At 35.6% G+C, this 273730-nt stretch overlaps 12 protein-coding genes, 1 long non-coding RNA gene and 2 pseudogenes across 24 annotated transcripts; 9 read left to right on the top strand and 6 right to left on the bottom strand.

Moving 5' to 3' along the window:
• Positions 1-26441: 26441 nt before the first annotated feature.
• LOC138330739 (uncharacterized) lies at positions 26442-27221 on the bottom strand. The gene has a single exon (XM_069278262.1). It carries the CDS (start codon positions 27219-27221, stop codon positions 26442-26444), a length of 780 nt encoding a protein of 259 aa, XP_069134363.1.
• An 11195-nt stretch (positions 27222-38416) lies between these two features.
• On the bottom strand, positions 38417-55005 carry LOC138330738 (uncharacterized). The gene is made up of 12 exons (XM_069278261.1): positions 54906-55005; positions 53948-54632; positions 53370-53486; positions 52727-53037; positions 45925-46026; positions 44832-44988; positions 44181-44364; positions 42924-44052; positions 42450-42888; positions 40480-41745; positions 39846-40355; positions 38417-39580 (listed from the first exon to the last, which is right to left on the bottom strand). The coding sequence occupies exons 2-12, from the start codon at positions 54588-54590 to the stop codon at positions 39315-39317; spliced, it is 5124 nt and encodes a 1707-aa protein (XP_069134362.1). The 5' UTR covers positions 54591-54632; positions 54906-55005; the 3' UTR covers positions 38417-39314.
• A 3539-nt stretch (positions 55006-58544) lies between these two features.
• LOC138330737 (uncharacterized) lies at positions 58545-70742 on the top strand (annotated as a pseudogene).
• Positions 70743-78790: 8048 nt separating this feature from the next.
• Positions 78791-95489, top strand: LOC138330736 (uncharacterized). The gene is made up of 14 exons (XM_069278259.1): positions 78791-79090; positions 79869-80138; positions 80236-80365; positions 80935-82099; positions 82528-83719; positions 84046-85418; positions 85692-86376; positions 86837-86953; positions 87249-87559; positions 88073-88553; positions 91006-91189; positions 91318-92927; positions 93620-94885; positions 95007-95489. Exons 1-14 carry the CDS (start codon positions 78892-78894, stop codon positions 95297-95299), a joined length of 9276 nt encoding a protein of 3091 aa, XP_069134360.1. The 5' UTR covers positions 78791-78891; the 3' UTR covers positions 95300-95489.
• Positions 95490-129188: 33699 nt separating this feature from the next.
• Positions 129189-150072, top strand: LOC138330735 (uncharacterized). The gene is made up of 17 exons (XM_069278258.1): positions 129189-130340; positions 130769-131956; positions 132290-132524; positions 133494-134866; positions 135140-135821; positions 136298-136414; positions 136742-137052; positions 139778-139871; positions 140318-140501; positions 140633-141257; positions 141592-141909; positions 143156-143312; positions 143757-143940; positions 144069-145678; positions 146385-147650; positions 147775-148284; positions 148550-150072. Exons 1-17 carry the CDS (start codon positions 129525-129527, stop codon positions 148813-148815), a joined length of 9936 nt encoding a protein of 3311 aa, XP_069134359.1. The 5' UTR covers positions 129189-129524; the 3' UTR covers positions 148816-150072.
• A 16561-nt stretch (positions 150073-166633) lies between these two features.
• LOC138330734 (uncharacterized) lies at positions 166634-170394 on the top strand. Its single transcript, XM_069278257.1, has 4 exons — positions 166634-166763; positions 167623-167691; positions 167981-168109; positions 169813-170394. Exons 1-4 carry the CDS (start codon positions 166634-166636, stop codon positions 170196-170198), a joined length of 714 nt encoding a protein of 237 aa, XP_069134358.1. The 3' UTR covers positions 170199-170394.
• Positions 170395-171793: 1399 nt separating this feature from the next.
• LOC138330732 (uncharacterized) lies at positions 171794-175691 on the top strand. Its single transcript, XM_069278256.1, has 4 exons — positions 171794-172481; positions 173169-173865; positions 174009-174424; positions 175048-175691. Exons 1-4 carry the CDS (start codon positions 171794-171796, stop codon positions 175689-175691), a joined length of 2445 nt encoding a protein of 814 aa, XP_069134357.1.
• On the top strand, positions 173253-183359 carry LOC138332189 (uncharacterized). 4 transcript variants are annotated; one of them, XM_069280190.1, is made up of 10 exons: positions 173254-174424; positions 175048-176414; positions 176709-177394; positions 177778-177894; positions 178955-179265; positions 179630-179731; positions 180787-180961; positions 181394-181836; positions 182012-182502; positions 182901-183359. In XM_069280190.1, the coding sequence occupies exons 3-7, from the start codon at positions 176743-176745 to the stop codon at positions 180907-180909; spliced, it is 1305 nt and encodes a 434-aa protein (XP_069136291.1). In that variant the 5' UTR covers positions 173254-174424; positions 175048-176414; positions 176709-176742; the 3' UTR covers positions 180910-180961; positions 181394-181836; positions 182012-182502; positions 182901-183359. The 4 variants fall into 4 exon arrangements, with proteins under 4 accessions (XP_069136292.1, XP_069136291.1, XP_069136289.1 ...); XM_069280191.1 differs by having other exon boundaries at positions 173253-174424; positions 176709-176968; positions 180787-181836; XM_069280188.1 differs by having other exon boundaries at positions 173255-174424; positions 180787-181836.
• Positions 181409-193619, top strand: LOC138332190 (dihydrofolate reductase-like). Of its 2 annotated transcripts, none has more exons than XM_069280194.1 (6): positions 181409-181540; positions 188461-188510; positions 189402-189504; positions 189924-190056; positions 192188-192297; positions 193107-193619. In XM_069280194.1, exons 2-6 carry the CDS (start codon positions 188480-188482, stop codon positions 193222-193224), a joined length of 495 nt encoding a protein of 164 aa, XP_069136295.1. In that variant the 5' UTR covers positions 181409-181540; positions 188461-188479; the 3' UTR covers positions 193225-193619. The 2 variants fall into 2 exon arrangements, with proteins under 2 accessions (XP_069136295.1, XP_069136294.1); XM_069280193.1 differs by lacking the exon at positions 181409-181540 and adding an exon at positions 185177-185395 and having other exon boundaries at positions 188387-188510.
• Positions 193620-197083: 3464 nt separating this feature from the next.
• Positions 197084-213296, bottom strand: LOC138332188 (uncharacterized). 7 transcript variants are annotated; one of them, XM_069280182.1, is made up of 15 exons: positions 213116-213296; positions 212674-212741; positions 210584-210630; positions 209339-209613; positions 208681-208902; positions 207555-207839; positions 206470-206523; positions 204981-205022; positions 204187-204227; positions 203435-203750; positions 202101-202195; positions 201216-201498; positions 199190-200408; positions 198695-198858; positions 197084-197724 (listed from the first exon to the last, which is right to left on the bottom strand). In XM_069280182.1, exons 4-15 carry the CDS (start codon positions 209574-209576, stop codon positions 197420-197422), a joined length of 3264 nt encoding a protein of 1087 aa, XP_069136283.1. In that variant the 5' UTR covers positions 209577-209613; positions 210584-210630; positions 212674-212741; positions 213116-213296; the 3' UTR covers positions 197084-197419. The 7 variants fall into 7 exon arrangements, with proteins under 7 accessions (XP_069136283.1, XP_069136286.1, XP_069136282.1 ...); XM_069280185.1 differs by lacking the exon at positions 213116-213296 and having other exon boundaries at positions 201216-201393; positions 212674-213089; XM_069280181.1 differs by lacking the exon at positions 213116-213296 and having other exon boundaries at positions 212674-213088.
• Positions 213297-214596: 1300 nt separating this feature from the next.
• On the bottom strand, positions 214597-228618 carry LOC138332187 (splicing factor ESS-2 homolog). The gene is made up of 8 exons (XM_069280180.1): positions 228347-228618; positions 227533-227695; positions 222351-222452; positions 221114-221262; positions 219636-219756; positions 218636-218994; positions 217439-217557; positions 214597-216754 (listed from the first exon to the last, which is right to left on the bottom strand). Exons 1-8 carry the CDS (start codon positions 228452-228454, stop codon positions 216430-216432), a joined length of 1446 nt encoding a protein of 481 aa, XP_069136281.1. The 5' UTR covers positions 228455-228618; the 3' UTR covers positions 214597-216429.
• A 1974-nt stretch (positions 228619-230592) lies between these two features.
• On the bottom strand, positions 230593-234164 carry LOC138330965 (F-box only protein 39-like; annotated as a pseudogene).
• A 7022-nt stretch (positions 234165-241186) lies between these two features.
• LOC138330731 (cytochrome b5 reductase 4-like) lies at positions 241187-245820 on the top strand. Its single transcript, XM_069278255.1, has 7 exons — positions 241187-241224; positions 242606-242733; positions 244021-244025; positions 244506-244510; positions 244628-244770; positions 245342-245494; positions 245669-245820. Exons 1-7 carry the CDS (start codon positions 241187-241189, stop codon positions 245818-245820), a joined length of 624 nt encoding a protein of 207 aa, XP_069134356.1.
• Positions 245821-246568: 748 nt separating this feature from the next.
• LOC138332186 (uncharacterized) lies at positions 246569-251948 on the top strand. Of its 2 annotated transcripts, XR_011209786.1 has the most exons (6): positions 246569-246615; positions 247039-247203; positions 247534-249782; positions 249960-250049; positions 250115-250144; positions 250310-251948. It is a non-coding gene; the product is annotated as an uncharacterized lncRNA (long non-coding RNA). The 2 variants fall into 2 exon arrangements; XR_011209787.1 differs by lacking the exon at positions 250115-250144.
• A 608-nt stretch (positions 251949-252556) lies between these two features.
• On the bottom strand, positions 252557-271352 carry LOC138330730 (SAM and SH3 domain-containing protein 1-like). Its single transcript, XM_069278254.1, is given in 15 exon segments — positions 252557-254048; positions 254401-254532; positions 254877-255958; positions 256147-256297; positions 258635-258832; positions 261776-261918; positions 263601-263682; positions 266351-266638; positions 266640-267064; positions 267347-267416; positions 267886-267925; positions 268756-268891; positions 269258-269441; positions 270966-271076; positions 271263-271352. Coding segments are annotated over 15 exon segments (3429 nt in total). The 3' UTR covers positions 252557-253751.
• Positions 271353-273730: the final 2378 nt, after the last annotated feature.

Raw genomic sequence — 273730 nt, 5'->3', positions numbered from 1 at the left:
GAAAATTATCAACCAATATTAGAATTTAAAGATATTTTGACAAATTAATGTATAAAAGTATAAAAATGTGAAACGTTAGAAGTCAATCTTAAAGTTATCTGTGCCGCAATTTTCGTACTAAAGAATCAGGAAGGGCATTTAATATGGTATTCATCACCAAACATTGCCATCACGTTAAACATTAAAATACAATACAATGTATAGATTTTCAATTTTACAAATAGAAATAAGAGCTAAAAATGATGTTTACAAATAATGCTAAAAATCATTATATTAACATCTACAGTGCAGTGAAATGAATACAATGTACATACGTTCAAGAAATCAAGTTGTTGTGTATGGTTTTATTTCATATATTTACAGTGTTATTTGTGATTGTAAACTGATTTCTGCAGACATGTTTCCATCATAACAGACAATAATTGTATAGACCAGAAATAATGTGTTGTAACAAATGTTTACAAGGCATCTTACATGTTTTTTTATGTCTATTTGTTTGGTTTTCACAGCTTAATTTATCAAACCTGGTTGTTTTCAAAACATAACTGAAGAAATAATAATACCGTTCAGTCTGTATTTAGAGACCACTCAAGGGAAATTGAAAAGTGATATTTTTATAGAATAACTCAAACTGGTCAAAATTGAGATGACCGGTCACACATGTTTTGAATTGATGTCTTTCACAATAATTTCATATGTGTTCTAGCTTCTAGAATAAATAAAAATAATAATTAATAAAATAAAAAAAAATGTATTTTTGTCATTGTTTTAATTCGTTTTAATTCAATCATATTTTGAATTGACATGATGTATATAATTAATTATGGTAAATTTGTATGTAGTACATTTAAAAGTCTATAAAGGTATAGAAAAGAAGACAAACTTGTCACAAGATCACAGTCTTGGCTAAAAGTCTCCACAGGTTTAACATTAGCCTATTAACGGCACACATAACTCTACCTGTTACCACAGAATATACAATTCATGTTGACAAAATTACTCGTAAAGAATAATTTAAGTATTTACATCTGCGATGTCGCTTGTCACATTGATAAGTTATAGAATTTAAAAAACATACTACTTACAACACTTTTAATGTCCTTAGAAGGTATGCGTTATTATTTCAACTGTTTTTTTTTTTTTTTTTTAAGTTTGACCATTTTGTTCCTGCATTTTTGAGATGACAGTTTGGCCCTGAATGATCGTACATGCCGATCGGTCGTAAAACAGTACATTATATGATGTCGGTCAGTGTAACCATGCGACCTCGTTTGTTAACGCTCTCTTGTTATGACATCATCGAATCTCACGAGGGATTTTGTATGGACCGTTCCATTACCTGTCCCGTCGAAATTTCTGAAAAAATATTTATTATTTTAACATAATAAATATCATTAGTGAATTATGTTAACCGACGTATTATCACATATCCGTCCTATGTTACAGACCTATACTATAAAAAGAGAGCATGCTGACACGCTTTGTTAAATGTGTCTGCCGTCCACGCTCGAGTCAGGGGACCATAAAACGGGCTAATCATGATCAATAACATGTAATCAGTGTAGGGTGTCAGTATATGCAAATATCTGAATCTGTGAAATATAAAAGTAAAGTAAAATAAAAAGACTGCCAATGTATGTTACAATTAGATAAGTATAAATATATATCCAGCACAATAATGCGAAAAAAACCAGTTTACTTATTTCATTGTTCACTAATTGGGACGCAGTATCAGGGTCAACATCAACCCACTATAGGAAAACTTTACTTGGCTGTAACAGACATTTTGGTTTATTTTGATATCATATCACGTAAAATGACGTCGCCATTTGTGACATCGCTTCTGATTCGCTGATATTACAGGCAATTATTTCAAATTAATTCCTCAAAGAATTTCTAATTTCAAAAGACTGCTTGTAATAAATTTGATTATAAGGAATAGCTTTAATCTATACTGTTTAGATAAAGTAGTTTGATTTACATTTTCTGGCTATGGTATGGAGATATTACACCAAAATTAAGAATCACTGGCACCATGATCCATTAACAGTTTATTCATTATAGCCTATGATTTTTGTGTTATAGCTTTAAAAACATGAATGATCTTATTAAATCTAGCTGATTAAAAAATACGCCGTTAAGTCAGAAATGACGTTACAAACTGTAATGTTTTTTGTATAGATTGATCACTTGAATTTCTGAGCCAATGAAAATGCTTTTTACGAGAAAGAAATGATACCCTGGATATACGTATAGCTTTGTTTGTATACATGTATGTTACGACGCAAAATACGTAAAGGGAGATAACTCTGTATTATAATAATACATGTACATGTATATAAGTACATCCTAAGAAAAATACCGGTTTAAATGTTTGTATCATGCATTAGTCATAATTATCAAACTGATATTTCCGTGAATATATCTGACACTGTTTTCTTAAAGATTATTATTGCAATGTGTGAGAGAAAATTGAAAACTCGTTATTAATAATTTGTAGAGATATACGCCCCTTATTATTACGCACATATTTCTGTAAACAAGCGCCAAGAGGCAATGTATGGCGCTGCCTAACCACACAGAAACATGTCCACATAATTAAATAAGCTTTAAGTCCTTCTCTGATCAGCGTCCAGTAGCCTATGGCAAGTCTGAAATGACCATTACTCGAGTAACTGGCGAATGGTCAGTTTCGTAATTTATAAACACTATCTGACCGTGTATCACACGAAAAGTACAATTTACCCTTTCGTACTTTATGGTCAGTTAATCATTAGCATGTATCATTATCAACTCAATTAGTCGATATCTGTTACGTGTATCATACCGTAACTGGCTATAGTGTGCCGTTGTTTTCATCACCGATATCACAGGGGATATCTGAAACCTTTACATCGAGGTATGCAAGTTGTAGCGTAACACTTTCTCAGTCGGAATTTACCATTGTCGTAGGCTGTAAGACGCAACGCATGAATAGTACCAATCACCCTCTCTTCACTTTAAGACATCCCTAACTTAATTTTCCAGACAGATAAAGATATTGAAAGACAATAGACACTCCCTGGTGTATATGGCTGACTGATTCATTGCCTACTAAGGATTAAGCTGAAAAGATTTTGTTTATATAGCTGTATCTGAGTGTAGTGAAGCGGCTTATGATGAGATTACACACTCACTCATCTCCATAGCATAAAAACATGCATTGAACAATAATCCTTGATATAATTCAATTTACAACAGCTCATTTATTCAACTTTTGTTTTCTATGAAATCATATCTCCGTTATTTCAGCCAATGAGAAGCGACGATTCAAATAGCGACGCTATTTTTTTCATTTAATGGCTGATAAAGTAAATTTTTAAATGAAAATTATTAATAAAATAATTAGCCTATATTTATACCTTATGAACTATATGACCCCACATTGATATCTCGTATCATATATATAAATGTAACTGATGTAAGTATAATATATGGATAACAGTAATGTCTTAAAACATGGATTCGATTCGCGTTATAGAGAAGGTTCTATGAAATATTAGGAGACTGATATATAAGGGGTATTTAATACTGATGTCAATCGGTGAAACATTTTTCGCCGACTTCGTACGTTCATGGACCCCAATGATAAATGCCTGGTTACTGGTCACTCACGTCTTTATCATTTTTAATATCGTAAAATGGCACACGTCATCTACTAGATCAGTTGGTTCTACATAAAACGAGAGAAAATCATAATATCAAGTTTATTTATGACAGATTGTCTATTGAGGAGAGAGTTGGAAATGGGTAGGTAGTGAAATGAGATCAAATTGTACAGTAAGCTTGTGGCATTCACAGCCCGGTGAAGACCATTTTTATTCAAATCATAAATCAGTGTTTCCCTTTGCCCGCCTTCCAAGCGTAGCACCGGTCAGTAGATGTGTCTGTGGGATACTTGTTTTATATACAGTATAGGTACATTATGTTTCTTAGTGCACGTGTACCGAGATCCTCATCATTTATTTGAAGGCTATACAGCATGTCTTGCTACGTAATAAATCTGACTCTTAACCAAAATAATCTATTTTGTTTTGGTGACGATAAACATACCAGCTGCCTAGTTTGTCTGCCACATTCCAACATGTTCCTCCGTCTGTCTGTCTTTCATTCCGTCCGTACATGTACATTTGTTAGTCTTCCAGGCTCTATCACTTGTATTTGGTGTACGGATCCATTTAGATAAGAAGACTTGACATCGCGTATCAAAACAGGGCACCCCCGATATACATTGTAAGTCACTGTGACCTACATTTTAAGATTGACCTGGAATCTTAATTATCTCCATTCCTTCATCAAGGAATGGAACTTGTTATAAATGTCAAAGTTAGGGAAATACAACCTTATAGTTCATACGGTGGACGACTAAATGTCTGGTTTTAGGTATTCCCAACAGCATTCTGTCGTAATCCGGACTCCGGTATTTTGTACTTTTAGACTCTAGTTTTTGGGTTGTGTACGATATACTCCCCACAGTCGTTTAATGCTATGACAAGTTTTTGTACAAATTCAAATACTGAGTGTTTAGAGAAAAATAAAGCCCTATGATCAATGCATGCATCTGAGTTCACTGCTGTATTATTTTGGACCATATGGTTCATCGTTGATGCAAAAAGATCACAGTGCAAACAAAAAACAATAAAAACACGCACAGCTCACTCACACTTACGTCGTGTAAAGACACATCTCCTGTAACAACTATACCTTATCTGTCAGAAATTCACATAATTATATAATAGGAGACATATATACTATTTATCATAAAATGCCTTTGATGTTTTTCTCATCTTACACAAAAGTATTCTCATCACTTGACCACATCATTTGTATCTAAATACTATTATAAGTTTATATATAAACTAGCGTTCTGATTTTCCGACATTTGACAACTGTCCTGCTAACACCTTTATCTGTAATCAGTCGATTACTGTTGATCTCTACACTGATTGGGACATGAGATGTATTAAACAGGGTGGCGGGCAAATAAGACATTCTTATGTACGTGTACAGTTGTAAATAATTACGCTGAAAATGAAACTGATATGTATTTTATGACATTTTTCGCAGTGAAAGATAATGTTTTACGGTGAACATAAAAACAATATACTTCATTTCAGTGAAAATATAAATTTTGATAATTTCACTCGCTTTTGACGAATCGGAATGCAGCATTGATAGTGAAAATATTAGATTGTTACGTAATTAGTAATATTATTATCAGGAAAATAACTAGTAGTGTAGACCTAGTAGTGAAAGTCTTCTTTAATTGGAAGCGAGAAAACAAACTTGTTTCTTGATGAATACCAGTAATACTTCATCTCGTGAGGTGGAAACTGATGAAAATCCATGAAAAAAAAATAAGAGTATCCATCTCACTCGATGAAAAATATAATTTTAGGCAAAGCCTATTTGAGAGCGAAGCAGATGATTCATTATTTCATTTTATTGATTCAAATGTAGTTTAAATGACATAAATTTAAAAGAGTTATCTCCCCTTACCCGGCGACAATCTGAATTGAGACGACTGGTTTCATAAATTGTGTACAATGAATTACGGCAGGAAACTATTTTTATATTGGAATCATAGCCTTGCTGAATTACCGTTATTTAATACAACAATAACAAAAAAGAAAACAAAAAACAAAAACAAAAACAGAACATTTCTACTTTCACTTGATGCAAAAATACGTGACTGCGGCTACAAATATCACAAGGTCATTCTCCGTGTCCAGGCTGAAACACCGAAGCGGTAATGTCACATAATTACATTAAACGGCTGTTCATTAAAGATTAAAGACAAAGTGTAAATGTAAGATTCTGTTAAGAATCGTTTTTGAAGGTATAAGTTTCACTGATGTTTTTTTTTTATAATGGGAGAGTGTGACTTTGGTTACGGTCTTGCGCAACACTTGATCTTGTTGTGATTTCCGTTTCCTGTTTATAAGAAAGGTTAACGTTACCGAGGTACCTCTATCACAAGAGTTCGCTTTGCGAACGGCAAAGACCCGTTCGAGCTGCACTCTCTATAACTGTTATTCATAAAAGAAGAAAGGAATACTCTCTCTATATATACCATTTATGAAAATGGAATTAGAGAGGAATGATTTTTTGGAGAAATCAAATCATGTGATCAATACTCGATAGAACGTAATTACAGAACTGTAGGAACTAATATGATTCTGTAAGAGTTGTTCCCCTTTAAAATATCTGGTACTGTAATTCAAACAGCTGCGGTCTCTTTTTGGATTTGTTATGCAAGCATAAAAATATTGATTCAATAAGTGTTTTCAAGTGGTTTAAATCCAGATGATTTTTTCTTCCAACAGGTTCATATTACGACTTCTTGAAATCAGTACGAAAGAAGTAATTAAGCCAATAATTATAAGTTTATAGAGACTACATTTTATATTAACAACGGCCCGTCTATGCCAATCTGCTCAGATTCCGCTGCAGAAAAATGTACCAGGGGATGACTGATTGCGAGGTTTGAAACGAAGGCACCCTTAATTAGTACCCCGTAAACCAGAGAGGCTATCAACATCTCGGGTCAGAATGTTGAACAAACCCGTCGATGACAGCTCATTTGCCGATCTAAGTTGTTACGGAGCTGAATATACAAAGCAAACCTCATCTGATTTGGAATGCTGATGAAACAGGCAAACAATTTATGCTTTCACCAAGTAATGTCTGAACCAAGAAAGGGACCAGGGCTTTACAAAGTAAAACAAGCAATTCAAGGGGAAATGTTACGGTCGAAGATACCCTAGCGGTGGTCGATATTCCCCCTGACACATTTAAACTGGCGTTTGATAATCGAATTAACCTATGTTGTCAAACACACACACACACACACACACACACACAAGGCTGAATTCATAACATTAAATAAAGAATTAAACTAACCCTTCTATTTTTCTGGTTTAAATGTAAATTGCTTTGTTATTTCCAACAAAGAAATATGCAAATGACCACGAGTATCTGCACGTGCTGTTGTGGTCATCAGGTCACTGGATGTCAAAGCGAGGTCAGATTTACATACTTTGGGATGGTTTTTTTTTATCTCTTTGTCGTGTGTTCTGCATGTCAAGGCTAAATCCATGTCCTTGGTCAAGTCTGTCTAGCCACAGCATGTCACACAATTATCAATTGACATTTAATGTGAAATAAACTAGAAGTGGTCCAAGCAGGATACATTTCCGCTATAGAAAAATAAGAATAAAAAATGAGCTTTCGATTTATAACTCGGTCACTCTGTTTTACATTTAAGACTTTGCAAACTGCAGTCTTCGTCAAACACGTCTGTTCTCTATATAGAGTGATATTGACGCCTGTTTTCTATATCTACTGTTGTTGACGTCTGTTCTCTATATCGAGTGTTGTTGACGTCTGTTCTCTATATCGAGTGTTGTTGACGTCTGTTCTCTATATCGAGTGTTGTTGACGTCTGTTCTCTATATCGAGTGTTGTTGACGTCTGTTCTCTATATCGAGTGTTGTTGACGTCTGTTCTCTATATATAGTGTTGTTGACGACTGGTCTCTATATCGAGTGTTGTTGACGTCTGTTCTCTATATCAAGTGTTGTTGACGACTGGTCTCTATATCGAGTGTTGTTGACGTCTGTTCTCTATATCGAGTGTTGTTGACGTCTGTTCTCTATATCGAGTGTTGTTGACGTCTGTTCTCTATATCGAGTGTTGTTGACGTCTGTTCTCTATATCGAGTGTTATTGACGTCTGTTCTCTATATCGAGTGTTGTTGACGTCTGTTCTCTATATCGAGTGTTGTTGACGTCTGTTCTCTATATATAGTGTTGTTGACGACTGGTCTCTATATCGAGTGTTGTTGACGTCTGTTCTCTATATCGAGTGTTGTTGACGACTGGTCTCTATATCGAGTGTTGTTGACGTCTGTTGTCTATATCGAGTGTTGTTGACGTCTGTTCTCTATATCGAGTGTTGTTGATGTCTGTTCTCTATATCGAGTGTTGTTGACGTCTGTTCTCTATATCGAGTGTTGTTGACGTCTGTTCTCTATATCGAGTGTTGTTGACGTCTGTTTTCTATATCTATTGTTGTTGACGTCTGTTCTCTATATCGAGTGTTGTTGACGACTGGTCTCTATATCGAGTGTTGTTGACGTCTGTTCTCTATATCGAGTGTTGTTGACGTCTGTTTTCTATATCTATTGTTGTTGACGTCTGTTCTCTATATCGAGTGTTGTTGACGTCTGTTCTCTATATCCAGTGTTATTGACGGCTGTTCTCTATATCGAGTGTTGTTAACATCTGTTCTCTATCGAGTTGTTGACGTCTATTTTCTGTATCGAGTGTTGTTAACGCCTGTTTTCTATATCTATTGTTGTTGACGTCTGTTCTCTATATCGAGTGTTGTTGACGTCTGTTCTCTATATCGAGTGTTGTTGACGTCTGTTCTCTATATCGAGTGTTGTTGACGCCTGTTTTCTATATCTATTGTTGTTGACGTCTGTTCTCTATATCGAGTGTTGTTGACGGTTTTTCTCTATATCGAGTGTTGTTGACGTCTGTTCTCTATATCGAGTGTTATTGACGCTCGTTCTCTATATCTAGAGTTGTTGACGTCTGTTCTCTATATCGAATGTTGTTGACGTCTGTTCTCTATATCTTGTGTTGTTGACGTCTGTTCTCTATATCTTGTGTTGTTGACGTCTGTTCTCTATATCGAGTCCAGTATGGACGGCTTATTATTTCTCTCGAAATTGATTTTTGTTTGAGCTCTATTGATTCATTATTGCTTATTACAATTTATGATAATTGGTTCAAATAGAATAGTAAGACAATTGTATCCTGACAATGATGATTTCCTAGATACCATCCATGTGCTGTAGTTATTGTCAGTTGAGTACACGGTGCACTAATGCTTTTCTATACCAGTATACAGTCCATTGTCCATCCATTGTCCATAGCCGCGGTCACTGACCAAACCTTAACTAGGTCAGACTAGCCACACAGATAAAAAAAAGAGTTTAAAAGTTTAAAACATAATCCCGACACGTGTTTTGTGGCCGCTATGTTGACCGCGGTGTGACCTGGCCCGGCTTGACGTTTCGCTGTGCCATTTGACATGCCCAGCTTGCTCCAGACATTTCGCTCTTTCCTGTAATATATATGTAATGAGATACTATAAGTGATATGGGTTTATCTGTCATTGTAATTAATGCCATGTTTATCTCATAATATATTTCTGACATTGACAATCACGAAAACAACCCGTTTTAATAACACATTTTATGAACTCTGTTCTCTGATCGAACGTAACCCTCTAAACATTTCAACACGATACGGCTTTTGATTGCTTTCTTATAAGTATGTACCGTAATAAGCTCTTTTATGTGTTAACTGCCAACATCTTATTATATTTACCTTTATTTGTTATAGATATTAATCAATTATCAATTCGATCTGAAAAAAATGGTCTAAACCAATAACTTATTTAAAGAAATCGTCGATGTAAATGTCATAATGTCAATTAGGCACTCATTAAGAAAGAAAGAAAGAAAGAGATAGAGAGAGAAGGAAAGAAAGAAAGAAAGAAAAAAAGAAAAAAAAAAGATAGAAGGGGGGAAAAGAACAAGATTGATGTTTTACCTTTTCGCACTATGAATGACTTGGTCAGCTGTAAACAGACTTATTATAACGGTCTAGCGGTCACTGTGATGTTCAGTCCGGAGCTATTCACGTCAAACCACACCGGAGATAATGTGTAACCTATTATATGATCTGGACAGAAAAGCTCCCTCCTCTATGCATTCTAGATATTAATTTTAAAAATGTGTTTTTTATTCCACGCGTATTTAGCATACATTTCAAAATAGTATCATTACATACAGAACTTTTACCGAAAGTGGCGAAAAAGGCGGCCAACGATGCATTTCATTCCTGGTGATTTTATATAGTATATAGGGGATATTTTTATATATTTATGCTATATATTACTGACAGAACGCCTAGCTCCTGTGGAAAACTGCAATAATATCAATATACATAACCCGAACCAAGGTAACGTGTACTTACTGTATATGTATAAATCATCTCTTAAACCATAATTTTATGCCAAGCTAACATCAAGAAGTACTTACAGTCAATATATGTATTAATTACCCCATTTATATAGTAAAACCGAAACTTCATACATCGCGAAATAGTATTTTAGCGGATTAAGTATAATGCATCCTTTCAGTAGCATTTTGACCTAGTTTTAAATATGGCGAATTGCACATTGGCTACTTCTAAAAACGGAATGTGATTTCGAGCGGACAAAACACAAGTAAAAGTGATGGCTGATCAATGTTTTGTCTGGGCCATGAAAATTTATTTAGGAGATGTAAATATTTGTTTTACATGATTTTTTTGTCAAAAATGTTTCTTTATTTATAACAAAAAAGAGGAAAGCATTTGAGATCATTGCTTTTTTAAATGTAATTTAAATGTTTTATATTGTCACAATCCTACATTTGAAAATGTAACTCTCAGCATTAGATTAATCGCCTATCGGAAGTAAAAGTAAGACACGACCCAATGTTTCAAAAGTGACTCGTCTTGCTATACCACTAATATTGTTGGAGCAGTTAAGAATATGTTGGCTTTTTGAAAGTGGATACAAGCCGTGGTAAACAGAACCCATTGCGATTTGGGATGATTGTCCGCCGATTTATTAATTTAAATTCACGGATGATTGATAACGACCTATGTTAACGTTGAACATGTAGCGATGACTTTCCTTTGATTAGGATTTCGAAACATTCATTTGTTTTTTCAATAACTTGCCAATAAATTTCAGGTCATCAGGTAAACAAGTTGACATGTTTATCCAAAGGTATGAAGTATGTAAAAAATCTACACCGGACATGGATTCTAATAGACTCAGATGTCAAGAGAATGTCAACAGCGAGTTATAAGTACAGGCACGGAATGTGACATTGTAATGTTACGGAAGATTGGGGAAATGTTATTTGTTTATTTTGGACCCAAACCTGTAATATGATCAATGTTTATAAGTTACTCCAACTGGTAGTTCAGCTTAACAGAAACATGAAGACAGTGTTGACAACTTCCCAGAGAAAAATGGTCCCCCGGGCAGATCTTCTATACATATTATTATTGTAAAACATAGTCAAAAGCCTCACAGCGTCAAGGTCGATATAAATTGTTTGCTTACATACAGGAATTCCATCTTTGGCTTTTACAGTGTTTATCTCCCTTGTATATACATATCGTTTATGACGTAAATTCTTTTAGAGAAAAAATAACGTCGTTTTCTGTAAAATATGACGTTGAGATCGATTTAAGGTTTCTGATCGGTACAAAACAGTCGGATATGGAGCGCGCCGTACCTGACTACCTTGCAGTCTACCATTTAGATCCAAGATGGCGGATCTCAGGGATCCAGGTGCCTCATTTGTCATCGTGATATTTTAATTACTGTAAACAAAACAGAAGATATCCATATTCAATAAAATTTCGTATATTATGTATTTCAATGTATGTCGAAACTAGTGAGTTATATAGTCAGTTACTGGCCCCCTATATAGGGATTGGATTGCGCTTTTATGTTAACCATGCTTGTATGGAGCAATTCCTCTAAGAATATATTCTATGGGGCGCGTTAGCGCCCCATATTGAATATATTTTTAGAGGAATTGCTCCATACAAGCATGGTTAACATAAAAGCGAAATCCAATCCCTATATTAACACTCAAACGACATTTTTATTTATATTTTATGCAATAAAATCGTCATTTGAATGTGACGTAATTATTCAATAAAAGTCGGTCAAAAAGTGGGAGGAGCTTACTCAATTGAACAGCGAATGATGACTCTTCACGTAAGGTAGAATTATTCATCCGCGACGACAAAAAAAATCAATATTTTATTGTAAAATAAACATGACGAACAAAGTAAATTTCAGAAAAAAATTTATTTCATCAGATCAGAACTTTAAATATATATTCAATTTTGCTAAAAGTTAATATATAGCGTAATAAAATAAAGAATTTGTACACGGCCACATGTGTGAACTCGGTGACCGTTCTTGTGCAGCGAGGCGAAGCTGACGCACGCTTACACACTTAAGTTTGCCGAAGTTGTCAAAAACACCGATTTTCAAGTAGCTCAATGTGTTTGAGATGTCGTCTGACTTGACGATATTACATCCTTGGAGCCATGTGATTATATAATCTACGCTTAGATCCATCGCCATCGATAGATGAAACAAATTCACTTGTGTTCGATGGATACAATGTATTTGTGGTGACGCGTACTAACTGTCAAACACGTGAATTACTAGGGGTGCATGTTTTATAAATACACATGATTAAATTCTCAAAGAACAAAGACAAGAGGATATGTTTATAACTGACCTCTATCAGAGGGTCTCACGCCCGTCCACCCAAAAGACTCGATCGTAGGACGAACATAGGCACAGAGGTAATGTTTACATTTGACCATCATTTTTAACAAAAATGAAAGCACGTCGCCCCGGTCGGGATATTTTTCCGTTTCTATATACAATTGTTAATCTAAAAATTGTTTGAATCATATATAAATATAAAACATGTATATATTGTTTACATTTTTTCAAAATTCTATGAAAAACAACAATATACACGTAATGTTGCGTCAAAATGTAAACAAAGCCATGCGTTTCTTTAAAAAAAGTAGTCCTTTTACATTGCATAGAACATTTTCATACGCAAGTTCAAAGTTCAATGTTACCATGCAGTTATGGTAAACAAAATCGGCTAGTATTAGCGTATAGTGACCAAGCCTAACAAGTGTAAATATAAAGGCATATCTAGAGTCAGTAAGATTTATAGGAGGCGAGGGCGTATCTTACTGACCCTCTATGCCTTTATTGAGGGTCAGTTTTAATTTTGAAGTGAGGGCGACAGCCGCCATATTGCACCATACCAAAGTTTTCTGATCCCGTATTAAGTGTTAGGGATCACCACGTGACGGCTCTCCGCCAATCATCTGTGAACATTTCTGCCCGAGGTGCGATAAATTGCTTTAACTATCCGCAAGGCCAGATAACTTTGTATTACCCCATAGAAGCTTTCAACAATGTATGCTATTCGTGTTTTTATTCTTTAGCTCACCTATTCGAAGAATAGGAGGAGCTAATGTTGTCACCCCGGCGTCGGCGTCGGCGTCCCATTTCACGTTAAAGTTTTTGAGCAAGTTTCTGTTTTGTCAATTGTTTAAGCTTAAGTCATCATAAATGTTTATGATTTTATTTTCCTTATGTGTATGGATGCTGAACGTGATAATACAACCAATTTGGGGCCCTTTAGGGTTATTTTTTTTTTGAGTCTGTTAATTTGTCATATTTCCATGTTAAAGTTTTTGAGCAAGTTTCTACTTTGTCTATTGTTTAAGCTTAAGTCATCATAAATGTTTATGATTTTATTTTCCTAATGTGTATGAATGCTGAACGTGATAATACAACCAATTTGGGGCCCTTTAGGAGGTTTTTGAGTCTGTTAATTTGTCATATTTCAATGTTAAAGTTTTTGAGCAAGTTTCTATTTTGTCAATTGTTTAAGCTTAAGTTATCATAAATGTTTAGGATTTTATTTTCCTAATGTGTATGGATGCTGAACGTGATAATACAACCAATTTGGGGTCCTTTAGGGGTTTTTGAGTCTGTTAATTTGTCATATTTCCATGTTAAAGTTTTTGAGCAAGTTTCTATTTTGTCAATTGTTTAAGCATAAGTCATCATAAATGTTTATGATTTTATTTTCCGAATGTGTATGGGTGCTGAACGTGATAATACAACCAATTTGGGGCCCTTTAGCGGGTTTTTGAGTCTGTTAATTTGTCATATTTTAATGTTTAAATAGTAAATACTTGAACATCAACTTCTTCTGAATAGGCGAGCTCTGCTGTTCTCCAACAGCTCTTGATTTTTTTATTCAAAACTGTCTAAATGTAATTGTATTCAGTATTTGTATATAATAGCATTGTACATCCTAGCGGGTAACGACGGAATCGCGCTCACAAAATAATGACGTCACAATGGACCTACCCGCAAGGGGGGGGGGGGCAAAACTTTAATATGCAAAGATGGAATAAAGGCATTTTATGCATATTCCACAATAAAATACAAAATAAATCACTATATACATCATAGAAGCAAACAAATATGAAAACATTTCATGTTTTACGAATTCAACTTGGTTTAATTATTTTGCTTAGAAGTCCGAACGTTTGGCTAACAAACGCATGCGTTCAAGATTCGGTGATTATATTTTTATTCAGATAAATACTTTGAAACAATATTTATAGGGCAATGGAATCAACAAACATACTGACTTCATTCAAAGTTGTTTTAATTTTACCGATCAGTGATCCAGAGCTAAAAGTTAGGTTTTATGTTTACGTAGTTATGTAGTGGACATACAGTGTACAATTATAATGTTCCTATTGTATAAGTATAATAGTGTTTGTTTTTAAGCATTGATGTCATTGTTTTTTTTAAATTCATCGGAGATGGAATCCACATTGCGGGTTCCCACATTTTTTACGGTTTTATTCCTTAAACTATGGTTTTTAAAGGCCCACTTCCTTTCCGGAGCAAAAATTAAAGGTTTCTAAAAACATAAATAACAAAAGAAAATATATATCGATGGTCTAAGATGAGGTTACAACATGAAGTTTATGCAAGATGTCCTGTGTAATATACCTGATAACATTTGGGTTTCATTTCGCTGTTGTGCCTTCTGGCGCAGTGATGATCAACTACCGCGCGGTATTTAGGACGACGGCGGGAAACATAAGACGACCCGCGTTATGAAAATTAACATTTTATCTATCTAAATTTAATTGTTCAGAAGATAATGATAAGTGTAGCATTACCGGTAAGTTGATAACTTTTGCGACTTTTTAAAATTATCAATCTCGTTTTACATTTCTATTTTAAAAATTAAAAGCCGTTTCGGAAAGGTAGTGGGCCTTTAATAGATTCCCAAAAAGCAAATAAAATGCCAAAATGTACAGTTATGCACAAGTATTATATAGTTTACGTTATGTCAGTGTTTTGGCGAATTTAGAACTGTTCTAAGATAAACTCGATGCGTTTTATATAGTGGAGCGATTAGATCTCAGACTCGATGTGTCCCTCCCTTAATATGGTGGGGCGGTTTAGCAAGAATTTTTTTTTCGAAGTTTGAGGAATTGAAGCATGGCACGGTTTATATGACTTCTTGACCTAAGGCTCTCAAGTGCACCCCAAAACCCATTAGGAGAGAGTTATCGTGGTCCTTTGCTCAGAAGAACCACCTATCTCACGTAATGGAGGACCAGCATTCTTAGGGTATTGCTGAAGCTATACAAGCCTCCAGACGGTCCCTACAATCTATTCCTTATCCTATTGTTATTAACAGTGACCATTGTACTTGAACCTTTAACCCCGAAATCAATCTGAATCTAGCTACGTTACCTCATATAAAAATATAAGCTATTATTGCATGAATTTTCATGAAAATCCATCGATCTTTTTTTCTACTTTTGTAACTGAAAATAGCTAGCCAAATTTTGTTAAATTCCGGCTAGCGGTTATGGAGAAGAAGTTCTTTTTTGACGGATGGACGGACGGACGCCGCGGTATCGTATCACCTTGGTCCAAACCGTATTGCCTCCTACCACATTAAAGATGCTCCACCGCCGACAGAGCATAAATGATATTCATCATTTGAACAATAATTGGTGTTTAATCGTGTATATATATGCCTAATTAACACAAAAAATAACATAAAATAATCTATTTCGCCTTTGGTGCATGCGCAATCATTACTTCATTCTATATAAGATATAGTGCCACGGAATTTTTTCGGGATGCAATTAATTATTTTTCATATTTTTAACTTGAAGTTAAATTAGAAGCTCAAGCTTTTCAATGGTGGTAATGGTGTAAAATAAGTAACTTTTGTAACTGAAGAAAAATACAAAATCGTCTGCTCCTGTTTTTGATAGTGACAAAATACCACTTGTCAGCGATGGAGCATCTTTTAACATTTATACAACCAATGGGCCTTAACTGCCATCTGACTGTTCATACAATATATAGTACACCTAAAATTCACATTAACATATTATAAACATGCTACAGGCCGACCATCAGTACCCAGGGTTTTAGGCTATTCGATCCCTAAAGATCAAGTCATTCGTTTGAACAAATTTGGTAGTCCTTCATCCCAGCATGTCATAGGCCCAATATCAGGTATCTAGGCCTCTTGGTTATTCACAGGAAGTTGTTTAAAGATTTTAGTTATTTGGCCCCTGTGACCTTGAATACCTTGAATAAAGGTCAGGATAATTATTTTAAACAAATTTGGTAGCCCTTCATCCCAATACAGATAAATGTACGTCACAAGCCCAATATCAGGTCTCTAGGCTTCTTAGATATTCTCAAGAAGTCACTTAAAGATTTCCGGCTATTTGGCCAATGTGACCTTTAATGAGGATCATTGTCATTTATTTGAACAAACTTGGTAGGCCTTTATCCCAGCATGCTGCAGGCCCAATATGAGTACCCTTGGCCTTTTGGTTTTTGAGAAGAAGTCATTTAAAAATTTTAGTCTATTTGATCCCTGTGACCTTAAATGGAGGTCAAGGTAATTCATTTGAACAAACATAGTATCCCTTCATCCCAGCGTGTCACATGCCTAATATCAGGTCTCTAGGCCGCTGTTATTCACAAGAAATTGTTTGCAGTTTTTAACCTATTTGACCCATGACCATGAATGAAGATCAATGTCATTCATTTGAACAAATTTGTTAGCACTTTATCTAAGCATGTCACAGGCCCAATATCAGGTCTCTAAGCCTTTTAGTTATTCACAAGAGATCGTTTAAAGATTTTAACCTTTTTTGACACTGAGACATTAAATGAAGGTCGAGGTCATTCATTTGAACAAACATGGTAGCCCTGATGGGGAATGAAAATTACTGTTATAACCATGAATCTGCTGTAAGCATGTTCATTATAAACACGTTTTACTGTATAAATAAGTTAAATCTACAATGTACAGTATATGTGCATATATGTACATGACAATACATAACCATGCAAATCAACAAGACTGTTGACAATTAAAATTCTAAATCATCAAATACATGAAAACGTCATATTTTCACATTTTTAATTGTTAATTTATATTATCATAATTATCTATATCATGCATACATGTAGAATACTGTATCAGACATTAACTGTGTAGATATAAACATATACTTATGATAAACCATAAAATTATTTACTTCTCACACAACCATTCATACTTAAATTAACAGGAAATATACAAATGTACTAAGTACAACTGTATATATATAGCACTGGAAAAGACGTGCATCTGGAAAGAGGTTCGGTTGTTAAAATTAGTACATGTATTTACAATTTGTAATATTATTTTTATTCACTATAATTCCTTCCATTTATATGCATTGGAAAATTTCCTTTATATTTTGATCATAGACAAAAGTCTTGAAAGGCAATGCATGCAACAAAACATCATCTTCATTATCATGCATGCATCTCTACATAAAACTATTCTGTATGCACTTGAAGGATTAACCATTACTATTAAGTATAGTATTTGTATGATGAAATACAGTATTTAGACAATCGACCCCATATCTTTCTACATTAAATAGGGCACACACAAGTATCTCTATTCATCCTCTCGAATCTCACTTATAGATGTAACAATTTAAGGCTAATTAATCCAATCAATTTTTCATGGCAGCTCTCACATTCAGCATTCTCTAGAATAATATGACACATACATTTTTATAAGTGCATCTTTTGCTTATAAAGCTCATAAAAATCTCACAGATGATGCCATATTACACTATTCCCCTTTATCACTCTCGTAGATTTTTACAGTATGATAAAACATAAATCTCATATACAGCTTCAATTACATTTCTGACTATTCTAACTCATGAACATCAAGATTGTCATTAAAGATCACTAAATATTATTGAACACTTACGTTTCTGATTCAGCTGAAGTTCTATTTAAATATTTAGATTAAGTAGGGAAGTATATTTAATGAAAAACAATGGCATAGGGCTATCTGGTAACAGTAAGAACTAGAAGAAATACATTAGCAGCACTATTCAAGTGTGAGGGATGGGGAATGAAATATGTTTGATCTCAAAATACTCATTCTGGCTTTAAATGTTTTCAGTCCTCTAGAATACAGATAGATAAAATTGGACAATAGCTAAAATTTTGTAATGATCCTGGAAATAACTTCAATATCAAAAGTTTTACATTCATCAATAAACATGAAATTTCATTCCATAAATGCAAAGTGATCAATTACAAGTTCATGGAACAGGAAAACATAAAATGTTTAAAGCAACAGATTTAAGTTAACTTGCGTGAGGAGCAAATTTTCAACACAATTGATCTTCATAGTTGTAAGTATTGTCATCAGAACTATCCTCATTGGTTGGCCTTTTGAACCTGTGATCCTGCTACAGCTAAAACTTTGTCTCCAGATGCTGAAAACGAGATATTTTTTGGCGAGGATCACCTCGCCATTGTGATCGTGGTTGCAAAATTCTCTTTCAGTCAATTTCCTCAATATGATTGGCTTAGAACTTGCTCGCAGATACTAGCGCTCCTAACGGCAGTGTATTCAACAACTTTGATTTTACCGGGAATTTTAAATAGCAAATTTTGAATATGAAAGTTACTGAAATAAGCGTATCTGTAATGTTGAAATAGGAGAAGTAGATAACTGCTTTCATATCCTTACCATAAACACTATCCAAATGATCTTAGGTTGGAAAATTTTTCACTTGAATTGTTTACAATGTATCTAGACTTTCCGTCCCGAAAATGTTGTTAACAATGCATGAAGACGTTTCGTCCCGAAAATGCTTCGCTTCGCCCCCACGCGTTTTGTCCCTACTAGTGACAATTATCCCCCGCGCAACGGAAAAAATGAAATCAATGTTTCACCTCAAACATCAAAATTTTAACAATAATGATTTTTGTAATTTGAATCACATTAGTTCGGGAGCAAATAAATCTCAGGACGAAATGGAGATTTGTTTATCACGGCTGCGTTATGCTACATGTACGTGTAAATCCACAATGGAAGAAAGACAACTCTAAGAAAATTTAGGATAAACTTTGTAAACTGATCAAAAATAGCGCGTGAGAGAGCGATGAACATTTTCTAAATGTCCAAGCTGGCGTAATCTTTCCAACTTACGGCAGTTAATAAGGTATGAATATTTTACCACAATCCATAATTATCGATAATTTTTATAAGCACATGTATACATTATCAGATTATATATACATATTAAAGCACGTATAGAGGTTGTCACTAAAAACATTTTAGCCACTTTCATCACATGTAGGCCTACAGGAGCTTGACGTTCTGATATAATATATAACCGTATTCTTGGTCCGAATGACAAAAATCATACATAAAATGTTCGTATACACTCGAAGTGAGATTTTTTTTTGGACTACTTCATTTGTAGATCGATGAAAATGCCGATTTCTTTTTCATAATTCTTCCGTAGAACGGCACTTAAAAAGCTGTTTCAATCTACAACAAACGTGGAGAAAAAGCGGTTAAATGTTTAGCAATTATCCTGAGTTTATATTTTATCAACAATCATCAGAGATTAGTAATTAAAAACTTAGATAAACGTACTCCCGATTCTCACTTGCATTGTGTGATCACTCGAGCGGAACTAATCTCTACCACCTGGCACAGTCTTACAAAGGGGTGTTCTCTTAACGCCAACATATTTATCAACAACAGGTAGGTGTTGTTTTAGGAAACAATAGGAAGGCAATTATATACTGTTTCATATAAGCTGTCTTTATTTTCACCTGTAAAGTCACTTGAGATATACCTGTATTTCAATCAGTATCATAGGTAACATGTGGTGGGTTTTGGATAAAAATTCATTCAATATATTCCGTATTATATACAACGTAAATTATTAATCAAAAGATAATCAGTGCTTTAATATATATATGCTAAGAATTAATATGGAGCTACATGTGGATTATCAAGAACGATGCATTTTGAGTTCCAGGTGAAATATTTTTTTACAAATCATATCTCAATTTTTTCAGAAAAAAACAGGTTTCTTGATCAGTGTATATTCTAATGTAACAGTATTCTGTTTTGACATAGGAGTTCCAGTAGGGCTACATTCTTAGCCAACTTTCATTTCTTGTGACCGTGCATAGTTGCGCATGATTTCTCTTATCGCATAGACGTACACCGTGAAGTATTTGGTTAGAAAATGAGTGGAGAAAAACAATATCAAGCAAAAGTTTAAAATTAATATTGTCGGAAATTTTGACCTGTTGATTATAGTTTAAGTTGGTAATCTATTGAAGCCGACACAAACACACATTATGATGTTTTATAAACATTGGTAATAATATATCATTGGGGTTTAATGCTCTATATGTATTTTTGATACAAAATATTTTTAGAAGTCACTTAATAATGTAAAAATACTAAAATGAAATGAGATTGAAGACTGTTACTTAGGGTCTTAACCATATTCATTTTAATACACATTGTAGATGTTAATGTTGCAATACTGGCAAAAATTATTTCAAGTCCATATGTTGAAGGTCTTGTAATTCTCAAAATGTTGCAAACTTTTATTGCTCAGAATACCAAATTAACAGTTTTCTAATTTTTTCTGTTTAAAGATTATAGTACATATACCAATTTGTATCTAGTAACAATGTTTGACCGAAATTCAACCATAGGAAAGAAATTTATATGTTATTTCTAACATGCACAAAAATATATAATTTTACTGCGCTGTTAACGGACAACAGTTTAATTATTGGGTGCTTTTTTGCTATAATGATATACAAATGTTACAATGTACATTTACATTATAATGTAGCATCACGCTGATCTAGAAAATACCATCATAGGATAAGAAAGCAGGAAAATTATATAAATTATGATAAATGATGCATCATAATGCAACTTTCAAAATATATTGTATGTTCTGTTAACTTAAAAAGGTCAGTCAAGTACAAGTAAAATTTGAAATGCATCATATTTGACATAAATTCACTTACTCTTTGGTAGGTTATTAACGCAGATGTTACATGTACATGTACTATATATGTATATAAGGTCACTTAACAGACATATATGGAAGACCTTGTGGAAATATATCACTTTTCAACAGGCAAAAAAAAGGCTTATATTATTTCAAACTTTTAATCAAATTAGTGTTACACTAAGTTGAAACTGGATAATTCCTTTTTGGATTTTTTCTTTTGATATTACTGAATGGTAAAGTTACTTCCATGTGAAATAAGTTTCAAAGAATTTTGCTTGATTTTAGTATCAATCTATTGAAAATCTAATGAGATTTATACCAGATATTTTAGATATATCAAGAAAATCTTTAAAATTCTTGAAATAAAATCATTGTGAATTTAATTTAATTTAATTTCATTCATAGATTCTATTGTTATATTTTCATAGATATTAACAGAAACATATATTATGTATATATGTATCTGATATTACATATGAACACTTATTGAAATGAAAATTAATCAATAATACACTTAGATAAGTATCAACACAGGTAACTTTTACAGGTAAATTTACCTGTGGCATTGGGTCTGCCTTTAGGAAAAAAGACTATAACCACTGTCACAAACAAACTACCCTACAGCTAAATCCAAAATGTTGGCGTTCAGAGATACACCCCTTACAAATGCAATCACACAAAAGCCTACACGATCACTGTTTTTAGTGCGATTACATCTTTGAGTATGAACAATACTAGTTCTTTGAACTTTTTACTCGGCAAAAATAAACTTATCACCGTGCCCATGCACACATGCATATGCATATACTTATACTTCTGTGTGCACATTATCAGATACATTATATGACAACTGCTGTATTAGTATTAATCAATTTATGAAGGACAAAACTCCAAAGAACAGGAGGACTAAAGAACAACAGAAAATAAATTTCAATAATATTTACTCTAAACTGGTATTGTTATTTATAAAAAAATGTTTAAATATATGATATTAGCCTTTTTCGGTAATTACTCTGTTAATACATTTATTGTTTTCTATGTTTTACAGAATGTCTACATGCAAGTATCATTTCAATTGGAACCAGTCCAGGAGAAAAAATGTGTGAACAAAATGAAAGAAATCATTTTCAACTGTGGTAGCTTAATACTGTAATAGTTTTTGATATAAAAATAATTACTATCATCATATTCAAATTCCATATATATAATACATTTAATGTTGTAAACATTTTTGATCCAAATAATTACCATCATCATCTTCATTCCATATATACAATACACATTAGTGTTGTGATTTGTGAATTTTACTTTAATATGCATATACTTGGTATTTGTTTATTTTCTATGACATCTACATGCTTGAAATAAAAAGAATAAATAAAACATTAAATTTATAACACAATATGACATTAGTTGTTAATATTTTTAGAAAACATATTAAGATTATTGTTAATAATACACTAATCATCATCTTCGGCATACTTTATTCAAAATAAATTAGATATTAATTTGCATAACACAGGTTGTCTTATGTTTTCCCTCCTTGACTATCAATCTTCTCTGATCACTCTGAAAATGGTGATTTTACCTTTTTCGGTCGCCACATGAACTGCCTTAAATCAATTATATCCAATGCAATGAGACAACTGCATTTATTATAACGCTGTAAGGCAATTCTGCAAGATCAGCTTACATTGTTTATTTACATTGAACATATACATGCACAGTGTGGTACCTTATTTTATATCTCCTTTCCTATTTTCAATCTACCTTGATGACTTAGAATCTTATCTTGCGGAAAAAGAATGTTAATTGTCTGACAACTATTGACAAATTATTTACAGATAATATTGAAATGTATCCCAAACTTTTATCATTTTATATGGCGATGACACTGTTCTACAACAAATGTTAAACGGATTTTGAATAATATTGCATTACATTATTGCATTACATGGAAATTATAATCTAATATATCAGAAAGATAAAAGTTGTAATATTCTCAAAACGTAAATTGGCCCATCAACACCAGTTTACGTTATGGGATATAGAATTATTTTGATAAGAAGGGCATACATATCTATGTATATTTTTTAATATTAATGGTAGCGTTTTTAAAGAAAAGGAAAAAACTGCTGAACAAACAATTAAATCAGTGTCTACTATTTTTAAGAAACAAAGAAATGTATCCCTTCCTGTTGATTTTAAAACTGAAAAATATTTTAGTCACTTGTAATGCCAGTTTTATTATACTCATCAGAAGTATGGGGATTTGAAAATACAAATATTGTAGAAAAAAATCATTTGTAATTTCCTCAAGTTAAAAAAGTGTATAAAACAATTCATGGTTTATGGCGAGCTAACAAGATACCCAATTGATATTGGAATAAAATGTAGAATGATTACTTTTTGGCATAATGTATACTTAACATGAAAATAGACCAGACGTTTTTAGCTCACCTATTCGAAGAATAGGGGAGCTAATGTTGTCACCCCCGGCGTCGGCGTCGGCGTCAGCGTTGGCGTCCCATTTTACGTTAAAGTTTTTGAGCAAGCTTCTGTTTCGTCAATTGTTTAAGCTTAAGTCATCATAAATGTTTCTGATTTTATTTTCCTAATGTGTATGGATGCTGAACGTGATAATACAACCAATTTTGGGCCCTTTAGGTTTTTTTTGAGTCTGTTAATTTGTCATATTTCACGTTAAAGTTTTTTGAGCAAGTTTCTATTTTGTCTATTGTTTAAGCTTAAGTCATCATAAATGTTTATGATTTTTATTTTCCTAATGTGTATGGATGCTGAACGTGATAATACAACCAATTTGGGGCCCTTTAGTTTTTTTTTTAGTCTGTTAATTTGTCATATTTCCATGTTTAAATAGTAAATACTTGAACAACAACTTCTTCTGAATAGGCGAGCTTTACTGTTCTCCGACAGCTCTTGTTTAAATGGCTGTAAGATGTTTAAGATATTTTATCAGAGCTAGTTTAAATCATGTTTGGATATATCAATCAACTTGCTGTTTTACAAAAGACTAATTACAAAAACTTGTTAAAAGTAGACCAATTGACCAGTTTATTCAGAAATGGTATGACTATATTGATAAGTCTTCTTGAGGACTGACATATTCTATATTTAAGACATTTTGGCATAGAAAAATATGCCTCTTGTCTGTCTCTTCTGCAAAACAATACTTGTTAACTGATACTTTGGTCCCAGGAACTTAATGAGAATAGCAATTCAGAATGGATATTTTAATTGACATCAAATTAACAAGGAAAAGGTTAAAGATGCTATAAAGTCATTTGGCATATAACACCATAGGAAATATTAGAATGGGCTCCTAAGAGTTTAGTATATGTTTCTTATTTAACACCTTGGTGTCCAAGGAATCCTCAAAAGTCCAAACTGGAAGGAACACTAGCAAACTTTATTTCTTATTGTCCAAAAAAATGTTGACTTTAGAAATATATCCTCCAATCATTGAGACCGAGCCATTTAGTACTTTCAGTACTTTGATTGTGTTTATTAGACATATATACACACATCATTTATTGTCAAAATGATGATCATAGTTAATACTCTGTTATAAACATTTACATCTATATGTTCGGAAACTTATCACAGCATTACAACTCCACAACATGTGGCAAGGTATTCTTTTTTCCCTTTGGCTTATACAAAGGGTACGTAATATACGTATAGCTTCATGCGATACCATGGTGACAGTAAATCAGCCACAGCCTTTAATACCGAGAGTTTCAACATTATACTATCTTGTACGTACAAGATAGTAACTTGTACGTACAAGATACTATCTTGTACGTACAAGATACTATCTTGTACGTACAAGATACTAAGTTGTACGTACAAGATACTAACTTGTACGAACAAGATACTAACTTGTACGTACAAGATAGTATCTTGCACGTACAAGATACTAACTTGTACGTACAAGATAGTATCTTGCACGTACAAGATACTAACTTGTACGTACAAGATACTAACTTGTACGTACAAGATACTATCTTGTACGTACAAGATACTAAGTTGTACGTACAAGATACTAAGTTGTACGTACAAGATACTAACTTGTACGTACAAGATACTAACTTGTACGTACAAGATACTAACTTGTACGTACAAGATACTATCTTGTACGTACAAGATACTAAGTTGTACGTACAAGATACTATCTTGTACGTACAAGATACTAACTTGTACGTACAAGATAAATTAAATTATATAGTGGCCCTAATACGCCGCCCTACAATACCTTCAATGCGCACCGAGTTATTAATTTCCGTTATATTAAATTCCAAATTTTCCAAAAACTGATTTTTCAAATCATCATTCCATCGATAGACGGTACGTGTGTTGTAGGCACACGTGTCCTCGCGTGTGTCGCTACTATCGACCAATCGGGAAACTGTATTAATTTGCACGTGTAGGGGGGCGTGGTCAGATGTCATATTAAAATTTCCAACAAAAAACTTATGTACACATGTGAATAAGGTTGGACTCATTAAAAGATAATCAATTACACTCGATCCATTGTGTCCACAATATGTGTAACCATTTTTAGAACATAAACCTTCTCTTCCATTACAAATTCGTACACCACATGTTTTACAGAGTTCAATTAAACGATTACCGAACTGGTTTACTACACTGTCGGGGTTGACCCGCCTCTGAATGTCAACGTCAGGTATATACGGAATTAAATTAGAAAGTTGTCTTGTAACATTAGTATGCAAGCTATCATTTTGAATAAAGTCATTTAAACTACCTGTGCGACTGTTAAAATCGCCTAATAACATAATTTCACCGTCCTGGGTATATTTACTTATACTTGTTTCCAATTCATAAAATAAATCACAATTATATTGATTGTAATATTGAGAGCCAACAGGGGGCATATAAACACACGCAAGAAAAATATCTTTATCTTTACCTGTCAATGTTTTGGATATCTTTACCCATACTACTGAGTCAAAAATAATCTCGCATAAAGAAACATAATCTTTTAATTTTGAATTGATCAAAATACATATACCACCTCCTTGTACGTAAGCCGTTCGTTTTCTAGGTATGAAATAAGACTTAAAACCATCAATTTCTACAGAGTAATCATTTGGAATCCAACATTCTGAAAGAAATACAATATCATATTTTTTTTATATAAGAATTAAAATCATTTATCTTCAACTTTGTGTCTAAACCACCATTAATGTTCCAGGATAATACAGAAATTGTCTCACTCTCTATATGTGTGTGACTGTCCTAACGTCGTCCTCTACCGGTCGCTCCCTGACGGGCGGGGTCCGTATGGGTTTTTTTCATTGTAGCGCGTGAATCCGAAGTTTTCTCTACGTGCAGTACCCCATCAATATAGAGTTTATCGCGTTTAATAAAGGCCTTCTTGTTTTCCTCCCGCGCCTTTTTACATATGGGCCAGAGTCGTTTTCTAGTTTCCTGAACTTCGGGAGGATACTGGTCGGTGATGTATTTGTTCGTGCCCCTCAACTTACTGGATCTCTGCTTCACCTCCTCTTTTTGTTGGCGGTATCTACTGTTGAAACGGGCGACGATTGGACGGGTCTTGCCCCTTCCTTTCTCCCCGATCCTATGTGCACTGTCTATGGCAAGACTATCAGGTATCAGTAATGTGTCGCGAGCCAATGTTTGAATCTTAGCTATACAATCTTCAGTCGGGGATCTAACCCTTCCTCCCCCACTAGTGTCGACCGTGTCGAAATCCGGACCATCCTGCTCGTCGATACCGAAAAATAGTAAATTGTTTCGCATAGAGCGGCATTTCAGATCTACGATATCATCAGCGGCCCGTTCAAGGGCACTGTGTAAACCTTCAAGGTCACCGAGGTTACGTTGTTTTTCAAATTTGGAGTCAAGAAATTGTTGTGATTTTTCAACCTCGTCGACTCGAATTTTCAAAATTTTAACATCGTCAGACATATCTTGAATAGCACGTTCAATGGTATCAAGCTTAGACAATTTACTACTGAGACTGTCCACTTTGGATATCAAGGTTTTGGCGCCCATGGCGGGGGGGGGGGGGGGGGGGGGGGGTCCTGTGTTGGTGATGGTTATGTAATACCTTGACCAGGATGTTGTTTACCTGTACACAACGCCATTCATCGACCTCACCTGTAATTACCTGGCCGCGGGCAATTTGCTATTCGGTGGACTATATCGGGTATTTGCTATTGTCTTACTGTCAATCCAGGTTAGGACATCCGTTAATTGGATTGTGATTTGAATTATGGAACCCCCGTACATCTATGCTCTAGGTTTTTTTATTGTCACCTCCATTTTTTAAAAGAAGATGTAAAAGCAAATGGAAATAAAATATACCTGATCATACCTAGGAATACATATTACATACACGCATATATATATATGTCGTACACAGGTAAAACAAAAAATGGAAGGTGACTTATTCAGAAACAAAAATGGTTCTAAGAATTATTTCAACTAAAGATTTAACCTTAAAAATCATTCCAGTCTAGAACTGTAATTACGGAATCGTGGCATATAGCAATCTTCCGTAATTTCTAAGGTATTAGTAAATATTCTAAGCATGTATTTTCACCGTTTCGAATCTAAATGTACATGTATAGTCATACAAGAAGGGTTACAACATTATCACACTAAATATACTTATTTAAATATCACTTAGTATATTTTTAAAAAGGTACAAGATATTATATCTATTTTTAATGCCTGCATACAAGTAATTTCAATTTTCATTTAAACACTTTATGTGGTTACTTTTTGGATTATACGATAAATGTTCATATATCATACTATTAAATCTCGGTATGATATACAAAACGGTCGACAATGAATATACTATTTTAAGGATTTAGTATAATTTTGAATCTACACTTAAACTGTAATATAGGAACAAACGTCAGAAAATACCATTGATGTATTTTTGCTTTTTAGTAAACGTTATGGATAAAGTTTCAGAGGCAACAATATAGATATACATATTATTTTCGGTATAAGTTCGGTACTGTAACTCCAATATCACATAACTGATAACCGTCCACATGTTATTTTTACTCAAAAACTGTGCCGTGTTTGCATCGTTATAGCAGAAGTTTGAATGAAATAAAAACACGGATTTCTAGATATATTCATGCTAAATTTTGGGATTTTACTCGTAAAAAGATAGTGTTACATTATACTGTTTTTTTTATTACACTGAAATTTACATCATATGCTATCTAAATCTCAGTCCAGACTGATCCGAACATCATTTTGATATCGCTATCAAATTGGACTGATTATCTAAACTAAAGTTAGATATATGCTTGTTCGAATTTTTGAAGTGGTGTAAATGGAATGTTTTGAAACTGAAAATATCTACATCATAAAGCTAGAATAACCATTTACTCGAAAAACTCAAATTGTAGATATAACGTATATGTATATATATGCTGTACACATGTATAGTACAAGGCTTACTTTGTGTAGCCGCGGGACTACTCTGACATCACAAGACCACGTGACCACCTAGCTCATTATCTCTGAACCCGTAGTCGACACTACCCGTAAATCACGAGCTCAAAACCAACCGATAGCGCTAAAAGCTAGGCGATTCGTTGGGGTGGGACTTAATTTTTCATTCATCCAAAGCAATATCCTGACGTATTATCAAAAACATTTTTTGGCTGCACAAATCCTTTAATCATCACAAAAACACTTGAATGGACATATTCCAACGCTGTAGACTATCGGACCTTCGAGCTATGAAGCCTTCATTCACCACGATGGTGCTGCATCATAAAATACAACAAATCAATTGTCCTAAATCTGTGTTTTCTCAAAGAAATTACGTTTCCGGAAGGTTGAAAGTAAACCGGTGGAGAACAAATGAACCCGTCTTTTGCAGGATATTAAATTTTGTTTTTCTTCCCCATACACCCTGCCTGTCCGCCATCTTTGCCGTCTTATTTAAGCACCACGTTGAAATGATGTCTTGTCACAATAGAGTCACGCCAAACGTCGCACACACTTCGATAGTGCCCGGGGCAACGGCAACTATTACAAATAGTTTCTATGTGTGTAGCTAATCCAGAGGTCAGTATTTTCTCACGTGGTGTTATAAAATGTAATATTAACACATCACGACAGAGCTAAGACGTATTCTGACTTTCTAGACTTGCAGTGGGGTTTATACTATTTTTATGAGAATAATGATGATAATAAAACATGGAAATTACGATGAAGTCATAAACAAAACATAGAGTCGTTTGAGAAATAAATTAATACATTGATAAATAAATATATCCAAAAAGATGATAATTATTATAGAAAATAACTCTATGCATACGGGAATTTCTTTTGAAAACATTATTGACACGTAAAATTGTTTTGAATTAAAAATAATGTAAGACAGATTAAATTAAATCAAAAGAATGTAAGCATTTCTGTACATCTGTCATAGAATATTCGTCACACAGAAACCTTAATAGTGTCATCAAGAAAAATAATATTATTAGTTATTCTGAAAAAAAACCCACAATACACATACAAATCCCTACAAGCAAGCAAACACAATACATTTCTACTTTTACTGTGCACACAGAATACATATTTGCATGCGTATCCATTTGCATGATAAGGGTAAAAATGCATACATGTACATACTTTTCAAAAGAAAACAAAAATATATGTTTGTATACATATATTTACTTGCCTTTATCTTGCCAATCATGTGGACATTCATCCACTGCTTTCATGATTTTAGAACTTGGATCCTATTTAACGAAAACATAGTAAGTTTTGAGCACCAATCAAAATGAAAATGATCCAATTTCATGCCCGTACCCCACTTTGTAAACAAAAAAGCATTAAAAACGTCCTCTTTTGAGCAGAATTTTGAACTTCGGTTATATAATTCGTATTTACCCATTGATATAAATATCTACTTGTATTTGTAAACCCTCAGTTAAAATAAAAGGTGAGTCGGAGTATACCGTAAAACAAATTCAATGACAGAGCATTAACTGTAGATATGAAGGAATGAAGACCATTGATATGTAAATTAAGCTTAATACTAAAGTAGGAGGCATTTAAAAAATAGAGGATTACATTTTTGTATTTATATGTACATCACTGCAAGAAAGAAATATAAAAAAGAATTGAACCCGCCGTTAGCAATCAAATTAAATTACATGTAATTATACCTACTTGTTTTTGTAGTGGATCTGACAACATCCAATTAGGTTTATAAACTTGGGAAATTGACCAATCATATGAGTGCTCGAACAGTACTGTGTAAATTCCGAAAATAGTGGTCATTGAAGCAAGACCTCTTGTTTACGAAAGAAATGTTTGCAGCTTATTATCATTGATATAAAGACAAAAACTGAAAATAGTCCATCACCAACGTTGATTACTTATATCACATGTATTACAAGAGGCCAAGAGAGCTGCTTTATCGTTCACCTGGTTTGTTATGCCAAGAAATGATCTTAATACAGGTTCAATGTGTATTTCTTCAGTGATTTTAATGATTTACTTGTTCTTTTCCATATTGGGGGGACCACCAATCTCGCTTCCCGATGGTGTGGAATTCGGAGATAAGAGTTTCAAAACTCTGGTCCCCAGTCCCACATCTTCGCATGTTTACTGCGCCTTGAGATACAATATATGGCAAGAAATATCTATGACTAGTTAGCTGAAGTTTTAAAAGAAATAAAATATAACTGTTCACACCTTCGCTCTCGAGAACAGGAGTGAGTGGCGGCTCAAACAAAAATATCTAGTAACACAATATATGAGTTTCTACAGCTGAGTGTACTTTAGTGTAAGAAAGAACTATCTGATGATTAGTAGCGATTAAAAGTGTTAATTTATCCTCTATTTTCAGCTGTTCCGCAGAAAGATTCTATAGTCTGCATGTATATGACAAATATCCGTACCGTTCCCCCTTCCGCGCACTGATGTATTTTTGGGTTAGGGGGATCTGATTAGGTGGTATATATCTTAAAGCAACACCATGTCACCTCCCACCTTAGCTTGTAAGTAATGATGATTCTATCTAACGGTTATATTAAAGCCTATAAAGATTATACCATTTCCATTTCATCTGATATCTTAGCTAATATAAACTAATATACACAAGACAATCGACCATCTCCAGATAAGGAACCAATAAATCTTTTAGTAGCTTATAGTGTGTGTTGTATAGGGCAAAAGGCGCAAATTGTTCAAGTATTTCCTGGGCAATGTCCGAGTCCCGTAAACAAACAACATAATTCAAATATAGAAGATAGTGTATCTAAAAGAACGGTCTGTACGATAATCAACATAAAAAATATCATCGCGAAAAGATATAATGGTAATATTATAACACGAATGCACAAGACTGTACGTTTCAATTTTTCTTGCTCATTAGGAGAATATTTTCTTGGTAGCATGCTAATATATATTTCTATAGCCATTTTTCTATATAACAGTACTAAACATGTCGCTCCAGTTATATGCCGAAATGCAAACTTTTTAATACAGGGAGAATGCTAATAAACTGTAACCGGGAAATTATATAGTAAAGTCAGGTAACTAAATTCCGCGTATATTAATGCGAGCAATACCTTAGCTTACTCATTCGAATCTATTTGGAACCAATAAAAATATTTTTTTAAGGCTTAGTTTTTTTTCCGAACTTCACGCATGACAATTTGTAACTGTAAAACAATGTAATAAACTAATGCCACGATACTCCGTAATTATAACCTTACATTATGAGTCCATTTACAATATTAATTCTGTTTTCCGTATTGTCGTGGCCGTTTGCATTAATCGGGCCTGTTCCTGCACTATCGGGCCTCGCACTATCGGCCTTTGCACTATCGGGCGCTTCGAATCTATGGGCCTATCAGACTACGCAGACTCTTCGGATTATCAAGCCTTCATACTAAAGTACGTTGGACTATAATGCCTTCAGACTATCGGACCTTCGAACTATGAAGCCTTCAGACTCTCTGACCTTCGGACTACAGGCCTTTCGGACTATCGGACCTCCGGACTATATTGTCTTCCGACTATATGGCCTTCGTACTATCGGACTTTTAGATTATATGGCTTTCGGTCTATAAAGCCTTCAGACTATCGGACCTTCGAACTATAAAGCCTCCAGACTATCGGACTTTCGGACTATTAAGCCGTGAGACTCTCGGACCTTCGGACTAAAGAACCTTCAGACTATCTGACCTTCGGACTGCAGAACTTTCGAACTATCGGACCTTCGGACTAAATTGTCTTCCGACTATATGGCCATCGAACTATCGGACTTTCAGGCTATATGGCTTTCGGGACTATAAAGCCTTCAGACTATCGGACCTTCGAAACTATAAAGCCTCCAGACTACCTATCGGACCTTCGGACTATAAAGCCTTCAGACTAATATCGGACCTTCGGACTACAGAACTTTCAAACTATTGGACCTTCGGTACTAAATGGTCTTCGGCCTATAAAGCTTATCAGACTATCGGACCCACGGACTACTGTATAAAGCGCTTTCAGACTATCGGACCTTCGGACTAATAAAGCCCTTCAGACTATCGATGGACCATTCGACTATAAAGCCTTCAGGGACTATCGGACCTTTGGCTCTACATGAACCTTTGAACTAGTCGTTTATCGGATTATAAGGTCTTCGGACTATAATGGTCTTCGCACTAAAATGGCCTTTTTGGACTAATCGGACCCTTCTGGACTATATGGCCTTCGGGCTATCAAGCCTTCAGACTATCGGACCTGAAACGGACAAAAAGTGCCATCAGGCAATCGGAACCTTTGGCCTAACAGAACCTTTGAACTATCGGAACTTTTATGGATTATGAGGTCTTCGGACTATTTGGTCTTCGGACTATTTGGCCTTTGGACTATCGGACCTTCGGACTATATGCTCTTCGGGCTATAAAGCCTTCAGACTATCGGACCTTCGGACTATGAAGCCTTTAGACTATCTGAACTTCTGACTACAGAACCTTTGGACTATCGACTTACAAACTATATGGCCTTTGGACAGTAAAGCCTTTCCAAACTATCAGATTTTCGGACTATATAGTCTTCGGACTATATGGCCTTCTGGACTATCGGATCTTCGGACTATATGGCCTTCGGGCTATTAAGGTCCTTCAGACTATCGGACCTTCGGACTATGAAGCCTTTAGACTATCTGACCTTCGGACTACAGAACCTTCGGACTATCGGACTTTCGAACTATATGGCCTTTGGACTATAAAGCCTTCAGATTATCAGATTTCGGACTATAAAGCCTTCGGACTATAAAAGCCTTTGGATATAAAGCCTTCGAACTATCGGGCCTTCGGCCTATCGGATTTTCGGACTAATAGGGCCTTTGGACTATTCGACATACGGACTATCGGATCTTTCTAAAGCGTTTCTGACTATCAGAAAGCAATAGCATTTCTGACTATCAGACTATACGGGCTATCGGGCTATCGGATCTTCGGTCTATAGCGCTTTCAGTTGATAAAGCTTTAGAAGTAAAACTCCTACCTCTTTTTGGCTCCGATACCATCACATAGTTAAAAGGTAAAACATTATGTAGTTTTTATCCTAACATTACCTTAGGTAGTATCTCCCTGATAATAATATAAATTGTTTATCGAAGTCACACTATCTGTGTGTAATGGGTTTATAGGACTCTAAGGATACACTATTAAACAGTTCATTATGGATCCTCTCCTGACATAGACATCCACAATTAAAGATGCCTCCATCGCTGACAAATGTTTATTTTCACTATCAAAAAACAACAGCAGACGATTAACTATTTTTGTTGAGTTAACAAAAGTTACTTACATTATACCATTTACAACCATTGAAAAGTTTGAGCTTATAATTTTATTACAAGTTAAAATTACAAAAAAAAAATTAATTGCATACCCGAAAAAAATCCGTGGCACTATATCACAATTATGTTTAAGTGAGAAGAATATACAATAATGCACTGTCTGGCGGTGTGGTCATCTATAAGAAACATACTTAATAAATTTGGGGAAAACAGAAAAGTATTGATCTGGCTAACCTTCCAAACTATAAGTCTAATTTAGAGTATTATTCTATTAGATATGGGAATATGGCGGCTGGCACCGATGGTAATAAAACGCATTGATACTATAGGACTACAATCACATTAACAATGCAATATAGTACAAAAATGTGAATTTAACACATTCATTGAGAAATTACAATCTAATAGGCCACGCCTTCCTAACACTTGAATAAACAAAGAGAAAATTATTAAACTAAAAATGTCCTGTGTGAGGAAATGTTATGTAGCTACAGAATAAATCGAAAAACCCTCTGCACTACTGAGGATAAAAAAGCAATACGTAAAGTGGTAGTGTGGCCTCTTCTTTAGTAAGTAATAGGAAATTGACTGGTATTATGAGAGGATATCAAAGATGTACACATGGCTGAATGTATGATTTTAATTAAAAAAATAACCTAATCACAATTAATTAAAAAGTATATAACTATTTATTACACAAGGGAAACGGTTGTGATATTGGAATTGCATGAAAACATCACCTGTTGTGACAACTTAATGTTTAGAATTAACAAAATATTATTTTTAAACAGTAAAATTTTATTTCGAACCTACTAAAAGGGATTGCCGTGTGACGATGCATAATATATATTGATATTAGTCAGCAAATTTTGTTGAAATTCGATACGTCAAGAAAAAACAATGAGAACGAATAGAACAGTAATCAATCACATAAGGAACACTTATGAAACAAAAAAATTGAGTTAAATTTGTGCAGAAAAATACAGTAAATTAACCATATAATGTTAATTTTATCAAAGTCAAACAAAAGAGTAAGTAGCAAAGAACCATAGAAAACTATGAACACGAGATAAAATAACTAGTTGTGAGCAAATACTTTTAGAACAGCATTTACCTATATGTCAACTTCTCAATGCCCCATACCTAGAATTTATGTTATAAATACATGATTAGCAGTAGAAATAAACTTAAAATTAGATATGAAAATAACAAGTAACTGATTATTTATCAATTGTAAATACACAATTGTGTATCAACCACTTACATATATGTTAATATTAAATAATCTCATATTTATAAATTTAATAAGAGACAAAATGATATATACATATGTATATATTAATTCATATTTAAGAAAAAGTAAGCAGACATGAACGTTGCGCAGTATTTGAGTATTTATAAAACCCGAAATTGAATGCGATTACAATTATATGGAATAAAAACCATTCCAATCGACGTGTGATTGACAATTTACTTCTTGTTTTTGAGCATTAGATGAGAAATCGATGTAGTCAAACATGATTCAAGCTATATTAAAAATACGGACAATACTCATTGCGATTAATAGAGTTATTCAAATTTCTTGTCCATACATCACTTTGATGATGTGAATGGTTTTGTATTAATTAAGGAGTTTTTGCTTCTAACGATAATACGATATCATTTTTAGTTAATTAAATACTGAGTATTTACGTAAAAATAACATAATCAGGACTTGATTTAAGGTGAACGACTCAGGGCTCCCGTGTTGTTTTTATGGGGATGTGATGAAAAAATAATGTAATATGTAGAATGAGAAATGTGTGGGTGAGTAAATAGTATAGTCAGAGAATATAGATTGTAAATAAAACGACCGTGAGGTGTGTGTGATGTTCAGTATTCGGACATTCAACAACTGCTTTATTCTCTGATGAAGGTATTGGTAAACCAGAACCTAACTGCTAATGTTGATACATATAGGAGAAACACCGAAAACTGTGGAATAGTCAAGAAAATGAAGTGTTCGAGGTCCGTAAGGGCCGAAAACTATTCATTATTTTGACTATTCCACAGTTTGAGGTGTTTCTCATACTTAAAACATGGCATCGAATGTCATTGGTACTCTCCACTATTACATGGGTATTGTTTAACTATTCCACAGCGTCAGGTAAACCCATATAAGACAATGAGATATGTTCATGATGCATTCCATTGCCTCACTAAGAGAGCATGCATCATGATTTGCATGAACTTCTTGAAATATTCATGCACAGGTACTATATGGTACTCACATTGAAACATTTGCTCAGTTTAGTTTTCATTTTTCAACATAGAAGACCATACATATGTAGCTCTGCATGCAGTCTTGAACACAGTAGTGATGATTTTTGGATATATATATGAGACACCTACCTATCAGGTTAACAGCTTTGATATTTGTATATGGATTACGGTATGTAGATAATAAGGAAAGTGTGTTTAATTACAAAATGTTTCTACCATATAGTGTCATAATTCGTGTAACATCAAAATGATTTTAAATCAATTTATCAAAATTTTATCAAAATCGCTACAAATCAAAATTTCTACATTGTGTCATAGTTTGAACTATATTGGGAAAATAAAGTTATTTGAATTTTTTTTATATATAAATACATATGATGTTCACGAATCATATTAAGTTTGTAGTATTTTATGAAAGTTTGATAAATCAATGCAAAAAAAGCATTCAATGAGATAAGAACAATATTAAGTAGAGATAATGTTCTATAATGTCACGTGACTGATAATGCTTTGACGACATTTCGTGTTGTGTGTAATCTATTATTATAATAATTGATGGTTTGCAATGTGATTAAATTCCACATAATAACTAAATAATAAAAAACACACACACACCTCCAAAAATATGAATATATTGTGACAACACGATGTTTTGTCAGCGGATTCAGTTATATCATATTTATGATAAGGATGTATCACTTACGGTTGATTGATAGAGAGATGCTACTACTGATAACTGATTACTCACGAGATCTGTTTATTGTGTAAAGATGTCAAGTAATCGATGTATTGAAGCACATGTTTCTGCTACAGAGTGCAGCCATTATTGTTATGACAGCTGCGGAGCTAGCCGATAGCTTATAATTAGTTTCGTATTTTGCATTACCAGTGCTTCCGGTTGTTGCAGACGATGTTTTGAACATGTGATGCGAAGGAAAAGTGAGTTATTAGAGTTATATTACGTGTATTAATGTTTATAGAAGACAAACATTGTTTTGTATGATTATTGATGTTGGTTAGAGATTATCCAGCGAGTGATCCAGCAATTTCCAGCGAATCCAGCGATCGCTCACGTGCTAATATTCTATAGATGACGTGATCTTTGAAACCAGTCAGTCTGCGTCTGTCTGTGTCCGAGGTCGGTTGTGTTTGTTGTTGTTAGTGTGTATCGATGGACAGAGAGGCGATTTCCTCAGTTCCTGAGTTTGTAATGTTTGTGTATCATGTTACATGTAGTTTATATATGTGGGAATGGAATTATGGGATTATTCATGTTAATTTTAGGAATTTATTTGGTACTGAGAAGCTGGAAATACTTTGTAAAGATGCATCTGTTACTGTTACGTTAGGCTCAGTTGTTATTGGATTAGATTTATTTATTGATGTGAAGTCTGGATTATAATGAAGAAGTCGATAGATAGTTGGAATGGAATCTTGAGTATGTTTGGAGATATGGTGAAATATTGCTGATATTGTGAACCTTTATTTAATGTATCTTATTAATAAATGTCTAAGTTTGTACCTGTATTTTGGAATCCTGGCTGTTTCTTGGAGGATTTTAGAACTATTCAGATGAAACCATGGTGTAACTAAGTCGTCAATGGTTAGGGTAGTTAGGCAAGAGTCTTCTACCCCTGAAATGCTTATGTGGCGGTAGCCGCGCTACCACTGGTTATTTTCAAGTCGGTTCAGGATATAGACTCCTGACCACTTGACCATCACAATATATATAAATAAATAAATTGCTATTCAATTCTTTAAAACTATTAGCACCACGGAATCAATTTCTTTTATCATGTCTAACGATTTTGTAACAGCTATTAAGTTGGTGTACAGCTGTAAAATGATCGGGTCGATGTGGTTTGTACAGGGTTAAATGCGACATCTGTCACTCAGCTGACAGACTATGTAGTAGAGCCGTAGATTTTTACTTTGGAGATCCGCGGTTCATGACACTTGACAGGGATAATGTGTAATTGTCTCTGTTCCTCTACATTTGCGCCCAACTCAAATGCCCACGGTGGTTGTATAACGGTATCGTATGTCTTTGAGTGCGAATATTGGCGGGATTGGACTGGGTCGATCATCGGTGACCAGGTAGCTCATTTGGTAGAGCAGTTCGAATCCTGATCTGGTCGCAACATTTCTCGTCTTCTGTTAAACAGTATTGAAGTCTGTCTTTTCCGATGAACATATACACTTAAGGATTCACCTCTTACTTCATTTAGTTTATGAGATGATAAACCCAATGGAGCACGAGGTAAATTGCGTAAACGATTTTCTCGTACATGTGTTATTTGTAAACACTGACACGCGATTTTGTGGAATGTCAAATGAAGTCCGCAAATGTTTACATGTATCCATACGCACCGAATCGGGTCACGTTCTGCACTCACTTTATTGGGAAATAAACAGATCTGTTCCAACATAGTTTATCGATACAGAAACAGTGGCAATTGTAAATATAGAACAATAAACTCCGCCACCTGGGCAGGAAAGCCGTTCGTCATAGTTTAGGTATCCTAGTGTTGGAATAGGAGACAATTCATCCAATTCCAAAATATATACTTACTTGGAAATGATTTGTTAATCTTACCAAATATCTTTTGGTGAATTACCTTGTAAATGCGGAGTTGCTGGATGTGAAGAATATTCGAGTGAACAAGAACGTTAATAGAAAAAAATCCGAATACGTTACCCGTAGATATGGAAACATTGGTATGTAACATTTGACCTCAAATTTTTAATTGCCATAATACCGTCAACAGAAAACATTTATATTTTTTTCTAATTGAAAATGAAATTGAACGAAAGTAATGAAAACCATCACAGAATCATACTTAGAAATAAACACATTTAGATCAAACCTAACTTAAGTAGTAGTATTCGTGTTATGCTAACGACCTATAGAAACGTAGATTTGAAACTAACATTAATTAAAGTTAAATTACTGAAAAGTATTTTTTTTTCTTTTTTTTTGTGCTATATGATATAACATCTTGACTATATTTATTGCGCCGAGTAATACAACAGTTCTACACCATGGTCACTTTATCGACGAAGTTTGTAAATAATCCAGTGACGTAGGAACACGTGATTGTAACGTATGCGTCACTTCCTTTGAAGTCTTTGAAAGTCACGTGACGGTCGGTAGTTTGTACAAGACGCACCAGGTCCGAAAAGCCTAGGTCAGTACCAACTGTCACTGTGTATCTTGGTAGAAGTTCAGCATGAACATTGAAGACACCATTCCATGTAAGGACGATAGCATCACCAAGTCTAGAAAGTGATGGACTGAGTCCTGAAAAAGTAATAAAAACTCATTGTATAAGCAAAATGTAGGGTGATGTGACAAACATCTATATAAAAATTGTAAAAAGATTATTGTAACTTTCAACAATTGGTAGAAAACTTAAATGATTTTAGTAATGTCGGAAACATTAAGTTCCGCGCGAGAACACACTAAATAATTTGTATGCTTTAAAGCATATTATCAGAATGATAGGAAATGTAATACAAAAATCCATTATGGCATTTGCCTTCCTGTAGACAAACTATTTTTTTACCTGTAAGAGTTGGTGGTGTCCTCGCAATCAGAAAGGTTCCATTGACTAGTTGGCAGAACATATTATCCTGACCACACGCCTGAATCTCCACGGTATAAATACCATCTTGATCTGGCAGGACATAGTCTAACGAAGCATAATTACGAAGCTCAGTATTTTCCCATTGCGTTAAAATATTAGCCCCTCGACGGATTCTGTAAGAATTGCCATTTATTCCTGAAGTGTCATGGGGAATTTCCCAGGAAAACATCACACCGGAAGATGATTGAATTACCGGTAGTCCAGAAGATGTTGCCAGAGCGGTGTCAAAAGAAATTCTTGCATCGCTGACATTGGGGGCAAATAAAGTTACAGTTTCAGGCCCTACCAAGGTGGACTCTTGTAGATTCGCAATATTAAAACATGTGATACGTGCAGAGATATCAGTGCCATGGTCTATCACCAGAAACGGTGTCTCGAGTTCTGTTTCGCTGTTACCATAGTGTAACATCCGGGTTGCTTTGTTTTTACCTGTAATGTATTACAAAATACGTGTAATTCTTCTGAAACACTCGAAATAAGTTAATGAATGAATATCAGTTCATTCCAAGTTTTACATTACGGAGCATTTTACATTTACATCAAATTTACTTACTTATCTCACAAGAACAGGCAACTTCAGAACTTTCATCTTCAATGACCTCCCACCTGACCTTGACTTTGGTTAGAATTCGATCTCCAAAATCTTTGTAGGTTATGCTCATAGATGCGTTTGCTATGGATGGTGGTGTGTGGTCCATCAGCAGAGAGCTTGAGTAAAAATGACTCCACGTGCCGGCTTGGTTTACTGCAGTAACTGTTACGTGTACGGCTTGTCCATGAGGTGCCTCAACCGGAAGTAGTATATTATAGGACGCGGGAACACGTTTTAGCGGATGTAATTGGAACCCACCTTTCGATGTTCCTGCCCCAACATAGATTTCCCTCATTCCACTCTCCAGGTCCATGATATCAGTGTTGATGTTGAGTTCTGTGAGCGACACCTGGTGGACTGCGACTACATCATCCGTAAGACCTGTTTCTGTGATATTGTCGGATACTGACAAAGTGACATCTACTGTTGTGTTTATAGGTATGTCATACGCAAGTACAGATAATGAGCGGTTACCATCATAAAACGGGGAGGTGACAAGAGAAATAGCTGCCGAATATATACCACCTATTTCTAATGATACGGAGTGGATCTGTTTCTTGTTTTCAAAGGAAACTTCAAACTCATTAAATGAAGTCATATTCGATAAGGCAATATATAACTTGTACACAGTTGGACCTGGATGTCCTAGATATTTTGTCCAGCACACAGTACCGTTTACAGATGTTATGTTGTCTACTTCCGACACCGAACTGATCTTAACATGGACAGGTGGTGTAGAATCAAGCAAGGCAGGAGGGGAATACACGATGTTACTCTCAAAACCTGCAGAATCTTTGGCTTTTACTGCAAATCTAAACCATTGTCCAGTAACGAGAGATGTGTTGTAAAACACAAATGAAGTCTGAAAACCTATATCTGCAAATTCCAGTCCAATGTTGTCCTTTAATAAGCCTTGGTCTAGTATTTCATAGGCGACTGAAAATCGAGTTATTGCCGAATGTCGGTCGTGGAATCCGCGGAAGGATACCCCGATATCTCGAGAGTTGTGTACATGGGCGTTATGGTAACGGTCAGTATTGTATACAATGCCTGCGTATGGATGTTCGTTGTCTACTACAAAGCCGTCCGAGACAAGCTTTTGTTGTATCCCTACATTGTTTATACACGTGACCGTAACGTAATACTTTGTGCCTGGTGAGAGAGACAAATCACTCCATGACATCAATGTGTTAAGTCCAATGTTCATATTAGATACCAGATCATCACCTGGAAAAAATATTGAATTCATGTTGATTCATCACAGGTTTTTCGAATTTCTATTGCCTGGTCTAAAGTGAAATATTATATAACCATATCGCTGAAGTAAAATATATTTGACTCTATCTACAAATATATATGTAACATTAAAATGTGCCTATTTAAATACAAGTTAGTCACAGTAAACATTTCCTACATCATCAGTGTTAATCTATTATATCACCAAATATACATACTGTTTAATATATTTATCACCATGTCGCTATCAATGTGGGAATCACAAGATTAAAAATGACGATTTAAAGAGTTACAGTAAATAAGAATATTGATAATATCTTTCCTCATCAGGGAGTTACTTCCCCTACCATGTATAAAATTATGTTCCATGCTTATTTTGTTTATGACACCTGAATACGGCAAATGACCAATATGTGATATTCCGTATTTGCTTATTACAGAGTTAGCTTCCTTGAGGGGAGGTATTGATTGTTACGTCATTATTTTGTGAGCGCAATTCAAGTCATTTTCTCCGAAACGTATGACTTAACGCTCTTAAAAACATGACGCCACAATCAATACCTACCCGCAAGTGCCGATAACTCTGTAATATTCAAATTCGGAATACCTGGTATCCAGTACTATTCCTATTTTAATATATTTTTGTCAATAAAAAATATAAAACTTGAAATTTAATGCAAAATCGGTATACAGACCTCCCGGTATGGTGCCCAATGCCACCTGGTAGCTATGGATACCACTCTGGGGATCGGTAAACACTCCCGTCCAACAGGAGCTGATCGTGGCCAAGGTCGAGGTAAAGTCAACATCACGGGAACATGTCTTGTTGGAGTTCTCAATGATATATTTACCCCTCCTTACAGACGGAGCAGTGTTGTCTATATGGACCGGATGTGACGTAAATACAGTATAGTGTGACGTAGATGTCCACGATCTGACGTAGACTACATACTTTGTGTCGTGAAGAAGTGATTTTCCTCCGCGCAAGCAATAAGTAACAGACGTTTTCTGACCAACGTCGTACCACAGATTTTCCAACAGTGGGTCAAATATCCCTGTTCCAACAGCCATTCCTTGCTGCCCCATGCTCCATTCCATTCGCTTTATGACATGTTTCTGTGTCCCTGACACAGTCCAAGCAGCGGAAATACAAGCAGACGAAGTCAAACCTCTTGATCGTTGTATTTACCATCATGTTGAATATTGATATTCATATCAAAGTCATCCGTGTAATTACTTTCCGTACAATCGACATCAACTTCCACCGAGTGACATTTCTGAGATATAACAGCACATGTGCAATCCTTATTGCAATATGCCGCATCACAGGAATGTTTTAAGATTTCCAAATAACCAAATGTGTTTTTATTGTCTGATGCTATAACCGTAACTGTAACCCTGCCGATACTACTAAACAAACCAGCATTATTATCCGCCCATACTGACAATACCATCTGTTGTCCAGAATGCAATCGTCCATTAAGAGTCAACTGAAACTTCTCTGAGTCATCGTCAGATTCACATGAAATGAAAGTAAGGATCCCATCACTTATCTCCGACCCACTGTATGTATTCCCTACGGTAACGTAGTAAGTCCTGATTCCTGATTCGAGGTCTTTGAACCCATACAGTGTCAGGTTCACAAAGGATTTTGTTTGGTTTGCGTTAGGAGACAGGTGCCATGGTATAGGTGCTATGATCCCTCCCTGATGAGGAGGGGTTGGGTCGATAAGTAATCCATTCGATGTAGACGATGTACACAGTCCGGCTTCATTGCACGCTGTCACAACAGCAGTGTAAGTATCTCCAGGCCTCAAAGGGTGTTTAGGGTCTAAAGTAATTATGTGACTTGTCTCTCCAGATAAATAAACATTTTCTATAGGTGTGTGTCCATCAGCATGAGCTCTCATTCTTATAATCTGCTTCACAATAGGACTGTCTTGGTCCTCAAATTTCCAGTTCACCATCACCACTGTGGGATCAATCTGTACTGTTACATTTGTGTTTTCTCTACCTAGAACAGGGAGAGATAACACTACTGGGGGCGTAGTATCGACTATAAAGGTGTCTGAAACACACCTAGTGGACATGTCTAGTGGGTTGTTAGCTCTAACCTCTACACTGAGTAACACACGTTCTGGTAAGGTGACAGGAAGTGTGACTGTGTTGGAGAGAAACACATTGGTAAATGTTAGGATATCACAGTCGCTGTTATTTGTGTGTCTGACGCATACTTCGTAATTTTGTATTTTAGATTCTACGTCTACGAATCCAAACCATTGCATCTGAATTGAGTCCCTGAAATAGAACAAGACAAATTGCACTCATAAACTTGAAGTGTGGTAGAAGAAACGTAACATTGAAATTTCTATTTCAAGGTGGAAAAGTTTTTATCAAATTTGAATATACACAAAATGACAACTTACGAATGCGGCCAGAACCTTGAGTGATGGCCATCGATACCAACATGGACGATCCCCGGAAGTGGCGGTGAATTGTCAGTGATAAAGCCGTTTGATGATACAGATGTACAGAGACCAGCTCCGTTACACGCTTGAACTGTACAGTAGTAGGTCATTCCTGGTATAAAGTTAGATATCCATTGACTTTCTGAAAACAGGAAAAATAGTTCGTGGCAACATGTTAGTTGATTATATCGCTTTCATATATAACAACGAATAAGATAAAACTAATTTTCAATTCGATTTTTCTGACACTTTCATTGAAACTAATTTTCTAGTTTTCCTGTATGCAACAGCTGGTTAGTGATGTTGCTATATTCCATATATTGTGTCTTTATTCCGTGTACAAAGTATGACATGCTTTGATTCGATTCGCTGTTGATTCAGGACGACGTTACCTGTTCTGAACCTGACGAAAAATTTATTTAACTAAGTGAGAGTGTTGGCTTCTTAAGTATCAAAACCAATAAAGTATCCCCATGAAAGAAAGCGATTCCGTTTACTAGTTACTAGAATGTAAAATGTCTTACTTACATACTGACTGGGTCCACGATAAACACATTAGTAACATAATAATACTAGCATTTGTAATAATATTACATTTGAAGTTTTCACCTGTTTTTGTTCCGGTGAAGGACAATGGTTTGACGTCATCCAGGAGAGGGGATGTCCCCAGTCCCGCCGAGTAATACTTGATACCCGAGTGGGGGTCACTAAAACCAGACCAGTGACAGCCAGTGTGTGTTGTGTTTGGTTGAAAGTCGACGTCCACCTAAAATTATTTTGTTTTCATTTAAATATTGATAAGAATATTGGAACGAAGTTGAAACTCGATCTAGGTACATTTTTTTCAAAAATTGACGCAAGGGTCATTATTCAAAAGACAATTATGACTTTAGAATCTATAACTTTTGGCTACATTTATACAATGGTCTGAGTGTGAAATAACACGGTGTATTTTGCTAGAGATAATCTGCGTATAACGAGCATTTCAATTGGTTTATACCTTTCTATCAGTCTATAAAGGAACACATGGCGTCGCAGTATGTAACGACGCTTATGATTGAACTAGATGATTTCTTAGGAACAAAGGGTCCTAAAATGAATTCGAAACTTTAAAATGTTTACATTTGAGTGAACTGTCACCATAAACCCCTTGTCGTGTATCTACAGAACATACAAATCTATTCCTTAAGTAATTGAAATTGGACATTAGTTATCAATTGCTTTCATTACCATTTATGGACTTTATACAAATAACGGCGAAAGCTATTACGTGTGCGCCTCAATGAATTCATCAGATTTATAGTTGCGTCGACAAACAAGCAGAATACCTGTCTTTTGTTTATCAAAGAATTTAATACAAACAAATGTGGACAGTGTTTTGATCTTTATTTTAAGGTCACAACAGGTGGAAATCGGAATGTTTGTGTTTTCTGATATCGTTCATGACATATAAGTTTCCAAAAATGAAAATGAGGATGTTTAATTTCCTTATATCGTTTATAATATGTCACTTTCCAGCATTAAAGCTGCCTGTTTGGAAACAATAAAACAAACATATTGCCATGAAAGTGCATTCACAACAACTAATGACGTTTGCAATAAAAGTAGGAAAATTCTGGATATTTCCCTTTATTTTGATTTTTTTGATAACAGGGGAAATTCTATATAACATGAAGACTAACCCAGATGTTAATATATTTACCTCCAGAAGACCATCCCTGACAATTCCCTCTACCGGAGCGGATCGGTCCACCACAAACTCATCAGAAGCAGTCACGGACGAGAGTCCTGCTCCATTCGTCACCTTTAACAAACAGATATCAACTTGCTCATTGAACACTGTCATTCATTTGAAAATAAGAGAACAAAATAAAGACGTATATTAGTGAAAAATGTATTTAAATATTAGACCCTGTTTAAACAAGTGATATTTTGTATGCCTATAATCATATCAAAGCCTATGTGTATGTTAAGTTTTCTCTTTTTGTTTTGTTTTGAAGAAGTATCCCACTTCCAACACCAGTTGTTACGTTTTTGCGCTCTGTGCTTTAATCTGAAGAAGTATCCAACTTCAGACACCAGTTGTTACGTTTTCACTCTTCGTGTAACCAAAGTATAAATAAAGTTCAAGTTCAGGTTGTCAGGCGCCGATGAAAAATATTAAACAAAGTCCTTTTATGAGATATGTTTCCATTTATTCAAGTTGTATCAAATCAAGCAAAAGTTCAGGGTTTTCACTCAACAGCAACAACTATCAAACGTAAGCTAATTCTTTTAATCAACTGTCCGACTTATCTAAACTCACTACAAACTAATCACTAAATACTATCATCTGACTGTCCAATGGCATCAGCTGTACCTCTCGGCTGACTCTCAACTAACTGTCCAACTGCTCGTCAAACTCCAAAGAACTACAGCTATACCTCTCAACTCACTTTCCACGAACTGCCAACTAACTGCTCGGCAAAACTCTAAAGAACTCCGAAGAAATACAGCTATACCTCTCGGCTAACTCCAACCTAACTGCCCAACTGCTCGTCAAAACTCTAAAGAACTCCAAAGAAATACAGCTATACCTCTCGGCTAACTCCAACCTAACTGCCCAACTCCAAGTGTCCCCTTCTCTTTTACCGACTCTAATTTACATCTCTATTCTTAGACAACTATTATTAGCTAGATACTCTATTCTAAGGATACTTATTTATAAAATGCTATTCTTAACTAAACAATCTAAACTAAGGATATATATTTATAGGATGGCTATGAATACACATGCATACCTAAAATAGAATGGCCCCTGAACTCTTTGTGACCCTGGCCAAAATTAGACCTAGCACATAGATACCATAACTAAAGATAGAACAATACTGGATATGCAAATTAAAGACTGTCCCATGCACCACATCTCTATCTGCTGCTAAAGATAGGCGGTCGGAATCACCACAGAGCAGAAGTATATAAATAACTCCAAAACTAAGACAAGGAAATCCCCTATCCATTCTTAGCTCAATGACCGACCCTTGCTACAGACAGCTCATTAGTTAGGCTCTATAGATACACAATTACTGACCCCTTTATTTACATATCATCTCCACTACAGTGCCCTAATGTTCTCACCACCATTACTACATCATTAGCGCTCTCAGACTGACCACAGCCCTTTCTAGTCTACAAATGGCTCGGTTTACAGCTGGCGTTGACCATAACCGCCATCTCTATTTAACCCCTGCTGGTCTGCTGACCCAATAACTACAAACTAATTGGACATGCTAATTGTTACACCAAATTAATGATCCTAGTGATCTAATCTACCTGTCATAGAGACTAACAAACTAAAACTACTTAAAACTACAATTATACTCAACCTTTATACACTAAAAACGCCACACTATCTCCTGCCTGCTTTGAGCTCCTGCGAACTCTTTGAAAACCAACTATAAATCCAGAGAATTTGATATAAGGTTTACACTTATAAATCCCAAGCTAAGGTAATATTGTCAAGTTCATCACTGTAACGTTATCCTGAATTCCCGAATAAAAATGAAAAACACATGCTCTTATTTCAACTGTCAAGTTCATTACTGCCATTTAATTCTTATTTCATCACTGCAACGTAATCCTGGATGGCCGAATAAAAATGAAAAACACATGCACTTATTGTTATTGTCAAGTTCATCACTGCAAATTCGATTTATTATGCGAATAAAAATCTGACATCGGATTTTCGGTGGGCAAGCCAGTTCTTGGACGTGTTCTTACCAGGCTGTAGATTTATTTGTGGTTTGGACATTAGCTGAGTTTTGCTTCCTTTGTTGTTTATTCTGGACCATTTGTTTAGTCATAACAGGGTCAGATGGTTTGGTGTTGAACCCGTGTAGGCAATGACTTGGATGTTGACATCCCAGCCCAGCAGGAAATGAAGAATTAGAGGTTGACTCTTAGCAGAATATGATGACTTATTTGTTGAAGTTTTGGTCCCGGCGTTGCAATTCCAGTAGAAGACGATTGTTTAGGCTTCGTTATCCCTGTAGAATAGGATGAAGTGGACGTTGAATTTCCAGAAGAAGGTTTTGTTATCGAAGACGAATATGATCGATGTAGACGTTGGCAATCCGGGAGAATCATATATCCAATGAGGCAACATTTGAATTCCAGAAAAATAGCCACTTTTACTCTGCTGTATAAACAAATATAGCCACATAAACACATCAGTATAACACTTTTATAATAGACTTCGGTTACTGAATTTCTTAATAATTTTTCTTCCATCCATAATCACATACATCTTCACCTTCACATGAAGATATTTTTATCAGAACTTTACACACTGATCAGATCAACTACTATTGATGTATTCACGGGATTTTCTGACACTTCCTGTAAACTCGCGGTAAACATATATCCCAGCTTTAACCAGAATCATCCAGGAATAACACAATCCAACGCTTGAAGGAAAACTCAGAAAACGTTATATTTTCTCCTTATTAATATGAAGACACTGATTTTTTTAAAAAAAACCATATTTAAGGTATTTCACTTTCGAAAATATATTTTCCACTAGGTATAAACTTGATACTATATTAAAACTAACCACACATTTTAGTAACTATTATTTCAACGATAAATCCTTGGCGATTTACCACTACTTTTCCAACACTTTCCTGGAATCACACAATTACTAGAACAGAGATTATTTCCCAGACACATATGTATATTTGGAACATAACCTTCCTTACAATTACTACTTTCTCTTTCTTATGTAAAACTATTTTTTCCTCGAGAAACACGGATTTCAAATAAATTTGAACACATTTTCCTTTTAACTTAAAGCCTACGGCACACAATTATTTCTTTCTTCTCCAAATCTTTAATCGGATAATTCATTCCCTAGTCGACGGTGATGCAGAGAGCTGTAAAGTTGTGGTCTCCACCAACTGCCAAATACTTTTCATTAATTCCGGAGGTATTGACGACTTTTGACCGGTTTCTGTTATTTTTTTTTTAAGTCCGGTTAACACCTTTTGAATATCTCGTTGAATGTTTTCTGCAAGAGCCCTCTGGTAGTTGAGAGAGGTGCTCTCACTCCTTTTGATTTGTTCTTGTAGTTGGCGATGTTGTTCATGAAACGTTCTCCCTTGTGTTTCGATTTCTTTTCAATTTCAGTTAGTCGACCGTTGACGTCGTTTAAAAAACCGACCAAACTTTCAGCAGTAGTATTCGGTGATTGTTGTACTGCTGGCTGTTGTGTAGTTGGGTCTGGTAACGCCGTGCAGAAATAGACCTCCGACACCGGTGAATAGGGAGTTATGTCAACTTCATCTTGTACTGGAGTTCCAAAATCGCGCTCTATAACTCGAAAGGTTGGATTGTATAAGTAGATGTTGATCCGTCTGTAATTTTATGAAAACTAAATACCTCCCATACGTGACAGTCACTTATATGTTGAATTTTGGTGTTCGTCAAAAGTTTCGTCAAAGGCTTTCTTTCCATGACGGTTATCAGATTTATCTAGTGAAGACTCATTATTTCTATCTGAACTGCTTGGATAATGTCCATTGTCACTAATGGCGTTACAATTAACCCTAAACTGACCAGACCCTTATCAATTCATGTGTCCACTGAGTCTTTGAATCGGAGAAATCTGTTTCTTCAAAATTAATGGTTACTTTCTAAACACTGGGCTATTTAAGATAGACGGACCTATTGGCAAAGACAGTCTATAGGGTTCACTGATAACAACCCCAAAACGCATCAGTCTACAGGCAACTGGACTTTTTCTAAAGGCGTCCTTTAGGAACAGACATCAATTATCCAGTTACAATTAAAACCCAATAAACAAATCACAAACAAATGATTTCATCTTGTCCTTCAAACCACAGTGACAAAATTTCAAACTCCAACTTCTAACCTTTTCTAAAAGTTCAACAAAACCTAGATCTCTCGATACCACGTACCTGTTAAAGAAAACGACCTCAAAAATCTTTAATTTTGCATCAACAAACTACACATAACTACATCAGAAAATTCTATATACACAAAACCTATATACATCTACATGTATTGGCGATCTCCTGCCTAGAGTAGACTACCTCTCCAGTAGTTCTATTCCAAACCTATAACCATGTACTAAATCACACAATAACAAAGTCCATGCCAAACACTGTCAAGATATATTTTCTATTTTGAAATCACATCAAAATAAGGTACAACCGGACAATACTCAGTCAACATTTACATGTTCACCGTTTTAAAATCCCATTAAAACTCACATTAGAACTGGACAATATATCAGTATTTCCAAGTTTTATCCGTACCACCTCACTGCATGTTTTGAAATCCCACCAAAACTATCAAATAACAAGCGAATTAATTTCTCTATAATAAGGTACAACTAGACAATACTCCCTCAACATTTCCACGTTCACCGTTTTAAAATCCCATTAAAACTCACACCAGAACTGGAAAATGCATCAGTATTTCTAAGTTTTCTCTGTACCACATCACTTTTTTGAAATTCCATCAAAACCATCTAATAATGAGCGAATAAACTTCCATAGTCCTTATATATTCCAGTCGTTTGGGCTTTGTACAGTCCTGTAGTTGACATTATTATTTTCCAGGATCACACTGTTGTTCAGATGAATTACTAATGACAGCATTCAGGGAGACAAGCACAAAGTTCTCTGTAAAGTCACTTTTTCTAGAACTGTCATGTACATCGTTTTTATCATCTTTCCTACATACAATGCATTGGTTGTTCACTAATGACACAAATTGTCCAATTAATAGGAGATAATTCAGGAGTCCACACATCATTTTGTATCAGTCAGCAACACCAGTAATTCAGTTTCTCACATAAAATAGGACAGGCACGTGTTAAAGTCTTAATCCCACTTCTGGACACCACTTGTTGAGTTTTCTCTTTTTGTTTTGTTTTGAAGAAGTATCCCACTTCTGACACCAGTTGTTACGTTTTTGCGCTCTGTGCTTTAATCTGAAGAAGTATCCCACTTCTGACACCAGTTGTTACGTTTTCACTCTTCGTGTAACCAAAGTATAAATAAAGTTCAAGTTCAAGTTGTCAGGCGCCGATGAAAAATATTAAACAAAGTCCTTTTATGAGATATGTTTCCATTTATTCAAGTTGTATCAAATCAAGCAAAAGTTCAGGGTTTTCACTCAACAGCAACAACTATAAACGTAAGCTAATTCTTTTAATCAACTGTCCGACTTATCTAAACTCACTACAAACTAATCACTAAATACTATCATCTGACTGTCCAATGACATCAGCTGTACCTCTCGGCTGACTCTCAACTAACTGTCCAACTGCTCGTCAAACTCCAAAGAACTACAGCTATACCTCTCGACTCACTTTCCACGACCTGCCAACTAACTGCTCGGCAAAACTCTATAGAACTCCAAAGAAATACAGCTATACCTCTCGGCTAACTCGAACCTAACTGCCCATCTGCTCGTCAAAACTCTAAAGAACTCCAAAGAAATACAGCTATACCTCTCGGCTAACTCCAACCTAACTGCCCAACTCCAAGTGTCCCCTTCTCTTTTACCGACTCTAATTTACATCTCTATTCTTAGACTACTATTATTAGCTAGATACTCTATTCTAAGGATACTTATTTATAAAATGCTATTCTTAACTAAACAATCTAAACTAAGGATATATATTTATAGGATGGCTATGAATACATATGCATACCTAAAATAGAATGGCCCCTGAACTCTTTGTGACCCTGGCCAAAATTAGACCTAGCACATAGATACCATAACTAAAGATAGAACAATACTGGATATGCAAATTAAAGACTGTCCCATGCACCACATCTCTATCTGCTGCTAAAGATAGGCGGTCGGAATCACCAGAGAGCAGAAGTATATAAATAACTCCAAAACTAAGACAAGGAAATCCCCTATCCATTCTTAGCTCAATGACCGACCCTTGCTACAGACAGCTCATTAGTTAGGCTCTATAGATACACAATTACTGACCCCTTTATTTACATATCATCTCCACTACAGTGCCCTAATGTTCTCACCACCATTACTACATCATTAGCGCTCTCAGACTGACCACAGCCCTTTCTAGTCTACAAATGGCTCGGTTTACAGCTGGCGTTGACCATAACCGCCATCTCTATTTAACCCCTGCTGGTCTGCTGACCCAATAACTACAAACTAATTGGACATGCTAATTGTTACACCAAATTAATGATCCTAGTGATCTAATCTACCTGTCATAGAGACTAACAAACTAAAACTACTTAAAACTACAATTATACTCAACCTTTATACACTAAAAACGCCACATGTACTTGGATATAAGATTGTATATATCAGGGCAAATATTATGTATAGGAATGCAAATAATCACTAGCTTAAACAATGGCTAAGTAAGTCAAGAGAACATAATCAATAATGTAAATATTCTTAGGTACGTTTAAGCAACAGAAGCAGTCAGAAAGATTTAAATACAAGTTACTTACAAGCAGGATAACATAGTATCTGTGGCCATCATGAAGTGTCTCGAGGTCGGACAAAGAAGCGAATTCTCCAGAACAATCCCGATAGTCGATTACATCAGGCTGATGTTTAGACGATCCTACACCCAGACGAGTTTTAGAAATTCCACTCTCGTTATCTCGAACTCCGGTCCAGTGGATGGTGATCTCCTCAGACACGATGTCTGAGGGTTTTAAATAGGTCCCGACCGATATGGTGCCGGTAACTGGGGGAGTGTTATCAAACATTACTCCGTTCGACACGGCGGTGGTATGATGGCCAACGTGGTCAAATGCTTAAATGAAATTGAAAATTCATTACAATAGGTGAGCGTGTTTGAATATTGAAAGTATTAAAATAATGTGTACGATATAGTTATGATATTTTGACATGTCATTCGCAAGAGGGATTCGATTATAAAGAATAAGTGCATCACAAAAATATATATCTCAAAATTCAACGACGGGAATATTACAAAAACAAAAACAAAATGAATAAATAATAAAATAAAAATATGTTTTTGTTATTGAATTGAAAACAACGCGATACTGAATTATTTACAAACATAAGTTTCGCTTATCTATCAATACTTCGACTGTAGAACCGACATGAGTCAAGACTACTTACCTGTAACTGTAACGTAGTACGTCACCCCCGGAGTAAGTGTCGGGTTTTGGAGTCTAGCGGAGTGATAGAGACCGACGTCAGTTTCAGGTAGAACATCCTGAGCGTACGGATTACTTCCTAGGGGTACAAACGTTATCATATAATTTAAAATAACAATACTTTCCTGTCATGGTATGGTTACTTAACGCTAACAAGATATACTGATGCTATATAATCATGTAGCGTCTACGGCCAGTATAAAACTGTAAATGACTAAAATTGTATGTGTTCAATAATAAAAAGGCGGTAGAATGTAAAGGGAAAGATTTATCAAAAATTAAAATATCATGCCCAATTCCATTGTTTATATAAGATACAATAAAATATGTTTAAATCAATGTCATTTTTGTGTTCTCTTTAGAAGAATAAGCGATTATTTTCTAACAAAAAGGACATTTGATAAATTGTTTGGTAAATGATTTGTTCCAATCCTATTACTATTCTTAATGGCAAAATGTATGTTTAAAGTAACCAGCATGGTAAAACATAGGAAAATACCGACAACGATTCCATAATATCGCCAATATCCTTTGACTTACCGACGGAATATGTAAACCTTGCTATCGAGGATGGATATCCCAAAGTTCTATATCCATCGAAATCCTGGAATCCGTCCCAATGTATTATTAGACTTGACGCCTGAGTGATGAAGCCATTATCGGATGTGAATATGACATCGCCGACAGCAGGTGGGGTTATATCAACTACAAACCCGTTCCCACACGTTTGTACAGGCGGTATACCATCCTCAACTATTGTGGTGACGGCGCATATATAGTAAACAATCTCAACATCTAGATGGATTCCCTGGAAGGCAGATAATCCCCCGATAGTTTCTACAGTCGCTACACAATCAGGGTTTACCTCGCATGGCTGGGTGAAATTGTACTTGTTCCTCAGAAGATACCACGTGATTGCTCTGTCGCCCATTCCAAGAATAATTCCGCCAGGTCGGAAAGACTTACCAGTGAAGTCAAGTTCTGACCCGTGAAGCCACGCAAGCTTGTCCCCAATGTTAGAGGCGTAGAACAATTCTGTGTTGTGTCTAATGTCGTCTGAGTCAGAGTCTACCTCGTAGAGTTGGTGTTTATCAAACACGTTAGGATCTTCCGTTACAATGAGTGGACCACACCTGCTCCCCATGGAGCCTTCAGGACAAAAAACCTCGACACAAGTCTGCATCTTCACATGTGGGTACAGGGGCAGCTTCTGGCATGTCGATAACTAAAACATGGAAAGAAGTATTCTAAGGAAATTTACCTAAATGTGGCAGCCTTAACTTTTAAATTCAAATTGGTTACTAGATAGATATAATAATGTCAGAAACGCGAGGCTCATTTTAAATTTTTGTTCGAAACATATGCAGATGATATTTAACGGACATGATTCCATTCTCACTTGACATTTTCGCAGGCGTCTGAAATAATTGCTCGGGTTAATTAGTATGCGATATTAATATGTATGGTAACATAAGGATAACATAGACCTTTAACATACCTCTACTGTAGTGCTATTGGATTCAATGATATACAAATTCCAATCAATTAACTGTATCTTCAAATCTTTGTCCTGGAAAATTCCCCAACGAATAGCAACACTTTTGTCCATTACAGTAATCCTGGAACACATTCGTAAGTGAAATGCTTGAACTCTATTAATCCTGAATTTATAAAAAAAATTGTTACATAATTGTTTATCATTTTCCGTAACTAAGGGATTGCAAAATCACTGCACTCTTTCCATGCAGACAGCATTTCTTGATAAAATATGGGAATGGTTGCTAATTGCCTAATATCATAATTACAGTACACGTATATCCGATATGAAATATTTACATGTATCAATCCAGAGCGTATGCATATTTTCATTATAATACATTAGTCTCAAAACGAATTTTATTCTAAAGGATTTTTGCTTTAAATCTATATAAGGGACCTGCAAATCACCCATTCGTTTATCGCCAATAGTGTTTTATATGACACGAGATGTGATTTATATCGCCACAAAAAATCAATACACATATTCTTTAGTTTAGTTTTGATAGCATCCGGTATACTCGTTACTGCAAGCGTATACCAACATTTAGATAACATTAACAACGATATAACTGTCGCCCTACCATGAATCGTCAAATTTCTTTATGACCATAACTGTAATAGCTTCTTAATGGAATCAATCTTTTTGTTCCAATTTAGTTCATTACATAATATTTTATTAGGACCCAAATGTACACCAAGAATTAATATTACATCTTTTAACAATTTAATCTGAAACACCCTAGATTAATTTCCCGATATTTCAGCATTACCAATACATAATAATTCAGTCTTTAATTTGTTAACTTTTGCACCAGAAGATCGACTGTAGGTATCTAAAACTTTGATAACTTCCGGTATCGATTTGTTATCAGAAAGCGTCAACGTGGTATCATCCGCGTGTTGAAATATTTTCGAAACCATGTTAGACATAGGGATAGGTATACCACAAATATCATCATTTCTAATAATTGTTTGCTCAAGAGGCTCAGCAACCTGGACATAAAGTAACGCAGAAATAGTATAACCCTGCCTTACTGAATTTTTGATTGAAAAAAATGGTTAATGTAGAACAAACAACTTTGAAAATCACACAATGACATCACATTAAAAATAGACTAGTATCTCAAAAACCTGGTAACTCTGATACGCTGCAGGCTGAAATATCGTCAAATAGATATTAAACAATGTATTGAAGCATTGTTCACCATCATTCTAAGTCTATGAGATAAATGCTAGATAAAAATATGCCACAAAAATAGCATTGAAAAAATGAAATAAGCGAAAAAATACCAAACTCATGATACAGGTCAGAATAATTCGAACAAAATGGCATTGTGTGTTTTTCAGATAATATGCGAGTGCATGTGCCCCTTTGTTTACCTATATTCATTACAAAGTATGTACACGACACTTGAAAAACATCGTCGCCATATTTGAAAACAAATATACTGTCAAAGTCCAAACAAAAACCTTGACTACCAACAAACTGAACATACAATCGTCACGAACATCACATAAGTTAATACAACCTATTTACAAAACAGAAATACGCTTCACTTAAATCTCCTGTTCAACAGTTGACTTCTTGGGACGTAAACTTCTGCTTGAAGTACTTTCGGTTTCATCTTCACCACTTTCTGCCGGAAACCACAAACAAATATTACTACGCAGAAAATAATGTGATAAACAATTAGTTTATTTCGCACTCATGAGAAATATATCTGTAATATTTTGTTTTTGTTCCTATTTAACTTAAGAAACAAAAACATTTTATGCAAACTATTCTTTTAAACAATTAGATATGAATTTGTGTATTTGCTATTTTCTTCGGAGCACTCACTTCCGGAATGGCGTTATATCGACGACCACAAATGTTTACATGTGTTCTTGAAGTCTCTTGAAAGATCGACAGCGAATCAGTAAGTAATTTTGTTTTAATTGCATTTAAAGCTTAGAATAGTTATGTAAACATGTACTTTATTTAAGGTTCCATCTAATGTAAAAGTTCACATGAAAGTAGCCAGACATTAATTTCCGTTTTTCTTCTTAAGCACATATCATTTTACAATAAAATTCTCATACAATATTTATGCAGTTGAGTTGATTATTTCCCCATTATTAGCAGAACGCAAAAATTGTGCTTTAGTATGACAAGTCACTATTTTTAATGAAGGCACTGTAGAAATACAGACCCTAGTAAACAAAAAATACAGTATGTTTATCATAAATAAGAAATGGTTTTTTCTGACAAAAATGAATTATATGCTTCCACAGGGAGGGCAACCGGAAGGGGAATAACATAGTAAAGCAGTAATAAGGACGGAGTTTGTGTATGTTCTTCCATGTGTTCTTCGTAATGGAGGCGGCCATATTGTTTTCATGCTTTCGTGATATACCGGTCAATTAATAACACAATATATCATAATCTTACATCGTATATCTCCAAAACGGGCTCCAATAACTATATATAACTTTCGCTTATTACAAAGAACTTACCAAAACAATTGATCGTGCTTTGGCAATATATTCGTTGATGGATATGTAGTGCAACCGATTCCAAACCGAAAGTAGCGTTGTATGATATATTCATACGCGCCAAAGTAGTGTTTGAATTTTATAGGTAATCTCAAATATTGAAAATTTTCATAAGTTAAATAGGTTGTATAAACTACAAAACCTATATTTGAATTATATCAAACCTGTAACAGTTCAATACCCGAGTGTTTAATGAAGGTGTATTTTGTTGTAGTAACTTCCGGTTTTATGTCAATCAGAGACTTCACGTGAAGTGAATGAAAAGATTTAAGACCACAAGAAATAAAAAAAAAGAAACAGGTAAATGCATATGTCAATATTTTGTTTGACTCTCTTCATGATATAATTGATACTTTTGGTAGCGATCATAAACAGTATTCTAACAGAATACCTGTAAAAGTATGCCATGTCGACATAGACATCGACATGACAGTTTGTGTGTCGGACATCAATTTTAAAACTTTTCGAAATACATTGTATTTATTTTTTATTTCATTCTGCTGAACTTCATTTCTTCAGTATTTAACATAGTATGTAGGTTCTTATACTTGAAAATTATATGAATTAAAAGTTCACTTGGAGAAATTCAATGTATGGAGGTACGTAAATGACACGTGGGTACTGGAAGTATTGCCATTATTGTTTTATTGAATACTAGTGAAGAAAATTGCAGCAAAGAAAAAACGTTCCCGAATCTTTGCTAAAAATCACATAAACCTGGTATAATTTCATTAACAATCACGAAAGTAAAACTAGCAAAGCAGTTTTTACACAAATGCAAATAACAGAACTCTGTGTATGTGTCCAGAATTATTCAAAATGGAAAACGACTTATTCTGAAAATAAGGTAAACCTTTCTCCATGAATTAAGTCCTCAAGGATACAGAGTTGTATATTTGGAGTAATTACTAATGCATATATCTGAAATACCTCGCATGTATGCCAATGTCCAAAAGCTATACAGTTATCCTGTAACGGTCAGTCACCAATTCTGATGTCCAACGACATTACAAATTTAGAACTTGCGTCTATCATACGTGCACAGTGTAAAGGGTGTACAAAGATGTTTCAGTTTACTACAAGTCTGAAACTACCCAGTACAGGTAGTAATTTCCAACGTCATGCATTTGACATTAATGTGAGTGCAGTTTGGAGAAGCATAGCTATTGGGAATGGTCCCTCACACTTAAATGAAATGTTGTCAACCATGAATTCCCCCGGTTTATCCTCAAATAGTTTTATGGCTATTGAACAGGAAATCGGAAACTGCTCGCTCCAGGCGTTACAACAGAAAATGCTAGAAGCAGGCAAGGAGGAAAGAAAACTGGCAATTGAGAGAGGGTCTTATCACCAGGGTGTACCTGCCATTAGTGTCATAACCGACGGGGGATGGAGTAAAAGGACACACAAGCATTCCTACAATGCAATGGGCGGAGTAGCGATAATCATTGGCAAAGAGACTGGCAAGTTGCTATATTTGGGTGTCCGAAATAAATACTGTATTATCTGTAGTACTTCACAAGTCCACCAAACAAATCCTTAACCACATACCTGTTATAAAAACTGGTCTGAAGACAGTCAGTCAATAGAAGCCGACATAATTGTTCAAGGTTTTAAGGAAGCTGAATCTGTGCATGGTGTGCGCTACATGAGAATTGTTGGAGATGGGGATAGCTCTGTATTTGCCAAAATTAGAGATGAAGTAGAAGGTTGGGGCCGAGATGTTAAAAAGAAGAGTGCTCAAATCATACTTGTAAGTGTTACAGAAGTAATTTAGAGAAGTTGGTGTCTGATAATAATTTATACAAGGGAAAACATCACCTTACCAAAGCCACTCGCAAACGTCTAGTTTCTGCAGTTAGGTGTGCCGTTAAAATGAGGTCTACTGAGTTGAAACAAGGTCAAGTATCACGTATCACAGCCATACAAAAACTACGTCATGACATCAAAAATTCAGTTTTTCATGTTTTCGGCCTTCATTCCAACTGCTCCAATTTATGTAAGGCTTCATCAGCTTCATCGTCTACAGACACTCATGATAGACATGGTTCAGATATTTCCACACAAGATACAGATATATTTTCTGAGCAGTATCAGTTCTGGACAGAAGGTTCCTCCGAAACTTCACTAGAAGAAACAAGATTGGACACTGGCATCAACTACAGTAATGTGGAACAATACATTATCCAAGATGTATCTCAGCTTCTTTCTAGAATAGCAGAAAAGGCAGATCGTCTCATTGGCAACGATACAACAAATTTGGCAGAAAACTGGATGAGTATTCGCTGCAAATTTGACGGAGGGAAGATGTACAATTTGTGTAGCAGAGGCTCATGGCATGGCAGATGCTATGCAGGAGGGTTGCGAGCCAAATGTTCACCATCTGTCTGGGAATTGACAACATCAACCAAAGCTGGATTTTTCTTCAACCGCATGTACCAAAGAAGAGAAACATCTCTTGCCAACTGTATCAAGTACAAATCAAAAGCACAAACAATCAAAAACAGATGGAAAAGGAAAATGAACAATCTCAAATGCTCCAATTCCAAAAAAGCACGGAAATCTTATGGTCCTGAGGCTAAGGATGTAGCACCAGACATAACTACCTCGAAGTTAGATGAACAGAAGACAGATTACCTAGCACTACACATCAATTTGACAGATGACCAGATGAAGAAAATTGCAACCAATACCAAAACTCAAGCTGCATCAGATATTTGGCATACTGAAAGAAAGAAACGACTGACTGCATCAAATTTTGGACTAATCATTCGCCGTAATCCTAAACTGCCTGTTACCAAGCTGATCCAAAATCTTTTATATTCCAAATTCAAAGGCAACAGAGATACCAGAAATGGATTATTGCAGGAAAGAACAACTATTGAGGAATACAAATTAAACGTGGCCGAGAAAAATGAGAAAGTAACGTCTGTGGAGTCTTCTGGGTTGATAATAGATCAACAGTGCAGATTTCTGGCAGCCAGCCCGGATAGAGTGGTGAATTTGGAATCTGGAGAAAGTGGATTGATTGAGATAAAACATCTTCTGCACTCCAAGCCAATCAATCTATATCAGGCTTCTAAAACCAGCTCAAACTTTTGTCTAAAAACTGTTGATGGTATTTTAAAATTAAAAGAAAACCATATTTATTACTACCAGTGCCAAGGCCTCGTAAAAATCTCATGATCTTTGTTGTGTGGACTCTCAATCCATATCAGTTATTCATCCAACGTATCTACAAGGATGCTGATTTCTTGAAAAACTGCATGCTTCCAAAATTGAAATCTTTTTATTTGAATGCTCTGTTATCAGAGCTGGCGTCACATAGACAGGGAAAACCACCTGGAATTCGAGAGCCTGGTGTTTGGGTAAGTAACAGTGCCATCAAAGAATAAAAAGTCGATATTGATATCCCAAAACAATCCAAAGACAATCTGATAAAATCACACCTCTTCAGGATACACTATATTAGAGTACTTCCTACTTACATAGTGTAATGTAGTGTAGAGTAAAGATCTGTATTTTAATCAGATTGTACTTAAATGTAATTACCATGTTATTACTCCAACATTGAATATCTCCAATTGTATTCTAAATAATGTTTCACAGTAGTATTGCATCCTGCGAAATGTACATTTGTTGTGAAGTTATTTTCTAAATATTAACATTATGTTTCTTATGTTTTCTACCACCTTATACTTACAGTAGCATATCAGCTAAGAAGTCAACTCCAGCTGTGACGAAAAGGAAGTATAAGCAAGCTGCCCAAAACAGCCCTACAAATACTGATGACAGTTCTCCATGCAGTGCTTCAGAAACAGTGTTGAGCATAGGAAACATGTAAGATTGAAAAGTTGTTGTACTAGCAGTATATATCAAACCATAGAAAACAAATGAAAGACCAGTAATTTGAGATATTTGGTTTGGTTTGGTTTTATTCCCATAAATCTGTGTTGCATTATAAACTTTATCTCCCTGTCTTTTAGAAGTAAAGGTATTCAACATCTAACACCACTACCCCTCGATGTCTTGATTGAAAGTTTGACACCCATGTGTGGCACTATGGTCCAACAATCTTGACCCATAGTGCCCTCAAAAGAAGGCACCACTATATACATAATATCATTCCTTTATAAACTTTTCTTTATTTCTGTTTGTAATTACAGAAACACAGCGATTATATGTGTTATTTGTATTGCAGTTGTAAGACAAGAGCAAGCACTAGATCCCAAAGAAAAGTAAAGTTTGAAGGTAGGAGAATCAGACATCAGTGGATTGTGGACAAGGACTGTGGCAAGACGGAATTGTTTAGGGGCAATGTTTTGATTGTAGTATCAGGCAAGGATGAATTACATGGTAAGAGATACAACAATATTTACAAAAACATTTTCGATTTAAAAGTTTGTCTAAAAATCCAATTTAAAATATATTTACGTTTCTGGCAGGGTGTATGCTACATATATACCTGAGATAAGTTGTTATTTTATAGATAATCACTCCAAAAACCACCGTCAATATGCACCCATGATTTCATCTACATATGGCCACTGATGTTGCATGGTCATCAAATTTCAATCAATAAATTATGAATTCAATATTAACTATTTATCATGTTTTGGGAATTCCTGATTCAGGTGCAGTTTATGAGATCAAGTATGATGGTGAAGATGATGCCTATGAAGTAGATGATTTACTAGCAGATTATGATAAGGCGTTAGTGCAATATATAGATATTTAAGGGTAAGTAAAAAAGTTACATTTGCTTAACGAAATTAACTAAATGTGTGAGGGGGAATGAGGGTCTTATTAAAATTTGATGAGTGATCTGGGTAACTACCTATTTTTTGTGATACTCGCAATAGAAAGCCAAATTCCTATATTTCCATGTTGGTGCCTCCCACCCATTCTTGGTGAATAACCTTGGAAAGGCCCTTAAATGAACCTTTTAAATATGTTATGTATGACACTAAATACATGTAGTTATGAGATAAGGGAGATAACTCCTATAGCTTTATTATTGATACATCCTATAATGTTCATATAATTATTTTAGGTTATAGAACTTTCTAGAATATTATCATGTATAAACAAATATGTTTGTAAACATGTTGATTATAAGTAGAGATCTAGAATGACCTATTTCCAGAAAGTTCTGTGTGTTTATTTGTTTACTGTTTTTAGTTAGATATTTCTAGAAGTAGAAGGTTCTCCAATATTCTTGAACTAGGGTTTAGCTATATATACTCGAGCTGTCCAAGGCTAATCAGAACTGTAATGAGACCTGTAATAAAACATATCAAGAATTGTACAGTGACATATTAGATTCTATTGGGAGAGCTATTGTGACTTTATCTTAGGATTATTACAACACTTTGTGTGGATTTATTCATATTGCCTGGAACTTTACAAATCATCGGTGGACATTCAATTTCCTTGTGGATTTGTGATTATTGTTAATTTGAAACCTGGAAGGATAAAGCACTATACCAGGACATTCGCATACAGATAAGTAACACTTTAAATCATCGTATTACTCTTGTACCACCACCATTTACTTTAGATATTGTAAACCATCTCTGTATAATATTGTATATATAATTAAATTGTGTTTTGAATTTAGCTGCTGGTTTCTCATTTCTGTTGTTCGTTCATGTAACAGGAATTTGGGGGCTCGTCCGGGATCGATATTTAATTTGTGAAATCTAACTTTGAAAAATTAATTAAGAAAGGACCTCTTTCACGAACAATGGAATTTTGCCCACGAACCAATTTTATTGAAATTAAATGTAATATGTAGCAATATAAATGCAAACCCTTGAAATACGTTAAAAAATTCAAAAGGTCCCAGGGGCCTGTGCTATGGCCAAATTAATGTTGCCCAGTAGAGGTGTATGACAGGGTTCCCTTTTTGATCCAAAATGGTATAAAAATAATGTTTTATGTCATAAAACTGTATTATTTTCTGAAGAGTATAAATAATTACATATAATGATCACAAATATGTAGGCAAAATGGGACAAATAAAATTTTGGCTACATTTTAAGACAGAAAATATCGAAATTTTGGGTGTTATTTTCGGCCATGTCAATTATTAACAATGGTGATTCACCCACTTCCAGTTTGAGTGCACCAAAAATATTTTCTAAAAAGTTGGCTCATTACCTGAAGTAAATATTATGAAAATTTCAGAAAAATTGTGGACCGGTAAATTTGTCGTTTAAAGGTTATAATATACCATGGTCTATTTTTAGTAACGTTACATAATGTTAATAATATGCTAATTTTGGATCATTTATCAATAATCTAACGGTGTTAGCTTCACTAATATGTCTTGTTCTAATGATTTATTTTGTAATTATAGTGCATATTTACAGTGAAGAGAGTGATTAAAATGGGATTCTGTAACTGTGTGGTTTGAGAGGGAAGAGTTACCAGGTTACACGGGTCATGTTACAAACCTACAGTAGTTCAATTATTTGCAGGGCTAACACTTCTGATTAACATTTATGTTGATTCATGCTAAAAAATGTAAATCTCATCACTTTAACATATCGTTTTAGATTTTAAGTTTATTTTTTTCGGGAAACTCATTGATGTATCATTTCAGATTTAGATACATTAATGGCAAATACTTCTTTAATCTTGCAAATAACTAACTGAATGTAGCAGTTTTAATAATGAAAATAGACATTACCTGTAAGTAGATCATCAAAACTTGATTTATCTTTATTGTCAATAATCATATTTGAATTCCATGTTAGTATTATTATATAATTAGAAAATTAAACAGCTTTACTGAGTAATAGACACAAAAGAAAGGCTTCGATCACAGTACATGAACATGGTGTATATCCCCGTGGTAAAGAGTGTGTGGCGATGAAACCGTTTTATTCAATACTATATAAATTGACTTTGAGTTTAGAATTATATGAGTTTTATAAGTAATTGTAAAGTAATCCGTATGGACAAAAACATCTCTAAACATCTTAATTGGCGGATATGGTATTAATCATACAGAGATAATGGAGAAACAGTCAAACAGGCATTGAGAGTGTCTGATCAAACTGGAAATCATTTAAATGCAGTGTATTGCATACACTTTATGTTACTTAGCTTTGTGTCACGTATAAATTTATTTATTTGGATCCCCCTGACATGTATAATTCATGTTGTGATAACCAAATTTCTTATAAAATCATTTTTTTTACCTGAAATGATAAACGTTATCCCATTTTGATTGATAGTATATGTTTACGATACACAAAGCTAATTATGAAAAATAAAACTGTGGACCTCAAAAACTTTTGACTGTTTCATTAACCATAAAAGATGCTGTTATTTTTTTAACTGAAAAAAAAAATCTTAACTTTTATAGAATTCATGAAAATTCTAAAGAAAATTAAAATAAAAACTCGAAATCAAACTTCAGTTGATTGAACACAAATGAAACAAATGAACAATCTAAATATTAAACTGCTAAGAAATACTTATATAGTAAAATTAATACATTTTTGAACGAATAAAAAATCATATATCAATTTGTCTTTGTTTTTTAAACAAAAACTTGTAATGGTGTGATTTGATGCCATTGCCAACACTTTGAAAGCACAATATTTTGAAAAACGACAACATTATACATATATGCACTAATATACGGGATGTGTGAAAATTGGTAAAAACTTAATTCTCTTACATAATTATCTACTCCCACCCATTTTTTTTCTAGATTTTGTTATTATTTTACTTTATATGCCTTTCAGCTGTAAATAAAAATAATATTTCTGAGAATGCAGTTGCAATCATCATCTAGCTTGAAAAGTGAATGATAATGCCCTAAATATTCCGAAATACTTTGTTATTGTGATTCAATATTTTGATTATTCTACAATATATAGGTAATAAAATCATACATTAATTTAAATTTAATGTAACTAATGAGTATTAAATAAGATTAAGAAATTAGTTTCTTTGTTTTCTCAATTTAATCATCATTGTTAATAATTGACATGGCCGAAAATAATACCCAAAATTTCGATATTTTCGATCTTTAAAATTTAGCCAAAATTTTATTTGTCCCATTTTGTCTACATATTTGTGATCATAATATGTAATTATTTATACTCTTCAGAAAATAATACAGTTTTATGACATAAAACATTATTTTGATAACTTTTTGGATCAAAAAGGGAACCTTGTCATACACCTATACTGGACAACATTAATTTGGCCACAGCACAGGCCCCTGGGACCTTTTGAATTTTTTAAGCGTATTTCAAGGGTTTGCTTTAATGTTGCTACACGTAACATTTAGTTTTAATAAAATTGGTTCGTGGGCAAATTTCCATTGTTCGTGAAAGAAGTCCTTTTCAAAATTTGTGTACAAACTTTGAGTTTACATTTGAAACCAACAGCTAGATAAACATGACTTCTATGCCGGTAGAACAGTTTGTTAAAGCGCCATCCCTGGATGTTCTTTTGCAAGTTAGTAAGAAGGATTTACTGTTATTAGGTAAACATTTAGGCCTAACTATCAAAACTAATTTGAGAAAACCTGAAATTAGGAATGTAATTATAAGATATTTTGTTGACCATAACAAATTTTGACTATCTATTGCATTAGATAGTATAGAGGAAACAGTCAATTCAGTCAATTCAGAAATTCAAATTAGACAAATGGAACTTGAACATGAAATGAAACTAAGACAAATGGAAATAGACAAAGAGAAAGAAATGAGAGAAAAAGAAATTGAAAGAGAATTAAAAGAAAAAGAGAGAGATCAGATGTTAGAGCTAGAGAAGCATAAAATTCAAGCTGAAGCAGAACTTAGAATTAAAGAATTAGAGCTAGCTTCTCAGGACAGTTCAAGAAATCCAACTTTTAGGGGTTCACAAGGAAACAGAGGTTTTGATGTCAGTAGAAACATTAGGTTAGTTCCTCCTTTTCAAGAGAAAGAAGTTGACAAGTATTTTCTGCATTTTGAGAAAATAGCTGATGGTATGAAATGGCCTGAAGATAAGCTTGCGATGCTTCTTCAGAGTGTCCTGATCGGTAAAGCTAGAGACATTTATTCTTCTTTATCTGTAGATGAGATTTCAAATTACCAAGTAGTCAAAAAAGCTATTTTGAAAGCTTATGAGTTAGTTCCTGAGGCTTACCGCTAGAAATTCCGAAACTCGAGAAAGAGAGATGAACAAACTCATGTAGAATTTGCCAGAGAAAAATAACAATTATTTAATAGGTGGTGTGATTCTAAAGAAATTGATGAGGATTACGGTAAATTGAGGCAATTATTGTTGATAGAGGAGTTTAAACGTTGTGTCCACACAAACATAAACACTCACTTAGATGAGAGAAAAGTTGAAACACTTAGTGAAGCAGCTACAATGGCTGATGATTACGCTCTCACCCACAAAGGCTCATTTGCTAAAATCAGTTCTCAAGACAAAAACAGTACCACAGGTACTAGTAAATTTGGTCAGCCTAGGAACCCAACCTTTAGTGGCCCTTCTAACGACAAACTAAATTAGGTGATAAGACCAAGTCTGATTCTGAAACACTTAGGGCAGGTGTGGGGTCTCCTTCTGGTCCTGTTTGTAATTACTGCAAGAAAGTAGGACATGTTATGTCTGAATGTTATTCTCTCCAGCGTAAGGAGCAAAGGCGTAAACAGTCAGTTCCTTCTGTGTTAGCTATGTCAAAGCCTAGCAGAAACTTAGTGATATCGTGGAAAATTCTAAAGTGTCTGTTGAGATTAAGAGCTCAGAGTCTGATAGTGTCTTGGAGAAGTACTCTCCCTTCATTTCTGAAGGTTTTGTTTCACTTACTAGTGATATCACCAACTTGAAACCTGTGAAGATTTTGAGAGATACTGGGGCTTCTCATTCTTTGATATTAGATGGCGTAGTGCCTTTGTCTGAGGAGACCTCATCTGGTAATAGTGTTTTGCTTCAAGATGTAGAGTTAGGTTTTGTTAATGTGCCTCTCCATTGTGTTTATTTAAAGTCAGACTTGGTTACTGGGCCTGTCACCATTGGTGTTAGACCGGAACTTCCCATAGAGGGCGTTTCGCTCATTTTAGGCAATGACTTGGCTGGAGAGAAAGTTAGGGTAGATCCCTTAGTGTCCAGTATTCCAGATAAAACAGGTGATGCTGAGACTATTCAACAGGAATTTCCTGGTAGTTTCCCTTCTTGTGCTGTTACTCGTTCAATGAGTAAGAAGGTTTCTGATGTTGCAGTAGTTGAGGATCATTATAGTCCAGGGTTAGGTTACACTTTCTTGGCTCATGATATAGAGGATATCGGGGGCAAGTGTGATCTTTTGAGCAATCCTGTAGACTTTGATAGTAATATCCTATTGTTGTGATTGTTCCTAACAAGGGTACTTCTTTATCTGACATGATGAGTAAATCATCTTTGTCTAGAGAGGAGCTTATAGAAGAACAGGAAAAAGATCCTGAAATATCCTTACTGTGTAATCGGGCTTTGAGTGAGGAAGAGGCTGAGAAAGTCCCGGTTTGTTACTTCCGTCGGTCAGGTGTGTTGATGCGCAAGTGTCGCCCCCCTGATGTGTCTCCCGAGGAAGACTGGAAGGTTGTCAATCAAATAGATGTCCCACCGAGGTATGGGCAAGATATTCTGAGTTTGTCTCATGATGTACCTATGGTAGGGCATTTAGGTGTGACCAAGACTTATAACAGGATCTAAGATCACTTCTTTTGGCCCAAGTTGAAACTGGATATGGTTGATTGTTGTAGGTCTTGTCATACATGTACTTGTCAGGTGGTAGGGAAACCTAATCAGAAAACCCCTGTTGCACCTTTGCATCCCATTCCAGCATTTGAGGAACCATTTAGTAGAGTCATTATAGACTGTGTAGGTCCTCTACCCAAAACTAAGTCTGGGAATGAGTATCTTTTAACTATTATGTGTACTACCACACGCTTTCCTGAAGCCATTCTACTCAGAAATATTAAGGCCCCTAACATAGTCAAGGCTTTGGTTAAATTATTTACATTGGTTGGTCTTCCAAAAGCTGTCCAATCGGACCAAGGTTCGAATTTCATGTCTGGTATTTTTCAACAAGTCATGTACTAGCTCCAGATCAAGCAGTATAAGTCTAGTGCTTATCATCCAGAGTCTCAGGGTGCTTTAGAACGTTTTCAGCAGACATTGAGGAATATAATGAGATCTTATTGTTTTGAAAACAAAAGAGATTGGGACGAAGGTATACACATGTTGTTGTTTGACGTTAGAGAATCTGTACAATAATCTCTTGGCTTCAGTCACTTTGAACTTGTGTTTGGACACAATGTACGTGGTCCTTTGAAAATTTTGAAAGACAAAATTTTTGACTAAGATTCTAAAGTGAATCTCTTAGAGTATGTGTGTAACTTTAAGCAAAGGTTGACAAGGGCATGTGAATTGGCAAAAGAAAAGTTGGCCCTTACTCAAACCAAAATGAAAACATGGTATGATAAAGATGCCCGTGCAAGAAGTTTTGATCCAGGTGACAAAATTTTGGCTTTATTACCAATACCGAGTCAGCCTTTGCAAGCTAGATATTTTGGACCTTATGTTGTTGAGAAAAAGGTCGATGATGTTGTACAAACTCCAGGAAGGCGCAAGAAAACTCAGTTATGTCATGTTAATATGCTTAAGAAATATGTAGATAGAGTAGAGAGCAAGACCTCTCAACCTATTGCTACTTTGGCCTCTGTACCATCACAAAGTGAAAGTACAGCTGATATTTGTAAATTAGACTTAGATGGTGGTGTACAAGATGTAGGTTTAGACTGTGGTGTTAAGTTACGGAACTCAGATGTGCTCGCGAACTTGGACAAGAAACTATTTTGTATGTCATCTATCAGAAAAGGAACGCAATAAACTGAAAGATTTGATACTTGAGTATATACATTTGTTTCTGGATACACCAGGCAAAACAGATGATATCTATCGATTTAACCACCCGAGAGTCGTTATGTCACCCGAGGGCGTAGACCGAGGGTGACATGACCACTCGAGGGTTGGCAAATCGTCATGTCGCTCCATAACGGGGGCATCAATTGTTTTATTATACGAATATTACTGTTTCTATCCAAATTGAACATATTGAAAATATTGAAATATTCTGCTTTAATTGCCCATACCAGGATAACATCGGTGTTTGCACCAAAATAAAAAAAAAATGCTAGGTAGCAGGAGACATTATTATACATTTATTATAAAATAAAAGAAATGTAACAAAACACTCAAACCACACAGTGTATGTTGTAACTATTGTTTTGGAGTTCTACTATTATTTCCCGCACTTGTTGAGCTTGCGGGAGTATTCAGAGTTACACGTTAGGTATGCTATTAGGCTACCGTACATGTACATACATTTCCGATATGTTCAAGCTGTGACTAGGAAGGGGACACGGTTGGTACTTACATCGTAGATTTCAATAATTTGTTTATCATTGAAATGTTGAAAATCTCGAGCAGTAATGTAAGCTTTTGGCCTAACGTAACGGAAAATATACCGTTACCATAGGTACATGTGTCTTGCCCCGTAGTCTAAACAACTGTCAGACCGTCTTCGCACATGTACAAATTATACACAAGAAACAGAGATGAAGTGATGATTAAGAAATACACAATAACATTCAATTAATACAAGTTTACCTTAAATCATGTGTTAATCTGATATAAATGATACGTATTGTAAACTGGAGTAAACGATTCGTCCTGAAGCCGCCATATCACTTTTACCCGGAACCTCTCTAGAAACATCAACAGTAGTACGTTACATCTAGAGACTACCCGGATGAAGCTCACGCGAGGGTGACATAACGAGGGCGACATAACGATTCGGGGGTGACATAACGGAATTTCAATCAATGTAGCGCAAATACAGATGTCATGACGATTGTTTTTAATCACGTGATACTGAATTGACTAATACATGGATGAGGTATACTAATACAGAATATAACAATTCCTATTTGTTCTAATCCTAAAGAGTACATGAACTTTTGGTGCTAGGTAAGTCATATTCACAAGAATATTGAAATTTAATCAATATTTATGTATTTATAATACTGTTTCAAGTTTATTAGTTTTACCCATTTTGTGCCTCTTTTACATGTATTTTTTTGTCTGGTTCCATTACTCTTTACAGACAATCATCTAACCAATTTTACAATTTCTAATTTGTTTACAGAATGATCCCAAGACACATTGGAAACGGTTAATGACGGTCAAAGAAATCCGAGTGTAATTTTTGTTATCCTCACCTTGATTGGAGCATAGACAATTCTACGACGTAAGAAGTTGCGAGGAAACATTGACATTGATTCATTTTATGAATATATACAGGAGGTATCCTGTATCTGTACCTCATGGTATCAGTTATAAATTCAATCCTACATTGATCAGCTATACATATGTATCTTAAAAATACCGGTATATGGTATGGAATTTTTGTCCATTAGCAATCATAGTGCAGATTTCCAAATCTTAGAAGTCAAATGAATAATTAAAACAAATTTTTCCTTAAAACATTTTATAAATTACATTAAATTGACACTTTTGTGAAACCATTCAGAATAAATATGCTAAAATTGAAATAATGTGTCTGATCATGAAAGGCCTCCATACTTTTTAGAAAGTAGTTCCAAAATGGGTCCTTTCAGTTTTTTAGACTTGATTAATTTATTTATTTTGTTTGGTCTATAGTCTGTGGTTTTCCTGCACATAAAAATATTCTTAAATGAGGGCATGCACTTCCTTGTATCTTCATGATTATGTTTTACCTTTTTTAAACAGTTTTGGACATCACTGCAATTGATGCATTTGTTTTTTTTAAATGTTCGATATTAACTAAATGTTTTTTGTTCTATTGAATTGTACTTGGATCTACTACATTTTTGAATAGTATTGGCCAAGAAAAAAACAACGATATATGACATGCCATACTTTTCATGTAATTCTGAAAGAAAATTCACTTACAAAAAAACCTGGCTTGATGAACCTTAAAAACCCGTTGCATTATACACTAGGCCTACTGTAAATATCAGAATAAAATATATTTATCCAGCTGATGAATATCTCACCAAATCCAATTTTTTCTAGTACCTTAAACATATATTTATGGTCATCTCTATCAAAAGCCTTTTCTTGATCAATTTTTAAAATATATCCACTTAAGTTATCCCTTTCAACCAGGTCTATGACATCTCTGACATTCGTTAAATTATCAGCAATGTCCCCACCCAATACACGACAACTCTGATAAGGGGAGACAGTAAAAGGCAAAACTCGTTTTAACCTATTGGACATAACCCTCGCAAGAATTTTATAATCGACATTCAGGAGACTAATAGGTCTCCAGTTTTTAAGATTATTTTTTTCACCCTTATTCTTATATACTAAACTAATAACACCCAATTTCATAGATTTAGATAATTCGCCATTTGCTGCAATCGATTTGAATAAATGTAATAAAATACTCTCAAAATCATCATAAAATCTGACATAGAATTCAACAGTAAGACCGTCTTTTCCGGGACTTTCATTACGAGACATTCCAGTCAATGCAGACTTTATTTCCTCACTATCTAAAGAACGGTTATAAAAATTCCGATCACAAGAAGATAATTTCTTATCAATACATTGTAAAAAATCATCCGTTTCATCCTCGTTATAAAAAGTCATCCGTTTCATCCTCATTAACCTGTAGACAAGGATATAGATTTCTAGAGAATAAATAAATTTCATGTAATACAGAATCCGTTGTGGTTAACAAAACACCACTATCAGTCATTGGTTGACTTATTTTCTTTAAACCTTGATTGAGCTTTTCTTGTCTTAAAAAATATGCTGTATTTCTGTCACTATCGATAGCCCATTTAGATTTAGACCTTAAGATAGCCCCTTGACTTTTCTCAGTTTCGAATTTCTCGAAATCCGATTTTTATTCTCTTTTTTGTATGAACCCCTCGTTCTCACTATCTACAAGTATTGCAGATAAATCACTCTATTAATTCTGAATTCTATTGTAGTAAGAATTGATTTTTTCGTCTAGATTTACCGCACAGCAGCGAAACACACTTAATCTCATGCTTTAGATTATCCCACCAGATCAAAGGAAATGTACTATACATTTCGTCCTGTCTCCTTTCAGATATTATCTTTTTAATTTTAGGACATACTCTTCTTCAAAAAGAAATTTATTATTAAGAGCCCAAAGTTCCGGGCCATTCTCTACGTCATCCAATTCAGCTTTTAGAGATACCATACCATGATCATTTAAAGACGTGTCATTGTAATACACATTTTGGATATGATTAAGAAGTTCACGTGAAACAATAAAATAATCTATCCTACTTTGAGACATCACTCCATTTCTAATTTGTTGACGTGAAAAAAACCGAACATTGTATATTTCGGCTCCTCCACACATCAACCAAATCATATTTGTCAATTAACTCTTTCAGCAATTTAACACATTTGTTTTCAACATGGTAAGTAGTTCCACTTCTATCTAAAGAACATAGAGTAGTGTTATAATTACCACCCATAATGACATAACCGTCCAAACTTTCCAACCTTGAAATAACTAGGCGAAAAAAGTTTAGCCTATTATTCAATACATTAGGTGCGTAAACGTTAATAACATGTAATACTTTGTTATCTATTTGTAATTTAACATGTAAAAACCGACCATCCAATCCCTCACTACTCACAACTTGAACAAGAAATCCTCATCGCGCTCATCGTCTCCACGCGCGCGTATTGTTATCTATATCATCGTCGCCATCATCATCACCATCTTCCTCATTCGATCCATAACTTTCACAAATGCAGATAAATTTGTCACAGTCGACACAACGGTTGTCATCTCTCTCCATGTCACAACGACAATCAAACGAACCACAAATGTCACACAGGGCTACCGATGCGGGTGCAGTAATTTCACATGGACAATCTACTCGAATATCACCACACCGTGTACATGGCTCAGTCTTACAGTTACGCGCGTAATGACCTTGCCTTTTGCATTTGTAACAACAGAACTGGGGACAGTCTCGAAATAAATGTTCGATTGAGTGACGAAGCGAACACATTCTCTTTTGGTTTGTAAGAACAACACGATAATAAGAGTTGCCAAGCTTAACTGTTTATTGAATGGAAGGCAGTATAGGTGGTAGGCTAACTTTGACAAATCGCGTGCCGTCCGCTATTTCCGTACCCGGATTATAGCGCCTTTGGAATGGTAACAGTTACTTCTAGCATTGTCAGTTTGTTTTCCAGTTCCTTGTCACCAATGTAGGCAGGAATGTGGAGGAATGAAACAACAATAAATGATTTAACAACTTCAGAGACTTCTCGAAGTTTATGTGCCACGATAATTCCATCCAACAAAATCTGGGCCGAAGCCTTTCCGTCTAGAGTTATCTCATATCCGTTACTACCTTTAGGTACAAAATCATATAACGCGCCCGGGCCACACAAATTCTCAACCGAATCAATGACATTCTGGGGTGTAATTACCAACATCAATAAGGTAGTAGCAGTCCTTCTTGTACTACCTGCTGTTCTGGTTCCGAGTACTCTGTCTGCCATTACGGCCCTGACCAGAGGCCATATCAAAGATATGGCAGTGAAATAAAACACTATTTCACATTACGATTTCGTTCAAAAATAATCAGTAGAATCTATAAATGTTCAAGTCACATACACACAATGAGAGACAGGGTGTACTCTCAATTAATAACCGATGACCGATGACCGCAGATTTTGGAGCTTCAATCTGAAACGTCCATTACATCTGAGATCATAACCGGAAGTATATATCACTTTATCCACTACACTACTTCAAATAACCAAGTCAATGCAGATTGTCTTGTTGGGAATTCCTTTTTCAAGTTCTCTGACTTTTGATTGGTCAACATTCAGATAGTTTTCAGTGAAAATTGCATTGGTACATTGGGGTTTGGAGGAAGCCTAACACGAACACCACAGTTTTCATCATACGAGACTGTATGCTTTCCCAGAAGGCTTATTTCTTTTGGAATTATTTGAAAATTCTTTTGTTTTTTTTTACTGCTCTTCCTAAGGATGTATTTTTGTTTACAAATGCAATTTTAAGAACAGTTCTCTTGTATACAGTGGTTAATGATGTCATCAAAATCTTCGCTACTCTCTGGGCAATAACTCCATTATCCAAATTATCTATCTGTGTGAAAAGGGGTCTTAATTCACTAACAGAAAAAATGATTAATCCAACAATGCATACAGTCATATAAAACCAAAATCGCTATCAACATACAGTATTCTCGCTACAAATCAAACAAGGATGCTGTTTATAATCGATGTTTAATTTGTTTTTTTAAGATTCTAATGCTTTCTATGAGAAGTACTTTGAATTAATTTTAAAGTATTATCAAATGGAGGAAAAATTAGTAAACTGTAAGTGAAAGATAATCTACGATTTAATTATACAAACAATTTGCGAGACTATCGGCCACAGAGAGTACTACTGGCACTGATTCGATCTATTTTCATGTTATTATATGTGTCATTTTCGAAGAAGTACAAATTAGTATCAAAGGAATTTCCGATAACCTTCTTGATCGTGCGAAAATATCGAAAACATTACCTTGATCATCTGCATACTGTGTTTTCCAAACAAATCTCTCGCTTCGGCGGTCGCAACATCCGGTATTTTGCAATGGAGTTCGCCTACTGTGTAAACGATAGCTATGTTAGGGCGTGTTATCAAGGGGTTATATATCAAAACTTCCAACAAGAAGTACTAACAACACCTGTAAAACAGTCATTAACAAATAAAATACCAATAAGAAATGTGCTTTCCAGAAAACCAAATATTCTGCGACGTTTTGGCAGTCTAAAGCCGAATCAGAATGTCTCTCATACAAGCGGTGGTAGTGATAGTTCTGCTACTTGGGATAACGGTGTATGCCAATAGTAAGTTGTTATATTTATAATCTACATCGAAAATACATATATTGCTGCTAGTATCAACGCTAGTTCCATGATCGTAACATGCATTCATAATTTATATACCTATTACGACTCACTTAACGGCTTTAATGTTTGCATGTCAGTAATTTTGGTTTTATTGGTAAAACATTTGGAAAATATGAACTGTAGAAATGTTTCAGGTAAGCGAAAAACTATTCCAGCAATTAACTTGTGAGTGTTACAGCTTTTAAGAAAGGGAAAAAATGAAGCATTTAAAATGTTCCACATACAAGCGCTATATATGTTTTAAATATTTTAAAGGTAAAAACGACCTGGGTGTTACATGTCAGACAGGTTGGTCCAAATATGAGCAGCACTGTTATCGCGTTACTACAACGAAAACAACCTGGGCCACGGCACAGGTAATTCAATATAGAATACGTCATAACTATTCACACTGAAATACATATGATTTTTTTTATTTGAGATTAATTCAATGGTCTTTAATGATATATGCATGCCTCACTGTCTAAAGATAGGACCAAAGTATGTAATTAAATTTTGTTGGGTATGGATTAGTTTATGTAAATATTTGTTAGAGTGATATAACACTCCGCATTTTAAGATAGAAATATTGAAACTGTTTTGAAATGATGTTTATATACTCGTATATTACTCAAACAGGTTAAAACGCATATGCATACTCCCTTCAAGTAAAACCAACGGTCAATTTTCATTTTCATTTTAAATGTCATCTACATATAAAATAAAACTGCAAAAATGCTGAAAAAAACTGTACATTTCCTATACAATCTTTAAGGCTTCCTTTGGTCACGCCTATATTCTTTAGACTAATTTTTATCGAAAATAAAGTATAAAATATGATATGTATGTAATAGTATGATATAATATGATATTGACTTTGATTTGATTTGAGTTACATTTTGTATAGTTGATAGTCATTTATTCCTTTTCTTGTAATATAATATGTCCAGGAAGAATGTCAGAAAAACCATGCCAACCTTGTGAGAATAGAATCCAGGGCTGAGAACAATTGGCTGAAAACATTCACCAGTGACTCAGGTAAAATTAAGAATAGAAAAAAAAACATTTTTTATGAATAAGTTCAATGCAGAGTTGCTCCGGAGTATTGCGAGTATAAACCATCGTTTAATTTGTGGCGAATTGAATCATGTAATGATAAATTATATATTGTAACTATCCAGCCCAGATATAGCATTATATCTCTAATTACCAAGGCAGTCGTTCTTATCAGCCTAACCAGACGTCAAAGATTTATGACGCCGTTGATATATAATGCACATAGTTTACAATATCAAAAACTAGGGCTGTATGTTATAATCAAATTGATAATTGATAAATCATATGATATTCTATAGCCAAAGCTTGATCAAATATCAGTAGTTCATAACTGTCAAAAAGATTATTTTATTAAGGTATTTAATGATAGCGACGTAATTGCATGTAATAACAAGCTTGCATTATAATATTAAATATCGATCTCAAAAGAAACTGCACAAGATATCTAATCATAGGTGACGAAGAAGTTAATTTGATAAGAATAATTTCGCTTACGCTTATAATTGCGTTTTAGACCATCCTTGGATTGGAGCTAATGACAAAGAAAGGGAAGGTGACTGGCGATGGGTCGGTGACAATTCGAATGTAAAATTTACGAACTGGTCCCCTGATGTGCCTGATAATTTCAAAGGTGAAGATTGTGGACATTTATATCCAGAATGGCAATGGAACGATGTCAACTGTCATTATACTTATCCTTCAATCTGCGAAAAGGAAGGTTAGTAGATAGTATAAATAGCTTAAACATACCGTGCTGCTGATGATTGGGTTTTTATCATCATAATAGCATAATAATTTCAGAACATTTCATTTTTTATTAGCTGCCATAAATAGCAAATACTTACAACATATGCGCCGTAGCTAACATGAACTATTGTTAAATTCCTATTACAGGAATTCTCATTCTCATGCATTTAATTCATTTTTTTTTTGTCAAAACCTAAAATCAAATGTCGTAAATTCGAGATCGTATTTAACTACGTTAGTAGAATTCTTCATTTTGAAACCATGTGTGTCACTTTTTGCTCCTTACAACAATTTATCACCATCACAGTCACCTCTAGAGACAATTTCATATCCTTGATATAGTTGACATTTGTCGAATTGTCTTCTGTGTATTTTTCAATACTTACTTTCGATAGAACATTTCCGTCTTTATTTTCACCATCATATAAACACAGTTCCTCATTATTGATTTATTTACAGCCTGTAGAAACATCAGAAACTGTGTCACTACCGTGTGTACAAGTCTGTCGGATATCACGTGTTCCCAGTGTGAGAAGATTTTGTACAAGTTATACAACTCAAACAGGGAGTGCGCAAGTACCTACATATTTTATTGTATATGACAATATTTCCTATAAAAATAATTACAATATCTGGTTTTATTTTCATATTTACTTTTGTTTCCTATTTTCAAATATATGATAATCAAATTCATAATGCTGTGGTAAGGAAGCTCAAACTTGTGGGAAATATTTATTTCTAACAAGTCTTATTTTCTTGCATTTTACATGCAGATTTCAAATATGTAAAAAAAAATGGATGTTCTTGAACTAAGTGTTGAGCTTATATATCATTTGTGTAAAGATGACCGAAAATTAAAAAAAAAAAATGAAAAATAATGTTTTCTGTAATATTAGATTCATTCTTGTAGGCTATATGCTCATTCTTGTTGAATGTCCTCAATTTCTAACGATAGCTACAAAACTATTATATAAAAAAGATAACTTTCTTTATTATCCACGACCGTTTTTATACTTCATAATAATGTTTTGGGATATTTTCGCCCCTAAAAACCAATGAATAACCAAAATAATGATTTTTTATGATATACCCAAGGTATAACATTTATACCCAAGGTATAACATTCCACATCTTATGTGATTTGTGATATTTCATCTGGTTTATGTCTGTTTATCTTTATCATTTTCTGCACATTTTGTGTTTTAGGGAAATCCGTATGCGATTCTTTTAGAATTCCAAGATTTCGGTCCGGACGGTCCCTTTTTATCATTTATTTTGATAAACTTTAAATCCGGTGGTTATCCATTCCCATTTACCACAGGGACCAAAAACACCTCAGAGATATCACCTAAAGGTCACTTCATTGCTTTTGTTTGGTTTATTACTTTAAACATTTGATATTATATGTAGGCATTTTTACATTGAAAAAATATCCAAGTGGAATGTCGTAGCGTATCGGACACCATTCTTGAATTCAAAACAAGTTTCGCAGCGTCCGGTGTAACGTATGCATATTGGCGCGGTTATGGACCTACATTGAAGCTTTAGCAATTTACAATCTTGCTTTAGTCTTGGTTTCTTTGTTAAAATAAATGATGATGGAAATCAGAAAGTATGTTTTGAGAGGACATAACTATTTTTTCATATCATCTTATCCCAAAGGGACGTGTTCGTGGGAGGACCGTTGGTGCTGGCCTGGTAACTGTGGTAACAGTAACTACGCTAAGGATTGTCAGTGTGAGTCACCGTCCTTTACAACAGTAGTGGACGACAACCAATCACGATGTCAACGTAAGTAATACTCAGTCATTAGTAAATAGCAACAATAGGATAGGAGAAATTCTTATATTACAGTGTATATAAACTTTAATAAACTTGCATTGTCATGGACATATTTTAACTCCAATGTCAATGTTTCTCGCTTGATTAAAGTAAAACGACAAAACTTTTCATCGTTGTAACTTATGAAACCGATCCTTCTCTAACACGGATCCCTGTGGTTTATTTCGGAGTAATTGAATATTCCCTCTTCATGAAATAAGTAAATCCTTATAATCAGAAAACGTGGCCACATTTATCAATATACATGTCCCGGTGTCAACCGGCTTATGCAAATTCCACAGAACCAATTTTACTTTTTTTCACGGATATAATAAGTCCTCTAAATGAACAATCAGACTTCTGTTTAAGTTCTTAGGAGAAAATTATTACAAGGAGGTTTAACACATTTTCATACTTGTCGGTCTATCATTACAGCATTTCAAACGAAGTACGGGATGCAGAAAATATAAACTTTTGTGTTTTTGTTTTTCATTTGACTGACCGCCAGCTAGTAGGAATAGGCACGCCTCGTACTTGCACACGTTTGTATCCTTTCTATGTCGGATCAGATACCATAGCATATACAATATAAAATGCAAACTTACGTGCAGTACCTGTTTGATTTGACTGACAGCTGGCGATCCATCAATTACTTGACAAAATCAAAAGTGTGATATTTATTGTCCATAAATATATGTTAGATGTTTATAAAATAAGTGATTAAGTTCTTTGTTGGTTTTTGTTTTAGTCGCAAAGGTTCCTGAAGTACTGACTTGTAGAATGATGGTGATTGACACCAACAATGACGCTCTCATGTCACATATTCCGCCAAACTCATCGTCACACTGCTCGAACCAAGGCGATTTCTATGGTAACCTACAGGTAGACAGAATAGTGACCAACACGTCGTTTGAGTTATTAGTCAACGTTACCCATGTACCAAAACCTGATTACGTCACTAACCACGCCTTTGGTGTAACTGATGTAGACATCAGCATCGTCATCAAGACGATCACTGGTATGTTAAATAAATGTGTATTACTTTAGGCGAACACCAATAACATCGTCACCCACATGATGACGTTTTCAGTGTATAATTTGTGTTCATTTTTCAGGCGGTGAAAACACCATTAAGACCACCAATCTACATAGTGACCCCCAAAGTAACGATCCTAAACATCTGATGTCATTTGACACCGTTATCAACAACGAACGCTCGGCAGGTCACCTGTCAAATGGACAACGGTGAGTAGTTTACAGTTGGATACGGAATTGGTGCCGTTATTATTAAATGAATGTGATATTCAATTCCAAACTTGACACATGTCCAACTCTGCATTGGGACAGTGAATGTGCTGATTTCCCTGATATTTCTTTCTAATAGTTTTTACTAAGGCCAATCCCTCCGTTTGCTGTTTGATATTCTTTCTCCCCAAGAAAACTATGTGATACCAGTATATGACCGAGGTTTAGACTGGAAATCACGAAATTAAATTTCGTTATTATCAAATCAAACATTTAAATAGCGATGTTCCATACTTTATGTTTGCATAATATCCATACCGACGTTGTAGTTAGACAATTAACTCTCATCCAATCAAGAAACATTCATATGTAACGGTTAAATTTTTTTTATTTTGATCAGCTAATAGATTAAGTAATTACATTGCAGTTGGACATAAATTTCACTGTAATTCGCGATATTTTGCTAACGGCTTGTAACTGACTAGTTTAATGTGTCAATAACATATCCCCATTCTATACAATTATTTTCATTTTCTTTGGTTGAAAGTGCGTTACCCTTTATTTGTTAGACTATGTTTACGATTCATCGCACACGGTGGAGGTCATCTGATTTCAAAGAATATAATTTCGGACGATCATGACGAATCTCTGGTTCCTTTCTCAAAGACACGGACCACAAAGGACTTATGCTACCATTTTGACGACGCCCATCCTGTACACTGCCTCGAGACTGACACCTGCGTGAGTGAACCATTGGACGTAGGAAGCCGTATCCTGACTAATCGGAATTTCCAGGTCATCGTAAATGGATGGGATGATCCGACACCTGTCCCTGGAAACTTACAATATGCGTCTGGAATTGATACATATTCGATCACTGTATATGGGGTGAAGGAAGCAGGACCGGGGCAGATTGAAATGAGTAGAACTCCTGTTGTCAATATCCACGTCAATGCCAGTCAGTCTATAGCAATTCGTATTCCAGATAACTTGCCTAATCCTGCGATGTACGGAATCGTCTTAGACGTGAAAGATGTCGCCAATAACGTGAAACACGCCAGGCGATTTGTAATATTTGATAATTCGTCAGAAATACTCACTAGAGAAGACAATCATTTGTACTCTACGACAGGAGCGGCAAGTACCGGATACAAGTGGCAAACCAATCCTGGTGATCTTTGTTATTCATGGAAGGACAGGTATCACAACGACAAGTTAAAAGTCTTACTACGACCTATACAACCAGATCACCATGGACATTTTACCGGTATATATGAACAGATATCAGGAATTCTACCAGTTTCCGGAACAGAGAACGTTGATGGAATAACTGAATTCTACTTCTCACTTTCGAATGATACCAGTGTACTGTTTGTAAATGAAACGGTTCAGAACTTTACCTCACAGAAGATTTGTTTGTCTCTGCCATTACAAGACGGAGAAACCTACCGGCTTGACATTGTGGCTAAAGATATCGTGAATCATACATTTAGTGAACATATATACACTCACGTAGACTCGAGCGAACCTGAGATATTCGATATTGGACTTGAGAAGGACGGATATAAATTGTTAAATGTTCACAACAGTTCTGATCTGTCGAAGATGATTCTCAAGTTTAATGCGCTGGACATACACAGTGGCTTATACTCTGTGGACTGGTCACTTGGTACAACATTTGGAGGACACGATATTGGAAATGGTTCTTTGGGAATTGCTCGTCTAGGACCGAATGTAAGTAAAGAGAAATAGCTATGTAGAAACAAATAAATACATTGTTTTATAAAAAAACATTCACAAACACAAGACTAAGAGGTGTTTTGATTTTTTAATTCAATATTTGTATTACCGCTACACAGTGCCTGGTTGAATGTACTTGGCGCCATGTATGGTAATTTTGCGTAATAACATTGGACGTTTTATGACGTCAAATATCTATGGCGTAAACAGTATTGTGGATGGTTACCATCGCAACTACAGCTGTAAAATTAGAACAGTCATTATAGTTAAATCAAGGATGTACTAAATGTTTCAAATACAACAAAGTAATCATTAACAACTGTTTTGAAAAATGTATGGATTTGAGGGCCCAAAAGTGCCCAAACCATACATAGTCCTTTGCTTTGTGACTTAACCAATGGTGTCAACCTTACTGTTTACAGGAAATCTGTCCAGAATATTCCAACTGCTACTGCCCATCCGTCGGTGTATGTGCTTATTACAACTTCTCATTGAGCCTAAATTCGCTGGTGCATCTTAATACTCACAACGGAAACCACAACCGTGTGTACCATTTCACCTTGTCGGTGACGAATGACGCCAGACTTTCCTTTGTGGAACACAAAGAGGTTTTAGCTGACGACTCTCCCCCGGCGGTGGGTGTGGTTAGCGAGGGTTCGGTCGTGGGGGAGGATATCGACTACACTAGTGAAGAGACGGTTACGGTACACTGGGACGGGTTTATTGACCATGAGAGTGGCATTCACTCCTACAAAGTAGGGGTAGGTAACTCCTGTCTGGACAAAGACGCGTTCGGGGGTATTAATAACAGCGATGTTACCTTACATGATGAAACATCTATCATTACTACGACTTTTCAGTCCGCTCGCGTTACACTAGCCGCGGAGGGACAGTACTTTGTAACAGTTGTGGCGTATAATAACGCTATGGAGTCGTCAGATCCTGTGTGTTCAGATGGAATCGTGTTAGACAAGACTCCTCCCCTCATCACCAATGTTACTCTGAAGAGTGCGACTTCCACTGGGTGTATGGTGTGTTCCGAGGGAACAGCGTGGTACATAACGAGGAATCTGACAAAGTACAAGGTCAGTGATGGCCATTGTGATGAACTGTGTAGAAACACAACCGTAAATGAGTTCCTGTCTCTGTTACCAGTAGAAGGTCTCCAGCCATCACAAACTAAACCGTGCTTTATCAGTGACGGTCATGGTACTATCTACCTTCCAATTGACCTCATCGATCTTCAATGGGACGTTATTGATACGGGAAGTCAGATTCGTGACGTTTACATAGGCGTTGGTTCCACAGAATACAGCAGTTTGTCTCCAGATCTGATTGACTATCACATATCGTCACATACCGACTATTACAAATCAAGGCACGTAGGTCTTAGTGACGGGGATGAGATATACATATTTGTTAAAATAACAAACACCGCTGCCCTAACATCTACAGCGTCTATCGGTCCTGTTATTGTAGACGAAACTCCTCCGGTCTGTCCACCCTCCCTACCTGTCCTTATACAAAACGGTTCCTTGTATATTTACTGGAGTGGAGGAGCTATCGCTGACGAGGAACAAAAGGAACCAATATCTACATTTCTATACCGGGTTGGTAAGTAAACATTTAACAGTCAAGTGAATTAATTAATATGTCTACCCGCATGATATTTGATTTGGTCTCATACTATTCGGATTGAATGTGCGACATACAATAATTATTTTAACCTGTGATTAAGCCTTATACATATACATTTTGTTACTGCGTCCTCAAATTCTATCGTCATGTCATTCTTTACTGACTACAAGTTATGGAAATGAACTATATTACCATAGTTGCATATGCAAAAATATTACACGGATGAAATCATTATATATAAGGCGGATTTGGTAATAAATTTGTGTATATTTTGAAATCTGATTATGATAATTTTGTGCCAGGTCGACAAGGAGAGTACGTCTCGTTGTTCAAGCAAATGGGTGACTCAGATGCTGATACATGTGTTGTAAAAGGACAGATATGTGTAAACATCCCTCTACCCGAATTACACGTGTATGATTCAGACTTGCAGCTCACCTTTACCATCCAGCTTCACGTCTTTAACCATGCAGGGTATCACTGTACAGTAAACACAGATAATTTCTATTTGCCTTCCCAGAATCCCCCTGGCCACGGTGTTGTATATGACGTCTTACGTAATGATGGCGGATACGCAGATGGTATAGAGGACATTGATGTTTCTGTCTCGCTCGAGGAATTTTGTGTCACGTGGGAAGGTTTTTCACATGTCGGCGATATGACACACGAACTTGGTATAGGAGAGGTTCCAGGAACAGATGATACAATCCCTTTCCATGAAGTTCCGAATAGGAAATTGTATTGTGAAAATGCAACAAACCTTTCACATTACCGTCGCTATTTTGTTACCGTGCGTGCTATTACCTCGGGAGGTTCAACAGACACGATATCAGACGGATTCACAGTTATTAATCCAATGGACATTATGACATCTCTACGTGTGTTTGATGGAAACGGCTGCGCTGGAAAAATTGGAACCCCGGTCGAACAAAAATTTGGCACCGTGAATATTTACACTCCCAGTAAAATAAACCTCCATATCGGTCATACCTATTCGCTGGTGTCGAATGCCAGTTTAACTATAGACAGTGCCGAGGCCATAGTCACGGTTCATACGACCATCAATTTGGTTAATTATTATCAGTTCCTTCCGCTTATCGCGAAGCCACAATTTAAAGTTGCTTCAGATACGAACAGGTCGTTCAGCTTACATATCCTGAACTGCGTCCCTGATGTTGATAGTCAAATCAGTCGTGACATAGCATCTTTGTACTGGAACCAAGGGAAACTTAGTAGCTATGTTTCCCATTATGAAGTGGAGTTTCTTTCGCTAGCGGAAGGAACAGGAGAGCCGTTAGTAATTGACTTCACAACTGTATCCGGACACTTAAATAGTTTTTCATTTGGTACTGTCAATCTGGTTAAAGGTCGCTATTTCTTTGCTTTGAGACAATGCGTAGAATATACATGTTTTGATTGGGTAAAAACGAACGGATTTGCATTAATTGATCATCTTTACGAAGGCTTCTCTATGTCATCTTGGATGAATAGAACTGGACCTGAATGTTCAGACATACAACTCACTATAGCAGACCTGCAGTGTTCTAATGGTGTATCCGGGGGAATGGACAAAAGTGTCGCTATTCGTTGGGGAATTTTCCGGGACAAAGATTTGAAGATACAGTTAACTGATTGGAATTTGTACATCATTGAATCCAATAGCACTACAGTAGAGGTATGTTAAAGGTATATTTTATCCTTATTTTATCATACATATTAATATCGCATATTAATTAACCCGAGCAATTATTTTAGACGACTGTGAAAATGTCAAGTAAGAATGAAATCATGTCAGTTAAATATCATCTACATATGTCTCGAACAAAAATTTAAAAGAAGCGTCGCGTTTCTGACATAATTATATCTATCTAGTTACCACTTTGAATTTAAAAGTTAAGGCTGCCACTTTTAGGTAAATTTCCTTAGAATACTTCTTTCCATGTTTTAGTTATCGACATGCCAGAAGCTGCCCCTGTACCCACATGTGAAGATGCAGACTTGTGTCGAGGTTTTTTGTCCTGAAGGTTCCATGGGGAGCAGGTGTGGTCCACTCATTGTAACGGAGGACCCTAACGTGTTTGATAAACACCAACTCTACGAGGTAGACTCTGACGCAGACGACATTAGACACAACAAAGAATTGTTCTACGCCTCTAACATTGGGGACAAGCTTGCGTGGCTTCACGGATCAGAACTTGACTTCACTGGTAAGTCTTTCAGACCTGGCGGAGTTATTCTTGGAATGGGCGACAGAGCAATCACGTGGTATCTTCTGAGGAACACGTACAATTTTACCCAGCCATGCGAGGTAAACCCTGATTGTGTAGCGACTGTAGAAACTGTCGGGGGGTTATCTGCCTTCCAGGGAATCAATCTAGACTTTGAGATTGTTTACTATATATGCGCCGTCACCACAATAGTTAAGGATGATATACCGTCTGTACAAACGTGTGGGAACGGGTTTGTAGTTGATATAACCCCACCTGTTGTCGGCGATGTCATATTCACATCCGATAATGGCTTCATCACTCAGGAGTCAAGTCTTATAATACATTGGGACGGATTCCAGGATTTCGATGGATACAGAACTTTGGGATATCCATCATCGATAGCAAGGTTTACATATTCCGTCGGTAAGTCAAAGGATTTTGGCGATATTATGGAATTGTCGGTAATTTCTTGTGTTTAACCATGCTGGTTACTTAAAACATACATTTTGTCATTAACAATAGTAATAGGACTGGAACAAATCACTTAGCAAACAATTTATCAAATGTCCCTTTCGTTAGAAAATAATCGCTTGTTCTTCTAAAGAGAACACAAAAATGACTTTGACTTAAACATATTTTATTGTATCTGATATAAACAGTGGAATTGGCCATAAAATTTCAATTTTTGATAAATCTTTCCCTTTACATTCTACCGCCTTATTATTATTTAACACATGCAGTTATGGTAATTTACAGTTCGATTCTGGCGGCCGTAGACGCTACATGTGTATATAGCATCCGTATATCTTGTTAGCGTTTATAACCATACCATGACAGGAATGTATTGTTATCTTGAATTATATGATGACGTTTGTACTCCTAGGAAGTAATCCGTACGCTCAGGACGTTGTACCTGAAACAGACGTCGGTCTCTATCACTCCGCTAGAGTCAATAACCCGACACTTATTCCGGGGGTGACGTACTACGTCACAGTTACAGGTAAGTAGTCTTGACGCGTGTCGGTTCTACAATCTAAGTATTGATAGCTAAGCACAACTTATGTTTGTAAAAAACCAGTATCGCGTTGTTTTGAATTCAATAGCAAAAACTAATTTTTATTTCATTATTTACTCATTTTATTTTGTTTTTGTAATTTTCCCATAGATGAATGTTGACATATATTCATATATGTTTATTTTTTGATGCAATTATTATTTATCATCGAACCATCATAACCATATCGCAATATTCAAACACGCTCACCTATTGTAGTGAGTTTCCATTTCCATTTAAGCATTTGACCACGTTGGCCATCAGACCACCGCTGTGTCGAACGGAGTAATGTTTGATAACACTCCCCCAGTTACCGGTACCATATCGGTCGGGACCTATTTAAAACAATCAGACATCGTGTCTGAGGAGATCACCGTCCACTGGACCGGAGTTCGAGATAACGAGAGTGGAATTTCTAAAACTCGTCTGGGTGTAGGATCGTCTAAACATCAGCCTGATGTAATCAACTATCAGGATTGTTCTGGAGAATTCGCTTCTTTATCCGACCTCGAGACACTACATGATGGCCACAGCTATTATGTTATCCTGCCTGTAGGTAACTTGTGTTTAAATCTGTTTATTGCTTCTATTGATTAAACGTACCTAAGAATATCTGTTTAAACTAGTTACGTTTTGCATGCCTAAACTACGTATATCACGTTATAGGTGTACTTGAACAGAAATACATAATATGTTTTTTCACTTCGCTCCACCTCAATGAAACTAGTAAACTCCGATTACTTCATTTCCCAATGATGAAGAATGTTAATCTCATGCAAAAATTACATGAACTGCTTCGCAGTTCACTTCATTTGCTTGAATTAAACTTTCTTCATCAGTCAATGCAAGTTACAAAATTAAAAATCAATCCTTAAATGTTTCTCCTGATATATACACACTATTGTATGTTTAAGTACACATAAGAAGTACTAATTACGTATAAAATATCAATAGTTTAAACCTGGGCTAATACTTTACTAATATTCGTATTGTCTTGTTTTTACACGAAATTGCCTAATCCTCAAAGAGTAATAAATCAAGTAAGTTGATATCTGTTTGTTGTAGGTAACGAATGGAGCAGAATTATCGTCTGCGACGGCTTCTGATGAGTTTGTGATGGACCGATCCTCTCCGGCTAGGGGGGTTGTCAAGGATGGTCTGCTGGAGGTAAGTGACCGATTCGCTCCAGCTGTGGGGATTGTCAGGGATGGTCTTCTGGAGGTAAGTGACCGATTCGCTCCGGCTGTGGGGATTGTCAGGGATGGTCTTCTGGGGGTAACTGACCGATCCTCTCCGGCTGTGGGGATTGTCAGGGATGGTCTTCTAGAGGTAGGTGACCTATCCTCTCCGGCTGTGGATATTGTCAAGGATGGTCTTCTAGAGGTAAGTGACCGATCCGCTTCGACTATGGGGATTGTCAGGGATGGTCTTCTAGAGGTAAGTTACCGATCCGCTCCGGCTGTGGGGATTATCAGGGATGGTCTTCTAGAGGTAAGTGACCGATCCGCTCCGGCTAGGTGGGATTGTCAGGGATGGTCTTCTGGAGGTAAGTGATATTTATATAAGATTAGTTTATTGTTTCCATACAGGCAGCTATAGGCCTATTATTGGAAAGTCGCATGTCATCAACGATTTCAGAATACATAATCTTTTCTCCTAATGTGACCGTAAAGGCCTATTATTGGAAAGTCGCATGTCATCAACGATTTCAGAAAACATAAACTTTTCTCCTGATGTGACCGTAAAGATTCTCCACCGCTGACAAATGGTATTTTTTCACTATAAAAAGCAGGAGTAGACGATGTAGTATTTTTCTTCAGTTACTAAACTTACTTACTTTACACCATTACCGCAATTGAAAAGTTTGAGCTTCTAATTTTACTTCAAGTTAAAAACATGAAGAATAATTAATTACATCCCGAAAAAATCTGTGGCACTATATTCTATATTGAATGAAGAAGTATTGATTGTGCATGCACCAAAGGCAAAATAACTTATATATTGTTATTTTTTGTGTTAATCATACCTTTATATACACGATTATTCACAAATTATTGTTCAAATAATTAATATCATTTATGCTCTGTCGGTGGTGGAGCATCTTTAAGCTATGAGATATCTTGATAGGTTTTGTGCGCATCATTGTCAACACTCGTTTGTATTTAACTTCTTTGATCAGGAAATCAAACAAAGGTCATATATTCAGCGTGTTTATCGAAGCAACTATAAACATGAATCCAATTATAATGAATGTTTTTGTTGTTGTTGATGGTGTACTGTTGGTAGCTGCTCGTTGATGAATAATAATGCTAGAGGCGATGACTTTTAGTTACATGGTTTTTATTTGATTCCATATGTATAATTATTATAGTGGATAAAGAACTGTATAGCCCTATAAATCCTAACGGGAATTACAATAATATTTCACCGTCTACTAAAATACATCTTCATAAAATTATTTCCATGCTTCCTAGTGTTGGTATCTGCAGGTTTGTCCTTGTGTGAAGTATCTCATGTCTGTAGTGTCTGTAGTCTGTAGTGTAAAGAATATTTGAGCATCTTATATATTCAATACCAGGAAGCATGAATGGTATAAAGATTACGATTACACAGTGATATCAGGCTATGAATGAGTAACAACTTCCTAGATATGAATTAACTTCCTAAATAGACTTCTAAAACGATGTTCCTGAATCAACTGCCTGAAGATATATTATGTATGTGCATATGTGTAATGACTACGACTTAACCCAAATCAAATTTCAAAACTATGGCCTGGTTATACCACACAATTAGGCGAACACGTAAATAGCTTTCATCGTTATTTTTATATACTCCATCAATAGTAGTTAAATATTTTGATAATTAATGTCAAATTTAAATTACTTAAAGATTAACTTGAATATATGCGTATGTCCTGTAGATAATCGACAAGCGTATTATGGTGACAGTACACATTTAAATGTTTCGATTATATATCAATAACTTTACCAACTCTATTCAAATTAAACATTTCAAAGTTTCAAATTCATTTTAGGACTCTTTGTTCCTAAAAAATCATCTTGTTCAGTCAGAAGCGTCGTTACATACTGCGACGTCATTTGTTCCTTTATGGACTGATAAAAAGGTATAAACCCATTGAAATGCTCGTTATACGCAAATGTGTGGGTTTCTTTTAAATTATTTCTACCAAAATACGCCGTGTTATTTCAAATTCAGACCATTATATAAATCTAGCCCAAAGTTATAGGTTCCAAAGTATAATTGGCTTTGTTAAGTGCTGTGACGAATAATGACCCTGGCGTCAATTTTTTAAGAAAAAAAGTACCTAGATCAAGTTTCAACTTTGTTACAATTTTTTATCAATTTTTAAATAAAACATATTTTGATTTTAGGCGGACATCGACTTTCAACCAAACACAACACACACTGGCTGTCACTGGTCTGGTTTTAGTGACCCCCACTCGGGTATCAAGTATTACTCGGCGAGACTGGGGACATCCCCTCTCCTGGATGACGTCAAACCATTGTCCTTCACCGGAACAAAAACAAAGGTGAAATCTTCAAATGTAATGTTTATACAAATGTTACTAGTGTGTTTGTAGTTGACCCAGTCAGTATGCCAGTAAGACATTTTACATTGTTATAAACGTAATAGCATTCTTTCATGGGGATACTTTATTGGTTTTGATACCTAAGAAGCTAACACTATAAGTAAGTTAAATAAATTCTTCGTCAGTTTCATAACAGGTAACGTCGTCCTGCATCAACAGCGAATCGAATCAAAGCATGTCATACTTTGTACACGGAATAAAGACACAATATATGGAATATATCAATCTCACTAACCAGCTGTTGCATACAGGAAAACTAGAAAATTAGTTTCAATGAAAGTCAGAAAAATCAAATTGAAAATTACTTTTATCTTATTCAATGTTATATATGAAAGCGATATCATCAACTAACATGTTGCCATGAACTATTTTTCCTGTTTTCAGAAAGTCAATGGATATCTAACTTTATACCAGGAATGACCTACTACTGTACAGTTCAAGCGTGTAACGGAGCTGGTCTCTGTACATCTGTATCATCAAACGGCTTTATCACTGACAATTCACCGCCACTTCCGGGGATCGTCCATGTTGGTATCAATGGCCATCACTCAAGGTTCTGGCCGCATCCGTAAGTTGTCATTTTGGGTATATTCAAATTTTATTAAAACTTTTCCACCTTGAAATAGAAATATCAATGTTACTTTTCTTCTACCACACTTCAAGTTTATGAGTGCAGTTTGTTTTATTCTATTTCAGGGACTCAATTCAGATGCAATGGTTTGGATTCGTAGACGTAGAATCTAAAATACAAAACTACGAAGTATGCGTCAGACACACAAATAACAGCGACTGTGATATCCTAACATTTACCAATGTGTTTCTCTCCAACACAGTCACACTTCCTGTCACCTTACCAGAACGTGTGTCGCTCAGTGTAGAGGTTAGAGCTAACAACCCACTAGACATGTCCACTAGGAGTGTTTCAGACACCTTTATAGTCGACACTACGCCCCCAGTAGTATTATCTCCCCCTGTTCTAGGTAGAGAAAACACAAACACAAATGTAACAGTACAGATTGATCCCACCGTGGTGATGATGAACTGGAAATTTGAGGACCAAGACAGTCCTATTGTGAAGCAGATTATAAGAATGAGAGCTCATGCTGATGGACACACGCCTATAGAAAATGTTTATTTATCTGGAGAGACAAGTCACATAATTACTTTAGACCCTAAACACCCATTGAAGCCTGGTGATACTTACACTGCTGTTGTGACAGCGTGCAATGAAGCCGCACTGTGTACATCGTCTACATCGAATGGATTACTTATCGACCCAACCCCTCCTCATCAGGGAGGGATCATAGAACCTATACCATGGCATCTGTCTCCTAACGCAAACGAAACAAAATCCTTTGTGAACCTGACACTGTATGGGTTCAAAGACCTAGAATCAGGAATCGGGACTTACTACGTTACCGTAGGGAATACATACAGTGGGTCGGAGATAAGTGATGGGATCCTTACTTTCATTTCATCTGAATCTGACGATGACTCAGAGAAGTTTCAGTTGACTCTAAATGGCCGATTGCATTCTGGACAACAGATGGTATTGTCTGTATGGGCGGATAATAATGCTGGTTTGTTTAGTAGTATCAGCAGGGTTACAGTAACGGTTATAGCATCAGACAATAAAAACACATTTGGTTATTTGGAAATCTTAAAACATTCCTGTGATGCGGCATATTGCAATAAGGATTGCACATGTGCTGTTATATCTCAGAAATGTCACTCAGTGGAAGTGGATGTCGATTGTACGGAAAGTAATTACACGGATGACTTTGATATGAATATCAATATTCAACATGATGGTAAATACAACGATCAAGAGGTTTTGACTTCGTCTGCTTGTATTTCCGCTGCTTGGACTGTGTCAGGGACACAGAAACATGTCATAAAGCGAATGGAATGGAGCATGGGGCAGCAAGGAATGGCTGTTGGAACAGGGATATTTGACCCACTGTTGGAAAATCTGTGGTACGACGTTGGTCAGAAAACATCTGTTACTTATTGCTTGCGCGGAGGAAAATCACTTCTTCACGACACAAAGTATGTAGTCTACGTCAGATCGTGGACATCTACGTCACACTATACTGTATTTACGTCACATCCGGTCCATATAGACAACACTGCTCCGTCTGTAAGGAGGGGTAAATATATCATTGAGAACTCCAACAAGACATGTTCCCGTGATGTCGACTTTACCTCGACCTTGGCCACGATCAGCTCCTGTTGGACGGGAGTGTTTACCGATCCCCAGAGTGGTATCCATAGCTACCAGGTGGCATTGGGCACCATACCGGGAGGTCTGTATACCGATTGTGCATTAAATTTCAATTTTCATATATTTTATTGACAAAAAGATATTAAAATAGGAATAGTATTGGATACCAGGTATTCCGAATTTGAATATTACAGAGTTATCTGCACTTGCAGGTAGGTATTGATTGTGGCGTCATGTTTTTAAGAGCGTAAAGTCATACGTTTCGGAGAAAATGACTTGAATTGCGCTCACAAAATAATGACGTAACAATCAATACCTACCCGCAAGGAAGCTAACTCTGTAATAAGCAAATACGGAATATCACATATTGGTCATTTGCCGTATTCAGGTGTCATAAACAAAATAAGCATGGAATATAATTTTATACATGGTAGGGGAAGTAACTCCCTGATGAGGAAAGATATTATCAATATTCTTATTTACTGTAACTCTTTAAATCGTCATTTTTAATCTTGAGATTCCCACATTAATAGCGACATGCTGATGAATATATTAAACAGTATGTATATTTGGTGATATAATAGATTAACACTGATGATGTAGGAAATGTTTACTGTTACTTTTGTATTTAAATAGGCAAATTTTAATGTTACATATATTTGTATATATATATTTTACTTCAGCGATATGGTTATATAATATTTCACTTTAGACCAGGCAATAGAAATTCGAAAAACCTGTGATGAATCAACATGAATTCAATATCTTTTCCAGGTGACGATCTGGTATCTAATATGAACATTGGACTTAACACATTGATGTCATGGAGTGATTTGTCTCTCTCACCAGGCACAAATTATTACGTTACGGTCACGTGTTTAAACAATGTTGGGATACAACAAACGCTTGTCTCGGACGGCTTTGTAGTAGACAACGAACATCCATACGCAGGCATTGTATACAACACTGACCGTTACCATAACGCCCATGTACACAACTCTCGAGATATCGGGGTATCCTTCCGCGGATTCCACGACCGACATTCGGCAATAACTCGATTTTCAGTCGCCTATGAAATACTAGACAAAGGCTTAGTAAAGGACAACATTGGACTGGAATTTGCAGATATAGGTTTTCAGACTTCATTTGTGTTTTACAACACATCTCTCGTTACTGGACAATGGTTTAGATTTGCAGTAAAAGCCAAAGATTCTGCAGGTTTTGAGAGTAACATCGTGTATTCCCCTCCAGCCTTGCTTGATTCTACACCACCTGTCCATGTTAAGATCAGTTCGGTGTCGGAAGTAGACAACATAACATCTGTAAACGGTACTGTGTACTGGACAAAATATCTAGGACATCCAGGTCCAACTGTGTACAAGTTATATATTGCCTCATCGAATATGACTTCATTTAATGAGTTTGAAGTTTCCTTTGAAAACAATAAACAGATCCACTCCGTATCATTAGAAAGAGGTGGTATATATTCGGCAGCTATTTCTCTTGTCACCTCCCCGTTTTATGATGGTAACCGCTCATTATCTGTACTTGCGTATGATATACCTATCAACACAACAGTAGATATCACCTTGTCAGTATCCGACAGTATCACAGAAACAGGTCTTACGGATGATGTAGTCGCAGTCCACCAGGTGTCGCTCACGGAACTCAACATCAACACTGATATCATGGACCTGGAGAGTGGAATGAGGGAAATCTATGTTGGGGCAGGATCATCGAAAGGTGGGTTCCAATTACATCCGCTAAAACGTGTTCCCACGTCCTATAATACACTACTTCCGGTTGATGCACCTCATGGGCAAGCCGTACACGTAACAGTTACTGCAGTAAACCAAGCCGGCACGTGGAGTCATTTTTACTCAAGCTCTCTGCTGATGGACCACACACCACCATCCATAACAAACGCATCTATGAGCATAGCCTACAAAGATTTTGGAGATCGAATTCTAACCAAAGTCAAGGTCAGGTGGGAGGTCATTGAAGATGAAAGTTCTGAAGTTGCCTGTTCTTGTGAGATAAGTAAGTAAATTTGATGTAAATGTAAAATGCTCCGTAATGTAAAACTTGGAATGAACTGATATTCATTCATTAACTTATTTCGAGTGTTTCAGAATTACACGTATTTTGTAATACATTACAGGTAAAAACAAAGCAACCCGGATGTTACACTATGGTAACAGCGAAACAGAACTCGAGACACCGTTTCTGGTGATAGACCATGGCACTGATATCTCTGCACGTATCACATGTTTTAATATTGCGAATCTACAAGAGTCCATCTTGGTAGGGCCTGAAACTGTAACTTTATTTGCGCCCAATGTCAGCGATGCAAGAATTTCTTTTGACACCGCTCTGGCAACATCTTCTGGACTACCGGTAATTCAATCATCTTCCGGTGTGATGTTTTCCTGGGAAATTCCCCATGGCACTTAAGGAATAAATGGCAATTCTTACAGAATCCGTCGAGGGGCAAATATTTTAACGCAATGGGAAAATACTGAGCTTCGGAATTATGCTTCGTTAGACTATGTCCTGCCAGATCAAGATGATATTTATACCGTGGAGATTCAGGCGTGTGGTCAGGATAATATGTTCTGCCAACTAGTCAATGGAACCGTTCTGATTGCGAGGACACCACCAACTCTTACAGGTAAAAAATAGTTTGTCTACAGGAAGGCAAACGCCATAATGGATTTTTGTATTACATTTCCTATCATTCTGATAATATGCTTTAAAGCATACAAATTATTTAGTGTGTTCTCGCGCGGAACTTAATGTTTCCGACATTACCAAAATCATTTAAGTTTTCTACCAATTGTTGAAAGTTACAATAATCTTTTTACAATTTTTATATAGATGTTTGTCACATCACCCTACATTTTGCTTATACAATGAGTTTTTATTACTATTTCAGGACTCAGTCCATCACTTTCTAGACTTGGTGATGCTATCGTCCTTACATGGAATGGTGTCTTCAATGTTCATGCTGAACTTCTACCAAGATACACAGTGACAGTTGGTACTGACCCAGGCTTTTCGGACCTGGTGCGTCTTGTACAAACTACCGACCGTCACGTGACTTTCAAAGACTTCAAAGGAAGTGACGCATACGTTACAATCACGTGTTCCTACGTCACTGGATTATTTACAAACTTCGTCGATAAAGTGACAATGGTGTAGAACTGTTGTATTACTAGATAGATGTTATATCATATAGCACCAAAAAAAAAAAAAAAAAAAAAAGATACTTTTCAGTAATTTGACTTTAATTAATGTTAGTTTCAAATCTACGTTTCTATAGGTCGTTAGCATAACACGAATACTACTACTTAAGTTAGGTTTGATCTAAATGTGTTTATTTCTAAGTATGATTATGTGATGGTTTTCATTACTTTCGTTCAATTTCATTTTTAATTAGAAAAAATATAAATGTTTTCTGTTGACGGTATTATGGCAATTAAAAATTTGAGGTCAAATGTTACATACCGATGTTTCCATATCTACGGGTAACGTATTCGGATTTTTTTTTCTATTAACGTTCTTGTTCCCTCGAATATTCCTCACATCCAGCAACGCCGCATTTACAAGGTAATCCAACAAAAGTTAACAAATCATTTCCAAGTAAGTATATATTTCGGAATTGGATGTATTGTCTCCTATTCCAACACTAGGATACCTAAACTATGACGAACGGCTTTCCTGCCCAGGTGGCGGAGTTTATTGTTCTATATTTACAATTGTCACTGTTTCTGTATCGATAAACTAAGTTGGAACAGATCTGTTTATTTCCCAATAAAGTGAGTGCAGAACGTGACCCGATTCGGTGCGTATGGATACATGTAAACATTTGCGGACTTCATTTGACATTCCACAAAATCGCGTGTCAGTGTTTACAAATAACACATGTACGAGAAAATCGTTTACGCAATATACCTCGTGCTCCATTGGGTTTATCATCTCATAAACTAAATGAAGTAAGAGGTGAATCCTTAAGTGTATATGTTCATCGGAAAAGACAGACTTCAATACTGTTTAACAGAAGACGAGAAATGTTGCGACCAGATCAGGATTCGAAGTGCTCTACCAAATACGCTACCTGGTCACCGATGATCGACCCAGTCCAATCCCGCCAATATTCGCCCTCAAAGACATACGATACCGTTATACAACCACCGTGGGCATTTGAGTTGGGCGCAAATGTAGAGGAACAGAGACAATTACACATTATTCCTGTCAAGTGTCATGAACCGCGGATCTCCAAATTGAAAATCTACGGCTCTACTACATAGTCTGTCAGCTGAGTGACAGATATCGCATTTAACCCTGTACAAACCACATCGACCCGATCATTTTACAGCTGTACACCACCTTAATAGCTGTTACAAAATCGTTAGACATGATAAAAGAAGTTGATTCCGTGGTGCTAATAGTTTTATAGAATTGAATAGCAATTTATTTATATATATATTCATATTTTTGGAGGGTGTGTGTGTTTTTTTTATTATTTGGTTATTGATTATGTGGAATTTAATCACATTGCAAACCATCAATTATTATAATATTAGATTACACACAACACGAAATGTCGTCAAAGCATTATCAGTTGATTTATCAAACTTTCATAAAATACTACAAACTTAATAAAATATTTTTAAATAATTTTATTTTCCCATTATAGTTCAAACTATGAGACAATGTAGAAATTTTGATTAGAAGCGATTTTAATAAAATTTAGATAAATTGATTTAAAATTATTTTGTTGTTACACTAATTATGACACTATATGGTAGAAACATTTTGGAATTAAAGACACTTTCCTAATTATCTACATACCGTAATCCATATACAAATATCAAAGCTGTTAACCTGATAGGTAGGTGTCTCATATATATATCCAAAAATCATCACAACTGTGTTCAAGACTGCATGCAGAGCTACATATGTATGGTCCTCTATGTTGAAAAGTGAAAACTAAACTGAGCAAATGTTTCAATGTGAGTACCATATAGTACCTGTGCATGGATCTTAGAAGTTCATGCAAATCATGATGCATGCTCTCTTAGTGAGGCAATGGAATGCATCATAAACATATCTCAATGTCTTATATGAGTTTACCTGGAGCTTTGAAATAGTTAAACAATACCCATTTCATAGTGGAGAGTACCAATGACATTCGATGCCATGTTTTAAGTATGAGAAACACCTCAAACTGTGGAATAGTCAAAATAATGAATAGTTTTCGACCCTTACGGGCCTCGAACAATTCCTTATCTTGACTATTCCACAGTTTTCGGTGTTTCTCCTATACGTATCAACATTAGCAGTTAGGTTCTGGTGTACCAATACCTTCATCAGAGAAAAAAGCAGTTGTTAAATGTCCGAATACTGAACATCACACCTCACGGTCGTTTATTTAGCAGCATAAAAACTTGAGGGAACATAACTTTATAATAGTTTGGATAAAAGGTAGTATTTAAGACTTAAGTATTAATGCATTAGTTTATGCTTTGTGTTTTGTTTAATGACAAAAATATCAATGAGTCGATAACAGTATTTATTGCTGATAACTGTTGATAACAGGTGGCCAATTAAGGTATTCGAATACAATCATAATGTCAGACTAAACATTTCCCCCACACTTTTCATCTACATATTCATATTATTTCAACACACCCTATACACGGGAGGTCGTCATTAAATAACCCTGGTTGTTAGTATGACGTAAATATAATAAACTAAACTAATATCGTTTTAAGTTTAGAAGACAAACCCTTCATAAAACAAAGCCTTCATCTCAAGCGAAGTATGGCAAACAAATGAAGAACTCTATATCAATGAGTAAGTCAATATTAATATACTGAACTGCTGACACATCGATATCAATCAAGCTCAAAACAGGAAGTAAATTTCAGCACACGTCGATTGGACGGTTTTTATTCAAATAGGTGTCATCGATTCGATTTAAAACTCAAACAGCGAACGTCAGTTCTGTGTGCGGAATTATGATGCTACACAAACAATAAAACGCGTTCTGAGAATTTATTGAAGGAAAAATATAGATACAAACAACAAAGATTTTACAAGAGAATCTATCAGCAGAAATCTTGTTTTCATCAGATCGCATTACCTTTCATACATTTGTACACCTCATAACAACAACACATGTACTTAATGCATTCACATGCATGCTATATAGGCCTACTTGACATAGGGACATGTAAATTCAGGCAATATACATGTACATGTATTTAGAACACCCAATTAGATCTATATATACATTACATACACTATGAATTTAACTACTGCGACGCATATGCATCATATATCCGACCTAAAGGTCTTTTTTCAAATTTTGATGTAAAATGTTACCCCATTCAGCATATACATATAATTATGCAGTACATTTCAGCTTACACGTAGCTACATCAGGATATCATGAGGTTTTATTAATTCAAATAAGTTGATTAAAAAACCTTTAATTGCAGTTATAATGAAACTAATGCTGGTTCCAAATTTTTGCAATTGAGAATTCATTTTGCTGTTTATATTTTCCATGCATGGAGTACATTGATAGTTTATGTGAACGTGAATTCACAGATATCTAATGCACTTATAATATAATTAAGGTTACGAATATATTGATATAGATCTATATCTGCGATGATGTTATGTATGTTCATGCTGTAAATATTGTATATATACATACCATGTGTAAGACTATTGTATTGAATTGAAGTCAATTATTATATTTATAAAGGGGCTATATGTCAATTAAGATGACCAGGTGTGGTACATATAGGTACGGGTAGTTGCCTGAGGAGGGATCCTAGGCTAAAGCTAGGTCACTGATCAAGTATTATAATATGTTGTCACAGGTGGCCAATGGGGATCATCATCATTCGTCAACATATTTATTTAATCATTCAATTTAAGTTTTTTTGATCAAAAATAAAAAAAAAAGTTCTAGACAAATAGGAGAATACATACTGTACATCTTCCATATACATGTAAGTATGAGTTTGGCCTGTATATCTAGACCTGGACTATATATGTCAGGGCTTTTTCACTTAATTGGGAAGGGGCCGTTTTACCTCATTTCGAGAAAGAAATAGCAAACTTGGAAGGAAATTTCCAGGAGTAAACTGTATTTATTGGGAATTTGGCATAAATTTGAAATAATTTCCATATTGGGATGTATGTTGGATTTTTTTGTTGTTCATTTTTTAAATCGTCTTTTTATATATTCATATATACTGTAAGTCTATATATTTGTTGACTCCAATATTCAATAATTGAAATTTAAAGTACTTATTATAGCAAATCTTGTTTCATATATCAGCACTTCCATGGCGCGCAAAAAGCTTGTCCAAGTATTTTTCATTTATGTTTCTTCTTTTTATAACCTCATGGAATTTTGAAGCTGTTAGTCGTTTCATTCTCTCTCGGATCCATAGCTCGCTTTCACTCTATTGGCGACCGTTTTCCTTTATTTGGATGGCTTTTGATTCACTGATTTGAATGTTATCAGGAAGGGGCATGTAGTTGGGTTGAAGTGTTAAAGGTGCCTTCCTTGGTAATTGCAGCTCTCTACAATCAACTGTAGCTTCCTTGTGTTCTTCTATATCATCATATAAATGTGCCTAAGATAGTCAAATTTTATGATGTAGAGTTAAAAATTGTTTCAAACAACATTTCTATTAACATATTTGACCCAATATGCACCCATCTCCATATTCCGTCTTTGCATATTACAGATCTAGAGTAAGGCCTTTATAGGCCTCTATTTCAATTCATAATACCAAGACTATCAAAACTGTAGGTTTGCAATAAGTTTCGTTTTATTAAGCACCTTTTCAATTTTTAAACACCTTTGTTAATAATTGGGTTGACCATAGTAACTCACTTTCAGAACCTACAGAATATGTTGTTACTACATAATGTATCATAAATTCCAATATTAACATTGGCAGATTGGCTCTACCCAGTCTACCGTACTAATAATTTCATCAGAGTTCAAGAGGCCATAAAACATGTAAAGTATATAAAACATATTGTTATACCATATTCGCCGTAGTTAGCGCCCTCCCCTTTTCTGGAGAGGAGTTGGAGTTGTATCCGTGGATTTAACAATGTTTAACAACATCCCTCTTACATCAGCAGTGTATCCCACCCATATTGATGAACTTGAAGTCTATCATGACATAATAATGCATCTCAAAGGATAAAAGGCATATGCATGTTTACTGTAACAGATTTATGTACCAGGAGTACAGAAATATTTATAATATTGCTGACCAAACCTTACATTCCATAAGCGCGCCCTCCTCCTCCTCCTCATCTTCCAGCCTGTTACAATTGGCAAATACAGTATTTATCTTTGTACATCCGGTTTATCGGTGGTACGTGCTATTGCATCTATTGTCATTGTCATTAATTAGTGCACTATTGGATATGATATACCTAGAACACTCAAATTATGCAATGTATGTTACACACCAATGCATAAATGGTTGCTGTCCACCCAGCATAGATTTCTTGAAAACATAGACCTTCTCCAAACCAAATAAAACATCATATACAATGTTTTGATTTTCAGAAGGTCTATGAGAGTTCAGTGATAAGTAGCATTGTTTGATTTATAGAATTCTATATGAATATGATATATGTGTCTTCATTTGATTTCAGGGGTTGATCCGATAGAATTTTTAGAACTAGCAATAGAGAACATCAAACATAGGCAGTAATTAGCTTCTTTGAAACTGTACACGGATACTTAAAAAAAGAAATTATTCCTGCTCATCAGTTCAAACAGAAGAGCAATGTCATCATTTTAATGTTCACGAGCTTAAGACAAATGAGATAATAAATTATATAATCACCTCAATCATTTTGTATTCTACTTATTTGGACAAATTCGAATTTTAACTATAACAGTTATATCATGGGACTTTATATATTAACCTTAATTCACAGGTCAGGGAATGACACAGCTACAAGTCTATTAGGTAATAGCTATAGTTACATGTATAGCTAGAAATTTGTTTGTATGCAAAGACACACACTTCCTCTTTCCTACAATAAATAAATGAAATAATTATACATATGGGATTTAAGGTACATAACTGCATTGTAATTTCTCAGTTGGACAACTAATTATTAAAGGTCAATTAAAATTATAAGGTAAAGAAATATTTTGTGTGATTCAATTTTCTGTCATTTTATTTTCATTTTATGAGTCACACATTCATGCATGTAAGTGTAACAAAGAAGTAGTGCTGATCATGATTTCATTTATGATGCTGGTTTCGATACTCATTACCTTCATCAGTCACAGTGTAATGTAAAATTAGCATGTTATTTAAGGAATAGATGTTTATTTTGTTGCGCTTATGAGGGTATAATGATAATGGATCCCGTGTAAATTTTATGTAACCCGGCTTCGCCGGGGTTACATAATTTACACGTGCTCCATTATCATTATACCCTCATAACCTAAACAATATAAACATCTATTCCTTATATTTACAGTTTTTCAAGTAAATGAATATTATCTATTCTTGAGGCAGTTGCATATTTTTTATTAAAATTCCCATATTTTTTCTCTTCCGTCATCATCAACGAATTCGATTGAACAGCTAATTGGAATCGAGTCATTCATATGTTCTCGCCAAAAGTGGGGTCATGACACCACGTTGCTACGCCATCGACTATTTCCGTAACAATAGAATTGCCGCGCGTGTTGTGCTAACATTCTACACTGATAATGGTAATAGTAGAAAGCATGGTTATTGAGTCCATGTCAGTGCAAACTGCAAATATTTCAACTTGAATGGTATGTCATGGTGTTAATTTTGTAAGTTAATTGGGAATGGCTTAATGTAATTTAATTGTTGGTATTGAGTTGTCAAAACTGTAGAAAAATTAATAATTTGTGGTATATACATGTATATCTATAATTAAACCATTTAAAGATGTGTCGATTCATGATAATGTAAATAGCAGAACTTGAAACATAAACATTGCATTTTGTTTTGCTAATGTTTTCAGCCTCTTCAGGCAACTGTGCTAATATTTTAATATTTGGATACAAGAGTTTAGATGGAATACATATATCTGTACCTATGATATTGTAGCTAATAACCAGCATCACTAACAATATTAAGTACTGACTGGTTTGCCCTTAGCAAGTGACATAGGCCCCTGAATGTTTTAAGAAATCACTGTCCAATTAAAAAAAAACTCTTTCAGAATAGCAGATGTGCTGAGATAATTACTTCAGACAATACAAACTAAAAGGTATGGGGGTTGGGGTGAGGCTAACATAGTAAGTTGCATAGAAAAGGGGAGGGGATCCGTGAAATAGGAGGCCATGATTGCATTGGGAGAGTCAGTATAGACCGTCTCTTGTGGCAGGATCCTAGGGATTCGGACTCGCATGCAATCAAATGTGACTTCAATCTAGTTCTAGGTTAGGTCTCATCCATGATTTACCATGGGGGACAGGAATTTTAGTCCACTCCCGAGGAAAACCGGGTGGGACATGGTAGGCTCTGTTAGGTCTCATCCATGTTTACCATGGGGAGACAAGAATTTTAGTTTAAAACTAAAATTAGTTCACTCCTGAGGCACCAGGTGGGACGACCTAGTAACTTCACTGGTGTTAATTACCACTGGGGAGTTCTTGTTCACCATGGAAAAATCATATGTTATATGATTTACCCAGGGGACAGCAACAGATTTATAGATGGAATATCTATATAATGTGATACATGTATATAGATACAAGGCTGATATGCACAGTGCTGATATGCACAAAATGGCAGAGCATCAACTGGATTGTCGTGCGATTGCTCTCACTCAAAATTACTTCGGGGAGATACGAGACCAACCCGTGCTTTACCCGGGGGTGCTATTGAGTGTATGTTATACACAGGCGGTCAGTTCCGTGTTCTGAGGATCCTTCCTGACATTGCTATGGCTATTTAAGTGCAAATATGTTAAGGGGGAAGATTAGATGTACCTTAAATTAAATTGTGGTTTTTCATGAGAGAAGGTATGTTTTGCAGGCACTTGTTCGTAGTTGTAGGATACCGATAATCAATAAAGCTTGGTGTAAGTATATTTATGGCGTTCATTGTTTTAGTTTTAACTGTAAATCACAATGCTAACTGCAATACAGATCAATGTTCTCAATTCTGTTATCTACAGTCTGATTTATATATGATAGCAAATTAAATACTGTTTTACTGTACACTCAGAATCACGTTTTGACTAGCGATAACAAGTACGCTTAGATATTGATCATTGGGTACATAGGAATTATATAACTGATTGTTTAAATTCTGTTCAAAAGAGGAAGTTTACACAGCTTTTATTTACAAAGTGGGTATGAGTTCGGCCTGGGATTGGATTATTCACATTTTGTCTCTGATTGGTTCTCAAAACCTATAAGTTTCGCTAAATAGGATAGAGCTAAGTATTTCTCATCAATTTTCTGAAATCAAAGCGACATTGGATGTATGTTGAAATGATTGGCAAGGTACGTAAATATGTTTATATGCATTTGACTTTTTCTTTTGCGATTCTTAATCTACTGACAGGTCTAAAATTACTCTTTTCCATTGTTAAAACTTCTTTAAAACCGTCTTTAGATCAGCTGGAAAATGAGCAAAAAAAACCATGTGGATAAACGGTGAGGTAAAAAAGGGGTGTAAATCATCAGTAACAGCTTTTGAAATCTTGGATGATATACATGGATAGTATATTTGGCAATGAGTGCACAGGATCAATATAACTTTTGCAATATACGCGTACTTAATTTTAGTTTATTCGGGCTGCCTTCGACTAACACCTTCCGTGTATGAGTAAGGTTATTTATAGTAATGTAAAACTCTCTGTCAGTCGAATGCTTTACTCAAGGGAGTAAGCGCGTTTTTGTTTTTACGGTGTAACTGGTTGGACTTCTAGTTGTTCGTTTATGAATTAAAGACGGATCTGTTGATATTATATTATTTCATTGTGACTTCACAGTTATATACATGTTTATCAAACAATCAGCATAAAATATCCAGTGATTCTGCCCGTGTAATATTTTCTGCATACGTCACTAGTGTACTAAGACCTAGAGCGATTTTCATTGGCTAGGAAATAATTGTGACGTCATGACACCACAAAATGACGTCAAAATTTCGATGACGGTGGGACAAAATGGCGCTTTCCGCTGGATATTTGCAAAACATTTTGACGTGAGACTCTTCGAATTGTAGATTATTGTAGTTATGTGATAAAAAGTATGTTAAATTTGTGTTCATTTCATATATAGGATTTTATGTAACTCGTCTTGAAGTTAATTTTTTTCTCGCCAAGGCTCGCAAATATAAAAACTTCTTAGACTCGTTTCATAAAATTTTATATGAAATTAACACTCAGTTAAGATCCTATATTCATCTCATATCTATCTGTCAGAAAGGTCAGTCCGGTGCGGCAAGAACATGTTTCTTCCCGTGAGATATAGCACTGTAAGAAAGTTCGTCCCTATACTTGATATCAAGTAAAGGATACTTTGCCTAAAACTCACCAAATACGAGTAAAATAACACAAAAGGGCACGCTAGAACAGGAGTACTAAGTCGTGCTAAGTCCTTGTGCATCAGGTACAATTATATTAAAATAATGTTTTGCGGCTGTTTAAAAATGTATATTGTTATTTATTTGTCTGATTTTCGGACTAGTTCAGCTCATTAGCTTCTAGGCCACCTTTAATTCTCCATTTTTTTTTAAATTATATCCATGTATCTGGGATGCGTATGTTCAAATAATTAACAGTCCATCCCTAGAAACATTGGCACATTAAAACCCAGCATACCACTACCCCCTACCTTGCGTACACTGTTTGAGAAATGGAACATCCCACTTCAGGTATGGCACAGGTGTTCACTCACCTGTGACAACTAATTTCAATTTTCTATTTCTTTAACCTTACGGTTCAATGGACTAACAATGTTGAGATGCATGCACACTCATTTAGTTTTACAGCTGAGATATCTGGTGAGCTAACAAATAATAATGTTAGACTCTTATTATATTTTTTTTAATTTCAGAACAGTAACAACTAGGAAGGGAAGTAATAATTTTGATGGAGCACTGAACATAAATGTAAAAGATTAAATATTTTGGTTGGACCAATAAACTTGTTTGGTTTTCCTTACAGCAGCGTTTTACCTTTGTTCAAAATAGACTGTCCAATATTCCCCGACTGTCAGTTATTATGGAGAATAATGAACAGTGGCCCCGTAATAATGGACAGCGAGTTGTTACCTAATGGACTCCTATGACTAATGGTCATATACCACAAGGGACAATTTACTAGCCACACTTCCAATATGAATGATAAAAATTATCATACATTTGGTTACGTAGTAACATTAACCTACTAAGCAATAACCGTAAATATTTATCCTTAAAAGCTACAGAAGGAATTTTTACACATTTAATAGGTAGGTTTCTTTATGAAACTTTTAAGAATGCAACAAGCCTAACAGGTGGTCATTTATTATTTCAATACTATTTATTAAGTTTTGATACGATAAAAGATTGACCAAAGTTGTAAGTCTTCTTTTCCATATCATGTGAATATACAAAATATTAATTTACAAACCTATTTTGATACTTGAATTCATTAATTATTCATTAGAATAACTTTGGTGTTAGTTGTTCTGTTTTTCATTATTTGTATACGGTTTTATGACTTTTCTGGATTTTTTGTAACGTCTCATTGTTTAATTTTTTTCTTTGTTCGATATAACCATGTATTGACCTCATCAAAATGCTATATTTGTATATTTTACAGACACTAAAATGGCTTGAGATGATTTACAGGTGAAAGTTATTTGTGAGGCTATAGGTAAATGAATTAATGAATGTTATTTTGTCTCCTTTTCATTTCAAGGTGATCTACTTGATAGGAATGGTGCTATTACGCGATGTGGTCTCCATAGTGCTGTTTATAGGCTTCGGCTCATATATTTATGGTAAATTTTACACGTAAAAGTTAAATTGTATGTGTTTAAATTGTTTTTGTTTCTGTTTCTACAGATCAATTGTGAAAGGGCAGTTATTTCTTTAAAGATGAAGAAGCGCTTAATAGGACCAAATTTGGGCTAAAATTCTTGCAAGTCTGTAAGCCATTACCATATACAAAATAAATCAAATACAGCAATCTTTATTAGCGACATAGCGGTAAGCAATTTGTTTCAGTACATTTCAGGGGTTAAATGAGATTACGACAAGTAATGTTATTTTTACACATAATCCGTCTAATATCTACTGATTGTGCCCGTGTAATAGTTTTGCATATGCCACTAGTCTAATATAACATGGAGCGCTGTGCAATGCCTCGCAATTCATTGTGCTGATCACGGCTCACACAACTATAAACTTCAAAGACTCATTTTGTAACGTGCACCGGGTCCGGTTCGTCCCGATGGTCACTCGGAATCTACTGTGTCCTTTGGTAGCGAAATATAATAAATTGTAACTTAAAAAACCTCAATCTCAATAGATCAAATGATCAGAATATTTACAAGGGATTTATATCGAGAAATACAATTAACAAATACCGTACTACTTGCTACGGACCTGACAACACATACCTATTAACAATGCAATAATCCTATACAGCGCAACGGCACTGTTCCGATGCCCGCGCACTTGTCACTCTGTGCAGTGGCTACTATACCTATGTTCCTTAACCACTATGATGACTGGAGCACCTCTATTTATACCAAATGACCGTGTCCATATTTTGGTACACGGGTAAAACAGGTCACTCCATTTTTAATATATCTCTGGTCACCCGAACGCTTGAATTAAGAATTACAACGACACTGATACCACGTACTCACAATGAAACACATCAAGCTAACAAGGTTGACAATGCTGAAACTATACAGTACACACAGCTACCGCTACTGAATACGGGCACATCCGGTCATGTATACACGTGTTTATTTACAACTCAAAACTTGGTCACAGCGTACGCACTTGTATAAAACCTCTCGTTTCTATGACTTATATGATTTAAGGAAACTTTCCGTTTTCATCACAATTTCATAAAATCTCATATGAAATGAACACTCATTTAAGATGTTAGATATGTATAACTGAGTCATTTCTTTGCAAATCTAAACACAACCACCAGCAAACAAGAAATTGAAGGGTATAATATGTAAAATATTTTGGCTTGAAATACACACAAAGCAAAAACAAAAAATACAGTATAATTCAGCTCTTTTGTTATTTAATTTAGTAACATCATAATCCATCACATTTACCCATGGTGTGTTTGCAAATCGATCAGACTTGCTTCATTCAAAACTCTTTATACCGTGATGAATGGAAACTTTTGCAGTTTGCTATATCAGTAGGAACAATAGATGATTTGCATTTCTACCACAATAGGCGCTGTTATTCAACTCTCTGGGTATCAGATAAACGATGCAGCTTTTGATTAACAATTTGTTTATACCGCAAGTGGAATAAACTTTGTATGCATTCTGATTGACTGACACGGTGAACTTTAACCGAACTACTTATTTCTCAGTGCAACGTCGTCATTTGTCAACGTCATCAATAATCGAGTGACGTCACGCTACAATGTATGTTGTGATCGCCACCTGATGCAAAACTGCTGGAAAGCGTACAATATGCATGAGGTCGTTGCATGTGTCAAAAACGAGACATTTGTATGTGAAGTATAATAACCTGTGTAACTCGTTTTGACAGAAAAGGATCTTAATACTGGTGAGTTTGGTAGAGTAAATTAGTCTTTAACGGACTTGAACTTGGCGGGAAGTAAACGGCACGGCTCTGCCATGCGCATGTTTTTATAGTCCGAAAAAGAGTGTTATATTTTAAGTAACCTTGAAAAAATAAATTTAATAATACGTTAAATGAGAAATATTTCATCATAAAGTTGTTCCCAATTCGAAGACTTTTATATGAATGGATTCTTTATCAAAATATGACTTTTGAATATTAATGAGTGCCTTTTTGCTGATGAATATATCAGTAGATCTTATTTGCATATCTTGACAAACACACGATACCTTATCCTCGTCGTATTTCTATCGGCTAAAATGGATATAATTGTGGTAGAAAAAGGTCACACGACTCGTGGTTATTGGATATGGAATTTATTCCACACTCGTAAGTTATTTATTAAAAGTTACAAAAGACACCCCCTAAAGTTCGTGTCTTTCGTAACTTTTAAAAAATAACTCACTCGTGTGGAATAAATTCCATATCGAACAAGCACTCGTTGTGTAACCTCTATTTATCAATGCTATAAGCGGCAAATTCGTAATGACGTAAGGAACACCTGACAAAATCGCTTACCTGACAGTTGATATCAAATGATGAAGCACTGTCGTTTGGGCGACTGCCGAAGCGAGTAATCGCTACCCGGGTTCCGATTTTATGCATAGCGTTATTTTATACGTTTTCCTCGTAAAATAACGTAAAATATAAGAAGAAGGATGCAGACTATGCATGGATATTCTTATACGGGCGAAAAAAACCTTGTGTTAGCAATATAAACAAACACATATTCAATGTACAGTACAGCTGATACACTTGCAGCATGTTACCTGTTGATTCGTAGAAAACCCATCCTAAACCTTTGTCAGTAGAACTGAGAAAACAGTCGGGCGACATCCGAAAATGCTATACAGAAACAGTGACGAAGAAACGTAGTATAATGTAAGTGACTGTTACTCTACCATGGTGGCGACATCATGCATGAGCGTATAACTAGATATGGGGTTATCGAGATAGAACTAATTATATTGCTGCAGATGAAACAAAAACACTTGCAAAAGTGTAAGACAAGTTAAAGCTTTTTAAATTAACTGAATTAAGTATATTAATATAATTTAAGTGTTTTGTGTAAATTGTTAAATCCAGTTTTTATCAATAACAATGAAATTACATGACATGTATATTACAGAAATAAGGATCATTTGTATTAAAACGACAAGATATGTCCTCTATTAATAAATGAAAAGTATTAATCACATGATTATTGTTTAATGTACAGGTAATAATTTCTTGAAAGCTTAAATGTGATAGCAATTCTTGAATTTGTATATGAGGAGAGGGCTGGATAAAAGCATATAATATCATAACTATTGGACAGCACTTTGTTGTTGTATTTGTATCCTAAAAAAAGACTTTTCGGAAATGTCGACCAACCAGAATGAAGCTTTCTTAGCGCTTTGGGAGAAGGATAAAAACCAACATAGCGACTTCCATTGATTATGAAGGGTATTTTTTGTACCTTTGATTTGAAGCTGAATGAGTTCCACTCAAGCAATCGATGCCCTATTGATAGGAAGGATTGTCATACGGTCAAATTGAAGTATTCTTTTCTTTGTGTCTCTTTATGTCGATGATGTATATGGTGTAGGGTAAAGTTGAGTATAAGTCAAACGCAGCATTGTAGTTTCAGTACTTTATTCCGCAAGTATGGCCCAGTACTCATGGTCGAATACTGGGGGAAAGTTGACACTCTATGCATGGTTTGCTTGCCTTTAAATAGCCCTAAATGTTTGTGTTGAGTAATATCTATAAATCAATGTTAATCACAGAGTTATTCTAAGTTACATCGAAATGCTGACCTTTAGCAGACATGATAAATCATAGTCATGTGTAACTGTTTTGGTTAATAGCTTTCATCAATGTCTCGACAACATGTTACGCGACACGACGACAGGTCCCTAAGGCTAGGCCACATGTACAGACATGGGTTAAAGATATGTACAGTTTACAAATAATATATTTAACTTAAACTTTTCCCTATAATGCCACATTCGTCACCATGTTATAAATTAAACCAAATTAGCAATAATTTGATATAATAGATTATAAAATTTCTAAAAATTAAACTTTTCCCTATAATGCCACATTTTACGTAGACTTCCGCATTAAGAATATGAAAACACAGTATTCAAATATAAAAACAACTTCAAAATAATCCAACGTAGATATAGAAATGTTTATCAATATGCCGTCACGTGATGAAAGTGAATGAGTGTTGAAAACGATGTACAACCATCTTGAAATCAACGATGAAATCTCGCACAACAAGGCTGAGAAAAATAAATGAATGAGTTCCATTTAAAATGTTAGATATAAGTAGAGTGTAGTAGTGGATCCTCTTCGGAGATGAAAATATAACACATGTTTCCCCTGGCATTAGACTGCATCAGGTATTTCCAAATCCGTTGAGTCTGTAGGTGATGAATGTTGATGTGTTGATGTTCATGTCTTCGAGTACAGAGATATATAATATAAAATGTGCGTGAAATAACACGTCACAATCTCTGTACTCTGACATAGCCTGGCATAGTCCTAGTTACGATAAAAACCTGGTGAGGAATCACTTCAGGGGGACTATCCAGAAGATGTTAAATACGTTTGATGTGTTGGTATTGATGTAGAAAAAAAGTTTCCTCGTTGAAGATATATCTTAGTGTATTGTTGAAAAAAATACACTTTCTTCGATGAAGATATGTAGAAATGGAACTCTGATGACTAAATGATACGGCATACACAAACAAGTCAATGCACAACGAAGATAATTTAAAGTCAAAGTATACTGGATTACTGCATATCCTCTTCTATCACTAGAGGCTGTACTAAAGATGATTTTCTGTGGCTTGGATGAAGATTTTTCACTTTTGAATCAAGAGCGACAAGTTTTGATAGATTTGCCTTTTCACTCTTTTCTTTGCAAATAATTGTACCAATCACAAATATATTACTAATAATACCATGACATCACCAGAAATATAGAAAAACTATTTTGAAGAATAAATGATAATAAATTAATCACTCAATAACTTTATACGTATCAATAAAGAGTTATGATTGTTTATTTGTCATAGAGACAATGGGACCTGTCATCTAACATTTTAACTAATAATTAGTTTGTATTTCAACTGGTAGAAAACAAAATATCCAAAGGAATATATATTATAATGTGTTAAGAAGCCAATTAATTCAAAACAAACTATCATGAAGTTGTAGTGTTCTATTGGCCTATATAAACTGCTGTTGTGAATAGTATAAAAATAAACATGTAAACTGCGCTTTCAAGCGTTAAAATTAATATAACCGTATGTAAAATGTAACAATATAGTTGTCTCTTTATCTACGGGAATTACCTACGGGTAAAACATTTGATACTGATAACAATTTCATATATGCAACACTTATTGGATAATCATTACTTATTAATCAATAATTATTTCTTTATGTTTCAAAAACACAGATATTGAATATGTGCAAACTATATGAAAACGTAACAAAAGTATAGCATACATGTATAGTTTATGAGTTACTTTCCTTACATTTTTTTTTAACTCTGTGTTTTTCTTCTTTTTTTTTTTTTTTTTTTTTTAAGTAAGTAACTTTGTGAATTGTATTAGATAAAATGTAAAATGTTTTGTTGTGTATGAGAAAAATATACCTATACCTGCAAAAATTCATAAAAATGTATTTAAAAGTAAATATATATAATCAATGTTACTTTATTGATTCGACTAGCTTAACCTTGCATATGATTGGATTGGAATGCTTTAGGCAAAAAAAACCTATAAACTTATGTATAAGCTAATATGTACTAATTCCGACCTCGAGGACATGTTCACGATATGTTTTTGCCAAAGGGTAAATGACAAGTAATTAGTAAAGTGTCTGGCCGACGTACGTACTTGCGGCTTAACTCAGACATAATGTAATCTAGATAACCACTCATCAAAGAAAGTTCCATAAGTTTAAATATTGTATATGTAAAATGAATAATGTAGGAGAAAACTATTAAAATTAAAACCTTGCATTAAATTGCATCAGGTAATACTTTCCTCCAATAATGCAATAAATAATATAATCATCATGTGTATTATGTTGTATGAACATTTGTTATGTATATAAAAAGTATAATGTACGTATTATGTTATATGAGGATCAGAGCAACTACAAATTAACGTGTGTGTTTAATCACATCACTACTCTGCCCCTAACATAATAAATGGAAAGTTACTAAGACATATATTTCTCCGTGAGTAATCACGTGAGATAAAACTTCCCATTAGGTAAAAATATGTAAAATGTGTATTTGTGTAATAGAAAAATAGTATATGTATATAAACATTAAGGAACCTCTTAAATTTGTGATGAAAACAATCGACCTAATTCATGAACATGTCACAGGAGAGAAATAGTTGAATCAATGATAAAAATGATAAAGCAGTGAATATGTTAAATGTGGCAACTTATCGTAGTAAAAAAAAAAACTAGCAAGGTTATTAATAATTTTATATTATCAAACGTTTCCATAACACTATGATGAGTTGTTTATTTTGATGTATATGTGTGCGTTAGATGTATTTATGTGGTCAACTCCCTGTGGTGCAAGTCTGTGTTTTGGTGTACGTTTTATGTGTGTACTTCAAAGTAAGTCTACATACTTGTTTTAGTTCATAAAATTTTCTTTATATATAAAGTTAACAATAATTCTCACTAAGAATAAGTATGGTTCTCAGTGGTGAAATAGCCATGGTAAAACAGTAATATGATTTTGTGCAAGGAAAATATGTGGTACAAATGTTTGCTTTTAAAAGAGTTTAGACAAATCCACGTACCTGTGAACCAATGATCGTAAGTGGTAGAAGCTTCGCGAAGTGTCCAAACCCAGGTTGTTTTTCTCTGCACAGCGCCAGTGAAGTAAATCTTTTCTTTGTGTCTGTTTATGTCGATGAGGTGTAGATGTTGTAGAGTAAAGTTGGGTATAAGTCAAATGCTGAGTTGTGGTTTCAGTACTTTATTCCGCATGGCAAAGTATGGCCCAGTATTCATGGTCGAATACTGGGGGAAAGTTTACACTCTATGCATGGTTTGCTTGCCTTTAAATAGCCCTACATGTTTGTGTTGAGTAATATTTATAAATCAATGTTAATCACAGAGTTATTCTAAGTTACATCGAAATGCTGACCTTTAGCAGACATGATAAATCATTGTCATGTGTAACTGTTTTGGTTAATAGCTTTCATCAATGTCTCGACAACATGTTACGCGACACGACGACAGGTCCCTAAGGCTAGGCCACATGTACAGACATGGGTTAAAGATATGTACAGTTTACAAATAATATATTTAAATTAAACTTTTCCCTATAATGCCACAAAATGTGTATCGCCCATGTGTCAGTGTTGTGTACTCTAGCATATGTTAGTTACCGTTTACAGGGAGCGTGTCCTGTTTACTTGTGCGTCTATTTATAGTTCGTCCATGTGAGTTCAGGTGTCCTATCAGTCATAGCTTGTAACCTGTTTGTGCGTGCATGTAGGAGTATACGTGTATTGGTGTGTCTGTGAGTGGGTATATAATTCGTGTGAAAGGGGGAGCGCGGGACTAGAGATACTTTCGGAGTGAACCAGTCTTGAGAGGAACTCTTTTTTATTCCATTCCAGTTTTAATGCTGTGACCTTCGTCATTTCGTAGCGTCTTGGCAGTGTCAGCGGAGGCCGACATGTTGTTAGGTCGAGGATTCCTTTTTGATAATAGTAACACAAAATATTTCCAAAGTAGCACTTGTGTTGTGCATTATGATTGGTCGATATATTTAGACATAAAACGCCGATTTCCTTGTCTGGTGACCCAGGGTATAAACGGACCGTAGTGGAGTTTAGACACTTGGTTTCCGAGGGTGCCATAAAGGAGGAATTGATTATTATTTTTTCCTTGTATTTGTTTACAGCTTAACATAAGACAACTGGATAACCGGTATATATTAATTATTTGGTTTGTTAATAGGATTGAATGTTTAATTTCAAATAATTCCATCAAAAATTCAATTTCAATCAATTTTATTAACACACTGGTTAGATATTAGACATTGCCCATAAAAGTATTCTCCCTAACACACTACTGCATGCCAGCACATGAATTTGCCATGAACAGTTACCCATGAAAATAATGCATGAAAATACCATGAAACTTTGTCATGAAAAAAACCCTTAAAAGGATCATTATTCATGGCCATGAATTTGAATAAAGAAATGTAACGTGCAACCTCTCAATTTAGACGGAGCTACCTGCTCCAGTAGCGATCGGGATTCCTCGACTACCTGGTCGAGCAGTTGAACAGTATTTACAAGTTATTTACACAACTGGATATGTACGCAGGCCTGGACAGTGCCTCTGTCCCTATCGCCTGCCTTGCCACCCGTCGTACCTACGACGTGTACCGCGTCCTGCGGTATGCCCGACACTGCCTAAGTGTCGTGTCCACTAACCCTGGCTTCACAACTAGCCAGCCACCTGTACTCTATATCCTGTACAGACACCACCACTCTGCCAAGTCTCTATAAGTAAGCACTGTCGCCGAGATGACAGTGTCCTAATCCAGGGTATGTTACTACCCTCAGTCCCTGTTATGTTCCGGGGACAACCCCCCTGCACGACTGTCAGTGTCCTGCTCCGAGGCACCTATACTACCTCTGTCACTGTGGTTATTAACCCCTGGCACGACTGCCAGTACGAGCCTGACGGACAGTGTCCTGCTCCGAGGTAATGATAAGATACCTCTGTCACTCCTGTGACTAACCCCTGGCGCAATCGCCAGTGTCCTGTTTTACAGACCTCTGCTGATACAACCACCAGTACCAGAATGTTGCAGGTCAGGGCGTACCAGAGTAGCCTTTTCAGGCGACCCCTTATGCAGGAGCTTCTGGCGTACCCAGGGCCGCTCACACACTGGTACTGACACCACTATACAACGTGCACGCCACCAGTCTGCCTTTGCAGGCAACCACTTACTCAGGAGCTACCAGCGACACGCACACCGTACCGATAACCAGAGTAGCCTTTGCAGGCAACCCCTTATTCAGGAGCTTCTGGCACCAGTACTTTGTATAGTGACCAATCTCTATCACAAAGCAAGTAAGTGTTTGCCAACGTATACTTTGAGCAGAGTATCCCGCCCCACACATAGCTGTGTGATTCGTTAAACGTAAATATTAACGTTCCCTGCCAGTGGTATAGCTCATTGCATATATTAACTTGTAGCTCTAATTTCTTCTTCAATATGCTTCACAAAATAACTTATATGAGCCTATTCAAATCCTTTCTTTATCGCCACAATATTGTCGAGTATATTTTACCATTTTGGCAAATTAACATCACTATAATTAAACACAATTAATCAAATTGCAGTGTATGTAGTATCACCAACGTTAACCAAGCGTGATGCAAGGGAGGTAACTCTAACCGTAAATCATCACTTTACCCCCTCGTTAAAATCATGCGTCCCGCATGATACAACCACAATCATTGTTTGGTCACCGTAACACTAGCCCTTGACACCCGACTACAAACCCATCACCATCCATATTCCTAGAGTCTACTGCACACCTTATCATTTTCCACGCGACTCTCCTGTGTGCCCCTCGAGCCTTCTTGCCCTGTATGAATGCTCCAGCCATTGCCTGTGTCGACATTGGAGTTTGCGCAGTTTTCGGAGGATGTTTGTCAACCCGAGGACTCTGCCTTTTGCCATAATTTCGATGCCCATGTCGTAATTGTTTAATTCGCAGTTTTCTCTTAGACACTGGACATTGCCGCCAGTATTTTCTCCCACTCTTGCAGTTAGCACCTGGCTTGTCATATCTCACTTGACCATTTCGTGTGCCCTTAGCTCTTGAAAGGCTTGTGGTGACTATTGGAACTGATGTTTTTACATCGCTATGCAGCGGACCTATCACTGTTGCGCCATGCTTCCTTAGGTTATGACGACGCAACCTACTGCGAGATTTGGCTTGGAACTCGCATACAGCACACGTCCAGCAAACCTCTGGCTTCACCAACGGCTTGTTCTCGTCTGAGGAAATGACCCTGCGAAACAGTTCAAATTTCCCTTCAGTGTGTATGTCAACTCTGTGGCTTCCAATGAATAATTTTTGTTCCATCATATTCACAACACATTTTTCGTTCTTCAGGAAATCAAGTCCTAGGACCCCGTCAACAGATAATCTGGCAACTACCAAATTTGTGTTGTACAGATAGTGATCAATCACTATTGGAATGTTCGTCCGCTCACAACCAATGGGTTTCCATTCGCCGATAATACATCAGGTATAACTTCTGTCAGACTCATTTTGTTTCCACTTTTCTCACACACCGTTTGAAACATATTGTCAGAGATCAGCGACAGTGTCGCTCCTGTGTCCAACAGAAACTTGCCATTAACTCCGTCAATGAGAACCTTAACATAGATACCTGGCTCTGCAGCTTGTCCATGTACGTGTACCTGGCGTTTTACTGGGGAGTTCTTGATGTTTCTCTTCCTATCTCTTGACCAGTCATTCTTCATTTGCTTAGTGCATTCCCTCTGATGATGTCCCTTTTCATCGCAGTTAAAGCAGTTACCAATCCGACCGTTAGTATAACGACCGCTAGACTGCCGCCATTTGTTAATTTGTTACGATGTGTCAACAAATGTTCTATCCGGGTGTGTAAGCTTGTAAGTGTGCTCTGTACATCTACCATGGCTGCTGTCAGAGCTTCCATCGCTTTGTTGCACTGTTGGTCAGACATCCCTGTCTGGATGATGGGCCGTATAAATCCCTGTGATTCCTTGTGTTTGTGGTCAGCCTTAACAAATGCTTCCAATTCAACCGCATGACGAATTGCTTCATTAAGACTGCTTGGCCGGGCTTGCTTTATCCTTAGCCTCATGTCGGACTCCACCAACGCATCTATGAATTGCTCCTTTGCTAATACTTCTATAATATCAGACGGAGCGGTCGGGTATGCCTGTTTCGCCAGCCGTCTTATACTTTGACCAAGCTCCGGCAAAGATTCTGTTGTCTTCTGTCGTTTCTCCCGCAACTGGGCACGGTAAAGCTCGGTCTGATTTGGCGGTGCAAATCTTTCACTTAGTGCATTCACTAAGTCTCTGTACTTTTTCCGAGGTCCACCAAGGAGGTTGCCCAGCACACCCTGTGCCTGACCCATGAAAATGCCATGAATGCATGTTAAATTTTGAACATGAAATTGAATTATGTCATCATTCAATATCATGGCCATGAAACCTAGGAATAATTTCATGGGGATTTTTTATACCCATAATTATCCAATGAATCAGAACTATCCGTGTACCATGGCCATGAAATCCCCCTTAAAAAGAACATAATCCATGGCCATGAATTTTCAACCCATGAGAATTGCTTGTCTGATGTAATTTAACCATTTTCATGGCCATGGAACTAATACAATCACATAGTTTTGATTTTCATGAAATTGACATTAGAATGCATACTGATCATTCATGACCATGAATTTTATGATAAAGGAATTAAAGTACAAATATTACATTCGGTATGATATGATCAGTTTTCCTAAATCTGTCATCAAAAACTCTCGGCTTTAATGTATTTTAAGATAAAGAAATACAATAAAAAAAAACAATCTTCAGTTTGAAAGTTAAATTAGCATTAACAAAACATATAAAGCATTCAACATGCAGGCACATAGCAAATAAATTTGTACACTGTCATGTAGTTGATTGTGAGAATTTGGTAATGCCGCCCAGTGTATGGAATTTCATTAATTGTAATGAATCACATCTTATCTAAAATTGTTTACTGTACCTTTAGGAACTCAGGATTAAATTCAGCACTTGTCTACAGAGTGTATAACAGATTAGTGAGCATGAAAATTCTGTTCCTGGTCATACATCAACAGACACAGCAGCCATTTTGGATTTCCTCTGTTTAGGCGGTAATTTTCAAGTCATGTGACTCAAGTATTAAAATATAGAAGTCACATGACTCTAATAATAGAAAACAGAAGTCATGTGTCTCAAGTGTTACAAAAACGGGAGTCATTTGACTTTAATTATTGACTTTTGACAAACGAAACTCATCTTAATTAGTGAGTACATGTATCTTAATTAGCTAATTTCTAATTAAGGTTAGTTTTCATAATTGTAAATTTTCATGGCCATGAATCGTCAGTTATTTTATTTTCATTATCAACCTAAAAAACATGGCCATGGAATACTTTCCACTTTAGCTCTTCTATTAATTCATGGTCATCATTATTAAATCATTGGCCATGAAATACTACCTTTCATCAAATCTAAAATTCATTGTCATCACTGACAAATCAATGGCCATTTTTCATGGCATTTAAAACAATTCAGGAGTACACATGAAAAAAAATTCATGGCCAGATTCATGGTATTTATGAAATTTCATAGCATTTTCATGTGTATTCCATAGCTTTTTCATGGTATTGACGTACAGTAGTGAATAACGCCTACAATATGAAGCCTTATCCGCACTCATTTTGTTCCTTATATTTATATATATTACAAATATTTTTAAATCAACAAGAGTATAAAGAAACGGGGAAACATATCCCCACGTGCAGTGTTTTCATTTTTGTTAAAAATAATGGGTGTCAAATGTAAACATTACCTCTGTATCTGCCTTCGTCCTACAACGAGTCTTTGGGGTGGACGGGCGTGAGGTCCTCTGACAGAGGTCAGTTATAAACATATCCTCTTGTCTTTGTCTGTAAGCATGTGTGTTATAAAACATGCACCGCTTGTAATCTATCGATGAATCTACCGTAAAATATATAATCACATGACCTCCAAGGATGTAATATCGTCAGGTCATCAAACAAATTGAGCTACTTGAACACCATCCTCGATATTCCAGGGGTTCCGATCACTTACGATCTCTACACCCCTGGACTATCTCATGGTAAAACTGGAGGCAACAGAATAGAACAGGTAATTTAGTCATTTGATGTACATCAAAAGAGCCGTATAACGGTACACTGTGGTTGACTGTGTGGCTTTGATGTTAGGCGTCGCTCTCTCTGTAGTCTTCAAAGGAAATTTTTGCTAGCCAGTGATTGGTCAAACATTTTCAGCTGAGCTGCCTTCAATTTCACTATGAGATAGTCCAGGGGTGTAGAGATCGTAAGTGATCGGAACCCCTGGAGTATCGAGGATGCTTGAACACCAGTGTTTTGACAACTTCGGCAAAGCCTTATCTCCACTCAATTTGTTCCTTTTTACTGTTGCTCATAAGGAACATTTTTAGTTTAATAAATGATAAATCCTATTTTGTTCAATCAGTCTATGCTAAGAAATGGATCATCAAATAGACAATCAGAAACTTTTTTTTATATACATACAGCTAAAATGTCATCTGAAACGTCTGAGTAAATCCAATAACTGCTTCACAAAATGATAGGAAGACGAGCAAATATCTGCTAAAGTAATATATGTACCACTTCTCACTCTAAGTACTCCCTTAATGTGAAACATGTCTGTAAACCACCAGAGGAAACTGATAAGTACTAAATACTGAATTTAAAATGTATGTAGCAATCCGTTTCTATTTGCATAGAAATATTTTTATCATATTCATATATTTACACTTGCTAGGCTTGATCACTATAAGCAAATACTAGCCGAGTTTGTTTACCATAACTGCATGGTAACATTGAACTTTGAACTTTTTTTAAAAAGAAACACATGGCTTTCCTTACATTACGTGTATATCGTTGTTTTTTCATAGAATTTTGGAAAAATGTAAACAATACATATATGTATTATATTTATATATAATTCAAACAAAATATACATAATACAAACATTTATCAAATCAACAATTGTATAAAGAAACGGGAAACAATATCCCGACGTGCAGTGCTTTCATTTTGTTAAAAATGATGGATGTCAAATGTAAAAATGACCTCTCTGTCTGCCTTCGTCCTACGATCGAGTCTTTGGGGGTGGACGGGCGTGAAGCCCTCTATATAAACATATCCTCTTTGTTGTTCTTATTCAATTTAATCATATGTGTTATAAAACATGCACCGCTAGTAATACATGTACGTATTGACAGTTTCGCGTCACCATAAATACATTCTATCCATCGAACACAAGTGAAGTTGTTCCAACTATCGATGAATCTACCGTAGAATATATAATCACATGGCCCCCAAGGATGTAATATCGTCAAGTCAGACGACAATCTCAAACACATTGAGCTAATTGAACACCAGTGTTTTGACAACTTCGGCAAACTCCTGTGTGTAAGCGTGCATCGCCCATATTTGACGCCGCGGATGAATAATTCTACCTTATGTGAAGAGTCATCATTCGGTGTTCAATTAGGTAAGCTCCTCCCACTTTTGATCGACTTTTATTGAATTATTACGTCACTTTCAAATGACGATTTCGTTGCATAAAATATAAATAAAAAAGTAGCGTGAGTGTAAATATAAGGATTGGATTTCGCTTTTATGTTAACCATGTTTGTATGGAGCAATTCCTCTAAGAATATATTAGCGCCCCATAGAATATATTCTTAGAGGAATTGCTCCATACAAGCATGGTGAACATAAAAGCGAAATCCAATCCCTATATGTAAATTATCTAGTTGCCAGAAACAAGTTCTGGTGTTAAGTAGGCTAATACATGTACATGTACTGTACATTACCTACCGTACTATATAGTGTACAATGCCGTAAGTCGTACTTTTGTACACTTTATTTTGTTTGTTACACATGACGGTACATAAGCAAAATTAATCTACAATAATTTCTCAATAATTATTCAGATATATATTGTCATTACAATCAGGTTTCATACGTAAAATTGAGGATTTTCAACATTATCCATTTGCATTCCGTATGTTTCGTATCAAACAGTCAGACTCTGTATGGTATAACGATCGGCAACAAATGTAACGGGTATTAAACAGGAAGTGCCGTTTTTGTCAGTTGTTCTTTACGTCATTACAAAAACAAAACATGGCGCTTACATCACTCAGAAATGCAGATGGTCTGTTGGAAGTGATTGTTTTATTGTGTAAACACGGTATATCTACATTATAGACGGCTATGCGCTGGATGTCACGTGTCCGAAAGGTTGGGCAAACTACGGCCTAAAATGTTACAGGTTAAATGCGAATACTTTAAGCTGGATGTCTGCACAGGTAAGTTGACTCTTATCACTGGCCATTTGATTGCAGGTCAATTAGGAAATTATAAATTATGTAACATGACCAACGAAACAGATTACAATTTTCATAACAGTTTTGATCACAAAGGAAAGAAACACGATACTTGCAACAAATCGCTATCATAACGTTTCTACTTTTAGTATATTACAATAATTTTAATACTAGAAATTAACTATTTCCGGTTCCATCATTTCTGGATCAATGTTATCAGCATTTTAGCTTGATTTTTTGATATAAATGCATTCAGCATTTACCAGAGACGGGACCATGGTACACTTCGAAATTCTTTGATACTATATAAATGTATTTATATTGTATGGAATGCATATGTATAATTGCAGACGGAATGTCAGAAAGAAGAGGCAAATCTGGTAAAAATAGAATCACAAAATGAAAACATTTGGGTGATAAACTTTACAAAAACGTCAGGTAAGATAAATGATGTTTTTATGAAGTTTAAAGATATGAAATTGTTATGTACGCTACTAACGGCACCTTAACTGGGCATTATGACACTTTATGTCGGTATGTTGCGAATGTTTCTATGCAATACTTTAGATACCATTTCAACCGAATACCGAATATCTCTTTGGCACGTGGAGTCTCTGTAAACAGTGAGTTCGATGACAAACGCATATAGAATCTATTGTGTATTGTGAAATTAATGGCACCAAACGTTGGCATTATGACGTAATAACTACTCTGAAGAAACCGTTCTATTAATGTCATCTAAACAGATTTGTTCTTTCTCCCATATATGACATATAGGATATCGATTATAATGACTAGGGCGGACTTCTGTGCCCTTCAATGATACGGGCAACATCATTTATTATTATACCTCATCCATGTATTAGTGCTTCTGATTAGTCAATACAGTATCACGTGATTAAAAACAATCGTCATGTCATCTGTATTTGCGCTGCATTGATTGAAATTCCGTTATGTCAACCCCGATTCGTTATGTCGCCCTCGTTATGTCACCCTCGCGTGAGCTTCATCCGGGTAGTCTCTAGATGTAACGTACTACTGTTGATGTTTCTAAAGAGGTTCCGGGTAAAAGTGATATGGCGGCTTCATCGTTTGCTCTGGTTTACAATACGTATCATTTATATCAGATTAACACATGATTTAAGGTAAACCAGCATTAATAGAATGTTATTGTGTATTTCTGAATCATCACTTCATCTTTGTTTTTGTGTATAATTTGTACGGATACGTGTCTGACAGTTGTTTAGACTACGGGGCATGACACATGTACCTATGATTAACGGTATATTATCCGTTACGTTAGGCCTACAGCTTACATTACTGCTCAACATTTTCAGCATTTTAATGATAAACAGATTATTGAAATCTACAATGTAAGTACCCACCTTGTCCCCTTCCTAGACACAGCTTGAACATATCGAAAATACATGTATGTACATGTAGGTTAGCCTAATAGCATACCTAACGTTTTACTCTGAATACTCCCGCAAGCTCAACAAGCACGGGAAATCATAGTAGAACTCCAAAACGATAGTTACAACATATACTGTGTGGTTTGAGTGTTTTGTTACATTTCTCACGTTTTATTTCATAATAAATTGTATATGTATTCTGCTACCTAGCATTTTTTTCCGATATTAACCTGGTATGGGCAATTGAAACAGAATATTTAATATTTTCAATAAGTCCAATTAGGATAAACATGACGACTCGAGGGTGGGCAAATCGTCATTTCGCTCCATCACGGGAACATCAATTGTATGATATATCTGAGTAGTCATACGAGTATACATAGCTTTTCTTCGCTATAACTGTTAAAGCACACTGTAAGAAACTTGTATACAAGTGGATACGGTGATTTATCAACGCAAGGAAATGATATCACCCGAGGTCGGAGGCCGAGGGTTATCCCTGGTGTCAGATTTGATGGTTGATGAATCACAGTATCCACCTAATAACAGGTTAATATCTGTTCTACTGAATGAGATTTACATGGTGTAAACCCTTTGACTACATATACATACATGTATCTCCTCTGACATCGATATTAAGTGGTCCTGTTGAATAATTCTGAAAAAAAAACCTGAAGGCTGATAATGTCACTATGATAGACACAACACCATACAATACATTTTACTTTCTATAAAAAAAAATCTTCCTAAAATGTGCACACAAATATTGGCAGAGTCACATTTTTTGCAGTAACGCTGCTGCCATCCATCATATCCTGGTGAATGATGACGTCAGGGAATGTCCTTTTTCTATATTTGGGTATGACCTGTTGGAATTTTATATCAACCACGATAGTGATTGTGACGTCATATTACATGACGTCACAATTGCAATTTTTCTATATATTTGGGTACGAACTAGCTGTTTTGGAATCTTATATATACATGGAATTACGTCACAATGTAAATATTTTTGGAATTTTCTGATGGATATCGTGATGTATCACGACGGGATAATGTAGTTTCAATTAATCAGGAGCGAGGAAAACACCCAGCTATATAAAACATGATTTAATACAACCTTAATTGCATGTAACACTAATTTAGGAAATGTTTGTTGATATACCAGCTCATCCTTGGATTGGAGCAAATGACCGAAACAAAGAAGGTCAATGGAGATGGAGTTCAGATAATTCAGAGTTAACGTTTACCAATTGGGGCCCTGACGAGCCCAACAACTACGGCAATGAAGATTGTGGTAAATTCTTTAATACTGGATGGCAATGGAATGATGCACCCTGTTCGCAAGAACATGCTTCCATTTGTGAAAAGGAAGGTTTGTATAGCATTGCACTATAGAAATAGTTATTGAATCATAACGTATCGAAAGTATTCCAATTATTGTTTTCCTTAGTAGTTGTTTTAACCGCTGAACTGTATGTCCCCACTTTGAATGGAATATGAAATATAATGTTAGCATGAAAAATGTTTGAATTTTTAAACGCTATTTTTGAACATATGATTGGTTCGCAATCAACCTGAAAACTGTGCTGAAATTCAGTCATTATATCATAAAACTCTACTTCATCATATTGAGACAATGCAAACAACAATGTTCAGTTTTAAATCCAGATTAGAGATAATAGTCATTTAAATGTTCATCATTTTAACCGGCCTGGAATATTTAATTGTGTACATAGCTTATTTTATTGTATTTACAGTGGGTGTCGGAAGAGATCTTTATTTTCAGTCTTTATCGATTTTTAAGATTTTGTCTCTTAAATATTTTATTCTGAAGTACCCTTCCATCGAATGATGAATGTACGGAAGAATAGTGTTTTAAATAAGGTGGTTCAGTGATTCTTTCTTTACTATTTCCAACCAGTGTAATACCTGATTCAGAATTTGTTTTTCTACTCACATCATCCTCTACTATTTATCAGCACTTTCATTCGAGTTTACTAAATATATTAGGTATTTTAATAATTAATCTGATGGATAATGAAAGGATTCAGAACTGTTAATAAAAATCAAATATATGACGAAACAATTGGTAATCAGGTAACAGGACAGTCGTAGGGCTGGATACGGCGAATTGCAATCTTGTGTTATATTTACATAATTTAAGTTCAAGAACTCTCACTCATATAACTAATTCATATAGTTTTAACACAAAATTGTTGAAATTTAAATCAATTCCGTTATGCTAAATATACTTCCTTCAGCAATATTGTGTTGTTCTGTCGTTAAACATCATATACATGAAAATATTGAGTTTATTTATTTTGCAGCCTGTAAAAATATCAGAAACTGTATCACTACCGTGTGTACAAGTCTGTCGAATATCACGTGTTCCCAGTGTGAGAAGATATTATACAAGCTCTACAACTCAAGCAGGGAGTGTGCAAGTACGTATATCAATATTTCCTATAAAACTGGTTTTATAATTCATATTTCATGTCGTTTTTTGTTTCTGAAAAAAATAAACACTTTCAAAACGTGTAATAATAAAATTCATAATACTTTAGTCTTGTTTATTTGTTAATATGAAAGAAGATTAAAATCAGAAAGTACATTTTGAGAGAGTAACATAACTGATTTTTCAACCATATTACCCCCAAGGGACGTGTTCGTGGGAGGACCGTTGGTGCTGGCCTGGTAACTGTGGTAACAGTAACTACGCTAAGGATTGTCAGTGTGAGTCACCGTCCTTCACAACAGTAGTGGACGACAACCAATCAGTGTGTCAACGTAAGTTAGACTCAGTCATAACTAAATACCACCGAGATAGGAAACACATTCTTATGATATATAGAATTTAATATTGCATTGTCAGGAAATATTTAAACTTCAATTTCATTATTTCTTGCTTGATTGATTAAAGAAGCACGACACAACGTTTCATCGTTATAACCTATCAATCCGCCTTATACGAGTTACACAAAATTAAAGAAATTATATCTTTATAATATATAATATATTCCATGATCACTCGTAAGTTATTTTTTAAAAATTACAAAAGACATTCGCTAACCTTTAAAAAATAAGTCACTCGTGTTAAATAAATTCCATATCCAACAACCACTCGTTGAGTAACCTCTCTATATACAATACAAGATGCAAATTTGCTAACAAGAGGAAGTAATCACTTCAGCCATCATCTAAATTCCGCAATGTGTGCATACATTCAGAAATACATTGAATAAACAGGTAAACATTAAAGGTATTAATAACTTTGATACAAATTGATAGATAGCTTAATTAAACTGCATGTATACTATATTTATTCCTACTTTTCCCTTTACTGTATCATATATTATGATGGGACTTGGCCCTGAGACTGGCGAAATCATGAATGGTAAAGTTCAAATAACTAATACTGATTCATGTCTTTTCCTTTATGAATTGAATGTAAAAATGAATTTGCATGCATATATATAATTGTGTACTCCCTCAGTGTTGCTCATACTCCGTATATTTGTTACTGGGTAGGCACTCAGTAGTAACACACTGTGGAAATTTTAGTGCTGCCTGGTTACAATCAGTATCCTGAGTGATAGTGACATCGAGGGATTAAGTAATAATAGCAGATAATAGAATACAGATCAATTAAAACCGTTATTAATAAATGTTTACTGTCGTAATCAGTAAGATATTATGTGTTATTCAACGCTATATGAAATTCTGTTTAAAATAATAGTTTCAAATAATTATCTGTAAAGTGTTTTTCATTATATGTAACGATATATGATTAATTCTATAAAGTTTAATAAATTGTCTATTTAAATCGCTCGCGAGACCTGCCCAAATTATGTTTTAAGCTCTATGCATCTTAAAATCATGCTTCTATAATACAGTACATGCATGTTATCCTGTGGAGAACAATGCGTTGCTGCTGCACGTATCCAAAACTGAATCCTTTTGATTTAATAAAATATTTTAAAAATGAAAAACAAAATGCAAACTTACTTGCAGTATTTGGTTGATTTGCTGACAGCTGGCGATCCATCAATTACTTGACATATCCATCAAATCAAAAGTGTGCTATTTGTTGTCCATACAATATGTTAAATCATTACAGTTGAAGAAGCCTGCTGGATAGGAGGTGAAAGCTACCTGTGAGTAGAATTTTTGTTGAGTGATCCTGCTTAAACTTCGGTATATAATATGTTAAATGTTTATAAAAATAAAGTGCTTTAGTTTTTTTGTGTTTTTTTTTCACGCCAAGGTTCCGAAGTACTGACCTTTCGGATGATGGTAATAGACACCAACAACGACGCTCTTATGTCACATATTCCGCCAAACTCATCGTCACACTGCTCCAACCAAGGCGATTTCTATGGTAACCTACAGGTAGACAGAATAGTGACCAACACGTCGTTTGAGTTATTAGTCAACGTTACCCATGTACCAAAACCTGATTACGTCACTAACCACGCCTTTGGTGTGACAGATGTAAATATCAGTGTCGTCATCAAGCCGATTTTTGGTAAGTTAAATAAGTGTGCATTAAGTTCGGCAAAGAACAATGACATCGTCAGCCACATGTGTATGCTTTATTTACCTGATTACGATCTATCACATAATCCGCCTGATATCCATTTAGTTTGCCTGTGTAATATTTTTGCGTATGTCATTAGTGTGATATGACCTAGAACAATTTTCAGTGACGTCATTCAGAAACAATAAAGTGCTGTCAGAAAAATGACGTGACGTCAGGATTACGAGAACGACGGGACAAAATGGCGGCCTCCGCTGGACTTCCGAAATACATTTAGACCTGAAATGCTTTGTTGTGTAGGTTTTGTAGTTATGTGATAAAAAGTATCTTAAATTTGTGTTTATTTCAAATGAGAATTTATAAAACTCGTCTTGCCAAACGTTCGCAAAAATAAAAACTTTTTTAAAAACTCGTTTCATAAAATCTCATATGAAATAAACATTCATGTAAGATATACTTATGTTGATGAATAAATATTTATTAACCTGACAATCTATTTTTTATAATATATGTGTATGACAGATGACGTTTTCTGTGTATACTTTGTTGCTCGTTTTTTCAGGCGGTGAAAACATCGTTAAGACCACCAATCTACATAGTGACCCCCAAAGTAACGATCCTAAACATCTGATGTCATTTGACACCGTTATCAACAACGAACGCTCGGCAGGACACCTGACAAATGGACAACGGTCAGTTGGTTACAGTTGGTTACGGAATTGGTGCCGTTATTATTAAATGAATGTGATATTCAATTCCAAACTTGACACATATCCAACTCTGCATTGGGACAATGAATGTGCTGATTTCCCTGATATTTCTTTCAAAAGTTTTTACTAAGGCCAATCCCTCCGTTTGCTGTTTGATGTTCTTTCTCCCCAAGAAAACTATGTGATCCAGTATATGACCGATATTTAGACGGGAAATCGCGAAATTAATGTTTGTTATTATCAAATCAAACATTTAGATAGCGATGTTCCATACTTTATGTTTGCATAATATCCATACCGACGTAGTAGTTAGACAATTAACTCTCATCCAATCAAGAAACATTCATATGTAACGGTTAAAATATATTATTTTGATCAGCTAATAGATTAAGTAATTACATTGCAGTTGGACCTAAATTTCACTGTAATTCGCGATATTTTGGTAACGGCTTGTAACTGACTAGTTTAATGTGTCAATAACATATTCCCATTCCATATAATTATTTTCATTTTCTTTGGTTGAAAGTGCGTTACCCTTTATTTTTTAGACTATGTTTACGATTCATCGCACACGGTGGAGGTCATCTGATCTCAAAGAATATAATTTCGGACGATCATGACGAATCTCGTGGTTCCTTTCTCAAAGACACGGACCACAAAGGACTTGTGCTACCATTTTGACGATGCCCATCCTGTACACTGCCTCGAGTCTGACACCTGCGTGAGTGAACCATTAGACTAAGGAAGCCGTATCCTGACTAGCCGGAATTTCCAGGTCATCGTAAATGGATGGGAGGATCCGACCCCTGTCCCTGGAAACTTAGAATATGCGTCCGGAATTGATACATATTCGATCACTGTATATGAGGTGAAGGAAGCAGGACCGGGGCAGCTTGAAATGGACAGAACTCCTGTTGTCAATATCCACGTCAATGCCAGTCAGTCTATAGAAATTTGTATTCCAGATAACTTACCTAATCCTGCGATGTACGGAATCGTCTTAGACGTCAAAGATGTCGCCAATAACGTGAAACACGCCAGACGATTTGTGATGTTTGATAATTCGTCAGTGATACTCGCTAGAGATGGCAATCCCTTACACTCTACGACAGCAGCCGCAAGTACCGGATACAAGTGGCAAACCAACCATGGTGATCTTTGTTATTCATGGAAGGACAGGTATCACAATGACAAGTTAAAAGTCTTACTACGACCTATAAAACCAGATTACCACGGACATTTTACCGGTATATATGAACAGATATCAGGAATTCTACCAGTTTCCGGAACAGAGAACGTTGATGGAATAACTGAATTCTACTTCTCACTTTCGAATGATACCAGTATACTGTTTGTAAATGAAACGGTTCGGAACGTTACCACACAGAAGATTTGTTTGTCTCTGCCATTACAAGACGGAGAAACCTACCGGTTTGACATTGTGGCTAAAGATATCATGAATCATACATTTAGTGAACATGTATACACTCACGTAGACTCGAGCGAACCTGAGATATTCGATATTGGACTTGAGAAGGACGGATATAAATTGTTAAATGTTCACAACAGTTCTGATCTGTCCAAGATGATTCTCAAGTTTAATGCGCTGGATATACACAGTGGCTTATACTCTGTGGACTGGTCACTTGGTACATCATTCGGAGGACACGATATTGGAAATGGTTCTTTGGGAATTGCTCGTCTAGGACCGAATGTAAGTAAAGAGAAATAGCTATGTAGAAACAAATAAATACATTGTTTTATAAAAAAGATTCACAAACACAAGACTAAGAGGTGTTTTGATTTTTTAATTCAATATTTGTATTACCGCTACACAGTGCCTGGTTGAATGTACTTGGCGCCATGTATGGTAATTTTGAGTAATAACATTGGACGTTCTATGACGTCAAATATCTATGGCGTAAACAGTATTGTGGACGGTTACCATCTCAACTACAGCTGTAAAATTAGAACAGAGTCATTATAGTTAAATCAGGGATTTACTAAATGTTTCAAATACAACAATGTTATCATTAACAACTGTTTTGAAAATGTATGGATTTGAGGGCCCAAAAGTGCCCAAACCATACATAGTCCTTTGCTTTGTGGCTTAACCAATGGTGTCAACCTTACTGTTTACAGGACATCTGTCCAGAACATTCCAACTGTTACTGCCCATCCGTCGGTGTATGTGCTTATTACAACTTCTCATTGAGTTTAAATTCGCTGGTGCATCTTAATACTCACAACGGAAACCACAACCGTGTGTACCACTTCACCTTGTCGGTGACGAATGACGCCAGACTTTCCTTTGTGGAACACAAAGAGGTTTTAGCTGACGACTCTCCCCCGGCGGTGGGTGTGGTTAGCGAGGGTTCGGTCGTGGGGGAGGATATCGACTACACTAGTGAAGAGACGGTTACGGTAAACTGGGACGGGTTTATTGACCATGAGAGTGGCATTCACTCCTACAAAGTAGGGGTAGGTAACTCCTGTCTGGACAAAGACGCGTTTGGAGGTATTAATAACAGCGATGTTACCTTACATGATGAAACATCTATCATTACTACGACTTTTCAGTCCGCTCGCGTTACACTAGCCGCGGAGGGACAGTACTTTGTAACAGTTGTGGCGTATAATAACGCTATGGAGTCGTCAGATCCTGTGTGTTCAGATGGAATCGTGTTAGACAAGACTCCTCCCCTCATCACCAATGTTACTCTGAAGAGTGCGACTTCCACTGAGTGTATGGTGTGTTCTGAGGGAACAGCGTGGTACATAACGAGGAATCTGACAAAGTACAAGGTCAGTGATGGCCATTGTGATGAACTGTGTAGAAACACAACCGTAAACGAGTTCCTGTCTCTGTTACCAGTAGAAGGTCTCCAGCCATCACAAACTAAACCGTGCTTTATCAGTGACGGTCATGGTACTATCTACCTTCCAATTGACCTCATCGATCTTCAATGGGACGTTATTGATACGGGAAGTCAGATTCGTGACGTTTACATAGGCGTTGGTTCCACAGAAGACAGCAGTTTGTCTCCAGATCTGATTGACTATCACAAATCATCACATACAGACTATTACAAATCCAGGCACGTAGGTCTTAGTGACGGGGATGAGATATACATATTTGTTAAAATAACAAACAGCGCTGTCCTAACATCTACAGCGACTATCGGTCCTGTTATTGTAGACGAAACTCCTCCTGTCTGTCCAACCTCCCTACCTGTCCTTATACAAAACGGTTCCTTGTATATTTACTGGAGTGAAGGAGCTATCGCTGACGAGGAACAAAAGGAACCAATATCTACATTTTTATACCGGGTTGGTAAGTAAACATTTAACAGTAAAGTGAATTAATTAATCTGTCTACCCGCATGATATTTTGATTTGGTCTCATACTTTTCGGATTGAATGTGCGACATACAATAATTATTTTAACCTGTGATTAAGCCTTATACATATACATTTTGTTACTGCGTCCTCAAATTCTAACGTCATGTCATTCTTTGCTGACTACAAATTATGAAAATGAACTATATTACCATAGTTGCATATGCAAAAATATTACACGGACGAAATCATTATATATAAGGCGGATTTTTGGTAATAGATTTGTGTATATTTTGAAAACTGATTATGATAATTTTGTGCCAGGTCGACAAGGAGAGTACGTGTCGTTGTTCAAGCAAAATGGATGACCCAGATGCTGATACATGTGTTGTAAAAGGACAGATATGTTTAAACATTCCCTTACCCGAGTTACACGTGTATGATTCAGACTTCCAGCTCACATTTACCATCCAGCTTCACGTCTTTAACCATGCAGGGTATCACTGTACAGTAAACACAGACAACTTCCGTTTGCCTTCCCAGAATCCCCCTGGCCACGGTGTTGTTTATGACGTCTCATACGTAATGATGGTGCATACGTAAGATGGTAGACAGGACATTGATGTTTCAGTCTCGCTCGAGGAATTCTAGTGTCACGTGGGAAACATGTCCTATGACTACAAATAGGGGAGGTTCCAGGTATTTCACAGATGATACAGGATCCCTTTCCAGGAAGTTCCGAAAGGAAATTGTATTTGTAATGTACCTTTCACATTACCGTCGCTAACCGTGCGTGCTATTACCTCGGACAGGTTCAACAGACCTGCGATATCAGAATTCAATTAATTTGGACATATACTACATCGGATTCAATTTGACACAAAGAGGCTTGCCTTCGATAACCTGTGATTTACACTCATAAAATTGTGACGTCCTACTTCCTCTATCGGTAATTTGCCTATTCGCAGAATCGAATGCCAGTTTAAAAGACAGTGCCATGGCAAATAAACAGTAATAAATTATTATCAGTTTCCTTGGACATGAATTTGTTATATAGTAGTATATTTAAATAACAATTTATTGAATAAGACTATAGGTCGTTCAAGCTACATTTTATGATCATTAAATGACCTTTACAAATTGCAGATTGACACATCTTTGTATTGGACTGGAACGCAAGGGAAACTTATAAAATATTTGTTTCCCATTTTGGAAGTGGAGTTTCTTTCGCTAGCGGGAAAAAAATGGCGTTTTGCTCAAATATACGCACATTTTGTTATGCGTCCTTAAAAAAGTATTCTTTGCACATGTTTTGCTGACTACAAATTTCGAAATTTGATGACAAAGCGCACGAATATACATGTTTTGATTGGGTAAAAACGAACGGATTACATTAAATCATCTTTACGAAGGCTTCTCTATGTCATCTTGGATGAAATGGATAATGTTCATACATACAACTCACATAGCGGATTTGGTTCTAGATTTGTGTATATTTTGAAAACTGATTATGATAATTTTGTGCCAGGTCGACAAGGAGAGTACGTGTCGTTGTTCAAGCAAATGGATGACCCAGATGCTGATACATGTGTTGTAAAAGGACAGATATGTTTAAACATTCCCTTACCCGAGTTACACGTGTATGATTCAGACTTCCAGCTCACATTTACCATCCAGCTTCACGTCTTTAACCATGCAGGGTATCACTGTACAGTAAACACAGACAACTTCCGTTTGCCTTCCCAGAATCCCCCTGGCCACGGTGTTGTTTATGACGTCATACGTAATGATGGTGCATACGTAGATGGTAGACAGGACATTGATGTTTCAGTCTCGCTCGAGGAATTCTGTGTCACGTGGGAAGGTTTTTCACATGTCGGCGATATGACACACGAACTTGGTATGGGGGAGGTTCCAGGAACAGATGATACCATCCCTTTCCATGAAGTTCCGGATAGGAAATTGTATTGTGAAAATGCAACAAACCTTTCACATTACCGTCGCTATTTTGTTACCGTGCGTGCTATTACCTCGGGAGGTTCAACAGACGCGATATCAGACGGATTCACAATTATTAATCCAAGACATGTTATGACATCTCTACGTGTGTTTGATGGAAACGGCTGCACTGGAAAAATTGGAACCCCGGTCGAACGAAAATTTGGCACCGTGAATATATACACTCCCAGTAAAATAAACCTCCATATCGGTCATACCTATTCGCTGGTGTCGAATGCCAGTTTAACAATAGCAAGTGCCGAGGCCATAGTCACGGTTCATACGACCATCGATTTGGTTAATTATTATCAGTTCCTTCCACTTACCGCGAAGCCACAATTTAATGTTGCTTCAGATACCAACAGGTCGTTCAGCTTACATATCCTGAACTGCGTCTCTGATGCTGATAGTCAAATCAGTCGTGACATAGCATCTTTGTACTGGGACCAAGGGAAACTTAGTAGCTATGTTTCCCATTTTGAAGTGGAGTTTCTTTCGCTAGCGGAAGGAACAGGAGAGCCGTTAGTAATTGACTTCACAACTGTATCCGGACACTTAAATAGTTTTTCATTTGGTACTGTCAATCTGGTTAAAGGTCGCTATTTCTTTGCTTTGAGACAATGCGTAGAATATACATGTTTTGATTGGGTAAAAACGAACGGATTTGCATTAATTGATCATTTTTACGAAAGCTTCTCTATGTCATCTTGGATGAATAGAACTGGACCTGAATGTTCAGACATACAACTCACAATAGCAGACCTGCAGTGTTCTAATAGTATATCCAGGGGAATGGACAAAAGTGTTGCTATTCGTTGGGGAATTTTCCGGGACAAAGATTTGAAGATACAGTTAACTGATTGGAATTTGTACATCATTGAATCCAATAGCACTACAGTAGAGGTATGTTAAAGGTCTATTCTATCCTTATTTTATCATACATATTAATATCGCATATTAATTAACCGAAGCAATTATTTCAGACGCCTGTGAAAATGTCAAGTAAGAATGAAATCATGTCAGTTAAATATCATCTACATATGTCTCGAACAAAAATTTAAAAGAAGCGTCGCGTTTCTGACATAATTATATCTATCTAGTAACCACTTTGAATTTAAAAGTTAAGGCTGCCACATTTAGGTAAATTTCCTTAGAATACTTCTTTCCATGTTTTAGTTATCGACATGCCAGAAGCTGTCCCTGCACCCACATGTGAAGATGCAGACTTGTGTCGAGGTTTTTTGTCCTGAAGGTTCCATGGGGAGCAGGTGTGGTCCACTCATTGTAACGGAGGACCCTAACGTGTTTGATAAACACCAACTCTACGAGGTAGACTCTGACTCAGACGACATTAGACACAACACAGAATTGTTCTACGCCTCTAACATTGGGGACAAGCTTGCGTGGCTTCACGGATCAGAAATTGACTTCACTGGTAAGTCTTTCAGACCTGGCGGAGTTATTCTTGGAATGGGCGACAGAGCAATCACGTGGTATCTTCTGAGGAACAAGTACAATTTCACCCAGCCATGCGAGGTAAACCCTGATTGTGTAGCTACTGTAGAAACTGTTGGGGGGTTATCTGCCTTCCAGGGTATCAATCTAGACGTTGAGATTGTTTACTATATATGTGCCGTCACCACAATAGTTGAGGATGGTATACCGTCTGTACAAACGTGTGGGAACGGGTTTGTAGTTGATATAACCCCACCTGTTGTCGGCGATGTCATATTCACATCCGATAATGGCTTCATCACTCAGGCGTCAAGTCTAATAATACATTGGGACGGATTCCAGGATTTCGATGGATACAGAACTTTGGGATATCCATCCTCGATAGCAAGGTTTTACATATTCCGTCGGTAAGTCAAAGGATATTGGCGATATTATGGAATTGTCGGTAATTTCCTATGTGTTTACCATGCTGGTTACTTTAAACATACATTTTGCCATTAAGAATAGTAATAGGACTGGAACAAATCACTTACCAAACAATTTATCAAATGTCCTTTTTGTTAGAAAATAATCGCTTTTCTTCTAAAGATGAGAACACAAAAATGACTTTGATTTAAACATATTTTATTGTATCTGATATAAACAGTGGAATTGGCCATAAAATTTCAATTTTTGATAAATCTTTCCCTTTACATTCTACCGCCTTATTATTATTTAACACATGCAGTTATGGTAATTTACAGTTCGATTCTGGCGGCCGTAGACGCTACATGAGTATATAGCATCAGTATATCTTGATGTGTTTTTTTAAACCATACCATGACAGGAATGTATTGTTATCGTTATTTTAAATTATGATGATGACGTTTGTACTCCTAGGAAGTAATCCGTACGCTCAGGATGTTGTACCTGAAACAGACGTCGGTCTCTATCACTCCGCTAGAGTCCAAAATCCGACGCTTACTCCAGGGGTGACGTACTATGTCACAGTTACAGGTAAGTAGTCTTGACGCGTGTCGGTTCTACAATCTAAGTATTGATAGCTAAGCACAACTTATGTTTGTAAAAAACCAGTATCGCGTTGTTTTGAATTCAATAGCAAAAACTAATTTTTTATTTCATTATTTATCATTTTATTTTGTTTTTGTAATTTTCCCATAGATGAATGTTTGACATATATTCATATAAGTTTATTTTTTGTTTATTTTTTCTTTATTATCGAATTATTGCGAATGATCATCGAACCATCATAACCATATCGCAATATTTTAATATTTCAAATTCACGCTCACCTATAGTAATGAGTTTCCATTTCCATTTAAGCATTTGACCACGTTGGCCATCATACCACCGCCGTGTCGAACGGAGTAATGTTTGATAACACTCCCCCAGTTACCGGTACCATATCGGTCGGGACCTATTTAAAACAATCAGACATCGTGTCTGAGGAGATCACCGTCCACTGGACCGGAGTTCGAGATAACGAGAGTGGAATTTCTAAAACTCGTCTGGGTGTAGGATCGTCTAAACATCAGCCTGATGTAATCGACTATCGGGATTGTTCTGGAGAATTTACTTCTTTGTCCGACCTCGAGACACTACATGATGGCCACAGATATTATGTTATCCTGCTTGTAAGTAACTTGTGTTTTAAATCTGTTTATTGCTTCTGTTGATTAAACGTACCTAAGTAAATTGTAAGATATTATCTTAATCTTAGATTTTTAAAGAATTAATTTTGCTAAAAGTAATATATGTAATATAAAGAATTTGTATCACATGGCCACTTAGTGTATAAACTCGAGACCGTTATTGTGCAGTAGAGTTTGTAAGCTGACGCAGCTTATTTAGTATTGCCGAAGTTGGCAAAACACCGATTTTTTCAAGTCCGTCAATGTGTTTGAACAATGTCGTTTGTAATCTGACTTGACTTTAATTTGGGAGCCATGTGATATAACTACGCTTGATTAATCATCGATGCAAAACAAATTATGTTGTACTTGTGTTCGATGCTTACAGTAAACGACTTCAATTTGTAATGGATTAAGCCTTGACTATGTTTCTGTAGCAATGATTGAGCTAAATAATGGATAGACAATCAATCCTTAAATGTTTATATACTCCTGATCAGAGGGTACACCCGCCACCCCATCTTTAGCAGCTCGATCGTATGTTGCATAGGCACAGAGGTAATGTTTAATTTGACACCCATCATTTTTAACAAAAGTTATGAAATATGTGCCCCGGTCAAATATTTGTCCGGGTTTCAAAGATACAATTGTTAATTTAGAAAATTGTATTGAATCATATATAAATATAAATCATGTATATATTGTTTGCATTTTCCAAAATTATTAAAAACAACAATATACACGTAATGTTGTAAAATTGTAAACAATAGGTGTGTTTCTTTTAGAGTTTTAAAAAAGTAGTCCTTTTACGTTCTGCACAGAAAGTGATTTCCTTAATTCAAAGTTTTAAATGCTTACATGCAGTTATAGCCTGTATTTCTTTGGATTCGGCTAGTATTAGCGAATAGTGACCAAGCCTAGCAAGTGAGTAAATATAGGCCTATTATTGGAAAGTCGCATGTCATCAACGATTTCAGAAAACATAAACTTTTCTTCTGATGTGACCGTAAAGATTCTCCACCGCTGACAAATGGTATTTTTTCACTATAAAAAGCAGGAGTAGACGATGAAGTATTTTTCTTCAGTTACTAAACTTACTTACTTTACACCATTACCGCCATTGAAAAGTTTGAGCTTCTAATTTTACTTCAAGTTAAAAACATGAAGAATAATTAATTGCATCCCGAAAAAATCTGTTGCACTATATTCTATATTGAATGAAGAAGTATTGATTGTGCATGCACCAAAGGCAAAATAAATTATGTATTGTTATGCTTTTCTAGTGTTAATCATACCTTTATATACACGATTGGCTGTTATTGTTCAAATAATTAATATCATTTATGCTCTGTCGGTGGTGGAGCATCTTTAAGCTATGAGATATCTTGATAGGTTTTGTGCGCATCATTGTCAACACTCGTTTGTATTTAACTTCTTTGATCAGGAAATCAAACAAAGGTCATATATTCAGCGTGTATTATTCGAAGAACTATAAACATGACATCCAATTATAATGAATGTTTTTGTTGTTGTTGATGGTGTACTGTTGGTATGCTCAGTTGATGGAATAATAATGCTAGAGGCAACTTTTAGTTACATGGTTTTTATTTGATTCCATATGTATAATTATTATAGTGGATAAAGAACTGTATAACCCTATAAATCCTGACGGGAACTACAATATTTCACCGTCTACTAAAATAACATCTTCATAAAATTATTTTCCATGCTTCCTAGTGTTGGTATCTGCAGATTTGTCCTTGTGTGAAGTATCTCATAAATCTGTAGTGTCTGTAGTCTGTAGTGTAAAGAATAATTGAGCATCTTATATATATTCAATACCAGGAAGCATGAATGGATATAAAGATCACGATCACACAGTGATAACCAGGCAATGAATGAGTAACAACATCCTAGATATGAATTAACTTCCTAAATAGACTTCTAAAACGATGTTCCTGAATCAACTGCCTGAAGATATATTATGTTGTGCATATGTGTAATGACTACGACTTAACCCAAATCAAATTTTCCTGTGGCCTGGTTATACCACACAATTAGGCGAACACGTAAATAGCTTTCATCGTTATTTTTATATACTCCATCAATAGTAGTTAAATATTTTGATAATTAATGTCAAATTTAAATTACTTAAAGATTAACTTGAATATATGTCGTATGTCCCTGTAGATAATCGACAAGCGTATTATGGTGACAGTACACATTTAAAAAGTTTCGATTATTTTGTATATCCATAACTTTATCAACTCTATTCAAATTAAACATTTCAAAGTTTCAAATTCATTTTAGGACTCTTTGTTCCTAATAAATCATCTTGTTCAATCAGAAGCGTCGTTACATACTGCGACGTCATTTGTTTCTTTATGGACTGATAAAAAAGGTATAAACCCATAGAAATGCTCGTTATACGCAAATGTGTAAAATTATTTCTACCAAAATACGCCGTGTTATTTCAAATTCAGACCATTAATTGATAAATCTAGCCCAAAGTTATAGGTTCCAAAGTCATAATTGGCTTTGTTAAGTGCTGTGACGAATAATGACCCTGGCGTCAATTTTTGAAGAAAAAATGTACCTAGATCAAGTTTCAACTTTGTTACAATTTTTTATCAATTTTTAAATAAAACATATTTTGATTTTAGGCGGACATCGACTTTCAACCAAACACAACACACACTGGCTGTCACTGGTCTGGTTTTAGTGACACCCCCACTCGGGTATCAAGTATTACTCGGCGGGACTGGGGACATCCCCTCTCCTGGATGACGTCAAACCATTGTCCTTCACCGGAACAAAAACAGGTGAAAACACAAATGTAATGTTTATACAAATGTTACTAATGTGTTGCTGTAGTTGACCCAGTCAGTATGCCAGTAAAACATTTTACATTGTTATAAAACGTAATAGCATTCTTTCATGGGGATACTTTATTGGTTTTGATACTTAAGAAGCTAACACTATAAGTAAGTTAAATAAATTCTTCGTCAGTTTCATAACAGGTAACGTCGTCCTGCATCAACAGCGAATCGAAACAAAGCATGCCATACTTTGTACACGGAATAAAGACACAATATATGGAATATATCAATCTCACTAACCAGCTGTTGCATACAGGAAAACTAGAAAATTAGTTTCAATGAAAGTCAGAAAAATCGAATTGAAAATTAGTTTTATCTTATTCATTGTTATATATGAAAGCGATATCATCAACTAAGATGTTGCCATGAACTATTTTTCCTGTTTTCAGAAAGTCAATGGATATCTAACTTTATACCAGGAATGACCTACTACTGTACAGTTCAAGCGTGTAACGGAGCTGGTCTCTGTACATCTGTATCATCAAACGGCTTTATCACTGACAATTCACCGCCACTTCCGGGGATCGTCCATGTTGGTATCGATGGCCATCACTCAAGGTTCTGGCCGCATTCGTAAGTTGTCATTTTGGAAAGTGATTACAAATTTAATTAAAACTTTTCCACCTTAAAATAGAAATTTCAATGTTACGTTTCTACTACCACACTTCAAGTTTATGAGTGCAGTTTGTTTTATTCTATTTCAGGGACTCAATTCAGATGCAATGGTTTGGATTCGTAGACGTAGAATCTAAAATACAAAACTACGAAGTATGCGTCAGACACACAAATAACAGCGACTGTGATATCCTAACATTTACCAATGTGTTTCTCTCCAACACAGTCACACTTCCTGTCACCTTATCAGAACGTGTGTCACTCAGTGTAGAGGTTAGAGCTAACAACCCACTAGACATGTCCACTAGGAGTGTTTCAGACACCTTTATAGTCGATACTACGCCCCCAGTAGTATTATCTCCCCCTGTTCTAGGTAGAGAAAACACAAACACAAATGTAACAGTACAGATTGATCCCACCGTGGTGATGATGAACTGGAAATTTGAGGACCAAGACAGTCCTATTGTGAAGCAGATTATAAGAATGAGAGCTCATGCTGATGGACACACGCCTATAGAAAATGTTTATTTATCTGGAGAGACAAGTCACATAATTACTTTAGACCCTAAACACCCATTGAGGCCTTTGGTGATACTTACACTGCTGTTGTGGACAGCGTGCAATGAAGCCGGACTGTGTACATCGTCTACATCGAATGGATTACTTATCGACCCAACCCCTCCTCAGGATCATAGAACCTATACCATGGCACCTGTCTCCTAACGCAAACGAAACAAAAATCCTTTGTGAACCTGACACTGTATGGGTTCAAAGACCTCGAGTCAGAAATCAGGACTTACTACGTTACCGTAGGGAATACATACACTCGGAGATAAGTGATGGGATCCTTACTTTCATTTCATCTGAATCTGACGATGAGTCAGAGAAGTTTCAGTTGACTCTAAATGGGCGATTGCATTCTGGACAACAGATGGTATTGTCAGTATGGGCGGATAATAATGCTGGTTTGTTTAGTATATCGGCAATTACAGTAACGGTTATAGTATGAGACAATAAAAACACATTTGGTTATTTGGAAATCTTAAAGCATTCCTGTGATGCGGCATTTGCAATAAGGATTGCACATGTGCTGTTTATCTCAGAAAAAGTGTCACTCGTGGAAGTGGATGTCGATTGTACGGAAAGTAATTACACGGATGACTTTGATATGAATATCAATATTCAACATGATGGTAAATACAACGATCAAGAGGTTTTGACTTCGTCTGCTTGTATTTCCGCTGCTTGGACTGTGTCAGGGACACAGAAACATGTCATAAAGCGAATGGAATGGAGCATGGGGCAGCAAGGAATGGCTGTTGGAACAGGGATATTTGACCCACTGTTGGAAAATCTGTGGTACGACGTTGGTCAGAAAACATCTGTTACTTATTGCTTGCGCGGAGGAAAATCACTTCTTCACGACACAAAGTATGTAGTCTACGTCAGATCGTGGACATCTACGTCACACTATACTGTATTTACGTCACATCCGGTCCATATAGACAACACTGCTCCGTCTGAGAGGCGATGACTTTTAGTTACATGGTTTTTATTTTGATTCCATATGTATAATTATTATATAGTGGATAAAGAACTGTATAACCCTATAAATCCTGACGGGAACTACAATATTTTCACCGTCTACTAAAATACATTTCATAAAATTATTTCCATGCTTCCTAGTGTTGGTATCTGCAGATTTGTCCTTGTGTGAAGTATCTCATGTCTGTAGTGTCTGTAGTCTGTAGTGTAAAGAATATTTGAGCATCTTATATATTCAATACCAGGAAGCATGAATGGTATAAAGATCACGATCACACAGTGATATCAGGCAATGAATGAGTAACAACATCCTAGATATGAATTAACTTCCTAAATAGACTTCTAAAACGATGTTCCTGAATCAACTGCCTGAAGATATATTATGTATGTGCATATGTGTAATGACTACGACTTAACCCAAATCAAATTTCAAAACTGTGGCCTGGTTATACCACACAATTAGGCGAACACGTAAATAGCTTTCATCGTTATTTTTATATAACTCCATCAATAGTAGTTAAATATTTTGATAATTAATGTCAAATTTAAATTACTTAAAGATTAACTTGAATATATGCGTATGTCCTGTAGATAATCGACAAGCGTATTATGGTGACAGTACACATTTAAATGTTTCGATTATATATCCATAACTTTATCAACTCTATTCAAATTAAACATTTAAAAGTTTCAAATTCATTTTAGGACTCTTTGTTCCTAATAAATCATCTTGTTCAATCAGAAGCGTCGTTACATACTGCGACGTCATTTGTTCCTTTATGGACTGATAAAAAAGGTATAAACCCATTGAAATGCTCGTTATACGCAAATGTGTGGGTTTTTTTAAAAATTATTTCTACCAAAATACGCCGTGTTATTTCAAATTCAGACCATTATATAAATCTAGCCCAAAGTTATAGGTTCCAAAGTCATAATTGGCTTTGTTAAGTGCTGTGACGAATAATGACCCTGGCGTCAATTTTTGAAGAAAAAATGTACCTAGATCAAGTTTCAACTTTGTTACAATTTTTTATCAATATTTAAATAAAAACATATTTTGATTTTAGGCGGACATCGACTTTCAACCAAACACAACACACACTGGCTGTCACTGGTCTGGTTTTAGTGACCCCCACTCGGGTATCAAGTATTACTCGGCGGGACTGGGGACATCCCCTCTCCTGGATGACGTCAAACCATTGTCCTTCACCGGAACAAAAACAGGTGAAATCTTCAAATGTAATGTTTATACAAATGTTACTAATGTGTTTGTAGTTGACCCAGTCAGTATGCCAGTAAGACATTTTACATTGTTATAAACGTAATAGCATTCTTTCATGGGGATACTTTATTGGTTTTGATACTTAAGAAGCTAACACTATAAGTAAGTTAAATAAATTCTTCGTCAGTTTCATAACAGGTAACGTCGTCCTGCATCAACAGCGAATCGAAACAAAGCATGCCATACTTTGTACACGGAATAAAGACACAATATATGGAATATATCAATCTCACTAACCAGCTGTTGCATACAGGAAAACTAGAAAATTAGTTTCAATGAAAGTCAGAAAAATCGAATTGAAAATTAGTTTTATCTTATTCATTGTTATATATGAAAGCGATATCATCAACTAAGATGTTGCCATGAACTATTTTTCCTGTTTTCAGAAAGTCAATGGATATCTAACTTTATACCAGGAATGACCTACTACTGTACAGTTCAAGCGTGTAACGGAGCTGGTCTCTGTACATCTGTATCATCAAACGGCTTTATCACTGACAATTCACCGCCACTTCCGGGGATCGTCCATGTTGGTATCGATGGCCATCACTCAAGGTTCTGGCCGCATTCGTAAGTTGTCATTTTGGGTATATTCAAATTTAATTAAAACTTTTCCACCTTAAAATAGAAATTTCAATGTTACGTTTCTACTACCACACTTCAAGTTTATGAGTGCAGTTTGTTTTATTCTATTTCAGGGACTCAATTCAGATGCAATGGTTTGGATTCGTAGACGTAGAATCTAAAATACAAAACTACGAAGTATGCGTCAGACACACAAATAACAGCGACTGTGATATCCTAACATTTACCAATGTGTTTCTCTCCAACACAGTCACACTTCCTGTCACCTTATCAGAACGTGTGTCACTCAGTGTAGAGGTTAGAGCTAACAACCCACTAGACATGTCCACTAGGAGTGTTTCAGACACCTTTATAGTCGATACTACGCCCCCAGTAGTATTATCTCCCCCTGTTCTAGGTAGAGAAAACACAAACACAAATGTAACAGTACAGATTGATCCCACCGTGGTGATGATGAACTGGAAATTTGAGGACCAAGACAGTCCTATTGTGAAGCAGATTATAAGAATGAGAGCTCATGCTGATGGACACACGCCTATAGAAAATGTTTATTTATCTGGAGAGACAAGTCACATAATTACTTTAGACCCTAAACACCCATTGAGGCCTGGTGATACTTACACTGCTGTTGTGACAGCGTGCAATGAAGCCGGACTGTGTACATCGTCTACATCGAATGGATTACTTATCGACCCAACCCCTCCTCATCAGGGGGGGATCATAGAACCTATACCATGGCACCTGTCTCCTAACCCAAACGAAACAAAATCCTTTGTGAACCTGACACTGTATGGGTTCAAAGACCTCGAGTCAGAAATCAGGACTTACTACGTTACCGTAGGGAATACATACAGTGGGTCGGAGATAAGTGATGGGATCCTTACTTTCATTTCATCTGAATCTGACGATGAGTCAGAGAAGTTTCAGTTGACTCTAAATGGGCGATTGCATTCTGGACAACAGATGGTATTGTCAGTATGGGCGGATAATAATGCTGGTTTGTTTAGTAGTATCGGCAGGGTTACAGTAACGGTTATAGCATCAGACAATAAAAACACATTTGGTTATTTGGAAATCTTAAAGCATTCCTGTGATGCGGCATATTGCAATAAGGATTGCACATGTGCTGTTATATCTCAGAAATGTCACTCGGTGGAAGTGGATGTCGATTGTACGGAAAGTAATTACACGGATGACTTTGATATGAATATCAATATTCAACATGATGGTAAATACAACGATCAAGAGGTTTTGACTTCGTCTGCTTGTATTTCCGCTGCTTGGACTGTGTCAGGGACACAGAAACATGTCATAAAGCGAATGGAATGGAGCATGGGGCAGCAAGGAATGGCTGTTGGAACAGGGATATTTGACCCACTGTTGGAAAATCTGTGGTACGACGTTGGTCAGAAAACATCTGTTACTTATTGCTTGCGCGGAGGAAAATCACTTCTTCACGACACAAAGTATGTAGTCTACGTCAGATCGTGGACATCTACGTCACACTATACTGTATTTACGTCACATCCGGTCCATATAGACAACACTGCTCCGTCTGTAAGGAGGGGTAAATATATCATTGAGAACTCCAACAAGACATGTTCCCGTGATGTCGACTTTACCTCGACCTTGGCCACGATCAGCTCCTGTTGGACGGGAGTGTTTACCGATCCCCAGAGTGGTATCCATAGCTACCAGGTGGCATTGGGCACCATACCGGGAGGTCTGTATACCGATTGTGCATTAAATTTCAATTTTCATATATTTTATTGACAAAAAGATATTAAAATAGGAATAGTATTGGATACCAGGTATTCCGAATTTGAATATTACAGAGTTATTTGCACTTGCGGGTAGGTATTGATTGTGGCGTCATGTTTTTAAGAGCGTAAAGTCATACGTTTCGGAGAAAATGACTTGAATTGCGCTCACAAAATAATGACATAACAATCAATACCTACCCGCAAGGAAGCTAACTCTGTAATAAGCAAATACGGAATATCACATATTGGTCATTTGCCGTATTCAGGTGTCATAAACAAAATAAGCATGGAATATAATTTTATACATGGTAGGGGAAGTAACTCCCTGATGAGGAAAGATATTATCAATATTCTTATTTACTGTAACTCTTTAAATCGTCATTTTTAATCTTGTGATTCCCACATTAATAGCGACATGGTGATAAATATATTAAACAGTATGTATATTTGGTGATATAATAGATAGATTAACACTGATGATGTAGGAAATGTTTACTGTGACTAACTTGTATTTAAATAGGCACATTTTAATGTTACATATATTTGTAGATAGAGTCAAATATATTTTACTTCAGCGATATGGTTATATAATATTTCACTTTAGACCAGGCATTAGAAATTCGAAAAACCTGTGATGAATCAACATGAATTCAATATTTTTTCCAGGTGATGATCTGGTATCTAATATGAACATTGGACTTAACACATTGATGTCATGGAGTGATTTGTCTCTCTCACCAGGCACAAAGTATTACGTTACGGTCACGTGTATAAACAATGTAGGGATACAACAAAAGCTTGTCTCGGACGGCTTTGTAGTAGACAACGAACATCCATACGCAGGCATTGTATACAACACTGACCGTTACCATAACGCCCATGTACACAACTCTCGAGATATCGGGGTATCCTTCCGCGGATTCCACGACCGACATTCGGCAATAACACGATTTTCAGTCGCCTATGAAATACTAGACCAAGGCTTAGTAAAGGACAACATTGGACTGGAATTTGCAGATATAGGTTTTCAGACTTCATTTGTGTTTTACAACACATCTCTCGTTACTGGACAATGGTTTAGATTTGCAGTAAAAGCCAAAGATTCTGCAGGTTTTGAGAGTAACATCGTGTATTCCCCTCCAGCCTTGCTTGATTCTACACCACCTGTCCATGTTAAGATCAGTTCGGTGTCGGAAGTAGACAACATAACATCTGTAAACGGTACTGTGTGCTGGACAAAATATCTAGGACATCCAGGTCCAACTGTGTACAAGTTATATATTGCCTTATCGAATATGACTTCATTAAATGAGTTTGAAGTTTCCTTTGAAAACAAGAAACAGATCCACTCCGTATCATCAGAAATAGGTGGTATATATTCGGCAGCTATTTCTCTGGTCACCTCCCCGTTTTATGATGGTAACCGCTCATTATCTGTACTTGCGTATGACATACCTATAAACACAACAGTAGATGTCACCTTGTCAGTATCCGACAATATCACAGAAACAGGTCTTACGGATGATGTAGTCGCAGTCCACCAGGTGTCGCTCACAGAACTCAACATCAACACTGATATCATGGACCTGGAGAGTGGAATGAGGGAAATCTATGTTGGGGCAGGAACATCGAAAGGTGGGTTCCAATTACATCCGCTAAAACGTGTTCCCGCGTCCTATAATATACTACTTCCGGTTGAGGCACCTCATGGACAAGCCGTACACGTAACAGTTACTGCAGTAAACCAAGCCGGCACGTGGAGTCACTTTTACTCAAGCTCTCTGCTGATGGACCACACACCACCATCCATAGCAAACGCATCTATGAGCATAACCTACAAAGATTTTGGAGATCGAATTCTAACCAAAGTCAAGGTCAGGTGGGAGGTCATTGAAGATGAAAGTTCTGAAGTTGCCTGTTCTTGTGAGATAAGTAAGTAAATTTGATGTAAATGTAAAATGCTCCGTAATGTAAAACTTGGAATGAACTGATATTCATTCATTAACTTATTTCGAGTGTTTCAGAAGAATTACACGTATTTTGTAATACATTACAGGTAAAAACAAAGCAACCCGGATGTTACACTATGGTAACAGCGAAACAGAACTCGAGACACCGTTTCTGCTGATAGACCATGGCACTGATATCTCTGCACGTATCACATGTTTTAATATTGCGAATCTACAAGAGTCCACCTTGGTAGGGCCTGAAACTGTAACTTTATTTGCGCCCAATGTCAGCGATGCAAGAATTTCTTTTGACACCGCTCTGGCAACATCTTCTGGACTACCGGTAATTCAATCATCTTCCGGTGTGATGTTTTCCTGGGAAATTCCCCATGACACTTCAGGAATAAATGGCAATTCTTACAGAATCCGTCGAGGGGCTAATATTTTAACGCAATGGGAAAATACTGAGCTTCGTAATTATGCTTCGTTAGACTATGTCCTGCCAGATCAAGATGGTATTTATACCGTGGAGATTCAGGCGTGTGGTCAGGATAATATGTTCTGCCAACTAGTCAATGGAACCTTTCTGATTGCGAGGACACCACCAACTCTTACAGGTAAAAAAATAGTTTGTCTACAGGAAGGCAAATGCCATAATGGATTTTTGTATTACATTTCCTATCATTCTGATAATATGCTTTAAAGCATACAAATTATTTAGTGTGTTCTCGCGCGGAAATTAATGTTTCCGACATTACTAAAATCATTTAAGTTTTCTACCAATTGTTGAAAGTTACAATAATCTTTTAACAATTTTTATATAGATGTTTGTCACATCACCCTACATTTTGCTTATACAATGAGTTTTTATTACTTTTTCAGGACTCAGCCCATCACTTTCTAGACTTGGTGATGCTATCGTCCTTACATGGAATGGTGTCTTCAATGTTCATGCTGAACTTCTACCAAGATACACAGTGACAGTTGGTACTGACCTAGGCTTTTCGGACCTGGTGCGTCTTGTACAAACTACCGACCGTCACGTGACTTTCAAAGACTTCAAAGGAAGTGACGCATACGTTACAATCACGTGTTCCTACGTCACTGGATTATTTACAAACTTCGTCGATAAAGTGACCATGGTGTAGAACTGTTGTATTACTCGGCGCAATAAATATAGTCAAGATGTTATATCATATAGCACAAAAAAAAAAGAAAAAAAAATACTTTTCAGTAATTTAACTTTAATTAATGTTAGTTTCAAATCTACGTTTCTATAGGTCGTTAGCATAACACGAATACTACTACTTAAGTTAGGTTTGATCTAAATGTGTTTATTTCTAAGTATGATTCTGTGATGGTTTTCATTACTTTCGTTCAATTTCATTTTCAATTAGAAAAAAAATATAAATGTTTTCTGTTGACGGTATTATGGCAATTAAAAATTTGAGGTCAAATGTTACATACCAATGTTTCCATATCTACGGGTAACGTATTCGGATTTTTTTCTATTAACGTTCTTGTTCACTCGAATATTCTTCACATCCAGCAACTCCGCATTTACAAGGTAATTCACCAAAAGATATTTGGTAAGATTAACAAATCATTTCCAAGTAAGTATATATTTTGGAATTGGATGAATTGTCTCCTATTCCAACACTAGGATACCTAAACTATGACGAACGGCTTTCCTGCCCAGGTGGCGGAGTTTATTGTTCTATATTTACAATTACCACTGTTTCTGTATCGATAAACTAAGTTGGAACAGATCTGTTTATTTCCCAATAAAGTGAGTGCAGAACGTGACCCGATTCGGTGCGTATGGATACATGTAAACATTTGCGGACTTCATTTGACATTCCACAAAATCGCGTGTCAGTGTTTACAAATAACACATGTACGAGAAAATCGTTTACGCAATTTACCTCGTGCTCCATTGGGTTTATCATCTCATAAACTAAATGAAGTAAGAGGTGAATCCTTAAGTGTATATGTTCATCGGAAAAGACAGACTTCAATACTGTTTAACAGAAGACGAGAAATGTTGCGACCAGATCAGGATTCGAACTGCTCTACCAAATGAGCTACCTGGTCACCGATGATCGACCCAGTCCAACCCCTCCAATATTCGCCCTCAAAGACATACGATACCGTTATACAACCACCGTGGGCATTTGAGTTGGGCGCAAATGTAGAGGAACAGATACAATTACACATTATTCCTGTCAAGTGCCATGAACCGCGGATCTCCAAAGTGAAAATCTACGGCTCTACTACATAGTCTGTCAGCTGAGTGACAGATATCGCATTTAACCCTGTACAAACCACATCGACCCGATCATTTTACAGCTGTACACCAACTTAATAGCTGTTACAAAATCGTTAGACATGATAAAAGAAATTGATTCCGTGGTGCTAATAGTTTTAAAGAATTGAATAGCAATTTATTTATTTATATATATTGTGACGGTCAAGTGGTCAGGACTCTATATCCTGAACCGACTTGAAAATAACCAGTGGTAGCGCGGCTACCGCCACATAAGCATTCCAGGGATAGAAGACTCTTGCCTAACTACCCTAACCATTGACGACTTAGTTACACCATGGTTTCATCTGAATAGTTCTAAAATCCTCCAAGAAACAACCAGGATTCCAAAATACAGGTACAAACTTAGACATTTATTAATAAGATACATAAAATAAAGGTTCACAATATCAGCAATATTTCACCATATCTCCAAACATACGCAAGTTTCCATTCCAACTATCTATCGGCTTCTTCATTGTAATTCAGACTTCACATCAATAAATCTAATCCAATAACAACTGAGCCTAACGTAACAGTAACAGATGCATCTTTACAAAGTATTTCCAGCTTCTCAGTACCAAATAAATTCCTAAAATTAACATGAATAATCCCATAAATCCATTCCCACATATATAAACTACATGTAACATGATACACAAACATTACAAACTCAGGAACTGAGGAAATCACCTCTCTGTCCATCGATACACACTAACAACAACAAACACAACCGACCTCGGACACAGACAGACGCAGACTGACTGGTTTCAAAGATCACGTCATCTATAGAATATTAGCACGAGAAGCGATCGCTGGATTCGCTGGAAATTGCTGGATCACTCGCTGGATAATCTCTAACCAACATCAATAATCATACAAAACAATGTTTATCTTCTATAAACATTAATACACGTAATATAACTCTAATAACTCACTTTTCCTTCGCATCACATGTTCAAAACATCGTCTGCAACAACCGGAAGCACTGGTAATGCAAAATACGAAACTAATTATAAGCTATCGGCTAGCTCCGCAGCTGTCATAACAATAATGGCTGCACTCTGTAGCAGAAACATGTGCTTCAATACATCGATTACTTGACATCTTTACACAATAAACAGACCTCGTGAGTAATCAGTTATCAGTAGTAGCATCTCTCTATCAATCAACCGTAAGTGATACATCCTTATCATAAATAGATATAACTGAATCCGCTGACAAAACATCGTGTTGTCACAATATATTCATATTTTTGGAGGTGTGTGTGTGTGTTTTATTATTTAGTTATTGATTATGTGGAATTTGATCACATTGCAAACCGTCAATTATTATAATAATAGATTACACACAACACGAAATGTCGTCAAAGCATTATCAGTCACGTGACATTATAGAACATTATCTCTACTTAATATTGTTCTTATATCATTGAATGCGTTTTTTGCATTGATTTATCAAACTTTCATAAAATACTACAAACTTAATATGATTCGTGAACATCATATGTATTTATATATAAAAAAATTCAAATAACTTTATTTTCCCAATATAGTTCAAACTATGACACAATGTAGAAATTTTGATTAGAAGCGATTTTGATAAAATTTAGATAAATTGATTTAAAATCATTTTGATGTTACACGAATTATGACACTATATGGTAGAAACATTTTGTAATTAAACACACTTTCCTAATTATCTACATACCGTAATCCATATACAAATATCAAAGCTGTTAACCTGATAGGTAGGTGTCTCATATATATATATCCAAAAATCGTCACTACTGTGTTCAAGACTGCATGCAGAGCTACATATGTATGGTCTTCTATGTTGAAAAATGAAAACTAAACTGAGCAAATGTTTCAATGTGAGTACCATATAGTACCTGTGCATGAATATTTCAAGAAGTTCATGCAAATCATGATGCATGCTCTCTTAGTGAGGCAATGGAATGCATCATAAACATATCTCATTGTCTTATATGGGTTTACCTGACGCTGTGGAATAGTTAAACAATACCCATGTAATAGTGGAGAGTACCAATGACATTCGATGCCATGTTTTAAGTATGAGAAACACCTCAAACTGTGGAATAGTCAAAATAATGAATAGTTTTCGGCCCTTACGGACCTCGAACAATTCATTATCTTGACTATTCCACAGTTTTCGGTGTTTCTCCTATATGTATCAACATTAGCAGTTAGGTTCTGGTGTACCAATACCTTCATCAGAGAATAAAGCAGTTGTTGAATGTCCGAATACTGAACATCACACACACCTCACGGTCGTTTATTTATCAGCATAAAAACTTGAGGGAAGAAAACTTTATAATAGTTTGGATAAAAGGTAGTATTAAGACTTAAGTATTAATGCATTAGTTTATGCTTTGTATTTTATTTAAATGATAAAAATATCAATGAGTCGATAACAGTATTTATTGCTGATAACTGTTGATCACAGGTGGCGAATTAAGGTATTTTCGAATACAATTATAATGTCAGACTAAAAATTTTCCCCACACTTTTCATCTACATATTCATATTATTTCAACACATCCCATACGCGGGAGATCGTCCTTAAATAGCCCTGTTTGTTAATATGACGTAAATACTCGTATAATAAACTAAACTAATATCGTTTTAAGTTTTGAAGACAAACCCTTCATTAAACAAACCCTTCATCTCAAGTGAAGTATGGCAAAGAAATTTAATAACTATATATCAATGAGTGAGTCAATATTGATATACTGAACTGTTGACACATCGATATCAATCAAGCTCAAAACAGGAAGTAAATTTCAACACACGTCGATTGGACACAGGTGCATGCTGTTTTAAAAGTATTTGCTCCAACATAGAATTATCCACTGTCATAGTTCTTGTTCTATGCTCTATTTACTTTATGTATGCTTAGATAAAAACATTTATGAAATTACTGATATTACTGCAAAATTTATTTAATTTATTTGATTCATAAGTGTTCATAAGTGCTGTTACTGTACTACCATAGTTTTTTGAGTACGATTTCAAACTTGCTGACTGAACATTAATTAAGCATCTACAACGGCTTCCCTTTTAAAGGTTCGAAATAAAATTTTGTTAAAAATCATAGTATGTTATATAACACTAAGTGTCGCCACACAGGAGGAGATTCATTCAACACACAACCGTTCCCTTGTATATAATACATATATATTTTTCATACTTTAGATTATATTTTTTAATAAAATGACATTAACCATTGTACACATTGATACCTCTCAACTACAGGAAAATTCCTATAATTCTAAGACGTGCCCCACCTAACGTATTGCTTTTATCCTCTGTAGTGAGAGGTAATTAGATTTATTCTGAGCCAAACATTTCACCACGGCTTCTTAGTATCATTATATATGTTAACAATTGTAAGGAATGCGGTCCTATTAGAATTGAAATTTCTCAATGAATGTGTTAATTCCATTATGACAAATGCAAGTAAATGTGTTGTAGTCTATAGTAAAGCGTTTTATTACCATGGTGCCGCCATTCCCTATCTAATAGAATAAACAAATAGAATACTATAATGGAATGAAGCAGATCAATGCATATCTTTTCAAATAAAGTAATTTTCTTCAAGATGCCCCACCGCCGACAGAGCATAAATGATATTCATCACTTGAACAATAATTGATATAGTGCCACGGATTTTTTTCGGGATGCAATTAATTATTTTTTGTAATTTTAACTTGTAATAAAATTATAAGCTCAAACTTTTCAATGGTTGTAATGGTGTAATGTAAGTAACTTTTGTAACTCAACAAAAATAGTTAATCGTCTGCTGTTGTTTTTGATAGTGAAAAAAACATTTGTCAGCGATGGAGCATCTTTAATTGTGGATGTCTATGTCAGGAGAGGATCCATAATGAACTGTTTAATAGTGTATCTTAGAGTCCTATAAACCATTACACACAGATAGTGTGACTTCGATAAACATTTATATTATATCAGGGAGATACTACCTAAGTAATGTTAGGGAAAAAACTACATAATGTTTTACCTTTTAACTATGTGATGGTATCGGAGCCAAAAAGAGGTAGGAGTTTTACTTCTAAAGCTTTATCAACCGAAAGCGCTATAGACCGAAGATCCGATAGCCCGTATGTCTGATAGGCCGAATGCCCTATTGTCTGAAAATCCGATAGTCCGTATGTCTGATAGGGCGAATGCACTATTGTCTGAAAATCCGATAGTCCGTATGTCTGATAGTCAGAAAGCGCTTTAGACCGAAGATCCGATAGTCCGTATGTCGAATAGTCCAAAGGCCCTTTAGTCCGAAAATCCGATAGGCCGAAGGCCCGATAGTTCGAAGGCTTAATAGTCCGAAGGCTTTATAGTCCGAAAATCTGATAATCTGAAGGCTTTATAGTCCAAAGGCCATATAGTTCGAAAGTCCGATAGTCCGAAGGTTCTGTAGTCCGAAGGTCAGATAGTCTAAAGGCTTCATAGTCCGAAGGTCTGATAGTCTGAAGGCTTAATAGCCCGAAGGCCATATAGTCCGAAGATCCGATAGGCCGAAGGCCATATAGTCCAAAGACTATATAGTCCGAAAATCTGATAGTTTGAAGGCTTTACTGTCCAAAGGCCATATAGTTTGTAAGTCCGATAGTCCGAAGGTTCTGTAGTCAGAAGTTCAGATAGTCTAAAGGCTTCATAGTCCGAAGGTCCGATAGTCTGAAGGCTTTATAGCCCGAAGACCATATAGTCCGAAGGTCCGATAGTCCAAAGGCCACATAGTCCGAAGACCAAATAGTCCGAAGACCTTATAATCCGAAAGTCCGATAGTTCAAAGGTTCTGTAGGCCAAAGGTCCAATAGTCTGAAGGCTTTATAGTCCGTAGGTCCGATAGTCTGAAGGCTTTATAGCCCGAAGGCCATATAGTCCGAAGGTCCGATAGTCCAAAGGCCACATAGTCCGAAGACCAAATAGTCCGAAGACTTTATAATCCGAAAAACCGATAGTTCAAAGGTTCTGTAGGCCAAAGGTCCGATAGTCTGAAGGCTTTATAGTCCGAAGGTCCGATAGTCTGAAGGCTTTATAATCCGAAGACCATATAGTCCGAAGGTCCAATAGTTCGAAAATTCTGTAGTCCGAAGGTCCGATAGTCTGAAGGTTCTTTAGTCCGAAGGTCCGAGAGTCTGAAGGCTTTATAGTCCGAAGGTCCGATAGTCTGGAAACTTTATAGTTCGAAGGCCCGATAGTCTGAAGGCTTTATTGTCCGAAAGCCATAGAGTCCGAAAGTCCGATAGTCCGAAGGCCATATAGTCAGAAGACACTAAAGTCTGGAGGTCCGATAGTCCGAACGTTCTGTAGTCCGAAGGTCAGAGAGTCTGAAGGCTTCATAGTCCGAAGGTCCGATAGTCTGAAGGCATTATAGTCCGAAAGCCATATTGCCTGAAAGTTCGATAGTTCGATGGCCATATAGTCGGAAGACAATTTAGTCCGAAGGTCCGATAGTTCGAAAGTTCTGCAGTCCGAAGGTCAGATAGTCTGAAGGTTCTTTAGTCCGAAGGTCCGAGAGTCTCACGGCTTAATAGTCCGAAAGTCCGATAGTCTGGAGGCTTTATAGTTCGAAGGTCCGATAGTTGAAGGCTTTATAGCCCGAAGGCCATATAGTCCGAAGATCCGCTAGTCCGAAGGCCATATAGTCCGAAGACCAAATAGTCCGAAGATCATATAGTCCGAAAGTCCGATAGTTCGAAGGTTCTGTAGGCCAAAGGTCCGATAGTCTGAAGGCTTTATAGTCCGAAGGTCTGATAGTCTGAAGGCTTTATACAGTAGTCCGTGGGTCCGATAGTCTGAAAGCTTTATAGTCCGAAGACCATTTAGTCCGAAGGTCCGATAGTTCGAAAGTTCTGTAGTGCGAAGGTCCGATAGTCTGAAGGTTCTTTAGTCCAAAGGCTGAGAGTCTGAATGCTTTATAGTTCGAAGGTCCGATAGTCTGGAGGCTTTGTAGTCCGAAGGTCCGATAGTTTGAAGGCATTATAGTCCGAAGGTCCGATAGTCCGAAAGTTCTGTAGTCCGAAGGTCAGAGAGTCCAAACGCTTTATAGTCCGAAAATCTGATAGTCTGAAGGCTTAATAGTCCAAAGGCTATATAGTTTGAAAGTCCGATAGTCCGAAGGTTCTGTAGTCCGAAGGTCAGATAGTCTAAAGGCTTCATAGTCCGAAGGTCCGATAGTCGGTGACACCCTTATATCTCTACGACCTAAAAGTCCGAATGCCCGTTAGTCCGAAGTCCCGTTAGTCCGAAGGTCCAATAGTCCTTAGTCCCAATAGTCCGAAGGCCCAATAGTCCCAAGGCCCGATAGTCCGAAAATAAGTAAATTTTGCTAGCTATACCGTTGTTTTACTTCAAGTTAGTTTTTAGTTTGGTATGTTTTAGATGGGTTTTGATGCATACGTTTTCTGGCAATGCATCTAAGTAATTGATCACCCAATTTATATGGACGACAAGTTATCATTTTTTATGTAGTATTGCAGGATCAAACAACTTAACATCAAAACTTTTTAAGAAGTCATAAAAAGAAAAAAAAATGAATCAAATTGCATAAAATATCTCAAAAGCATACATTCTATGAATTATCTTACAAATATACAAGTAAGATGTCCAGATGTAAACATTATGCGCACTGTAATTTGATTGTATTATGATGTAAATAAATCATCAAATCTTCAGGGTGACGTCCTGTAACCTGTAATTAATATATTAATCGGAAAATTCTTTTGACATTTTTCAAAGGAATTACATACCTTATATAGAAATTAATGATCTCAGTCTACATCCTCGGCCATTATTTAAGTATACCAAGGCGTTATAACACATTGATGAGTCCATAATTGATAAATACATGTTTGTACTTGACTACTTATTTTTCTTCATTTCCCTCTCCTTTCTTTGACATATTCTCTCCTTAAATGATGGAAATTGTTCGCATAATGATATTTGTTAGGGAATATGTTAAACAGGATTACAGTGTTAAAATATGAAATGTATATACTCTTTAACATCAAATACGTATTTCAAGATTATGCTCTTTTTAAATTCGCTACATTTCATTGTTTATAATCATTTTCAGTGTCAAATCTATATAGGCAGATACGTTTATCTTAGAAAGTTTACTACAGAGCTTTTTGTATGGAAAACTGTTATAAATATTTGTTTCATTTTGGGTACTGTTCGCATTTAAATTCCAGATACATTATCTGTTGTCGGACTATCGGGCTTTCGGACTAACGGGCCTTAGGACTAACGGACCTTCGGACTATTAGGCCGTAGGGATATAAGGTGGTCATCCGATAGTCTGAAGGCTTATTAGCCCGAAGGCCATACAGTCCGAAGGTCCGATAGTCCGAAGGCCATATAGTCCGAAGACCAAATAGTCCGAAGACCATATAGTCCGAAAGTCTGATAGTTCGAAGGTTCTGTAGGCCAAAGGTCCGATAGTCTGAAGCCTTTATAGTCCGAAGGTCCGATAGTCTAAAGGCTTCATTTTCCGAAGGTCCGATAGTCTGAAGACTTTATAGCCCGATGGCCATATAGTCCGAAGATCTGCTAGTCCGAATGCCATATAGTCCGAAGCCCAAATAGTCCAAACACCATATAGTCCGAAAATCTGATAGTTTGAAGGCTTTATAGTCCAAAGGCCATATAGTTTGAAAGTCCGAAAGTCAGAAGGTTTTGTAGTCAGAAGTTCAGATAGTCTAAAGGCTTCATAGTCCGAAGGTCCGATAGTCTGAAGGCTTTATAGCCCGAAGGCCATATAGTCCGAATGTCCGCTAGTCCGAAGGCCATAAAGTCCGAAGACCAAATAGTCAGAAGACCATATAGTCCGAAAGTCCGATAGTTCGAAGGTTCTGTAGGCCAAAGATCCGATAGGCTGAAGGCTTTATAGTCCGAAGGTCCGATAGTCTGAAGGTTTTATACAGTAGTCCGTGGGTCCGATAGTCTGAAGGTTCTTTAGTCCGTGGGTCCGATAGTCTGAAGGTTCTTTAGTCCGAAGGTCCGATAGTCTGAAGGTTCTTTAGTCCGAAGGTCCGAGAGTCTGAAGGCTTTATAGTCCGAAGGTCCGATAGTCTGGAGGCTTTATAGTTCGAAGGTCCGATAGTCTGAAGGCTTTATAGTCCGAAAGCCATATAGTCTGAAAGTCCGATAGTCCGAAGGCCATATAGTCGGAAGACAATATAGCCAGGAGGTCCGATATTCCGAAAGTTCTTTAGTCCGAAGGTCAGAGTGTCTGAAGGCTTCATAGTCCGAAAGTCCGATAGTCTGAAGGCATTATAGGCCGAAAGCCATATAGTCTGAAAGTCCGATAGTTCGAAGGCCATATAGTCGGAAGACAATTTAGCCCGAAGGTCCGATAGCTCAAAAATTCTGGAGTCCGAAGGTCCGATAGTCTGAAGGTTCTTTAGTCCGAAGGTCCGAGAGTCTCACGGCTTAATAGTCCGAAGGTCCGATAGTCTGGAGGCTTTATAGTTCGAAGGTCCGATAGTCTGAAGGCTTTATTGACCGAAAGCCATATAATCTGAAAGTCCGATAGTACGAAGGCCATATAGTCGGAAGACAATATAGTCAGGAGGTCCGATAGTCCGAAAGTTCTGTAGTCCGAAAGTCAGAGAGTCTGAAGGCTTGATAGTTCGAAGGTCCGAAAATCTGAAGGCATTATAGCCCCAAGGTCCTATAGTCTGAAGGCTTTATAATCTGATAGTGCGAATGCCGATAGTGCGAAGGCCGGTAGTGCGAAGGCTCGATAGTGCGAAGGCCCGATAATGCAAAGGCCCGACAATCGAAAACAACTAAATTGTAACTGGACTCCAAATGTAATGTTAAAAAATCGAAGATCGGGCATAAGTTTATTACAGTTTTCGATACAAAAGTCTGTGAAGTACGGAAGCTAATTGGTTCCAAAATAGATACGAAAGATAAGCTAGTATTGCGAATAAACGCGAATATAGTTCCTGCACATTACAATATAATATCCCCGGTTACAGTTTATTAGCCATCTCCTGTATTATAAAGTTGCCTTACGCATACCTGTACATGTTTATACTGATATATAGATATATGCTATACATTGTATAATATATATCACCAAGAAAATATCCTATAAAGAAAATTGAAATATCTTGTGCATTCGTTTATAAGATACCTTATATCTTTCGAAGATATATTATATAAGATATCTTAAAGACGTCATTAGATAATATCTTTATATTTGATTTGGTTGTTTACGGGATCGACATTGCTCAGCGAATACATGACAATTTGCCTTTTGCCATACAACCTAATAAGCTATAAAAGATTTATTGGTTCTTTCTGGAGATGTCTTGTATAATAGTTATATTAGCAAGATATCGAAGAAAAGAAATGAAAATCTATTTAGGCTTTCATAAACGTCAGATATATTATACTTACAAGTAAGAGGACATGTTTGTATAGATATTGACACTGATCGATCCCCCTAACCCCATAAACATCCGTGTGGGAAGGGGGAACGGAACGGAATTTGTATAAATGCTGACTCTGATCTTTCTGGGACAGGAAAATAGAGGTAAATCCTTTTAATCGCTACTAATCTGCATAAAATGTAACCCCAAGGGGAACAAATTGTGTATAGATCTTGGTTTTGCCCCACTCCTCCAGTTCACGCGAGGTGTGAACAGTTATTTAAAACTTTTAAATTGCTACTAGTCATATATTTTTGCATATATTGTAACCAGGCCAGAGATATCTTTGGGGACTGGGGAACAGAGTTTGAATCTTATCCGACCCCCTGGGGAAGGATTGGTGGTTCCCAATATGGAAAAGAAAAGTAAATCATTAAAATCACTGAAGAAATACACATTGAACCTGTATTAAGATCATTTCTTGGCATAACAAACCAGGTGAACGATAAAGCTCTCTTGGCCTCTTGTAATACATGTGATATAAGTAATCAACGTTGGTGATGGACTATTTTCAGTTTTTGTCTTTATATCAATGATAATAAGCCGCAAACATTTCTTTCGTAAACAAGAGGTCTTGCTTCGATGACCACTATTTTCGGAATTTACACAGTACTGTTCGAGCACTCATATGATTGGTCAATTTCCCAAGTTTATAAACCCTAATTGGATGTTGTCAGATCCACTACAAAAACAAGTAGGTATAATTACATGTAATTTAATTTGATTGCTACCGGCGGGTTCAATTCTTTTTATATTTCTTTCTTGCAGTGATGTACATATAAATACAAAATGTAATCCTCTATTTTTTAAATGCCTCCTACTTTAGTATTAAGCTTAATTTACATATCAATGGTCTTCATTCCGTTATCTACAGTTAATGCTCTGTCATTGAATTTGTTTTACGGTATACTCCGACTCACCTTTTATTTTAACTGAGGGTTTACAAATACAAGTAGATATTTATATCAATGGGTAAATACGAATTATATAACCGAAGTTCAAAATTCTGCTCAAAAGAGGACGTTTTTAATGCTTTTTGTTTACAAAGTGGGTACGGCATGAAATTGGATCATTTTCATTTTGATTGGTGCTCAAAACTTACTATGTTTCGTTAAATAGGATCCAAGTTCTAAAATCATGAAAGCAGTGGATGGATGTCCACATGATTGGCAAGGTATGTAAATATATTTATAAACATATTTTAGTTTCTTTTGAAAAGTATGTACATGTATGCATTTTTAGTCTTATCATGCTAATAGATACGCATGCAAATAAGTATTCTCGTGCACGTAAAGTAGAAATGTATTGTGTTAGCTTGTAGGGATTTGTATATGTGTTGTGGGGTTTTTTCAGAATAACTAACAATATTTTTTTCTTGATGACACTATTAAGGTTTCTGTGTGACGAATATTCTATGACAGATGTACAGAAATGCTTACATTCTTTTGATTTAATTTAATCTGTCTTACATTATTTTAATTCAAAACAATTTTACGTGTCAATAATTTCAAAAGAAATTCCCGTATGCATAGATTATTTTCTATAATAATTATCATCTTTTTGGATATTTATTTATCAATGTATTAATTTATTTCTCAAACGACTCTATGTTTTGTTTATGACTTCAACATAATTTCCATGTTTATTACAATCATTATTCTCATAAAAATAGTATAAACCCCACTGCAAGTCTAGAAAGTCAGAATACGTCTTAGCTCTGTCGTGATGTGTTAATATTACATTTTATAACACCACGTGAGAAAATACTGACCTCTGATTGGCTACACACATAGAAACTATTTGTAATAGTTGCCGTTGCCCCGGGCACTATCGAAGTGGTGCGACGTTTGGCGTGACTCTATTGTGACAAGACATCATTTCAACGTGGTGCTTAAATAAGACGGCAAAGATGGCGGACAGGCAGGGTGTATGGGGAAGAAAACAAAATTTAATATCCTGCAAAAGACGGTTCATTAGTTCTCCACCGGTTTACTTTCAACCTTCCGGAAACGTAATTTCTTTGAGAAAACACAGATTTAGGACAATTGATTTGTTGTATTTATGATGCAGCACCATCGTGGTGAATGAAGGCTTCATAGCTCGAAGGTCCGATAGTCTACAGCGTTGGAATATGTCCATTCAAGTGTTTTTGTGATGATTAAAGGATTTGTGCAGCCAAAAAATGTTTTTGATAATACGTCAGGATATTGCTTTGGATGAATGAAAAATTAAGTCCCACCCAACGAATCGCCTAGCTTTTAGCGCTATCGGTTGGTTTTGCTCGTGATTTACGGGTAGTGTCGACTACGGTTCAGAGATAATGAGCTAGGTGGTCACGTGGTCTTGTGATGTCAGAGTAGTCCGCGGCTACACAAAGTAAGCCTAGTACTATACATGTGTACAGCATATATACGTATACGTTATATCTACAATTTAAGTTTTTCGAGTAAATGGTTATTCTAGCTTTATGATGTAGATATTTTCAGTTTCAAAACATTCCATTTACACCACTTCAAAAATTCGAACAAGCATATATCTAACTTTAGATTAGATAATCAGTCCAATTTGATAGCGATATCAAAATGATGTTCGGATCAGTCTGGACTGAGATTTAGATAGCATATGATGTAAATTTCAGTGTAATAAAAAAACCAGTATAATGTAACACTATCTTTTTACGAGTAAAATCCCAAAATTTAGCATGAATCAAGGACGTATATGTCTCACTTATAAATCCTTGCATGAATATATCTAGAATCCGTGTTTTTATTTCATTTAAACTTCTGCTATAACGATGCAAACACGGCACAGTTTTTGAGTAAAAATAAAATGTGGACGGTTATCAGTTATGTGATATTGGAGTTACAGTACTGAACTTATACCGAAAATAATATGTATATCTATATTGTTGCCTCTGAAACTTTATCCATAACGTTTACTAAAAAGCAAAAATACATCAATGGTATTTCTGACGTTTGTTCCTATATTACAGTTTAAGTGTAGATTTAAATTCATTATTTCAAAATTATACTAAATCCTTAAAATAGTATATTCATTGTCGACCGTTTTGTATATCATACCGAGATTTAATAGTATGATATATGAACATTTATCGTATAATCCAAAAAGTAACCACATAAAGTGTTTAAATGAAAATTGAAATTACTTGTATTGCAGGCATTAAAAATAGATATAATATCTTGTACCTTTTTAAAAATATACTAAGTGATATTTAAATAAGTATATTTAGTGTGATAATGTTGTAACCCTTCTTGTATGACTATACATGTACATTTAGATTCGAAACGGTGAAAATACATGCTTAGAATTTTTACTAATACCTTAGAAATTACGGAAGATTGCTATATGCCACGATTCCGTAATTACAGTTCTAGACTGGAATGATTTTTAAGGTTAAATCTTTAGTTGAAATTATTCTTAGAACCATTTTTGTTTCTGAATAAGTCACCTTCCATTTTTTGTTTTACCTGTGTACGACATATATATATATGCGTGTATGTAATATGTATTCCTAGGTATGATCAGGTATATTTTATTTCCATTTGCTTTTACATCTTCTTTTAAAAAATGGAGGTGACAATAAAAAACCTAGAGCATAGATGTACGGGGGTTCCATAATTCAAATCACAATCCAATTAACGGATGTCCTAACCTGATTGACAGTAAGACAATAGCAAATACCCGATATAGTCCACCGAATAGCAAATTGCCCGCGGCCAGGTAATTACAGGTGAGTTCGATGAATGGCGTTGTGTACAGGTAAACAACATCCTGGTCAAGGTATTACATAACCATCAAACCAAAGGCATGGCTAATTATAAATCTATTATATCGGTGTATCTACTCGTATATCGATTAAAAATTGAAAGCGACCGCACAGTCTGAAAAAATAGTTTGTTTTGCTTAATATTTCAATATTAAGATCTTTTATAATATCAAAAGTAAATTCTTTCAACCACATGTTGAAACGTTATGCGGTATTGTAATAAATGTATCTCGATTTATTCGGTTAGCAACACACAACACAATGTTTGTAATGATCAATCATCGGTGTGTACGTATGTCAAGCATCATATCCTTGATGCTTTAATCAAGGATTTCTTAAATTGTTACGTAAAAATTCATTTTACAGTCACAAACTTTGCAATTCACAATGTATCAAAGATACAGACTACAGGAAAATATTATCTAATTAAAGCGTATTCGTTGCTGAACTCCTAGACAAAAAATCTGAAACTTTTATTTCTGTGTGGATTTTCTTTCATAATTACACGAAGATACCTGACATTAGAGCATAAATTAGAGTTTTTGAAACATCGAATTTCACTCTTTTAGTTATTTATATTCGAGACAAAGTTATTGTACGATTAACTTCACTCAAAAGTAATCTTTGATCGGCTTTTCCTGTGACCGTCGATGTAAGTGATAGCACATCAGTTATAGTACAGCTATAAGCCACGGACTATTATGACGTCACACGGTTTAGGACTAGAAAATATGCATAATCGGGTGGTCAGAAAATTTGACCTCGATATGGATGGTTTACAGGTTATTCCGGTCGCGCGCGGCACGGAGATGTTTCTAAATGGTCTAATAAAGCCATTTCCAGCATAAACTGAAATTATCATTTTTTACTGCACAAATCCTTTAAAGACATGAAATGGCGTTATATTAATGTATTAATGTATTAATCATCATTTACCTGTAGAGTAATCGCATCAAATACCAATAAGTAAAGGAATTCTTTTTTTTCTCAGAAATTAGACATATTCTGCGACGTTTTGGCAGTCTAAAGCCGAATCAGAATGTCTCTCATTCAAGCGTTGGTAGTGATAGTTCTGCAACTTGGGATAACGGTGCATGTCAATGGTAAGTTGTTATAATCATAATCAACATTGAAAATACCATTACTGCTAGTATCCACGCTAGTTCCGTGATCCTAACAAGGCATTGAATTATGTCTTTATCATAAGCAGTTCACTGTTTGTAAATTTGCAACATAGGATTTATTTTTGCCTTATTTTTTGTGTTATTGTTGGTATATATGGCATTGGGAAATTGTCAACCATACAATGTTTCAGGCTGCAAACCAAAATGTTATACTATTTCAGCAATTTACTTTTAAGAGATACCGCTTATAAGAAAAGAGCATACACTCGCTATATTTTGAATTTTAAAGGTAAAAACACCCTAGGCGTCACATGTGAGACAGGTTGGTCCAAATACGAGCAGCACTGTTATCGCGTTAATACAACGCACACAACCTGGGCCACAGCACAGGTAATTTAATATAAAATAAATCATAACTATTCACATTAGAGTATTCTATTTATACATGATCAATTCAATGGTCTTTAATGGCATTTATATCTGTTCAACATACAATGATAACATGCTTCACCTTTTACAGATAGGATCGAATTATGCAATTAAACATTTGCTGGGATTGGATTTTTTTATGATATTGACATTGATTCATTGAGTTATATTTTGTATTGTTGGTAGTCATACATGCCTTTACTTGTGATATCATTTCCTGTAATTTGTTTGAACAATTTAGGAAGAATGTCAGAAAAACAACGCCAACCTTATGAAAATAGAATCCATGGAAGAAAACAATTGGCTGAGGACATTCACTAATGACTCAGGTAAAAGTTATAACAGAACATAAACAGCCGGTTATGAATAATATCATTTGATAATTGCTATATATTATATAACATAACAATCCGGCTTAGATATAGTATTTCTGTTAGCGAGACCGTCGTTCTTATCAGCCTAACCAAACGTCAAAGATTAATGATGCCGTCGATATATAAGGCACATCTTTTTACAATATCAAAAACTATGGCTGCATGTTAAAATCAAATTAATAAGTGATAAGTCACATATTCTTCTATAGCCAAATCTAGATCATATGTCAGTAGTTCATGACTGTCAAAAAGATTATTATATTAAAAGTATTTAATGATAACGACATAATTACATGCAGGCGTGCATAATCTTAAATACTATTCTCGAATGAAGTTGCTACACATGATATCTAAATATGGGTACTCTCATAGGAATAATTTCCATTACACTTATAATTGCGTTTTAGGCAATCATTGGATTGGAGCTAATGACATAGCAATAGAAGGTGTCTGGCGATGGGTCGGTGACAATTCAAAAGTAACATTTACGAACTGGTACCCTGGTATGCCTGATGTTTCTGCAGAAGATTGCGGACACATCTTTCATGAAGGGCAATGGAATGATGCGGGGTGCCATCATACTGTTCCTTCCATCTGTGAAAAAGAAGGTTGGTAGATAGATCGTTAGCAGAACACTTCATGTGTGTACCGTTTTGCTCTTATGGCAATTAATGGTCCACGACCTTTCCGAAACAAAAATTAAAATTAACAATAGTAACATAATAAAATTGATATCGAATGTCTAAAATGAGAATATTACTTAATAAATGCGTATATATGTAACAATGAAGATTCATCTCGCTGTTTTGCTGCAGTGATAGTCAATAACACTAACGCGCGGTAATTAGGACGACGGCGGGGAACATAGGACGATCCGCTTTATGAAAATAACATAGATTCATTTTAAATAAATTGCTCAGAAGGTGATGATCATTGAAGTATTAAGGGTGAGCTATTAACTTGTCAATTGTCAATCTCGTTTCACGTTACCATTTTACAAATTAAATGGTAGTGGGTCTTTAAGCGCCACCAAATAAAATTATATTGACAATTTCACATCCGTCAGATATTTAAAATTGTCGAAAGTGTATTTTTCAATACGTGCTTTTGATAGACATTGTTGTGTTATATTTACATACTCTAAGTTGAAGAACTTTCACTCATATAACTAATTAATATAATTTCAACATAAAATTTTATTTCTTTAAATCAATTCCGTTAGGCTAAATATACTTCTATAAGCAATATTGTGTTGTTCTGTCGTTAAACATCATATACATGTGTCGCGGTGTTTGAATTCACTGTGTATATAATATTGTATTATTATTAGGTGTTAAAACTACATGCGTTGTGTATTGTCTGAATTGTCATGTCCCTGTGTCACGTAATGTCCTTTACATGTAAATCTGTGTTTGAGAGGTGAGCGAATGAATTGGTTGAGAGTGTCACATTGACTTTGCATGACCCTGTCCTTGCACGTGCACGCCCACCCTGATGGAAGCGTGTCCACACATTTCATGGAAAATAGGCATCGGACAAATACCACCTTTAGCTGGAAGCCTGTGTGCTTTACGGCCACAGTGCTGAAAGGTATGTTTATTTATTTATAACTAGAAATAATGTAATTAACTTATTCTTCATTATGCAATATAATTAATATACTTTATAGTTTTCTGTTATAACTTCTTTAAATAACTTGTCCATAAACCTTTATAATATGTATATGTATAATAAAGGACTGCACATGGTTCGTTAGGTTAGGGTAATGTATCTAGGGTCTATTGATTGTAAACTAAATGTAATAACTCTGAAATTTAAATAGAATTTACAATATAAATATATATATAATAAATACATTTCAGTATATTATATTTATTACTTTACAATATAAATATGGCATATTACAACTAGTATGTGTCCCTATGTATAGTCAGGTATCGTTCTTTTTATTTCAGGTTATCTGTCTCCGTTTTTATAATTAAACTGTCAGCTAGTTAAAGATGCTCCACCGCTGACAAATGGTATTTTTTCACTATGAAAAACAGGAGCAGACGATTTAGTGTTTTTCTCCAGTTACAAAAGTTACTTACTTTACACCATTCCCACCACTGAAAAGTTTGAGCTTATAATTTTACTACAAGTTAAAAATATGAAAAATAATTAATTGCATCCCGAAAAAATTCCGTGACACTATATCCTATATGGAATGAAGTACTGATTGCGCATGCACCAAAGGCGAAATAAATTATTTTATATTATTTTTTGTGTTAATTAGGCACATATATACACGATTAAACACCAATTATTGTTCAAATGATTAACATCATTTATGCTCTGTCGGCGGTGGAGCATCTTTAATAGTTGTTGGTTCCTTTTTATACGAAGAGAACATACCCATACATATTCACTCTCGTGACACATGAAAACACTGAGTTTATTTAATTTACAGCCTGTAAAAACGTCAGTAACTGTATCACTACAGTGTGTACAAGTCTGTCGGATATCACGTGTTCCCAATGTGAGAAGATATTATACAAGCTCTACAACTCAAACAGGGAGTGTGCAATTACTTATGTTAATATTTCTTATAAAATGTTTTTTTCTTGAAATATCTGGTTTTATAATTCCTATTTCATATTGTTTTTGGTTTCCGAAAAAGAAATACTTTTAAAAGTGTTACAATAAAATTCATAATGCTGTGTTATTAACAATTTTACTTTAGTCTTGTTTATTTGTTAGTATGAAAGAATAAGGAAATCAGAAAGAACATTTTGAGAGAGTAACATTCAATCATATTACCCCCCAAGGGACGTGTTCGTGGGAGGACCGTTGGTGCTGGCCTGGTAACTGTGGTAACAGTAACTACGCTAAGGATTGTCAGTGCGAGTCACCGTCCTTCACAACAGTAGTGGACGACAACCAATCAGTGTGTCAACGTAAGTAGTTCACAGTCATAACTAAATAGCAACAATAGGATAGGAGAAATTCTTATATTACAGTGTATATAAACTTTAGTATTGCATTGTCATGGACATATTTTAACTTCAATTTCATTATTTCTTGCTTGATTGATTAAAGAAGCACGACACAACGTTTCATCGTTATAACCTATCAAACCGTTTTATGCGAATTACACAAAATTAAAGAAATTATATTTTTATCATATATAATATATTCCATGATCACTCGTAAGTTATTTTTTAAAAGTTACAAAAGACATTCGCTAACTTTTAAAAAATAAGTCACTCGTGTGAAATAAGTTCCATATCCAACAACCACCCAGTAAGTAGCATCTCTAATATAATACAAGATGCAAATTTGCTAACAAAAGGAAGTAATCACTTCAGCCATCATCTAAATTCTGCAATGTGTGCTTGCATTCAGAAATACATAAAATAAACAGGTAGACATTAAAAATATTACTAACTTTGATTTCAATTGATTAATAGTTTAATTAAACTGCATTTATACTATATTTGCTCCTGCTGTATTATATATTATGATGGGACCTGGCCCTGAGACTGGCGAAATCATGAATGGTAAAGTTCAAACCAGTAATACTGATTCATGTCTTTTCCTTTTATGAATTGAATGTCAAAATGAATATGCACGCATATATATAGTTGCATCGAGTGATTAAGTTACAATCCAAATCAACTAAACTAAAATAAGAACCTTTTTATTAAGCGAATATTGAATACAGATCAATTCATACCGTTATTAATCAATGTTTAATACAACAGGAAGATATGCATGTTATTCATCGCTATAGGTAATTCCTGTTATTATGTTAAAGCATTGATTTCACTATTTTTTATTTTATTGGGGTATAAAAAAAATTGTTTGCAAACTGTGTGAATCCGCGTGCAAACAATTTTTTTTTTCATACCCCGATAAAATTAAAAAATAGTGACATCGATACTTATAATTAATTTTATACTCTATTTGATAAAATGAAATATGTTTAAATGTAACATTTTAGCAGTTTTTCAAAGGATTCTTTTTTCCGAATCAATACGCAACGCCAATGTCTCTATTGTGACGTCACGATAACGTCGGGGTTTCGCGCCATTCTCTGATTTTTTTTCATAGTGGTGTGAAAAAAAATATTGGCCAATCAGAAAGCCAGATTTGGTATGAAAACAAAGAAAAATTAATTATAGTTGTATGCAAAAAAAAAAATGGCCAATCAGAAAGCCAGATTTGGTATGAAAACAAAGAAAAATTAATTATGTGTAAATAATTATCTGTAAGTGTTTTCAGTAATATGTACGATTTGTGTTATTCTAATAATGATTAAATGTTATTTTATGGCCCCGTCCAGCGCAAATATGTTTTTAAAAATATGCTCTTAAAATTATGCTTCTATATACTGAACATGCATGTAATCATGTGGAGAACTAGGTTTTGCATTCTGCTCGATCCAAAACTGAATCCTTTTGATTTAATAAAATATTTTAAATGAAAAACAAAATGCAAACTTACGTGCAGTACCTGGTTGATTTGCTGACAGCTGGCGATCTTTCAATTACTTGACATATCCATCAAATCAAAAGTGTGTTATTTTTTGTCCATACAATATGTTAAATGTTTATAAAAAATAAGTGCTTTAATTTTTGTTTTTGTGGTTTTTTTTCAGTCGCCAAGGTTCCGGAAGTACTGACCTTTAGGATGACGGTGATAGATACCAACAACGACGCTCTTATGTCACATGTTCAATCAAACTCATCGTCACACTGCTCCAACCAAGGATATTTCTATGGTAACCTACAGGTAGACAGAATAGTGACCAACACGTCGTTTGAGTTATTAGTCAACGTTTCCCATCTACCAAAACCTGCTTACGTCACAAACCACGCCTTTGGTGTAACTAATGTAGATATCAGTGTCGTCATCAAGCCGATTTTTGGCAAGTTAAATAAGTGTGCATTGAGAACAGCTAAGAACAATAACATCGTCAGCCACATGTGTATGTTTTATTTACTTGATTACGATGTATCACATAATCTGCCTGATATCCAGTGATTTCGCCTGTGTAATACTTTTGCGTATGTCACTAGTGTAATATGACCTAGTGCAATTTTCAGTGGCTGTAAATTAATTGTGACGTCATTCAGAAACAATAAAATGATGTCAGGAAAATGACGTGACGTCAGGATTACGAGAACGACGGGACAAAATGGTGGCCTCCGCTGGACTTCCGAAATACATTTAGACCTGAAATGCTTTGTTATGTAGGTTTTTGTAGTTATGTGATAAAAAGTATCTTAAATTTGTGTTTATTTCATATGAGAATTTATGAAACTTGTCTCGCCAACGTTCGCAAAAATAAATACTTCTTAATCTCGTTTTATAAAATCTCATATGAAATAAACATTCATGTGAAATCTTATATTTATGTTAATGAATAAATATTTACTAACCTGACATTTATTAGTTTATGATATATTATGTATGACAGATGACGTTTTCTGTGTATAATTTGTGTTCATTTTTCAGGCGGTGAAAACATCGTTAAGACTACCAATCTCCATAGTGACCCCCAAAGTAACGTTCCTAAACATCTGATGTTATTTGACACCGTTATAAACAACGAACGCTCGGCAGGTCACCTGACAAATGGACAGCGGTGAGTTGATTACAGTTGGTTACGGAATTGGTGCAGTTATTATTAAATGAATGTGATATTCAATTCCAACCTTGACACATATCTAACTCTGCATTGGGACAATCAATCGGCTGCTTTTCCTGGTGTTTCACTCTGATAGTTCATACTAAGGCCAATTCCTCAGTTTGCTGTTTGATATGCTTTCTAATCTCCCTAGGACAACAATTTGATATAAGTATATGACCGTCGTTAGACTCGAAATCGCGGAATTAAATTTCGGTATGATCAAATCAAACATTTAGATCGCGATGTTCCGTAATTTATGCTTTATAATATCCACACCGACGTTGTAGTTAGACAATTAACTATCATCCAATTAAGAAATATCCATATGTAACTGTTCAAAATATATTATTTTGATCAGCTAATAGACTATGTAATTACATTACAGTTGGACCTAAATTTCACTGTAATTCGCGATATATTTGTAACGGCTTGTAACTGACTAGTTTAATGTGTCAATAACATATTCCCATCCTATATAGTTATTTCCATTTTCTTTGGTTGAAAGTGTGTTACCTTTTATTTTTTTAGACTATATGTTTACGATTCATCGCACACAGTGGAGGTCATCTGATCTCAAAAAATATAATTTCGGACGATCATTACGAATCTCTTGTTCTTTTCTCAAAGACACGGACCACAAAAGACTTGTGCTACCATTTTGACGACGCCCATCCTGTACACTGCCCCGAGTCTGACACCTGCGTGAGTGAACTATTAGACGTAGGAAGCCGTATCCTGACAAGCCGGAATTTCCAGATCATCGTAAATGGATGGGAAGATCCGACACCTATTCCTGGAATTGATACGTATTCGATCACTGTATATGAGGTGAAGGAAGCAGGACCGGGAACAGCTTGAAATGGGTAGAACTCCTGTTGTCAATATCCACGTCAATGCCAGTCAGTCTATTTAAATTTGGATTCCAGATAACTTACCTAATCATGCGATGTACGGAATCGTCTTAGACGTGAAAGATATCGCCATTAACGTGAAACACGCCAGACGATTTGTAATATTTGATAATTCGCCAGAAAAACTCATTAGAGAAGACAATCATTTGTACTCTACGACAGCAGTGGCAAGTACCGGATACAAGTGGCAAACCAATCATGGTGATCTTTGTTATTCATGGAAGGACAGGTATTACAATGAAAAGTTAAAAGTCTTACTACGACCTATAAAACCAGATTACCACGGACAGTTTATCGGTATATATGAACAGATATCAGGAATTCTACCAGTTTCCGGAACAGAGAACGTTGATGGAATAACTGAATTCTACTTTTCACTTTCAAATTATACCACCATGTGTTTGTCTCCGCCATTACAAGACGGAGAAATCTATTGGTTTGACATTGTGGCTAAAGATATCATGAACCATACATTTAGTGAACATGTATACACTCACGTAGACTCGAGCGAACCTGAGATATTCGATATTGGACTTGAGAAGGACGGATATAAATTGTTAAATGTTCACAACAGTTCTGATCTGTCAAAGATGATTCTCAAGTTTAATGCGCTGGATATACACAGTGGCTTATACTCTGTGGACTGGTCACTTGGTACAACGTTTGGAGGACACGATATTGGAAATGGTTCTTTGGGAGTTGCTCGTCTAGGACCGAATATAAGTAAAGAAATTCCGCTATGTAGAAACAAATAAAGACATTGTTTTATAAAAACAGATTCACAAACACAAGACTAACAAGTTTTTGATTTCTTAATTCAATATTTGTATTACCGCTACACAGTGCCTGGTTTAATCAACTTGGTGCTATGTAAGGTAATTTTGAGTAGTATCATTGGACGTCCTATGACGTCAAATATCCATGACGTAACGTCAGAAATAAACAAACAAACAAAAATACTCGAAGGTCGATTTATGACGGATCTCTGCCTGTATTTACATGTTTGTAGCTTGATGTATTTTACACACAAATATATGGCATACACACGACAACAATTCATCAGACGTTAATTTAATTGTAATGATATTTTTTTCTGAATTTGAAGCTTCAGTTGCAATGGTTACCACTCGAAGTACAATGTCTGCAACAATTATGAAATTGTGGAAATTTCGACAATTTTGGCGATTTTAAAACAAACTGTTTAAGGTTGCGGTCTATAGTTTCACAGATAAAAACTTTGTCAAAAGTTCCACGTTTTCATAATTTATGCATATTGTGGATGGTTACCATCGCAACTACAGCTGTAAAATTAGAACAGTGGACATTATAGTTAAATCAGGGATGTACTGAATATTTCAAATAAAACAAAGTAATCATTTACAACTGTTTTGAAAAATGTATGTTTTTGAGGGCCAAAAAGTGCTCAAACCATACATAGTCCTTTCCTTTGTGGCTTAAACAATGGTGTCAATCATTACTGTTTACAGGAATCCTGTCCAGAACATTCAAACTGCTACTGCCCATCTGTCGGTGTATGTGCTTATTATAACTTCTCATTGAGCCTCAATTCGCTGGTGCATCTTAATACTCACAACGGAAACCACAACTGTGTGTACCACTTCACCTCGTCGGTGACGAATGAAGCCAGACTTTCCTTTGTGGAAAACAAAGAGGGTTTAGCTGACGACTCTCCGCCGGCGGTGGGTGTGGTTAGCGAGGGTTCGGTCGTAGGGGAGGATATCGACTACACTAGTGAAGAGACGGTTACGGTACACTGGGACGGGTTTATTGACCATGAGAGTGGCATTCACTCCTACAAAGTTGGGGTAGGTAACTCCTGTCTGGACAAAGACGCGTTCGGGGGTATTAATAACAGCGATGTTACCTTACATGATGAAACATCTACTTTTCAGTCCGCTCGCGTTACACTAGCCGTGGAGGGACAGTACTTTGTAACAGTTGTGGCGTATAATAATGCTATGGAGTCGTCATATCCTGTGTGTTCAGATGGAATAGTGTTATTCAAGACTCCTCCCCTCATCATCAATGTTACTCTGAAAAGTGCGACTTCCACTGAGTGTATGGTGTGCTCTGAGGGAACAGCGTGGTACATAACGAGGAATCTGACAAAGTGCAAGGTCAGTGATGGCCATTTTGATGAACGTGTAGAAACACAACCGTAAACGAGTTCCTGTCTCTGTTACCAGCATAAGGTCTCCAGCCATCACAAACTAAATCTTGCTCCATCAGTGACGGTCATGGTACTATCTACCTTCAAATTGACCTCATCGATCTTCAATGGAACGCCATTGATACGGGAAGTCAGATTCGTGACGTTTACATAGCCGTTGGTTCCACAGAAGACAGCAGTTTGTCTGCGGATCTGATTGACTATCACATATCGTCACATACCGACTATTACAAATCAAGGCACGTAGGTCTTAGTGACGGGGATGAGATATACATATTTGTTAAAATAACAAACAGCGCTGTCCTAACATCTACAGCGACTATCGGTCCTGTTATTGTAGACGAAACTCCTCCGGTCTGTCCACCCTCCCTACCTGTCCTTACACAAAACGGTTCCTTGTATATTCACTGGAGTGAAGGAGCTATCGCTGACGAGGAGCAAAAAGAATCAATATCTACATTTTTATACCGGGTTGGTAAGTACACTCTCAACAATAAAATTTAGTAATTTATTTGCATGATATTAAATTTGACCTTATACTACTCGGATTCAATGCTACGACATACGATAATTATTTTATCCTGTGATTGAGTCTCATACATAAAATTAAATAACATACTTATTTAAAGTAAATTCAAATAGCTTCTTCCTCTCAGAATCGACTCGTGGATCCATGGGTTATAAGTCAATTGCATGGACTAAAATGTAATAAATTATCTTAGGAATATATAGTATATATTGCTAACAGGATTGATTAAGCATGATATCCAAGCACATTTATAAATCAGTAAATGACTTTAAATATTATTCATATTTATAGGATCGCATATGACTTCATTTTATATATTTATTGGAAATGATCTTTCTTGCATAATAACCTATATTTTAAAATATCGCCATTTTGTTACTGCGTCCTCAAATTCTATCTTCACGCCATGTTTTGCTGACTACAAGTTATGAAAATGAAAAGCGCACCAGATTATATTACACTAGTGATATATACAAAATTATTACACGGACGAAATCAATATATATATCAGGCGGATTTGGGAAAAAATGTGTATATTTTGAAAACTGATTATGATAATTTTGTGCCAGGTCGACAAGGACAGTACGTCTCGTTGTTCAAGCAAATGGATGACCCAGATGCTGATACATGTGTTGTAAAAGGACAGATATGTTTAAATATTCCCTTACTCCAATTACACGTTTATGATTCAGACTTACATCTCACATTTACCATCCAGCTTCACGTCTTTAACCATGCAGGGTATCACTGTACAGTAAACACAAACAACTTTAGTTTGCCTTCCCAGAATCCCCCTGGCCACGGCGTTGTATATGACGTCATACGTAATGATGGTGGATACGTAGATGGTAGACAGGACATCGATGTTTCAGTCTCGCTCGAGGAATTTTGTGTCACGTGGGAAGGTGTTTCACATGTCGGCGATATGACCCACGAACTTGGTATAGGAGAGGTTCCAGGAACAGATGATACAATCCCTTTCCATGAAGTTCCGAATAGGAAATTGTATTGTGAAAATGCAACAAACCTTTCACATTACCGTCGCTATTTTGTTACCGTGCGTGCTATTACCTCGGGAGGTTCAACAGACGCGATATCAGACGGATTCACAATTATTAATCCAATGGACGTTATGACATTTCAACGTGGTTTGATGGAAACGGCTGCACTGGAAAAATTGGAACCCCGGTCGAACGAAAATTTGGCACCGTGAATATATACACTCCCAGTAAAATAAACCTCCATATCGGTCATACCTATTCGCTGGTGTCGAATGCCAGTTTAACTTTAGAAAGTGACGAGGCCATAGTCACGGTTCATACGACCATCGATTTGGTTAATTATTATCAGTTCCTTCCACTTACCGCGAAGCCACAATTTAATGTTGCTTCAGATACGAACAGGTCGTTCAGCTTACATATCCTGAACTGCGTCCCTGATTTTGATAGTCAAATCCGTCGTGACATAGCATTTTTGTAGTGGGACCAAGGGAAACTTAATAGCTATGTTTCCCATTATGAAGTAGAGTTTCTATCGCTAGCGGAAGGAGCAGGAAAGCCGTTAGTAATTGACTTCTCAACAGTATCCAGACACTTGAATAGTTTTTCAATTGGTACTGTCAATCTGGTTAAAGGTCGCTATTTCTTTGCTTTGAGACAGTGCGTAGAGTATACATGTTTCTATTGGGTAAAAACGATTTGCATTAATTGATCATCTTTACGAAAGCTTCTCTATGTCATCTTGGATGAATAGAACTGGACCTGAATGTTCAGACATACAACTCACAATAGCAGACCTGCAGTGTTCTAATAGTGTATCCGGGGGAATGGACAAAAGTGTTGCTACTCGTTGGGGAATTTTCCGGGACAAAAATTTGAAGATACAGTTAACTAATTGAAATGTGTACATCATTGAATCCAATAGCACTACAATAGAGGTATGTTAAAGGTCTATTTTATACTTATGTTATCATACGTATCAATATCGCATATTAATTAACCCGAGCAATTATTTTAGACGCCTGCAAAAATGTCAAGTAAGAATGAAATCATGTCAGCTAAACATCATCTACATATGTCTCGAACAAAAAATCAAAAGAAGATATTTTTACATCTCATGAAATTGCCTCGCGTTTCTGGCATATTTATATTTATCTAGTAACCAATTTGATTTTAAAAGTTAAGACTGTCACATTTAGATAAACCTTAGAATAAATATTTCTTTGTTTTAGTTATCGACATGCCAGAAGCTGGCCCTGTACCCACATGTGGAGATGCAGACTTGTGTCGAAGTTTTTTGTCCTGAAGGATTCCTGGTGGAGCAGGTGTGGTCCCCTCATTGTAACGGAGGATCCTAACGTGTTTGATAAACACCAACTCTACGAGGTAGATACTGACTCAGGCGACATGAGACATAACAAAGAATTGTTCTACGCCTCTAACATCGGGGACAAGCTTTCCTGGCTTCACGGATCAGAACTTGACTTCACTGGTAAGTCTTTCCGACCTTGCGGAGTTATTCTTGGAATGGGCGACAGAGCAATCACGTGGTATCTTCTGAGGAACACGTACAATTTCACCCAGCCAGGCGAGGAAAACCCTGATTGTGTAGCGACTGTAGAAACTATCGGGGGATTATCTGCCTTCCAGGGAATCCATCTAGATGTTGAGATTGTTTACTATATATGCGCCGTCACCACAATAGTTGAGGATGGTATACCGTCTGTACAAACGTGTGGGAACGGGTTTGTAGTTGATATAACCCCACCTGCTGTCGGCGATGTCATATTCACATCCGATAATGGCTTCATCACTCAGGCGTCAAGTCTTATAATACATTGGGACGGATTCCAGGATTTCGACTGTTACAGAACTTTGGGATATCCATCATCGATAACAAGGTTTACATATTCCGTCGGTAGGTCAAAGGATATTGGCGATATTATGGAATCGTTGTTGGTATTTCCTCATGTTATCAAATGTCCTTTTTGTTATCAAATGTCCTTTTTGTTAGAAAATAATCGCTTGTTCGTCGAAAGAGAACACAAAAATGACTTTAATTTAAACATATTTTATAGTATCTGATATAAACAATGGAATTGGCCATAATTTTTTTTTACCCTTTACATTTTACCGCCTAATTATTATTTAACACATGCAGTTATGGTAATTTACAGTTCGATTCTGGCCATAGACGCTACATGAGTATGTAGCATCAGTATATCTTGTTAGCGTTTATAACCATACCATGACAGGACTGTTTTGTTGTCTTAAATCATATGATGACGTTTGTACTCCTAGGAAGTAATCCGTACGCACAGGACGTTGTACCTGAAACAGACGTCGGTTTCTATCACTCCGCTAGAGTCCAAAACCCGACACTTACTCCGGGAGTGACGTACTACGCCACAGTTACAGGTAAGTAGTCTTGACGCATGTCGCTTCCACAATCTAAGTATTGATAGCTAAGCACAACTTGTGTTTGTAAAAAAATCAGTATCGCCTTGTTTTGAATTCAGTAGCAAAAACTAAATTTTATTTCATTAATTACTTATTTTGTTTTTGTAATTTTCCCATAGATGAATTTTGACATATATTCATATATGTTTATTTTTTGCAATCATTCTTTATCATCGAACCTTTCTTGCTAACGACATGTCAAAAAATCATAACCATATCGTAATATTTCAATATTCAAACACGCTCACCTATTGTAATGAGTTTCGAATTTCATTTAAGCATTTGACCACGTTTTCCATCATACCACCGCCGTGTCGAACGGAGTAATGTTTGATAACACTCCCCCAGTTACCGGTTCATATCGGTCGGGACCTATTTAAAACCCTCAGACATCGTGTCTGAGGAGATCACCATCCACTGGACCGGAGTTCGAGATAACGAGAGTGGAATTTCTAAAACTCGTCTGGGTGTAGGATCGTCTAAAGATCAGGTTGATGTAATCGACTATCAGAATGGTTCTGGAGAATTTACTTCTTTGTCCGATCTCGAGACTCTACATGATGGCCACAGATATTATGTTATCCTGCTTGTAAGTAACTTGCATTTAAATCTTTTTACTGCTTTTGCTGCTTAAACGTGTCTAAGAATATCTACATCATTGATTATGTTTCTTCATATGATGACGTTTGTACTCCTAGGAAGTAATCCTTACGCACACGTTGTAAGTGATATTTTGCATTCCACATATAAGTATTGATAGCTAAGCACAACTTGTGCACTTTGTTTTGAATTCAGTAGGTCAAAAACTAAATTTTATTTCATTAATTACTTATTTTGTTTTTGTAATTTTCCCATAGATGAATTTTGACATATATTCATATATGTTTATTTTTATGCAATCATTCTTTATCATCGAACCTTTCTTGCTAACGACATGTCAAAAAATCATAACCATATCGTAATATTTCAATATTCAAACACGCTCACCTATTGTAATGAGTTTCGAATTTCATTTAAGCATTTGACCACGTTTTCCATCATACCACCGCCGTGTCGAACGGAGTAATGTTTGATAACACTCCCCCAGTTACCGGTTCCATATCGGTCGGGACCTATTTAAAACCCTCAGACATCGTGTCTGAGGAGATCACCATCCACTGGACCGGAGTTCGAGATAACGAGAGTGGAATTTCTAAAACTCGTCTGGGTGTAGGATCGTCTAAAGATCAGGTTGATGTAATCGACTATCAGAATGGTTCTGGAGAATTTACTTCTTTGTCCGATCTCGAGACTCTACATGATGGCCACAGATATTATGTTATCCTGCTTGTGAGTAACTTGTATTTAAATCTTTTTACTGCTTCTGTTGCTTAAACGTGTCTAAGAATATCTACATCATTGATTATGTTCTGTTGATTTACTTAGCCACTATTTAAGTGATATTTTGCATTCCTATATATCAGTTTATAGGTGCACTTACACAGTTATACATAATATTTGCCCGATATATACAATTTTATATCCAAGTACACATAGGCAGTGATATAATTATAGGCATACAAAATATCCCTTGTTTAAACAGGGTCTAATGTTTAAATACATTTTTTCACTAACATACGTGTTTATTTTATTCTCCTCTTTTAAAATGAATGACACAGTGTTCAATGAGTAAGTTGATATCTGTTTGTTAAAGGTGACGAATGGAGCAGGGCTGTCGTCCGTGACTGCTTCTGATGAGTTTGTGGTGGACAGATCCGCTCCGGTAGAGGGAATTGTCAGGGATGGTCTTCTGGAGGTAAATATATTAACATCTGGGTTAGTCTACATGTTATATAGAATTTCCCCTGTTATCAAAATAAAACACTTACTGGGGGAACAATAAGCATTGATATATTTGTGATAACAACGAATAAAGGTAAATAACCAGAAGTTTCCGTCTTTTATTGCAAACGTCATTAGTTATTGTGTATGCACATTCATGGCAATATGTTTGTTTTATTGTTTCCAAACAGGCCGCTTTATTGCTGGAAAGTGACATGTTGTAAACGATATAACAAAAATTAAACACCATCATTTTCATTTTTTGAAAGTTACATTTCATGAACGATATCAGAAAACACAAACATTCCGATTTCCACCTGCTGTGACCTTAATCTAAAGATCAAAGAGATATCTAGATAGGGTTTATGCGCATACACTGTCAACATTTGTTTGTATTAAACTTCTTTGATAAAAAAGACAGGTATTCTGCTTGTTTGTCGACGCAACTATAAATCTGATGAATTCATTGAGGCGCACACGTAAATAGCTTTCACCGTTATTTGTATAAAGTCCATAAATGGTAATGAAAGCAATTGATAACTAATGTCCAATTTCAATTACTTAAGGAATAGCTTGAATAGATTTGTATGTTCTGTAAATACATGACAAGCGGTTTATGGTGACAGTACACTCAAATGTTTCTATTATATCTCCATTACTCTAAAAGTTCTTTTCAATTAAACATTTCAAAGTTTCAAAATTTCGAATTTATTTTAGGACTCTTTGCTCCTAAGAAATCGTCTAGTTCAATCATAACTACGACGCCATTTGTTCCTTAATAGGCTGATCAAAAGGTATAAACCAATTGGAATGCTCGTTATACGCAAAAAAACCAAGATTATCTCTACCAAAATACGCCGTGTTATTTCACACTCAGAACATTGTATAAATGTAACCAAAAGTTAAAGATTCTAAATTCATGATTTTCTTTTGAATAATGACCCTTGCATCAGTTTTTTGGAAAAAAATGTATCTAGATCGACTTTCAACTTCGTTCTTATCAATATTTAAATGAAAAATTAATTCTAGGTGGACGTCGACTTTCAACCAAACACAACACACACTGGCTGTCTCTGGTCTGGTTTTAGTGACCCCCCACTCGGGTATAAAGTATTACTCGGCGGGACTGGGGACAGACCCTCTCCTGGATGACGTCAAACCATTGTCCTTCACCGGAACAAAAAAAGGGGTGAAAACTTCAAATGTAATATCTGTATAAATGCTAGTAGTATATTGTTACTAATGTGTTTGTCGTGGACCAAGTCAGTAAGCCAGTTAGACCTTTTACATTCTAGTAACTAGTAAACGGAATAGCTTTCTTTCATGGGGATACTTTATTGGTTTTGATATCTAAGAAGCTAAAGCTATCACTAAGTTAAATAAAAATTCTTCGTCAGGTTCAGAACAGGTAACGTCGTCCTGCATCAACAGCGAATCGAATCAAAGCATGTCATACTTTGTATAGGGAAGAAAGACACAATATATGGAATATATCAATCTCACTAACCAGCTGTTGTATACAGGAAAACTAGAAAATTAGTTTCAATGAAAGTCTCAGAAAAATCGAATTGAAAATTAGTTTTATCTTATTCATTGTTATATATGAAAGCGATGTCAGTAGATATCATCTTGTCAGTATCCAACAGAATCACAGAAACAGGTCTTATGGATGATGTTGTCGTAGTCCACCAGGTGACGCTCACAGAACTCAACATCAATACTGGTATCATGGACCTGGAGAGTGGAATGAGAGAGATCTATGTTGGGGCAGGAACATCGAAAGGTTGGTTCCAATTACATCCGCTTAAACGTGTCTCCACGTCCTATAGTGTACTGCTACCGGTTGAGGCACCTCATGGACAAAATGAACACGTTACAGTTACTGCAGTAAACCAAGCCGGCACGTGGAGTCACTTTTACTCAAGCTCTCTGCTGATGGACTACACACCACCATCCATAGCAAACGCATATATGAGCATAACCTACAAAGATTTTGGAGATCGAATTCTAACCAAAGTCAAGGTCAGTTGGGAGGTCACTGAAGATGAAAGTTCTGAAGTTGACTGTTCTTGTGAGATAGTAAGTACATTTTCTTACTCGAGTATTTCTCATTTAGTTCAAATTTCTTGCATTAATTAAATGTAAAATGTTCTGTAATGTAAATCTTGAAATGGACTGATATTCATGCATTTACTTACAACAGAAGATTTGGAGTGCTTCAGATGAATCACACGTATTTTGTAATATATTACAGGTAAAAACAATGCGGATGTTACACTATGGTGACAGCGAAACATAAGTCGAGACACCGTTTCTGGTGATAGACCATGGCATTGATATCTCTGCACGTAGCACATGTTTTAATATTGCGAATCCACAAAAGTCCACCTTATTAGGGCCTGAAACTGTTACTTTATTTGCTCCCAATGTCAGCGATGCAATGATTTCATTTGACACCGTTCTGGCAACATTTTCTGGACTTCCGGTAATTCAAACATCTTCCGGGGTTATGTTTTCCTGGGAAATTTCCAATGACACTTCAGGAATAAATGGCTATTCTTACAGAATCCGTCGAGTTGCAAGTCTTTAACGCAATGGGAAAAACACTGAGCTACGGAATTATGCTTCGTTAGACCATGCCCTGCTTGATCAAGATGGAGATTCAGGCGTGTGGTCAGGATAATATGTTCTGCCAACTAGTTAATGGAACCTTTCTGATTGCGAGGACACCACCAACTCTTACAGGTAAAAGAATAATTAGTCAACATTGGAAAGCAAACGCAAAAAATGGATTTTTTTGTATTGCATTTCCTATCGTTCTGCTTTTAAAAAAAATACTTATTATTTAGTGGCTTCTGCAACGAAATTCTTTAAATGTTTTCTTTTTTTCACATCACTTAGAACCTTTAATTGATCTACAAATTGTTGAAAGTTACAATTATTTTTTTACAGTTTTTATATAGATATTTGTCGCATCAACATACAATTTGCTTGCACAATGATACAATTAGAAATAAGTCACTATCGGAGCTCCCCGTTTGCATCGAATCTGTTTGAAATTATATTACTTAATCAATATTCATATTTGTAATCCTTTCCATATGAAAGAGTCAAGCTACAGTTGATTTTTATTGCTGTTCCAGGATTCAATCCATCACTTTCTAGAGTTGATGATGCTATCGTCCTTACCTGGAATGGTGTCTTCAATGTTCATGCAGAACTTCTACCAAGATACACAGTGACAGTTGGTACTGACCCAGGCTTTTCGGACCTGATGCGTCTTGTACAAACTACCGACCGTCACGTGACTTTCAAAGACTTCAAAGGAAGTGACGCATACGTTACAATCACGTGTTCTTACGTTTCTGGATTATTTACAAACTTCGTCGATAAAGTGACCATGGTGTAGAACTGTTGTATTACTCGCAACAAATATAGTCAAGATGTTATATCATATAGCACCAAAAAAAAGAAAAAAAAGATACTTTTCAGTAATTTAACTTTAATCGAATGTTTATGGTTATTTCTAGTGTTTATTTCTGCAATTCGTTAGAATAACACGAATAATAATACTTAGTTATAATACAGTAATTTAGGTTTGACCGAAATGTGTTTATTTCTAATTAAGCTCCGGTGATGGTTTTAGTTACTTTTATTTCTTTTTTTATTTGATTTGGTCAACCACTACCAAGGTAGACTGGAAAATCACTTGCACAGAAGCGAGCGCCCGCTTACGCTCGCGAGCGCCCGCTTACGCTCGCGAGCGCTAGCCATCCTGAACACGCCTCTGGTGGGCCTCTCCAAACATTGACCTTTGATAAGTTCATCGTCTTATTGCAGCTAGACTTGAGTAAGAAAAGTACCCAACGTTTTGTTTAAGAACGGTAGTCTCTGAGAATGATTTTAGTAGGTTTATTATTTGTGAATTTTTTCGAGATTTTAACTTCATCGAGAAAGACTGAATTCAATAATATGTAATAGGAGAGGCGGAAATGTAGCGGCCGGACCAAGATTCGAACCCTGGGCCCAGTGCCATACCAAGTGAGCTATTTCGTCACCGATGATCGACCCAGTTCTATCCCGCAACAATCCTCTCTCCTTTTTCAAAGTCTTCCCCCACGCAGAGACATACGAGATCCTGATACAACCACCGTGAATATTTTAGTTGGGTGCAAATTTAGAAGAACAGGGGAACATATAAGTGATTCCTCTCGATTGCCCGACATAGAAACCGGGTCTTCGATGTAAAATGTTACGGCTTAACTGTCTGAGCTAAGGATACATTTTCCATCAGCTGAGTGACAAGGATCGATTTAACAGTATGTACAAACCAAATCCACCTGCTCCTTTTACAAATGTACACACATTTAATAGCTGTGGAAAATCATTAAACATGAAAAACAAAATTAATTTCGCAGCCCAAATAGTTTTACAGAATTAAAATGCAATTTATCTTTGCGGTTTTTTTTTTTTTTTTTTTTTTTTTTTTTTTTTTTTTTTTCGTGGATAATGTGAAATTCAATCTCATTCATTTGTAAGCAATATATCTGAAAATATTGCCTGAGTTCAAGGCTCATTGGTTTACTATGTGAAGCCTTAGGGCTCATGAGTGACACACCAATACAATATAAGATAACATTACAGGAGGAGTCCCGCATGTAATGAAATCCTAGTTAGTATATGTCAGGGAATACTGATATGCCACAGTCACACGTGACGAGCATAATCGGATAACTACCTCTCTTTAGATTAATTTGCTACATATCTCTCATGTCATCAGAACAACAGATGTATGTATGGAACACATGTGTGCATATATAAACCTAATTTAGATACTTCCACTGAGTACTGTTCTGTCGTTAGTCGGCAAAACCTGTTGGGTACAGGTAAGATCACAAGTTACATAAGATGAATTTTAAGATAATGGCGGCCATGTGCGAGTCTAACAGAGGAATTGGATTTAACAATAGATTACCATGGCCACATTTACCGTAAGTCGATATTAAAACAGGGTTTCTATATGTTTGTAAACTGGTCATTCAAAACCATAATACTTTGATACGATGAGTGATCATAATTCAGTTTGATATAGTCATATCGTACTAAGCACAGGAAGTGCCAACCTTATCTTCTGTACGATCGCTTGAATTAATTATTGTACACTCTCATCTCACTGATGAACGACATTGTCCTTTTCCATTTCTCATTCTACCATCCGTATTATATTGCATTACACACTTATCGAGTACTATAATCTATTCATGATGTGAAACAGCCGACATATTTTTAACTAGACATGTCGTTACAACTACTGGCCTGACAGAATTCATCGTTAAAATGAAGGAAAGTAGAGTAAGTTACATTGTATTTGTTATTCTTACTGTCTTGCTTTTATTTATTTATTTTTTCTTTCTTTTTTTTTTTGTTAAAAATAAAGTTAGACATTTATTCAAACGTAACCTTTTTTCACGTATGCAACGAAATTAAAAACAGTTAAGCTTATGTCTTTGAAGATTTCAAGATGTATATCAATCATTTGAGATCAATTTCCCGATATCAAAGCTTCAAGTAAAGGTTAAGTATGTGTTACCATCATAAATCATAATCTTCACACGTGTGATAACGTCATGAAAATTAGGTATTTTTTCATTTCAACAAATTTTATTGACAAAGATGTTACAAGTCAAATGGATTAAATAACAGGCAAAGCCTATATAAATTCTCTCCAATGGTGGCAAAAGTAATAGTTTAAACTTACATCAATTATAGATATTATATTTAAGTTTTGAAATGAAATTTTACAACAGATAAAGGGAGATAACTCTTTTGCATACTCCATTCACACAACACACATAATACAAATACAGCTATTATTTTAATACAAGAACATGTTATATTACTAATTAGACCAAATGTTGCTCAGATATTGACAGACAATGACCAACAGTCCATGTGTATATACACTTGTCATTGCTCTCAATACTGTTAAATTTCCTGAAAATAATTGAAAATATACATGTATATTCTTTTAATAAGATAAGTGTATGCTGTATATAGAATAAAACAAAGTAATCGTATTAAAACAACCATGCTCAACAAAATACTCCAAGTATATCTTTATCAGAGGATAATTAGAGTAGAATTTATACAACGTTATTCAAATGTTGTTGGGTTGTTTTGGTTTTTTTTTGTTTTTTTTTTAAAGAGAATCTTTAAATTTCAAAAGCTTATTTCAAAAACTTATGTCAAAAACTTATGTCATGGCTAATTTAAATCATATAGAGATTAAAACGTCTAGATTTACCTATATATAGATGAACATCGTGAAGTAACTGTCTGTTTATAGTTTTATCACAGTCAGGACAGCCTTGAAGAAGAATATTGATATCAATATGGTTATGATTTGCATAACTACTAATGGAGGTGAACAGGGAAAGTCTATGTTGGTCATATAAAGGACATTCGAGAAAATAGTGGGATATAGTTTCTTTCAAAAGAACAAGCACAAGATGTATCATCAGATAGATGGTCAGTATATAGGTGGGAATTAAGATTACTACACAAATTTCTAAGTTGACAAAGAATAATATTAGCTCTTCTATCACCTTCTGTTTTAAAAATTTGGGTTGATTCAATTACAACTGGGACATTTTTATTAAGTTGGTGTTTAAAGGCTGAGAGAGAAGGAGAGTTAAAGAGATTGTTATCAGAAGTGTTTATAGTGCGACACATTAGTGGGATGAAACTATCAAAATAATTATTAGTTCTGCATATTGGTGGATTAAATATTCTTGTTTGTCTGAGAGCATAGCCATTATTGTTTTGATTGTTAATGTTACTGAAAGGATTTAGGATATCTTGTAAGTATTGTGGTGATAGGCCATGCATTATTTTGTACATCATTATTAGTTTGTGTTTGTGTCTTCTTACTGATAGTGTTTCCCATCCAAGATCTGTATAAAGTTTATTGTGAGATGTTCCAGACCTAAATCCTGTAATAATTCTGGCTGCTTCTAATTGGACAGATTCTAAAAGGTCTTTTGATTGTTGTGTGCAATTATCCCATATTATATCTGCGTATTCTAAGATTGGCCTAATAAATGCTGTGTAAATTTTAATTAATGACTGACGATTTACTTTATTTTTAATGTAACGAAGAATGTTTAATCTACTGTATGCTTTTTCATATATGTTAAGGATATGTTGTTTCCATGATGCATCGTCCTTAAGTGTAAGCCCTAGGTGTTTGTGTTCAGATGTGTCAGTAATTTGATTGTTTTGGAAGTTTATTGGGGGGCTGTTTTTGTTATGTTTTCTGGAAAATAGTACTGATTTAGTTTTGTTAGGGTTAAATTTGATGTCCCATGTTTTTGCCCATTCACTAATGTTAGAGAGGTCAGTTGTTAGTGCTTGAGCTGCTTGTGCTGGCTTTTCATCTATAATTACGTACAAGGAGGTGTCATCTGCAAAAAGTTTGATATTAGTTGAAAGATTATCAGTGATATCGTTGATGTAGAGGAGGAAAAGAAGAGGCCCGAGTACTGATCCCTGGGGTACCCCAGCATTTACAACCTTGAACTGTGAATAGTAGCCTTCTGTGGTCACTCTTTGTAATCTATCAGATAGGTAATTGTCGAACCATAGAAGTAAATTTCCATTTATTCCATACATCTGGAGTTTATGTAAAAGACCTTTATGCCATACTCTGTCAAAAGCTTTACTTATATCACAAAAAAATAAATCGAAGTTCCTTACCCTGGTCCATATTGCTAACAATTTCATTATAAATAAACAATAGTTGATTAACAGTGGAATCACCTGGTATGAAGCCAGACTGATGCTTAGATAATATAGAGTTGTCCATAAGATAGTTGTAGAGATATTTAAATACTATTTTTTCCATTATTTTACTGAAACAAGAGGTTATCGAGATAGGTCTATAATTTTGAACATCATTAGATGACCCATTCCCTTTATATATAGCATTTACATTTGATTGTTTCCAACTAATTGGAATTATTCCTGAATCCAGAGTTTTATTAAATAGAAGACTGAGAGGGAGAATAAGTGAGTTACACAAATGTTTTACTATTTTAGGAACTATACCGTCTGGTCCAGGGGGTTTATTTACATTAAGATTACTAATTTGGTCAGATACATCTTGTTGAGTGATTTGAATATTAGTAAGTGAGTAAGGTATATAGGGCTGTGCTAACTGAGGTAATTCAAGGTTTGGTGAAGATGTAGAAGTATTACTAAAATGATTATTCAGGATTTCTGCTTTATCAATAGGATGATTGATGGTTTGATTATCAGATTCAAGAGGTGGAATAGAAGAGGATTTATTAGTGAAGTTAGTAATAGATTTTGCTATCTTCCACCATTTGTCTGGAGGGACTGAGTTTTCATTTAGACAATTTTCAAGCTTTTTGATGTAGTTTTTTTTAGCCACACGGATCAAGTCGATTGTTTCATTCCTAAGATAACGAAATCGTTCCCAGTAGTGGGGGGGTATTAATTATTTTAGCTTTTCTATATATTCTATTGCGTTGTCTCATTTTTAATCTGATGGTATTATTCATCCAGGGCTTATCATTTGGGAGCACAGTAATAATGTTTTGAAAATTAGGTATGATGCAATTCAAATACTTTGGCATTATGATTAAGCATGTTTGGAGTTAAAGAAGGTGTCTTTTATTTCAGAAATGAATATAGATACTTTATGGATCTGACAGCACACACATCGTCACCAGGTAAGGGATCAACATTACAGCAGAGTTGCTCGTACTATCTTTATTAGTTGTATACCAAAATAAACGCCGTAGTCTCACATTTTCCAAAACGTTCCCGTAGTTCATCATTCATTACGTACTTGTTCTATGAAGTAAATACGTTGTTATGCGTCCTCTGGCAGAGTTTCGAAGAAATTGAACCTGTCATTTTTTTCTAATTGATATTCCAATTTGAGTAGAATCTATACATGAAAAATCAGTATTCGTCCGAAGTAAATCCGCCCTGTAAATAAAATTGTTGAACTAAATGCTCTATGATATATATATTGTTCATTTGATGTGGTATATATCCATGTTTTTTCAAGGTAAAACTGCTTTTCTTCTCGTCATAGATACTTGTAATGTTTTGATGAAAACGAGGTTAAAAAAAAGATGTGTGTAATTAACCTTAAACATTCTCATAAAATGAAAATAGATAAAAATCGTAACGGTCACTTGTTATAGAAAAAAATAATTAAATGAAAATTAACATGGTTGCTTTTATTCAGTCAATTTTCAAGAAAATCAAATCAGGATTTTTCAAGATAGAGCATCATATCACCATAAGAAAACCTTTATATTTTTAAAGACGTTAGAGATAATTAATATTAAGTGTTAAAATATGACTGTTGCTTTAGCTGTATTTTGATTGGCCGATACGTTTCTCAAAAGAATTCGTCAACTACGATATCAACCCCGGGATGATTACTCACCGTATCCACCTGAAAATAGGTCGATAATTGTATAGCATTTACTCTGTTATTTCGTTTACCAAAGAAAGCAAATTTTGTTATGTATATTTTTACACGTGTGCTTTGATATTTTGATAAGTAGTTGATGTTTTGTATGTATTTTGTATCAAATATATTACAGACAGAAAATGTGTGAACATCCGCGGTCGGGTCACATGGCAGTGTGCTAGTGCAGAAGGGAAAACAAGGAACGTCTTCAATATTGTGATTAGCCGAAATCCAAGGTCATTCTAATTTCCTTCTTTCTTGGCCTTTTCATTTCAGTAATCAACGCACAATGATATAGTCTACTCAAGTCGAAATTCATATAATCAATTTTATTTGCAAGAAGTATTATCATTGGCTTAAAATTACAGTCCATAATGGAAACAAACGACAAAGCTATATGTAACGTCATTTCTGATTGGTGAATACCATGGTGCGATGAAAAAAAGAAAAAGTCCGTCAGTGTTTTTTTATTATTATTATTTGGAAGAGATAATCTAGTAAATTAAGTTATACGGATTAACTTGAGAATGTCTTTATTGTTATTGAGATATAGCACAGATATGAGTGTTATGTCATCATAAACCAAGCTCATCCTTGATTGCATAATAATGTTGGCATTTTTATTTATTTATTCAATTTCATTTTTACACTGCAGTGGTAATATCATAAACGACGAATTTATTCACAAAATCGTTTCCTCGTTTGACGAAGCTCTTCAGTACATCGAGACATCTTTAACAGACCTAGTTGAAACTGTTTGGGTATTAGGAGGACATGACATCTATGTGGTAAGTCATTACGGGAGACGGTGAGCTTTACAGCAAACATTTCATTAAACATTATCAAAATTATTGTGTTAATTACGATTGTTGTGTTATTTCACAATTTTTCGCAAGAGCTGTCATAAGGTGTCCCTAACAATATTGGGGTCATTTCAATACCTTTATAGCGATGTTGTCGGATCACTGACATTTGACATGACCTTAATGTAGATGGCCATGAGATAAAAACATGCAGGTTTGATTTTGTTCAGGAGATCAGTTACAACTTACCCATATATACGGGAGCCATTGAAACAATGATTTAGTATTTTCTAATGACATGACCCTAATTTGAAAAAAGAATACATATTTATATCGATGTATTTCAGAAAACATATCTGAAACTAAAAAAAACATTAGATTTTTTCTACGATGATAGATTGGAGATACACTAATAATAATAATATTCAGATATAAAGGTAAATAATGATATTAAGATGTAAAAGTAAATAACCATATTCAGATGTTATAGTAAATAATTGCATTAGGATGTAATAGTAAATAATAATATTCAGATGTAATAGTAAATACTTTGTTGATAATTGCACCATATCGGATTTGTTTGGGGTGGCTTATATAGGCTTTATCTGGTGCCAAATTCAATTGCACCTTATTTGCAATAAAATTCGTTGAAATTGAAAATGACCCTTATTATTTTTTTTTTTTTAACTGACCTCAAAGCAACACTGATAAGGTTGTACAGGTGATTATGGTGTACACAAAGGCAAATGAAGAAGTAGTATATAAAAAGAATGTGATGATTGTTTTTGAACCACTATTAGTCAATACTTACTTTACTCGGGCTATTTTTACGGCACTTCTATATTTCAAATAATATGATTGGTACAATATTTTGAAATAAGACGTACAACAAAATATTTCATAACAATATAAAAAGAAAATGCATTATATAAAACGGATGTACCAATTGTTTTATACCACTCTTAGTCAATACATATTTTAATCGACTACTTTTTTCGGAACTTCTTTATTTTTATTAATTTAATTAGTACAATATTTGATTTTAGACTTTTACATAACATTATTAATTTTTGCAAAGGGTTGAAATATAATTCTCTGGTTCCGTTATTCACATTTTAAACTATTGTAGAGCTCAATATTTACCCCATGCAGTGTTTTATATTTATATTAATTTGCATTACATCAAACAACCAGTGACTGTGAATCAATATCAAGTAAAATCTATTGTTTTCTCGATATTAAACTATCAATCTAATTAAAATACAGATCATTATTATCACAACTAGTTTTGATAAGAGGATCTGACAACATCTCTCTAGGGGTTATATCCTGGTGACCTTTGGAAATGGCAAATCAATTCGCTCTGCCTCACAATCTTAAAAGTGTATTCAAGGAGAGGAAAAAGTTTGAAAAAATCTGTCATAAATAGTTTCGTGTACGAAGTCATTTAAATATGCTGGGAAGAAATGGTCTTTTAATTGATGAAGCAAGTTGTCAAAAATTCATTTGATCCAATGTACAGGTGGTATTAAGGTCATCCGAACAGGAACTCTGATTGAATGTTGTCAGCTCCGCAAATGAACGGAGAAATAAAAGTTTGTATTTAAATCAGATAATGTTAATTATCTGAAGATAAGATCTCTATAGTCCAAATATTGATATTATGAAGCACTTATATTTAATTTTTGGAAGTATTCAAACTTAGCCATCGCAAAGGGATACGGTTGTAACAATATCAAAGTCAGTTTGGTTCACTTACTTTACAAACGTACATGTGTGTGTCCAAATTGTATTTTGATCTTCCTCAATCGTATGATCGGTACTATTGACGACCAACAGGTATGTTTTGGCGTGGCTCCATATCGTGTATGACATACACAGTATATCGAAAACATAACGTCGAGTATCATTTGGTTGAAAACAACGGCGTTCATGTTATCAATTTGCCGCTGACTGTATCATTATCAAGGTTTTATCCTATCTAATTAAAATCAGACTTGCTATTCGCTTCATTACGATACTTTACGCTCCAATACCCGAGAATGTAATATAAAACATTGTTATGGAGTGGAATTGCAAGTCTATTTTTTAATTAAATTGAGATTTTTTATTACAGGAAGCTGTCCGCCATACCAGCTGTGAACAGTTGTACCTTACCCATATTCACGGGTACCATGAAGCGGATACACATTTCCCTCAATTTGAAGAGTACTTTGAAGAGGATAAGTAAGTGGTTTGTTTAATTGATGAAAAATATATATGCTGATCCCATTATTTAATCGGGTCTGTAAATGCACTCAATGATCTGCCGTAAAGTGTTGAACCACATGCATACATTTCCTAAACGACATAAATTATATACTCAAATGATTATATTCATATCTTCAACGCATACTGGGGCATTCTACCGAAATATGTATTAAATATAGAATAGTAAAGGACTATGCATTGTATGTATTTTGAGGCACAAATCCGCCATATATGCAAACCTATCATTGATGATATAATTGTTGAATATCAAATATTGAATACACCTCCCATACAACCTGTATGGTATTTATTTTTAATTGAAGATGTCCTACTAACCATTCAAAAGATGCATAAATTAAACTTTATAATGAAGTGTTTCATCTAGATATCATGGGGCATACCCTTGAATATGTATCGTATGACCAAAATTCGACAATCGTTTATTTTAAGCATATTTTGGATGGTTACCATGACAACTAGAACTGTAATTATAGAAAGCTACCATCATAGATAAATCGACGATGTAATTAATATTTCAAACAACCTAGTATATAATGATGGATGTCGGACCGTTATTAGGTACTGACGATAGTTCGGATTAATTTCGCAAAGCCTAGTTGAACAAATGATGGAGGTTAAAATATTATCAGGTACTTACGATAGTTCGGTAGAATTGTTACTCCTAGCCTTTAATCCCAGTATAAATCGTAAACCTTATTCTACATGAAGCTGCAATGTAATATCAAATTTACTTACACACTTAGTTTCCTTGATTCCTTTTTCAGGTCTGTTGCCGTGGATAGGACTATACAGAGAGAAAACAATGTGATCTATGAATTCAAGGTGTATACTCCAAAACGACTACAACTCTCTAGGCATTGCATATCTGCGAGTACCTATTAGAGTCATGTGACATGTTAGATGTAGTGAAAAGAAATAATAAAAAATAAGACATATAACATAAACACATAGAAATGATAACATGCTTGATCTTTTGATGAGTTTTTGTGCTTGAGACATTTTCTTACTGTGGTGTAAAATAAGCTTTGCGTGTATTATTGTGTTTTCATATAATGTCATTTAGGTGTCAACAGTATAGGGCTTTAAATTCCACGGCTATCTGTACCTATTTAATGAAAATGGTTTTTTTTAACTTTTAAAGAATGATTATACAATACAATGTTGTTTCATTAAGTGTTCCTTCTTATTGATGTTGTTCCCATTCGTGTACTATAATAAATTCAATAGTGTTCGGAAATATTGGTCAAGGAAGTGATAATGTAAGGTCGGTAGCCTGAAACACTATCTATAAGTATTTATAATTAATTCCAATGGTATTAGTCTTATTGCTCTTCATTTCAATAAATTTATCTTATCAAGAGAAGTGATTTAGATTGCACGTCTTAACCTTTTTATACTTTAATATCTTTTTCTCCTCAATATAAGTATTAACATTCATAAGAACAACATTAGCCCATGTTCAACTCTGAATCGCCTAATAAGTATAGAAAGTTTTGAATTACTCAACATAGTTAAAGTGAACAGTCGGGCAAGGATGGCTAAAGTCGGTAAAAATGGTGTGAATGTATCCAGTATAATTTCTTATGAAATAGAAAAATAAAATCTCTCGTGAAAATCTGTCTGCGTACAAAGAAATTAGTTTAAAGTATAGGAATCCTAAAACGTCCTCCCGGCTGACTATGTCCATGGTTACATTTCCACGCAGCCACGCTTTCAATGGTTTCAACTTTTCTTTATTTCAGTGGTCAGAACTGGGAACGTAAGCAGAACTTGACGGTCGTATTAATATGTGAGAACTTTTGGAAGGCCTATCAACGCATTTAGACTGGTTTTCTTTGCCCGACTATTTACTTTAACTCTAGATAACCTGCTTCCTAGCTTCAATGATAATACCTCGATACTGGTACAAATACTCTGACCTATCTGATCTATCTGCCCTTTAAGGTGGTGTTGAACGTGAAGTCGTGTTATTTATTCCGTATTTGCATATTACAGAGTTAACTCCCTTGCGGGTAGGTATCGACTGTTACGTCATTATTTTGTGGGCGCAAGTCACGCCGTTTTCTCCGAAAAGTATGACGCTACGCTCGCAAACATATGACGTCACAATCAATAACTCTGTAATATGCAAATATTGAATAGCGTAACGTCATACGTTTTGGAGAAAAAAAGATGATGTCACAATGTATACCTACCCAAATCTGCTATAAAAATAGACCGAATACGGTTCTTGTTGAAATACATATTTGGCGCGTAGCATAGATAAATTAGAGAACAAGAATATTCGTTGTTTCTTATAGAAATAAATGCTGTATTTAAAACAATTTAAGAAAATACACTGTACATACATTTGATTGAAATCTCGATATGACGTCAATGTATTACACTCATCATTCACACGATATTGTAGAGCATCATCTTTAAGGCTGCCAAAGTACTTATATTGTTCTTATCTCATTGAATACGTTTTTGCATTGATTTATCAAAATTTCATAAAATACCACAAACTTAATATGATTCTTAAATATCACGTATATCGATGCGAAGATAGAAGAAGGAACTGTAGCCCAGGGAAACCAAGAATCGGGCGAAGAAGTTAGATTAAGCACCGAAAGTCAATGGAATATACCGGGGTCACCCTTACCCACGTGGGCCTACGACAAGCCTCGTGCCTTTGTGGACGGCAAAGATATTCACGGTGACTTCCAGGCACTAAGGATTAGAATAGTCGACTGAAATTACCGAGTGAACTAAAATTAAACGAGTCACGTCAGGGAATATCACGCGCTGATCCGCCTATGCTCAATGTACTTACTAAATGCAGCAAGTATAATGAAACCGCCATTAAAATTTTAACCACGTTGGAAGCAGGGAGGACGGTCACCTTGAAAATTTATTCCTGGCATATATTTAGCGGAAATGACATTTTTTGCAATGAAATATAAGGTTTTATGGTGAAAATATATGTGGTGAAAGTATCAGTTTAGATAATGTCACTCAATATTAACCACTAAGAGTACAGCATTTTCAGTGTAAATATCGTTTTGGCGGTAAACTCTTTTCGAAATATCAAATCAAAAACATAATATTGCGTACGTCGTTCATCGTTGGAGCATAAAATTTAATGTGTTCTATTAGATTATCATAGGTTAATTTTCGAAAAAATGGCGGCTGATTAAAAGACAAGTACTGGTATATTTGCTTAGTTTAATTTTTAACAGAGACGTAAAAATGTAATAGATAGAACAATCCTCGTTTCTTGATTAATAACAGTTATATGTCATCTGGTGAGGTCAAATCTTTGATATTTTCCACTCGTAAAAAATATTAAAAACATTTTACCCGAATCGATGTAATACAAAAAAATGTAAAACTATTATTCATCAAAAAACATTATTCTCTATTTTTTAATCACAGAAACGCTAAACCATAGTAAATATCAAACGAAAGAATAACATGCATATTAAAATCAAGGACAAGGCCAACTTTAAAATTGAAACTAGCAAAACACAAAATTAACTTATGTTTACAAGAAAATGACACAATAATTATATAAATATGAGCTAGGTGGTGATTGCAATTTGAAAAAAGTCCGCTCAACCCAACAAAGTATTCACTCGCACACACTTAAACTACGCTCAAGATAATCGAATATGCACTTGAGTACTCCCAAGATTACTTTCACTAACAACACATGACTATCACAATGTCAGAAATACTGAAATAAAAAATCACGGCTTTAATTTTAGAATGTCACTGTTAAGATAATTGTTATTCCAGCTCTTCGGTGTTATTTTTGTTTATGTTAGATAATGTCCATCGAAGGTTTTCGTCACTGGGCGGTCTTGTTTATCATGTCGCAACTGGATATCTAAATGAATCTGATGACTCTACAGACGTAACAATCCCTCAATTACTTGTCCGTATAATAACGACAATGTGACTAAACCAGCGACTTATGATAAGTTTTCTTGATCAGGCGTGTTTAGAGCACTTCGATCATTTGACGACTATTCATGAGATCTGTTGCAGGTAAAGACTTGCTACAGCTCGATGTGTTGATGTTACATGAATTAAAACACAAAATCTCAAACCCTGAATCCTATATTGTTGAGCGATTTGTCATACCCCATAGTAATGAACAAGCTTGCAAAGTTCAACTCATCACACTGGTGTCATCAATTATATGATAAAACCAAAAGGCGATATCATATGAATATCGAGTGAACTGTAGTATATAGGTAGAGGGACTAAGTGGTATTTCATACCTTTGTAGAGTTCCAGAATATTTATATTCAGCAACATGAGCATTTATAGGATATCATTTCAAATAACACAAATACTTATAATACAAATATCATCGCTCGGAAGTACAACCCAGCAAAGCGCCCAGTCACGCTTCAATTCCAACTTCAAATCGCAACTAATAAGTGTGTAATAACACATAAAAATACTTCAAAACGAACAAAAGTTTACCATCCATTTAACATTGTAGCACATCAAGGAGTTAAAGCAACAACTGAATAAAGATTTAAAAACTAATGGTTTGAATAAATGCTGAAGTTCTCGGGTAAGTCAATTATACATTATAATTATTAGGATCATTACAAGGTAGATTGTATATCTTAAGGTATTCGGGAATAAGGTGGTCATAACCATTTCGCATACGTATTCCACCGCATATCTCGCTTTATAAAAAGGTACCAACGCCTATACTATTTTGAACTACAGGCCATTTCACGAAAATTAAAAGTGAAAAGTCGGAGTTACATGGAGCAAAAGGAAATGGAAACTATTACCGCTATCATATTTTCAAAACAGTAACTTTAGAAGCAGGGAAATACATTCATTTCAAGCTCTATTTGTTCTTCATAATGCTATGTGGATCGTTGAATAATCCGTGAATGGCATGAATCATTATTTGCCAGTCTGTAAATTACTTGGAAGCGTCAATAATCTGTAAGTGATATGTTGGTCTTCAGTCAACGCGTCGAGAATCTGCCGTATTGGAGTAACTAGACATACATTACTCTTGGTGAGATGACCTATACCCATTCCAATACAATCTGACGAAGCGTTATTTTCGAACAGAAACACGGCTGAGCCCGAATCCCCTTCTAAAAAGAAACGTTCCGTAGGAAGAACAGGTTCCAAACCACAAATCTGTCCTCTCATAATGTGCTTTGTTTTTACCATCGCTAAAAGCCAGCGGTTCATTTTCCGTACTGTCATCGCTTATCTTAAATTGACAGGTCGATTTGTCGAAACTGATTTTTCCAACACTGAAACCAGTGCCTATTCCACATTTGCAGACCGTAACCGATCTTTTTCCTTTGAATATTTCACCATTTGTAAATGTAAGGTGTTTCTTATTTTTGACGACTGAAAAGAAATAACAAATGAGTTATAGTTATGGATAAATTGAGAGTAGGAACATCTTCTCAGTTCTATTCTATATAATTTTTTTTCATTATTTCTGATAAATTGAGTATGTCCCTCTTGGAACCGAGCTGGTCGGTATCAGTAGATGTAGATATTTTTTATATCAAACGAATTATTGAACACAGTTATAAGTAATTAAATTATTAATGTAAAAAAATATTGAATTTTGTTATATTCGAATAGAAGGGTGAAATAAAAGGAGTACTAATCGATGTCAAGTTTCACAACAAAACACAAATCTTTCCGTTTCATGATTATAGTTCAAAATGAGTGTAGTGTAGCTATGGAAGCAACTAAGCTATATTTTCAAAGATCTTAAACACTATGATTCTACTTTTTTACAGGTAATTAAACATTATGGATCCTCAATAAAACTTCAGTTTCCCGCCCAAACATCTGATAGCGGGTTTTCTAGCCATCCGAAGAGCGTCTACATAGTGAATATTTTCCCTTTCATGACACTTGCGTCCAAATTGGAAGTTGTCCAGGCTGCTTCCCAATTATCAGGGGTTCATTGAAATGCTTATCGTACACATTTCCTACACTATTCCTTATGAATAAATCATTGTCACAAGACGCCGCGTTGCAACATTTCATATCCGTATATGAAATGTGTACAGCGTTGGAAAAAACTTGTTTATTATAATATTTGAATGACGAAATAAAATAGTACAAACTTTTCTTTGGAACGTTCAACAGCGATACATTTGAGGTGGCTTGAGCATAATTGCTGCATAGAATTATTTCAGCAGTTGTTACTTTCTGTCGAACAGCAATTTTGTAATTTGATAGTGATTTTTTTTTTTTTTCATTTAATTAATTACTATATTGGAATATAAATCACTGCTTAGTGTGAGAAAATGTGCGTATCATTGATTATGGTGATAAGAGATAAACGCATTATACGTACGATGACCGCGTAGTTGTTGTCTGGACATTGAATGCTCAAGATGTAACTGTGGACTCAGTGTGACTGTGGCATCGTCGTTGAATAAGATGAGAGCAACGTCTATGCCAATGTCCTTCTTTGGCCGCAACACTAGCCTCCTCACGTACCCACAGACTTGCATACTCCTGAAGAAAGCAAAACCAAAACAGAAAATATTACAAACGTTCATTTAAAAAAAAAATACAGCAAGACATATTAATGTTTAAAAAAAAGCTAAAATGTATATCGTAAAGATATTTTCACTAAAAGTGGAATGTCAAACCCTCATTTCAAAATTTAAATACTAGTACAACTGGAAAATGTTTAAAAGGTCAATCATGTCTCCCTTCAAGGAATAAGCACCAAGATTTATAATATATTTTGTTGTCCTGTCATGTTTATTAAAGATATTTTCACTCAATTTCACGAATGTTTTGGTTATTTGCACTAATATGTACCAAGTACAAAATTACTTACTCAATAGCTTCCATTTCCTCGACGTCAACAGATAGTGACGTTGGTACTGAATGTAGACCATCGTTTTCTTTACTGTTGTCTGTTTTAAACACATGGAAATTTGTTTCTGCTTCAGTAAATACTTTCAATAGTTGGGGTGACTTATCTGGATCAAACAATTCGTCGTGGAAAATCTCTTTGCTATCAAAAAATTCCCTTAAGAATGTATGTGCACATGTTAGAAAGCCAATTTTGTTCTGAGTGTTTTGTACAAATACTCCCGTAGTGGCACGATATTCCTCAGAATCAATGCTTTGGCCAACTTTAACAGTATTTCCAAATCTGAATGAACCTTCCACAACATGGACTAAAATCCGTGATCCGTTTGTGGTCAAATATCCTGGAAATGGAATTTCAGATGAAGGATTTAAATGCTTGTACGTGCTATGTAGGACAATCATGGTCGTCTTGTTATATCCCTGACATTTTGTCTGCAGTGACGAAATATGACCAGGTGTGATAGCGTTAAGGATGCTATGCCTCTTCCACAACCGATCAGAATGAAACTCTATTGTTTCTGCTAAGAGATTGTCTTCTTCCTCAGACACAGCATCTAATGTACTTGTGTTTTCATATTCGCCGACGATGATATTTTTGTTCTCTACCAAAATTGGCACAGAACAAATCTCCTCTTCAATTTCCTCAAGCACTTTTCTTGATGAACCAGACAAGATTCGCCGCAACGGGTTTTCCTTCCGGTAATAAGGTTTCAGGTTGACCTCAACTTGATGGTTATGTGATATTTGTTTTTTACCGGCATTACAAAGTGCGCGAAGAATTGTGGGTTCCACTTCATCGCAATACGCCAGTAACAATGCGTCAGCTATGTCATGACTAGAAAGAGCAGTTACTGTTTCAATATTTTGCAATATTGACGTAATCGCAGACTGATTCCCTGTATACGTAGCAAGCGTAAGAGGTGTGAACCCCTCAATATGACTATACACATACTCGTACTCAAACAGACAGTTGTCCTTCAGCTGATCCAGGATGAACTTTGGAAGTAACGTATGAGTTTTTTCCTTCAGATTTCCTTCTCCAGTGTCACACAAATGGTTGAGGAGGTCATCATTACGAGTCAGAATGGCGTAATGCATGGGTGTCCAACCGTCACAAAGTAACGAACACGGAGAATATGTGGTCCTGTTTAGAATCGAGCATATCCATGAGGGCATCCCATCTAGAATTTACAAGAAGATTTTAATGACAGATCGCGTGATAAGATACCACTACTATCCAACTATCAAGAGAGGAAACATTTGAAATTTTAAGGTTGAGCTACATATTACCAAGTGTAAAAGGTACAGAAAAATCGTTTTATACAGTAATGGTTAAACGCTTGCATGAAACGATACCGTCTAACAAATGACAGTAAAGGACTCTAAAGTATTTGGTACCTGAAATTTTAGGTTTAAAATAGTGTTTTTAAAACCAAGTTAATTTTGCATCTTTGATGCCCAAACACGGAATTGGTAGTATCCTAGTTGCTTCTAAATGAAATATCCGCACACATTAACACGACTGTCTATTACAATAATTCTAAATATTTTTCGGCACGTCAAAGTAGTCATAAATTACTTTGTTTGTTTCCTTTCCACAAGAAAAACAGATGTTTGTAATCGTTTGTATATGCTTTGCTTTTGCATTTTCATGTTGCATTACAGTCTGGTCTTGATTCAGGAAGATGTTTTAGAGATATGTTCTCTAGGATGTATGAATGGATGACACAAAAGTCAGATATTGTCTGATCCATGGAATTTTACAAATCATTTGATTCAACAAAATAAGAGTTTAGATTTCAGTAAATGTATAGTACCACCCCTATTAGATTAAATGTAAACAAACGAGCTATATAGACCTTCTATAATATCTGAAAAATATCAATTTGTGCAATATGGCAAAAACCTACATTTCAATCCTAAAATATAATTATTTGGAACTACAAATGTACAAGAATTGGAATTACACATAAAATGAAAGATACTACCGATATTGCCATTCAGTCCATGAACTCTGCAGTCGGAAAAGGTGTCGAAATTAAAAACACCGGATGTACGATCTTTACACGTCATCATTTGTCTGTTGGGAAGGACTACACACTCTAAACATCTCTTGACGTCTCCCCCCGATTCACATTGTCCAAGGATATTGAGTAAGCCGTACATCTGATAAGTACACAGAGTTTTATATTCAGAGACACACGGCGACACGAACAAAAACTTGGACATCGAATCCCTTCCCATCAAGGTAGTTTTAAAGGTCGCTCGGAACTAGAACAAAACCACGAACAAATTACTTATCATACTTCACATTATAAAAAAACAGCTGTTGCAATTTTAATTTGCATGTATAATAATTTTCGAGATCTTCATAAGATACTTTACTAGATACCTGTGGAACACTACGGGAATCCCTGATCAAACCTATATCGCTCTGACCGTTAAAAATGCTGAGGATAATCCTTAGGCTGAGAGCGATAGAAGCTTTAATCCCTAAATGACTATTTAGCATCCCTAGCAGAGTTCATAGGGTTTCATATCGACTGATATCGCCATCAGACCTTTATCATTAATCACCAAAAGCACACAGTTTAAAAAAAGTCACGAGAGTCATAGCTAGCTATAATCAATATATAAACATTGAAGCATATATCATCTCAAAAATAAACAAAAATATCTATTGAAAACATACATATCGCCATATCGTACATAACGAACATATAATTAAAACTTCGTCACAAAAGTGTTGTAACACAAATAAACCTTGATTGTATTTTGTATTGGTACACACGACAGTTGCGATTGGGTTGGTCATCTGTTATTTGAATTTATAGCTTTCTGTAATATATACTATAGAATGTTCTATATTTTACCTGGCTAGATGGGAGGTATACAGTTCTAAATGATAAATCAACTCTCTCCATGTTAACACAGACGTAAGGCTGTGGTGTCGATGATCCTATCCCAGCTGGAACGGTCATACAAACACAATAAGAACAATACATTATCACGATATTGAAGGGGATTATAAACACTTTGACAGAAAAAAGGAAAACAATACATTTATTATTTATTATAGGTTCATTTGAAAAAGTGAGCTTTAACATTGTAATCAAGTCACGATCAATTCTATCAATATATACAATGATGAAAGGACTACTTGCCGATTCGATTTCAGGTGGATGGCAGAAAATACTGTGTTTAAAACTTGTTACAAAAATGATAGCAAAATGCAATCTAAAAAGCATCAACCAAAATTATCTAGATTACAACAGACGTTTTAGTAAATGTCGTTTTTAGCGTATTACCTTCAAACGGGGATCTGAGTGTTAAGGAATAAAATTAAATGTTTGCTTATACAGCACTCTGGTATACCAGAGTGCTGTATAAGCAAAAATTTAATTTTATTCCTTAACACTCAGATCCCCGTTTGAAGGTAATACGCTAAACTGCTATTAGAATGATATATCTTCAGTAACCCATGACAATTCCAGTGTTCTAACTCAACGGGTGTCATAGAACAGTTTGTCTTTTTGGAATTTCATTGTGCTGGCAATCCACAAGATGCAGCTTAAAACAGTTTTAAATACATAGGCGACCTATCGACCTGGTCCGTAAATCTATGTTGATCTTAAAAATCAAAAATTAACAAAGTTAAACACTTGGATTAGTTCCCGGGCTGCCGGATTCCAGTTCGAGTAGTGGCAAGTCAATTATAGATGAGTGGCATCAAACATACCTTAATTATATTGCGCAATATAGTTAATATGTGAAATTACACTATGAAAAGGGAAAAATAGGATATAATTATCAAAGTGTGAAAACAGGTCAGTCAGGGTACATCAATACGGAAAGAAAGGGAAAATATTGCTTAATAATTTATCTTATTGCAAAAAAAAATCCCAAGGCGTACTAGAAAAGCAATATCCTAGTTCGTTTTTACGGATAAAACAAACGAATTATCTATTTTAACAATCCACGCGAGTACAATACAGTGTGGAAAGGAAGAAAAACTCTACTTCAATAGGATTTGGTGGAATGAATGTACATGAAAACAAAAGAATACTAATTGTGTTACGTTTAGGTAACACCTATAGTTATACAAAATTAAATTCTTCTCATCAGGCTTTAAACAAAGATTTCATTAATGTGTGTTGGCTTCATAAGAAACATTATGGTCATTACTTATTTTTAAAGAAAAAAATACCTTCGTTTCCGTCATGTGTGCCATGTTCAGTAGCAGACGTTATCCCTCCTACTTTTCTCATATATTGCAACAGAACCTTGTCCTTGCTCTGGTCTACACTTTCCAAAGGAGTACGACCATATTGATTTAGTTCATCTATATCGAATCCAGATTGTAACAAATATGAAGTTAGTCTCTTCATCCCCAGTGATGCAGCAGTGTGTAGAGGATAGAACCGACCTCCATCAGTCAGGTCTGTGTTTGATGCTGCTAATGCACGTAACAAACGGACGTCTCCATGTTGTATAGCACGTTGGACGGAAATTTCTTCAGATGGCTAAAAGCAAACAAACTGTTCGTTAGATATGTCACCAATTCTTTATTTGCACTTTATTGAGTTACCTCCCTTGCGGGTAATTATCAATTGTGACGTCATGATTGTGTAAGCGAAATTTATGTCGGTTTCTCTGAAAAGTGTGAAGTAACGCTAGCACAGACATGGCCGTCAAGACTCTGTTAGGGTTATGGTTAGGACCGTCACAATCAATACCTACTTGCAAGGGCAGATAACTCAGTAATATGCAAATATAGAATAATGTTGTACATTGTCAGACAGATTTATCAAGTCAAATCTTAAAATCAAATTAAATAATTGTCTTTTTGAGATTAAATATCAATAAAATCATACTTTCCTGGTAAGAAATGCGCACAAAAGTATTTAACAAAGATATTAGTCCCGCACAAACGTTATCGGGTGCATTGGTGAAACGTACATCTTGAAATCTGACGTCTGGAAGATCCGTAGTTACATGACCTAGAACATAACAATAAATTGAAATATGTGAAATGTCTTTAAACTTTTAAAAACGATCCCCACACACAAAATAAAAATAAAATAAAGCAGCCAAAATAACTAAGATTAGTAAGGATGAAAGAAATACTTGTTACTAAACTGTCTCTAAATGTTATGAATTGGTAAAAGAATATATACATTTCTGGTAAATATGTTAAATAACACCCTTCAACAGACTGAACGGTTCTCACAGTAATGATTATTTAGTCTGTAAAACTTTATTTTCCGTTTAACTTTTCATTTACTAATCGCGCAAATATTTTTGCACCATTTTATAATTAGTTTCCAATCACAAACATTTTTCAAAGTCTAGCCGTTAAGACTTTCTGTTACAGAAAAATCTTCGGGTCTACTTGCACAAAGATAAACTTCACAAAAATTGTCATCCTAAATTGATTCCTAGTCTGTCATGCAGACAGAAACCCAGGAGTTCATCTATGTTCTTGAGAAAATTGACTGCTAAATTCAATATATAGGGAAATGCATTTTTTGGTTCTAGATGAAGTCTTAAATGATCACTTCAATATTAAATTTGCATGGAGTATTCCGGAAAACGACCCTGTATAGTTATATTATAACACTTTAACGAACATTATGTTGTAGTACGTCATCAGGTAAGGAAATGGTTTACGGCTATGACTATTTGCTGACGGAAGCAGTCTTGGCAAACATTAATTAACGACATTAGAATAAAACAAAGCATACTGTACTCACTGTTTTGGTAACCGGACTCCTCATACTGTCTCCTGCGTTTTTCTTAAATAAAACATAAATTAGACAAAACGAATGTTGTATCAAATTAACAATCTAGTATGGATAATGTAGGATATAAATGTACTAAATACCAACAATGTATGTATCATGCAATTGATATTTCCCCTATGCACAAACAGCTATTGCAGTCATTATTATGGCGATACCGTATGTGTGATACTAGCCAACAGATAATATCCAAAGAAATTAGATATACATGTATAACTTTTGGAGAAATAACTATGCTATTTTCAATTTGATCAATATTAATCATTTTCTCGTAATTTTGAATAAGTTACGTTACCTTTCGTTACATTCCAATTATTCAATTATCGTAAGGGCTCCAGAAGGGCACCAGTTGGTTGCCGAGACAGCTACCCAAGAGTAGACATTTTGTGGAAAGACTTTTTTATCTACTAGTACTACATAATCTGAGTGTCGATGCTTTTGGATATCAATTACTTACAAATAGAAAAGTTAGTTTATATGCATTCTGTATAACTTCGTTAATTGTAAATTAATTATGATAGTAAAAATCTTAACAAATGGAAATGTAAAACGACATTGATACCGAAAAATAGAGTCGCAAAAGGTTTTAGCTTATCGCTGATACTACATTAACATCACCTTCTTAATAATTCAATTAAAATAAATGGTAATTTTCATAATGCTAGTATCCCGCTGCCATCCTTATTACCACGCGTTCGTTGACTATCACTGTGCTAGAAACAAAACAGCGAAATGGATCTTCATTGATAACATAGATTATAATGAAATCTTGCATTTGTTTGGTGTTGTAACCTCATCTTAGGCTATCGATATAGGAACTTTTCTTAGGTTATTACTATTTTAAGAAACTTTATTTCCATTTCGTTAAGGTATTGGGCCTTTCACAAAACGGCAATAAAAGGGACTAATTTAGGAAGAAAAATAGAATATTGAATATACATAACGGGTACAAAACATATTATATGTATCATATAACCTTACAACATAGCACATGCATGCTTTTAAATACACGGATACTAATTTAGTATTTCAACATAGTGTTTGACTTTGCTTTGCAATTTAGAAGACTGTTCTCCGCGCGAACGATACAACTAATTCAATAAGTCAATAGTACAAATTGACAATAACTCAAACTCTACAGTCAAAGACGATTATGTATAATAAACAAAAAGGTGAATATTTACGGGGTTTCGAGATCTAAAAAACACGTGAGTAAAGTACAATTTACCGTCGATTAGTCCCACCATCCGATGATTATGACTTCATCATTTGACGTGAGTTTCGTGACGTCATAATCACCGGAAGGTGGAACTAATCATGGTAAGTTGTATTTTACTCACGTCGTTTTGGGATCTCGATACCCCCTTATTGAGGTACTTTTAATCATACAAAGTTAATTGGTTTTTACACATTTTGGTATATCAAGACTACATATACTTACTGACTTTGCCCACTGCCAATATTTCTTCATGTGGTTTGCTGCTTAATGGTTCTTCTATAACAATAATTCATAAAGGTCACTTTATTTAAAAAAATAAAATTAAACTGAACAAAAATCTCGGATAAATAGCAATAAGTAGAATTAAATTTAATTAAAGAAGCTTTCAGACAAGGAATCAGTATTTTGCGTTGTTATTGTAAAACAATAAAACAAAATACCGCTAAAACAATATTGTAAATATCGTAAAAGCTAATTTATAAAAATGACATGTATGTGCAAATAGGTACAATAATCATTAGAAATTTTATTGCACTTGTCCTAGACTGTTTTAAAAGGAAACTTAGTTCCGAAAATTCCAGGAGTACTCTTGCTAAACTGTGATTGGACAAGTAGCCCAATACTGTTATGCAAATTCCTCGTTATATCGCAAGAGACCTCGAACGCGACTTAAAATGTTACGCAAATAATTGTATTAAAAATTGTGTATATATATTGTTTCACTACAGCCCACCTTACAAAGAGCATTTGGCATGTAACAGTCTATGAACTGCCATTCGTTAAGTATAACGTCATTATCATTGTGATGTCACATTTTTCTTGCGCGATCACGGAAGATGTCTGTTCCGTTTTTGACAATAATATTTTTTATGTATTATAAATGCGAAATCTCTTAGGATTTCAACATAAAATTGTTATCGAATGTAAATAAGCATAGAACCCAATTCAACTGGAAATTATGGGGGTATAAATTCCATCTGAACTGCGGTAAATCAACATAAAGCGCTAAAATACTCCCATAATTGCTAATTGAATCCAGTTCAATGCTAGATGAATGCACGATTGTCAGTTAGAACCCTTGATCGTGAATTTATACATTCGGAAATATGCTCAAATAACGAAGGAAGAATCCTCATATAATTGGCTTAGAATATTTATCTGGGCTCCATCAGGACAATTATGGCAGAGGCTAAATGAGGATAAAATGGTACTACATGTAGGACAGAATGGGGCGGTGTAGACACGTCGGTTGGTGGTATAACATTAGACACACACTTTACAACAATGGTGTGCTAATAAACACTTGCCTGCTAGCTTCACATGTTTATCCTCAATTTCAAATGAGTCAATCTTCAGGTTTTTTAGGGCTGACTTCTCAACATCTGACAGCTCAAACAGACTAAACACAGAAGATTCGGGAATCATCAGTGTAACCGTTAAACTGTGTAGATATTCTATACCCTTGATATAGATAAATTTGGAAGGAACAAACAATCGATCAGCAATAGTTGTACGCATGGTTTCAATGTCGAGCTTAGATGTTGTTTCCAGTTGTCCGCCAACATGGAAGTCAGCATACACGTAACCGTTCCCTTTAAAATAAATTCAAAACTCATTTAAAGGACAGGATTAAACTGATTTTACCCCGAGTTTTTGTTTATTTATTAATTTTTCTTTTTGTTTTATTTATTATGGTTTTTTTAGTTGTTTTTTGTTTTTGTATTTTTTTTTTATTCATAACCCGCACGACAAACCAGGACTTCACATGAGTGATATTTTTACATTATGCATCTAGTGTTTTGTGATCTTCTTAATTGTCCGAGTTTATAACTAATTCACGATAAGTATAAACGAGGGCGCTTCGTCAAAAAATATTCGAAGTCAATACTCGAGGGAGGTAGGGCAACATTGCCGTCTGATTAAGGTTTTTAAATTTTGTATTTACAATTGGACATCATTCACCTACATAGTTTTTCTACTTTTTATTTCATATAAATTTTGTATAGACATCAGTGATCATGATTAGTACATATACATAGGTTCTTATATAAGTGTTCAGTTCGTGAATATGAGATTTTATGAAACAAAGGTTTTTCTTCATTTTTGCGAGTCTTGGTAACCAAAGCTTACAACTACGGACGTATTTCATCAAATCTCATACAAAAAATGAACACATACCTAAGATACTTTTTATCACATAACTTCAAAAACCTACATTTCAAAGGATAAAATGTGTTGCAAAATTCCAGCTGATGTGAATATCGCTCCAGGTGAAATTACACTAGTGACATATGCAAAAATATTAATTTATCTGGGCAAAGTCACTTGAAATTAAGCGGATTATATGAATAATGATAATAAGTGGTTGAGACAATTAGTTCGCAAAATAGATTATTCATTACAAATGAGTTTTTTAAAGAAAGCATCACTTACTTGGACTTCTGTCTGGTTTAAATATTTGTAAAGGACATGTGTTGTACTCTCTGGCAAAACCAGTCAGTGTGGTGTGCAAGTCCTTTCTGTCCAGGTGCCATACCAGACTTTGTAGTTGTTGGAGATTATATACATCCATAAAGGCGATATCCATTAAATGATCGAAGACCTGTATCACCGTTTTTATTTCTGACAGTACCGTTTTACTGGTATGGTATTCGGCTGGAATATATATTAAAGGTGTAATATATTATAAATTAGAACATTATATCCTTTGAAAAAGCATCATATATCAAATCACCATGTCAGTTTTACTGATCATGAAATAGATATCTCTCTCTTTCATAAGAAATATAATATGTGATAACTCATCAATTAAACATAAACCTGATAACAAATGACAAATTCCATCTCAACTGTAGAAAATCAACATCCTAATCTCCGTGTCACATATAACAAATCACCAACTATATCCTGATCTCACCTGTAATTAATCAAAATATCTATCTTCCTATTTCACCTGTAATTAATCAGTATCTCTATCTTTCTATCTCACCTGTAATAAATCAGTATCTCTATCTTTTTATGTCACCTGTAATATATAATTAATATCTCAGCAGCTGAATGTAGACAGTTTATAGCAAAAGCTTGTATTTACCTTTCAATAATAACTTTATTTCATTCAACTCATCTACAGTGATATTCTTTGCAAGCTTCATCAGGAATACTCTGAGTTTCCATTCTTGGGACGGTTTTTTCAGCATTTGGTTTGCTTTTGAAGGTTGTTCCTGTAGTACCGGTGTTATGAAGTCAGATCTGGTGCCGGTCCGTCGATAAATAATTGTTGAGTAGGTATCTTCAGTGACAGACTTTACTTTATTATTAGTGTCATCCATTTTCTCACCAAGAAGACTAATGATGCAGATAAAATCACTAAGGTAGATAAAAGAGATCATAGAGAAATCACCCACCAATGAATGCTCTTTACCAGACAAATGCGAAATTGACATTTTCTTTTCTCATACTTTTAAACTTGTTTTCGTTCGAACATTTGATTACATGGATAAAGTTCCACACATTATGCTAAAATGCCAAATACAAGATTGGTGCACATGTGAAAATTTGCGAACTAGAAATGATTATAAAGAAGAAACGTAAGAAATATCCATCGGAATTTTGTGGAGAATAACGATAACAAGCTTCAAATTTTCAAGATTTTGTCATAGAGAAATCTGAGATGTTCTCTGTTGTTATATAATTGTATATTTTACCTATAGATGTGTTGACAAGTTTAAAATCTACCCTAAGGCATTGTGGTCTTATTTTTGTGGAGTGACCGACAATTACATATAGTATTCACATGTCAAAGTGTTTATAACCTTCCTTGAGGCAATGGTGTCATTGATAAGCTTAAGTAGATATATTTCATATCAAACTGCCGATATATTTTCAAGTCGTTTAATTGTGATAATGTCTTTATGCTATTGATCTTGATTACATCCGGGTTTACCTATCGGACAATGGTCATTTTATTATAAAAACCCATGCCTGATTTATGAACATCAGTTGGATTTCCAACCTTCAAGGCGGTCGATAGTGAACTGTGTGTGAACATTATTCAAATTCGGAACTTTTATAAGGTGGATCGCCATCTACGGATAACTAATTCGGTGTCTACATATTGGATTACCAATACGAGTGAACTTTCATTTTATTTCTATGTAATGTGCCACATATGTTGATATGTGGGAAAGAAATACAATACAAGAGAAAATCAAATTCTACTTGAATTCTTCGTTTTGTGTCCTGTGATTTATATAATTACCCACGGTCCGAACTGAACTTGAAAACAACACACATTTTCTTTATTAAAATTTTCTCACAATATACAAACCATACTTACAATCATAATTCATCGTTCGTTATCCCTCGTCATATCTCAGATACAAACTGCAACAAGAAAATATCTTTTTACCTTTTTTCAGAGTTATGCACCTTTGTTACAAAATAATAAAATGGCTACTCCACTTAAACTACTGAAGGGATTTCAATAAAGTCTGTAGTGAGTGATATGTTATGTTGCTCTTAATTGCTTTTATAAAGTCACATAATACGCAGTCGCATTTAACCTATTGCGATCCCCTCTCCTTCGGCGTCAAAGTTACCTTTTGAACTTATTCTTAATAACGATGATTCCTGTAATCTTGGACTAATAGAGAGGGCTACAAAGTTTGTAAATACACATTTATACAGCTATTATGAAGATAAGAAGAAAAACGACATTTTATAACACAGGCGACCGTGTAGACCTAGGGGTCGCTCTGGTTTTCCTATTGTTTTTGCCGATGTTTGCACCTGCTGTTAATGCCAGTTGTATTTCCATAAGCTTTAACATTGTTCATGTTAAAATTGATTTCTTCTGTGAAATATTTAATTGTAAAATTTAGAAATACGAAAATCTCAATAGTCCGACAAATCTCATCTTATATTCATATCAACGCAACACTCATCGTTTCGTCAACATTGTGCATGAGTTTTCTCATGTGTTTTAGCCAAAACTATTTTATCCTATGTAACTCTTTTTATTAAATCAACATTTACAATTTTGTTTTAGTTTTTGCTTGCCTTTTTCTTATCCTGATATTTTAGATACAGTTTATACCCTGGTACTGCCCTGTAGTTTGGCCCTAAATACCTTAGTTGTCGATGGGTCGTAAAACTCAAACAAACAAACAAACCGACATATCGCAATCAATTGGTCATGTGGTTCAGAAAAAATGAATATTTCCCTACCTAGAGGTTATGATAACGAATTATCTTACCCCAGACAGGGATATCCACAGTTTTACCAGTGTGATATTTTTCTTTCCCCCATACTTCACAAGGACATCCCGAGGTTCGCTAGGGAAAAGATATCTCTATCTTACACAGGGGAGTGTAAGACAGCTCACACGCGCAGGACAATAACGTGACGTCATCAATACATGCGGTGTAACTGCGGCGCACATTGTAGATGTGGAATATTTGTACGTGCTCAACAATGGTATGACGTCACGACAACAATATCATGACGTCGCGGTAATAATATTGTAACGTCACGACAACAATAAAATGACGTCACAAAGACGGCGATTCCATAAGTGACACGTTTATTAGAGACACAAAGTGGTGCACGGCGTAAGAGAAAAAGAATCATTTACCCTCTTTGGGGTTAGACAGGAGATCTAAACTCTCGGGATAAGATTCTTAAGATGTCAAACACTCGGCACAGCCTCGTGTTTGACATCTTAAGAATCTTACCTCTCGGGTTGAGAATCTCTTGTCTCACCCCAAAGCGGGTGAAAGATTCTATTAATCAAAACCGAGGGGTAATTCATAAACGTTCAACATCCACAATGCACGCCATGGTTACACCGTATGACGTCATGACATCACGTAATTGTTTTACTGGAGCTGTCATACCCTAGGGATTGAGCAACAGAGAAATTTCTCGCTGTAAATACCAATGACAAATCAGTGAATGGTGGGAGAAAGCATAATTATAACCAATTTGGTTCATGATCAAAGATACACTATGTAATAAACATGATCTCATATATAACCAAGGTGGACTCCAAACAACCGGGAGTACTACACCTGTAACTATGGTGGTCTCATGCTAATTATATATAACTGGAATGGCTTTACTTGTAACCTAAGTGGTCTTATACATAGGCGAGGGGTTAAATCTGTATAACCATTTCATGGTTATTAAAACGCTATCCTATATGCTGATAATGTTTCCGACATAAACATATATATTATCAATAATTGGAATGGCTTTACTTGTAACATTAATTGTCCTACACATACACAGAGTGGTCAAATATATATACTAGTAGCCATTTCCTGGTTATAAAGGCGCTTATATGTTCATAATATTTCCGACATAAATATTTAAATACAAAAATAATAAAACACAATACTCTGTGAACAGGTATAAAAACAACTTACCTATAGGTGTGCGCCATTACTGTTACCCAGAATTGACTCTCTAATCGATTCCGTTAGCCGACAGAAATCTCATGTCGTACAAGGAAGTAAAATGATATAAAAATGCAGTTAATTGTATAAGTATATAATACCCTATATGACAATGTCTTTATGGGCATACCTACGCATTCCATGTATATTTAGCCACGCCACTAATAAGGTGTGTTCTCCTTCTATTCATAGTACTAAGTTATAGTCTGCTTTAGTTCACATTGTTTTACGTTTTATCTTCTGTTATCCATATTTAACTATATTAACTCATATGGTCATAAACTACATGTTTTATTTTTAAACGGTGTAACTTCATCATTAGATATACATACTTAAACATTGTACCTTAGATAATACGCAGAATGTAATGTAGAGCGGTTTACCCAAGCAGTCACTGTGTATTGTACCTTACCTTATGTATGTTAGAGTCGTATTACAAATATTACATGTATTAGAGACGATAACAAAATACACCTTGACTTTGGTCTTCTTTCATTTTAAAAAACATGACCTGTAATGAACCGATTCAACTTCAAGATAATTTCTTGTTAACACTAGGAAACAATGCCTTGGTGTAAATGCGTGCATCGTATGACTGAATTAAGCAGCAACAAAGGCATGTAGATAACACTCACTTGATAATGTGTTATTGACAGGTTAAAACATGTGTATATTACTAAAATACATATCTTTTATGCAATAGTACCGTAGCGTTCCTAATTGGGCCGCATGTAAGACATTTTTAAAAATTGAAATTTAAAATTATGTTGATACAGAACATTCGACCTATACACGACCAAGACCCTATCTACCGACCACATCAAACTGTGTAATATATAGCTTGGACTAAATTAATATTTCAAAGTTTCGCACTGCATCGTTACACAGGCAATATTTCTTCATGTGAATTTCACATTAAATTCACACCTTTTTTTCACGTGAAATTCAGGTGAAAAGCCCTTCACGTGAATTTCATGTGACTGATAGAGTGTGTTTTTCGTCGTATAAAAACAGGATGGACATTGTATTGTCAGGTTGCTCAATGTTAAGTTTTAATTACAAGACTATCTCCTTGATCTGTTTGGTCGACAGTTTTTCCGTCACTTGTTGGTGGTACGAAAGGGATGTGGCATGAATTATCGTCAAAGATAAACAAAAGATTCCTTTAATTCCTATATACAGATAGATCTCAAGGATGATTTAGGGTCTATTTAAAGTTGCTTTCTGTCAGTTATTTCCTATTCAGTTTTGCCTTACATTTTAAGCATGGATGCAGCGTAGCGGAATCTCACAAAAATTATTTCATAACCCGATGCAATTAAAAAAAGGGTGACATCAATGATTGTAATTAATTTTCCAGACTACTTGATAAAATAAAATACAATTACACATCATACGATTACATTGATTTTCCAAGGGATAATTTTTGTACATCAATACGCAACGTCAATGTTTTTATTGTGATGTCACGACAACGTCGGGATTTCGCGTCATTCTCTGATTTTTTTTCCCATAAAGATATGAAAAAAAAACCGGATCGGCCAATCAGAATTCAAGATTTAGTATGATTAAGAAAATCAATTTATGTTTAAATTCAGCATTTTCTTATATTGTGTAAATTGTGCATAACTTGATCTGAACGATAGCGTATTCATTCATGGGGGCATTAGGAAGTGACTGAGCACACTGTCTATTTATTGATCGATTAATTCGGAAAAGCGTTCCCATGAATCTTTCACAGAATCACAAATCTTTAAATTACTGAAATTAAATCTTATCTTAAAAAGCTTTATTTATACACTCTCTTACCTACAGAAGTATGAACAGTTCTCAATAGGTAATGATTGACACATTTATAGCATTACACTTAAACATGTCACAATATACAAACTTCTTCAACTTTTATAAGAACTGGTGAATTTCTTATATACGTGTACACCCTTTCAAATCCCTATGAGACAAAATTCTCCCTTTAAAGTACATGTACAGTGTGTTTGTTACCAATATATTTCTAGATACACCTTAGTCGAAGGGGCCATTAATACTGACTTGTATTCCAAACCTACTAATTCTCATCTATACATTCGTCCCACGGTTGTCATCCCTCGCATACAATGAGAAGCATTCCCTATTCACAAGCTTTACGAATCCGACGAATAGTGTCGACCCGACAATACCACCTTCGAACGTCGGTGCGAAGAGATGAAATTCCACATTATCTCTAGATGATACAAATCACATCTGATCGACCAAGAAATAGACAAGGTCCGCGCCCAAGATAGAGCCAATCTTCTCGTATGCAAAACCCGAACTGCAACTCAACGTGTTTCCTGTGTGGTAACATTCTATCCTAACTTACCACATCTCCCTTCTATCCTGAGGAACTACTGGAAAATCATCGAGTCATCAACCAAACTTAAGCTATTTTCTCAGAGCCACCGTTACTAGCCTACCGCAGACCAAAAAATGTAAAAGACCTTGTAGTGAGCAGCAAACTTCCTCCCCTTGCTCCTGCTGCACAAACGGGTTCATTAATGACATACAACATTAAATGATATGTCCATACACAGCACCACAGATACATTTGATTATTCAATCAACAACAAAGCATTCAACATCCGACAGAACCTGGCACGCAATCCAGCAATGTCATCTACCTCCTCTCGTGTAGGAAATGCACAATGCAATACGTTGGGGAAACCGGTGGTCCACTCAACGTCAGAATCAACAATCACCACTGGTCTATCAAACAGAACAAACCTGACTATCAGCCAAAGTTGGAAAGACATGCAGGTGATTACAACTGAGCACTGTTCCTACTGGACACAAACCAAGCGTCGATCGAGAGATTCTGGATTACCTATCTACAGACCCGCTATCCCAAAGGCATTAACAAACGTTAAATATACAGTATATATATCACAAATTGACATCAATTGATCACTCGCTTTTTAATTACATGTACTAATCCCACTTCCAGCATTCTTCGTTCTTTTTTACGCTTTATTGATCCTTTGCATATGCTGTCCAACAAATGCAACTAAATTTAGGATTTAGCTGCTTTTAATACACTGGGAAGAAAAGCGACTAAACTTGTATCCTATACAAATGAGCCCTACATATAAATTTCGCCACACATTTGATTTGACGTCACACCTGGCACGTTTTCCAGTCACCGCTCATATCCTAGTGTTCTGCCGAACATCATGGCTACATATTGGTAGATCCGGCCTTCGACTTCCACTTGTCGAAGGGTCCATTGTGCTGCTAAATATTTGTCTAATTTCATTGTCCCATATTACTGTTCGTGTTCGTTTTGTGTGTCTTGATAGAGGGGCAGATCACGCGAAAATTAGACATTTTTTTGTCCACACGGTTGGAATTACTTCTTTGTCCTATGCTTATATTTCAAATATTCTTTCAAAAAACTTTTGTTGCTTGCAGTTTTTCCTAAAACATTTTAGCTGATCAACTTGAACGGCAATTTTCTTGATGAATAAAGCCATCAATACTTGCGAGTATACATTAGCTAAGACAACTCTGTAACAAGCTTCTGATAAAACTATTAATAGCAATCCTTTCCTCGAGTTCCTAGGAATGTGTTTTATGTAAATCAATATGATCACTAGATTCAAGGCGAGATATTAACTACATTTTACAACAATTTATCACAGACTTTATTTACACATAAATATTCATAAGACAAATTAAAGACATTTAATCCTTTCAAAAAAAATCTGACGCCTTTTTCCTTTTTGGTAACTGTAAGAGATTGTCAGTTAGAGATGAAATATCAGGTCCGTCTCGTTTACTTCCTGGAGTTGTGCCCCCTGACGGTGTATCACTAGAATGTTTGGGGGTGAGTTTCGGGGTAAGTGAGGGAGACTTGCCCCCTGTAAGTCTATGAGAGGGAGAAGGAGTGTAGCTAGCACGTAATGCTTTGTCAGATTGTGTTCTCACACCAAGCCTAGCTGTCGCCAGTCGCTGTGCTGCTGGTGACATGGACTGCAGTCTTTCCGTCGTAGATCTTCCAAATTTTGGAGACGGTGACCTAAAAACAAAGAAATTCATTTTCAAAACTTTGCAAACAAAATATAATCATTCTTATTGCTCATCGATGCGTCTGTTAATACTGAATATATGATTGTTTTTTAAGAAGTTTTATCATTTAAATAATATCATTATGGTATGTGTCTTTCAGAGGCACAAAACACACTTTAACTCCATGTCTTCCAATTTTTTTTCCTCCAAAATTCAAGGTTTTTATAAAACATTAATTTTATTACCTTAAAGATGCTCCACCGCCGAAAAAGCATAAATGATACCCATCATTTGAAGAGTAACTGATGTATAATTGTGTTTATAGAATTTTTTCAGGATGCAATTAATTATTTCTAATATTTTTATCTTTGAATTTAAATGGTGCAAAGTAAGTAACTTTTGTAACTGGAGAAAAATACTAAATCATTTAGTCGTGCTTTTGATAGAGAAAAAATAACATTCGTCGGCGGTGGAGCATCTTCAACTTAAAATGTCTTTTTTTTTTTTGTATTTGTACTGCATTTTGCAAAATATTAGTTTTATTAGCCTGTTATTGAATTTGAATTTCATCAATTATCACTCACAGATGACAGAGAAAACAATTGTCTATCAAACATTATGCAAAATACATTTACAAAATGGATCATTTTAGATCCTAAATATGTATCCTATACAATTTGATGGTAATACTTACGTTGATGACAGTCGAGCTTGTACAGATTTTAATGCTTTCTCTTTCTTGTCTCTATGTGCTTTGCTTGCTTTCTCAGCTAGATCCATTGCAAGTCTGTCCCTCTTTGGCATCTCTGGAATCTGTTAAGAATGTATAAAAGATAATTTTAGAAATTTTACAAACCAGAAAACTTTTCTTTTAATTATCTTATTATAATTGCCTTGCAAGTAGCCTTTGAGTCTTTAGAGGAATGAAGGATGAACTATCAAATATCAATGAAGGCAAATTCTAAAACATTTACCAAAACAAAATTGTTCATTTTAGATCATTAAACTACTAGAATGCTAGTTCTTACAATGATACACTCTGCTCTAAAAGCTGACACAGTTAGAACTATTATCATTTCCTTATACTCTATCACCTTAAAAATCACATGATCAATGACCAATAAGATTAATTCATGTACCACATTGATACATGATAACGTTTGCACAGGACTTTTGTCTCTATTGGTGATGGAATGACACTAAATGATGATATCCCATGCTAATGTGATTTCAGAAGGAAGATTCATGTAGTACACAAAGTAGTCCCAATCAGCCACGCACTTAATTGTTCAGAGACAAAAACAAAAAACTTAAGACATACTTTGTTTTCTCGCTCTTATCGATATGAAACTTTTTTCTCTCATACTTGAAAAGGTTATCCCACGGTTGCTAGGGAAAAGATAACTCTGTCTTTTACTGTGTTAGGGAAACACATGATAGATAATGACGTGACGGCATTAATATATATGGTGCCTACTGTCAGCGACATCATTAAGGAAAAAATCAATGGAATCGTACGTGCGACATTCATTTTATAAAGTAGCCTGGCGAAAATTATTATAAGTATTGAAGTCATATTTCTTTCAAAATGAAATTAAAAAATTTGACTTCAATGCTTGATTGTGAAAGTATGGGAGAAAAAGAATCAAACATGGGTCTGTCAAGTGGACAGGGATATCTCAACCTTCGAGAAAGATTTTGGCTGTCAACCCTCGGCAAGCCTTGGGTTGATATGCCAAAATCTTTCACACGGGTTAAAATATCCCTGTCCACTTGACAGACAACATATATGATTCTATTTATCTTAGATATACAATAAATTATGAACTCATAACAAAATCCATTCACTACTTCAGTTCTTAAATTTATTTTAAGGGATTTACAAACTGACCTTAAATGTGGGACCTCCAGCACCTGTGAGTGGTGTTTCACTTCCCTCCAGGCGATACGGAGTGCTGTCTATCTCTCCCCAGGTCATCATGGGAGAGTCCTCAACTCCCGGGGCCGGAGACGGTGTACCAACAAAACCATAGCCATTCACTTTAGGAGATTCTAACGGCATAACTTCCTTTCCATCATGGCCTATTTTGCCATAACATGAAAGGGCTTTTAATGACGCCACTTGTTTTATTTGCTCAGCACTTCTTGATTGGTTCCATGGACTGACTTGGAATCTGGTGTTTTCGTGAATTATCTCCCTTGATTTTCCTTTTCTCAGTTCCAACAGCTCAGCTTCACTTAATTCCTCACCTGACAACAAAACAATACCAATGTTTACACCTGGCATGTATATGTACATGTAAGCTATATAGATTTTCTCTGGAGCCATAGTACCGGTAAATCCACTTAAAATATATCTGACTGGATTTCATTGTTTGAGTTAATGTCATAACAGCTATTGTTTTAGTTATTTTAACAGAATATTACCTGGCTCCAAGATCATGAAACAGTCTCAAGTCTAAAATAGTCTTAAGTTGAGACTTAGCCCATTACAGATGATGTTATAAAAAGTTATGTCATTTTTGATTGGCCAGGCAAAAAATTAAGTCTTAGACTGTTTCATGATCCTTGCCCCTGGTATATAATTCTCAAATGATAAAAGAATATATTACACCCATAAACCTCATTTAATTTTCCAATGAAATCTTCAGAAAGGAAGAAAGATTTGTGTACATAAACAATTCGACTTATTTCTATGTGTCTTTTTGATAAAGGAACATCTGACTCAGATGATAAATAAAGGAGAAGGGCAACTGTAACAGGAGAGAAACCAATTATTAGGTTTACAGACTAACACCTGACGTAATTACCATATTGTATGTGAATCAGATAAAGACCTCCTACACAATCCACACTATACCCATTATGTAACTGTTTATGTTACTACTTACCATCTGGTACATACATCAGGGAATTTCTGGCCTTGTACTTCCACGAGTCAGCTCCGGCCTGGGGTGGTCCTTCTATAGCCTGTTGTTCTATAGTGGGCAGTGCTAAGCGCTCACTCTCCTCCTAATAACCAAAGATTATACGTATTATAAATCAATTTTGTTTGTATCACAATTTTTCATTGGTTAAATAGAATTGAACAGTGTTTTGATTGCATTAAAGGTGGTATGAGCACAATGGGATACAGATATATTCAATCTAGTTAGCGCTACATGTAGAATATGTCTGTATCTCATTGCGTTCATACCACCTTTAACACAATCAAAACACTGTTCAATCTATATATTTACATAAATATGTCTACTTTTATGTCAAATTTAAAATGGTGATGGTTGCTAAGTTGAGTAACTACGTTGAGCTGCTGAATGTTTGTCATGTATGTGTCAGTCTACGAACGTGATATAGACTAAATTCTTCATAGTCATGACTTTTATTTTATTGTACGGAGTATAGACAAGTGTTTGCCTGTGTGTAGGCCTATTTTGAATGCAAAAATGGGGGTAAATCAGATGATTCTGTTTCGGAGAGAGGGGGCTGCGGTGGCCGAGTGGTTAAGATGTCCCGACATATTACCACAAGTCCTCCACCTCTGGGATGCGGGTTCGAATCCTATGTGGGGCAGTTGCCAGGTACTGACCGCTGGCCGGTGGTTTTTCTCCGGGTACTCCGGCTTTCCTCCACCAACAAACCTGGCACGTCCTTACATGACCCTGGCTGTTAATAGGACGTAAAACTAAACAAACCAAACCAAACTGTTTCGGATAGGCTACCTGTAATGTTTTTTTTCTGAAACCTGTATATGATCTGTTAACCTATTGTTCATTAAGACGCTCCCAGAATTGTTCACCGACAATCAGATGTTCTGTATATTTAGATGAGATGAGTGACCGTACACACATACTGATGTTACTACTGTATGGAATTCCTTGAACATTCCTGAGGAAAGCCTCCCGGTTGTAGCCCCGACCAGCGATTCATTTTGTTGTTTATTACTATTACAATGCTTGAACACATCTTTTGTTTTGATGTCAAAGACATATTTAATCAGATCTAATAAAAACTCTTTATTATTGCTTTGAAATCCGTCAACTTATGACACGAAATCTTATTGTAGCGTGAACTAAAAGTAGTTCGAACCTGCACTGCATTTGTATTCATAAGTCATTGTGATTACCTACTACGCCAATCTGAATGCAACTCCCTTCCAATTGACTATATAGGGGCATATGTAAATATATCACTTTGTCTATACTTTTCCCCATCTTTTGTTTACTTTTTTCTGCATTTTTTAAATTAAGATCCAGGAATACACGTTTTGCCAGACAAATAAGTAAATACAGGATAAATACTTTGCGCTTTTTACAAAGTTATGAATTTAATGTTCTAATTTTGAGTTTTTTATATACATTAATAGACCTACCGTTGTTCTATCTTTTTCATTTTCATAAAGCCAGGCGTGTTTCTCTCTCTCCTTTTTCTTTGTCTCCTCGAGGATCTCAGCGAAGGATGCATTATCTTCACTGGTGTTTTTAGCTAAATAACGATCCAGGGATGCAAGATCTTTTTCTTCTGTGAAAAAACAAATTGATACAAAAATGATTAAGTTAGTATTGAGATAAAAGAGAGAGTAGAGTTCTGTATTAAATGCCAACTACCTTTCCGGGGGAAACCCTAAAGGTTTCTTAAAAACATCAATAACATCAGAAAATATATACCAATGGCATAAGATGAGGTTACAACACCAAACATATGCAAGATTTCCTGTGTAATGTTTGATAATAATGGAGAGTTATTTTGCTGTTTTGCCGTCTGGCGCAGTGATAGTCAACTACCATGCGCAAGGATCAATCTGGGTTTTGGGGGAAACTACCCTTTTTCAAAATAGGGGGGAAATTTGGCGAAATATAGGGGAATCTGAAACTTCTTACTTTATTCCAAAATTATATTCAATTTGACGAAAAAGTACTGTAAAACATCTAATTTTATTTTAGATTTAGAAAAGCAAGATTTTAAGCTTAATAATGAAATTTTTTAGTTTATCATAAAATATGCAGTAGCTGTTTGACAAACATGAAGAAATTTTCAAACAAAAGTCTAAAAAAAATAATGAAAAATAAGTCACAGGGGAAATTGTGTTACAAAAACGGTCATTTTTTAGCTTCAAATGGGGAATTTTTAAATTTTCAGGGGAATTTTAGGCCAGAGGGGAATTCATTCCTTGAGGGGAAATTAACCCATAAACGCTAATAAATCAGAGCTAGATTGATCCCTGATGCGGTATTTAGGACGACGGCGGGAAACATAAGACGACCCGCTTAATGAAAATTAGCGTTTTATTATTTTAATCAAATTGTTCAGAATGTGATGACACGTGTAGTATTACACTAAGTTAATAATTTTAGCGACTATACAAAAATATCGATCTCGTTTTACTTTCCCATTTTAGAAATTAAAAGCCGTTTCGGAAAGGTAGTGGGCCTTTAAAGAAAATATTGAGTAGATACACTTATATTGTAATGTATTATTACCAAATTTTCCTAATTAAAAATAAACAAACAAACAGAAAATAAATGACACATGTATAGTTGTTTAAAAAATGTATCTAAAGGTTAAATCTTTCCTTCCTATTTTGATGATTATCACCAGTTGTAACGTACTTGGTGCACTGCTGGGTAGTGGATCAGGTTCACCACTACTGTGTTTTGGAGACTTCCGACGACTATTCGGTTCTGGGGTCTCAAACGTGGCTGGTGTAGAATCTATAATACAAAAAAACATCACAAAATCATGCAAGCTATAAACACTGGTTGGATGAAAGAAAATTCAGACATCTTCTATCTTTGAAAACCTGTTTTTGTAGAGGTTAGTTATGAAAAGCTTGTTAAAAAAGTGTACCAGGTTTTAATAATACATAGTGATATGATCGCTTTGTAGCTTTGCAATAGGTGGAATTTCCATATAGCTTAGTTGAACTAAGGGAAAGCGGCAGACCAGCAAGTCTGCGGTTGCAGGTTCCAGTCTGGTTGGCGACACACTACTCTCACCTTGTTACAAAACGAATACAAGGACTAACAACTATAATAATAGTTTTTTCCCATCTTCTATGAAACTTTGGAACTCACTAGATCACTCTATCAGAGAATCTTCTTCTATTTCCTCTTTTAAATTAAAATTAAAAACAACTTTTCCATCTATAATCTCCAACATATTTATGAATTGTAAACCTAGAAATTTAAATATCCTTTTATGCCAATTGCGCAATAATGCCAGTGACTTAAATTATGACAAATTCTCTCCGATCATTTGACAGATGATGGTTCATGCTTATGTGGTGCTCCAACTGAAATTCTGAACATTATTTTTTTTATTGTACTCATTTTTCTGATTTTAGACATCACATAATCTCTATTTCTAATCTTTTGGGTTTTGTTAATATTGAAATTCTGTTGTATGGGTCTATTGATTTTTCTAATGATATTAATGAAATGATACTACTTCATACAAGTAATTATATAAAAAAAAACTAAGAGATTTCAATTGTACAAATAGATTTTATAGAAATATTAAAATATATGCATGTATTGATATATTGAAGGCCATTATGAGAGGGTGTGTATGTGTGTGTGGATGTGATATGTATAAATTAATTAATTTGTTTTCTATAAATAATATTGCCTATTTATTACTTATTCATTTAAAATATATTTACTTATTTGTCTATCTGTTGTAAATAGTTATTTTCTTTTCTATGGCCCGCTTGGGTATGCTCCTAATATTCTTTTTTCTTTTCATTTCTACTGATACAACACTATTTATATATATTTATTAGTTAAATAAACCGGATTTCTGGAGAGGACCTATATAGGCTTTGCCTGTTGTCCAATCCATTTGGCATTACATTAATATATTATCTTTCTCTATGATTCATGTATATCTTGTATTTGTTAATAAAATATTTTGAAATGAAATACAAGTTTTATCTTTGTTCAATATAAAACACTTTTTCATGTTCACATATTGAGACCTTAACATTGAATCAGCATCAAAAGAAAAAATATATCATAAATCAGCATCAGCATCATGATATATCATTTCTTTGAGAGCAGAAATCACAAGAATAAAACCTAAGGAAGTACACTGTAGATCCAGAGGGAGTACAGATCTTATTTCAGTTATCAGTATCAAATGTATGTACTTCCTGCCAATTACTGGAATTCAAACTCTGAATCTCACTGTTAACCTCAATAATGAATCAGATATTGATTGACGGTCACACTTAATAACGACAACAAACGACAACAAACGACAAGAAACGACAACAAACGACAACACGTTAAATATAAGGAAAAGTTAGTGACAACACAAGATATGTTATTCAGTACATTTAAAATGAATATTTCTACCAAGTTTTATGAAGATTGGTGCAAAAATGAAGGAATTAGAGCGATTTTAATATTCTGAAATCGGCCCGCTGGTCAACGATAAATCGAATGACAACAGGTTTGCCGTGACGGTATACCGACAACACGTTGTAACATTAAAAATGTTTTAAAAACCTAACGACAACAGAAGATGTGTTATTTGTCATACTATAATGCATCTATGTATAAAAATTTCATTAAGATTGGAATAAAAATGAAGACTTTATACCTGTTTTAATGTTACGAGATCGGCGACTGGTCAGATTTATATCTAGCTGCGATGACGTAGCTCTGAACGACGGACGGAAGATTTCTCTGACAGATGGTCGTCGTCAGAGCTACGATTCCGTCCCTCCTGCCGGGAACCGGAGTGGAGGCAGGGTATGATTATTCGTTCTAATTTATATCGCGAGTGTGTATGTTCAGTATTACCGACAACGCATCATAGCATTAAAAAAATTAAAAAAACCTAACGACAACATAAGATATGTTGTTTGTCATACCATAATGCATCTCTGTACAAAAATTCATTAAGGTTGGAGTAAAAATACCGGAGTAATGACGATTTCAAATATGAAGAGACGCAGAGTGTATACATGTGTGTAAAGCCAAGCTTACATGTAGAGATCTAGATCCGACCGACAACACAAATTATTTTACGAAATTACGCAGTAATGTTACCGCAAATAATAATATATGTAACCTATATCTAAATAAAGTAATTAATGTCAATTGTAATGACTATTGATGAAGATTTGAATGAGTAATGGTCATTGAAATGTCTACGACGGCTTGCATACAGTATACATAGAAGAAGCACACACGTGTGTATATTATCAGAGTGATTACAGTTCGCAATTGTATTTATTGTTATGTAAACATATGGTGTGTATATATACTTCCCATATGTTATCTTAAGAAATACATTATTATATGTTTTTTTTTTATTGTACATTTTTGTATAAAATATTTGCGTATATTTTCGGGAGCATAAATGAACGACAAAGAAAAAGCGCCGATAATGTCGTCTATCTTTGGCGAGGATGGACTGATCAATTTGGATACTATCAAAGAATTTGATTCAGTATCAAGCAAAATCGACAATATGTATGGTGAACGTATGGGTACATATTGGTCTGAAAAAACTTTACCAACTATCCGGCGCAGGGTGGTGGAGTCCCGAGTGCGATGCCCCCATATACCCAAAGGCTGGAAAAACAACAACTGCGAATCAATGAATGACATCATAAAGCTTGTTGGTGACTGGGAAATTTCGAAAAACGATTAGAGCACATACAAAACGCACAGTACAACCACTTGCGCAGATCGCGTCACGGAATAGGAGAGTACGAATTAGCTCCGCATGCGCAACATTTAAAAATAAGTTCAGTATTTTGGAGAACACTGCCCAAAAGACAACGACAACGAAAACGGAACGTGCACAAGTTTTTGAAACTTGTGAAGCAGAAAAAGGAACTTATATCTTCCACTAATGGAATGGTAACTATTCCAAAAACTGCAGCCATCGCGAAAAAACCGGATACACGAAAACGTGTGCGTGGAAATGAACAGAATCGCACGGTTTGTAAGCTTCCCGAAATTAAAACTTACGATACGCATGCGAAATCTTGTGTGCCCGCAAGACGGGATTCAAGATATTTAAACTTAATCTTTCAAATAAAACGTATTAAATAAAGTCAAAGTTACCGCGTTAATAAAAAAAAGTGAATTAATATAAAAATATTTTACGCAGCTAAAAATACACACTTAAAAAAAAAAACTAACGTGACGCTACCCAATTTGGAACGCTACCCCAAATGAAACACTTTTAAAATATGTGATACAGAATTTTCAGTTTGCAATCTAAACTAACAATAACAGTCCTGAACAAAAATGAAAATAATGAAATTTTGAAAAAATCCGGGAAACGACGTCGTGCGACACCCCTAAAAACACCATATATTTTAAAATGAGAAAATAAATGCTGAATGGAATATTTTTGAAGACATGTGCCCTGAATAAACTAAAATATGTTTGAACTTTCTTTAAATGAATTCAAACATTTTTTATCATGCCTGGACATTTATTAATCAAACTTTAATTATTTAGGAGGTGTTCTATTTTGGGTACTCAAATCTGCTGAAACACAGGGCTGACAAGTAAACAAATCATGAAATTATTAATAAAAGCATCTATTTGTGGAATGTTAAGATTCAACCACATGTATGAAATTTTTTACAATTATCTTCAAAAGTGTTCCAATTTGGGTAACGTCACGTAGGGTCTGGTAACATACTCGTGTATTGAGTATGGCCTAGAGTTCTACACCGACTATAATGATGTTTACACAATAATGGCTTGGACAAACAGTATCGAGACCCTATGCACTCGTACACACGCGTGTACAGGCGTGTGTGTGAGTCGTCGATCTGTTGTCTGTAGTAAACCTGACCAGTCGCCGATCTCGTAACATTAAAACAGGTATAAAGTCTTCATTTTTATTCCAATCGTAATGAAATTTTGTACATAGATGCATTATAGTATGACAAATAACACATCTTCTGTTGTCGTTAGGTTTTTTAAAACATTTTTGATGTTACAACGTGTTGTCGGTATACCGTCACGGCAAACCTCTTGTCACTCGATTTATCGTTGACCAGCGGCCGATTTCAGAATATTAAAATCGCTCTAATTCCTTCATTTTTGCTCCAATCTTCATAAAACTTGGTAGAATATTCATTTTAATGTACTGAATAACATATCTTGTGTTGTCACTAACTTTTCCTTATATTTAATGTGTTGTCGTTTGTTGTCGTTTGTTGTCGTTATTAAGTGTGACCCTTGATTGATATTAACCAGTTACATTACCCTTGCTTCGTCAAACATTATAAACCAAAATTCTCCATGATATTTTCTATAGATCAGCATACACAGTTCACATATACATGTAGCACAAAAGTGACAAAATAGATAACAAGAGGCCCAAGGGCCTTAATGGTCATCTGACAATCTCGACAACAGTCATATAAAATAACATGTATATCATGCACATTTGTGACATCTTTGATTTGGGATCAAAACGATATGAAACAACACTTTGTCAAGACCATGTCAGGATATTCAAAGAGACTACTAATTTTACATAAACTACCAACACTTGATTTCTAAGATATAAATAAATGTTCATACCGTTACACAGTACAATATGTTATTATATAATACCAAAGCAGTATTGGATGGAAATGAGCAACACTATACATTGTACATCTTTTTCTAATAGTGTTGACCAGGCCGTCGACACAGATGATTTGTGATTGACGATTTGTGGCTGATGTACATGTATCTCATTTCATGACAGGGACATCAAATTAATATCTTACATGGCAAGTACTGATTAACTTTGAATCATAGAACTTACATCCGGTTGTAGAGTCTGTCTGTGGTCTATTAGTATTTTGTCTCATCTGTATCTCACGAAGCTTGACCAGGTCATTTTTCTCCAAGGCTGTGAAATATTCTGTATGTGACTGGAGTTTTGGTAAGTCAGGAAAAAAATCTCTCTCAATGATATTCTCAAGATTCTGAAAAGTAATCAGTCACATTGTAACTATTTTATATACACTGTATCGCATAGGTACCTAACTAATCCCTATTGAGATTCCTCCTCTAGACTCTTTTATATTAGGACGATTGATAGATGTCTATCTATCAAACATCCTCTAGACTCTTTTATATTCAGACGTTTGATAGATAGACATCTATCAAACGTCCGAATATAAAAGAGTCTAGAGGAGAAATCTCAATAGGGATTAGTACCTAACCTGTCTCGTTCGTTTTTTTTTTTTTTTAATGACAGGTTAAGTTTTAATACCAGCTACGAAAATGTATTACATGAAATATGGATTATTGGGACGGAATAGAAGTTTATGATAAATTAGAGATTTTGCGAATTCTTACCACTAAGAGGCGTTTTACAAAGAATTATTAAGAAAATTTACATGTTTATTAATATAAATTGAGCATTGTAGGAACAAATGGCCAAAGTTGATCTATGTTGAAAAATAGAAAAATAGAAAAAAAAATACTTAATCATATTGTCTCCATTCACTCCTATGATCGACATGGCAGTGTAATTGCTATGAACATGTACATTATATACATCTATAGAATGTATACTGGTTTATAACATCATATTTATCTGTGTTGCTGTCTGATTGTTACACCGACATTACCTTTGTGTACGTTTCCTCATCAAGCACCTTTACGCTTGTCTTCTTGTTTCCCTGTCGACTTGAATCTGTAGTAGCTACAGTTAGATCATTAGCTTTCTGTAGAGCCATACTGACACTACTTTATATGTGTAACTATCAGGTTTATATCGTAAAATACCACAACAGACAGTTGATCACGACATTTCCAAACGTTTTCACGGGAAATCTGTGTCATTATCCTGCTTCATTGCAATCACCTGCATATCAAGCGTCTGTGAGATGTACAGTATATCAAAAATACTTTTTGAGTCGAGACTGGAGAGATTTTCCGGATATGAAAATAATTAATTTTCACTTTGTTTTCATACTGAATCCAACTCTCTGATTGGCAAATTCTTTTTCCTCATATACTATGAAGAAAAAAATCCATTGGAAAAAAAACCGTACGTTTAAACGTACTTTATGTTATCAAGTAGTCTGAAAAATGAATTGTAAGTATTGATGTAGCTATTTTTTTTAACTTCATTTAAATGGTTATGAAATAAATTATTTTCAAACTTTTGTGAGAATCCGCTACGCGGATTCACACAGTTTGCAAACAAAATTTCTTTAACACAATAGTAACATCAATGCTTTAAATGAAAAAAAAAATGTTTGTATGAAAAATACCCTTCTCTGGAAACTCTTTTCACTAACGATATATTAAAAAACCCCAGATACATTAAGTAGAATATATGTTCAATTCCGCTTCAATAATACACGTACATGTACACTGTAATATGGACACTCTGTTTTGCCACAGGGATACTGTATGCTAATATAATATCAATTTATACATTAATTTATACAGTACAAAGTAAAAAATAAATAAATACATGTACATTAATTAAGCATATTTTGACATGATATGTTATAAGTCATATATTTGCTTAAAAGCGCAATTACTTGTGAAATAATATCACTTTGCTGACATTGCTACATGTAATTTTCATCCTTGATACCCATTATTGCTTTGATTTCTCGATACAGAAGTGCAGACTTAATCGGGGCCTGGGGTTACTTTCACACCGTTGAAGTCTCAGAACTCTAGAGATTATATGTTGGAGAGATGCCACATGTTTGCAGAGGTAGCAGCGTTTATTTTATCCTGGATGGAAAATGGTAAATGTATCTATGAATGCAGTTTAGGAGTAAAAACTGACCAATCACAGGCCTGCAGAGATCGCCTTTGAAGATTACAAGAGAGCGACGCCCAACTTCAAAGCAGCACAGTCAAACCACGTGCACAGTGTACCGTTATTCGAAACACAGTATAGCTATTATTCGATACTTTTGATGTACACATAAAATGAAATTCGTATTATTTCTTCTGGGCTGCCTTCAGTTTAACAATGAGCAAGGACGTATCCTTGCTATGAACTAACCCAATCCTCGATACTTCAGGGGTTACTTTTATCGCATGTCGTCAAATATCCACCCTGAACTAGGCCTTTTTTATAAGGCAGTTCAGGGGGGGGGGGGGGGGGGGCAAATGACCAATTACAGGCCTGCAGAGATTTCGATCCTTTGAAGATTATTAGGAGAGCGACGCCCAACTTCAAAGCAACAGTCGACTTACAATGTACCGTTAATTATTCGTTTTTGATTCTATTGACGTATCATCCTCTAATACTGGTTGTATCGGTATGGCTACTTAGATGGTTCCTGTATTGTGGAATGAATGTACATCAAAGAACCAAATAAACTATGTTTATATAACTACTTACTAATAAGGTGTCAAACATAATTAAATATATGTAGTCTCCAGTTTTGCTATGACATAGTCACAGGGGTGGATAAACCGAAAACGTCGACATTGATAGTCACCCTTGGAGTATCGAGGATGATCCAAGAGTGGATATTACGACCCCTTGGGTATCGAGGATGGCTCGTTTTAGTCTCTCTGGCATAACAAACTTATTTCTAATGTATCCGATATCGACATTTCGTAATACAGTATCAAAAATTTACTTACACTTGTACTTGTTTTATATACACAGACGAACAACAAGACGAACAATCATTTTGGATTTAATCTGAGGAAATCTTATCGTTAATACGAAAATTAAGGACGTGATTGTGGTACTTTGTACGTATAAGCCGCAGCTGGTATACATGTTTGGCCAGGCGACTGCATTTGTGTGTCGTAGACTGTCATAGTTTTAATGCATGTACATCGATAAAACATATTTCTCGTGGGTCTGCACATAAAATGGCTAACGCTGAAATGTAGTTAAAACTTTATTCATTATTTGAAAAGTGTTGCCATTACGACAATGCTATAGGATAGCAGTCCCGTTGCAAAAACCGAAACGCAATGTTAAATTGCGATTGTTTTGGAATCGGGGCGCGACAACACTTGAGCTGAAGTTTGATTGGCTTAAAATTGGCTTGTAAATTTTAAGTCAGCTAGATTGTCATGGTGTGGCCGAACTGAGTCGTAACCACTCGGTCAAGGGGCGATGTAGAGACCAGTCTGTATTATTCTGATGAACCGGCTCAAGACCTAAATAAAATAGAGCATAGCTCCCGTTGATGGCGTTGATGAGAGAAGGGTTATTTTGCTATTTCCGATAAATCTTTAGATCAATCCGTTGGTGGCGTTAAGTGACTGTTGTATTTGACGTTTCCGATGAATCTTTAGAGCCTCCCGTTGGTGGCGTGCGTTGATATTTATAAGAGGCTGTTAAATTTGCCGTTTCCTATACATTTTAGGGCATCCTGTTGATAGCGTTGATAAGAGGCTGTTGTATTTGCCGCAGTCGGTGCCATTCATGTTCATTTAGGCCGTGAATGCTCAAACTCATAGTGTGCAAATCTGTAACGTTAAAATCACACAAATTCACACAATAACTGTACACGGAAAGAGGAAAAATATGAGAATAGTCAATAATGTAAAGATTCACGATCTTTTAAATAGACATTTGTAATACATGTATTGAGAACGGGATCTGACATACCCTGCTCTGCCAAAATGTTAAACCAGACTGTGTTTTACGCTGGTAAGTCAAAGACCTGCTGTATACTAATTAGTCTATAGTGGGTCTTTGACTACCAGCGTGCTAAACACACATGGTTCAACTAAATGGCCCAACGATAATATAGTGGAATTATTAGGTTTTTCCCACTGTAACATGTCAAGTCCCGGTAGATACCCTAAGCTCTCGCTACTTACGAAGGTAGTTATGTAGCAGAAGAAAGACGTATTCGGTCGATCGTAGAGACGGCCAGTTGGCAGCAGAGTTGCATATGTCTCAGCTTCCGGCTACATCTCATTAGTAAATATATCAACACCTCGTCTATCTGTGGGTTCTTGTCTAACTGCAGAGTGAGCTGTTCTGTGAGAGCAAACTTCATTTTATGGTCGTTTAGCTACATTGTATACTTAATTATGATGACATCATATTCAACATTTTATTTCCCACAAATGATTGCTACAAGAAACGATGCTGGACTTGTAACTTCCCACCTCTCAGTTCTGAAAATCCAATAGCATACGATCACTTCAGCTTTAGTCCAGCCACTTGGAAACAGATGTTTTGACATTTCGATTGTATTTTACAGTGATACTTATAAATATTCCATACCTTTGGTTGGGTTCCGTCATTGGTGTTTCCTTATGCATTAAGAATATTTACATAGACGCTGACCCATAAGGATACTATTTTAACAACGCACACTACATACACATATGTGCTTGTATTTTACCATCCTCGACACTCCAGGGGTTCCGATCACTTACGATCTCTATACACCCCTGAACTATCTCATAGTAAAACTGGAGGCAAACTTTTGTACAAAGTTGCAGCACTGCAAGGATTTTTAATTATAGAAGTAAAAAATCTTTTTAACGTGTACACGTCAAAATTAAACTCGAAAGATGCCGACTCATTTCCGAACTCTTCCGAACATCGTCGCGACAATCTCGAAGTAACACGAGAGTTGTGAAACCAAATGTCAACAATTTTTTTTTCATAAACAAAACATGCGGTCGACCTCAGCAGACTGGATCTACAAAGAAAAATAATGCTTGCACATTACAATATTTGATACCCACAATATTGAATTACGGCAATGTGGTGAATTACATGTAGATGTTTCAAATACTCGCTCTGTGGACATATACCAGCATGATTTGCTCATATTAGCCAGAAGGAAAACATAAACAAACACATGTGCGCTTACGCTAGTTACCTGGATCACCACGTACAGGACGTGTAGGCATAAGTCACGTGGTACGATTCGGAATGCCGACAAAAGCCGAAGGTACTGAACATGGCGGTGATTGAAGGCGCTGTATTCAAAACCAGGGACTTATAGGCCGACACATTCTTTTGGGGAGCATAATCAATAAGTTACATGTGCATGTTCAAATATCAAATGTTTAAGCAATGTATCGTTACAGTGAAAATTACCAGAAATACAACTTTAAGCGTCGCTTTCTCTGTAGTTTTCAAAGGAAATCTTTGCTAGCCTGTGATTGGTCAAATGTTTTCCGCTGAGCTGCCTTCAATTTCACTATGAGATAGTCCAGGGGTGTAGAGATAGTAAGTGAACGGAACCCCAGGAATATCGAGGATGGTATTTTATAGTATTCTGACTTATTAACAGAACCTATAACAGGGGTGATGAGGAGGCGATCAGAAGTGAAACTCGAAACGGGTCAAAATGAATGCTGCTAGATGGCAAATGGCAAACATACATAATCATGTCAGGTCTCCCTGGGAACCATGTAATGTGCTTACCAAGTGTGTCCGGATATGTTCTTCCAATGTGTCGGAGTAGAAATGGTATTTGTCCTTGCATATCGTCGTGTGTCACGACGGACGCCCAGGACACGATGAACAGTTCTCTGAGCGGAAGTCCCTTGACTAGTGCTGCTGTAGGATCATATCGACGTCCAGTAACGTAGATGTAGAGAATGACCACAGTCTGGGGACATTTCCGGGTGAAGTTAGTCCAAACCACAGACGGAATAACAATATGGCTAACATTCCGTTCTATAGATAGTGTCAGCTTTTGCAATGTATTGCCAAGATTTTCAGCGAACGAGTCCAAAACGTCATCATTGATAGAAGAATAATTCACATAGATCTGCGAGAGTGACGAAAATTTAGATAATGCAGTAAGGTACCGTTTGTGGCGTATTGGTAAAACGTTTGTCTGGAAGAGATCATCGGCTGATAATACTTTGAGCGTTTTCCCAGCGTAACCGCGCCCGAGGGACTCAAGCAGACGACAGCCTTCATGTAACGAAAGTCGACATGAAATGACACTGACTGTTTCGAGATATCGAAGTCGCCTGAATAGTCTACACAGAGCTCCAATTACTTTATTTCGCGATATCCAGAAGTGCCAGGAATGCTCCAAATCCAACTGATTCAAAAACAATTTAGTTAGGCGTATCTTTGAATCGTAAAGCAGATGTTTCAGATAGGTTTCAGCTGCCAGAGCCATGACCTTGACCGTCCGGAAGGTCGGTTTACCAAATGAGAGTTTTAGCGTCTTCAGATGCTGTCCCATGATGTCGATATATTGGCATTCTCGTTTAGCCTTATGTTCTGCCCTGAGTCCTATAAAATGTACTCGTCTGCGTCGCCAAAGAGACGGCGTATAGAACAGATCCCTCCACCGCCTACAGACACATGCCATGCGTAACCTTGCATGGTCGCAAAGATATCCGTATATTTGTATTACTAGAACATCGGGTAGGTTGTTCCACCTTGGACTAAAGTCATCATTCTCTTCTGGAGTATCGAAGTGGTCATCGCCTTGTTTTTCCAGCGTCGCCATTACAAAGGCATTGTGACGTAATTATTACAAAATAACGCCATCTTTCGCGCCAGAAAAACGGCACAATTTAACGATGTACTCATCTGTACATTCGGGTGAGATTTAGAACCAATCATTATGTTTAGGTTAGCTGCAATAATAAATATGGTATCGCTAAAGACCGTATACAGTGGGTCGAACGTGTCTTGGTATGCGAAGGTGTAATTTCGTATGCGAAGCAAATATGGCATCGAAAGCTCCGCTTCGAGTGTCAACCGTGATCGGGAAATCACTCATGTCTCTTCTATGCTTCATGCATCTTATAGATATTGCGTTTCAACAACAAAATGATTGCAGTTTCTAAAACTGCAACAGATAATTACTGTCCTCTGTTAAATAAAAATCTTTTGAAGAAAAACCGCGCGATTTTCACGCAAAATACAGCACCTGGGCACGGTACAGGACTTTGTTTGGCTGAACGTGAAATCGTAGTTCGTTAAAACGGCCGTATGCTAGACAGAATCTTTACTCTGTTTCCACTGTGAAAAATCACTGACTTTACAGTACCGATCATTTTATTATTTTCGGTTGACACTGGAAGCGGAGCTTTCGACGCCATATTTGCTTCGCATACCAAATTACACGAATAAAACACGAAATACTTTGGGGTTCGCATGCATTAACTTTTTATTTTTCACATCCTTTCCCAGTCGGTGATAGGGGGCCAACTCAATGAAAATGGATGTTGTCATACATTTTTTTTTTGTATTTGGAGGATGGACTGATGAGTATATATGACAGTCATGTGTTTTTTTTTTCAAAAAATACGAGATTTGAAAAATTATTAAAAAATCCCGATTTAGTAAATATTAGTAAATATGCCGATTTTTTAATAATTTTTCAAATCTCGTATTTTTTGAAAAAAAAATCACATGACTGTCATATATACTCATCAGTCCATCCTCCAAATACAAAATAATGTATGACAACATCCATTTTCATTGAGTTGGCCCCCTGTGTTCCCAGTCGGTGATAGTACGTACAGAAAAATGTTCTTTTTGATAATGAGCAAATGTGGCACTATTGCAATGCGATTAACTGCACCAAGATGTATAGCCAAATTACTAGTATAAACAGCTCTGTGCGTATTATGAGCGTGTTTATAAGCTGGGGCTTTAAATTCACTTTTGTTTTCATTATATTTATATATATATAATATCTTCTTTTTATGAAAACTCTGTAAATAACTAGAACATTTGCTACATGTGTTTGGTCTTCTAGCTCTATCGGCTCATCAAAATATTCACATTTTGAATCGTTAAAAAAAACAGTTTTAATGTACTATAAATCTCTCATGCGACTCATAACTTTTTTTCGTTTTCTCTCTCAATTTATCTAGCGTTTGCTTTTCTAATTGAGTGGCTTTTCCAGTTATAACACAGTGGCGTAGGAACATGAAACGTAATCGGGGGGGGGGGGGGGGGGGGGGGGGGGAAGGTCCTCAATATTTTGTAACCCCCCGCCGCACCTACAGGAGGAGATTAATTCAACACACAACCATATATACTTTATATACTTTTTTTTATATATCATTAAATATAATCCTTGTACACATTTATTGACAGTGGGGTCGCTATAAGGAAATACGCAACGAAATACGTAACGAATACGCAAATTGGCCAAATTAGCGTGTGAGCGCCGAAGGCGCGAGATTTTGGGGTCTAGGGGTCGACCCCGGGAAAAAATATTACGATTTAGAATGGCTGAGGTGAGTTTTACAATGTATTTTGATAATTTTGCGAGCGCGAGATTTTGGTGTTTGGGGGGTTCGGGGGTCTCCCCCGGGAAAAAAATATTACGATTTAGAATGGCTAAGATGAGTTTTACGATGCATTTGGATGAATTTATGAGCGCCCGAAGGCGCGAGGTTTTGGTGTTTGGGGGTCCGGGGGTCTTCCCCGGGAAAAAAATTTACGATTTAGAATGGCTGAGATGAGTTTTACGATGTATTTTTAATGATTTTAAAGCGTTCTTACCATGGTAATTTTTCGATTTAAAGTAGCATGCATTTAGAAATGATAATTGTGATAATTGTGTCGTTATATCATTGTGCAACCCTGCTTGATCTGAACTCAAAATAATAATGAATTAATTGTCTTGCTAAGACATATAAGCAAAGTATAATCTTTTAAGAGACATTTTTTGAAATACAAATGTAGTACGTAGAATCCCTTAATGGACATTTTCAGTGTAGTTAATGTGTATTGAATTTCTGCTATTAAAAGTTTGAACATAATGTGCTTGAACGTTTTAGGAAATGCGCCGCGCAGCGGAAATTTTTTAGAATTAAGAACGAAAAATGTGCAGGAGGGACCCATTTTTCTTTCAAATTTGCATTTTTAGAACATTTCAGTCGGCGAAAAGGGGGGGGGGGGGCAAAAAAATGACATGTTTACCCCCCCCCCCCCGTCCTGGTGAACGGGGGCCAGTTGCCCCCCCCCCCCCCCCCCCCCGCTTCCTACGCCCCTGAAACACCAGAAACGTTCTATTCAATCAAGAGTTTTACATACAACATGTATTAGACAGGTTAAATATATAGAGGGCCAGTTGAGTTTTGCTATTAAGAATCTTCCATTTTTTATTTTGTTTCACCAAATGTGTATTTTCGTGCCTTTGTGTTATAACTGTAAATTGTTTATCCGAATTTTCTGTATATAACTTAGTGACCAACTTCGTTGTAAGAGAATCGGACTGAATATCCTTGGCTAGCAAAGTTGCTTAATGACCGGATTGTGCCTTTGACTTCTTACAATTTACCGTGGACACATATTCATATCTGACAACATCAATTTCTGAACAGCAACAGTGAAACAAAAGTACGTTATATATCTAAGGAGTTTAAATAGATATCTGTAGGAGTTTAAATAGATATCTGTATGTAGATAAATCAATTAATCTTGGATGAAACAATTAAAGTAAAGTAATGCAAAACTAAATGTTCATTTTCATGATTTATTGATCATCAATATTTTCATAACATTGTGTAAATCAATTAAATAAATTAACAACATCATAAAATATATATTTAACACTTACGCACATAAAGCATATCATGGCAACCCAATCAATCTAAACTGACATTATCCACCTCTTTAGATTTTCAGAGATGGCTGATACAAATATATAGTAAACTGAATAGTGCTATTAAATATACATGCATGTAAAGATGTTTTTTGTATTGTTTCCTCAAAGAATTTTGTTCAACTATGTAAGATATTTTTGTAACAAGGATGTAAATGATTAATGTTGATTACCAACTTACCTTCTCAACATCTTTTTTTACACTTGCACTCTTATTAAACCCATGTATACACATACTTTTCTTTCAAACTTCCATTCCTGTCAATTAAATTCAAATTCTTTCAGTAGAAAATCTTTCTTTTTCCACAGTCACATTGTCTTATTTAATACACAATGTACACTATTTTGGATGTAACCAAACTCTTGTTCTCACTGATTTATGATTTAAGCTGATAACAAAACATGTGTAACAATTACTTTAAAGGCCCAATATCCGTATCTTTCTTATTTTTATGATTTAGAAGAATATTGAAAAAAAAAATCCTTTTGTAAATCATGCAGAGACAGGACTTAATCGAAGTCAAGATGAGCCATTATGATTCGGAATAATTTGATGCAAATCAAATAAATATTAAACATCACTAGGTGGGTCCCACTTAGTCAAACAAGCCGAAGTTAGACGACATTGTAACGTCGTTGCCGAAAACGTCATGTGACCACCGTAACTACTAACGTCTGTCCGAACTCTTCCGAAAACGGGAAATGAACTTTCCGACTTCCGTTCGGCAATAATCGTAACTTCTATGGCGACCAGTTTAAAATGAAGGCAAGTTTACATGTATCGACTTTCAACAACTGCTGTACCAAAGTTATTAAAAAAACATTATAAACATTTTTTAATATATCTTAATTTCAACTACATCTACAAATACTAAAAATATCGGAGTCGAATTTAACTTGAATTTTTGTTGATAGTTACGTATTATGTGGCTACATGATGTCACACGTGTTTTACAGCATATAGGATTTTGGCATTATCATGCAATACCTTATATATTGTACCATGGATACTACATTTAAATATAAGACATATACATGTATACACAGACGTGCTAGGTGATACCATCAGATATCAGGTGGCCTCTATATATAAATAGTATAGTACAGTAGGTGATACCAGTATTTTTCAGATAGCAGTTGGCACAGATGCCTGGCGACCATAACAGAGGTGTTAGGTGGCCTCAAATTCAAGTGACCATGGTCTATTACACAAAATAATATATAGACATCAGTAACATGAATACTATTTAAATGATGCTCAACGGTTTGATATCCATGCGACTCAACTAAAGGTTTATGCCATATCAAAATATTGAGCCTATATGTATTTGATATGACAGAAACCTGTAGGAGATGATAGCATTAGAAGATCCAGCTCCCTTGGTTGTTCAAAGTTCAATTAATATTTAGAATGCTCCTTTACAAGGAAATAAGTCTGCAAAAAACACAACTGTTCCAAAAATGAGTCCCATGATCATTTGCTGAAAAATAAAGAAAACAATTAAATACGACTAATGGTTATAACATGATATAAGTGACAGGATATTGTATTTACAATTTGACACAAACTACATGTTGGTTACATGTTTTCAACTTAAGGATGTACACCTCTGAGAAGTCAAAATTTTCTTGTATTAAACTTTTTTTCTCATATGGATTTTTGGAAAAAAAAGTTTGTACCATAAAAAGAAAATGGAAGAAAAAAAACATGTCCCGTGTGCTCGTTTTTGAGATTTTGTCACTCAAAGACACCTAGTTGACAAAATATTGGATTTTATGGGAATTTTTGCCGTTTTGGCCATATAAGTTAGAGATTAAAGCCATAATTTCTTAATGAGGTGTTTGATATGTATGAAGGTTTGTAGAATCATTTTCTAGTAGTCTTCTTTAAAAATATACCAGTTTTGATCAATTAGACTAATATTTTTTCTCAGAATAACAACATATGCTACCCCTACCCCTTAATTTTGTGCAACAAAATGCACCATTTTCAGCCATTTTTGCCAATTTAACCCTTTATAGAAAAAGTTCTGGTATTAAACTTTTGTTATTATTTTGCATATCAATAGGGAAACGGTTGTTCTTTCTAAATCAGGAAGAAAAATTGGGGGTCCGTGTGCTTACTTTTTTTGCCCCATTTGAATTTTTGTTATTTTTCAGTATTTTAGAGTAAAAAATAAAAGTGCCCAAATTACCATTAAATGTAAAAATAAAGTCACAAAAGTGTATTGTTTCACATATTAATGCTCAATATTTTTAATTACTACGAACCTAGTAACGATTTGCAGCAAATTTTAGCTAAATACAGCTAAAAATGCTGGCGCAGTAATGATTTAAGTAAAAACAATTTCAGTAAAAAATGTTAAAACTGTGGCTCTACTTGAAGCGAAAAAAGACACAATTTCCAAAATGGCCGCCAAATGGGTCATTTCTTAAAATCGAGGACCCGTTTAAAAAAATCTTCTAAAAATAGGTATGTAATGTAAATTTTTTGACAAAATTTGCATCTGGCAACTTGCTACATGTAGATACTGATAAATAGAGGACCATATATTTGAAAATCTATAACTGGGTGTGAATATAGAGGACCATACCTTCACCATACTATAGGTATGTACTGACAGCCATGTAGGTATGTACTGACAGCCTGGGTTATATAGAGGACCATACCTTCACCATACATGTAGGTATGTACTGACAGCCTGGTGTATATAGAGGACCATACCTTCACCATACATGTAGGTAATGGTACTGACAGTTTCCTGGGTGTATATAGAGGACCATACCTAGTTCACCATAGAGGTACATCGTAGGTATGTACTGACAGCCCTGTGTTGTATATAGAGGACCATACCTTCACCATACATGTAGTGTAATGTATCGACAGACCTGGGTGTATATAGAGGACCATACCTTCACAACATACATGTAGGTATGTGTACTGACAGCCTGGGTGTATATAGAGGACCAAAGAGGACCATACCTTCACCATACCTGTAGGTAATGACTGAACAACAGCCAGTGAAATATAGAGACCATACCTTCACCATACATGTAGGTTACTGTACTTACAGCCTGGGTTTATATAGAGGACCATGACCTACATTACCATACAATGTAGGTATGCACTGACAGCCTGTGTGTATATATAGGGACCATACCTTCACCATACATATAGGTATGCACTGGGACAGCCTGCATGTTTATAGAGGACCATACCTTCACCATACATGTAGGTATGTACTGACAGCCTGGGTGTATATAGAGGACCATACCTTCACATACATATAGGTATGTACTGACAGTCCTGTGTGTATATAGAGGATCATACCTTCACCATACATAATAGGTATGTACTGACAGTCCTGGGTGTATATAGAGGACCATACCTTCACAATACATATAGTGTATGTAACTGACAGCCTGGTGTGTATATAGAGGACCATACCTTCACCATACATATAGGTATGTACTGACAGCCTGGGTGTATATAGAGGACCATACCTTATCACAATACATATAGGGTAATGTACTGACAGTCCTGTGTGGTATATATAGAGGACCATACCTTCACAATACATGTAGGTATGTATGAACTGAACAGCCCTGTGTGTATATAGAGGACCATACCGTCACCATACATACAGGTATGTACTGACAGTCTGGGTGTTATATAGAGGACCATACCTTCACCAATACATGTAGGTATGTACTGACAGTCTGGGTGTAATATAGAGGACCATACCTTCACAATACATGTAGGTATGTACTGAAGCAGCCTGTGTGTATATAGAGGACATACCTTCACCATTACATCTAGGTATGTACTGACAGCTGTCATGGGGATGTGTTATAGAGGACCATTAGTGGAACCTTCACCATACATATAGGTATGCACTGACAGCCTGCATGTTTATAGAGGACCATACCATCACCATACATATAAGGTATGTACTGACAGTCTGCATGTATATAGAGGACCATACCTTCACCATACATGTAGGTATGTACTGACAGTCTGTGCGTGTATATAGAGGACCATACCTTCACCATACATATAGGTAGATGAGTGTGTTAATGTAGATTTTGGCATGTTTGGGTAAGACCTCTAATTTATTGTTCAGATTATTTTGCAGGACTTTATACAAATAATTTTGGACATAGTGGATTGAAGTTGTTTTGAAGGTTATTAGTCCTGATTCTTTTTTGGTCGCCGTAGTTGTACCTGGTGTATGACCAGTAAAATGAGTTAACTGTCAGGTCTGTACCTTTCATTGTTGTGAGGAGTATCTACCTTAGTCCAGGAATAGACATCAGTTTAATGAGTGTTGGATTACTTAGTGAAATTGTAACATTCCTTCTGTAAGACCGTCACCCCTATGTTGAAAGTGCTAATGAACTGTTGTGACTTTCTTAACAATGACAAGAAAAAGTTTCATGTCATGCAAGTTCCATCAATACAATGATATCGAACAATATCTATGATCAATTTCAGTCACATCATAATTTGGGGTAAGATGGAATATAATCATTCCTCCGCCTTGATGGAAATAACCCAGAAACAATCTCAACCTTTGTGTGTCAGATTACCTTACTTTAGGCTGGTCAAACGTTGAGGGTCATGCAGAGTCTTTTACAACTTAAGAATTTTGACCCGTTATATTTGAGATCCACTGTCTCTATCTTTGGAGATTAATTAGGTTCTGCTGATGTACTACTACACTGTTTTGAATGTGATTATCAATGTTGGTGTTGGTAAGGGGGGGCAAATTATGATTTGTTATTTTGACAGATGTTGAAGAATGACATCACTGATGAATATGAACGGTTAAATAACGTTTAACATTATACTGACATAATGGTTGTCCGTATATATGATTTTAGATGATACTTGATCTGTTATTATGTCCCTATTTAAATACTAAATGGTATTTGATAGTTAAGTGCTGTCAATCTGTCACAGTTGAAACTGTGTTAAGGTCATTTCAATAGAAATATTTTGTTGTTTCCACTGTGAACAAAAACGTGCGTGGGACATCCCCTCAGAAACACCACAGTTGATCGCACTTGCACTACGCTACACTTTATCATCCTGTAAGTGTTGCTAAGTGTAGTGCGATCAGCCGTTGGTCTCTGACAATGACTGCATTAGGTACATTGCATTAGTTTGTGTAAGTTGGGCACTCCAATACAGTAAGGTTTGCCCCGCTGTCGTCAATATGAGAAAAATTTATGCTGCATTTCTTAAGTATTAAGTTGATGTGTACGAGAAAATGTGTTTGTTTCCCCTGATTTCTGTGATACATGTGGTTGTCTCCCCTTTTACAGTGACGGTACAGAAACAGACAGGGAAGACAGAGTTAGTGTTACAGAAACAGACCACAGGACAGCACGTGGCGTGGACTGGGCAAGTTCACTGGACGGACATAGCTCCTACACACCGACAAATGATAAAGGTAACAAAATTATTTACATTAGTAGAAAAACCTACAGTTCATACATATAAAAATCTATTTTTCTTACAAGTGTAGAGGTTTTCTTTAAAAACTTGGTTAATACAGTTAGATTTCTTACAGGCTCGATGTTTAGGCATTATTTCTGAATTATCAAAGGATAGTTTATGGCCCTTTATTGAGTTTTTCAGTTACTCAGACATGCCAATGTTATTTTGTATTGATCTTTTCTACAGTTCTCGTTTCGAAATCAAATGACTTAAGCTATATAAATTTTTCTGAACTTTTATGTACTTCTATCAGGTCCTTTGTTTCTAACATGATATTAAAAACATTTAATCGCTGTTTTAAGATTTATTATACATACAGATTTGATATACAATGTATGAAGATGATGTCAATTGTATGATAATAAATGCAGTTTCACGTAAATTTACTGTTTTGCTTAGGTTTGGTATATAGAAGCTGCTGTATGTCATCTGTAAATTACATGTAACTGATGTTTTTTAGGGTCCTGATATATAGAATCTGCTCTATGTCATCTGTAATTACATGTTATTGTTGTTTCTAGGTTTGGTATATAGAAAATCTGCTCTATGTCATCTGTAATTACATGTAATTGTTGTTTCTAGGTTTGGTATATAGAAGCTGCTATATGTCATCTGTAATTACATGTAATTGTTGTTTTCTAGGATTGGTATATAGAAGCTGCTTTATGTCATCTGCAATTACATGTTATTGTTGTTTTCTAGGTTTGGTATATAGAAGCTGCTCTATGTCATCTGTAATTACATGTTATTGTTGTTTTCTAGGTTTGGTATATAGAAGCTGCTCTATGTCATCTGTAATTACATGTAATTGTTGTTTTCTAGGATTGGTATATAGAAGCTGCTCTTGTCATCTGTAGTTACATGTAACTGATGTTTTCTAGGTTTTGTTATAGAAGCTGCATTTTGAATCTGTTGTTTCTGTGTGTCGTTTTCTAGGTTTGGTATATAGAAGCTGCTCTATGTCATCTGTAATTACATGTAATTGTTGTTTTCCATGTTTGGTATATAGAATCTGCTCTATGTTATCTGTAATTACATGTTACTGATGTTTTATCTAGGTTTGGTATATAGAAGCTGCTGTATGTCATCTGTAATTTCATGTAACTGATGTTTTTTAGGTCTGGTATATAGAATCTGCTCTATGTCATCTGTTATTACATGTAAATGATGTTGTTTTCTAGGTCTGGTATATAGAATCTGCTCTATGTCATCTGTAATTACATGTTATTGTTGTTTCTAGGTTTGGTATATAGAAGCAGCTCTATGTCATCTGTTGCGAATTACATGTTAATTGTTGTTTCTAGGTTTGGTATATAGAATCTGCTCTATGTCATCTGTTAATTACATGTAATTGATGTTTTTCTAGGTTTGGTATATAGAAGCTGCCATTTTGTAATCTGTTGTTTATGTGTGTCGTTTTCTAGGTTGGTATATAGAAGCTACTCTATGTCAATCTGTAATTACATGTCATTGATTGTTTTCTAGGTTTGGTATATAGAAGCTGCCAGTATGTCATCTGTAATTTACATGTAACTGATGTTTTTTAGGTCTGGTATATAGAATCTGCTCTATGTCATCTGTAATTACATGTTATTGTTGTTTCTAGGTTTGGTATATAGAAGCTGCTGTATGTCATCTGTAATTACATGTAACTGATGTTTTTTAGGTCTGGTATATAGAATCTGCTCTATGTCATCTGTAATTACATGTTATTGTTGTTTCTAGGTTTGGTATGTAGAAGCCTGCTCTATGTCATCTGTAATTACATGTAATTGTTGTTTTTCTAGGTTTGGTATATAGAAGCTGCTCTATGTCATCTGTAATTACATGTAATTGTTGTTTTCTAGGTTTGGTATAATAGTAAGCTGCCATTTGGAATCCGTTGTCTCTGTTAACCATGATACAAAGCTCTTGTGTGTAAGTCTGCCTCCTGGCACCTGTATGTGTGTACCTGTCGGTTACCATGTACATGTACGTCACAATGTCGAGGGTAAGTAATGTCAGTACCATCTAAAGACTTTGTCTGTATGTATGTATATTTCTGACACATCTAGTATGACTACCATACTTAGTTTTCTGTACATATTCACAAAGATGTAGAGGAATATTGTGGCCATGTGGTTAAAGTGTCCCAGAATTTCACCACTGACAATCACCTCAGGTTCTTATATTGGGAACCTGCATAGGTAGTTGTCAGGTTAAAACCGTAGGTTTGTGATTTTCTCTTGGTACTCTGGCTTCTTCTACCACTAAAACCTGGCACATCTATGAGTAACACTGGCTTTCAAACATGGAATAACCTTACCAAATTAATATGTAGATATTATTTTGAAAACTTAAAAATACTAAACTTTTACGTTTTATTTCTGAACTTAAGTGACTAATAATGCCTATGTGCCTTTCATTGTTCAGAGATATAGTTTTGATTAAACACATGCAGGTAAAATTATGATATAAGTATTCAGAAACAAAGATTGGACATATGATTATTGGGAAGTGCTTTACAAAGACCATGCTGTACAGAATACACCCTTAATAAGCTTAACCATTGTTTATTCCAGGTGTGATGGTAGAGCGAAGTTACACAGTCGTCCAGCCCTTGCTCGGGACACAAGACACTGACCATCGGCTAACGCAGGGAAAGGTGTTCTACTTAATGATCAAGATTTACACGGACGGAGCGATAACTCCATGGATAAACTCGTTAAGGCCAGGTAAGTTAACGATGATTTTATTAGATATTTCATATCACAATTATATAAACCTAATATTAAATTGAAATTTTCCTCATGGTAGCTATATACCAAAATCTTGCATACCTTTAAATGTATTAAAAGAACTTTATCAAAGTGTGATGATTATAAATCATGTTCTGTGATGTATTGTAGGTGATTCTATAGAAGTCAGCCAGTATGAGGGAAACTTCAGAGAAAGTCGACTCGATGGGCAAGGTGACCTCATCATGTATGCTGCTGGAACAGGCTTCACGCCGATGGTGGGACTAATCAACCACTGTTTATCACAAAACACCAATAGGTAAGGTTTCAGCCTCACTTTCAATTTCACTTTCCTTCGGACCAGTTGAGCTTATGCGATACCGTGGTTTCTGGTGCCCTGCATTCGTCAACAATCAATTTCTTCTCCATAACAGCTGGTCGGAATTTAACAAAATTTGACTGATAGCATCCTTATGAGCTACTGAAATTGTATGAATTTGTCGGGCTGATCCCCCTAAAGGGCCAAAAGGGGTCAATTTGGCTAATTTCATATAAACAACTTCTTCTCTGAAACTAAGCATGGAATAGCACTCATAATGCAATGGTAGCATCCTTATAGGTTAGGGATTCAAAAATTGTACAAATGATATGGGGCTGACCCTGAGGCCTGAGGGGCAATTCCAAAATATGTCAACATTCATATAAAAAAAAACTTCTTCTCTGAAACTTCTCATTTTAATAACACTCATAGTCATATGGTATTCATCATTATTGTTGGGATTCAAAATTGTGGGGTCAATTTTGCGATTTCTAATTGTAACAGTTTTTGTGATAATTGCTAAAAATAACAGGTGAGTGATACAGACCCTCTGGGCCTCTTATTGTAATTAAATTAATTTGTAGATGACATTCATTTCTGTGGAAATTCTTGTTCAGATTATATCCATGTATCAAATATTTTGTTGAGATATAAAAATGGATTGAATAAAAAATTATATCATAATGGTTTTCAAACATTTTTTTTCCAGGAAAGTCAAATTAAATGTTTTTCAATAAAACGGAAGATGACATATTATGGAGAGAGCACCTAGACAGAATATATCAGAGAAAAATGAATGGTAAGTAATTCAGTCAACCATGATCAGATGGCAATGTAATAGACTTGCCTTTCACAAGATTCCAGAAATAGATATCAGAGTATAGTAAAACATGGTTATAGCAAACCTTTGGGACCAACAAAATCACTTCAATATAAGCATAGTTTATAGGAACCTTGACAGGTAACGAAAAATTGCTACATTATAATCACGATTCGGTTGTAAACATGTTCGTTATAAATATGTTTTACTTTAGTAATTTTCCAATCACATAGACTTTGACTTCTCATGCACAAACATGATTAGTAACTTATTTCATGAATATCATAAAGTAACTTGTGTATAAACAAAAACACCATAAAATGGGTAAATCTAAAATAATTTATTGGAACTTATCTAATGGTAATAAAGTAACTATACCCAACTATTTTATCTTTTTTACAGGTTTTCAGTGCAATATGTACTATCGGAGCCAGGTAGCAGCTGGACAGGTTCTCACGGGCGGATCTGTGAGGATCTGATGACAAGTTTTAGTCCATTCACAGAGGCCAAAACAGACACCCTTATATGTGCCTGTGGCCCTACACCATTTACTAAGACTGTTATACAGTAAGTATATCAGGGAGCGTCCTCAAACTTCAGTAAACCAACTTTCTCCAACATTTTGTAGTTTCAGTTTTAAAACAGAGATTTACTTTTTGGTCATAAAAAAGTGAATTAAAATACCTTTAAAAAATGGGCAGACAATATGTGGATTTTACTTTGATGATAATATTTGTGTAAACAATTTAAATCACTGACAGAAAAATGAATTTTAATACAGTATTGACAAACACTGACAGTAAAGGTTTATATTGTTGCCAGGTAACTGATTTAAATGCCATGTGCCAAAGTATTTCATTTAATCATTGTAAACCTTTTCTGTGTTTGTTTCTCCAGATTAGCTAAAGACATAGGATACAGTGATGATAACCTGCACGCCTTTCTAGGATGATCCACGTTATCAAAATCTGTAGGATTAAATTGTATCAGGAATAGATATTTATATTGTGAGATGGAATGTTATCATACATAACCTGAAAAAAGTCAACGCCAAAAGTCTACAGAATTGTCTGTACCATAGAAGATTGTCTTCAGGGTACTCCGTGAAAGTCTACAGCGTAATCTTTACAGGGAAATTTACCATGTATACATAAAAGTCTACAGGAGAGACAGCAAGAAAGTGACTTCATGTACCCTGAAGGATATCCTAAAGATGAATTGACAGTTTACCAGCAGTCAATCAAACCGCATGGGTACTGCTTTGCATTTTGCATTGTGTATATGCTTCAACATTTACTCCTGACGTTGAACTGGTACACCTGGGTGTGAGATCATGAGGAGCGACTAAATACCATCTGGGGATCAGATAATTGACAACAAAATTCCACAGGATAATGTAATACCATCTTGGGATCAGACAATTGACAACAAAATTTTACAGGATAATATATAACAAAGTTGTAAGATGTACCCTTGGGGATATCCTAAAGGTTAACCAGTGACGATGTATAGTCATCAGAATAGCTGATGTGACATGGCTATTCCGATAATTCTGTATCGTAAGAACAGGGTGATTCACAGTGTTATGTTCTAGACAATGTGTGTACATGTGTGAATTTATTGATATAGTATAAATATATTTACAATAAGGACACAAATGATTTCCAGGAAACTTCTATTTTTGCAGAATAATCAGTATTGAAGAAAAAATTTAAGATTTCATAACTTCACATTTTGATTTCATTTCATGTCATCTGTAGTTTTCTAGCAAGTACTTTTAAAGTATTCCATAATGTTTTACAATATGTAGCATGGAGTTAGAACATACTGCTAGAATCAAGCAGAAAGAAAATACACACTGCTGAAGCTAAACATCACAATGATACACTGCTAAAGTTTAGCATGAAGTTGGTACACACTGCTAGCATTTAGCAGTAAGGAAGTACACACAATAGTGATATTGCTAGTGCTTTAGAATTTAGGAACTACACACTGCTAGATTTAAGCATTTTAGAAGTACACACATCTAGAGTTGGGTGTTACTAGTAAACTAGTTAGTACGCACTGCTTGTACCAATGTCGATACAGTAGTACCTCACTGAAGTTTAGCAGTAAGTTGGTCCTCATTGTTTGTGTTTAGACGTAAGGAAGTATTATTACTGTATATGAAATCATTCTCTGCTAGAAATTAGCATCAATACACACTAGCTATAGCTTAAAAGTACTTTAGTGCTTCATGCTACTTGAATGTAGCAGTTAATGAACCACACTTTTAGTCCAGTCCAGGATTAAGAGACGTATGCCATTGAAGAAAAATATTGTCACAGTTATTCCTTCAGTATTATCGTTTTCATGTATATAATTCCCATATACTTTATAAAGAAAGGAATCAAGAATCCTACTATGGAAGCAGCAGTGATATGAAATCCATTCCCACTCTAGCTAGTAATTATGTACAGTATATTGTACTATGTGTTATAATTGTGTGTATTGTAAGGGGAGACGACTGTAGCTAGGTCGTGTTCCAGCTGTGGCATTCAGTGTTATTCCATTACTGGATGATCTCATCACCGACTCCACAGGTTATCTTTATTGTATTATTACACACATGCAACATTTTAAATGAGATTTTTAAAATGTCAGCTGAAGTCATATTTATTGAACATGTCATTAACTTTTAGTCCACTTTCTGGGTTCATATTCATAAAGGTGCAATATTTTTAGCTCATCTTACAAAATGTCTGATGAACGTTTCTATGATCTTGCTGAATATATTTATATAATTTTGTTTATGACCATTTAGATCCTAAATCCAACACTCATTGGTAAGTCCTCATTTTATATTATTTTCTTTTCAATTTCTACGTACAGTATCTGAAAACTTTTTTTTTTTTTTTTTTACAAAAATGTGAAGGTTTCGTTTCTAGGAAATAAACCTTATAGATAGTACAGTAATATCTGTCTTAACAACCACCTCTATATAACGACTACCTGTTTAATATGACCACTGTTTTGGGTACAAATTGGTCAATTGTAACTTAATTTGGCCTGTGGATAAAGGTCACTTGGCTATGAAGACCATTTCTCTTTGTCCCTTGGGTGGTCATTATATACAGGTTTGTCCCTTGGGTGGTCATTATATACAGGTTTGTCCCCTTGGGTGGTCTTTATAGACAGGTTTGTCCCTTGGGTGGTCTTTATAGACAGGTTTGTCCCTTGGGTGGTCTTTATAGACAGGTTTGTCCCTTGGTGGTCATTAAACGTTTGTCCCTTGGGTGGTCATTATAGACAGGTTTGGTCCCTTGGGTGGTCATTATAGACAGGTTTGTCCCTTGGGTGGTCTTTATATACAGGTTTGTCCCTTGGGTGGTCATTATATACAGGTTTGTCCCTTGGGTGGTCTTTATAGACAGGTTTGTTTGTCCCCCTTGGGTGGTCATTATATACAGGTTTGTCCCTTGGGTGGTCTTATATACAGGTTTGTCCCTTGGGTGGTCATTATATACAGGTTTGTCCCTTGGGTGGTCTTATAGACAGGTTGTCCTTGGGTGGTCTTATAACAGGTTTGTCCCTTGGGTGGTCATTATATACAGGTTTGTCCCTTGGGTGGTTTATAACAGTTTGTCCTTGGGTGGTCATTATATACAGGTTTGTCCCTTGGTCATTATAACAGGTTTGTCCCTTGGGTGGTCATTATATACAGGTTTGTCCCTTGGGTGGTCATTATATACAGGTTTGTCCCTTGGGTGGTCATTATAGACAGGTTTGTCCCTTGGGTGGTCATTATAGACAGGTTTGTCCCTTGGGTGGTCATTATAGACAGGTTTGTCCCTTGGGTGGTCATTATATACAGGTTTGTCCCTTGGGTGGTCATTATAGACAGGTTTGTCCCTTGGGTGGTCTTTATAGACAGGTTTGTCCCTTGGGTGGTCATTATATACAGGTTTGTCCCTTGGGTGGTCATTATATACAGGTACGACTATATTTTGGTTGTTAAACATACTAGATTACCCTTGCTATAAGATTTAGTTATCAACATCTTCAAAAGGTTTGCTTGATTTCATAGAAATCTTTATACAATGCAAGTTACAGTGGATACAGGTCACTCTGGTCAGGGGAATGTGGAAGTCTTTGATGTTTGTTCATCCACATAAACTGTACCCTCACTCATACACTGTATTCTCATGGTACCATTGGCCTAAAGTAATACAATATCATGCTTCAATCATGGAGTATCTCGAGTTTAAGATGTATCATAATTCAAGTCTTTCTGCTTTCTTCAGTACCAGGAATAGAAAATTACTAGTCCCAAGCACGTGTAACTTCAAGGTTTCCCAACCAAAGCACCATGGTAACCTGTATCCCGGGGGATTTGTGTTTTTTCTTTAAAGTGTGTAATATGTATCATTCACATTCATAATAAAGAATATGTTATATAGATACATATTTATATTATATATATATATTTGAACAGATATATGTACATATTGTGAAATAGAAAATCATTTATAAAGAGAACTACAAATAGATAAATCATGTTTGTTGTTTTTAAATTCATAAATGTATGCATGCCCCAGTTGCCCCCATCCTCGATATTTCAGGGGTTACTATTACTGTCATAATATCCACTCCTGAAATATGTCATAGTAAATTTGAAGGCATTTCGAGAGAGAAAAAACTGACCAATTACAGAAATTTCGTTTATAGAGAGAGACGCACAACTTCAAAGCCATACAGTCAACTAAAGTGTACAGTTATTAGATTCTTTTGATGTAAATTAAATGACCAAACTACCTGTCTCATCTTCTGTTGCACATGGAGCCTTCAGTTTTGTTATAGCATTTTCCAGGGGTGGATATTATGACAGTGATGGTAACACATGGAATGTTAAGGATGGCATGGCCGTAAAGGTGAAATTCATTTTCAGTGTCAAAACTGATTGTTTTTTAAGAGTTGCTTCCCTTTGACTTCAGGAAGGCTAAAACTTACAGATGGGTCCAAGAGCATGCTATACATTTATTAAAAAGGTGTCCTCATTCCAATGATATTACAAGATCAGTTATATTGATGTACACACTATTCTGTAAACTATAACTTGCATATTTTAACAGTACCATGGACTCTCCATAATCCGGACACCTTCGTTCCCAGCCTAAATCGTCTGGATTACGAGTTTTCCGGACTGCCGAATTCCGTGTTCATAGTCAATTAAATTGTCACGTACGAGTTACTCCCCTTAACCTTGTAATCGATGATAGGCTTTTTCTGTAATATACGTGTATTATAATAAATACTTCGTTTGTTATGTTTTATAGGTGTTGTTTTTTTTTATATTATTACGTTAAGAATATTAAATAAACGTATTTCTTTTTCAAAATACAAAACCGAAAGCCATTGTTAATTGTGTACTGTGTATGCATATAGCCACGTATCCCATCCGTATGTCATTTTTCAGTGTGCATTTTACACATGACTGTAGCTGACCTTTGATTTTCTCGGCACGTGGCGACAACAACTTGTCCGGATTATTGCGGGAATTTATCAACAAAAATTACATTCCGTTCCGAAATAGAGTTCCGGATTCGGAATCCGAATTTCCGAACTAGTGAGTATAAATAACTTTATGTAAATCCGTTTCCCTGACATTTCAGTCCGGTTTGTGTGTTTTCCAGACTATCGGCGTCCTGATTATCGCGGGTCCACTGTAATCTTATCTTACTGCATTTTTGTGCGAGCACTTTTGCACAAAAATTATGGTAGTACTTGCTGCATTTTGTGCATGCTATACATTGTTTTACTGTAGGTTAATTTATCATCGCACTCGTTTGTTCAAAAGTAAATTGCATTAAAATTTGATTGCACCAAAGTCAACACATTTTGACTTCGTCTGATAGAAATGAACAAGTCAAACACATGTGTATATAGTTCCATAACTTTAATGAGTGTTGTAACCGCAACAAATAAATGACAAAGCTATATTTGTTATAAAGGATACAGATTTCAATATAAGATGGTTGTGTCATTGACTCGTATACACATAATTACAATAACCTTTATGAAGGTCATTGGGATATATAGCAGAGGCAAGAACAAACCCCCAACACACAGACATCAACATACATATATAATCTACCCGGAACATCAGCCATTACAGATCAACCATCAAACGTTTATATATTGTACTGTCATGGAAAATTACTTTGAGTGAAATAAAGTGTTGATTTTGACAAACCAACATGGCCATGTAGTGTAAGTAATGGGGAAAATTCTTAAGGAAAATACAAGTCTGAAAATTATCACAACACTCTAAAAGTTTTCTGTACTGTTATCGAAAGATTTAAAATAGATTTACACTGATGGTGATCTATACAGATATGGTTGAGTGTTTCCAACCTCACTGTTATAGCAATGTACAACTTGTACAACAACCATTCTTACAACCACGCCTTTACATAATAAATATTTAAAGAATAATACAATATTCTGACATTTAAAATAAATAGTTTTTCTCTATGTCAAGGTGTTTACTATGTCAAGGTCTTTAGCACAAAAAATGAGTCCTAATATTCAGCAGTATTCAACCGACAGGTAAAAAGAGATTCCTGTACATCTAGAGAATATGTAATCTCCAAATTTTGTAAATAATTGATCAAGAAACCTACAACCATAGAAACACTGCCAAATCGACAACCATGTGATAAAAGTTTAGAAGGTATATATTAAACTACTGCCAAATTATGGGACAGACGACAGCAAGACTGTTGAACCAGGGTGAAAAATACTGGGTAATATGTAAAATGCAAGATGATAAAACCGTTCCTTCAAAAAAGGAAAATATATTCTTAGTAAAAAGGTCCATAAAATTTCAATGGACTTTAAAAAGACAACCACACAAAATTTGTATGAAGAAGTAAATCATTTTGCAAATTTGTAGAATTACTCTGGATTGAGCCTACAACAATGAAGAGATAGTACTCCTGTCACTTAATTCGTATATTTCTCAAAGGGTTCATTCTAATATGAATGAAGTTTATCCTCACATGAATGAATAACTACTGATGTTAAACCTTACATGAACATATTTAACCACACATGAACACACATTTCCACTTATTTTACACTCGATCCATCACAGCTGCATCCTTAGCGCTAGTCTTTCTCAGTGTCGAGATACGTGTTCGTACCCAATCTAGTGCATGAGAGATTCGTTTGACATGTTTACCATGTGTACGGGTGATATCACGAATGTCTTCGAAATTGAGCTGAAGTAAATCCTCCATTGCTGTGAGGTTTTCCTCCAGGAACATATTGGTGTACATTGGAAGGCCGATAGACGTAAAGAACTCGGGGATTGATGCAATCTTGATCTCACAAGCCTTTGCAGCAGATTCAGGCAAATCACGTGACAGCACCTGTTATGATGAACAGAAAAGTGGAAAAAATTAGGTTGTCTCCCCTTTGTTAATGATGGTGTTAATCTATATACATTTTTAAGAATTGAATTTTTAAGGACATATCAGCAAGTAGCTGAAGATTAAACATGCACATTTTTTTCATTCCGACAATAGAGGATGATTTTAAAGACATTGTTCAATTTCCTTAATTGGGCCCGTAACTATTTGATTTCTAAATCGGTCTCTTACATGCATAAAACTTCATAGAAATGTTGTAAAAGAAAGAATTTAAACGATTTTGTAAAACCCTATCTAAAGAAAGAATAAACCTTGCCAGTAAAAAAATGTTTGATAGAAGCTAAATACTGACCGCTGGTCTGTGTCGGCTACACAGTTGTTGGACACGGACTTGATCTACCACCAGGGCCACACTAACCAGATCCTGTCTCAGCTCGTCTGCGTACCTCTGGACCAGGAGTGGAGGAATACCACACTCCCCCGTCTACAATATAATAATAGAGAAACATCATAAAAAACACAGAATTGTCTATAAGCAGTTTTCTTTTAGGTCTTTATACATGAAATTTTCACAGAATTCAAAGCCAAAAAGTATATTCAATGGCATAAATTCAGTTTTATGATCTTAATTTTTAAATAATCAAAGAATATCTTGATATACAATATTTGTAATGCCCAGTACATGGTCTTCAAAATTTCAAAATCCCTCCTGAAACCCTTTCCATTTATTGAATATATAAAACACACAAACTATTTTTTTTTCTCCTTTAACTTAAGAATCCTATTTAATCTAAAATCTTCTGCTGTTCCTCACCAAACATAACGTACCTTTGTAGAATATGGTTCTAAGGCAAGATCTATGTTTTCTGACAGCAGTTTGGATGTGATGAGATTGAGCAGAGAACGCATCACTGTTCGGTACTCAGGCGGCTCCTCTGGTTTGGTGGCCTTGACACTAGCCCTGTCTGCTGATATGGGTCTCCGTGACAACTGACCTACACTACGGTACCCTCCGTCGTCTGGGCGGGACATACTACGATATCCAACATTTCCTGTCTCATTAGGGTTACTACTGCCCTGAGGGTGTTGACCCAGAGGGTTAGGCCCCTGAGGGTTGTGCCCCTGGGGGTTGTGCCCCTGGGGGCTACTGAGCACTAAGGATGATGGGGGTGTATGGTGTGTTACATGGGAGTGTGGCACCTCACCCTCCTGTACACTATCAGCGTTCAGGTTCAGGCTTCCTAGAGGACACATCACTTGAACCTGAACATCTCGACTATTCCAGTCCTGTCTGGGAACAAACTTGCGTGGAAATGGCTGTGTACTATGCCCAGGAGAACACACATTTCCCTCATGGGATTGACTAGAAGACACAAAATCACTATTGGTGCTACTACTTTGGCGCATGTGAGCTTTGGGTGAGGACATATTATTAGATAAATTATCACAGTTGGATTTCCCGTAAGTAGGAGTAGTTTGTGTTCCGGCAAAATTACACATGATAACCATATCACCCGAGTGTCTCGATAGATCGTTGGTGGGTGCCGGACAATCCACACTATTTGTTATTTCACTGACCTCGCGGTCCTCAGCTGTATATTCCTTATCACTTCTATCTAAATCCTCAGAATTTCCAGGACTGCCCACACTCGAGTGACCCCGCGAGGTCCGCAGAGGACCAGCCCTGGGTCCGGGGGAAATGTTCTCTTTGTTGGAATGTAAACCATACTGCTGTTTGAGCTCACTCGAGGTAGGGTAAGTTTCTCGATGAGCCAGATGTTCAAAGCTTGCATAACACCCAGAGTCCTGACTAGGAGCATAAGATGTACCGTGTCGATATTCTTTGTTGATAAAAGCCACTGGAGGTCCAGCCCGACTCTGGGGAAACTTCCATTGTAATGTAGGTGTGTCTGCAACAGTCAAAGTAGAGATGATTAAATAACATTGTATTATATAAAGCCAGTTATTTTCATGAGTCGAAAGATTTTCAATTTTGACTAAGACGAGAAAAGTTCCACTTTTATAAATTAAAATTTTTGAAACTAATTGATCATAATTAAGCATTGACATAAGCAGCTGTCTAAGCTAGTGTCTGTACCTTGTGTGTTTTTGATGAGGTCGGCTGTACTCAGTAGTTTGGTCCTGATGAGAGGATCAAATATTCCCAATACGTCCAGGTCCTCCTCGTCAACATTAGCAAAAGTGTCCAGCTCATCAAATCCATTCTGGATAAAAACTGTCTCCAGACTCTGAAACAATATAATGATACTGTAATAGAACTCTGTTACAATATTACATTATTACCAAACAAAACTGTACCTACTCCAACAATGTTAGAGGTATAGCACGACGAAACACTTTTAGAACATTACGTCGTGTCTAACCTCTAACTTCCGATAGGCCATTTACCTGATGCTGAGGACAACATTTTCAAAGTTTGGATTATGACAATATAAAACGTTTAAATCATATTTAAATCGTCATCAATGTCAAATACCTACCTCTTTTTCATAAATCAACAAGTATTTTGACAAAATCAGCCGTAAAATCCATTTAAAAACAAATATTTACATCTCCTAACGTAAACTTTCATGACCCAGACAAACTTCATGATGAAAGCGATCGGCCGGTAAATAGAAAAAACAATTGCAAAGTCCCCAAAACGCTTGATCTGCCTTTACTTTTACTTGCATTCTGCCCGCTTGAATTCACGTTCCGTTTTTTGTCGTAACCAGTCGCCATATTTAAATCTAGGTCAAAATGTTACGGAAAGGATTCGTCATATCTAATCAGCTAAAATACTATTTTATGAGGCCTCAAGTTATGGTTTTTCCTAGATAAATGGAATAATTAATACCTAAACTGTAAGTACACATCAATGTTATCACTGTTAGAGCAAGAAATATTGATATTATTGCACTTTTCCTTCTGCCTTCATCTGACGTCGGAAGCTGCATCAAAGAAATGACCCTTCGGCGAAAAGTCGGCAAAGATCCGGCGGTGTAAATAGAAAAAAACAATTGCGGCGAAGTCCCACCAAAGTTTTCTTCCACGTTTGAAATTGAAACATTTTTTTAATGCCTCTAAACCGTTTATGAAAAAAGAAATTTTACATTGCATTCTGAGTTATACGAACCGCTTGAAATTACGTACGTAATGCCTAAACATTGTTTTTTATCAGTCGTAGCGCCTACATTTGATGAAAGCAGTCGAACCTCATATTTAACTAATCTAGGTCAAAATGTTTATGATGAGGTAAATATTCGGAAAGGGAAGATTATTCGTCATATCTAATCAGCTAAAATACTATTTTATCACGCCTGAAATTTATTGGCCTTCAAGTTCAAAGAACAAAAATCCATGGTTTTAGGTGAAATATGGATTATCTTTTTTTCCCGAGTAGATAAATGGGAATAATTCATGCGTTGTAATACGAAAAGTCTAAAAACTGTAAGTGAAAATACACATGTTGGATAAAGTTTATGTAAGGATATGAAAGCAGTAATCTACTAACCCTATTTCAACATTACAGATACGCTTATTTCAGTAACTTTCATATTCAAAATTTGCTATTTAAAATTCCCGGTAAAATCAAAGTTGTTGAATACACTGCCGTTAGGAGCGCTAGTATCTGCGAGCAAGTTCTTAGCCAATCATATTGAGGAAATTGACTGAAAGAGAATTTTGCAACCACGATCACAATGGCGAGGTGATTACCTCGCCAAAAAAACCAATTGCAAAGTAACTTTTACTTGCATTCTGCCCGCTTGAATTCACGTTCCGTTTTTTGTCGTAACCAGTCGCCATATTTAAATCTAGGTCAAAATGTTACGGAAAGGATTCGTCATATCTAATCAGCTAAAATACTATTTTATGAGGCCTCAAGTTATGGTTTTCCTAGATAAATGGAATAATTAATACCTAAACTGTAAAAGTACACATCAATGTTATCACTGTTAGAGCAAGAAATATTGATATTATTGCACTTTTCCTTCTGCCTTCATCTGACGTCGGAAGCTGCATCAAAGAAATGACCCTTCGGAAATGAGAGTCGCCAGTCAGCAAAATAACGTCCGATAAAAAAAACGGCTGACCAGTCGACTCTCATGTTATGGGAGTAAACTGTACCATGATCTGCATGATGTTACTAAATAAGTGACAATTAAGTTGATAAGAGTCTGCAAACCCTGGTTAATAAAAATAAATCATACCTTTCTGCACTTTTGTTTTGAGAAATCAGAGCCAGGCAGCTATTTCCTCCTACAATCTGCCCTAATGACCTGGAAGCCATAACAACCATGACCTGTCATACTATGCTCTTATATCTATGATAAGTAACCTCTAGGCACCTTGTTTCTATGACAACCTACCTTTAGCCCTATGACCTTGTTTCTATGACAACCTACCTTTAGACCTATAACCTTGTTTCTATGACAACCTACCTCTAGCCCTATAACCTTGTTTCTATGACAACCTACCTTTAGCCCTATGACCTTGTTACTATGACAACCTACCTCTAGCCCTATAACCTTGTTTCTATGACAACCTACCTCTAGCCCTATAGCCTTGTTTCTATGACAACCTACCTCTAGCCCTATGACATGCAGCACTTCCTGTACAGTTTTGGGTTTGTTTGGGCGTTGGTCCAGCCACGGCTCCAGAGCAGTTTCTCCTGTGTATAAAGGTTCTACACAGGATACTCTGAACCAGCCAGTCTTTCCCTTGAGTACTCCTCTCCACAGGTCTCCAGGAGGCTTATACAAAACACGGATCACGTCTCCCTTCTGTTAAAAATAAAACTCAACCATTTAACTTTGGTACAAAACTAACAAAACACAAAGCACATCTCCCTTCTCTCAAAAATAACAAGAGGCCCAGAGGGCCTGTATCGCTCACCTGGTTTTTTGTTAGTAATTATCACAAGACTCTGACAATTAGAAAAATAAGCAAAATTGACTCCCAAAGTTTAATTTTGAATCACAACCATACAATGATGCTATTGATACCATACAAATATGCTATCCAATACATAGGTTCAGAGACAAAGTAATTTATATGAAAATAGTAGCCTAATTGACCTTTTGACCTCGCATCTATTGCCGTCTAAGGCCCCGGGGGTCAGCCCTATCATTTGCACAATTTCAAATCCCAACCCTATAAGGATGCGACCATTGCATTATAAGTGCTCTTCCATTCTTAGTTGCAGAGAAGAAGTCGTTTATATGGAAATAGCTAAATTGACCCCTTTTGACCCCACCCTCCAGGCCTCCGGGGGGTCAGCCCCATCATTTGCAAAATTTTGAATCTAAACCCTATAAGGATGTAACCATTGCATTATGAGCGTAATCCCATGTTAAGTTGCAGAGAAAAAGTCATTTATATGGAAATTGACCACTTTTGACCCCGCCCCTCAGGCCCCCGGGGGGTCAGCCCTATCATTTGCACAATTTTGAATCCCCACACTATAAGGATACTACCATTGTATTATGAATGCTATACCGTGCTTAGTTTCAGAGAAGAAGTCGTTTATATGGAAATAGCCAAATTGGCCACTTTTGACCCCGCCCCTCAGGCCCCCTGGGGGTCAGCCCCATCATTTGCACAATTTTGAATTCCCATCCTATAAAGATGCTACCATTGCATTATGGGTGCTATACCATGCTTAGTTTCAGAGAAGAAGTCATTTATATGGAAACAGCCAAATTGGCCCCTTTTGACCCCGCCCCTCAGGCCCCCGGGGGGTCAGCCCCATCATTTGTACAATTTTGAATCCCCATCCTATAAGGATGCTACCATTGCATTATGGGTGCTATACCATGCTTTGTTTCAGAGAAGAAGTCATTTATATGGAAATAGCCAAATTGACCCCTTTTGACCCCGCCCCTCAGGCCCCCCGGGGGTCAGCCACATCATTTGTACAATTTTGAATCCCCAACCTATAAAGATACTACCATTGCATTATGAGTGCTATCTCATGCTTAGTTTCAGAGAAGAAGTCATTTATATGGAAATAGCCAAATTGACCCCGCCCCTCAGGCCCCCGGGGGGTCAGCCCCATCATTTGTACAATTTTGAATCCCCACCCTATAAGGATGCTACCATTGCATTATGGGTGCTATCCCATGCTTGGTTTCAGAGAAGAAGTTGTTTATATGGAAATAGCCAAATTGACCCCTTTGGACCCCGCCCCTCAGGCCCCCGGGGGGTCAGCCACATCATTTGTACAATTTTTAATCCCCACCCTATAACGATACTACCATTGCATTATGAGTGCTATCTCATGCTTAGTTTCAGAAAAGAAGTCGTTTATATGGAAATAGCCAAATTGACCCCATTTGACCCCGCCCCTCAGGCCCCCGGGGGGTCAGCCCCATCATTTGTACAATTTTGAATCCCCACCCTATAAGGATGCTACCATTGCATTATGGGTGCTATCCCATGCTTGGTTTCAGAGAAGAAGTCGTTTATATGGAAATAGCCAAATTGACCCCTTTTGGCCCCGCCCCTCAGGCCCCTGGGGGTCAGCCCCATTATTTGTACAATTTTGAATCCCCACCCTATAAGGATGCTACCATTGCATTATGGGTGCTATCCCATGCTTGGTTTCAGAGAAGAAGTTGTTTATATGGAAATAGCCAAATTGACCCCTTTGGACCCCGCCCCTCAGGCCCCGGGGGGTCAGCCACATCATTTGTACAATTTTTAATCCCCACCCTATAACGATGCTACCATTGCATTATGGTGCTATCCATGCTTAGTTTCAGAGAAGAAGTTGTTTATATGGAAATAGCCAAATTGACCCCATTTGGACCCCGCCCCTCAGGCCCCCGGGGGGTCAGCCACATCATTTGTACAATTTTTAATCCCCACCCTATAACGATACTACCATTGCATTATGAGTGCTATCTCATGCTTAGTTTCAGAGAAGAAGTGTTTATATGGAAATAGCCAAATTGACCCTTTGGACCCCGCCCAGGCCCCGGGGGGTCAGCCACATCATTTGTACATTTTAATCCCCACCCTATAACGATTACCATTGCAGAATCTCATGCTTAAGAGAAGAAGTCGTTCATATGGAAATAGCCAAATTGACCCCTTTTGGCCCCGCCCCTCAGGCCCCTGGGGGGTCAGCCCCATCATTTGTACAATTTTCAGTTAGTAGCCCATAAGGATTCTACCAGTCAAATTTTGTTGAAATCCGACCAGCGGTTATGGAGAAGAAGTCGATTGTTGACGGACGGACGGACGGACGACGGACGACGGACGACGGACGCCGGACGCCACGGTATGGCATAAGCTCACCTTGGTCCTTCGGACCAGGTGAGCTAAAAATCAACCATTTAACATTTGTACAAAACTAACAAAACATGGATCACGTCTCCCTTCTGTCAAAAATAAACCTCAACCATTTAACTTTGGTACGAAACTAATAAAACACGGATCACATCTCCCTTCTCTCAAAAATAAAACTCAACCATTTAACTTTGGTACAAAACTTACAAAACACTGATTACATCTCCCTTCTGTCAAAAATAAAACTCATCCATTTAACTTTGGTACAAAACTAAAAACAGTTAAATGGTTGAGTTATATATGTTACAGAAGGGAGATGTAATCCGTGTTTTGTTAGTTTTGTACTAAAGTTAAATGGTTGAGTTTTATTTTTTTAGAGTGAAAAATAATAATGGTTATTTAATTTGTAGCATTAAAATAATTACAGAACTGACCTGCAACGTGAGGGCGTCCCTACTTTTAGAGGTCGGGACAAAGTCACTATGAGCCTGGACATAGGACACTTGACCACAGCCAGAGACTTCCTCCACAGACACCCCAGTCTGGCCTGTGTTGGGGCTGGTACTACGGTAACTACCTGTAAACCAATACTCATGAGTAAGTATAGGTAACTAGGGGATAGTTGATAAAATAAGTCAAAAAACAAGAATGTCCTTATTTCTACATCAGTGAGCATCCCATCACAATTCTATCTTTGCTTGTTAAAAGAGTTATCTACCCTTGTGTGTAGGTAATGTCATATTTTTCAGAGAAAAATCATGCTCACAAAATAATGGTGTCATAATCAATAGCATCCAGTTATTATTGATACAATCCCGAAAGCTCTATAACATGCAGAATTGGAATAGAAGAAACAGAAAATTTGACCTCAACATTAGTAAATTTCATTTCAAAATAAGTTTGTGAATATTAATATTCACGGATTAAAATTTGAATGGCAATTCCTATCAATATAAATCATGTAGATTTTAATTTGTAAAGATAAGCTATTCTAATTTACAAAATTCAAAATTCTTAAATGTAAATCATGCACAAAAAAAGTTGGTGTAGAGTATTAAGTGACCTTGACCTTGTCCTTGACATTCAAAATTGGCGACAAATCATAGCCGACAACAACAACTTAAAGTAGGCTAAATATGAAGACTACTTAAGTTTTGTCATAATATAATTGTACTGTGGATAGTGAAATTTTTTGCTCCCATGTAAAGTGGCTTTATTACTCAAATGGATAAACACACTAGACACTACTTCAGTTCACAGTAAAAGGTATAAAATCAAATTTATATAGTGTCACCATTAAGTCACCCAAGGACATTTCCTCTTCAGAGCTTACAATAAAATTACATATGTGACGAGGAGCTAAAAACTAGCCAAGGACATCATTTTTCTTAGGCTCACAATAAAACCAAATTTATCCTAGTGTGTCTATTATTAATGTTACATTAATGTATTGTGTATAGAACGATCGATGATTCACTTTCTTCACAGCTGTAACACCATGACCTTCTCTAGGCCGTTACACAACGTCTACCTACTGCACAGCAGCCAGGGAATTACTCAAAACTTCTGTTACCTCTCTCACACTAAGTCAAAGACCTAATGCATTTGGCACAAGTGACAACTTTTCTCCTTTTTAAGTCCTCAGTGTTGGTTAATGTATACCACACTAAAGTTGACCTTTGCGAATTATTATTTACTTTGATATTATTGAAATTTATTTCAATTAAGTTTTTGAATATCAGCAGACTTCATTTGAAATTAAAATCGTGAAATTTAGTAACCGTGAAAGAGTTTGTTTACAGTATAACAATCATTAGCCTACACATTTAGTATTGACCTCTCACATAATGATCTTCACCTTGGCCTACATGAGGCTGTAAATATTAACATCCTTGTGACCTTGACACCTATGAGAGTAAAAGCTAACATTGACCAACACAAAGCTATAACTACTATAATGACCTTGAGTAGATATCAACATCCTGGTGACCTTGACAAACATGAGACAGTAGATATTAACAGCTTTTGATCATGACCTCTATGAGATAATAAATATCAACATGTGCGTTAGCTTACATTAGACATTAACAGCTTTGAACAGTTGACCTCTAGGACTCTATGGAAGAGTAGATACCATCATCTTGGTGACATTGGCCTACATAAGGTAAGACAATGAACAGCTTTGTGACCTTAACTCCATTTGAGAGTAGATATAACATATGACCTTGACCTATGGTATATGAGTGAGTTTATACTTACACAGACCACTGGAGTCAGCACTATGGTTACTATCAGAGCTGGCAGACTTCGGTGAAGCTCCTACAGTTACTGCCAATGTTTCCTGTTACATACAAAATATACAAATCTTTATGCAAAGTTAAAACTTGCACAAGACGAACAACAGTTCCAACCATATCAATTCTCTGTTATTATATTTTTTTCATCATTTGGACATTTGAATCAAACTGTTTTACAAAATAGCTAAATAAAGTCGTAACATGTATAATAACTAAATAATGAACAGGACTTTTTTTTATTTTAAAAAGTACAATCACATATGTCTTTCTTGTTCCTTAATGAAACAAAACAAAAACCTTCTAAAGCACGTGGAAGATAGTAATTACTTGTATTTCACTTTTTCGCCTGCCTATTTGTATGTTATTTATTTCAAATATCTTAATTTGAAGATTTAGGGGAAAAAATATTAACACATTTTTTCTTTTGTAAGTGTATAAAAATTTACCAGAATTTTTGTAGAAGTGACAAAAATTCTGACTAAAAACCCCTAAAGAAACATATACCATCACAACTAGTGGTTAATGGGACTGTACATTAGGGTAATAGTTACCAGACCATTATTCAGAAACCCAATACATTGTCACCGGCTACAGTTCCCTGTGCACATATCTTTACAATGAACGCTCTTCCTTCAACACCCATTATTCCTAGTGTCCAGAAAATGGGCCTTAGTGAATAGATGACAATATCTAAAGGATGCCTATTTGTCGGAACAATTACAGCTTGTACTATAACTCTCCACAAATGGTCGACCACTTCCCCCCCATTTGGCATGAAGTGGAGAGGAAGCATATAGATTTCATTAATCTGGTAATAAGCTGACGGACTACAGTAGTAGCGTCCGTGCCCGGGCCTGGTTTATCACTATGTACAGGAGATTGAATAATTCATCAATGACAGTCGTCAATCTGTCCCTAAAGGGCCACTATAAACGGGGGAAACAAATAAAAAACGCCTGCTGCCCAAACCCAGCGCATGTTACACATCTGACGAGATCCAATAGCCGTGGTGAAGCGGAATTCAACAAAAAGGCACAAAACGCTTCATCATCATTTGATTAATGTCCTCTGCAATGCTAGCACTACAACTAGTGTTACATCCATTCCAATCAATATAAGTTATACAACACACAGGCAGACATGGTTACTTAGCCATTTCACTACAAATATAGGCACGGGTACAATATCAGGCGAGAACCATAGATTTGGGGACTGGGGGAACTTGGTGTTGGAGCAGTTCCCAAAACCTGATGGGGAGTCATACATGTTTATGTGTCCACATCAAGACCAATATTACAGCAGTGTTTAAACAACTGTCATGTTTAGTGCAGGAATGTCGGAAGGATTGCGTGAAGTTGTTTTGAATTTTGCATCAGGGTCATGCCCAGCATTTTATCATAACGTGATAACTATTGATTTTAAATGATGTATGGACTGAGGAGTTACACGTAACAAGACATCTAAAACACATTTCACAAACTAATTAGATCAAAGCACAGCCACTCAAATGTTCAAAAAGGATTCATAGAAAATGGGGAGAAATCTCAAAACAACAAACACAAATCTGAAAACCAAGCATGAATAAATATTTCCTTATTTTTTGTTTTTAAATACAAAATGCATCTCACATGGTTCAACAAATCAAAATACTCATCTCTCTACCATAACAAAGTGATTGGATCAATAACAGCCATAGCGTTGTAACAACCATTACTTTTTATAAATTACTAATTTTCAGCTTAATTGAAAAAAAAAAATTTTTTTCCTTTTAAAAAACATTTTAATTCATATCTCTTCCATAGATTTCTTAATTCTCATCCAAATAACAAATTTGAGATTTTTCTGTCTTGCAATAATTCACTACAGTTAATGATTAAAATTGCAAGAACTGCTGCAGATTTACTCTGTTTATTTATTCTACATTTTTTTAAAACAAATATAGGTGGTATACACACAAATATTTAGGTATTGTCTCTTTCAGTATTTCAGCTTTGACCTGGATGCTTATACTTCAAAATTTCCAAAGACTTAAAAAATAATTTTTGTTTTAGAATGCATAGCAGTCAGTGAAATTTAAAAGCGATAATTACATTTTCTCTTCTGTTTAATAAACATTGTAATAATTCCAAATATGTTGGGACACATAGCTTTTCATTAGATTTAATACATCAAAGAACATTAATTCCCAGTTGGACACCTTTTTACAAAAACTATGAAACAGCAGAAGCTAACTAGAGGCCAACAGAAGGCCTACACCCACCCCACCCCCATAATAATGATTATTGCCACATTGCTACAAAGTTTCATTGAAATTCCTTAAGTAGTTGTGGGGAAGACAATCTTTGTACCCAGTAAAACTCTATCCCTAACTGAATTTGTTGTGTGTGTGTAAGGATGGGGGTATAAAATGGTTGTTTGAGAAAGAATGTGATTCAGGGATATCTATGGTCATGCATAGGATCTTAAGGAACTTATATTGGTTGTTGTAAGTATAATAGCCGACAGCATTTTCTGATTTGGACACGGTTGTGATTATAACTACGGTATTCATACAGAGTTATCTTATCTTGATATGGTTATGACTATTTGTGTCCCAACTGGTTTTCTGTAATTACGGTATTCACACAGAGTTATCTTACCTTGACATGGTTACGACTATTTGTGTCCCGACTGGTTTTCTGTAACTAAGGTATTCACACAGAATTATCTTACCTTGACATGGTTACGACTATTTGTGTCCCGATTGGTTTTCTGCCAAACTCCGTGGGGCGACTTGTTTCCATGGTTTGTAGATATTGCACCAGTATTACTGAGGTAGTGGCCACTCTCCCTGTGATTGGCCGCATGGTTATGGGGGGCGTGGCCATGTGATTGACAGTCTATAGAATGTTCCGACTCAGAGGAGACTAAATCAAAGGAGGTAGTGGAGGGGGAATGGTCCACACATGATCCTGACCGACTGGCCTCCCCACCAGGTGATAGGTCGTCCCGCGCCACCCCCAGAGGATGACCCACTCTGACTGATACGCACACCCAGGGCTGTATGACAGCGCCCCGGGACACTCCCCGCGGGGCTGTGCTGGTGATGTGTACAGGACCGACACTGGTAGTGCGACAGGCGTGGATCCTGTGGGAATACTGGGGAGTAAAGTTTAGGGTGGTGTCCTGGGGAGTAGAAACTGACAGGAGTACTGACTGCCGACGATCGGCTCATGGCACAGTGAGTAGGGGTACAGTTCAGTGAGCGTGTGCCCTCTGGGGACCGGGGTGAGTAGGCGTGGTCGATGTGTCCCACACTGTGTACACGACGGTGCTGGCTATACTCCATCTGATGTGTGGGGTCCACACAAACATTGCCCACAGGGTAGCCAAGGTCGTGTGGGGAACCCTTATAGCCAGAGCAGACCTCACAGCGCGCAGCTGAACCTGAAAAGAGTCAAGATAATGTACTGCTGCTAATCATGAAATTTTAACAGATTTTCATTGAATATGATTATATCTGAATATGAAATTTTGCACTTCATAAGCACAAATGCGAAAACAGTAAATTATAATTAACTCATTGGTTCAATACTGGAAATACTCTTTTAACACAATTTAGTGCTGTACATAAATTAGTGTTTCCTTTTCAGTACAAAAAGCACTAAAATAAAACTAGGCCTACTGCTATAATAAGTATTTTTACATTATGCAATTTGAAGTACTCACCAGTACAGGTAGCTGATGGGGATTTTACAGGCTTAGGTAATTTCTTCTTCTTTTTCATGGCCTTCTCCCTCTGAAATACATAGTATAGATTTTTCCGTGTGATAACATAAATGTGTAGACAGTTAAAAGATTCCCGAGAGATTTCTACTATAACCTTGTTATGTACATTTGATCTCCTCTAATTTCTCTGTGGGATCAATTATTGTGTCGGTAGTAAATCTATCAAGAAGATAAAATCCTTGCTCTATTTTTTCATCTTCATTTTCTCATTCATCTCAAAATTTTATCAGTAAATGAGGTTCAACTGGGACCAATATATGGAATCTTAGACTTCTTAAGATATAACAATAACAATAATTGTTTGAGACAACAAATGGATAGGTGATGCAAAATTACAATGGCAAGGTCAGAGACAATAGACAATTTAAGTCAGGTGATATAAGAATCTGTAGTAACCACAAAGCTGTCAGTTTTATACGTTTGATTTATACTGTCTTTTAAAAGGAAATTGACCAATTTCAGGAAGTCGCTCAACTCACCTGTTCTATGTCTTTCCGTCTCTCTTCCTCGTATTTTTTTTACCTGTGATGAAAAATATGAACATAGAGTTATATGGGAATAAATACTGACCTTAAACACTTTGAAACATAGAAAATTCAAATAGCTATCAATTTCATCATTCTTATTGTCAGTCTTAATACGATTGCTGTGCGTTTATTTTACCATTCATATCAAATATATATTGATTCTTTAAAATTTGATACATCGCTGAATATACAAGAACTTACAGCATATGTGTCAACTTATTGGGTGAAAAGTTTTCTTGAATTTTTTGTAGAAGTGTCTGAAAGACATATGATATGTCTTCATATATGAATGCAGGACAGGACAGGATAGGACACTATAGGAATGGACAGACTACATGTCACCATCATTCAATTATCATGGCAAGGACAAGAAATTGTAATGGTTTAGATCAATATTGAATGCTATGATTTTACATTTTATGGAAAAAAATGTTTTTTTTTTTGTGATTTTTAAGGGCTGCATCAGTCAGAAATGAGCTGAGCCATGGCCATTTTGACATTTACGTTTTATGGGAAGATGAAATCCTTTTATCAAAATCAATTTATTCAAGTACCTTTCATTGATTTCATTTGATTAGGGATTCTGTGAATTTTTTGAAGAAAAGAAGAATCTCTAAGACCCTTGCATCAAAATTGAAATTCATACATTTATATTTCAGGATGATTACTCCATCTGTATTATAAATAGCCACACTGTTAAGTTTTTCAGAGTTAATGGAATTATGATTTTTTTTTTGTGTAAATTTGATATGAATCTCTGATTCCCACAACAAGCAAAGAAAAACAAGAGAAAGCAGTGAGATTTAATGAGAGGTCAGTCCTACAATTGTGCCGTCCGGCCAATTTCCACTGACCACTTGCAGGGCATGCTCTGTAGTAATCTTGCCCTCCTTGACCATCAACATGAGTGCCATGCGGTCATCATCGTCCATTGTAATATCATAAGCGTTTGGGTCCCCTGTAGAAAAAAGAAAATAATCGTTTAATTGTATCCTGAATTTTTTTTGGTCTCTTTCATCTTTTTAATCCTTTCGAAAAACACAAAGACAGAACATTGATATTATAAATTCTTCATTCTAAATTGTCAAATAAGCATTGTTTTGTTCAATACTTGACATTGATTTCTTCTCTACTACAAATATCTGCCTTTATCTTATCTTCTAGTTAGAACAAATTGACCCAAATTTTAGATCAGTATCAGCAAATCCAAATGTAAATGCTGTTAATGTGGTATTAAGTGGTAGAATATACAGATATCATTAAAGCACTAATCCAATGGTTGCCCTGGAAACTGTCACGTCCTGTTACGCGAGCTCAGACGTACCTTTATGTGGTTTGTACGAGTGCTTTTTTCCAGATCGTCGCAATCCAATATTCCGGAAGAATCGACCCAATGTGGAAGACTTCTTTTTATCCTCCTCTTTGCCATCTGTAATGAAGAAGAAGTAATATGTACCTATATATATGTAGATTGGCTGCGGGACAATTGATCCCTTAACAGCCAACTTCTGCAATCAAATTCCTATCAATCAAGATCACAGCACATTAACAGCATCAAAGTTTCAACATGTCACAATTAGTGATCGGAGGAAACAGCTTACTACGAGAAGACTGCTAATTCCTGTGGGGACCAATCAACTTCTGCTTCACTGATTTAAGACATCTCCATGCTGACACTTATACTATGTAGATACAGACCCACCATCAATACAGACCCACCATCAAATAAACATCTTACAAGGAAAATATGTATAGTGAAGAATCTACCATTTCTTTAATTCTTCTTGTATCTATGTGTAGAGGCTTTCAGAGGTTATCATAACATGTTCAGAGTTATCTCCCTTCTAAAGGTACTCACTTGTTGTGATAAATTTTAACATATAACATTTAATGTAATAATATAATTAGATAGTTTCTAAATTATAATTATCTCTTCTAAGGTGTTCATTTTTTTATTCATTCAAAAGAAATACCAGGAAAGCTCTTATTTAAAACAGCCCCCTTTTTTAAAAGATGTTATTCTTTGATGTGTATTCCAGCATAATTGTATAACATTTTTCTTCTTAATTCAAAGTATTTATAACATGTATAATCCATAAACCTGGCTATACCAGCCAAATATGCTATTCCAGGTGACATCTGATTTAGGCAAGTTACACGACAAATTACACATCAAGTTATACTGTATTAATATAAAACAAACAGTGTACCAGGCAAGACTCCTCCAAGGCATAATCACGCAGTGTACAACACAAGCTAAGATAGCTTATAATACAGGCTTTGCACCTCCAATTCAGGAAAAGCTTTAATTATGAATAACATTTGGAAAATGAATGTATTGTTTAATGAGGAATGTGTTTGTAGTTGTTCCAGTAAAAAGTGATGGTGCCCTAGAGAGGTGTCGTAAATTCATCATTTGTCAGGCCGTCCATCCGTCAGACACAACCTTACCGTAGAAATACATCACTATCCACTTTATAAAGTGTTGATAGCCCTACAGTATTTACACTACAACTCCAGTCTCACTGATCCCATACCAACTACACAGCAATATATTATCCTTATCAGGAAAATTCACAAAATAAAACCAGCCATATTTGAGATGCTTCATGATACTACCAATCAAATCAATTAACTTAATCAATCAAACTCACAGAAAATCGTAATAAAACATTTTTTAATCAGCATAAAAAAGTGAAAATCCAGGGGGAGTTTTCATGTAAATTATGTAAGATGTATTTGTGATAGTGGTGTATGGTGTTTCAGCTTCATCCATAGCCGATAATTCCAATTTTATCACTTCTCTTGTATACACATCAAAAATCTATACACCAATTAATCGTGTGTACTTGGGAAAATTCCATTAAGTATAGATAATTACCTTACAGAGATATTACTACTCCTGATACAAAAGGTCATGACCTCACACCCCTATCTTATCAGGGGCACATAACTCTTGGCAGCATTTCTTTGCTAGAGTACCCCAGTATCAGCTGAAGCCTGTGAAATGTGACGCCTGGAGTGAAATGTACATGCCAATATGATATGGACAGAGCCGTCTGGTCTGTGGTACACTCTGACACCTGTCCTACAACTTTGTAGGAGTATGGGGGAGGAAAACAGGTGCTCCTTCCCTCAAAATGCTGATAATATAGTAAAACAAGCAAAAACAACCATAAAATACCCTCATCTCTATAGTGGTTTTACAGTGACAGGTGTCAGTCAAACCGAGTCTAAGACTAAATGTTTATTTATGTTCTGGTTCAGATAGGGTGTCCCATATTTGCTGGTGAAACCGAACAATAGCCTGTGATAGGTTCTTTGTTTACATGAAAAATGAGTGTGTAGAAGTTTGACCCCTTATCACTGTCCCTTTGAAGGTACTGAGGTCTGAGACTATCCAATAACATACCCTCCATACTTACACTGACACGGCTGAAGGAACAAAGCTGTCAGGGGCCCAGTAGCAACACCACTTTTACAATGAAAGGTAATAATGCTTATAAATTGACATAAATGCCCTTTTCTATTCAGGAAATTCTCATTTTCTGTGAATGGGGTACACTTAGATTTTATTGCCTCCACTTTACTCTTTACACTGAATTCTATGGACAGTCATTTGTGATGAATTGGTGAAAATATAACCACATAGACATTTTGGGCCAAAATATGGAGTATTTCTCATTTTGTGGAATCGTGGGATCACATTGCGTCTAGATCTTTATCTACTTCTGTGCAGATTTAGGTTTTCCATCCAAAGATTCATTCCTCACATGGAGCCACTAGCTTTTTCCTTTACCCTAGTTCCCCATTACACTGCTACAATGAGTGTGAAATTGACTGATCGGATGAAGCAGCAGCTCTCTGGATCCCTTAGGACTGAATAGCTTCCCTGTAACACTGTTAGACATGTATCCGATGACAACAAGAAGACATTTGACTCTAACACTATGTAAATGTGTGTAACAGGGGTATCTAGCCAAGAGAAGAACAACATTGCTGGTCATAATGGAAACATCTCAGATACTGAAAACAGCCATACTCTCAAAGACTAGAGCCCATAAACAACCGACAACGATTCTACCATTGACAGAAATACCATAATTATATCATTGGTTGAAGTAGGATCATTATGATCAGTGTCCAGGAATGGTGAATTCTCCAGCCAGCCAGGGTCAAACTGAGGTCAAACCCGAGTTGAGTGGACCAGGCCATTGGTCAGTGGCTGTAATTACAACGCCAGATATGTACACTACAACCCTATTGATTTACTACAAACACTAATGCCAATTTCCATACTCAGTCAACTAGCTAAACCCCTGCTCCAATACAAAGCATTACTCATTTCCTAAACTATAGCAATATGTTACATCCCATATCCGCTGAAACATGGCAACAAATGACACTACTCCTTGTACTTACTGTAAAGAAGCACCTACATCCTAAAATAATCTCAATAAAAATAGTTTTTGTCCTCTAAAAAAAATATGAATTTCCCACTCTTGTAAACTAAAGTGTCTAAAGCATTAACCTTGAAGACAAATTTAACTTTTTTTAAAAGATAATTGGCAACATTATGTTGACAATGTTTACTAATTGATACCTAAATGTAATTTGCATGCGGAAAGACAATTAATGGGGAACCTATTTCTGAAATTTGAGAAAAAGATTCTAGCAATTAATTTTTTTGAAAATATTAAGAATATTTTTCAGACAGACAAAACAGTTTAACAGACAGACCACTGATAAAAGAGATTTGAATAGCTCACAATCTGACGGTGATTGGATGAAACCTTAAGCTTGCGAGGGGTCTTATACATGAACTTTTTTTTCCAAAGTTGGATAATTATCAAAGTGCATGCAATTTCAATTCAATGGATAGAAAATTAATTGCATGTGTACTGATTTATGTGTACCTAACTCATGTTTTTGACCTCCATGTAACAAGATATGTATGTAGTTGAAGAATCGTTAAAATCTTAAGAGTAAGTTTTGTGTTGTAGTATCTTAAAACACTCAGTAACCATTTTTGTGATGTTTGTTATGTCTGTAATCACAATACTAGAGGTCGGATGGGTGGCACGTATCCCCGTGTGTGCAGACACGACTTGTGAGCAAAGAACTTATTATGTTGTGAAATCCAAACAACATAAGTTATTTTAGGAATTGTTGGCGTATATCGTCCTCTTGTTGATGTGCTGCGCTACGTTTGTACAGTATACTAAACATGAAGGATGGGTTTAAATATAGCGGTTGTGCAAATAGCCAACATTTATATCAATGCCCTATGAAAATGTCCCCTATTCTTCATTTTCCTTCCCACATTATAATCTTGTCTAGAAATGTTTAACGTATAGATTATAACCACATAACTTGCAATAATGTACCTCTTTCTAGACCTGAGGCATACAATTTATTTTATTACCATCATCAAAGCAAAATCTACATGTACTGAATTGTTATCCTAGTACTTCCTTTATTCCTCGCTACATCTGCTATAATGATTGCATTGTTATTTGTTACAAGGACTTACACAGCAATTGGGTACATGAGATGTTGTGATCCATTGTTCAAGATATTACTCTATCCATCTTTGATTACTATAAGGACATCAATTGCAGTTGAAATTTTTGACATTTGATATTTTAAATTTGAAATTCGTACTAGAAGGACACTTACTTGAAATGTAAATTCTTCACTTGACAAGCTTACTTTTACAATTTCACTTTTTAATCATAACATTAGACAACAAGACATAACAGCTTATCATCACGGATCACACAGAAAGGTAAAATAC

This window comes from Argopecten irradians, chromosome 9, assembly GCF_041381155.1.
Source record: "Argopecten irradians isolate NY chromosome 9, Ai_NY, whole genome shotgun sequence".
In the NCBI taxonomy this organism is placed as follows: Eukaryota; Metazoa; Mollusca; class Bivalvia; order Pectinida; family Pectinidae; genus Argopecten; species Argopecten irradians.
The sequence above is the reverse complement of the archived record's forward strand: the minus strand, read 5'-3'. Positions and strand labels throughout refer to the sequence as shown.

What these genes read in the sequence shown, in the direction of transcription:
- LOC138330732 (XM_069278256.1), top strand. Translation starts at nt 171,794, where the DNA reads ATGTACGGAATCGTCTTAGACGTGAAAGATATCGCCATTAACGTGAAA. An exon ending in TCGTCTAGGACCGAATATAA is followed by an intron (nt 172,482 to 173,168) that starts GTAAAGAAATTC and finishes TATGTTTTTGAG; the next exon opens with GGCCAAAAAGTGCTCAAACC. An exon ending in TACATTTTTATACCGGGTTG is followed by an intron (nt 174,425 to 175,047) that starts GTAAGTACACTC and finishes ATTTTGTGCCAG; the next exon opens with GTCGACAAGGACAGTACGTC.
- LOC138332188 (XM_069280182.1), bottom strand. Translation starts at nt 209,576, where the DNA reads ATGGATGACACTAATAATAAAGTAAAGTCTGTCACTGAAGATACCTAC. An exon ending in TAAACATGTGAAGCTAGCAG is followed by an intron (nt 206,524 to 207,554) that starts GCAAGTGTTTAT and finishes TTATTGTTATAG; the next exon opens with AAGAACCATTAAGCAGCAAA. An exon ending in GAGGAAATGGAAGCTATTGA is followed by an intron (nt 198,859 to 199,189) that starts GTAAGTAATTTT and finishes TGCTTTCTTCAG; the next exon opens with GAGTATGCAAGTCTGTGGGT.
- LOC138330736 (XM_069278259.1), top strand. Translation starts at nt 78,892, where the DNA reads ATGATGATGGAAATCAGAAAGTATGTTTTGAGAGGACATAACTATTTT. An exon ending in CACCTGTCAAATGGACAACG is followed by an intron (nt 80,366 to 80,934) that starts GTGAGTAGTTTA and finishes TTTATTTGTTAG; the next exon opens with ACTATGTTTACGATTCATCG. An exon ending in TGCCTGTTCTTGTGAGATAA is followed by an intron (nt 94,886 to 95,006) that starts GTAAGTAAATTT and finishes AATACATTACAG; the next exon opens with GTAAAAACAAAGCAACCCGG.
- LOC138330734 (XM_069278257.1), top strand. Translation starts at nt 166,634, where the DNA reads ATGACCCTGTCCTTGCACGTGCACGCCCACCCTGATGGAAGCGTGTCC. An exon ending in TACGGCCACAGTGCTGAAAG is followed by an intron (nt 166,764 to 167,622) that starts GTATGTTTATTT and finishes TTTAATTTACAG; the next exon opens with CCTGTAAAAACGTCAGTAAC. An exon ending in CAACCAATCAGTGTGTCAAC is followed by an intron (nt 168,110 to 169,812) that starts GTAAGTAGTTCA and finishes GTTTTTTTTCAG; the next exon opens with TCGCCAAGGTTCCGGAAGTA.
- LOC138330739 (XM_069278262.1), bottom strand. Translation starts at nt 27,221, where the DNA reads ATGGGCGCCAAAACCTTGATATCCAAAGTGGACAGTCTCAGTAGTAAA.
- LOC138332189 (XM_069280190.1), top strand. Translation starts at nt 176,743, where the DNA reads ATGTGGAGATGCAGACTTGTGTCGAAGTTTTTTGTCCTGAAGGATTCC. An exon ending in AAGGTTTACATATTCCGTCG is followed by an intron (nt 177,395 to 177,777) that starts GTAGGTCAAAGG and finishes TTGTACTCCTAG; the next exon opens with GAAGTAATCCGTACGCACAG. An exon ending in GATATTATGTTATCCTGCTT is followed by an intron (nt 179,266 to 179,629) that starts GTGAGTAACTTG and finishes TGTTTGTTAAAG; the next exon opens with GTGACGAATGGAGCAGGGCT.
- LOC138330738 (XM_069278261.1), bottom strand. Translation starts at nt 54,590, where the DNA reads ATGCAGACTTGTGTCGAGGTTTTTTGTCCTGAAGGCTCCATGGGGAGC. An exon ending in TCAAGGTTCTGGCCGCATTC is followed by an intron (nt 44,053 to 44,180) that starts GTAAGTTGTCAT and finishes GTTCTATTTCAG; the next exon opens with GGACTCAATTCAGATGCAAT. An exon ending in GTAAATACAACGATCAAGAG is followed by an intron (nt 42,889 to 42,923) that starts GTTTGACTTCGT and finishes TCCGCTGCTTGG; the next exon opens with ACTGTGTCAGGGACACAGAA.
- LOC138330731 (XM_069278255.1), top strand. Translation starts at nt 241,187, where the DNA reads ATGTTTATAGAGGACCATACCATCACCATACATATAAG. An exon ending in ACCATCACCATACATATAAG is followed by an intron (nt 241,225 to 242,605) that starts GTATGTACTGAC and finishes CCCCTTTTACAG; the next exon opens with TGACGGTACAGAAACAGACA. An exon ending in TGTACGTCACAATGTCGAGG is followed by an intron (nt 244,771 to 245,341) that starts GTAAGTAATGTC and finishes TGTTTATTCCAG; the next exon opens with GTGTGATGGTAGAGCGAAGT.
- LOC138332190 (XM_069280193.1), top strand. Translation starts at nt 188,426, where the DNA reads ATGTTTGGAGTTAAAGAAGGTGTCTTTTATTTCAGAAATGAATATAGA. An exon ending in AGCACACACATCGTCACCAG is followed by an intron (nt 188,511 to 189,401) that starts GTAAGGGATCAA and finishes AATATATTACAG; the next exon opens with ACAGAAAATGTGTGAACATC. An exon ending in GAGGACATGACATCTATGTG is followed by an intron (nt 190,057 to 192,187) that starts GTAAGTCATTAC and finishes TTTTTATTACAG; the next exon opens with GAAGCTGTCCGCCATACCAG.
- LOC138330735 (XM_069278258.1), top strand. Translation starts at nt 129,525, where the DNA reads ATGGACAGAACTCCTGTTGTCAATATCCACGTCAATGCCAGTCAGTCT. An exon ending in GATATTATGTTATCCTGCTT is followed by an intron (nt 137,053 to 139,777) that starts GTAAGTAACTTG and finishes TTTTAGTGACAC; the next exon opens with CCCCACTCGGGTATCAAGTA. An exon ending in TGGAAAATCTGTGGTACGAC is followed by an intron (nt 141,910 to 143,155) that starts GTTGGTCAGAAA and finishes TTTTGATTTTAG; the next exon opens with GCGGACATCGACTTTCAACC.
- LOC138332187 (XM_069280180.1), bottom strand. Translation starts at nt 228,454, where the DNA reads ATGGCTCTACAGAAAGCTAATGATCTAACTGTAGCTACTACAGATTCA. An exon ending in ATGAGGAAACGTACACAAAG is followed by an intron (nt 227,696 to 228,346) that starts GTAATGTCGGTG and finishes ATTACTTTTCAG; the next exon opens with AATCTTGAGAATATCATTGA. An exon ending in GACAGACTCTACAACCGGAT is followed by an intron (nt 222,453 to 227,532) that starts GTAAGTTCTATG and finishes TTTGTATTATAG; the next exon opens with ATTCTACACCAGCCACGTTT.